General features: G+C 33.3%; 6 protein-coding genes, 1 long non-coding RNA gene and 2 pseudogenes across 15 annotated transcripts; 4 read left to right on the top strand and 5 right to left on the bottom strand.

Moving 5' to 3' along the window:
* Window positions 1-1,635: 1,635 nt before the first annotated feature.
* Window positions 1,636-21,438, bottom strand: LOC128180915 (E3 ubiquitin-protein transferase MAEA-like). The gene is made up of 9 exons (XM_052849115.1): window positions 21,377-21,438; window positions 19,550-19,738; window positions 18,744-18,947; window positions 15,893-16,015; window positions 14,493-14,569; window positions 11,685-11,793; window positions 10,317-10,450; window positions 6,614-6,806; window positions 1,636-3,196 (listed from the first exon to the last, which is right to left on the bottom strand). The coding sequence occupies exons 1-9, from the start codon at window positions 21,413-21,415 to the stop codon at window positions 3,095-3,097; spliced, it is 1,170 nt and encodes a 389-aa protein (XP_052705075.1). The 5' UTR covers window positions 21,416-21,438; the 3' UTR covers window positions 1,636-3,094.
* Window positions 21,439-21,764: 326 nt separating this feature from the next.
* LOC128179741 (C-terminal-binding protein-like) lies at window positions 21,765-35,313 on the top strand. Of its 9 annotated transcripts, none has more exons than XM_052847294.1 (11): window positions 21,765-21,878; window positions 25,765-25,886; window positions 27,629-27,755; window positions 28,024-28,181; window positions 28,680-28,824; window positions 29,221-29,427; window positions 29,968-30,066; window positions 30,202-30,357; window positions 30,766-30,897; window positions 31,422-31,598; window positions 33,503-35,313. In XM_052847294.1, the coding sequence occupies exons 3-11, from the start codon at window positions 27,698-27,700 to the stop codon at window positions 33,739-33,741; spliced, it is 1,371 nt and encodes a 456-aa protein (XP_052703254.1). In that variant the 5' UTR covers window positions 21,765-21,878; window positions 25,765-25,886; window positions 27,629-27,697; the 3' UTR covers window positions 33,742-35,313. The 9 variants fall into 9 exon arrangements, with proteins under 9 accessions (XP_052703254.1, XP_052703259.1, XP_052703258.1 ...); XM_052847299.1 differs by having other exon boundaries at window positions 27,614-27,755; window positions 30,202-30,327; window positions 31,422-31,592; XM_052847298.1 differs by having other exon boundaries at window positions 27,614-27,755; window positions 30,202-30,327.
* A 746-nt stretch (window positions 35,314-36,059) lies between these two features.
* On the bottom strand, window positions 36,060-96,966 carry LOC128179732 (protein mono-ADP-ribosyltransferase PARP14-like). Its single transcript, XM_052847278.1, has 25 exons — window positions 96,644-96,966; window positions 94,757-94,860; window positions 91,797-92,388; window positions 91,315-91,590; window positions 90,495-90,671; window positions 89,856-90,134; window positions 89,350-89,637; window positions 88,961-89,239; window positions 88,313-88,555; window positions 85,338-85,574; window positions 81,655-83,376; window positions 81,062-81,550; window positions 80,870-80,952; window positions 80,086-80,319; window positions 78,494-78,715; window positions 78,239-78,326; window positions 77,812-77,982; window positions 70,164-70,229; window positions 69,708-69,890; window positions 67,926-68,153; window positions 64,418-64,614; window positions 63,605-64,019; window positions 62,715-62,860; window positions 44,867-45,044; window positions 36,060-37,255 (listed from the first exon to the last, which is right to left on the bottom strand). Exons 1-25 carry the CDS (start codon window positions 96,822-96,824, stop codon window positions 36,969-36,971), a joined length of 7,365 nt encoding a protein of 2,454 aa, XP_052703238.1. The 5' UTR covers window positions 96,825-96,966; the 3' UTR covers window positions 36,060-36,968.
* LOC128179739 (uncharacterized) lies at window positions 50,196-56,991 on the top strand (annotated as a pseudogene).
* A 90-nt stretch (window positions 96,967-97,056) lies between the features above and the next one.
* Window positions 97,057-103,472, top strand: LOC128179736 (heat shock 70 kDa protein 12A-like). Its single transcript, XM_052847288.1, has 5 exons — window positions 97,057-97,181; window positions 99,726-100,097; window positions 100,531-100,761; window positions 100,866-101,010; window positions 101,225-103,472. The coding sequence occupies exons 2-5, from the start codon at window positions 99,774-99,776 to the stop codon at window positions 102,262-102,264; spliced, it is 1,740 nt and encodes a 579-aa protein (XP_052703248.1). The 5' UTR covers window positions 97,057-97,181; window positions 99,726-99,773; the 3' UTR covers window positions 102,265-103,472.
* A 1,114-nt stretch (window positions 103,473-104,586) lies between these two features.
* LOC128182214 (protein mono-ADP-ribosyltransferase PARP14-like) lies at window positions 104,587-213,432 on the bottom strand. Its single transcript, XM_052850813.1, is given in 30 exon segments — window positions 104,587-105,554; window positions 106,604-106,683; window positions 106,685-106,779; window positions 108,509-108,654; window positions 109,027-109,185; window positions 109,188-109,269; window positions 123,796-123,811; window positions 125,465-125,585; window positions 126,263-126,677; window positions 127,013-127,209; window positions 128,464-128,688; window positions 128,791-128,973; window positions 195,607-195,672; window positions 195,949-196,119; window positions 196,395-196,482; window positions 196,638-196,858; window positions 197,388-197,622; window positions 197,819-197,901; window positions 198,240-198,728; window positions 198,826-200,547; window positions 200,627-200,863; window positions 204,650-204,892; window positions 205,040-205,321; window positions 207,599-207,886; window positions 209,406-209,678; window positions 209,961-210,137; window positions 210,518-210,613; window positions 210,895-211,558; window positions 212,379-212,476; window positions 213,399-213,432. Coding segments are annotated over 30 exon segments (7,473 nt in total). The 3' UTR covers window positions 104,587-105,267.
* On the top strand, window positions 150,562-154,824 carry LOC128179740 (uncharacterized). The gene is made up of 2 exons (XR_008243125.1): window positions 150,562-150,966; window positions 154,523-154,824. It is a non-coding gene; the product is annotated as an uncharacterized LOC128179740 (long non-coding RNA).
* A 6,074-nt stretch (window positions 213,433-219,506) lies between the features above and the next one.
* Window positions 219,507-234,244, bottom strand: LOC128179738 (protein mono-ADP-ribosyltransferase PARP15-like; annotated as a pseudogene).
* Window positions 234,245-239,373: 5,129 nt separating this feature from the next.
* On the bottom strand, window positions 239,374-243,631 carry LOC128182213 (uncharacterized). Its single transcript, XM_052850812.1, has 6 exons — window positions 243,576-243,631; window positions 242,625-242,919; window positions 242,291-242,497; window positions 240,447-240,620; window positions 240,054-240,332; window positions 239,374-239,669 (listed from the first exon to the last, which is right to left on the bottom strand). The coding sequence occupies exons 2-6, from the start codon at window positions 242,716-242,718 to the stop codon at window positions 239,374-239,376; spliced, it is 1,050 nt and encodes a 349-aa protein (XP_052706772.1). The 5' UTR covers window positions 242,719-242,919; window positions 243,576-243,631.
* Between the last annotated feature and the right edge of the window lie 162 nt (window positions 243,632-243,793).

Below are 243,793 nucleotides of genomic sequence, written 5' to 3'. Positions count from 1 at the left end.
GAGGTCAGCCAGTGCAAGTTCTTGGAATGCGTGCTCTCAATGTTGCTTTAATTTCACGAGTCTGTCTCGAGCAGATGAGTTACAGAGATAAAAAATTATTTAAATATACTGGTTCGATCCTTCGTGGCACTGATGGAAACATACATATATCGCCACTATTCAGGTAATATATCGCCAAGAACGCTTAAATCTCTGCTTTTTTGGAGGCTGGGTGGTCAACAAAGAAGTGTTGTGTAGCCGAGAAACTACAAAACAAACATAGTCAAAATATCTGGTGGCTTACCTTATTATAGGTGGAAGACAACCGACAATATATACAATAACAATGGAAACAGGTGAAAAAAAAAGAAAAGAAAAAAAAGCCATGTATGGTATGGTCTACAGAATCGGAAATGGAGCTCCGGTAGTTTGGACCAGGTAATGTTGGGGTGGACCAGGGTCAGAAGTCATGCATAACAATACACATTGAATAAGATACGCCTAATGCGTTTTCACTACAGTAGTCATCAGATATAATTATATCGTACATGTATTTAATTTTAAATAATTTCTTTTAAATCTATAAACCATTAATTTGTTAAGAAAATTTGCGAATTTTTGCTTTAGAATTTTACACTGCTGTTCTTCAAAAGAAGATCTCTATTTTTTTTTTAATAATTGCCACAACCATCGGTTATCAATAACGTACACTGTTGATGAATTGTATACAGGTTGTACAAATTATAATGATACTGTGGCATCATTTAAATTCATGTGAACCAAATTTCGCGAATTACAGTTAAATGAAATGTCATTTTGAGTTTTTGGTTCCATGTACAGTGAGTACTGTTTCATTATTCGCTGGTGATGTTAAGGTTAAGGGATGGTCACAAAATCCTCGGAAGTTGAGCCACCTTGAACATGAGTGATTACTAGTATACTATATAAATAGTGCCTGTTCGGGAGGGTAACAGTTGAAATTGACACCCCAAGGAAACCATTGTCAACCGATGCGAAGCGGAGATTGACAGTGGTTTTCGAGGGGTGTCAGTTTCAACTGTTATCCTCCCAAACAGGCACTATTTATTTTATCATACTGAATGTTTTAATTTTAGAGAATTTTTTACTGCTTTACGTGAATTCTACGGCGAACTGTACGCGCATAATTTACGCGCATGTAACAATTCGTTGTGTTACCCGTTGCTAAGTGTGTTGCTAACGCTGAGGGTAATAGAATGTCTTATCAACTGCGTCTAAACCAATCAGATTTCAGTATTTAACATGAAAGTATAATAAAGTATATTATCTCATTCAGACTGACAACAGCATGTTTATTTCGGTCTTGCTGAAAAGACCTGTAGATTCTTTAGCCAATCCATGTTGACCAGAAGTGATAAAATCCACAATATGCTGTCTTTAAGGGGCAATTACTTTACAGCAATATTTTGCACAGCATGTTTAGAAATTAACAATCTGCCTATCTAACAGACAAAACAATTCATTCTCTGTAAAAGCAAACGTTTATTTTTCAGGCTATGAACCATACTCCACTGATAACAAATGAACAGTTAAACTTATAGAATACAGGTCTGAAGGACTGAAAATATTTGTAGTTTCAAACAAAATTTTAAAAAAAGATTGTGGGAATGATTCTTCCTGGTTTTTCAAAAATATCCCATTATTCTGTAAACTTCAAAGTAAAAATGTCTTTAAGAAAATCTTTCTCTGATATTAATCTTGGACTAAGAGTTTTCTTTCTTTTCCTAATAGGCCACTTCTTATTTATTGTTTTTCAAGACCAATCAACTCAATTTTTCAGAAATTGGGGGAAAAAATTAATAAAATTTTGCATGTGGAATCAGGTGAATTACACAAACTATCATATTCACTGGTAAAAATCAGCATATATAAATTAAATAAGATTTAAACAATTTTTAAAAAGGTGAATTACATTGGATGATTTCAATATTGTTGGCTATTGGATGGGAGTGGATCATGGTATTTACATAAAACTATTATAGTAACCATTACAGATTTGTGCAAAATTGTCATTGCTATTTAAAATTTCAACCCTAAAATCCAATTACAGAAAATGTCTTGAAAAACAACTGATAAAAGAGAAATCCCCCTCCCCCCAGATTAAAAGTCATTTCAATTTTTTATCTGTTACATGTATTTACATGGGGACATAATCTTCGAGCCATTTCTAATGTACCACTTTGAGAGAGGTGAGGAGAGAGGGAGAGGACAAAAATAGGCCACGCCTGCTGTCTGATCCTATTTCATTTTGAAATAAAATATTGTTTAAACTAATGTACCACTTTCAGAAAAATGTGCATAGTTTCTAAAGGGTCAAATTACTTAGGTTAATTAATAACTTTCTTGTGAAAAACAATTAGCACAAAATGCCAACTGCAAATGCTTACAAAAGGTCAATTATCACATCAGTGATTTTTTGGTTAAATAAAAACAAGAGACCCATGGGCCACATTGCTCACCTGAGCAACAATAGCCAGTCATACTAGTATAGTAAATATCTGGGCAATGTAGAAGAATAGGTCCTGTGTAAAAAGACTTTTCAAATTTTTCGCCAGATATTCTTTTGTTAAGCATTGAGCCCTTTTTTGTAACAGAATGAAATATTCCTGATCATATCACATATTACGCATCAATGTTCCTAAGAACTTAAACAATTGCTCTGAATTATTCTGAACAATTGTTCAAATATATAGCTAAACACAGAAGTCTACCGCTAACATGTTTAATCTACTTTTTAGAGTTAAGTTTGCTGACTTCAAGTTAGTACAATACATAAAGTATGGCTTTTAAATTACTTTTAACGAGGTTTCAATCTTCATGTAGATTTTGACTTGTTGCAAGAAAGGCTTGACTTACAGCATACAATATTAAACTAACAGCAATATTGTTCAAAATGTTGGTAATGGAAATGGGAAGTCTTAATAGATATATACATGTAATAAAAGGAGGAAAAAAATGGAAAAGTCCTTATTCTAAAGTTTCCATGTTGAGTTATACTCAAAAAATGCTGGTCTAATGAGTACAATTTTTGACTTGAACAAATTGGTGTTTTTCCAAAAAGATGTAGTCTGTTATATCACATCACAAAAACTTTTTCTGCATCGTCTAGATGAAATATCTCTTTAGTTCGTGGGCAGACAACTCTTCCATCATTTAATCGAGCTATGTCTGAGAGAGACTGTAAAAAAAAAAAGCAAAACACATAAATTACATTATACATGTATGTATTAATAACATGATTCAAGCTATTAATATAAAGGCAAATACCAATTTAATGCCAGGAATTAGCTCAATTATACATAAGTACATGATACAAAAGTGGAGAAGTTTTAATTATCAACCATAATTTATTCTCCATATATCATAAAATGAGTAATTTTTAATACTTTGAATTTTTACGAAATTTTGGTCAAAATGGGCGATTTGAATATTTACATGTCATATCTTTACGAATTTGTCATGTTTGTAAAAATAAAAATCATCAGAGGTCAAAAGTCCTGGCTGTGACAATGTTTGTTTACACATTGAAAGCGTTTACATATAAATCCTGTGAACAGAAAAATTGTTATTGTGTTAACAAGTCCTTAATTATTATGTTTATTCATTTATCTTTCTTTCATATGCAATTTGCCTTTCACTCATTCATGTTAATATGATGTTGAAAATTTATAGGTGGTATTTTATTATTTCTGTGAAAAGTTACGCGTTTAAAGATTTAAGAATTTTAAACTAGTAAAAATTAGCACCACGTCAAAAATACTCATTAAAGGGACTTAGACACGATTTAAGCTCAAGTTTTTCAAAATTTATTTTTTCATATTTAATGTCTAAAATGGTCAATATGGGTGTTTTTAATGCTTTGTCAAAATTTGAAAGTCAAATATCGAGTTACAAGCGAGTTACAGAGGTAAAAATTCTTTGTTTTGTAAACAAAGCTCGAGCCTTGTTACACATGTATTGTTTACATATGTGTTATATTGATATAAGTTTCAATCTAATGTTACTTTTTGTTGTTGATAAAATGATTATTGAGCACATTGAATGAGTTTATCTTGTTTCCACAAGTTATTTTGTCAAAGAAATTGTAATTTCTTTACTTTACATTATTTGTAAACAAATATATGAGACTTGAGCTTTGTTTACATAACAACGATTTCTTTCCTCTGCATCTCGCTTGTAACATGACTTCTAACATTCAAATTTTGGAAAATCGTTCAAAATACACAAGAAAACTATTTTATACATACAAATCAAAATTAAAATTTTCATCTGAAATCGTGTCCAAGTCCCTTTAAGTGTATGTGTAATAAATTGAGCAGCTCCACAGTAGGTAAAACCATCTTAAAAATTTACATTTATAAATTTTAAGTTATATTTTAAATTTATAAATATATATTTCTTGCTGTGGACCAGTATTTGTCATTGAGTTGAAATAATAACAAGAGGCCCATGGGCCACATCGCTCACCTGAGGAACAATAGGTATAATAAAATCAGCTTAATGGAGTCATAATACAAACTATCTGGACAATGTACAATAATACATGTTGATCCTGTATAAATAAAATCCATTTTCCCCTGGATATTCTTATGTTTATAATCATTAGTCCCTTTTCTAACAGGACGATTTTATAGTCATATCATATGTTGAGTATTGCAGTTCTCAAAAAGATCCTTAACAATTAACTTTATATATTCCTATGTTAAAATTCGACACCCCATTGTGGCCCCACCCTACCCCCGGGGGTCATGATTTTCACAACTTTGAATCTACACTACCTGAGGATGCTTCCACATAAGTTTCAGCTTTACTGGCTGATTAGTTTCTGAGAGGAAGATTTTTAAAGATTTACTCTATATATTCCTATGTAAAACTTCGATCCCCCATTGTGGCCCCACCCTGCCCCCGGGAGTCATGATTTTCACAACTTTGAATCTACACTACCTGAGGATGCTTTCACACAGGTTTCAGCTTTCCTGGCTGATTAGTTTCTGAGAGGAAGATTTTAAAAGATTTACTCTATATATTCCTATGTAAAACTTCGACCACCCATTGTGGCCCCACCCTACCCCCGGGGATCATGATTTTCACAACTTTGAATCTACACTACCTGAGGATGCTTCCACACAAGTTTCAGCTTTCCTGGTCTTATGGTTCATGAGAAGAAGATTTTCAAAGATTTACTCTGTATATTCCTATGTAAAACTTCGACCCTCCATTGTGGCCCCACCCTACCCTCGGGGGTCATGATTTTCACAAATTAGAATCTACACTACCTGAGGATGCTTCCACACAAGTTTCAGCTTTCCTGGTCTTATGGTTCATGAGAAGAAAATTTTTAAAGATTTACTCTATATATTCCTATGTTAAATTTCGACCCTCCATTGTGGCCCCACCCTACCCTCGGGGGTCATGATTTTCACAAATTAGAATCTACACTACCTGAGGATGCTTCCACACAAGTTTCAGCTTTCCTGGTCTTATGGTTCATGAGAAGAAGATTTTCAAAGATTTACTCTGTATATTCCTATGTAAAACTTCGACCCCCCATGGTGGCCCCACCCTACCCCCGGGGGTCATGATTTTCACAAATTAGAATCTACACTACCTGATGATGCTTCCACACAAGTTTCAGCTTTCCTGGTCTTATGGTTCATGAGAAGAAGATTTTTAAAGATTTACTCTATATATTCCTATGTTAAATTTCGACCCCCCATTGTGGCCCCACCCTACCCCCGGGGGTCATGATTTTCACAAATTAGAATCTACACTACCTGATGATGCTTCCACACAAGTTTCAGCTTTCCTGGTCTTATGGTTCATGAGAAGAAGATTTTTGAAAATTTCTCGAAAATTTTCATAAATTCCTTATTATCTCCCTTTGCAAAAGGGCGTGATCCTTAATTTTCACAAATTTAAATCCCCTTAGGCTAAGAATGCTTTGTGCCAAGTTTGGTTGAAATTGGCCCAGTGGTTCTTGAGAAGATGTTGAAAATGTGAAAAGTTTACAGACAGACGGACAGACGGACGGACAGACAGACAGACAGACGGACGACAGACAAAATGTGATCAGAATAGCTCACTTGAGCTTTCAGCTCAGTGAGCTAAAAACCGGTGTGGATAAAGTTTAGTCATGAAAATTAGTCGCCACAAACCATTTTTTTCGGGTTAATCTCGAAACAAAGCTGTCGCAAATAATAGTTGGTATACAGTATCTACTGAATTGAATACCCAACAGCCTGTATACCAAGTAACAAGCCAGATACAATTCCGACTCTTTTGGAATTTTAAAGCAAATTTTTTTATTTGTTCTCTTTGACTTTTATTATCAATGATATTTTTATCACAGCTAATCTTATTTACATAAGAGATTTTAAATTCTGTGAGTAGAATCTCTAAACATATTTTACTTTGAGGAAATCAAACCCCAACAACTAAATGCTAAACCTCTGGTTCTTCGGTTTGACATACATATTTGCAAGTTATTTCCCCATATATATAATGGTGCCCTGACCCTTTGAGGCAGGATCTTTAAAACATCTAAAAGAAGTAAGAGAGTGCTGAGCCTCCAAGAAAATGGTTTCACTGAACTTACATTATATCCATAAACTTGTCCATTTGGCAGTGCCATAGGGGGGTTATTCTCATTGAGAGGCAGGCCTGATATTGAGCATATCAGTTTGGAATTGGCGCAGTGTGCATATGGCAAGCGTTGTCCGAGTTTGTTTAAATTGGAGGTACACACTGGGCAGTCGGCATTTTTGTTTCCTTCTTCTCTGTAGCAGTGTCTGTGACTGGAGTTAAGGATAGCAAACAATACAGGATACAACTATGCATATCACTGAAAAACGGTTAAATTCTACGGTTGTTTATTTTCTGCGGTATTTTGCGGGTATGAAAATTCCACAGAAATTAAAATCGCAAACTATTCTTAAATTATTTACAACATGTACTAAATTATTCACAAATTGTGATAATTACCGGATCTACCGGTTTCAACCGGTTTGTATTCTCAAAGGTGGTCAGTATGCTACAAAGTAGTCTGTATTATCCTTAATTTATCGTAATATCATTTCTGGGTGGAACTAAAATACCCCAAAACTATATCTGTTACCAGGGACGGTTTTTATAGTATATATACATGTATCTTTTAATGTATCCTCTAAAACACAATATATTTTAAAAAATTGGGGTACTAAATAAATACACGTATTGGTCTGCACACGTGGATAATGTAGATAATGTAATCCAAGCGCTTGTATAAAGTTCATTTGCTTTTCCAAAATTTGTTAGATAAACATTGACCACCCTACAATTACCGCTTTTAAAGTGTCAACAGGTGGCTAATTATGTAACGGGAAATAATCACCGATAACAACCTCTCATTACACACGTTATAAATGGTTATACCCCAGTGGAGTCCCAATTGCAGTCACAATCGCAGAAATTGGAAATGCAAAATATAATTCAATGCTTTTTAGGGTCTAAACCGCAAAAATGTTGAGCAGAAGAAAATACCTGGTATAAGGTATATCACATAAGCACAAATTCCCCTAATAAGTAAAATGCATGTAACAAACATTTGTAATTAATCCTTGCTTCTTTAAGAATTTGCGAATGTATGTGTAATTATTTTTGAATCATTTAAGGTTTGCTTAGAAAAAAATGACCCAATCAAATACATGCCTTATTTCTCAGAGACCGTGACACAAGCCCAAGATGAACACAACACTCTTTTCAAAATTTTTCTTTGGCTACACTCAACAAAGCAAATAATTAGAACATGTAAGTCTTTAGACGACCAAACTGTCTCCGAGTCACAATCCTTGTGTTAACCTTTTTCTGAAGTAACTGTGTCTATTAACTTGGTTGTACTTTATTTTATTGGATGAAATCCCACACGTAACTGTTTTTGTGGTGGGAATTTGCAAATTGTATGATAAAACAAAGGTTTTGAAATATCCATTAACTAGGTTGTACGTTATTTCGTTGGGTGAAATCCCTGATAACTGTTAACATGATATTTTTGTATGATAAACAAAGGTTCTGAAAATTTTAAGCTATTGTATCCCATACGCATGAAAAGCAAAGTTGATGAAATATTTCACCTCTTGTATGAAAAACAAATTAAACAAGATGTCTGTGAGCCAGTGGTAACTAGTGATTCCCCCACTCTGATGTGAATATACAAAACAAGAGGCCAATTGGCCTTAACAGTCAATTGAGTAGCATATATACACAAACTTGTTGAGGAGTCTCATATATGCATTTAATCAATTAGGTTTCATTCTGGAGTAGAAAAATTATAAATTTGTAATGATGACCACCTCTCTGCCTGAAATCTTTCAAAAAGAACTGTGAAACCTATAATTTTGGCGAAAAACTTAAAGATCTGGTCTACAAAATCATGAATTCAGTTTTCCTTTCAGGTGTGTGGGAGTAAAGAAGATAATTTTTGAACATTATATGCATTAACACCTATACATCCATTTTCGCCCTGCCCTAGAGCCAAAACCCATACTCCAGGGGACCTGAAAATTAAAATTTCAGTAGAGGACTTCCTGGAAATCATAATTATAAGTCAGTTTTTTATACAGATGTGTGACAATAGAGAAGAAAATTTTTAAACATTATATGCATTAACACTATATTGCCCCCCCCCCCAATGTCCTGAACCCCTGACCCAGGAGCATGAATTTCACAATTTAGGTAGAGGAGTTAGTGGATTTCATAACCATGTATTCCGTTTTTTGCCAACATGTGTGGGAGTAAAGCAGTTTAAAACATTTTTACTATATGGCCAAATTGGCCCCACCCTAGAGCCTGAACCCCTACCAAAGGGGTCATGAATTTCACAATTTTGGTAGAGGGCTTCAAGGACATTATAACCAGGCATTTAGTTTTTACCAAATTTATATTGGAGTAGAGAAGTAGATTTTCTAAGATTTAATACATTTTTACTATATGGCCATTTTGGCCCCACCCTAGAGCCTGAACTCTTGACCCAGGGGTCATGAAATTCACAATTTTGGTAGAGGGCGTCATGGACATCATAACCAGGCATTTAGTTTTTAAAAAATATATATGGGAGTAGAGAAGAAGATTTTCTAAGATTTAATACTTTTTTACTATATGGCCATATTGGCTCCACCCTAGAGCCAGAACCCCTGATCCAGGGTCCATGAATTTCACAATTTTGGTAGAGGGCTTCATGGACATCATAACTATGCAACCATTTTTTTCCACAAATGTGGGGGAGTAGAGAAGAAGATTTTTGAAAATTTGGCTTTTTTTTTTGCATTTTTGGCCCCACATGTGGCGCCCCGGGGGTGGTAGAGCCATGAATTTCGCAATTTAGATTTCTCTTACCATTGAGATGCCTCACACCAAAAATGGTAACAATCAGCCTTGTAGTTTTTAAGAAAAGATTAAAAATGTAAAATTGTTAATGCACGATGACGGACGACAATGGATAGCAATACTCAGGTGACCTAATAAGAAAAGTTTTTATTTAACAGGAAGTTAATGTCTTCTGGAAACAAAAATGGATTCAAACACATGGCATGCCTATACAAAGAGTATTTTAAAATTTCAAGCATCTGCAATTAATAGTTGCTGAGAAATCATTGACAAAAGTTTGTTTGAAAACATAGGCTATAAATAAACAAAGTCATCATTTAACAGGAAGTTGACATAGTCTAATTGGTACAAAAATAGACCCCACCATATGGCATGCCTAAAAAAAGAGTGTGTTAAAATTTCAAGCATCTGCACTAATAGTTGCTGAGAAATCTTTGATGAAAATTTGCTTGAAAGTTTAGGCTAAAAATAAACAAATGTTAACATCAAGTTGATGTCTGATAGGAACAAAAATAAAATGCACCATATGGCATGCCCTATATAACAAAGAGTGTGTTATAATTTAATGTATCTACAATGAATAGTTGCTGAGAAAAAAGCTACAGAAGTTTTTGTTACGGACAGACAGACGGACAGGCACACAAGGGTAAAACACTATACCCCATTCTCCTTTGGTGCGGAGTTATAAAACAAAATATAATCAAAACTAGATGTACGTGGCTCAATTCAAATAAGGGCCCCATTTACTGTACTATTAAAATTCTGAAATCAAATTAAAGAATTTATAATTGCATTATTGATTGAATGGGAATGAGGGAGAAAGGGAGTGGTTGTTTTTATGAATAAATTAATGAAAGGGTTAATCTTTTGTGTAACTTAAGTCATAGAAAAGAAAGTTGACCATTTGAGGCAAGGTCTGAATGGTAGGTAAAGGATACGGAGTCTTCAGGGCTGATAGGCCTGCCTGCAGGGTGATTGTGAACACAGATGAATGGTTTAGTTGGTGAAGCTTGAAGTTCTCCTGGCGGAATTGTTCCACCAGTTCATGCCAGCGGCTGTCATTGTATAGCTCCTGAAACAGAGAGAGAGAACATAATAAAGGGTGATTATAAACTGCAATACAAATCAAAGTAGCATTAGAGCCTAAATAATTCCATCTACACACTTGTGGACAAAAGTATTTGCACTATTGCATCATTTTTTCTTTAAAGGTATATCAGTATATAAATAGTGCCTGTTTGAGAGGGTAACAGTTGAAATTGACACCCCTCGAAAACCATTGTCAACCGACGCGAAGCGGAGGTTGAGTTTTCGAGGGGTGTCAATTTCAACTGTTTTCCTCCCAAACAGGCACTATTTATTTTATTCTACTGAATGTCTTAATTTTATAGATGTTTTTACTGCTTTTATATAGAAATGACGTGAATTCCGCGGCGAACTGTACGCGCATGTAACAATTCGTTGTGTTACCCCTTGCTAAGTGTGTTGCTAACACTGAGGGTAATAGAACGGATTATCAATTGCATCTAAACCAATCAGATTTCAGTATTAAACATGAAAATATAATAATTGATAATGTTATATTTTAGGCACTTACATCTGATTTTAATGAAAAAAGTTTGTTAACTAAAAATCGAGTTTGTTGCAATGTCCATTACTTTAATACACCCGGGAAAGAAAGCAATAAATCTATTAAAAAGAAACCATTTTCAATAAAATGAACAATTAACATGAACCAAATGAAACCATTTCTATATACTGTAGAAGCACATATTTTCGTTGGGTCAAAATTTCGTTGTTTTTAAACCAAATAAGAATATTTTCACATTTAATTTCGTGACATCGTAAACTCTTCTGTATTCATTATTACTTGGGTTGAAAATTTGTCATGGATTTAATTTCGTTTATTTAAACTGCCAACGAAAATAACGAAATTAATTCCTCAACGAATATTTCTTCTTCTACTGTATTTACATTCACCAAGTATGATTCCCTGTATTTCTTACAGAAATTTATTGTTCATTCATAGCTCTGTAGAAACAGACAGGACTGAAATCTACACACCCCTTTTATCAACTGGTACACACTTTCAGCAACCAAAGAAACATCACAGACTGCATGAAATTATTATGCTGGTGTCTGACTTAACTTCTTATAGAAGACGATTTGGCCATTTCTTTTATCTTCTTTAATTTTATAATTATATCATATAATTTCTTCTATAATTTTCTTTTATGCCTGTAGGCGACTATAAAGGTACAATTAACTTTGACCAGCCTATTACGCAGACAAATAAAGCTGCTTACTTTGTAAGGAGGAAGTGTGGTATTAGCAGAGTACGCCAAAAGTCCCATTACTCTTTGAACTTCATATAACTGATCATCCACTAAATTAACGAAATATCGCCTGGCATGCCTGAAAAATAAATCAAAGATCATTTATAGACAAGACAACTGTATTGTGCATGTGTATCCTTTCCATGCATGTAATAATTAAAGCAATTACCATGTACACATATACTTGTCTTCATAAACTTACACTACCAACAGTTTGGACTCCTGTACACAGCCATTAAAGCTTTTTTCAGAGCATCTTTCGAAATTTATTTCATAAAATTTAATCAGTGGCAATTTGTGATCATATACATCTGTTGTCTTGTATGTGCAGTCTAGTGAAAAGCTAACAAACTGTTTAACAAAAGTCTCCGACCATTTCAGACACCAAAAAATTCTTATTGAGATAAGGAACAATTAAAGCTGCATGGTCCGATTTTTTTGCTATTACAGTATCACAAACCAATTATCTTAGAAACTTACAGACTTCTGCCTCTTTACACCAGCAGAATCGGTCGCCTTTCAAAGTTAGAGAATATTCAAAGTAAATAAAATAATTTCTTTGTGAGCAAACAAAAAAACAAACCAAACTGCATCATGGGAATGTTAAGAAAAGGGAACCGTTTGGTTTTGTCCCCCGCATGATTAGGTTAATTCAACCTGCATGTTATGCATCGATGGTAAACAAAGCAAGCCTCAGAAATATTAGTGAACAAAATGTACACAGGTTTATTTTTGATTTGCCAAAACATTATGACCTTTATATATAGCAATGACATCATTTCAAAGTCGTAATACAATCAAAGCTGTCTCAATGCCAGGGGGCATAATTTAATATGAGACAAAATTATGCAGAACCCTTTTTGTGTCGTTTGTTTTTAAAATTAATTTTGTACATTATTTTTTCATTGAAATACATGTATGTCTTGATTGACCAGGAAAACTACTGCAATGTCTTTAATTTTACACATACTTAGCAAATCCAGTGTTTAAAGCGGTCAAATTTGATGTAAAATCGGACCAAGCAGCTTTAATACAAAAGGATTTTTTCAACAACTGGGCGGCCCTTTTTATCCTGCAACTAACCCTCAGGTAAGGTAACTCAATAAACCAGAGATTTTTTGCTTTGTTTATACCATGGCATCATGGTTTTAACTGCCGCAGCAAAATTTGTCAAAAATTGCTTGTTTGAGGTGTAAAATATGTATTACCATGCAGGATACAGGATAACATTCTAGAAATGTAGGCGATATGTGGGCTTTGGTAAAAACATACAAAGGCCTCTACAAGCCTTGTTATCTGTGACATTTTTTTACCCTCACCCAAACATATCTATAACCTAAAAACCTTCAAAATTAGCCAGATTTAATAATGAGCCAGTCTGAAAATTAGCCAGCTATTTTTTGCATTGAAAATTACTTGGCCTGTTTTGAAAATAAGCCAGTCATGACAATGCCATTTAGGAAAGATTACTACTTTTAAGTCTGGCATGCATCTGTCTTAATATATTACGTACCATGAAAGTTAGGTGTTAAATGCTAAAGAAACCCAAAATACTCACTGTTCCTATGCAAAATATGCAACCTCAAAAGAAATTTTCTATCGAGATTTTTCATCGATGTGCATGCATTGATAATAATTTCAAATTGCTTAAAAGTAATAAGGTTTGCGGATCTTAACAAAAACAATGTTGACGCAAAAGAAATTAAAAGTACATGTAGTAGTTCAATTACTTGTCATGATTATTGTTATATAAGGATAATTGGAAAGATATGTATGTACGTCATATATCTTCATTATCAAGTCGTACAAATAAATGTTCTATTTTTAACAGTGTCTATCAGTATGTATAACAATTACCATGTAAATGGGACAATAAGGACGTAAGTTTTAAATCAAAGCATAATTATTACTTCTCTTCCTGCACTCAAATAAACAATGAAGTCAGACAAAAGACAGGTGCATGCTTGACTCAACCCCCCCCCCCCCCCCCAAAAAAAACCCCCCCACCCTTAACTTTTAATATCTATTTCACAATGACTGATAAACAGGTTCTACATCTACATTTTATATCAATATCTTTAGGCACCATTAAAAATATTTTAAACAATTAAGACTTAAAAGGGTATGGTCATATAGAAGAGCATAGCTGCAGTTCAGTGGTTTTCTCAATTTCACCAAAAATCATAATTCACCCATATTAATTTTCAGAGATTTCGTTGGTACCTTTACCAAGACTAAATATCCCCAATTAATAATGAAACAAGTCTTTAATTATTGTACGGTTAAACATGCTTGTTACGAAGTGAGAGGGCTTTCGATTTTGCTTTATTATAAACGTACTTCATCGTATTCATTAGCTTCATGATATTGCTTAAAACCCACAGAAAATGAAATTCACTTTACTATAAGCATCCATTCATTATAAACATGTTTGCTATATGCATATTTTACAGAACAGAGAAACAAATCCACTTAACTAAACTGAAAATCTATAAACACTGGCTCCTGAGAATGAAGAACAGTTATATATGATACTGTATATTCCTTATTTTACGTGAGTACTTAATTCCAAGATTCAACTGTTGCGTAAAATCGTGGGAATATAAAATCACAAACGTTGAACATTTATCGTAGTGTCATTTAGTTTACATCTGTCCAAAATAATAAAAGTGAGAATTTTAAAACTGGGAGACGTGTTTCTCACGATTTTACATAGATATTAATTCTTTGCATTTAATTAGGAATCGACAGTACTGTACGCGAAACCCCTAGAGTTACCTGACTGCCTCGAGACGCTTGTCTTGTCGTACCAGTTCAATAAACTCTTGCTGGCGAAGCTTGAACTCCAAGGAACTCTACAATCAAAACTCTAAAATCAAATACAAGATTAAAAGTGGATTTTGAATACCCTTTCAATGTAACACCCATGTGCTAGTGATGGCTTGAAAGAATACTCCAGAAACCCAGGCCCATAGGCCACATTGCTCACCTTTGCAACTAGGTTAAAATCAAACCTAACTTTATTCCACATTCTACGATACAAAATAAAACGCATGAACAATTTTTATTCATACTTCTAAAGTTGACCAAGATAAGTAATAACATTTTGCCAAAAAACATTTCCTAAGAACTTCAAGGTATAAACAGTAGACAAGGACCAAATAATGTCCCCACATTTCCTTATTCACTGCTCTCCTCCTCATCACACCAATTTCATTGTACTTCTTTCAAGAGTACATTTTGCTAAGTTTTAATCAAATTGGCCAAATGGTTCAAAGGAATATAAAAAAGCTGAAAATCTTACCCTGCAACAGACAAATTTAAATTGTGATTGGGCCTTTCTCTCAAATGAGCTAATTATAAATGTTTGTTTGCCCATTCAAACTCCCACTCTGCTTTGCATGGCATCATAAGAATTTTGAAATTACAGATCCAATAGTTTTTCATAGTTCATGTCCCAGTTAGGGCTGGGACGATACTGTACTGAGCCGATTCGGTACATATCACGATACATGAGATGCGATACGATACATATCACGATACATTGCAATTAAATGAAAACATGAATAACAGTTTAAAATTTATTCAACCTGCCGATGTATTACCGCATGTCCAAAGTTATTTTGTTATATTCATAATGAGCGTTGCACAATTTACAAATAACTTTAGTCTCGTGTACACTAGTTTTTCATAAACAAGTACTCCAAAAGTTTTCCACACTCCATATTTAGCTTCCTAACAGTTTTGACAACTTTACGAGGTTTTCCGCCATCTTTGTACTTTCATATTAGGCGCGCAGACTAAAAATAGCCGATATATAAAGCTCGGATATTTTTGAAAAATAAAAAAAGTTTGGTAAGGTATCGTTGTATTAATGGTAAATGTATCGATCCAAATATCGTCAAAATAAATACCGCGATGCACCGGTGCATCGGTGGATCGTCCCATCCCTAGTCCCAGTACAAGTATTTGTATTAATTAATGGCTGAATCATTGATACATGCAATACTGAAAGGCCAATACATCTGCTTTGAACAAGCAACTTTAATTTTGCAAGAATAAAGTCTTCAGGTGTTAAAGAAAATAAATAATATTAATAGCACCTGTCCAACTAGAAGTTCAGATGATCTTTTTACTATTTATATTTCTCATATCTGCAGTGGTAATAAAATTAGTACCTTGTTTTTACGTAGTTTGGACTTGTTGTCGTAGCACCAGGCTAAGCATGGAGCAGTCTCACGCCTCAAAAGGGACTCCTCTACTTCTCGCGAAGTCAAAAACAGGTCAATGTTTGTCAAATCCTTAAAACACAAGAACATTGAATATATATTTTTTACTTGGTAAGCTACCAAACAGTTCTTTTCAATAAATTTTTGTTAGTGAATTAAGACCAACAATACATGAAAAATTTTGAAAGATACAATCATGTAGATTGGTCTGTGTGTATTGTAAAAACTTTCATTTCATAAATTTTCATTTGATTTGACTATATTTCTGGAATTCAAGATCTGAAGAGCAAATTATTAATTTCATTTATTATGGAATTATATTGCTCCACCATCTTATTTTATGCTAAGAGTAGACATATACCGGTACATGTACCGGTATAGCTACTTTACAGTTACATTTATAATCAGGTTATATTTAATTTTTATTTCTTTACATAATATTGTTTGTAAACATCAACTTCCAGTGGTTTTTAAATTATTAATGAAACATATACAGATAATAGAATTAACAGAATAATCAGTATTGAGGTCCCCATCCTCCTACCAACTCCCTTTCCTTTACACAATCATGTACCTTATGTGTATCAGACTGTCTAATATCATATCAGGGCTGTAAACAGATCTTATCTATAAGGACAGGTGGACGCTTCAGTAGAAGGAAGGACAACCAGTCAAATATTAGTACATACTGCTGCTGCTTCATCACACATAGGAGACATTATTTTTTTTTTGTTTGTCTGCATGAACTCATTCTTATTAAATGACTGTTTTTAAATTATATACAACAAAGGTTCTTTTCACTTTACTCTTCCTATAAATGTAAAAGTATGGGTTACAGACTAGATTTGTATCCATGTAAATTACATGATTGTATGTATGGAGTACAAAAGATATCTTGTTGTTCACAAAAGTAAATCCTTATGAAAGTTAAACAATAGTTATCTGTGGCTTATCATATATGGCCAATCATTTTTGCATCCCGAAATTACATCAATACAGTGATAAAGTACAAACACAGATTTATTATAATAGTGAAATCATGGATGCATGTGGCAAGGTTTTGTAGAGACCCACTCCCAAACAAAATTCTACATACTCTGATATTACAATTAGTAGGGCTGGGACGATACTGTACTGAGCCGATTCGGTACATATCACGATACATGAGATGCGATACGATACATATCACGATACATTGCAATTAAATGAAAACATGAATAACAGTTTAAAATTTATTCAACCTGCCGATGTATTACCGCATGTCCAAAGTTATTTTGTTATATTCATAATGAGCGTTGCACAATTTACAAATAACTTTAGTCTCGTGTACACTAGTTTTTCATAAACAAGTACTCCAAAAGTTTTCCACACTCCATATTTAGCTTCCTAACAGTTTTGACAACTTTACGAGGTTTTCCGCCATCTTTGTACTTTCATATTAGGCGCGCAGACTAAAAATAGCCGATATATAAAGCTCGGATATTTTTGAAAAATAAAAAAAGTTTGGTAAGGTATCGTTGTATTAATGGTAAATGTATCGATCCAAATATCGTCAAAATAAATACCGCGATGCACCGGTGCATCGGTGGATCGTCCCATCCCTAACAATTAGGTCTACATTATGATTTACAATGAGTTATTCTATTCCCAGATTGAAAAATATTGTACATGTATATCGGCATTGTTTTTTTTTGTAGGTAAGGTAGCAAATTTTGTAAAAATAAAGTAGACACGATAATTAAAAACAAATATGTATGCATACGTTTTCAAATATATTCATTTGTTATCTGAAAGTTAAGTTTAAAAATGCAAACAATTAAAATTTTTTTGCATGTTTTCTTTTTAAAGATATTCGTATAAAAGTGATAAAAGCCAATAAATTATTGTGAAAAACCCCAAATGATATGGGGTAATTTTGATGTAACACTTTGGCATCAACTGTTAGAAATATTTTCTTAATTCACTACAATTGCATGATATATTAGTACTTTTAATATATACATATGAAATACATGTATTTTTCATCAAAGGAAATGGAGAGGACTTGGGTACTTCCTACTGACACACTCATTTCCTTTGTTTTGAGTTTGTTTGTTTTACTTTCAAATTAAGTTTGCATTAACTGATTAAATGGTCAAACCCTTTCCGTGATTTAATTGAACAAACTGAAAATAAATCTGTGAATATCAAATAAAATGCTTAGATTAAATTTCTAGAACATTTCAAGGTGTTCATGAAAAACACAAGGTGTGGCATGCAGTTACAGGATTATCACATCCGTCTGTTTTGTTCTATTTTTATCTTGTAATACTGCTGAACGAGGTACATCTTTTGCAATAAAAAAATTAAATTGAAATTAATATCCCTGATATATCAATTAAATGTAAATTACTACATGTATTTTTTGGTATTACTGGTACAAATAATCTATAAAAGTTGAAAAATTCCAAGACCCTTTGAAGTTGCCAATTCCTTACTTTCAGTTTAGCATAGTTTAAACATAGAGGTACAATTAACATGCAAAAACTATGATGACAAAAATATCTTCTACCAAGTGCATATTTTACTGTTAATACTGCAATGTACCAAGTACTCTATGTGTGGTAAAATATGACAAAAAAATATAGCTAGTACATGATATACATGTACACTGCTTTTGAAATACCGTTAATCAACTGCAAAAAAGTACCATTTTAATTAACATGGTGAAAGTGAAAAGGCTGGGTCTTACACTGCATCCTTTTACATGCATGTACATAAGGACCAATTAGATAATGACTGATGACTTTTAGAAACTTACCTGAATATCAGAGTGCTGAGCTAACTTGAGGGCAGTATTGTAGTACCCTGACCGTAGGAAATAGTCCACAAGCATTCTATCTAGCCTTTTTTTCTGCCACAGGGGTCTAGTATGGGGCTGCAAACACTCTGCCTCTTTTAGATGTTCCACACGCCGTTTTAATACTTTAGCCGCCTCAAGTTCTTCATTTATGCTTTCTTCTGCCTAAAGAGAGTTAACAAATTTTTTTTCTTTTAAAACATGCAACATCAGGGAAATGATTCACCTTTTGGAACTACATTACCTTTTAATGGCATATCCAGGCAAAAATTTGAAAGATACAGTTGAACTTCGATATCTCAAACACTAATACTTGTACCTCGAATACAATGGATATGTCAAAGTGATTTGTAAGTGCCTAACACTTATTTTTAAAGTATTTAATATCTCGAATATACTCAGATATCTTAAAGTCTTTAAACAGTCCCATCTAGTTCCAGATAAAAAAGTTTGACTGTCAATCAATCAGGTAATGAAATGTGAGGGTTAATATACCTATGGGATGTTGCCTAATTATCAGCAGTGTTCAGCTATAAGATGTATTAGCTGACCAAGTTTAGTGGTCCTCTGCATTGAAGTCTTCAAAGTATGATCTGGGCATAATTTAAGTATTAATATGTATGAATAAACTCTCAAATAGGATCTCAGAGACCTAATTTTGGGTTTCCACACCCACCAAGCTCACCAGGTCTTAAGCCTCACAGTGCATAAGATATGACTCCTACATAACAAAGCCAGCAGACAGACACTGAGAGCACATTAATTACCTTCCGCTTAAGAAAGCAGAGCTTTTCCACCATATTGTCCAGAGCTAGTGAAACCTGCTGGACAGAGGGAGATTTCTGGTCCTGCAGACATTCTTCTACCTCACTGCTAGCTTGCTGGACCCGGGACACCTCTCTGTCAATGTTTTTCTGGCCGGACCGAAATTTTTTGTTTAGAATTTCATATGGCACCTAGGAACAAAAAAGAGCCTTTATTACATAAAAGTACAGTACCGTACATTGTCTATAAAAAGATTCAAAGGACACTATAAATAGTCTGTTTTCAAATTTAAGAGCACATGAATCATTTCTAAACCAGTCAATTTTATTGTTTTTAAAATTCAAAGACTAATCACTTCTGGTTTAATTTTCAAAATCAAATTGTCAATTTTTTTTTTTAAAGTTCAGTAGGTTTGACAGTCTTGGTTGAGATTGTTGCATTTTGTTGATAAAAGTTATGGAAGTATGTAAATAATATTTAGTATTGAAACAGTGTGATTTCTGGGTTCAAAGCAATTTAAGAAACAGCACTGAGTTAAAACATACATGTACTATATAGAATTGAAGAATTATCAGTAGCACATCAGAGAACAAAAGTATTCATTGAAAAGTAAACAAGTAAACTTTGCTATTTATTTTTCTAATTGACATGCTAAAGGTCAGTCTACACTGTGACTAGTACAAAAGCTGAAGCTCTTAGGAGGGACTTGAATTGACAGGTCAAAGAGCTTAAGCTCTGTTAATGCAAAAGTTTCAATTGCATGATTTGTTTCAGTTCAAGACTAGGAACCAGTAGTTTATATAGTCACACACCTTAAAGTAGAAAGTTGCAAACCTTGAATCACTTATCAGGGGCACAGACTCTAAATACATGACAGTTTAAAAAATAAGTCCAAGATCCATAAACTATTACTATGACCTTTTAGATCTTACAATGAGCACAAGAAATCAAAGACTGAAGGCAAAACCTCTTACATGCAAATTCAAGATGTTTCTATAAATAATACGTGCTTGTAGGGGAACAAACATAATCCTACCCCCCCCCCCCCCCAATCTGAAAGTGAAAAACTGAACTTTATTTATTTTACAACGATTGATAAGCAAGTTCTACAACTTATATTAATATCTCTCGTTGGCACGGATGTTAGCGCGAGGGGGTCATTGGTGTGGGAAGAAGCTGGAGTACCCGGAGAGAACCCACGTGTCCAAGCGGGCGACCGCCATACCCTATCACATACAACCACTGTCGATCACGGGTCGCAGCGGTGACAAGCGAGAGCGTTGTCCACTAGGCTACTTGGACACCAAAAAAAAGTGGTCACTGGGAATGGGGAACGGACAATAGCCCCTGCTGACTCCTTACCGTCTCTGTAACTAAGCATAAATGGCATGTCCACAGGATGAAAAAATGTTATGTTTAAATCGAAATTCAGTCTTACTTAATTCAAACAATATTTTGGATATAAGTCGCAAGTTCTCTTATAAATGTAGCCCTGGTTAAATTAAAATCTTTTACAATAACGAACCCCAAAAACCTAACATTTCAGTATCTAAAACTATATATTTTGATATAGGAAATTATAAAATTTTGTTGGAATCACATCATTTGGTTTAAATAATCGTTGCTAACTCATAATTATCTGCTTAACACAAATCCTGGTTCAATGTTTTGCTTTATTGAACATTCCTCCATATATTTTGTACGCATATCGAAGACACAAACACAATTTCTATGATCGAGTGGGAAAATTTTAAATAAAATAAACATAGAAAATAATAAAACTATTTTGAAAATCAGTTTAAAGACACCACAATCAATTCAATTGTTACTTTTAAGGTTGGATGTTCCAGAGACTTCACATCTGCCATTTTTCTGTCTGCTAGATTGGATGCGTTTAGAAGGCAAAACTCATACAATGAAATATTCGTATGCGTATATTACCTCGTTAAATGTGTTTTGAAGCCTATCATATGAATACGAAGCTTTTATTCGATTATCATGCTGTAAATTATTTCTGTTCATTTCTCTAGAGTAATTATTTTTTTTAATAAGAAGTAAGCCATTTTAGGTACGCATTGTCAAAAGAAAAATAGATATTTTAAATATTTTTTTTGTCAAATCATTTTATTAATTATCATCGCATATTGGAAAGTTTTAGGTCAAATTATGGTAAATAATGAAACTTATAATTCAATTTTTGCAGGTATTTTGAAAAAATATATCAACGAGATGTCACGAGATTTGAAAAAAAATCTGCGGGTTTGCTTGCGTTTTGAAGCGAGTAATAGGGCACCGCTTTAGGATAATTTTCGTTGATACATACGCTTGGCGGTAAGAATTGTACTTCATTAGTGAGTTGCAATGTTTATTCTACATTGTCAGATGGAATTTATATTGGTGGAATAGTGGGTTTTGCCTGTTAAATTTAAACCGGAACGTTCATTTTTAGTCTTTGTCTTGCAAATGTTTGTAAAAAGGTAAGACCATTGATAAAAAATGTTATTTGAAAATTACTCGTCCATCGTATGTAAATAGTTAATAATTCAAGTATATGTGATTTTAGCTAATTAAGATAGCACCTGATGTTATGATTGTCGCAAATCAGCGTTTGGGGAAATAATTGGGTCATATTTGTGTTCGTGATGCCGCATGGAACCATTGGCGTGTCGATTTGTAAAGGAAATATGCACATTCTTATCTGCTTTAAAACGCGGAGAAATCCTATTGATCTTTGATTGTTAGTCGCTACATTGGATTAAGGTTGATATTATATATCAAAAGATATGTTATTGTGGACTGTTTTTGTCACTTTTTTGAACCAGATAAACGAGTAGAATTTGAAATACAGCGAGAATAACAGAAGAGATTGAAACAGTGCAATTTATGCAAATGACCCCCAGCAAAGCATAGGGTGTCCATTACACACACCGCGCTCTAAAATAGATGTGAAGTACTTCCCGTATATTGTGTCTGCCTGATTGTGTTTTGCACAAATCTGAAAGAACATGTTTGTATAACAGGATTTCTTGTGATAATTTGCAGGATAATTAAGAGATTAAAATCAATATTGAAGTATTTTGTGTTTATTGCACTACACATGTGCCAAGCAAGGAAGTTTATCACATGCACAAGTGGGACATTTGAACAAAGGGCTCTGTCTTGGAAATCTGATTGGAATAACAACAATGAAATGTTAGTCAATGAGAAGAAATGAATTATTGCAATGTAATGATTATGCCAATTGTGAAATTAATTCAAAATATTTTGGCGGAGGATGAATAAGATTAGTCTATAAACAAAAGAGGAGTGTCCTACTTAATATAGAATCTAAAAAAAAAATGACCATGATTTTCCATCTTTTGTATAATATAAATTTTTAAATTGTTTTTAGAACTCCCCTTATTTTATCTTTATGGAGGCCACCTAGCTTGTGTATTGATTTTAATCTATAATTTACATTTGACAGTTATGTAACAGTAAGATTTCTTATTCTAACGTTTGTAGATATTTTATGAAATTACTTTGGTATGTTACCTTTCCCTTTTCTTTTTTTTTTTTGGTCATTTTTCAAAATACAAGTTTAACATAAGTTTTGAAAACACTTGTGTTTACACAAATAGGAAATAATGCTTGTATTAAGAGTTTGACAAAAAACTATCCTCAAAGATTACAGTATTTTTTTTAGAAAAGGAAACGTTCACTAATTACAAGAGGAAACATTTCCTTTATACATGTACATTTAAATACATATGATAAATATGATTTGAAAAAAAGAAAAAAAAAGAAGCAAAAACATCAAAACTCATAGGTAGTTGATTAAAAATAATTTACAAGAGATTTTCATTAGGTTCATGTGTCATACCAATTTAAAGTATTTTGCAATAATTGTAATTCTGTGGTAAAGTTGAAGCACATATACACTGAAGCTATCTTTTTTTTTTTTAATGCTTAGTTGTCAGGTTGCATAACAACAAACTTGATACAGTTCATACAGTTTAAAATGCAGTATCAAACTATCGGTTTAGATAATACATGTTATAACACCAATTGACATAATGGCAACGTTATTTATAATTTCTACAAGGAAACGCTAGGCATGAAAAGGGGAAGTTATAACACTTGCTATCATATTTTTTTTTCCATACATTATTTGCTTTAATGCACATGGAGAGCAATTTGTGAAGAGGCATTAAGTGATAACCTCAATCCTCCTCCACACAAATGAACTTGTGGATCATTGGCATACCGGTATATTATGAAATCCGGATTTACAATTACACAGTTTAAAAAAAAAGTTCTAAGACAGTCGTTTTGAAAATTGTTTAAAAGAATTTAGTCAAGCATAGAACAGGTTTTTAAATTCTGAATTGAAAGAAAAAAAATCAAATGTTATCTGTTGATCATTTTAGCATGAACAATTACATGAAGGTTAACAGTTTTTTCTCTCTTGTATGAATATTAATGTGGAATTCAAAAAAAAAATCAATCAGTGACATTAGGGAATTATAAAACGTTCTGTATATAAAGGTGTATTTATAGAATGGATATCAGAAAGTACATTTAGTTTTCCTCCCGTTTAACTATCATATTGACAATTGGGGGTTTTATGTACATGTAGAAGTAAAATATTTCTTATACCACTTCATCCAAACACTTGAGTTGACAGTGATTTTTGTTCAACTTTGAGTTTAGCCCAAAAAAATGTGCAAGTACTTACCTAAACAAAAGTGTCTTTAACACTGTGTGAAATGGGTACAGTTTTATAATCAAGGGGCAAGAAAAATGCCAGGGATAAACTTGTAGTCTGAGCAGAAAACTATTAAGTGTGGGATGATCATGTAAAGTGTGGTATTTAGATGTTTGTTTAAATTATCTGATCTTAATGCCAGAAAACAAGGTCTTCTAGATTTAAGAAATTTGGTATATTATTATACTTGGTAGTCAATCATTTAATAATCAATCAATGATTACATCTTGAAGTGTTTAAAAAGCCTATTGGTCTTGACTTTGATACACAATGAATTTGTGGAGAGGAACCAGCAGTGTGTTGCTTGTAGGCGGGTACTGCTGTGACTGAACAAATTGCAAAGGGGTTGGTTTGGTAAGTTCCAAGGGGTTGTAAACATTGTGATGAAGAAAGAGGAGAGGGCATTCTGGACACCAAAGGAAGATAATGGTGGTTGAATAATTTCATGAAGTTAAAATGGAATTAGTGCTGTTGTCAGAAGAATCTGTTTTTTAATCGTAGGCTTTCACATTGGCTCATCATTTGTTTGAATAGTGTGTGAGGGTTCAAAATGTTTAGAACGATGTATGGTATATTTTAAAGGCAGGATGATGGGGAGATGTATTATTTAGGGGGCAGGGAGAAGTGGTGATGTTTGTAGGGTGAGGGGGTGTAAGTGGTAACTCCATAGAAAACACTCAATTTCCTTAATGAGTTAAATAAGAACCCACCGAAATAAAGGTAAATGTACTTTATAAGTTGTTAACATTAGTGTGTATCTCTCTAGACGGCATGGATGGATTGTGTACTCTGTATTCACATTACACAATGGTAGGCATGTAGGAATTCATTTGTTGTCTGCAGGGAATTAAATTGTTTTCATCTGACAAACTGTTATGTTTTTGCATTGTATAAATTCCATTGCATTATTTGTAAGGCTTATCTTGTTTAACTACAATTTTCAGAGAAAATTGAATATCATGCATGGTTATATACATGTTATATCACCCCCCCCCCCCCCCCCCCCCAAAAAAAAAAAAAAAAAAGAAGAAAAGAACCAAAGTCAGAAAAAAAAGATTGAATGAATATTCATGAAAGTTTACTTTAAAAATTCAAGAAAACTTGTGTTATTTTTATGCTTGATTAGTACGGTAATTACATTGTTCTGGTATGCATATTATTAATGAACAGACATTGCAAAGCAGCTGTTGATATTGTGTATTTGTTGAGCAGAGGTGTAAAAGTTGTGATGATGGCCCTATGTGTTTAAGGTTGCACTCTGTAGGAGAGCCAAGCTGCCCTTCCTTATCTCCCCTGGAAAAGGATATTGTAGGAGTACTCGATTTATTATTGGAGTCAATAAATAGAAACGATGACCTGCATTCTGTAAAGGAAGAGATCGGTTTCCAGGATCTCGAAAATCAAACTGTTTTTCCTTCAATTAAAAACGTATGATAAACAACTCGGATTGTTTTTTTCCTTTCATTGCAGGGTACCTATATATAGATTATCTGGGAACGATGTGTTCAGGCATTCAATGACGGCACTCCATTGGATGTAGACACAAGCAGAAAATTTCCATCTGTCCTTAGATCTATTTGCTGCTGTTACAAGTATGTATATTTTAATGGCCAACAATGTATTGGTGGTGATTTTTTTTTTTTCGGTGTAGCGTTATAATGCGGATGAGGAAGTGAGATATCTGATTATAATGCACTCTGAGTTTTGCTGAACAATAAACATTTTATTGCTAGTTATAATCTTAACGAGATAAGTATCAGCAATATTGAGGAAAATAATGTCTGCACTCGGCCTCTATTTCGATTTTAACCAATTTATAGAAAAAAATTATATGAATTTGAACAAGATTGCCTCTGCTAATTTTTAAGACATATTAGAAAACGGTTATAATTGTAGTTTATTTAGATGCTTGTATTAGTGGTAATTGAATTAACTTAAAGGATAAAACAAAAAGTTGCCAACTATGTGTATTACAAGTTATTTAGTTTGTTTTGCATAAATTGATTTTATGGTGTTTTTGAGATGCATTGCAATCATTGATGTAGCATTATTGCTACAGGGTTTTTGAGGTGTATTGCTATCAGTAATGTAGCCTCATAATGCTGCAGAGTTTTTTGAGGTGCATCGTTAGTATTGATGTGGCATCATTGCTGACAACCTGCAATCCTTTCTTTTATAATACGACAAAGAACTCAAAATTAAAGGAAAATGCTGTTAAATATAGTGTAAATCTGATTGTTAATATAACTAATGTACTTTGAGTCTTTGACAACTAGTTAAATGATTTGCAAAGTTTATTTTAAATACAAATATTTACATTTTCCAGTGTCTGTGACAACATTACAGATTTTGTAATGTATAGTCCTATACATATCATCAACTACTATTTTAATATTAAATGGTACAATTGCTGAAAATTATGTAAATATAAGTAATTATGAATCATTCTTTAAATACTATGAGGTGATCAAATACCGCCGGGCATGATCAAAGCTATCATAAAGCTCTCTGGGCTTTATTGGGTTTGATCCCTCAACCGTATTTGATCATCTCATACTATAGATTCCTTACTTTAAACGGGTATTTAATTTCGTGATTCAATGGTTTTGCATCAAATTGTGAGAATATAAAATCGTAAGCGCCAAATTTTTTATCACATTTTCATTTTGCTCACATTTGTCTGAAAAATAAAAGCAAGATTTTAAAATCTACGAGACGTGCTTCTCGCAGTTTTACATATATACATGTAATAATTCCTCACTTTAAATTAGGAATCAACAGTAATCATGATAATACTAAACATATGATTCCTTATTAAAATAAACAGCATAACATCAAAACAATCAGGTACATGTTTATTGTTTACTCATTGAAACATGTGAAAACAACATTTAACCAATACAAAGCAAAACAACAACAAAACAATTAACCAAACAATGTATTGTGATACACTGAGCATGATATCGTTTGCATAACATTTTTGTTGAATAGGTACTGTTCATCTATTTTTAAAATATTACGTACTATCCACAGTATACATGTATTTTAAATGTTTATGGTATATGTATATAGTAAACATTTACATGCCAAGCTTAAAAAATCTTGAGACAGTTCCTAATCTGCTTGTAAAATACTTCGATTTTCTTAGTCCATTTTCAAAGGAGGATTTAATAAAAAAGAATATTTTTTCTAGCTACCATACCACCTACCCAATATTGAAAATCTCCAACAACAAAAAAGAGTTAAAAGACATAACTTTGTTTTATGGTAGTTGATTATGTCTCCTAAATTTGTATGTAAGCTGACTTTTATTCTGCAGATTGTTGTGTTCCAGAGGCCAATATTGGTGACACAACATTGCCTCGTGGAGCCTGACCTCCACAGTGATCTCCCTTTCCATCACATGGACAAAAAGAAACTGCTACAACCAACAAAGCGACCACGGTTAGAAGCTCCAACTAGTAAGTAACAAAGATGAACAACTTCTGATGAAGAATTTCAGAATATATTTGCATTGAAAACAATTCTTTTTGCATTTATATACGATTAAAATTGGTATGCATTTTAATTTTTCTAAAAATTTCTAATGTAATTGAGTTAGAAATACTAATACCAGTACTTTCATGGTGGAAAAAGAAGTCAATTCTTATATGGGTACATTTGTATTTGTAAAGTTGATTATGATATTTTTCATGGCTGCTAATGCGTAGGATTTGTTTTTTGTTGCAGTGTCCATTCGTGGACCTATTCCCAATGGGCCCATGCATCCCCGCCCACTCATTGCCCTTCTGGATGGCAGAGACTGCTCAATAGAAATGCCCATCCTCAAGGATGTGGCCACTGTTGCATTCTGTGATGCGCAGTCAACACAGGAAATTCATGAAAAAGTAAGCACACACCTTTTATGATTTCAGGTGGAAAAAGATATTTATCCTAACAGAGTTATATATGGATCCCCATGCCTTAATTGGCAAGGGGATCGAAAATAGACAATAAGTTGGATAAAAATTTTATACTTCACAAATCATGATGGAATCAGAACTATTGCTTTGCATAAAAATTTGGGCTGGCAGACTCTAGAGATACAATTCCTTACATTCAAAACTATCACTTCTTTTTCTGGGATTTTGAAAATTGCAAGTATTTTGGATGTAAAAAACTAGAGCTCTATGACCTGAATTTTCTTAAAGAGCTGCAGTTATGCTTGTCAAATAATGAAAAATTCTTTTTATTACAACATTTTACATATAATTCCATATCGTGTTGTCTTTTTTATGCAAAAGATCTTAAAGTCATTTCATGTACAAAGTTCGACATTGAAAGAATTCATAGCTGATAGTATGTTGATTGACTTTGTGTAAGAGTGAGATGTTTTTCTCCCACAGGTATTAAACGAGGCAGTGGGTGCCCTGATGTGGCACACCATCACCTTAGCCAAAGAAGACTTAGAGAAATTCAAAAGTTTACGGGTCATAGTCAGAATAGGCAGTGGATATGATAATGTGGATGTCAAGTCAGCAGGAGAACTGGGTATGTTAAGATTAAAGTTTAGGTACAGGGCGTTCTCAAAACTGATGATTTCTTATTAAATGCATGGAATTAATATCTGCGTAAAATTGCAAGGAGCAACACCCCCCACCCCACCCCAGATTTTAAATCTCTTGCACAAGGTACTGGCCCAAAATAAGGAATTTGCAGAATTACTATTCCTTTTCTCAACTTGTTGCAGAGGGGATATAACATTGCTTACTACATGTATATGTGAAAGTTTAAGTATATAAAAGATTGTGGACATTATTGAAGGCCAACCTTTAGTGCTGAGAATCTTCTAACTTTGCTTCCTTCTTTAGCATTTTAGCAATTCAAAGTGTTTTCCTTTTTCTGAAGTTATTGATAAAAATGTTTGAACATAAACTTGTGTTGTAGGTATAGCGGTGTGTAATGTGCCTGGTTACGGGGTGGAGGAGGTGGCCGACTCTACTATTTGTCTGATACTGAACCTGTACAGACGGACCTACTGGCTGGCCAACAGTGTCAGAGAGGGCAAGAAAATCAACGGACCAGAACAATTACGAGAAGCTGCTCAGGGCTCTGCTAGAATCCGCGGCGACACACTGGGAATTGTGGGACTAGGTAAGTTTCAATTTCGCCCTCTCTAACGTGACTCATTGTGGATTGGAGTTAATGTAACATTTTAAAACAGACACAAACAATGAAGGTTTGCTGAAATTCTCTTAGAAGTTTCTATCCTTTAACCCTCTATGATGCGTTTTGATAACCCTGACTGACATTCACTTGGTTAAGTATACACATATAGATATCACATGATTTACCAGTGTATGGTGGCGTAATGCATTACTACAATAAACAAAGATGGCGGACGTTACAAATGTTTTCCATATTTGTGTATAAACAAGTTTAGAGTCAGAATTTTGTAGATTTATTAGTAGTGAGATTGAATAAGGAAAGTCAGATGTCAAATTCATGCAAAATATTGAGGAAAAATCTGTTTAGTTATAGAAAACAGAACACAAGGTGTACATTACCTGCAACCCTTAAATACACGAATATTCTGGTAGATTTTATTTTTTTCAAAAAGTAAACACACGTTGTTAATATGTTACATTTATCAAATCTCCTTAAACCATTTATTGTTGTCATTTTTTCATATAGGTCGCGTGGGTTCTGCAGTTGCCCTGCGAGCTAAGGCATTTGGATTTAATGTTATATTTTATGACCCTTACTTGCAAGATGGAGTGGAGAAATCATTAGGTGAGATATTTAGCATAGATCTGTAAAAAATTTTCTATTGGTCAAAATATTTGCGCTAGCTTTATATTTTTGTTACTTACTTGTATTCTTTTTGTAGACTTGAATTTCAAATTCCGCTTCTTTTTTTTCAAACAGGCATTACACGAGTATACACTTTACAAGATCTTTTGTTTCAAAGTGACTGCGTCAGTTTACATTGTAACCTTAATGAACACAATCATCACCTCATTAATGACTACACCATCAAACAAATGCGACCAGGTAAGGCGAACACCATACAAATGCGACCAGGTAAGGCCAAATGTCAATCAGGCTGACTGCTTTGATTCATTCTGAAATTTTATTTCATCTGTCAAAATCACTGACAATTTCATGAGCTTTCAGTTTAAACCAGTGTTATGCCAAAATCAGAAAAATGTTCTATAGAATTCTGGTCCTCACGCTGTAGAGGACTGCTGAGTAAAAAGGATATAAAGAAAAAGGTTAATTTGCTTTTGAGTTCTTAAATATCTACATTCAATCCTATCGCTAAAGCGTTTATATTTTTAGGTATTTAAAGTATAGAATGAAAAAAATCTAATTTTTTTTTATCAAACTATTACTGAGTTGAAATGTAAAGCACTGAACTTGTCATGTGTGACCCGAGCTATGTGACTCGAGCGTACGTTGGTCTGATGTTGGTGCCGTGCATTATTGTAGGTGCATTTTTGATTAACACTGCGAGAGGAGGGCTGGTGGATGAGCATGCCCTGGCAGCAGCATTAAAAGATGGCAGAATACGAGCAGCAGCATTAGACGTCCATGAAAACGAACCATTCAGTTTCTCCACCAGTGAGTAGACTTTTCACTCCTCCACTACCACCACTGACATTTTCTGTCCCCGATATAAAACGTTAGAAAACTTGTAAATATATTTATTCTTTGTTTATTGTTTCAAACTGAAATTCGGGCCATTGTGATCATCCACAGCACCATCTTAAGCAGATCTGTCTCATGTTAGAGAACTTTTATTATTATCTTCATGTACTTGATGATATGGAAATGTGTCCTCAAAACAGTTAATTAATAGGGCCAAACCTTATTGTATATTGTGCATCTGTTGACTGGTAATTTATTGTAATTGAATATTGAACTTTTTACAATATAATGTTTTGAAAGGAAATCCATTTTAATTAAGTGCTAAGTGTTATCTGATTAAACATGGACGTCATTATTAAAGGAGTGTTTTGTATTTTAAAATTGTTTTTTTAACCTATTTATTCAGAAATATTAACTTATGCAAAATTGTATAAACTAGTCTAATATAAAGCAAAATATATCGTGTATTATAACAAACGATATTTTTTTACTTTCAGGTCCACTAAAGGACTGTCCCAACTTGATCTGTACCCCTCATTCATCATTCTACAGCGAACAAAGTGTGACGGAGCTCCGAGAAATGGCAGCTGGAGAGATCCGCAGGGCAATCGTAGGACGGATTCCCGACAGTCTACGCAACTGTGTCAATAAAGAGTACTTCTCTGCAGGTACAGGTACAGCTCATCAACAGTTCTGGCCTCGAGATCATGAACCGTTTTTAGAACTAAGTCAAAATTTCACTTATTCATACAATTATAATACATCAAGAAACAGTGCTAAAAGTTTGTAACTTTAAAAGTGATATGGAGACACGTTTTAATAGCATTTCATTTTTTCGGTGTTTTCAATCACAACACAAAAAGGCAGTGTACAAATTTTGACATAAGTCCAAGACTGCTTCATGATCCTGGGGCCTGTATTATAACCTTTTGTGTACTGGCCTTAGACCAATTTTTGGCCAGTGCATTGTTGCATCATTTAATCAACACACATAAAATTATGTACAAAAAATGAATAAACATAGCAATAGGTCTTAGGCCAGTAGGGTTCTACAGCTTTATGATTCCTAACAATGTCTTTTTAATTTTGGTCATTCGGTTAATTTGGCTTGGAAAGTTTTTGGTGTATTCATTCAAGAAAGTTACTGTAAAGTTTCGTGTATAGCATGCACCTGTGTATAATATGCACCCCCAAAGTTGAGTATAGAATGCTGAAAAAAAACCCTGCTGTACCTATGTATTATATGCGCCCCACTATTGTTATAAGGTATTGAATTTATTCCTTCATTGATTGTTATCCCCTCACGCAACTTTTTGCGAAGGGGATATAGCATCGCTACCGTGCGTGTGTGTGTTCGTATGTGTGTATGTATGTGTGTATGTATGTATGTATGTGTGTGTGTGCACTCCATTTCAATTTTCTAGTAAATTAATAAAAAACCTTACAATAGAATTTCCTCAACCTTTGCACAAATATGCATCATTGTAAAAGATTAAAACAAATGCAATGTCATATTAATTGGTCAAATTTTTATGCCAAAACTTAGATAAAATTACACCATTGTAAAGGAGGGGGGGGGGGGGGGCATACATTATAACAAAATTCGTTCAAAACTAAAAAATATTTATCATAGATTGCACACTTCTGTAAAATAACAAATAAAAAAAATGCATGTGCCTTTCCAAACCATTACTATTACAAATTATTATTTCATTAAATCAATGTCATAATCAATTTTGTATACGAGTTATCAATCGAAATTTCTGAGTAAGAGTTATCAATCTTCCGCTTCACTTCTTTGAAACCAAAGTGAAAGTAAGCAGTTCAAATCAACAACTTGATATTTTTTGGATTTAGATCTAGTACAGGTAAAGAAAATGTAGTGTTTGCAGTAATGGAGGGTTAGTAGAATGTGGTCTTCTCATTAACATAACTATATATTGCTAAATAATGCATCCCTACACACAATAACTCATGTCGCGAGGGGATGCTCCGCTTAGGGGTGCCCTTGTTATACTATAGTTTAGGCAGTAAGAATAGATTGTTTGTTGTTTTCTTATTTGATTATTTATAATATAAAAAAACACAAATCTTTCTAGTACAGAAAAAGTCTTGCCAGTTTGTCATCTTCAGGTAGCTTTGTAGTTTTATTAATTAAACATGTTATTGTTGCATTTCCTATCATCGATTTTGCATTTTATAATTTGACAACATTATATATATTCACTTTACATTTTTGAAGAATTTCTTTATTTTTATGCTTGGTTTTCTGTCATTAGTATGCAATCAATACTGGTGTAGGAACTTTAATTACTGATAGTTTTTTAAAGCCTATCTGATCCCTGCAATATTTGATTAAAAGAAACTTTTTTTTGTTTTTTATCTGTAATATTTCCTTTGATGATTTTCACCAATATCTTAGCAGTGGTTTTACTCAATACTGTACATTATTTTACTTGTATTTTTTCCATAATTTGACATGATCTTAGAAGGGGATTGTTACTACAATTCAACACAGCAAATCTTATTTAAAAAATACATGTTTATTTTCCTAATGTAATTAACTGTATCATTACAGGCACAGTGCGCCCACCGTTTGGATTCCCGGGATACCCTGAAGGCATGAACGGAGCAGGGTACCCCTTCTCTAACCCCGCCGCTGCTGCTGCAGCCGCTGCTGCCAGTCTGGCTGGTGTACACTCTACCACCATAGAACACCCCTCTGTGTCCCACAGCACCCCCCACTCCACCCCCCACAGTACACTGTCCGAGTCCGCCATTCACATGGGCAAGGCAGAGTCGTCCGAGGTTCACTAACCCAGCCGTAGTGTGCATCAGTGAATCGGAGCCACGTACAGTTTGATTGGAGATCTACCTTAATGTGTTATTTCCCATTTGTATTAAAGGTTGTCAGAAAAATCTCTATAGACTGATGAAAAAATACAAAAAATTTATTGATCTGGTAAGGAAAAAAAAAAGGAGGATGTTTTCGCCTCCCTCTCTGGAGCGCTGACCACTGAGAAATGTTGACGGCTTATATGTGTTTGTGGGTCCAGGTGGGAGAACATTACAGGAGAGCAGAAAACATTCTTGACAAAATAAAATGTATCTTTAGCTTGAAGGAATTTTACTGCAAAATGTTTAGGGGAAATGATCAGGGGAAAATTAAAAACGTGTGACTAAAGACTCGCTGAAGATTGCATTCCAGAGCCGGGAAATTTTTTGAGACGTACTGCGGCAGTTGAGACGTGAATCTCGTTGTCTCGTGAACAAGGCCATCACATAACATCACTCCATCGTCATCCTGATAAACAGTGGAAGAACCATGTATAACACAGAGATATTTTTGTAGTATATCAATCAAAGATATCATAGATCATGTTGTGAATGGGGGTCTGTGTGGGAAGCAAGTGTGTTACGTATGACTGGGGTTCAAAGGGTGTGTGCATTTTGGTTCTTATATATGTGTGTGTGGTTTCCTGTTTTTGTTTTTTTTTTTAACTCCATTTTTTTCTCTTAGTAAAGAACAATAAAGCTTTAATCAGTTGGTCTTTAAAGCCAAGGAAAATTTAATTTTTTAGATTCTCAATTTTGAATTGTTCAAAATTGAAAGTACACAAAACTGTTACTAAAACCCTGTATGATTTGTTCAAACCTTGATGTAATACAAAAGAGAATCTAAAATTAAGTTTGATCTGGCCTTACTGGATTCACCCTCAGGAAGTGTTATTATGCAACTTAATTAGGGCACCTTAGTATGTTCGCACACTTGCCAGTAGATTATTTGATTTGTTAAATAAAATTTTAAGAATGAAAATAAAATTTAAATCATTGTAATTAAATTTGATTTTTTTTTTACTTTTCAATTTTTTGTGTGAATAACAAAATGAGCCACTGAATTTAAAATAATGATGAACAGTATTATGCTTTTACATTGCAAGTCCTGTGTTGATATAAATGTTGATATCAACTTTTCCCCAGAAATTATGTCAGGTTCTGTGGATTTTTATTTTCATGTATGAAACCAAAGTATTCGTCAATTTACCCATAATTCACTGTATTTCCTGTTCATTTGATGTTACAAGTTTCCATGATGTATTCTATCAACAGACTGGCTAGAAGTTTTTTTTTTTCCTATTCTGTTTAAAAAAAAAATTTCTCCAAATAAGTGCTGACAGATTTTGCTGGGGACCAAAATCAGATTCAATGTATATATATATATCTATATCTGTATTTGTGTGTTTAGTTGTCTAGCCAAACCATCGTGTAGAAGTTATCATCTGTGTGATGCCATCAGCATTCTGGCTTGCTTTGTAGGAAATTTCATTGTAGATACACCTGTCATAAGGATCTTCCACTGGATTTTATCAATAAAACATTTTTGCAGTACATTGTTGAGGGTTGTTCTTTGTGCCAATTTGCAAGGTTTCTTTTGGGTAACTTCTGATATTTACATTTTCCAGTGTCTTTGCCTGTGATAACACTACATATCGATTTTGTACTATATAACCCATAATACAAATGACGCCAAATCGAGGTGCCAGTGGGGTTTGCTTATTTTTATATATTTACATTTTCCAGTGTCTTTGCCTGTGATAACACTACGTATCGATTTTGTACTATATAACCCATAACTACAAATGATGCCAAAATGAGGTGCCAGCAGGGTTTGCTTATTTATATTCAAATATTTAATCGTACGATGGCTTAAAATTATATAAATAAGGAATCATTCTTGGAATATTATGAGGTGATAATTTCGGTCGGTGTGATCAAATCTATCATAAAGCCGTTCGGGCTTTATTGGATTTGATCAAGTCCCTACCGAAATAATCACCTCATAATACTCGAAGAATGATTTCTTATTCCTTAATTACATACATGAAATCTAATCCATCTACTCTATACAAGGGTTAATACCTTTCGTCTCTTTGGGAGGAGTGGATGGTTGCCCTTGACATTGCAAATAGTATGCATTGTACAGCGAGATCATCTGAAAGATTCCCAATTTTTTTGTTAAATGCCCTTTCACTTCTATATTTATTGCAAGAGCCTCAGGCTTTGCTGTCAGTGCTACCATAGTAGACTTGGGGACATCCTCTCTCCCCATGAAAAAAAAAAGAACTAACAAGTCCCAAATTATTATAGAAAATTTTTATTTGTTTAATTATGGCACACAATGTATGTATGACAATTATAAAAAGATTGCACTATATAGAGCATGAAAACAGTTCTTTTATAAATAAGCTTTTGTATTCATGGTTCTTTTATCTAATTTTGAAATTCATATTACTCTTATTCATTATCTATAGGGTTATAACATTAGACCAGAGCATTTTTTTAGTGGAACGTTGGGTCCGCCAAAACCAATTGATGGAGTAACACAGGGTAGCCATCGAAAAGACTGAGCATTGCAGTTGAGAAGGCTACAACACAAGTACCTGTACTCAATAAAGATAATGAATATGTGCTGTTCATGATTAATATTTTAAAATTGAGTACATTTTGACTAAAAACAGTGCACAGTTCATGCAGTTTCCCTAAAAGCTTTAATTTGCAGAGAAGAAGATAGAATGTAAGGTTTTTTTTGTGTTTTTTTTTTTTGCACTTTGGTAATAAGATTGCTATTTTTAATGCTGGGAACCAAATATGGTTATATAATAAAAATTCATTACATGTATTTAAAAAATCAACAATTATTTAATTATTTAAATTAAACAATTTTTTACTTATTACTTCTAGAGTAAAAGCATCTCATTGCAAAGTACTGTAGAATTGATTCAAACGTACTTCTTTATAGTATAGTACATGTATACAAAAGGTTCAGAAACATGTTCTTTCAATTTATTAACTTACAAGGTCTTGACCATACTAACAAGCAAAAGTTTACCAGTAGAAATGTTCTACCAAACCTTACATGATGACATTTTGAAAGGAATTGCAGAAAATATTTACAAAGTCAAAACCAACAAGGAAAGAAGAAAACATATTTAAGCACTATAAATATGAAAAACATCTCTTGTGTGCTGTTGATGTCCATGTATCTATTTAAAAGTAATAAGGTAGGATGGATAGCCTTGAGTGTCATTGAAAATGATAAACATAACAAGGTTATTGGGATCGTTAACCACAGAATCATACAGAATGTGGGACTGCTGTCCTGGTTTTTGAGGTGGTACCCTCATTCCACCCTTTCCCACCGTGTATTCCCCGGTGAGGACTTTACACAGGTACATTCTCCTGTGCCCTTGGCCATCTGGTCGAGAGTATGTTGTTTGAGCTGAGTAGCTAGCATTTACAGCAAAATATACTCCTTCTCCAAATGCTGTGGCTGTAAATTTAAAGAAAAACTTGCACCTAAAACACAGGTTTATGAGTATACTAGATATTTTAAAAAATATTCATCGTTTAACATATCAAGTGAACAATTAAAAAATTTAGCCAATTAAAATGAAGACATTATGCCAAAAACTGTCCATTCTGTAAAAGAAAGAACTGGTTAAGGCCCATAGAGCCTAGAATAATTCATTCTCACAGAATTAACAGTTTGATCCAGATTTATATCTGAAAGCTCAAGTGAGTTTTCTGATCAAGGTTTGTCTGGTGTCTGTCTGTCCATCTGTCTGTAAACTTTTACATTTTTTACTTCTTCTCCAGAACCACTGGGCCAATTTCAAACAAATTTGGCATGAGGCATCCTTAGGTAAAGGGGATTCATGTTTCTTAAAATGAAGGGCCATGCCCGCTTTTAGAGTAAAATAATTAGGAGTTATCGAATATTGGTTGGTATCTTTCAAAAATCTTCTCAAAATTGGCCAAAAAAGCTAAATTTGGCATGAGGCATCCTTAGGTAAAGGGGATTCATGTTTCTTAAAATGAAGGGCCATGCCCTCTTTAAGAGTAAAATAATTAGGAGTTATCGAATATTGGTTGGTATCTTTCAAAAATCTTCTCAAAATTGGCCAAAAAAGCTAAAACTTGTGTCGAAGCTAGCATCCTCAGGAAGATTCAAGATTGTTCAAAATTTAATCATGATCCCCAGGTAGGGACAGGGGACCACTATGGGATGTCAGCTTTTTACACAGAAAAATATAGAACAAATCTTTAAAAATCTTCTTCTCAAAAACAATTAGTCAGAGAAGCGGTAAATTTGTAATAACAACCTCAGATAATGTATATTCAGGTTTGTTTAAGTAGCGATCTTCAGGGGTGTAGGATGGGGTCACATTGGAGGGTCAAATTTTTTCCAAGGATATTATTCTCAAAATATATGGTATTACATGTATTTATTACAAGCATTTTTACATATTGTTGATTCTTAATTGTTTAAAAAGGAAGCCCCGGACAATTCTTGGGGCCCCAAAAGACTTTCAAAGTTTGATGTAGGTTTAAACAGGTTGTTGGTAAATATCTAATACGACGTCAAGGTGCATGTGACGTTGTGAGATATTGCTATTATGACGTCATCATAGTATGACGTCATGGTAACGTTACAATAATATGTTTATATTCAAATCAGTCTAGATAAACCAGTCAAAGCGTTCAGATGTGTTTTCGTTCTATCTGACTCAAACCACTATACAATCGCGACATTTTGGTGCCGTGACCAAACGGAGAGATGATTTCTAAACTTAGAGCAGTTCGTTCAGGACAAAGAAGTGCTGTAACAAGACTTTTGAGAAAATTGGAAGAATCCTTTTCAGAAGAAAACAATTCAGAGGATACAGAAACTATAATAGCGATACTGGAGGAGAAACAAGACATGTTAGAGAAACTCAACACCCAGATCCTACAAGAATTATCCAGTGAAGAAGAGATCCAAATGGAGAACAGAGATTCAGTTGAGTACATGTCACATTTAAGACTAAGATTAGCAGAATTGACAAAGATCGCTTCATCTAACCAGACTTTAGAGAATGTTCATCAATCTACATCCATCAATTTAAATGTAAATGCGCAAGAGTTTGCTCAATGCAATGACACGTCACAAGGTAACTCGGGAAACCCTAAGACTCATAATACAGTGGACAAAAAAGATGATGATATCTGGGATTTACAGTTACTAAGGAGAGCTGTAAAGGTGGAGCCTACTGGACAAGCTAGCAATCCAAGATCAAGCAAGGTATCCCAGGAATTCATTCCAGCAGCTAACTTTGCAGTTGGGTCAAGTCATAAAAAGATTAACAAGCCACAAAAGTTTGTTAAGCTATGTTTATTCTGCAATGGGAACCATTCGCCAACAACTTGCCATATTATTCAAGATTGTGAAATGAGAATATCCATCATAAAAGAAAGACGAGTATGCTTCAATTGTTTAGGGAAACACAAAGTAAATAATTGTCAGTCACGTTTCAAATGCAGGATTTGTAAGAAGACTCACCACACCAGCATATGTTACAAGTTGCGATTCCTGAAGCCATCATCTAAGAGCTCAGTCACAAAGTTAGAGAGGACAAAGGAGAAAGAGTCACATCAACTAGAGCAATCAATCCAACTACTTTTATCAAAACAGCTGAAAGGAGATCGAAGTAAAGAGGAAGAGAAAGTACCCACATCCAAGGAGACAAACAAACTGAATACCAAACTACAGAAGAGAGAAACTGCTGAGACAAGAACAAATCAGACAAATAAGTCAGCTTTCAACACAGTCGATAATGAAGAGAAGGAAGACCAAAAACAAGAAGATATGGTGGAAAAGCTTAAGTCAGAGATTTTGCATTTAAAGAGAGAGAACTTCAAACTTAGAAGAAAGTCATCTTTCAAGAGTAAAAAAATCCAGAAAATCCAGAGAGAAAATTCAGATTTAGAACAGAAGATGAAGAGTCTAGAAGATCTGAACAACCAGCTTCAAGCACAAATGCTGAAAATTCAATCCAACGTAGAATCATGCAGTGAGACCTTCACCACATCACAGGAAATGGCAAACAAAGATACAGCAGATTTGAGACACTATCTGGATGAGCTAGAACTTCGAGTGATCAATCTGGAGATGGGAAAGAATATTGCTACTTTAGAGGAGATTATGAAACAAAATTCATCCTTGATGACACAGCTATGGAAATTGGATCCATATACCCATAACAACTTGGAGAAATTCAACTTCTATAGAGCATTTGGAGAAAACATTATTCATCAGAGACATTACCACAATAGAACAGGAGCTACATTCAACGAATTCAAGATTGGAGAATTGGTCCAAGAACATACTGACTTTCCCAAAATATGAAAATCAGAGCCAGAGTTGAGGAGAAGTCAAAGACTTTCTAATTAAATTTTTCAAACACAACGAACCTATTATGAACTTTTAATTTTTGTAAATTGTGATTTTGTACATTTTGCGGCCCGGAGTATGTTGGTAAATATCTAATACGACGTCAAGGTGCATGTGACGTTGTGAGATATTGCTATTATGACGTCATCATAGTATGACGTCATGGTAACGTTACAATAATATGTTTATATTCAAATCAGTCTAGATAAACCAGTCAAAGCGTTCAGATGTGTTTTCGTTCTATCTGACTCAAAGACCACTATACAATCGCGACACAGGTGTTTAAGATCTTTTTTGAGAACTGCATAGCTCAATATGTGATATGACTTATAAATCGTCATGTTACATATTAAGTATCTTTCGATAAAATTTTGAAAATCTTTTTGTACAAATATCTTCTACTTCACTGTCCAAATCTTTTGTATATATATGAATCCATAAAGATGAATTTATTATGGTTATATTTACTCAGGTGAGCGATGTGGCCCATTGGCCTCTTGTTTTAAGAATGGACAATATCAGATAAACATGTTGACAATGCTGATAATTTTTTTAACATTGTAACAATAACACCAATCTTACTTAGAAATTTTTCTTTTGTTTACTTATTGGGCAGTTTGAGATAATGTATGCAATTGTTCATTCAGGTGCCATTTTTGATATTTTTTTATATAAGAAAATGACTTTTTAAAATTAAGAATTCGAATTTTTGATATCAGAAAATGATTTTTTGATATCAGAAATTCGAATTCAATATTGTATCATATGAAACAATAATAATATATCATATGTATATGATACAATATTCTATATTGCAAAATCAAATGAAACAATATCATGTGACATAATAATGTGATAATCATATAATAATATATAATACATAATCATATTATAAAATATTGTATCATAATATACAATACTATACATAACAATATTAAGATACAATATCATATCATAATGTACAATAAATTTAAACAATATCATATTGTATCATATAATTGTTTACAATATAATATGCTATAATAATGTACATTTAACATATAAAACAATGGTGTATCATATCATACAAAACTATATCATAGGAATAATGTTAAATTTATATCATTTAAAAACAAACACATCTATCAAGCAGGTTTGAGTGAGGTAAGAGATATTTTTAGCATCCTTGATAACAAAGATCAAGCTCTGCATCTGAAGCTACCTCTAAGAATCATTTATATTATTGTTTAATCAATTATGAAAGCTATTATCTATAAAACATGAGAACTGTTCCAAAAAATCATCCAGCATTGGAAACCTGTGTATGGCTCCGATGCAGCATTCAAGCCTGTCAGGTGCACCAGTATCAAAACATGCACTATATGTGCAAGTTTGGTGAAGTTAGGACCAGTAATAACTAAGATATAATAATCAGAGGGCACCTGCTCCAAGTAGTTATTGTCAAGTCATACATAATGTTTCTGTTTAAGATTGTGTTATTTTAACAATAAATTAAAAGTATTCAACTAATTGACTTGAAAATTAAGAGGGTTTGTTCTTTTACCATGCCAAATAAGTGTACGAAGTTTGATAAATATCCCTGCAAGGGTTTTCTTTAAATCTTGCTTCCAAGCTGAAGAAGACACACATACATACACACACACGCACAGCAGTGATGCTATATCCTCTTTGCAAAAAGTTACAGGAGGGGATATTAACTAAGATATAATCATCAGAGGGCACCTACTCCAAAATATTTAATCAGCTCTTAAAACCTTACCCTCCTGCATCCAAAACCTATGGCTCAGGTTCAGCATTCAAGCCTGTCAGGTGCATCAGTATCATAAGATGCAGCATCCATGCAAGTTTGGTGAAGTTAGGACCAGTAGTAAATTAGAAATTGCTATCAAAGGGCACCTTCACCAAAAACTTTAACCTGCTCCTAAAGCATTAACCTCCACCAGCATCTGAAATTCATGGCCAAGATTCAGCATCCAAGTCTTATAAGTCCATAAGCAGGTCCAGATGCATCATCCATGTAAGTTTGGTGAAGATAGGACAAGTAATAACTTAGATACAGGACCTGCAACTAAAACATAACCAGGTCCAGACGCCGACGTGGAGGGTATAGCATAAGGTCCCCCCAATTGAGTCTTGGTGAGCTAAAAATGTAATTAAAGAAAATTAACACAGTATTTGATTATTGCATATTGACTAGTAATTCAGTGTTTCCCTGCTGTAACGATCTGTGTTATTTAAGGTGTGTGATTTTAGATTTGCTGCTTTTTTTTGGACAAATGTATTGTCTAAATTAATTTGTATTTTTTTTTCAGTAACGGTCTAATAAGTTAATAGTTTTTGCTGTCCACTAAATAAGAACAGCATGTACATTATTTTAAAGGCAATTTATTATTATTAAGAATTGCTCATTCCGAGACAGTATTATGAACTACACACATTATTAAGATGGGGACCATGTCAAAAGGCCCCGCTTAAATAATGGAAAATAAGATGAAAAGCATTTCAAAGGACTTAGTTTGACTTCAACATTTTCCAGGTGACATATAGAAATTAAACTTCAAACTCATTGCAAACCCCTTACTTACATTCTTTTAATTGGTCTAACCTTAGCAAGATGTAGCTTGTGGAAAAAACTTATGGTTCAAAACTGGACTTTAAAAAATATCAGCTATAACTTTCACATAGGACCAACAAATGTGGTTCAAAGTTACTGGTTCAAAGCACACCCTTTACCTAAAAGCTTTGTTAATGTGAAATATGAGTCAAATAGGGCTAAAGAGAGAAATCATTTGCTCTAGACAAAGATTTTTTTAAAGTGGTCTAGTAAGACATTGACCAAGAAACTTGGTTCAAGGAAACTGCACACTCTTTGTCCAAAGGTACTCTCTAGGTTATGCTAGCCAGATTGGACAAAAGGGAGAGAAAATATGATCCAGACAAGGACCTTTATTTCACATAATTCTGCTACAGTGTATGACCTTTGACCTAAAAACTTTGTTCAAGGTCACTCCCCACCCTTTACCAAAAAAGGCACCCTGTGGATTGAAGTATGAGCCAGATTGGATCAAGGATCGAGAGAGAAAATATGCTCTGAACAAGTGATCTTGGATGGACTGATATGGTACTTTTCAGCACCAACAGAGCAGGACCCTAACAAGATTAGGATTATTAGAGGCATTGTCTCCTGTTACTAAAGTTGGCAAACAAGCTTTTATCTGCTAACTGTATACATTTGGGAAATGCACATCAAACTTGATTGCAATATATCACACAAATATCACATCTGTGACAATATATATTTTTTGGTTTAAAAATAAAGTACCTTATCTGAAGAATTAAAGTGATATTTTGCACATTTTTGTTCTGTTTCATGATGGACAATGTACAGGCTTTTTTCACCCAAATTCCAGTATTTTAGAGACTTCTGTACAGTGTTTTGGCATACCTGTTAACCCTCCCGCATTGCACGGGAGACTCCTTCAAAATGGCCTAAAAATCTAAGATCTCCCGCATCCCACCTATCTCCTGTGTGGGAGACAAATTTCTCCCGCAATCGTATTTGTCTTCCCCATACCCCCCCCCCCCCCCCCCAAACTTCTGAATCTCAACAACCACTGCGGGTTTTTCTCTGATTTTGAGCTCAAAAAGCTGCTGTGTAGCTTGAATATATCAAAATCGATCCAAGTACTGTCTACCGTGATCATAGTATGACATGTTATAGTCCAGTTTACTTTTAACGATTACTTCCGGCTTTGACTTAAATCAGATACGTATTTAGTTATGCATAGGCCTTATAAAAAATAAGTGAAAGCTTAAACATCTTGATTTTACTCTGTAACACCAAAGAAAACAATACACAGCCAGTGGTGTCACTTAACAGGTGCACAGGTAAAGCACCTAAGCCACGTGCAGTGAGTCGTGACTAATTCTGTCTGGCCAGCACCGTCGGTAAAAATCAAAGTGAGTTTGGAACACTGAGCGTTTATACAAGCTACCGATAAAAAGCATTTCACAAGAGTTTTTAAAGTTTATAGTACCGGTACTATGAATTACAGGGATGCTATAGATATTACAACAGAGATCATTTTTAAATGATACTGGAGAAATACATGTTGTGTTGTGAATTAAAAATCTATCCCATGTACCGGTATAAGGCAAACAATAATTTTAATGAATATTATTTACTGGCATTTTCTTAACTGGGTTTCACTGCAAATTCAAAATACGCAAAATAAATTTTCTGTGTTTACCCTAGATGTCAGCATGCAGTGATGGTTCAATACTGAACAATAAGAAGACTATAAAAAGTGGCACTATTGACTTCTTGTATTGTACCATGCAAACAAAATAATAGTTTTCTGAACATGTACAGCAACACAAGTTGTAATTGCACACTAGTCGTCATAGAAATAATAAAATTTAAAATGATTGCAAATGCATTAATTACAATGGTAAAATAAGGTATCTAACAGTATTTTTAATATATATTTGCATTTCACGTGAAAAAACGTAGTTTAAGCAAAATCTCCCCCTTAACCAAGTTGGTAAGGGGGAGTTTCTCCCACATAGCAGCTTTGAAAGGTTAACATGTATGGTTTTGGCCTTCAACATATAATATGTAATCTTTTATGTATGTACTCAATAAATTGATTATTATGTGTAGGATTTTACCATTTTTGCCACAATAGCTCCTGTTGAAACCAAGGGAGTTAATGCTGCTCACAGCTTCAGGTGCAGTACCATGCCAGAGTTCCCTTTCATTCTGAGTTCCTTTAGGATTCTGGGATTCCAGCAACTTCTTTTTGGCAACATATTGCTGGTACAACATTTTGTTTTGTATTCTTTCCAACTAGGTCATAAAAGAAAAAATATAACTTTTGACAAAGAACTATATGATTGTATATGATATGAATTTGGCCCCCATAATTCGCCATTTTTAAAAGTGTTTCTGGTACAATAAAATGTTACATTTTAGAAGAGTTGATCTAAAATATATTTTTCATCTATTTATTTGATTTATTTGCACTCACTGGCAGTATATGACATCAGAAGTGACGCTATTTCTATAATTCAATCAAAATCAGTCAAAAATTGACATTTTTCTTATCTTTTTATGAATGGGAAATATAGAGCGCATGCTTGACAGCTATAATTTTTTTGGCCCCTCTTAGCCTTGGCTAGATACATCTCTGATTAAAATATTTTGTTTGTTCAAGCATGTGCTCTATGTGTTCTGAAAGAAAAACTGCTTGAAAACAAGCTGTTTTATGCTAAAAAGGACCATGTCTTATATATATATATATATATATATATATATATATATATATATATATATATATATATATATATATATATATACAGTGTTTTCCCCAGGCCGTTTTTGCATGGCGGTACCGCCATGCATTGAAGATCCCCCGCCATGCATCACACAGTGCCGCCATGCTTCCCGCTATGCATGTTTATTTCAAAGCAAAATTCTTTTTCCAATTATTACACATCTTAACTTTAACACAGATATTAAAATACAATTATGAATTGAAATGATACTTGTTGATGTAGATTTCATGAAAATGCATCAATTATAGTACATATCATGTAGTACGTTTCATCAAATGGTTATATTATCATTAGGGGCAGTGATTTCAGGCCGGCTTAGGCACTTTAATGCCGCACCGCGTGCTTACTCTGACAAACTTCCCCCCATGCATCAAAAATTTTCTGGGGAAAACACTGATATATATATATATACCTGACTTATGCATTTGGTAGACCGATTGTATTATTTTATCTTTATTAGGGAGACCAGAAGATTAGGGCGACATATTTTGGTCTCCGTATTATTTTGACCTTGTCTAAAATGTAATATTGGCTTATCTTTAAATGAATGAACGGTGTGTCTTTGCCTAAAATGCATCAATGTGTCTATCATTTGACATCCAATAGTTGCCTTTTGTCTATATTTTTTCGTAAAAAGGAATTCAATCTGCCTCCATCGTATAATTAGCAATGACTATTTTTCTGCATTTAGGAGACCAACGAAAACTTGCAATATTGCAAAAAATCTAACATATATAATTTGTTTAGCCTATAATTATTCTAAATGAACTTGTTTTCAAAATACTTTTTCACTTTTTATGTATAAAGCCTAACTAGAAAAAAAGTCGTTAATTTCTTGACCATGTTTGAACATTTGGCAAGTGCTCTCCGCCATTTGTTCCGAGTACTCTCGGAACGTCTCGGGTTAAAACAATGGACCTTTTAACGCCAGCGTGTTGCCTTTTAGGAATCAAAGCCATTTTATGGTAAGTACTTTTGATAATCCTACTACAATTGAACAAAGTAATGTTTTTATGAAGTTTTTTTTTTAAAATATTCAAATAAAATAGGGCGATAATGTGTGCAACTTGACTATTTTACACCAAATGTTGATTAATCTTCGAGGACATTCGAAACGAAGTTAACAATAAAAGCATGATTTTCATTTCCACTGTACGTTTGATGTAATATGTAATTCATAGGCGTCGGAACCGGGGGGGCTAGGGGGGGCTTAGCCCCCCCACTTTTTTTGCCAAGTTATACCTAACCATTAGAAACATAGCATGATAGAGGGTTCAGCCCCCCCCCCCCCACTTTTTCTCGCAGGAAAGATTATTGTTCCTAAATTTACCTTGAAAGATTGAGAAGTTAGTTTCAGAAGCATACTAGCCCCCCCCCCCCCCCCCCCCCCCCCCCCGGATTAGGAATTTCATGAGTTTGGAAAAAAGAAAACTTGGGTAAGAAATTTTTTTTTGGAAGTATAGGTATACTCCCCCCCCCCCCCCCCCCCACCCCACGGATTAGGATTTCCATGATTTTGGGAATTACTTTTTTCTCAATATTTCCGAGGATTAGTCTAGCCCCCCCACTTTCAATTTGCTTCCGACGCCTATGTAATTCAAGGATTTATCAGTACCTTCTCCAGAGCAAAAGTCGTCCCCATTCCCAATTGGAAATAAGTTCACTTCAGCAGCTGTCCAAATTATGATCCCAATTAGTATAGCACATGCGCGGATCTAGAGGGGGGTCGGGGGGGTCCCGACCCCCCCTGGAAAATGAAAATTTATTAAATTTACATAGTAAAATTATCGCGAAAATATGCCTCGGACCCCCCCCCCCCCCCCCTGGCAAACACAATTATCCTTCGGACCCCCCCCCCCCCCCTGGAAAAATTTTCTGGATCCGCGCATGTAGCAGTATTTTTCCCCAACTGGTAAATAGTTCTTATGTTTATTTCTTATCAAAAAATACTTCGTAAAATAACCAGAATGTCCATAAATGTTCAGTATTAACAAATGATTAAACCCATTTAGCAAAACTGCAGTCATAAAAGTTTCCAAACACGCTGTAAACATCGCCAACTTTTAATCCGATTTTCCTCTGTTTTTCTAAAACATCGTTATTTTGTGGTATACAGTACAGTACTGTAAATGGTACATGTTTTTTTTTTACACACACTAGACTGATATAAAAGTAAAAGGTAAATGTTATGAAATATTTCAAACAGAAAAATACATTGTCAATTTAAAAGGGGATGTTGATAAATTCTTAATAATGTAATACTTTTATGACCAGTGTTGAAGGTGTTTATTTCAGGGAAAAAGACTTGTTCTAATAACTAAATATAGGAATATTATACATATATCTATATTGTGAAGTTAATTAGATTCTATTCAATTAAAGTCTAGCTCTTTGATTTTCCATTATGATAATAAATTCAGAAATCATGATGTATGCAACATATGATTTCTCCCAACTGCATGAAATTGTCGATACAATTTTCCCAATTCCAAAAAAATTGGCATTTTCAAAATAAAAAAAGGCTGAAAAATCCCTGTAATTATATAGCTAGTTTATTGAAAATGGACAGAAAAGTTAACCGAAGAATGTCGCTTTATGTAAATAGATCGACATGAAGAATTTTCTATATTACAGCGTTGTGCACAATGTGCTCTCAAGAACATTCAATCCAGAAGCATGACCAATGTAGCAACACTTTTAAAACTACTTTTTGATACTTGTATTAATTTTAATGTTTATGCGCACCCGGGGCGCCCTTCCCCCTGTAATTGTTGATTTATTAGAATAACATGACATGTTTCATACATGATAGCATTAGAAATGGTCGATGGTTGTAAATATTTTGTTGTTTACCAATTTAATGTATGTTCTCACTAGAACATGCACATATGATATATGGTAGACTATTATCACATTCAACTCTCTCTCTCTCTCTCTCTCTCTCTCTACAGCAGCGATTCATCTTATGACCTTTAAAAATCATGCACCTGCACTCTTGCGAGTATACAAAATGTTGTAAAATGTTCGTACTATATATTGTTCGTGCATTGCACTGCGATGATTTGGATCGCATTCAGTCGCGTCTGAATAGTGTGCATGTCCACAATTTTTAAGGAGACTTGATGCAAGCACTAAAACGCATGCAACAAATGTGAGACCTCATGCAATATATGAGAGAGCTCGTGCGAATCTAAAACATTCCGATCGCAAAGAGTTGTAAAGTGCTCGTACGCCAATTGTGAATGGGGCTTAATGTAGATGTTTTCTTTGCATATAAACAATGCTTTCACACAGGTGCTTGTGGTTTTAATGGAATGCTGGAGAAAACGTACCCAGGAGAAAACGTACCCAGGAGAAAACGTACCCAATTTATAGGGTACGTTTTCTCCAGGAGAAAACGTACCCGGGTACGTTTTCTCCAAGAGAAAACGTACCCTATGAAAATAATAAATAACGGTTTTCACAGATATTCTTAAATGAAAGAAAATAAAATATACAATGAACATTTGTATCATTTGTTGCGGTTGTTTTTAAATGCATAGTCACGTACTTAAATTAAGACGATAATTTATAACATACACGAACATGGCCTGAGCAGTTTAATTAGTCGACAATTAATCCACCATAAGCGAAACCGTTAAATTATTAGTTTTTATTGCAATTTCATTTGAAGAACTAAATGATGAGTATCTCAAGATGTCGATATCGCGGGGGTTTTTTTTTCTTTTTTTTTTTTACATTTTTTTTTTTGAAAATTATCTAAAACAAGGTTGCTTAATATAACCAAGTCCAAGTCTTTTAAATATTTGTTTGATTCATATATATGGAAACTACTACGAGATGTAACTTTGAACAGTCAATTTTCTTCCGACTCCACTGACATGTATAATGTGTGGAGGGTGAATATTTCTCTCCTGCACGGGGAGGCAATATATAATACTACATAATAATAACTGCTCAGGTATTTAATTGATTATCACTATAATTAAAATCAGGGGATCTCGCATAGAGAAACTCAAATCGGTAAGGCTAACGGTAAATGGATAATTAGCTAGAAGAAGGAGACTGAAAACACATTATTATGACTGGTCATTATTTCGTACTTAAATAAAAGTTGTTACAATTATTATAAAGATATTATTCATAAGATGAATACATTTCTATACATATATGCATTAAAATATGCATTAAAGTAGCATTTGAAAATTATTTAATATGTCCAACTCCTTTAAAATTATAAAGTATTAAATTCATATATCTATAAAACTCTTACATTTTTGTATATTTATTATGTAAAATAGTATTTAAAAGTATTAAAAACTATTAAGTAGTATAATTATGATTTTCATAGGGTACGTTTTCTCTTGGAGAAAACGTACCCGGGTACGTTTTCTCCTGGAGAAAACGTACCCTAGAGATTGGGTACGTTTTCTCCTGGGTACGTTTTCTCTTGGGTACGTTTTCTCCTGATACCTTTTAATGTAGGTTTTGGAGTTATTAGCACAACCAGTCATGTCAGTGGAGATTTTCTCCTGCAGGAGAAACATTAAAAGGACAGGATGGGGAGGAGAGACTGAAGACAAGCACAAAAAACAAAATATTTATCTATAAATATAATGGAAAAGAACTTTGGTAATACGATTTATACATATTTACATGAAGCTGGAGGTATGTAGCTCCTGATGTAAAAAAAAAAATTGAAGCAACGTTTATCCAAATTTTTTTTTCAGACCAGGAGATACAGACCTGCAGCTAAATGTAATATTTTAACATTTATGTATGGCAGTAATGTTTCTAGAAATAACTATAAACAATTCTAATTAAGTCAAGCAAAAATACCAGTAATTATATGCTTCTTATTTAAGGTTTGATTTCTTTTTATGTACACTGTAGTATTGATGCTGTCAGGAGTGAACAACCATACATGTATCTGCCAGTTTGTAAATGATGGCAAGGACGATGCAAACTCCACCATAAACTCAGAGTGTTTAATGGAAGGGAATACCTATGATTGTTTGCTAAGAGAGACATTGTGGTTGGGGAAGAGATACTTCATGTATATGACTATGGTTGTGATGGGAAAAGCTTGCGGTGGCGCAGCAAGGTAGGAAAATGGTTGGATTAATTATACACAAAAAATAATTATTAAGAGAGAGTTTAGTGATTTACAATCAGGCTTTGGATATCTTGTTATCTGGCTTTGGTTTTGTTTTTGCATTTTTTCGTACATTGATTTGTTTTAAACTAATCTAAAAAATAGGTTTTTCTCAAGAATTTAAAAAGTATCAGAATAGATAATTTATATGTTTTTATTGAAAAACAAGCCTAAAACTTCTGTTAGTGTTGTTAAATAGGTTAAAAATCGTGATCAATTAATCAGCAGAATTGGTTGTCTCTTGCCATCTGATGATCGGTCAATAATCGAATCGGTAACAAATTATATTAAATTCAATAATATGGGGCACTAAATTTTATGTTATGTATAATCTAAAATATATAAGTGCTATTTTCACTTCCTTTTAAAAGCTTATAAGACTTTTGCTGTATTTTTATTAGGTAGAATGTTGCACATCTTTTGAGATTGAAGAAAACCCTCAGCTCACAACAGTTTTCATTTCATTCAATACAGATTAGAAAACAAAATGATAGGTATAATATTAATGTAATAAACCCAGACTGAGTATAATTGATTATAAAATCTAAAATCGATTATGATAAATCGACAACCTTTTCAACTGATCATTGATTGAAATTCAATCATCGTGACAACACTAGCCCCTGTTCATGTACATGTTTTTACTGGTACTAGTTTTGATTGATTTCAGAAAAGGCTGTGATCCTTTTGATTTTGATAATGGTTTTGTTAGGTTTTATTTCACTTTATTTTGTTTATAGTTGTTTGATTTTCTTTCAATTTTAACATTATATACGGTTCTTGTGCTGACCTGAATAGATTTATTTTGTTTTCATTATCAAGCACTATTAAATTAAAAGCTTGAAAGAGGTGTCCAGTTGTGCAGTGGACAATGCACCTGCTTATCACCACTGCGACCCAAGTTTAATCCCCATGATCGACAGTTGTTGTATATGATAGGGTACATTGGTCGCCTGCTTGGACACGTGGGTTTTCTCCAGTCACCCCAACTTCTTCCCACATCATGACCCACTCGCGCTAACATCCATGCCAACAAAAAGCTATTAATATAAGTCAGTGTGCATTGTGAATCTGTCACTAATGTGGAGGGTCTCCTTTGCAGAACAAAATTGTTTTTTGTTAGATAAATTACAAAATCTGTTTCTGTAGTAAATATGTATATTTTGCAAATTGTTTACAGAATGTACTTCTTGAAAAATATACATTTACATAGAATTATCAGATTTGGTAGGTTAGTTAATTTAAGCATCAATCTGATTTGGAATTCATTTTTCACTGAATATTGGTACAGTCTTGTTTTTGTACCATTGCTGAAAAGTTTGATTTAGTCAGTGGTCTGTTGTCAGATTTATAAAAAAGAAACATCAATTACCAAATGTGGTAAACTAATAATTGATGAATGTTTATGAAAGAAAATTTCATAATTTATAATATTGTTTTAATTTCTTTCAGTTCCCTCTGATGTGGATTCTGACCCATTTAGTGTATCAAACTACTCGCCAAGTTCTGATTCTGAATCAGATGAAAATAAGAAGGTTTTGGGTAATGTTATTATTTAAAGAATATTTTTGCATCTGCAGTCCATTTTCACTTTGCAAAAAATACCTGAAAGAACAAGAGGCTGAGAGCCCAGTCATTTTAATTCAGACTAAAGTAAATCCATTTATATTAACTAGATATACTTTGAAATGTAGTTGTGTATAACAATCTACATGTTGATCTGGTCTCCCTAATGCTGTGATAATGCATTAGATTTACATGATATGAGTGGAATGTACTGGATGTAATATATTTGTAACAGTAATATTTATTTTGTTTAATCATTAGGAATAAAATTTGCAATGATTTAAAAAAGTAAACGTAGACGCTTGTATTTACAATACAATATATTGGTATTTTTACAGAGTCCACCCCAAATTCATTGAGAGCAAGCCGCAACACAATGGAAAAACAGGGCATCTTGACCCTCAGAGAAAACAGTGAGCATTTTGAAGCAGGTAAATGAATTAAATTCAATGTTGCAATGTTATTATGTTTTTAAGCAAGAAACATTAATACAGTCAGTTGGGTAGCTAGACCTGAAACGAAGTGCATGCTTAAAATGGCAGGGGGTGTGGGGGCCCCCATGAGGCCCCCAGTGGGTCCAGGACAAAGCCCAGGGGGCGAAAGCCCCTGGAAGCTCATGGATTCTGACGATTTTTAACACCAAAAATTAAAGCAGAAATTGAAAGGAATGCTTACTATTTAAGCCTATTTTTAGGCAGTTAAAATTGTTTTGGCTATAGTTTAGGCATAAAATAAAATCACAAAACTTATTAAAAGTTAAAAGAAGAATTTTTTTTTGACATTTGCCTTTGACCTACTCAAAGCTTTTATTCTTAAGTTCATTTTCACATAGTTTATGGTAATGAATATCTCAATAAAGCTGAGATATTCTATCGGGGAAATTTAAAATGTGTAAAACTAAGTTCAACTGCAAAATAAATAGTTGCCTTTTTAGGTACATGCATTGTGTACTGTTTCTTTAATATGGTACTTTAAGACCATATTGTGTGGCTATATTTGGTGCTTAATACGTCTTTGTTTAGCATTGATTTCGGATAAAGTAGGACTGAGTGACGGAAACGGGCTGATGGAATAACTAAGTATGGACCTTAATACTTGAATTCCTTTTTTATATTTTTTTTTTCTTTATTTATTAGGGTCTTCCGTCTTCAGCGGAAGACCCTACTATTATTCTATTGTTTCTTTTTCACTTTTCTTATTATTCTTTTTATTCTTTTTTTGTCTTACAAATTTTGTGCAGGCGATTTCTCAAAGATGGCTCATTCGATTTTCTTCAAATTTTAAGGGATGATGTGTCGGCATCTGAAGTTTGTACCGCCGTTTCAATTTCTTGATAATCACTTCCGGTCGGAAGTTATCGTCCGTTTACGATTTTTAAAAGTCAATTTTGTCGGCTAGAGATCTAAAAAACGAATAAAGATATAGGGCTGAAATTTTCAGTGAAGATAGACATCACTTTTACCTGTTGCAACATGGTCATAAAAACGTCCGCCGTCACTTCCGGTCGTCACCGGAAGGAAATATAAAAAATCGAATTTTTTAACTTTTTGCTTTTAATATATTTTTCTAATGGGTTGATAGAGACTTTTTTTACTGAATCAGAATATGTAATTTGTTTTGAAATCGATTGATGTGTTCCCGAGATATTAAGCATCAAAGTCCTGAAGCGAGAGTCTGAGTAACTCGGTCGTTAGAGTCGTGGACATGTGCCCAGGCGACCAGGGTTCAAGGTTCGGGTGCCGAAAATTTTTTTCCTCATTTTTTTTTGCATTGATTAACAATTTAGTCTTAAAAGTGAAGGATTTTATCTCATTTATTCAAAAATCGGACGGAAGACCCACTCGTTGCTCGCAACGAGAACGATCTAGTTTTTTTACTGATTTTTCCCCCAAATGATGTGCATGCTCAGGCATATAAGCATACATGGTAGCTACGCCACTGGCAGTGTACAATTTACTACTCAAGTCTAAGATTGCTCGTGATCTTGGGGCTTGGTCTCCCTAATGCTGTGATAATGCATTTGATTTCCATGATATGAGTGGAATGTAATGGATGTAATATATTTGTTATACTTATAAGTACATGTATAAGTCATTAGGAATAAGTTTTGCAAAGAGATAAAGAAGTAAACTTAGAAGCATGTATTTATGATACAATATATTGGTACTTTTTTACAGAGCCCACCCCAGTTTCATTGAGATCTAGCTGCAACACAATGGAAAAACAGGACAGCTTGACCCTAAGGTAAAGCAGTGAGCGGAGGTTGACAATGGTTTTCGAGGGGTGTCAATTTCAATAGATACCCTCCCAAACAGGCACTATTCATTTTATTTTACTGAATGTCTTATTTCTAAAGAAAATTTTACTGCTTTTATTTAGAAATGAAGTAAATTCTACGACAAACCGTACGCTCATAATTTAAGCGCATGTAACAGTTCGTTGTGTTACCAATTGCCAAGTGTGTTGCTAACGCTGAGGGTAATAGAACGGATTACCAACTGCGTCTAAACCAATCAGATTTCAGTATTTAACATTTAACATGAAAGTATAATAAAATTGTTTGTCTGGTCTCCCTAATGCTGTGATAATGCAGCATTAGATTTCCATGATATTAGTGGAATGTAATGGATGTAATATATTTGTTATATTTATTTTTATTAATCATTAGGAATAAACTTAGCAATGATATAAAGAAGTAAACTTAGAGACCTGAAATTGCAATACAATATATTGGTACTTTTTACAGAGTCCACCCCAAATTCATTGAGATCTAGCCGCAACACAATGGGAAAACGGGACATCTTGACCCACAGAGAAAACACTGAGTATTTTGAACAAGGTAAATGAATTAGACTAAATGTTGCAATGTTATTATGTGATCCTGGGGCTTGGTCTCCTTAATGCTGGGATAATGTATTTGATTTCCATGATATGAATGGAATGTAATGGATGTACCGGTAATATATTTGTAATATTTATTTTAATTAGTCATAAGGAATAAAATTTGCAATGATTTAAAAAGTAAATGTTGAAGCTTGTATTTACAATACAATATATTAGTACTTTTATACAGAGTCCACCACAGATTTATTGAGAGCTAGCTGCAACGCAATGGAAAAACAGGACATCTTGAACCTCAGAGAAAACAGTGAGCATTTTGAACAAAGTAAATGAATTAGAATCAAAGTTGCAACGTTATTATGTATAACAATTAACATGTTTGTCTGGTCTCCCTAATGCTGTGATAATGCATTTGATTTCCATGATATGAGTGGAATGTAATGGATGTAATAAATTCTCCTATATGTAATAATATTCCTAAATATAAATACACTGTGTTAGAGTAAAATCCCAAGAGATCCGAATATCAACATGGTGTGTAATTTTGAAGCGAGCAAAAAAGTGTTGATTCCTTCAATAATATGAATTAAATATTTAGATGAAAAGTATTTACAGCCTCAGAATGGTTTGTTATGAATAATTTGACTGTTATTTTCAATACAACTTCATTATTTTTCTCAAAAATCGATTCGGAGCGATTCTGCAATTTTCTGCTACATTACGGGTATATGGGAGGCATTCCTGTCAGAATATTATAACTAAGCAGAGTGTAGTGAAATTAATAGCATTATTGTAGGCTTAAAGCTTGGTTCTGTAATTGTAAACAATACGGTGCGTCGATGTAGTGAATGTCCGATATCATATGCAATGTCAACCCGTGCACGCACGGGTCAAAGTCTAGTAAAAATAATTAATTTTGACTTGTGAAAGAAAGTAATCATTTTAAGATTGATAAAGCCACAAAAGGGGCAACTGTTTCTTTAAAAGATTTCTTGTTTTAAACTTTATTTATGCAATAATGATTCTTTGATCTTTTGCAGTTCCATACCATTGTTTTCCCTCTCTCAGTTCCTGTGATGAAAGAAGTCAACTTGATAGGTTTGTTTCAATCTATTTTGTGAATGCAGAGGCTGTAGTGCACAATTCCATTTGACTTTCAAGAAATGTTCAGATAGTAATGAAAATGTAAAGTGTTTAATAACATTTGCTGAGTACCACTTTCAATACTGTAAAAGGGATTATTTACATGTAAGGGAAAATTTACACTTAAGCTTAAAACTGGGTAAAATACCCCCACATTTGCATATGGGCAGTGCTTTAGTGTGGTAAATCACTGTGTATGTATTTCTTTTTCTTTTTTCTTCATTAAATAATTTTTGTGTTTGTATACATTTTTGAAATTTTATCTAAAAAGGTGAGTGTCGGAGTTACATGTGCACAATCCTAAAGGTCCAAGTACAGCACCTGAATCACATGTGACTGAAGAAGATTTGATGTCCAAACCCTGCGAGAGTGGAAATGCAAATGCATCGGATGTTACACCACAAGGTGATCAGTCTTTTTTTTTATTTGTGTGAATCTGTGTGTGGTAGTGGTGGGGGGGGGGGGGGGGGGTAATAGAAGTCATATTATTGAAATGATAAAAACTTTTCTCAATAATTTTCTTTCTTTCCTTAAGATGACAATGGTACATTGATTTGCATCGTTTAATAATTAAAACCCATCCATAATGTTTGCTCTTTTCATTACATTTTATGCATGCCTGTCCTTAGTATTTGCAAAGTAAGATATTCATGATATTGTTATTACAGAGTGCTTCTTTGAGATCGAAGATGATAATGGAACTAAAGTTCTTGCAAGCCCAGTTGCAGCCAAGAAGACTAAAAGCAGCTCAGGTGATATATCTTTGTTGCTTGGTCTATCTATCCACAATTTGATGAATTAGCAATTTTTAGGTCACCTGAGTTTATTGCAATCCGTTTTTGTCCGTTATCGTGCATCGTGCCTTAACAATTTTACATTTTTAGCTTCTTCTTAAAAAATACAGGGCTGATTATTACCATTTTTGATGTGAGGCATCTCTATGGTGAGAGGAATCTAAATTGTAAAATTCATGGCTCTACTACCCCCGGGGCGCCACATGTGGGGCCAAATTTGCAAAAATAGAGCCAAATTTTAAAAAATATTCTTCTCTATTCCCACACATGTTAGGAAAAAACTGGTTGCATAGTTATAATGTCCATGAAGCCCTCTACATAAATTGTGAAATTCATGGCCCCTGGGTCAGGGGTTCAGGCTCTAGAATGGGGCCAGTATGGCCATATAGTATATATGTATTTAATCTTAGAAAATCTTCTTCTCTACCCCATATATATTTGTTAAAACTAAATGCATGATTATGATGTCCATATTGTGAAATTCATGACCCCTGGGTCAGTGGTTCAGGCTCTAGGGTGGGGCCAATATGGCCATATAGTAAACATGTATTAAATCTTAGAAAATCTTCTTTTCTACTCCCATTTAAATATATATATATATCTGGTTATAAAGTCCATGAAGCCCTCTACCAAAATTGTGAAATTTATGACCCCCGGGTCAGGGGTTCAGGCTCTAGGGTGGGGCCAATATGGTAATATAGTAAATATAGTATAATGTTTTAAATCTTAAAAAATCTTCTTCTCTACTCCCACACATGTGGGTAAAAAACTGAATACATGGTTACGATGTCCACTAACTCCTCTACCTAAATTGTAAAATTCATGGCCCCTGGGTCAGGGGTTCAGGACATGAGGGGGGAGGCAATATAGTGTTAATGCATATAATGTTATAACATTTTCTTCTCTATTCTCACACATCTGTATAAAAAACTGACCTATAATTATGTTTACCAGGAAGTCCTCTACTGAAATTTTAATTTTCATGTCCCCTGGAGTATGGGTTTTAACTCTAGGGCAGGGCCAAAATGGATGTATAGGTGTTATTGCATATAATGTTAAAAAATTATCCTTTTTACTCCCACACACCTGAAAGGAAACTGAATTCATGATTTTGTAGACCCGATCTTTTAAGTTTTTTGCCAAAATTGTAGGTTTCACAGTTCTTTTTGAAAGATTTCAGGCAGGGAGGTGGCCGTCATTACTAATTTATAATTTTTCTACTCCAGAATAAAACCTAATTAATTAAATGCATATATGAGACTCCTCGACAAGTTTGTGTATGGGTTATATGCTACTCAGGTGACCGTTACAGGAATAGAAACAAATTTCTCATGGAGATTTATAATGTGAAATGTTTACATCTTTTCACCATTCGGAACCCACTTGAAATACCTCATACAATTTTTCAATTATGTCATCCAGGCTATTTCATGGCCGATGCAATGCAAAATCCCTATAGGCTTTCTATTTTGGGTTGTGTATTGAAGCCTAAAGCGGTAGAGGGGGCATTTCAAAACAGATAATCTTGACATATAAGTGGATGAATGTAGTTCGAGCATGAATGTATTTATGAAAATCAAAATATTCAGCAAGAAGTAGTGGAAGCAAAAACCATACAGAGTATGGTATGCCTTGAATCTATACATAGGTATTATCCTTTTTACATGAATATGTAACAATATAATAATTCTGATTGTTCATATTATTTTTAAAATCTTTTCAAGGTAAAAGAGAAATCCAGGAGTTTTTGGAAAAACATGAAATGTATTCATTGGAACGGCTTGATGAGAGGACCAAATTTTTGAAGATTAGATCTAAAATCTTCAACGAGAGAAAAACAACAAGACTTAGGACATTTAAAAAATTAAATGAAATGAAATCAATGAAAAAGCAAACATGAATCTCATCAGTTTACATATAATGTAACTGTAATGTAACAACAAGACGTAGGGCATGTATGATAATTTATTTTTAGCTCACCGAGACGAAGTTCGGGGGAACTTATGCTATACTGCTGGCGTTGGCGTCCGGACCTGGTAAAAGTTTTTGTTGCAGGTCCTTTATCTTAGTTATTTCTTGTCCTATCTTCACCAAACTTGCATGGATGATGCATCTGGACCTTTTTATGAACTTGAAAAACTTGGATGCTAAATCTGGGCAATGAATTTTAGATGCTGGAGGTTAAGGTTTTTGGAACAGGTTAAAGTTTTTGGTGCAGGTGGCCTTTGATAGCAATTTCTAAATTACTACTGATCCAAACTTGCATGGATGATGCATCTTAAGATACTGATGCACCTGAAAGGCTTGTATGCTGAATCTTAGCCATAGGTTTCGGATGCTGGATGAGGTTACGTTTTTTGGAACAGGTCATATATTAAATTTATTTAGTACTATTTCAAACTTGCATAGTTGATTTAACTATAATATAAATGAATTGCAAAGGTAGCTTCAGATGCAGAGCCTGATCTTCATAATCAAGGATGCTAAAAATATATCTTAGTAATGACTGGTCCTAACTTAACCAAACTTGAATTGATGATGCGTCTTATGATACTGATGCATCTGGCAGGCTTGAATGCCGAATCTGAGTCATAGGTTTTGGATGCTGGATGAGGTTTAGTTATTTTGGAACAGGTCACATGATTTATAGACAATAGCTTGCATAGTTAATTTAACTATAATATAAATGAATCATAGAGGTAGCTTCAGTTTCAGATCCTGATCTCTATTATCAAGGATGTTTAAAAAGAATATCCTACCTCACTCTAACCTGATTGATAGATGTGTTTGTTGTTAAATGATATAACATGATTCATATGATATAGTATTGTCAGATTTGATACACTATTGTTTTATATGATACAATGTTATATCATATATTATATTATAAAAAGTTAGTAGGATATTGTATCAATATTTTTGTGCATAATTATATGATATTGTATCATTATATTGTAATGTAAAGTATTTTTTATTATGATGCAATGTTGTATAAAATGGTAATGTATTATATACTATTTTATCACATGCTATTGTTTCATATTATATTGCCATATTTAATATGGTATAATATGATACAATATTGTATTGTAATATATAATATCTTATCACATGATATGATATTGTATAAAATGATATTGGTTTATATAATATATTATTTTATCACATGAAATAGTATTATTTGATATTGGAATATATAATATTGTAACATATGATACGATATTGTATCAAGTGATATTGTATTATATAATATATTACTGTATCACATGATATTGTATCATATGATTTGATACAATGTTGAATCAAGTTATATTGTATCTTATGATACAATATCATATTATGTATCAAATATGATATAATATCATACAATATCATACTTAAGTATACAATATAATATAATGTGTTACAAAATTGTGATGTATTATGTGATATGACATTGTATCATATATTATGATATTGTATTATGTGATCAAATGCAATAATGTATTTAACATGACACTATGTCATATCATATGTTACAATATCATATTGCATCATTATATATTACAGTATTTAATTTTTATTATTATATGTGTGTATCTTATATTAATATATGAAATGAACATATGATTATTATCCAATTTTTTAACATATGATATAGTAATATGATATTGTTTCGAAACAGTATCCATAGATATCCAAGATCATTAACTATGATTTTCAGGTAATATGATAAAGGTGGTCTCATAAAGGTGATGCTTTATAAAGGTGATGCCTCGTCTCGGTGCTTTGTAATCTGTGATTACCTTTGTTTCTTATAAGGCAAGAAAGTGGCCCCTAAACGTGATATGTATTGCAGACGACATCCTAATGTCTTTATGTTTGAAAATTTTGAATTTTTTTTAGCTGCATAATCCTGTTCGTCCTTTAATATTTTTTTTGCCATGCATTTGATCAGTCATTTTTGCTCCCAGAGTAACTTTTAAACTTTGTCAATTTCTTACATGTGTACTTATTATCAATGTTATTCATTAACATTTATTAATGAATGGTTCATTCAATACGTGATCTTTGATCACCTTTTTTATTGTTATATATGAATTATGAAGAATATTAAGTAAATCAATTTTAAAAGCTTTATTTTCTTGAAATGTATGAAATTTGAAATATGAAGGTTGAAAATAGATTATGAATATTTTGATTTCATAAATTTACAGATCCTTACATACATGATTTTGTTGCACAGAAAAAAATGAAACTGTTGTAATTGAACTGCAAGTTCACCAAAATAATGGACATGTTATGTACACTGAATTTTGAATGGAAATGATTGCTCTATTAATAAATTTGAAATGATTAATTGTTTAAACTTTCAAAATTGAACTAATGTTTACACCCTGGTCCATAAATTATAAATGAAATCTATTTGAAATTAGTTTTGATGATTAGTAAAGTTTGTTCATGAACTTGAAATGTTTTTATTTTTCATTTATTAATGTGAAATTCTAAAACACATTAGGATACATGTAGAATGGATTGAATTGAGAAGATAATCTTCAGTAGGGACGCAAATTTAAAATGCTACATATTTTCCCCATTTTCGCAAATTTCGTGACATGCGAAAAAAAACCGGACAGTGAAAATTAAAGGGCTTGCAAATCACGAATGTTATGGTTAAAAAAAAAATGGTCTACCTAAACCCTAATTAAGTAATATTAATAAAAATGTATTATCGGTATCCCATAGCCGCATAAGACAGTAGCAAAATATTAGAGGGACAATATAGTATATTTTTAAGGGCTAATAGTAATGAAAAATAAAACAGATGTGAGATTATTGCCATTCCACAGACCTCTAAATGACCATCTATGAATATTAAAAGTCCACACCATCAACTATGTGAGATATTAACAAAGCTTACATATACATGCACATGTACACAGTGACCTTGCATTATATCTTAATTCTATGTTGCGTGGCGATAAAAAATGATAGAGCACTTGCAAATCATGAAAATTATGGGAAAAAAGAATGGTCTACTTAAGCCATAAAAAATATATATGAAAATATATGCACGGTCTCCTTAAGCCTTATGAGAGAGTAACAAAATATAAAGGAGACCATTTTTGCTGTATTTTTTTAAGGACAAGATATATTGAAAAATTAAAACACATGTAAAGTTATTTGAATCTTGAAGACCTCTAAATGACTATTTGCAATAAAAAATATGCACATATAAAAATTTTGTATATTGTCTCCCTAAACTACATTTTAGGGTATGGTCTCCTCAATGCCTAAATCAGATTTATATATATATATATATATATATATATATATATATATATATATATATATATATATATATATATATATATATATATATATATATATAAAGGTACCAGTACTTTTACACAGTACTTTTAAGAACAAATCAAGTCCATACTCCACACAGCTCCAATATACAATGTATTGCTTAAATTGTACTTAAGATGTAAAGCATTGGTACTTGTACATACAATAAAATGTATTCTTATCAAAAAACAAAATTCATTCATTTCTTACTAAGGTAATCAGTCAGAATGTTAACAAATTGCATTATAAATGGACAAGCAACAAGCTTAATCCTTGCATGGCAATTGTCAGCTATGGTATCTCTTCCCATTTACCATATAAAGGAGATATTTGAACACTAGGCTACCATTACCTTAACTATTTCTTTTTTGCCTGCTTGTGCCTGGAATCTGTCAATTACACTGGAATATTCCGGGCTGCCTGAGTTCACCTGGACCACAACCAGGTTGTCAGAGTCCTTCATAGCTGACCATTCTGATGGAGGCTCAAAGGTAGATGCTGCACAGGATAGAAAAATAGCAAAAAACTTGTCATTAATAATTGTATTTAATTTTGCAAAGCTGTAAACCAAGAGTGTAAGAATTGATTAAGATTAATTCCAGTGTTATAAATCATTATCAACAATGAACTATAGCAAGCAAACATTTAAGAACCAATCAAAAAAAGAAATATGATTAATTTTTGTCTTAAAAGAGCAAAAAAAACATACCCCAGGCACTGAAGTAAATGCATTGGCAGTTCAGTTTGCACATAAAGAAGAACACATTAAATTATGTTCAAAATTAAACAAAATTAAACTGGATCTAGATATTATTTTGATAAACTTGTATACCAAATTTCATTTCAATATGTGCATCTTATGCGAAGAAAATGAACAGAAACCGCAAATAATTGGAATTTTTCTATATCCAAGGGGCATAACTCTGTTGAAAAATGCTTGATATACCCAAATCAAACTTGACCTAGATATTATTAAGATAAACCTGTATACAAAATTTCATTTTAGTATGTGCATCCTATGCGAAGAAAATGAACAGAAACTGCAAATAATTGGAATTTTTCTACATCCAAGGGGCACAACTCTGTTGAAAATTGCTCGATCGTAACCAAAATCAAACTTGACCTAGATATTATTATAAAAGACCTGTATACCAAATTTCAGTTCAATATGTGTATCCTCTTTGCAGAACAATATGCCCTCTCTTCCTCGAAGGGGGGCATAATAATAATAATCATAAATACCCTTGATTTTATCTCTCCTGGTCACAGTGGTAACATCAGACTTATCAACAGTAGGGTATTCCTCCATGTTGTTGAAGTTGATGGCGTACTCTGTTCCTCCATCATCAGTGAATTTAGCTTCTTTGTCCTGGTTGCGATAGGCTTTCTCAATGATTAGATTTATATTACCTGGGTACTCTATCAGTTCATTTTTGCCATCTGCATTATCCACATAATACCACTGAACATAGTCCGAGATGAGTTTTGCCTGGAGACCCTCCTGTATGTTGCGCTCAGCATCTCGTATAATTTTATGATAGGCATCAGATGCTGCACTGATCTCATCTTTTGTTCCATGAAGGATAGCCATACCTCTATCTTTGTCAATGTTTATATCTATATGGAATCTATCTTTTAAATCAAGCAAAGCCTTCATCTGCAACAAAATCATATGAAACAATGTGAATACAGTAATCTTACAGATACTGTAATGAGCTGGTAAGCATCTGATATACCATACATGTAGGTGTGTAGAATTCTTTCCTTCAAATAAATTCAAGAAAGTGTTGAATTAATGAAGTATGCAAAATTATCCATTTATTCATCAAATTAACTTAGTTAATTATTCATGTAGAAAAAAAAGGTTCAAAATACAATATATCTAAAACCAAGCCGATTAACTGTAGTACAACTTTTCAAAGATGCATCTTACACGCAACTCTGGTCTGTGATGCTTAACATAAACATTTATGCATCCATTGTTATACTGTAAATGTCCTAAACCCCAGTTTAACTTTAGTATACCCGTAATATATTTCTCAATCAGAAACAAACCTGAGTTTTAGATAGCCTTGGAATAATTTCATCTTTGAATTCTTTTCTATCAAAATCGCCTTCCAATAAATTTTCAAGTCTGTTAATTCCTGTATCAATATCTTGGCTTTCTCCATAAACAATAATGGTGGCTTTAGAGGCATCTTTGTCATCAACCACTGGGTTCCAATGGTGACCATGAGGCTTGCCACCACCAACTTAAAATCAAATTCAAATAAAATATAGGTATTCAAGGATAACAGCTAGCTTTAAAATTACCTAATGCAAGCTGACCACCATTATCATGGTAAATAAAAATCACAGTTCACGATCTATTCAAGATGTGGTAATTTGTTTTCCCTAGGACTGAAATGCCACACTTTCATTGGTTTTAAGCATAGCATGTGACTGCCATATATATATATATATATATATATATATATATATATATATATATATATATATATATATATATGTCTGTCTGTCTGGTGAAAATTAAAATTCGGCTATATTGCAGACAATTCTCCAGCTCATCTAGACATTTCATATATTTTGGGGATGGCAATTAATCTCTAACCAATAAACTGTTTACACGGTCAAAATAGTGGTAACAACAACAAAATCTGTAACAGGTTAGACAAATAAAACAACAAGAGGCTCAAGGACCAAATTGCTCACTTGAGCAACAAAAGCTGGTCAAATCAGCATTACAGTAACAAATTCAAAATATGTTGACATATAAGTACAGTGGATATTGCACAAAAAGTTAAAATATCTGTCAATTTTCATCCACATTTTTATTAATGGTATAAACCAAGCCCTGTTGTTATATTATTTATGAGAGGATATTTATCGATTCCTTTGCATTAGCAGTGATTTAAAAGTATCCCTTTGTCGCCCAACTTTTCTCAAGGGAATCATGGTTTGTTCAACTTAAATTTGCTTAACCTATGCTTTCATGTAAGTTTCAGCTTTTTTGGCTAAATGCTTTTTCAGAAGATTTTTGAAGATTTTTTCCTCTATATCATCCCCCCCCCCCAATGTGGCCCCAACCTACCCCTAGTATTATGATTTTAATAAACTAGAATCTACTCATCTACATGAGGATGCTTCCACACAAGTTTGAGATTTTCTGGCCAATTAGTTTTTGAGAAGATTTTTAAAGATTTACATTCTAATGTAAAACTTCATCCCCCTATTGTGGACCTCCCAGTACAATGAGTTGAACAAACTTTAATCTACAATACGTGAGAAAACCTTTACGGAAATTTGACCTTTCTGGACAAATGGTTTTTGAGAAGATTTTTGAAAAATGCCAACAATTTTCAATTATTCTTAATGATATTCCCTTGAAAGAAGGCATTGTCCTTCAATTTAACAAAGTTGAACCTTCGCCCAATGAAGCTTTGTGCCAAGTTTCATTAGTTGAAAATGGCCCCTGCAGTGGTTCTAGAGAAGAAGTCCAAAATGATAAAAGTTTACAGACAGACAGACGGATGGATGCCGGACAAAAAGTGTTCAGAAAAGCTCAATTGAGCTTTCAGCTATGGTGAGCTAAAACCCTTAACCTCCTCCAGAATATCTGAAATAATTGGTTCAGATTCAGCATCAGTCTGTAATAAGTCAATAAGTATGACCCAGATGCACCATCTATGCAAGTTTGATTAAAATAGTAAAAATTTATAAACAGCTCAAACTAGAACTGTCCTAATGGGACTAATACCCCCGCTAGGCTAATTTCAAATGGGACAAATAATTGAATTGAATAATAATTAAGGTTTGGAACACATACAAAAAAAAAATTCTAGAATTGTAAAAAAAAAAAAAATAGTTAACAAAGAAAAATTAAAATCAAAATTGTCAGAATTTCACTGTAAAATCTATAACAGTAATACATTTACAAATGTATGTATTTGATGATATATTTTTTTAATTTAATTGATTTAAAGAAAAACCAACAAAATGACAATAACCCCTCCCTTTGCAGTGAATAGAAATACCGTTAGCCAAGCAATGCTCTTCTGTTGATAAAACTTTCAATATCTTTCTAATAAGAGTCTTGACAGATGCAATTAGTTGTTTCAAATTTTCCTCACTTTCTCCTATGGCACAATTGAACTCCATATCAGAAAATTGATCCCATAGGACTATGATTTTCTTTGATGAGCTTGTTAAATTTAATAAACTCCCAAAACATTACCATAATTACCATACTATGTAAAAATATGTAAAAAAGAAAATTTAATATTACAAACAATTTTAAAATTGCCAAAACACTACAATCATATCAGTAATTTTGAATTTCATTTAAATTAATGCCCAATAGGGTCACTTCATCAAATTACTTGACAAATAAATTTAAACAACCTCTAAAAATAGTTTAACTTCTTTATTAATAATTATATTATTTATTTCCTTATAATGATAGACCTTTTGGTTTACATGAAACAGTTTTAAAATAGCCCCAAAACCATCACCCATTTTACAGATTATCAATTTCCCCTAAACACATGCTCCATCTGAGCCATGGCTCAGATAATGGCTCCCTTGGGACAAATGAATTCAGCCAAACTTGTCTTTGATGTTCTCATTAGCTCCTAAGAATTTATCATTGACAAACAAAAACTTTGCATTGTCAGTTGATAGAATACTTATAAAAAATAATTATTTTTTTATTAATTAAGACATAAAGACAAAAAAATCCATCTGGATGTATTTATATAAATATATTTTAGAGTGTTTTCTATTAATTAATTAATAAAATCTGTAAGGATTACCTCCCTTACTTTTCAACATTAGTGTACAATATATAGAATAAGGAAAATGAATACTGTCATAAAATCATTAAATCTTGTCTGATCTTAAAAAAAATTGCAGGTGCACATCTTCAGATGGTGTTCAACATATGTACAAATTTTCAAACTGTTCCATGCAGTAATAAAAAATTCTATAGGGGGGACAAAGTTGCGTCTACAGACAGACGGACAGACGGACAGACGGACAGACGGACGGACAGACAGACGGACAGACGGACAGACGGACAGGGTGAAACCAATATACCCCCCTAAACTTCGTTTGCGGGGGTATAAAAACCATAACCAGGTCCTGACATCTACACCTTCATCAAGAATATATTTAAGATCCCTGTGACTTTGTCTCAATAAGCTACCTACATATAAATATTTTGAAGAAAAAATACCCCCCAAAAGAATCTCTGCCTTCATGTTGCAGTTAAACATTAGCCATATACAGAAATACATACAGCAAAACTCAGTTATAACAAAGTCACTGGGAGCTTAGAAATTACTTCGTTATATCCGTAACTCGTTATAACCGTATAAGAAATTCATTAAATTTACATAGCTGGGGATCCAAGATGACTTCGCTTTATCTGTGAATTCGCAATATCCGTGTTCGTACTAAACGAGTTTTACTGTATTCAGAAATACAAACAACAATCAAGTACATGTAAATCCAGGGAAAAATCATTGCAGTACACAATTGAATATATTTAACTGATATTACTAACCAGCTTTTGGCATGTAATTTGCAAGCTTCTCCATCAGCCATCCCTTTGGTTTAGAATCTTGGGACTGAAAGCACTGCTGCATGGCCATGATGAACTGTTGAGCCATTTGATGATCAAAGATAACGACATGAACTTCAGAAAGGTGTTTGACATTGGAGTACATTTTGTTTAGGGCACTGAAGACTTGTTCAGCAAATTCTTCTACTGTTTGCTGCTGATAAAGGTTGCCTGTCAGTAAAATTATATATAATAAACAGTGAGATATTGTTCACATAAGAAGAAGTAATGCATTACATGATCATAACAATAGCACAAAATATAACTCTGAACACATGTACAACTGTAGCAATCAACAACCAATACACTGTGCCCACAGAGTCAATTTTATATATTCTAAGTACTGTTCTTACTCAAAGTCCAAACTACTAGAACTGACTCAACCAAAATACCCAAAAAAATATATACTACAAATAAAAAACTACCAGTATATATTTACACACAGTGTATATTTCCCCTAAAGTTTGCATTGGAAATCTTTGCCGTTCAATTAACCTGATCACGGCATATATGTGCACAAGAAAACGTCATGATGTGTTTTGAATAGATTTATTACATATTATATGAAATTAAGTAAAATTTTCAAACTTACAGAACCAATTTGATATGAAAAATAATTGTTTAATCATATGACTTGTAATTGTTTATAAAAATAAAATTTAAATAATTGTCCTGACAAAGTTTCTGGCTTCGGAAGCGAACTTAATATATAATATGTTATATGGCTATTCCATCTATTATAAATATTCATGCATATCTAGATGACATAGAGCATATATAATGACTTTAAAGCGACAATACACAAATCTTTTAAACAAATATAAACATTTACACTTATATCTTTTCAGATTTTTAAATGTTCAAAGTAAGTCTGAAGCTGCACAGTTCTACAGCTGTTGTAAGTAATCAACAGGTGAAAAGCTGTCAATGTGACAGCAAACCAGGTTTTCATTTATGTGAACTGTATCCATAATCCATGTCAACTTAATCCAGTGAAATGGAGTACCCTATATATGCAATATTTTGCCAAAAAATGACTAAGTTCAAAAGCTGTTTTTTTCCCCATAAATTATCGGAAATCAAAATCCAAGCAATATGCACACCTCTAATATAAGTACAATTGATTTGCAAAAGAAAAACTTCTTATTTTGAAAACTGTAGGAGGAGTTATCCGTACAATAAGGGTACCCTATATGCAATATTTTGCCAAAAAATGACTAAGTTCAAAAGCTGGTATTTTTTTTCATATATTATCGGAAATCAAAATCCTAGCAATGTGCACACCTCTGATATATGTACAATTGATCTGCAAAAGAACAACTTCCTATCTTGAAAACTGTAGGAGGAGTTATCTGTACAATGAGGGTACCCTTTTGGCAGCCGCCCGCCCACCCGCCCGCCATTTTCACCATTTTAATAACCAGATTTTTCCGTCGCAAAACCCGGTTAAAAAAGGCATTGTTCTGTTCTGGTATGTGTAATTTGCATATAAAACAACATGTAAAGCTTCATTTTATTGCCCTTTTATCTTTTGACAACAGATCTGGTCAGTTTTGGGCAGAAAAAAGCCAGTTCAAGAAAAGTTTCATTTTGATCCTCAAATTTACAAGATGGCTGCACATCCTCCTTAAATATACCAGTATTTATACTCATTGAAATTTTTAAATATTAACACCCCCAAAACTACAATAAATATAAATAACACTGCTGACTATAATACCACACCTGTTCCTATTGCTGGGATGGCTACTGTTTTCAATTTTAGTTCTTCCACTTTGTTCAATGCTTCAAGGATTTTCTTCTTGTAATGTCCTCCACTTATATCAACATGGATGATGAATTTTGATGGAATCGGGGACTTGTCACCATTCTCTGTTACTGCTAAGCCATTGTTCTTCATATCTGACTCTGATATAAAAAACAATTGACCCAATGAAATGTATAATACAATATAAAAACTATACTACATTAAAGATAAGAGGCTGGCGCAGAGGCATAGAAATTAAAACATTTTAATAAACTGGAGAATCAACAGAAATTCAAAAACATATTCCAAGATTTATGCTTTACAAAATATAAAAAGTAGGTCAAGTATCATAGGTCCTAAGATAGAAATTCAACTGAACTGACAATTTCAGTACTATATATCTTATGACTGATACAATTCAAAATAGATCTTACTTTTAAATTCAATTTGTCTCTGCAGCTGCTCACCAAGTTTGGCTTTAATGGCTAGTGAAACTCCACCTATTTATATAATTATATTTATAAGATTACTAAGAAATATCAATAAGTCAGATATGTCCACTAGATAACCCAACAAAATAAACAAATATATTCAAAGTATATTTATCATAAAGTTTAATCATTGTATGGATTTATATAGATTTATATCATTAGTATATGTTTTTTTTAAATCACTAAATGTTTTTTTTACTTACTAAATGACTTGAACCACATATATTGAATTGAAAAATATAATAAAGGAAGACATTCTCTCTTTTTAAAAACAAATGGACAAAGAACTGCAAGTACTGAAAGAGTGAAAACCTGCATTTTTGTGTGTTAATTGTCCCAATTCGTATGAAAGAGATTAACTCAGAAGATTATTATGTAACCACATAAATTTAATTATCTTAAAAATTACTCTTCTTGAAGAACATATTTATTTCATTTAGTGTAGTTTCATTTAGTTTGAGCTAATAAATCCAATACATTCATAACAAGGTATGCATTTATTAAATTGCTTTTAAATATTGCTTTTTCTGGATTTGAATAAGAATTGCACATTGTTAAAATAACAAGAATAGAATTCCAGGGTCCCCCGCCGGTCAAGCAGTATACTAGTATCGAGTCTATCGACCAAGGCTGATTTAGGAACTTGACCAAGGTATTAGTGGTATAAACATTTGGTATAAATTTAATGAAAATCTGTCAAAATTTGTGGGCATGAGCGCGCTTACAAGGTCAATTTTTGGAAAAAAACGGAGTCATGATTGTGGTCAAAGTCCCATAACGCCAACAAAAAGTATCGACAAACGCTGATTTTCGAACTTGACCAAGGTAATAGTGGTATAAACATTTGGTATAAATTTAATGAAAATCCGTCAAAATTTGTAGGCATGAGAGCGCTTACAAAAAAGTGTGACGGACGGACGGACGGACACACGGACCCACGGACACACGGACCCACAGACACAGGGACACACGGACGGACGCCCAGCATTTCTATGTCCCCGCTCCGCGTTGCGGCGGGGGACAAAAAGAACAAGAGGTCCATGGGCCACCTCACCTGAGCAAGACTAGAGATAATAAGATCAGCGTCATGAAGTCATATCCAAAAATATTGGGATAATGAATGAGTTAAACAGTTTCTGTATTTAAAGATTTCAAAAAAATTTCCAGATGTTCTCATGTTGAGCCCCTTTTGTAACTAGATGATTTCATAGTTATATTACATATTGAGCATTGCCATTCTCAAAAAGATCTTAAACAACTGTTCATATATACATATAAACTTACATCAATCTTTGAAGCCCTTGCACAGGGCGAAAAACCATCTTTAAGCAAGTCCTTAAAGGTGGCTTAAAGGTGACTTAAAGGAGCTTAAAGGCTATACAACCTTTAAGCCGCCTTTAAGTCACCTTTAAGCAAGTGCTTATAGGTCCTTAATGTCCAAACTTCTTTAAGCCACCTTTAAGCTACCTTTAAGCATCTTTAAGTGGCATTTACGCTCTCTTTATACTGCCTTTACACTGTCTTTAAGTGGCCTTTAAGTCAATATAGATCAAGCTGAACAATAAAAACATATATTAAATGCAAAAGCTCTTTTATAGAGATGGGAGGGGGTCATCCGAGTGATAATATAATTTCCAAGGAAGGGGGGGGGGGGTGTTCCAGGCGGTTTTAATCGTCGCTCCATTAAACACAGATCGCTATCATCAGCATCGCTCCGATGGACACAGATTGCCGTTATAAAATTCTTTATAATTTTTTGGGGGTTTCAAAATTATTGTAGGGATGAGTGCAGTCTCTGTATCTTAATATGTGCATAAAACTAATTAAAGTATGTTTGTTTCCTATTATAAATTAATCGGTGAAAAAAATCTCTCTCTCTCTCTCTCTCTCTCTCAGTTCATCCGGTTATTAAACAAAATAAAGATAAGAACCAAAAATGCATGATTTAATTTGATAATCGGTTTAAGGTTTGTATTTTTTTTTTCAATTTTCATTATTTCTAACTCTAGATCTGCTAGATACATGTTAAAGATGAAAAGACTCTCAACTGCCTTTGTTATATCGGGCAGGGTATTACTGCTTTGTTTGTCTAGACATAGTTTTGTTCATTTGTGTATATCTAATTAGAGTCTATTGTTTGTCCAACTTAAGAAAACCCCTGGAATTAACACAGAATATACAAGATATACACAACAGTTGTGTCGTGTGCCCAGGTGCATGTTTGTGTATATCTAATTAAAGTCTATTGTTTGTCCAACTTAAGAAAACCCATGGAACTAACACAGAATATACAAGATATACACAACAGGTGTGTCGTGTGCCCAGGTGCACGTCAGGGTTTCTAAAGGCGTTGAATCTTAGTATGTACGAGTATACGATAAGTCTAGTGAATAAAAGTTAATTTACATTTGTAATTCATTTTCAAAGTATTATTTCCTAGCTCTGGGTTTCAAAGATGTTACGTCTACAAAATAACGATACATGTATGTAAGAGTAAAATCTTGAGGCTAATTAATTAATGTACTGGTGATCATAAATAGGGGTTGATTATTTAAATATATGTATAAGGGTAAATATGTCAAATATACCCGGCCTGGCACATCATACAATTGTATGTACAAGTCATTTGCAATTGCCACATGCAGTAAATACGTCACCGGTAATTGGTAATTTCGTTTGTTATAGAATTGATAGTTTAAATATCATGTACATACAATTACATGTAAATATTTAAACATATTGGAACGGCGCCGCGATCATGAAAACCGGGAAATTGCGGGAAATTGAACAAATACCCTAATAGTATCAATGCATTTAATAAAAGAAATGATTTCATTTTCTTTCTTACATTTTTATAGCTATAAATTAGATGAACGTATATCTACTCGGTTTAAATTTATTAACTAAGAAAGCCTACTATAGTGAACCTAACGGTTTCCATTTAGGTATAATATATTTTTGTTCACTGAAGACCAAGTTCCGTATTTCATTCTAAATACATGCATGCATGTAAATATAATTGATTGTTACAAACTGAATGGTTTGTCAAAATCTTTTCAAGTAAACACATTCAATACAGTAATTCAATATCCACTGATATCTAGGATATAAAAACGCCCATCTATATGTAAGTTGCCGTGGAGCAGAGGAAGTGTGGTGTTGCTAGTAAACTAAGGGTCCCGGGTTCAATTCTCGCCGTGGCCGGTTTTTTTTGTGGTTTTTTTTTCATTTTTCTTTCTAGAACAAAAACCGTTTTAATACCTTTTCTTTCATAAAGTTAATACATTTTGTTGGAAATTAAGCCACACTATTGAATTAAAAAGTTTTCAATGGCTTAAAGGTGGCTTAAAGGTAGCTTAAAGGTGGCTTAAAGAAGTTTGGACATTAAGGACCTATAAGTTGTCCTTAAAGGTGGCTTAAAGATAGTCTTTAAGCTGCCTTTAAGCCATCTTTACGCTTTCTTTATGCCACCTTTAAGCAACACATATAGCTTAAAGGTGGCTTAAAGATCGTCTTTAAGCTACCTTTAAACACCTTTAAGCTATCTTTAAGGAGGACTTAAAGATGGTCATTCATCCTGTGTTGTGTGGCACAAGAATTATCCAGGGCCACAGTGTAAACAACTGAGAATCAACAAATATCAATATGCTTGCATATAAGTAATACTACCCGGTATATACTTTTGAAACTGATCAAATTTATTTCCTATGTAAAAATTTGACCCCCCATAATAGTCTCATTCGTTTTTTAATTTGTTTTTTTTAAAGATTTTTCTCTATATATATTACACAACCTGAGGATGCTTCAACTTAAGGTGGCTCTATACACCACTTTTTGATGACGCAGTACGCAAAAAAGTAAATCTGGAAGCAAGCAATTCCGGTACTGGCTGATTTAAACTGAGGCAAATTGTATGGGAACCGCTCTTTTGAAAAATTTGTTAAGTGAATAGATTTAATTTGATAATTGGAAAATTCATTACTTACAAGTAATGTGGTATGTGACACCTTCACGTTGTGTGGTATTATTTATCAAAATAAACAATAAAATCAAGTATAATTTTTTAAAGAGTTTCTTTACCATCACCGATATGTTGCACCGTAGCGCAGTGGGTTAGAGGGTTCACTACAAACAAGTAGATCATAAGTTCGATTCCCGCTGAGAACAATAATTTTTTACTTTCCAAAAATTTCTAAAACGTATTTTTTGATTTAATTCCGTGAAAGAAAATTCTAAACCGGTGAAAATATTTCAATTATAATATACTTTAATGCACATTGATATCGACACCTAACGGGGATGAGAGGGTTGCTTTGAATTTCTCTCAGGTTGGGATACATAAATCCTATTAGCCTAGTCAATGTTCCCCTTTATTTATTTGACTTCGTTTTGCATTAAAGCGAATATATTCACTTATACAGGGCAAAGTCTATAATGAAATATGTATGTATTTATCATTCCAACATTATATTTAGGAAATTTTCTTCAACTCAGAAATGAAAAGTCCCCAAGGTGTTTGGGCCTTGGGACTTAGGAACGATAACCCTTACCTGAGGAACTTTCATACCAAATAAAATTTAAAATATTTTTTGTGTTTATTTGCAATGATTTTCATTCAATTTTTTACGTCACATTTATTAAAGTACATTTTCTTATAACATCAAGCAACTTTTTCAGATGATTTGTAAACAGAGTAAGAAAAAATGAAAAATTATGTTTTGGGGAAATACTAAAAAAAATTGCAATAATAACATTTGTGAATGTTAAGAAGTGAAATAATTTTTTTATGTGTCCGAAGGAAAAATCCATCATATGACAAACAAATTTCTCTCAATTTGTTAATAGCTGTCTTTTTAAAAAATATTTTACAAAAACACGAAAAAAAATTAAAAAATTCTTTAAAAATACCTATAGTATCCCTATTATCATTTTAATATTTGATAAGTATATGTTTTGTGGTCTTCTATTGAGATTTGGAATAAACTGTGGGTGTATAGAGCCACCTTAAGTAACAACTTTTCTGCTTTTAAAAGAAGTTATTACTCTTTACATTCTAAAGTAAAAATTCGACCCCCATTGTGGTCCCACCCTACCCCTGGGGATCATGATTTGAACAAACTTGAATCTTCACTACCCGAGGATGCTTCGATCCACACAGCTTTTCTGGCCAACTGGTTATTGACAAGATTTTTAAGGATTTTTCTCTCTATATTTCTAGTATGTAAAAGTTTGATCCCTCATTGTGGCCCCACGGTACCCCGGGGATCATGGTTTAAACAAACTTTAATCTATACTATCTGAGGGGGTTTCTACACAAGTTACAGCTTTTTTGGTCAATCGATTTTAGAGTAGAAGATTTTTAAAGATTTTCTCTATATATTCCTATGTAAAAGTGCGATCCCCCATTGTGGTGCCACTGTACCCCCCTCCCAACCCCCACCCTCCCTGGATAATGGTTTGATCAAACTTGAATCTACACTACCTGAGGATGCTTCTACACAAGTTACAGCTTTTCTGGCCAATTGATTTCTGAGAAACTATTTTTAAAGATTTTTCTCTATATATTCCCATGTAAAAGTTTAAAGGGACTTGGACACAGTTTGACATAAAATTTGAAAATCTTATTTTTCCATTTTCAATGTTTATACTGATAAATATAGAAGTTTATAATGCTATGTCAAAATTTGGAAGTCAAATATTAAGTTATAAGCAAGATACAGAGTTCATAATTCTTTGTTTTGTAAACAAAGCTCGAATATTTTCATTTTTTACATATGTTGTATTGGTGTAAGTTTTAATCAAATGTATCTTTCTTTTGTTGATAATAGTAGTAATGAAGATATTGAATTGGTTTAAATTGTTTTTGCATGTCAATTTGTCTAAGAAATAATAATTCTCTACCTTACATATTTTGTAAACAACTATAAGACTCGAGCTTTGTTTACATAACAACCAATTCTTACCTCTGTATCTCGCTTGTAACTTGACTTTAAAATTCAATATTTTGGTCAATCATTTAAAATGCACCAGTTAACCATTTTATACATAAAAATAAAAATAAAATTTTTGATCTTAAATCGTGTCCAAGTCCCTTTAATCCCTCATTGTGGCACCATCCTACCCCTGGGATCATGGACTGAACAAACTTGAATCTACACTACCTAAGGATGCTTTCACATAAGTTACAGCTTTTCTGGCCAATTAAAATTTGAGAAGAAAAATTTTTAAAATATTTTTCTCTATTTATTTATATGTAAAAATTCACCCCCTATTGTGGCTCTACCCTACCCCTGGGGATCCCGATTTGAACACCCCTAGGATCATGGACTGAACAAACTTGAATCTACACTACCTAAGGATGCTTTCACACAAGTAACAGTTTTTCTGGCCGATTGGAATTTTAGAAGAAAAATTTTAAAATATTTTTCTCTATATATTTATATGTAAAAATTCACCCCCTATTGTGGCTCTACCCTACCCCTGGGGATCCCGATTTGAACACCCCTAGGATCATTGACTGAACAAACTTGAATCTACACTACCTAAGGATGCTTTCACACAAGTAACAGTTTTTCTGGCCAATTAAAATTTGAGAAGAAAAATTTTTAAAATATTTTTCTCTATATATTTATATGTAAAAATTCACCCCCTATTGTGGCTCTACCCTACCCCTGGGGATCCCGATTTGAACACCCCTGGGATCATAGACTAAACAAACTTGAATCTACACTACCTAAGGATGCTTTCACACAAGTTACAGCTTTTCTGGCCGAATGGAATTTGAGAAGAAAAATTTTTAAAATATTTTTCTCTATATATTTATATGTAAAAATTCACCCCCTATTGTGGCTCTACCCTACCCCTGGGGATCCCAATTTGAACAAACTTAAATCTACACCATCTAAGGATGTTTTCACATAAGTTACAGCTTTTCTGGCCAATTGGTTTTTGAGAGGAAGATTTTTAAAGATTTTTTCTCTATATATTCCTTTGTAAAATTTCGTCCCCCCATTGTGGCCCAACCATACACCCGGGGATCATGATTTAAAAACCTGAATCTACACTACCTTAGGATGGTTCCACACAAGTTATAGCTTTTCCGGCCAGTTCATTTTAGAGAAGAAGAATTTTTAAAGATACCAACAAATTTTTAATAATTCTTAATTATCTCCCTTTGAAAGGGAGCATGGCCCTTCATTTTACAAACCTAAATCCCCTTCAACTAAGAATGCTTTATGCCAATTTTAGTTGAAATTGGCCCAGTGATTCTGGAGAAGAAGTCAAAAATGTTAAAAGTTTAACAGACAGGTGACAAGACAGACGCCGGACAAATAGTGATCAGAAAAGCTCACTCGAGCTTTCAGCTCAGGTGAGTTAAAAATACTGCATCCTTTTTTTATTAAATAAAAAGAAAAAAAACGCATGTTTTGGAAAATGTTGGCCAGAGAACCAAGAGATTAATTTTTTAAGGCCTAAACAGGTTTTTGTTCATCATTTCATTTACTAGATCAAAACATTTATAAAATAAATTACTTTAAGATTAGTTTTGCATTTGGGAATATGCAAAATGTTTTCATTCATGATATGTTACCTTTACTTAAATCCATAGTATTGTTCGTGCCATTAACAATGGCATCAACATCTGCCAGAGTAATGTCCCCTTGATACATGCGAAGCTTTAAATTTCCCATATCTACTGCAACTTCTTTCTGGCTGGCCCCACTTGTAGCTTCTTCTGGTATCACAACAAAACCGTCATCCTCTACAAGCCAAAATGCAAAACCGTTGGAGATTCTGGGCAGTGCTTCTGATTTTTTCCACAAATACATATAAACAAATTATCTTTACATATAATCTTAGATTGAGTCTGATCTTTATATGAATTATTAAGTCTAATAAAAGTCAAAACATGTACAAGTAATGTTATATAACTAAATAACTGTCATATTTCTATTTCGGGTGGAAAGATCATTCACAATGCAAATTTTACAAGTTGTTGACAAAATGGGTTCCTTAACCTTTAGGCTTGTTTGGAGTGCCATGGCGCTTTCCTCCTCTCTTGTGTTGAGTTTTCATTGCCTGCTTTTGTATCTCAGTCTCAAATGCCTGTAAAATATGATATCTAATTATAAGAATATACCTAGATTGTGTAGAAGAACAAATTTTATTACCAGTATTGAATATTATTTTTCATTAATAGCTAGATAATCTTATTTTGTAGTATATAATATACTGACAGATGAACAGACAGAGGAATTAAAAATCCAATGTACCTGGATTGTTTGTGTATCCTTTTCATAAACAACAAACAACACTTGTTTCAAGCTGGTTTTGGGGTTTCCTTTAGAGAAGTCAAGGACAGAATTGCACATTTCTTCTGCCACCATATCCCGAGGGTAACCTAGGTTACCGGTTCCCATGGCAGGGAAAGCAATGCTGCTCAGATTTTGTTTTTTAGACTCTTCCAAACAAGATTTCAGAAACGTTTGCAAAACCTATTGAAACAAAATATAGAATACAATGATACAAAATTATGTAAACAAATAGTTATACTTTTCTAAGTGCATGGTTAACTTCAAAGTATAATAAACACTTTATTTTGGCTATACTTCCATTTTCACCAAAAAGAACATTTGGTCTACAATTATAATACACATGTACTAATATAGATATGCATTATATGGAGTATTGTGGAAAAAGTATTAAAATGTCTTTTTCGTTTTGTCTATATCTTTAAATCAACTAAAAAAACTGCCTTGTAAAGTATATAAATTAATGTATCAATTAAATCTATCAAATAATTTTTGTTAAAGAATGTGAAACAGTGAAATAATAGATAGACAACTAGAGTTTTTCACCACTGTTTTGCAAGCATTAAATTCTTTTCAAATCTTATTTCGATAATTTTGATAAATTAATATTTAAATGTATCTAAATAAAAGAAAATTAGTAATTCTGTTCCTTTACTTAATTATATTGTAAATTACTTAATACACATGTACATGTTAATTATGAGGCAGTGTTCACAATGAAGTTACGGTATGCAATTACCAATTTACTACCTGTCTTTATTATACAAATGACTAAACAACAACAAAGATCAACAGCTGTTAGCCGGCCTTCATTCATGCAAAATTGCAATCATTTCAGCTGTTTGAATTAATCTAAAACAAGTTAAAAAATTTACAAATTTGATGTGTCGTAACACCACGAATGCCTGCGCAGGCAACCAAAATTTCAAATGCATTAAATTTAATAATCGATTATCAATCCCTGAAAACTACTCAATTTTTTTAAGTTCAAGAGGCATATATACAACTCTGTCAAAAACCATCAGATATGAACCAAATTCAAACTTGACCTGTATCATTTAATAAATTAACCTTATATGAAACATCAACTTTATATATGAATCGCTTCAAAAGTAAGAGAGTGGAAACGAGTAATTTCCCATTTTTCCCTAAATTCAAGAGGCATAACTCCATCCATAATCACCAGACCAAAACCAAATATTAATTCAAACTCAATATGTTTTGTTTTTTCTAATAGCCTACATATAATTAAAATATATGCATCCCTTCAAAAGTTAGAGAGCAGAAACTGAGAATTTCTCTTCTTTTTTTCAATGTTCAAAAGGCATAACTCTATCAGAAATCATCTAACTAGAACTAAATTCGAACTCAGCCTTTATAGTCCTATAACACATCCTTATATCAAATTTGAGTTGAATGTGTGCCATGGTTGTTGAAATAATGATCGGCGAGTGAATGCCAATGGAATGACAGATGAACCGAAGAATGACATAATAGGGAAACACTATATGCCTTGGTCATTTCATGTCGGGGCATAAAAAAGAAATACTTGCATTTTTTGAGTCCCCTGTTCCCTTGTCCCATTGTGGAAGAGCTCCATGACAGACAATTTTACAGCCTAACTTTCCTCCACCAGTAATTGCTATCTCTCCAAAGCTGATGCCTTCTGGGTATTTAGTCTTACACTCCTGCTGAATGCTGTCTCCCCCTAATTTAGAAATGGATGCTGATACAGCTCCATAGCTCAGATTTAAATCCTTTGATGCAGTGTTGACTATCACATCTACCTGTGTAAAAAAGCAAAAAAAATAATTTCTTAACATCTTTTAACTTCATTATTTTTTCGTTAAATGTTGTTTCCGAAAGACTTCTTTTTTCATGTACATGTACCTGCTTTTATGCTCAGTATTGTTAGGTTTATTGTTGAATGTTCATTTAATGAAGTGTTCATTACAAAATATTTCAAGTTAATTATGTCTTAATTGGCTTTCCCTGCCTGCCAAACCCCAAAATATTTCTTTGCAATATAAGTTATTACGGGATACTTGTTTTTTTGGTGTTTACAAAATGAATTAATGATATAAAATGCAATACGTAACAAATACACCTTTCATAAAAAATATTTATTCTATTTTTTAAAAACTAGTCAACAATTTTTTTATTTTTTAGAGGAGTGAAACAAGTAAGAAAATAAATGTAACCTATAAAATTAATTTTAAAGTCATAGATCAAGGTCATCAAATGATTAAGATAGGAATAAGAGGGGACACCTCTTAGTAATAATTTATATAATATTTAGTAGTTACGATAATAAGAATGTGAAAAAATAAGTCTAACCTTAGACTTGGCTATTGGTCCTTTGATTAATTTGACAGATATAGGCCCAGCTTGGAATTCTACATCTTGACTAGCTGCAGGTCCTTTATAATCATATAAATCATGCTGATACATGTAAGTATTTTTTTTTTTAGACAATTTCAATATAAGTCAAACTTTGCATTAAATAAATCAAAACAAATATAATATTACCTTTGGCCCCATCTCCCTGAAGATTTTGTGCAGGCCCACTAGCTTGGTGGATGTTCCTAGAGAAGACTTTTACCTTTCCTTTGTATGTCTGCTGTAGAGCTTCTGTGAAACACTGAACAGTGTTTGTCTTAACATCACACAGGAAAACCTCTTTAATTTTGGAATCCTTCTTATCCTTCAAGAAGGATTTCACAGCTTTGACTATCTCAAGCGTAGCTTCTTTTATTGGGAAGCCAAAGATCCCTGTGCACAAGGCAGGCACTGCAATTGATCTGTAGCCTCTCTTCTCTGTTTCCTCCAGAGCTGCTTGGATACAATCCATTAGACGACTTTTTTCTTTATTTGTTCCACCTTTCCAAGTGGGACCACAAGCATGTACAATCATTTTACAAGACAAAGTTCCAGGTTGTGAGCAATAAATTTCTCCTTCTGTTAGCTTTCCATTTCTTTGGACATGCTCGGTACATTCTTTCTGGATTTCGATTCCACCTGTAAAATTCATGAAAACACAATAGAGTAGGAAATATATAGGCATTACTTAGGAAATTTTTTATAAAATCATTTATATGAGTGATTTTTTCACTGTGACTAACCTTTTTTCACAAGGATTGCTGCCAAGCCTCCTCCATGCAAAAGGTCTGAGTTTGCACCATTGACAATAACATCCACTGGAAGAGCAGTCAGATCCCCTTCATGCACTTTAATAAAGGTCCCAGACTTTGTCTTGTACTCAGCCATGACGCCATTGAATGAAGCAGGCTGGTGAGCAATAGCTGTCACAGTTGGATCTTCCTCACCAATATGGATGTAACATTTGTTTTGTCTTTCAATCTTCCTTATGGTGCTTTTTCCATTGTCACTTTTCAAGTACTTACCAATACCTGGCTTTTGCAAGATATGTTTCTTTGACTGGATCTTCTTTAATATCTCATCAAGATTCCTCATGGCTTCAGCTACTCCTGCTCTTGTTCCCTTTACAGAGAACTTGTATGGGTTCATTGTTACTTGAACCTGCTTTTCTCTCAGTCTTTTGGAAATTTCTTGACATTTGTCCTTATGATGGGCCTCCAGATACTTAAAATAACCTGGTGGTACATTCTTTGAATCAGAGATGATTGTGTTGGCCTGAAGAAAGTCTTCAACAAACTCTCTAGCTAGACCAACCAGATTACAGAATGTGACAATGATGATCTTTTTATGGTCAGAGAGAGTAATCAATTGGAGGAGACTTTCAAATTGTTCCATTGACTCAATTTGTTTTGCTTGCTTTTCCCATTCGTTTGAATTAAGCAGATAGGCAGACTCTGGGGGAACTTCAATAGGAGACTCCGCAATTTCGTTCTTCAAAAGATGTGCAGCTTCAACCGCTTTGTCATCAGAAAAAGCAAACAGACAAACCTCATCTCCCTTGAATTCAAAACAGCTCATATTATCTTTCTCTTTCAGCATCTTTGAAACACGGGTTTTAACTTCCTTTTTTGACAGATAATCTCGTCTATATTTGGAAAACATTCCTGCAGATGCTTCACAGATTTGATGACACCTTTCAAGAAGAGAAATCTTTGCTTCTGTAACATCTCCATATTGACCTTCAAAGGTAATTTTTCTGTCTTTTAAACTGGTTGTAACTTTTAATCCAGGGAATTTCTTCTCTATTCCTTCTTTGAAATGGTCAAAACTTAAAAGTAAAAACTCAGAATGTCTGAGAGTCTTGGATTCAATAAGCTGCTGTTTTTTCCTCTGGATTTCTTCTTCCATGTTGGAGATCATTTGTTTGAGGTCTTTCTTCAAAGGTTCCACAACTTTTCCATAGCCCACAAGAACAACTGTGAAGCTGCCCTTTTCTAATACTATAGCAACTTTCTGGGGATCAGATACGTTAACTTGCTTAATCCAGTCCATAACCCCTTGCCAAAGTTCTTGCAAAACACTTATTTCTTCCACATGGAGAACATCTAGCATTCTCATCAGGCCATCTTTCATGTGTGTCTCCCAAGTCTTTGCCAGATTTTTACTATCTTTGACAGTTTTTGTAAGCAAACATTCCACTGTTAACTCTGTAGCTGGTTTTTGTGGCCATTTTATCTTGCCATGGGCCATCTCAGCTTGTTTGTCTAGAGCAGTTTTGAACTCCTCAGATTTGTATATGAACTTCATCTTTCTTAGATTGAGTTCCCTTAGAACAAGAGGGCTAGGGCATTTGAATCTGGGTCCCTCATCAGGATTAAATGGCTGTCCCAAGCATTCATGATATATCTGTACAGTCAAATTCTGCTTTTCAACTATATGGCTTCTTTTGCAGACCTTGTCACAAACTACAAAATATATATATATTCAATATGTGTATATTTGACTGGCTTAGACAAAGTTAAAATGATCTATTGATTCATACATGTATGCAATAAGGCCATTCCAAGTTTTTTCTATGTTTAGCATCCGCGGACGGATTGGTTTTCAGATGTAAAAAAAAAACCCACAATGGTTGTTCATAAAATTCGATCGTTTTTTTGTATATTGGGCTCAGGATCGCATCTTTAAATCGGGATCGGAAATCAAATATTTATAAACAACATTCAAAATGCAAGATATGTCAGTTCTACTATAATGCATGGAATTTATTTGTTTTTTTAATTTCTTATATGTAGTTTTGTGCCAAAGATATGGATTTTTTTATTATATTATTTGTTATTTTTGTTACAAAATGAAGAAAATACTTCAAAATATATAATAAATTTTATTTTGTTAAACCTTTAAAGTTGTGTGTTTTTTCTAAGGTTTGTGGTTTTTTACTGATAGAAAGATAGGTTTTTGAGTTTTGGGTGGACGCTAAACAAAGAAAAAACTTGCAATGGCCTAAGCATCAATCACTCTGTTTCAACTTTACTTAAAATGCCCTTAATCTAACAAGAGGTACTGTGAGCAAGCTCACAAATGATATCCCTACTAAGGAAATATAGCAACTAAAGTATTATGCATGCTGTATTAGAATTAAGTAATAGATGCACTTTTTTTCTAAAAGTGACTTTGAACTTGCACATATGACCAAACCTCAAGTTTAGGACATATTACAAGATACAGTACCGATCAGACCCAACCTAACACCAGAGTAAATCCCAACCAAACCCTGGGTTTACTTTTGGGGTTTACTTTGGGTTTACTCTGGTTTTACTTTTTGAAAATTTGGGTCCACTCGGGGTTTACTTTGTGTTTACTTGGAAATTGCTTTTGATGTCAACTGTACACACTGAAGTGTGAAGCAGACCCGTATTTTATCTTAGCATCCTACTGCCTGCAATTCCTGCCTCTTGTATATTAGCATCTGTTTTCAAGGGTATACTTCTGACTGGGTTTACTCTCTGTATCTACTCTGAGTTTACTTTGGGTTTACTCTGAGTCCACTCTAGTAAACCCTGAGTAAACCCAGAAATTAAACCCAGGGTTTAGTTTGGGTTTACTTTCTATTAGGTTGGGTCTTATCGGTACTGTATGGCTAGACAGGAATTATGCAATTTTTAAAAAAATGACCTTGAACTTGCACAACTAACCCTGGGTCAAGTTCATGACATTTCTTCAGGTCTTAAGCAATTTTTATGTAAAGTATGAACATCCAATGTTTCTCTATAAGAAAGGTATAAAGCAGACACAAATTATGAACTTTTTCTTTCAATGATCTTGAACTTGCCTAAATGACAATGCATCAAAATCATGATGCACCCTCAGGTCTTAAGCAATCTTTGTGTGCAGTGCAGTAAGAACTTCCAATGTTTCTCCATAAGAGAGATATAGACATAAGTTTTGCACTTTTCCTTCTACCGGTAGTTACCTTGAACTTGCCCAAATGACCTTGGGACAAAATCAAGACACATTCTGAGGTCATAGGCAATCTTTGTGTGCAGTAAGATTTCCAATGTTTCTCTAAAAGAAAAATATTGACTGGAGTATGCACTTTTCCTTCCAGTAACCTTGAACTTGCCCAAATGACCTTGGGTTAAAACCATGACACACCTTCAGGTCATAAAGAATCTTTGTGTGAAGAAAGAACTTCCATTAAATGCTCTTACATGAGATAGATATTGACCAAATATGATTGCTCAGACAGATGGACAGACAGACAAGGTAATTCCTATCTAACGTGGCTACCCCCCCCCCCCCCCCCCCCAAACCCCCCCCCCAAACTTTGCTACGTTATAAACACAGACATATACAGGGATGGCATTGTTATACTTTCATCATTGTAGTTCTTAAAAAAGATGGGGAACAAAAGCAAAAAGTCTACCTGTGTGATCTTCAAAGTACACTAGACATGTACAGTCCTCATGATTAACCTTGATATCGGTCACAGTTCCCCCTCCACTTCTTTTCTCATTTTCAAAATAGAATTCCAGGGTGCTGTCAGAGATGCCCTCAGAAAATCCAGACACGATGATACAGTTTGAGAGGGGAACTCTTTTCACAGTCAGGAACCGTTTTTCTAATGGCTTCTTTTGACATGCTGCCTCCAGCTTTGTGAAATCTGTAAGTTACAAAACATAAGGTAGCACAATCAACATCAGCATGGAATTTTAAATCTTAGTTTAAAATTTATTAATTTTTTTTTTTTAGAAACTTTTTTTAAAACGAGTAAAGGATAAAATTCCTCTCTAAAAAGGTAAAACTTCAAATTTTTTGTGATAGTGATATAAAAAATCTCCACATACATGTAAAACAAAATATTAATCTGATAATTTTGAAGTTGTTTTGAACAGCTTAACTAAGAATAAATGTTACAGTTGGGCATGAAGTAACCACAAAGTCCATTAATATACAAGGATTTCATAGCAACTAAATGCGCAATCTAATTAAAATTAGACTTGTTATTCCGCTCCTCTACAATACGCTATACTTATTAAAATTAGACTTGTAATTCCGCTCCTCTACGATACGCTATACTAGACTTGTAATTCCGCTCCTCTACGATACGCTATACTTGTAAAGCGTATCGTAGAGGAGCGGAATTACAAGTCTAATTTTAATTAGATTGCTAAATGCGATGAATCCAAGGTACTGTAGCCGTGGAAAACATTACGGTGTTTTTAATTTCACTATGTTCACTGTCAGACAATTTTTCGTGAACATAAAGCCACCGTGAATATTGAGCTGTGCATTCACTTTCTCCGTGTAGGCCGCCATTACAGATGCATGTGAGCTTGAGCGGGGCCTAAATTACCACTTGTTTATCGTAATCATAGTATATTTAAAATTCATTAAAATAGCAATCATGAGTAATACCTTAATTTAATACAATTAATATCATAATTAAACAAATGTTTATAATGGAATATTCGTTTCACTTTTATCTCTGCATGTGGCCCTATCGAAGCCATTGTGAACACGGGTGCTAATTGTCACTTATTATCTTGGGCATCTCCTTAGGGCAAAGACTCCTATACAACCATGATGTTGTCTGTGATCAGCATTCACATTGAGCAGTTCATTCTAAGATTGATTGATTATAAATGTGTACTTCTTTTCTAACAGATTACATGTACGTTTTCCCCTTAATTTTCATGCCCAAAATATCAAATGCGCATTTTACACCAGGGCTGATTACATTTGACACAAACATATTTTATTATCTTAAAAGCACTTAATGTAAATAAGGCTATAATTTTACGTTATTCAAAAGAAAATTATGTAAACTACATGATGCAGGTTCATCACTCATCAGATTTTTTTACAATTAGAATTTACTTTTCTAGGATAAGAAATCTATTATCCTTGAAATTAAAAACAGCGTGAAAGGTACTTACACAAGAAATCGTGAAATTTTAGACACATGGAATTAAAGACGTTTACAGTATTTGATTTGTTTAAACAACAGTTGACTTGCTCTTAGTAATATAAACAGCTACCTTAGGCCAACAAAAATTAATTTCTTGGTTCTCAGGCCCACCTTCATCTGATCCAACATTGCGCTTTGTTCATTTTTAACAATAAATGAATAAAATGAAATTTCTCTTGTGTGCTTGCGAATTCTGGAAAATAATTCTGGATTTAGGACCGAAGTTAAGATACTCCACTCAGATATATACTTGGTTTTAATTAAGAACATTATTGCAAACCTCGAAATGATTCAGACTGAATTATAACAAATTGCAAATGGACATCGATCAATCCAAGTTATGACACGCTGTGAACAAGTATGATCACGACAGCAATTGCTTAGGGCTTAGGTATGAAGAAGAATATTTTTTTTTTTTATTTTTTTTTTATTTTTTTTTAGAATTTCATGATTTATTTGACAAAGACAAAGACAGCAGAAAGAGATACAAAGGATACAAGTACACATATCTCACAATGTAATAGCTTGTCTCTTAAAGAGAAAGATCATAATGTAGGTCTATATATTATGCATATATATACATATATCTTTACAAATGTACCTGTATACTACTTGAAAAAAGAAGATAGTGAGAATAAGATGAAAGAAAAGTGTTTGTATGCGAGGTGGGGTGGGGGGGGGGGGGGGGTAGTACATTATATAACCTATTGAATCTAATGAATATAGCTAGTATATCATAATAATAAGTCACATATTTTTTGCCAGTGCCTTTCAAACTCTGAGAATCTACAATTTTTAAGCAAAATATATTTCTCCACTGATATTCTGTTTTTCATTATATTTTCGAGTGCACCAAAATTCAGCTTTCGAACTTCTTTATATGTATTGTTTTATTATTAGAATTAAAAGATTATGTACTTTATACAAATTTCTCTCTTTATATTTTGACCATATTATGTTATGAAGAAGAATATTGTTTCACTTCAATTGCATGTAAAAGGAGAGTTCCTGCAGTTTGTACTATATTAAATATCTCAAAATACTTTAACACAGAGCTTTCTTAGTCTCATAAATGTGGTGTTTCATGAAGAACATGATGATTTGTTTATTCCATTTAGTTTCATTCATTGTTTCATTCATTGTATGGTACCTATAAACATTGCTTTTTCTTCTTTTTTTATCAGAAATGCAAATTGTTAAAATAAAAGAAAAAATCCTGCATGTTTTTTTGAATGAAATAAAAAGAAAAATATACCACTGCCTGGCCAAGTTTTTGAAAATGTTGGTTTGGGAACCTCGTAATTAATTTTTTATTGGCCATAGAAGCTCAAATATAATTAATTTTTATGATTTATACTCATGTTTTAGATGAATATGCAAAACATACTTTTCATCACTGTAACATCAAATGTGAAGACAATGTAACCAACCTTTGAGCTCTTCAAATGTGACCAACACTGTCCCTTCCTCCTGTCCATAGGTTACATCTTTCACATCCTCTCCAGACTTGGCCTCAAGATAGTTTCTGATTCCATCCTCTGATGTTTCAGGGTTGAGCCCTTTAACAAGGACCCTGTTTGGGTACATGGGTATTGGCTTTGGGGGTTGGTACTGCCTTACTTTCAATTCCACCCCATCTAGCTTGTGGGTTTTTTCAAGTACTCTTTTGACAGCTTTGAAAATATATAATGGCATTTAGCGTAAGTGAATATGTATTTAAATTCTTAATATCCTAATAATGAATACTAAATATTTTAAAAATGCTTACATATAAGAGTGTTATAAGATAATTTCTAATTGAAGAATCTGAACAAATAATGTCCAAGTTATTGATTTTTGCTAAAGAGTTTAAATTATCCAGAGCCAGTCAATCAGTAAACAAAATTAATTTTGGTGACCAGTTATTTCCCTTTGAGAAACAATGTTTCTTTTAGGGAAATTGAGCTCAACTGAGGCTTGAGTGACCTATTGGAATTCTTGTCTTGTTTATTCTTTAAATCATTTTTACACATTTTAATGTTAACTTCTAGATTTAATAAAACAATAATCAATCATACTTCAAACACTGGTTCACTTACTTTCTTCATTGTCAAAAGTGATAAGCAGTACTCCGTCTTCCACTTCACCTTTGACCTCTTCCACACCTCCACCTCCTGACCTCTTGTTGTCAAAATAAAACTCCACACTGTCCTTGGATGTTGTGTCCTTGAATCCACTGACCTCAATGGTACACGGTGAACCGAGAGATTCCACGTCTGCTTCTTTTTCCACTTTCTGTCCATCCAAGCGAACTTCCTCCACATGAATTTGTTTTTTTCTCAACATAAGTGGAACATTTTGGAGTACACTTGAAACAACTGTTAGAAAATGAAATTTGAAAAACAAAATGTTTCAATGCAGAATCCAGTGTTTTCAGAAATTTAAATAACCATCTATCATATTATAAAGCTTTTGTCATAATGCATACCATCATTCTCTTTAAACCAGATAACAGCAGTGTGGGTAGACTTATCATACTCCACTTTTTCCACATCTCCTCCACCACTCTTTTTGCGGTTTTCAAAAAATAAGAGAATCTCCTCCTCTGTGGTTTCAGGTGGTATCTTGGTGACCTTGATTGCCCCTCCCCCTTCCTCTTCTTCCTCTGAGCTGCTTTCATCCTCATCTGCAGCTGGGCGATATTCTTCTACTTCTACTTTCTGTTTGTTCAACATAAAGGGTGAGGTACTGTGTTTTTCCAGAACCTTTTCTACCACTAGAAAAATTCAAGTTAAGGAATCCTTTAAAACTGTTCTTTGTGATTAAGTATGTATAAAGATATCATTTGGAAACTTGGCGATAATCAAGGCATCATCTGTATCTGGTTATATTTGGCATTTTCAGAGTTTTAACTTTTCTATGATTCAAATATTCAAAAATAAAATTACCAGGTATACAATGCCAACTTTACAATACCTGCATTCTTTAACTGACCTTCAGAATTTTTGAACCATACAATGGCAAAGTGAGCTGCCTTGTCATAATCCACTTTATCCAAATCATCACTCCCACTTCCGCTCTTTTTACGGCTCTCAAAAAACAGCTCAATCTGCTCCTTACTGATTTTGGGCGGTAAGTTGGTCACCTTCACTGCCATGACCTCTACTTCATCTTCACTTTCGTCTGTTTTAGGATGGTATTCTTCGATTTTTAATTGCACTTCATTCATAGTAAGGGCTTTTGTTTCATGTTTTTTCAAAACACTCTTAACCACTGCAAAATAAAAATCATTTAAACCATGGAATTTTTTTTTGAAAATCTACATGCCTTATAAAAATGATTACACATGGAACTTTGCATTCATGCATCAGTTGATCCAACATATGAAACTAGGGTTAACTTAATGAACATACAGTAGGTCCATTTGATATCTAAACAAGACTAACATACTTGTGCATAAGAAAAGCAATATATTTGTTGAAAAGGCATATCTATATGACAATATTGGTTTAACATACTTGTAAATATTTGAATTTGACTAAAGGTTGTGGTAAATTATGAGTGCAGACTTAATGAATGTGGTTAATTATGACTGAACCATTATTATGATTTAAGCAAAATATTAAAAATAACCAGCAGGATCTTTAAATGTGATGATGGCAGTATTGGTTTTTTCATCATAGGAAACATCTTCCACTTCTCCTCCTCCGCTCCTTCTTGAGTTTTCGAAAAAGTCAGTGATGAAATCGTCTGTAATGTCTATTGGCAACGAGGACACTTCTATACTACTGATGACATCAGACGTTTCCTCTGTTATAAACAAAAGTGCAAAATTCCAATTAAGAAAAATATTAAAATGGAATTTCCTGGTAAAATGCATTTCTACAAATTGTGTCCAAATTCTCTACAAGTTTAGGGACATTCTGTGTAGTGGCTTAAATCTTCATTTACTTTATTCAATATATGGTCAAAAGTCTAAGTGCAAAAGAGCCAATACTACCTGAAAAGAAATTCAAGTGGAATTTCCTGGTACATGTAATATGCACATTTACACATTGTATCATAGTTCCCTAAAAAGTTTAGGGAATTTCTTTGCAGTCTTTTAATTATGCAGAGTTGTGCTTACAAACTGTTCATTACTACATTAAATAAATGGCCAATTGTCTAAGTGCAAAGAGCTGAAATTTCCAAAAATAGGGAACTGGAATTTCCTGGTAATATGCACATTCTTCACATTGTGTTCTAATTCTCTACAAAGTTTAGGGAAATTCTGTACAGAGGAGTTGAGCTTACCAAAAAGCAAGACAGATGGGTCAAAGATATATCTCCCACAACAAGTGTCATGGAGTGAAAAAATAATGATAAATAGAAATGTGAACATACCCAGTGTATAGTGTTGTCCATCTACAGTTAAATTTAAACTACATTTTAAAAAATAGAAAAATGTTGGTACCTTTTGCAATTTGACCCATTGGAGCAGAGTCAGAACTCTTGTTTAAATTTTCCACACTGCTACTCTGTCCACCTCCTCTCGCCTCCCTCGGGGATAATTTGCTGGGAGATTTGGAAAAAAGTTGAGGCGTATTAAAGGAGTGTGTTTCATACGGAGGAGGAGCACTAGTCACAGGCTGTGCCATGGACACGCCCGACGGGTAGTTCTGATATAATGTTGGATTCATTTGATGTTTCTGGGCCATCGGATCAAAGTGTTGTCCGTGACCCATGGTCACTGTAAGTTGTTAACATAAAATGACAGAAAAATGAGATACAAAGATCTTTAAATTTTTTTAAAGCCAGATTTACCTGCATCGAGGCAGTAGATTAATTATGTGCCTTACCACTGATATCTAGATCTTGATGTCTTAATTGTCAATTACATTTTTTAAACTTAAAAGTTAAGCAACAGATTTTTTTTGGTATCTTGAATTTCCTTACCTTGCCTTCTTTGTGTCATGGAATCGGCATCATCAGAACCCCTCATAACACTCCCTATACTGCTGCTCTGCACCCCTCCGCCTCCTCCTCCAGCCTCAGGCTTCCTGGCAGGAATTCTGGGAGGAACTTGTGGAGCAAAGTCATGGTTCTCATAGGGAGGGGGAGCACTGCTTACAGGCCCTGGCATTGCAGGCATACTTGGAAAATTTGCATAAACTGTGGGCTCAAAGGAACTTTGGTTGGATGCGTGGTCAGGGGGTCTCGTTTGTGGCCCTGGCATGGACACATTTGGATAATTCATATAAAATGTGGGCTCCAAGGGACTTTTGTAGGATGTTGGGTCAGTGGGTACCACCTGGGGCCCATCACCAAGGGGAATTTTGCTTGGCGTCCCAGTGGGTGGATTATACTGTTGGCCATGCCCAGGAAAATATGGAATGTTTTGACTGTTGTGAGGGTACTGTCCCTGGGAGGTAGGGGGTGGAGAAAAGAGTGTGTTGCCCTGGTTACCTTGGCCTGGGTAGGCTAAATACCCTTGCGGCGGATTTCCTTGAGACAACAGCCCTGCTTGATTATTCTGGTCATCCTGTTCCTGTAAAAAAAACCCAACCATAACCAAATTGTTTCTTATCATATTGTTGTAAAACATTATTCAATTAGTACATGCTTCACACCCCCAAACAATGAATTTTGCCAATACCAAATGACTTGGTACTCATCATTTCTCAAATGGAACTTGGAAAAAGTTTATCAACAGATACTTGGTACTACATTTGGTTGTGTATATTCTGTTTCACCATCTAAATGGCAGAAAGCAGTTTATGCTGATTAAAGTGCATCAAATTAGATTTGATATTAAATTTATTTTTTAGCAAAATTCATTTCCGCAAAATGTAATACATGCCAAATAGGAATAAATATATGTATGTTTACAGTAACATCTTTTTCTTTCAAGAGATCAAGTGAGCACGATCACTATACTCTGTAACTTTATGAGGAAAATAAAGTTTTTATCTCTCCATACAGGAAGTTACATGTAGGGCATGTAACAAGGAAATTATCTCGATCTTTACTTCAGTAAACAAATTGTCAAAAGACTTATAACACTTCCAGGTGCTTTATTTTTATTTCTTATTTTCTAATTTTGATACAATGAAGCAATACCTTATTAATAAGCATGATCCCTAAAGAGACTAAGACACAATTTTCCATCGAAAAAAATACAATTTTTTTTTTTTGCAATTAAGGTTTACTTGCACATTTTGAATGAATAACTATTTCAAGGCCAAGTTATATAGGAGATACCAACTACAGAGGTAAAAATTCATTGTTATTTAAACAAAGCTAGATCGAGTCTAGATCTTATATTGGTTTACAAATGATGTGAACTATGAAATTTGTTACCATTTTTTTCACAAATTACTTGTGGCAAACAAGGTAGACTGATTCGATGTGTTCATAAATAATATGAATAATTTATAAATTACCTTGCATTGCACAAATTTAAGTTGTCATTTTAATGAACTTTTTGTTTTAACTAAATTGCATGCTGATTTTGTAAGCATGACTATTACTTAAACATAGATTAATATAAATTTGTTTGCCCTCAATTCAAATAAAACAAAAAATTTAAAAAATTTGCATCTTGTAATGAGGTAGTTTGTACATCTTTAACATGTATATAGGTTAGATATTTAAATTTTCATTATCACACAGCAATGCAGTCATCACTTTTTATCTTATCGGCCTGACTTAACACGTACTACATGAAAATAACTGTAAGTATTAGCATACTTGTGGACATTGCTCAGGTACAAGTGTGATGCATGCAGATTATTTTATTTATCTGTGTTTAATCACACATTTATTAACATTATTAAAAGTTAAAGTAAATATGAGATGGAGCACTGCTGCCACTACATGTATATATGACTAGGATCCCCTCAATACAGAAAGACACCAGCTGGCATTACAAATATTTCTTAATTCTTATATAAACAATTAAGATTCATCATCGAAAAACCACACCCAATATATATATGATCCTCTTCCATCCAGCCATGGTTGCATCTCGTAGTTCATTTAAATATTGACCAATGTGTGTAAAGCATAGTCTAAGATTGACCTTAGATGTGACCTTTAATAATCTTACCACAGTTTACATAAAACATGTTCTTTATTTCTGATGCAATAACAGTGCACTGCATACAGAATTATAAAACAGGTAGGTTATAATTCGAGATAGCGGATGAAGCGCAAGTATCTATGATACTTTATTAGCTCAAGCTGCCAAAGGTAGCCTCTAGAGAGCGATGTGGACTCTGGACCATTGCTTGAAATTATTCCCTTTACTATAAAATATAATTATTAACAGGCAACTGTGCTCCTTATATATCTCTGTTTTAAATATAAATTTATAAAAAAAATTATATTGAGAAGTTCTTTTCTGCAATTTTATGAGTAATTCAAAAACTTGTACCAATTACTCCTTCATGCACACTACAAATATCTGATGAAGTATGCAAATGTATGGAGGCTGGGCTTAGATATCAAATGAAGTATGCAAGTGTATGGAATGGGCCTTAGATATCTAATGTAGTATACAAGTGTATGGAGACAGGTCTTAGATATCTTAAATTATGAATTATGCAATTGTTTGAAGACTTAATCGCATTAGATATCTCATGAAGTATAACATTAATGTGTATGAAGACTGGTTTTGAATATCTAATGAAGTATGCAAGTATATGAAGATTGGCTTTAGATATCTGATGAGATATACCAGGTATATATAAATTAAAGCTTTGCTTAAAGATGTTTTACTTTTGTAAAACTTCTATCATGACTAATTTAAATGTATAGTCTAAGAGTATAGACTAAGAAATGTATTTTTAAATTCGATAAATTATTTACTTTGCCACACAATATAGCTACTGAATCTAGCAATCTAATCCTCTTACCTGAAGCCAGCTGTCAGGGATGTCAGAAACAGTGCTTTGTGTTACTTGTAAAGGAACATTTCCTGGACCAATGACATTTCCAGGATATAAAAAAAAGCCGATCTCTGAAATTGTTTTAACCAAAAAGAAAGAAAAAAGGCAATGTTAGTTTTAGAACTGAATTAACATTTTGCTCTATATAAAATTGCTCTGCAAATAAACAATAGGCCCCTGGGCCTCACTTCCCACGTTAGTCAATTATTTATAATAAGAGTTATATATACATGTATAACCATCTTGATGTACCATATGGTCATAAAGAAATTTAAAATTCTACATACCCCGGTAGTTCTAACTCTTACCAATTGCTGGCTGAACACAAAAAGTATTGTAAGGTATAAAAAATTCAATTTGTGCCATTTACCTGTTAAATTTTAACCTATTTTAACTCCACAATGGCCATATATTGAGCTATGACCACTTCCGCATACTATAAACAACACGATAATGTTAATTGCAATCTGAATCAAATCATCTGATAAATAAAGGTCTTATCACAGATAAATTTCTGTATATTTTTTTCTCAGGTTCGAAAATTTTTCAATTGGGCCTAATCAGTCTAGACGGGACTCCCAAAACGGAGTTAACTCCCAAAACGGAGTCTTTGGCTCCATCATGCATTGCGGTAAAATGGCGTTTCTAATGTAAACAACGTGCGAGTTATGCCCCTTAGTTCTAAATAAATCTCTAAAATTGGCCAAAAACACGACAAAAATTAATTCTAAACTTTCAAAAACATTTTTGAACATTTATGTGTCATATTAATGTCATATGTTCATAACCGTTTACTTGTATAACGTAAGATTAATTTTTAAAATGAAAAATTCACCCATAACTTCGATCACACACATCTAAAACTGTTTTGGAATAAATGGAACGCTTGGATACGTTTATTTATCATTGTTTGTTAAAAGTATAGTCTCATTTTAATCTTTTTCATGCTAAATAATTCAATTATCTTGAATAATTATGTATTTAACATGGTTTTCTAACATCGCAAATGCCGCGAGCGATTATAATTGTTTTGATGATAATTATCAGTTCAATTTAAAGAGTTATTGTATCTAGAGTGACAATTTGTTTCATTTTCTGGGCTTTTAAACAACCAATCCTATTTTTTAATTACCAAAAAGACGTTTTTAATCATCGCTAGAGCAACCAGTTTTTGTTAGTAATCGAAGCTTTATTCGTTTATGCACTTATCAATTTGTATGTTTGGTGATTTTAAATTGTAACACAATACGAAAGAAGTAAAATTTAATGCAATTTACCTTTTATTAACGATTAAATTCCATGAAAAACACAAAAATATCACTTTTTAAGTATCATCCAACCGTCCAACTTCGAAGAGAAATAACTTTCTTAAGTGCAAATAAACCCCTATTTCGTGCAAATACGATCGATAGTAAATTATATCCTGGGTCTTTTAAAACATGTTAGAAGTCTGCCAACACATGCAGCACTTTGCAAGACGATTTCTTGTTGACCCCATGTTTTCATCGAAAAATCGCCATATTTTGTACCAGTGCGCATGCGTAGACTCCCAAAACGGAGTCCAAAATGCTTGCAGAAATTCACTTCCGTTGACTCCGTTTTGGGAGTCCGTCTAGACTGCTAATGAAGATCGAACCACCATATAGAAATAATGTATAGTATTTAAACAGCAGCATGATCTCTGAAAAGAGTATGCCTTCACTTAATGATGCTTTGTGCCAAGTTACAATGAATTGGGTAATGAAGGATTGTCATGTTCTTGCCCAGGTGAGCTAAATCATAATAATGCGAGTTTCATATAGATCAAGAAATGTATATTGTAAAAGGAATACCATAAGGTGTAATTAAACTTACGTTGTGGATTATGAAACAAAATCAGCCACGTCGTTCCGTCTTTTTGCTGAATGCGACTACATTGCCCCTGGAAAATACTGTTGACAACTTGCTGGTTCGTGTTAGGTGGAAAGCCTCTCACTATTAAACACCGCCTGCTAAACTCCTCGCGGAGGTTGTTTAATATGAACCCCGCACTCATCGCCAAGACTGACACAGAAACTGTGCATCTAGGCCCATAGGGTAGACAGTACTTGTAACGATTCTTGAATTCGATTCAGCAGACCAGGCTATAAGTCGTATGATGATACGGAAATACCCATTTTTTGATAGTGGCTACTTTCGCTTTTGTTTCTACGAATTTCTATTTTTGATATGCGACCCAGTTACCTTGAAAGAATATTTCATATATTAAAATGACTACATGTATAGATTAAACCGTGAAGCAATGTTGACACATTTAAAAGGCAGAGCAATTTCATTGTATTAGGAAGTAATATCCCGAAACCTTTATATAGTTAGAATATATATACAGGCCTATTCTGTTTATCAAGTTCAGGTACGTTAAATAGAATTAGTAGCCAAACAAATCTATTTTTTGACTTCAAAAATCTTTAAATTTGCCTGTTAATTAGAAATTTCTTATAATTTATTTTTCATAAGTAGAATATACCGTGGTATAATGATCAGTAAAAAAAAATAGCTGTCTGTATTCATGTTCATCTATAAATTGTTGTTCATTTGTTCATCTATTGTTGTTCATTTGTTCTATATTCATAGCTCTAGATCTGTGCATGATCAATAATATTATCAAATCAGATTAATATATTTGAACAAGAATAGAAAGCAAATATAGATATATGTACTTTCGGTTTCGATTTTAGCTCACCTGAACCGATGACTCGCGTGAGCTTCCTTATTAGTCCCCTACCGGTTTCACCGGAGGGGACTATAGCTTTCCACTGCGTCCGTCTGTCCGTCTGTCCGTCTGTCTGTCCCACTTCAGTTTCCACACTTTTTTTCTTTATGCATTTGATGAATAATATGAAACTTGCTGAACAGCTTCAAAATGTCAAACTACAGATCAAGTTTACACTTTTGTAGCGTCTGATTGACATATTTTCGAGAAAATTAATTTTTCATATTCCAATTTTTTAATGTTCGGGTTCGTTATCGGGTTCGGTGTGTATTGAATAAACGAGGCTAGTATGTAGTCAGTAATGATATAGTGCGTTACTTGTACCATTCCTTTTATCATTTCTAACAAAGTGAAACAAATAAATTCTGTAAAATAGTAACAAGCATTGTGTTGTAAATTTAATCGGCAGGTTTTTTTTGTATTATTACAATCGGGTTCGTTTTCGGGTTGGGCTGTTTAACTGTTTGGTTTGATTCGGAGTACAGAAGACGGTAAGAAATGATATTGTGCATTACAGTGCATTGTTTTCACAAATTTTTACCAGCGAATACAGAATAGACTTGGCAAAATTACAGGAGATGAAATAAAAAGTATTATTTTACCTATTTTGTATTTAATTTCTATAGCAACTATATAGTTTTAATTTCCTCTGTTCTTTTATCTCGGATTAAAGCATGACATCTCGTTTACAATAGCTCTGAAATAGGGTAATAGTCATAGGCGTCGGAACCGGGGGGGCTAGGGGGGGGCTTAGCCCCCCCACTTTTTCTGCAAAGTTATACCTAACCATTAGAAACATAGCATGATAGAGGGTTCAGCCCCCCCACTTTTTCTCGCCGGAAAGACTATTGTTCCTAAATTTATCTTGAAAGATTGAGAGGTTAGATTCAGAAGGATACTAGCCCCCCCCCCCCCCCCCCCCCGGATTAGGAATTTCATGATTTTGAGAAAAAAAATTTGGGTAAGTTAATTTTTTTTTTGGAAGTATAGGTATACTCCCCCCCCCACGGATTAGGATTTCCATGATTTTGGGAATTACTTTTTTCTGAATATTTCTGAGGATTAGTCTAGCCCCCCCACTTTCAATTTGCTTCCGACGCTTCCGACGCCTATGATAGTTGTGTGCTTGGAAGCTTTCATAGAATAATACAAACCGGTAGGGGACGTGTATTGCTTATGCAATACTCTCAGAATGCTTGTTTTCATATACACTGGTCGGATGTTTCATGAATACCTTACTTTAATATTACCGGTATTCTTCGGATTCTATGTTATTTGCAATAACGCAGAATATTCTTAAACTTTTTATATTAGCAACATCGCAAACTAGTATTCAACTTTACACGCTAGAGGGACGTTTCAAAAGAGAATTTTTATACTAATAAACGGATAACCCTTGAACTCATTTAATTAAGAAAGGTAAAAATTGTTAAAGTTGCAACGGCTTTTGTACGTATGACTCGCAGATCAGTATCTGACGTTTTTTAAATACTGCTTTTGCTAAACTGTTAGACATCAAAATTGTATTTTTTTTAATCTATGATGTTATATTAATTATATGCATTTATTGCATGCATGGTGGCGAGGGCCGTTTGAAGATTTACTCCCCCAAGAAAAATCATATTTCCCAAGGACATCACCCGAAGGAACTTTGGTTTTTCTGGGTTTTATTTTTTTTTTTATTAAAATGTGGGTTTTTGTTAATTTTTCTATGTTATATCTCTCTTTTCTTCACAGATTCGAATCAAAGAAAGCTGAATTGTTTTTTGATGTAAAAAAAAAATTAATATATTGAATATTTCAAACTTAATCATATTGTCGGCTTTTTCATATTGTTAGAATGATAATCCCAAGGGTTCCGAAGTGGAATATGATTTCTATTCCCCGGGAAAACACGACATTTTAGTAGCCCAGTCACGTGACTTTTTAGATCAATCAGATGAAGCTTTATATAAAATTACCATATTGAGGTATTAAAAATGTTTAAATTTATTTTTAAGGAGAGTAGGTCACAAAACGGATGTGTCCAATGCCTCCCCAAGCTCTTAAAATCTCTTGCATCTAGGTCTTATTAATACATGTCTATCGTTGTTCACGTACATATATAATATATTAATCAAGAAAGCTATTTTTTGATCGATCTGTGAAATGTATTTAGTGAATGCCTCCTCTGTCTTTTTGTAGATATCTCAATAGGGAAGAAGACTACCATTTTATCATACGTTTGCGACGATGTCAACTAGTATAAGAAAACCGACTGTTGTGGTGGCTATAGATTTTGGTACAACGTACTCCGGTTATGCCTTTTCTCTAAGCTCCGAATTTTTAAGCAACAAAAATGACCATTTGAATAAGATAGTAATAGATAACTGGAACTCTGGGGACCTTCTGTCCGAGAAAACACCAACAACACTCTTACTCGATAAATCTAAGAACTTGGTGAGTTTTGGCTATGAGGCAGAAAATGACTACGGTCGAATGACAGAAGAAGAAAGAAATGAACATTATTATTTTCGCCGGTTCAAGATGATGTTGTACGACAAGGATGGAAAATTGGTAAATTCCATATAAATGCATGTGCACATAACATGACAAAAGTATAATTTATCCTGTATCACCAATCATTTGTTTAACAAATATCAAGCTCCCACAAAACCTTAAGAAATCCCTCAGTAGGTACCATCGTCGAAAACTGCCAGTGTTTACACAATTAATGACCGTGTATGAACTCGAAGCATGACCCATATTGTAGGTTTCATAAACATTCAGTAATTTTTAATTCCTAGAGAAAACTAGGAAGCGCACAGTCTTAATAGGACATAGAGCACACAATCTTAATAGGACATAAATTATTCATGAATCCTAAAAAAATCATTAAGTTGGATCATGGTCAGTAAGAAAGTTTCTATGATAGTGTAAGTTTACAAAGTATCTTTGTTCTTAAGTGGATATACCGTTTGTTCGATGACATTGCCTGATATAATTTCAGAAGCTGACGAGAGATACCGTTTTAAAAGACATAAAAGATAAGGAAATGCCAGCCATCGATGTCTTCGCTCGTTCCATTGAATATTTAAAGGATAAATTCGTAAAGACATTTAAAGATAGAAATCTGCAAGTTACTTTTTTGCCTTTGGAAAAATATGTGACTTGGGTGTTGACAGTGCCAGCCATCTGGGACGAGCCTGCAAAACAGTTCATGCAAGAAGCCGCTGAACGAGTAATGTGTTAATAAAAATTATATAGATTAAAGTTTCTGTAATCATATCAATTATTTTCGAAAATATACGGTATTTTTACATATATTTTTTAAATGAATCATAGGCAGGCATTTCAAAGGAGTCTCTCCTCATCTGCTTAGAACCAGAGGCTGCTGCCATTTACTGTAAATGGATTCAGATCGAAAGGGACGATGATGCATTAAATGTCATGAAGCCAGGCCGCAGGTTTCTTGTGCTAGACGCTGGAGGTATTGAAATCATGCAACTTGCTTTGTAAAAGTAAAAAAAAAAATATATATATATATTTATTTTTGTTATGTTTCAGAATAAAAGTATTATAGAATTATGTAATTAGTATGTTTTCTAGATGTTTCGTTTGTATAGATGCATGCATGTTTATCAATTTTAATACATGTATTGAGAGACGAATGATTTAAAAAAAATACTTATTTTGCATGAAAGGTGGCACAATCGACATGGCAATGCAAGAAGTGAGAGAAGATGGGAAGCTACAGGAGATAAACAGGGCAGAAGGAGGAGATTGGGGAGGAATCTTTGTTGACGACGAGTTTAAACAAATGCTGGAAGGTATTGTGTCCAAACCCATTATTGAAGCATTCCGTATGAAATTTACTGGAGATTACATCGAATTGTTTCGGTACTTTGAGAAAAAGAAAAGAGAAAAGCAGACAGGAAAAGTCGTTCGTATCCTAATCCCACCGACTCTTTTGGACATAGCAGATGATATCACCAAGCGGACGGAAGATCAAGGATTGAAAGATGAAGTAGAATTGAAAAAAGATAAACTTCAAATAAAACTTGACAAATTTAAGGAGTTTTTCAACAAAGTGGTTGATAAAATAGTAGTCAAGGTTGAAGAAATGTTAGTTTCCGAAACAGCGAAAGGTACCAACGTCATCATCATGGTAGGAGGTTTTTCAGAAAGTAATTTTCTTCAAGAGAGGATTAAAAACTCATTCCCGAAACACACAGTGGTGATTCCCCAAGGATGCGGGTTAGCTGTACTAAAAGGCGCTGTTCTGTATGGCCATGACCCAGATATAATTGCTGCCAGGGTGGTAAAATATACCTATGGCGTGGGCACCAACACACGCTTTATCAAGGACAAACACCCTGAATCAAAGAAGAAGCTCATTAATGGGATAGAATACTGTACAGACAAGTTTGACATCCACGTTAACAAAGGCACACTTGTTCATTCCAACGAAGAGACGCTGGAATCATACTCCCCACTTTATGAAGACCAAACCTCCGTAAAATTTGGAGTGTTTGTGAGTGATACGGAATATCCTCAATATACAGACGACGAGGGGTGTAGAGAAATAGGATCCCTCACTGTCCCAATGCCAAACACAGCAGGGGGCACAAGAAGAAAAGTCAAAGCGAAATTCAAGTTTGGAGCAACGAAGATTACTGTGGAAGGCATCGATGAAAGCTCGGGAAAATCAGTAGATGTGAAATTTGACTTTCTGGAGGATTAATCATGAAAAGTTCTCCAAGTTATGTAAAAGAAGTCATTTTTAACAACTGTCTTTTACTTGATAAAAATGCATAATTATATTTATGCATACATGTATTTATACTCTAGATTTACGTATTTTTTTATCGAAATACAATGTAAACAATAAAATGAAGTGTAATTATATATTAAGTAGTTTCTTTCCCATTATTGTCACCTAGCTAACAGCATAGCGCAGTGGGTCAGAGGGTTTACTATGAAACTGTAAGTCATGACTTCAAATCCCGCTCTGCATTTTACAATTTTTACCTCTCCAAATACTTTTAAAAGCTATTTTTTGGTTAAGTACATGTATTGTAAAATTTGAAAATTCTAAAACGGTAAAAGTATTTCATTTATAATATACTTTAATCCACCACATTAATATCAATATTATCAATTTTGTTCAGTCGATTTCTTGAGTAACAGAAATGCATTAATCAGCGTTTTATTTAGAGCACTGTGTACATTTTTATGCAAACCAAACTAGGATAGATTGTGTGACGTCAAAGTAATTAATTTTTTTTTTTTAATGCATCGTGTCAGCCTCCAGTAAATGCAATTTCTCTAACTTCAAACGTGCATTAATAGTTTATTACCAAAACAACATAACCACTGTGGTAATTTAAACCACTTTATTAATATAGATAAAATATGTTTTTGACTTTCCTTCCCCTTTAACGATAATTATTTTTTGTATATGAATCATCTAACTATAAGGATGTGCATTATGTTACATAAGTATGTCTTTCTCGTGTGTTTTTGTTATTTATTCTACATTTTAATACATTTTTATCTTTTAACGGTATCCGTTATCTTTTCGCAATCATATTTAATTCGAATCCAAAATCAAACGAGAAATAGTGTATTACCTGACGCCAGGAATTTGCATCATGATTTCAACCAGAACAAAAATTATTTCGGCGCTTTTCACTATAGTTGCGAGTTAAGTGCACTGTAATTGCTTCGATGCAATATTATAATTTATATAGTTTCGTTTGATATATATATAGTTTAGGCTGACACTACGTTGTTCATATGTCTGTAATTTTGAATTGGATTTTGCATCATGTGCAATTGCTCAACCTTGTTCATTTCAAATCCATTTTAGACACACCTTTTTTTTTTTTTTTTTAAAGAAAAACAAATGTTTTGCGGGTGATTTTTTAGACGTGCACCAACTTGTTTCTAAGACCCTCATTCGTTTGCTTATAACTAATCTGAAATTAAAAAATTCTAAACCTTTTGCGTTCGGTTTCATTCAGTTGGTTCTTATAATATACATATATGTACCAAATAAAGTAAAATTACACAAGGTGCTTGAAAACTCTTATTAATCATCTTCAACAAAAGTCAATGAATTGTGTTATAAGAACGTGTATATATATATATATATATATATATATATATATATATATATATATATATATATATATATATCGCCTATTTTGACACGTCTCTATAACTTTATAATGGCTTTTGCAACTAGATATTAGTAATATATATATATATTTATAAATATATATATATATATATATATATGTATATATATATATATATATATATATATATATGTATATATATGTATATATGTATATATATATATATATATATATATATATATATATTTTGACACGTCTCTATAACTTTATTATGGCTTTTGCAACTATATATTAGTAAATCTTTATTTTGAAAAAGCTTGTTTTGTCATCTGTAAGAATCATTAGATCGAGATAAAGGTTTTTAGACCTTTTGTCCAGATAATAATACTTAATAGCAAAAATCTTTGATAACGAAAATCCTAACATCTGGATTTATATGGATTTCAAAAACACATTTTTACGACTTAGATGCATAATATAAATGTTTTGAATTTTGTATTTACGCGACAAATTAAACCTACAAAATGATAAGTTTCAAGAACGAGAAAATAATTAGTTTAAAGGAGAAACAATTTCCCTGTGAAAAGGATTATGTTTTCACTTTTCTCCTCTTGTTTCGTATCAACACCTGCAAAATGTCTTTGAAATCAACTTCAATTTGGATTGCTGTTTATAAAATATTGACACGTGAGGAATAGATGTGCATGTATATCTGCGAATAGTTGATTGCTTTAAGATCGATGAACATGAAACGTAAAAATGAAACGTAAAAGTCTCTTTATTCCACACGAATAACACCAGGCAGTTAAATCGCTTTATACTGTCATCTCAGCGAAAGACTCGTTAGTCCCTCATCTCAACTCATTATATAATTCATTATAATTTATCATGATTTATTTATGTGGACTTAATATCATATCGGTAAACATACAAAAACATTAAATTTTTTATTAGTTGATTAAAGGTTTTGCTCTATTGAAACAACTGAAAAAAAATAAAAATTATAACTACAAACATACAATAACATCTCCTTTTAAATATTTTGTAAGGTAAATAATGGTTTTACTCTTTTGAAAAAACTATTAAAAATGTTAAAATCATACCTATATAAACATCCTAAAACCAATCTTATTTACATATTTTATTAGTTGAATAATGATTTTACTCTATACACACAACTGAATTTAAAAAAAAAAAATTCATAACTACAAACATATATACAAAACCGTATTTACATATTATATTTGTTGATTAATGGTCTCACTCTATTTAAACAAATGAAAAAATCTTGATGTCTGTCAAATTAAGGGTTATGTGTTCTCCCATGATTTTTTAATTTTAGAGTATATTATTAACTGCAGAAACTATTGTAATATTTCACTACCATAGCTTGTTTTTTTTCTCCAAAATATCAAACTAATTCCTGAATATCACAATATGATTCTTTGGTGTTCACTGTACGCTTTTAGTTGTGGTTGCACTAGAGAATTAACACAGCATAAAAAAACCCAACAAGATCTACTATATTTCGGTTTCCGTATCTTAAAAAATTCTATACATGTTCAAACACTCTTTATAGAATTTTGATTTAAATGTCCACGTCTCTATTTGAATGTGATAAGATAGGCTGGATAGCACTGTGTGTCATTAAATATGGTGAAATACAGTGGGTTACTGATATCGTTTACAACAGAATCGTACAGAATGTGAGACTGTTGTCCTGGTTTTGCAGGTGGTAACCTCATTCCACTTTGTCCAAACGTGTATTCTCCGGTGAGGACTTTACAGAGGTACATTCTATTGTGTCCTTGGCTATCTGGTTTGGGGTAGGTGTCGCTAACAAAGCATCCAGCATCCACAGCAAAATCTACCCCTTCTCCATTTTCCGTGGCTGTGAATTTAAAAATATCATATTATGAATAAAACCATTACCAATGTTGAACCTAAGAAACAGGGTCATAAATTTAATATGAGAGAATAATTAGCTATGCTTTTAAATCATTTTATCCTTCAATATCAGAAAAAACAACTTATATGCAAAATGTGCTTTGCTAAAATTCTGAATTTCAAGACCACTTGGTGTGGTGTTAGGAGCATGTGATGCGACCCGAACCACTTACAACCTTAAGTGATAGATTCTCATTGAGGTTGATTTACATATATCTGTGTTTAAATATATTGATATACTAGTACAAAGTAGTTAAACAAATAATCTAAATGGCAATTAAGGCATTTGGGCATCGCTTAGTGTAAAAAGAAAAAAAACCAACCATGTATTATTTGATGAAAACTTTTCTTAAAACCCTGCATCAATTTATATTAAACTTTGTTGTTAAAGACAAAAGATGTGTATGTTTACAGAAAGTTTTGATGTAATGATTTTTCTGCGCGCTTTGCCTCTTTATAAGGTCATTAACATATTTCGTGAATATGATACATACTTATTCTTTCATTAAGTGTAGCATTGTCAAGCTCTGTGGGAGAGTAGAGTATTTGATCAAGCTAACCTTTTCTTTGTAATCATATAGAAGGAAAATTCATAAATCGGTTAAAAAGTACATGTATGCATTTTAGAAAAACACTTTGCCGGAAAACTATGGGAATTTCCCTTCAGGTCTAAGTTTCCAAGGAATTCATTCATGCAATATGCCTATAGATCTCACCTTACAGGGTTCTCCTCTAAAACTTAGACAGCTGAAAAAATGCCACATTGGCACTTACATAATTATCCGGCACAGGTTAAAAATATGTAGGACTTATATAGAATTATATAACAGCGAACAACATTGAGATGGTTGACGGTTTGTTATTGTCAATTTTTTCATTGACAACATATTTATGAATGTTCCTCGAATATTTATACCCGATTGCTCTAAAGAAAAGAAGATTTTGGATTTATAGTTTACATTGCAGTAACTATCTGATAAGTCTGACATGTACCAATTATAGCACAGTAGCTGCTGTTGAAACCAAGAGAGTGGATGCTGCTTACAGCTTCCGGTGCAGTTCCGTGCCGGATTCCTTTCATTTTGAGTTCCTTTAGGATTCTGGGATTCCAGCAACTTCTTTTCGGCGACATATTGCTTGTACAACATCTTGTTCTGTATTCTCTCCAACTATTAGTCACTAAAACTTTAAATAAGCTATTAGAAATTCAGGTGCGTATAAAATATATGCTAATATAATCCTAACTATTACTAGAATACACTGTTTAAGTTAGTACTTGATCCATAAGTATATCTCCAATATTGTCACGAAGAAAAAATGTTCATATATTATTATGTTTAAGCAGCCAGAGCATGTACACATTTCTCTGAAGATCAAGAGCTACCGGATGATCTTAAAAGTCTTTTCAGTGATAGATCTATTACGATGTCATAATTAATTACATAGTGATATATTACGGTCAAGATGTAGTGAATGAAAATTCTGTCCAGTTTTGACTATCGAAATAAAACGATGCTTTTGACATCCTCTTTAAAATGATATCAAATTTTATATAGGTTTCCATATTTCTATTTCTATAAATCATTATAAAATGTCAAAAACTGTTTCATTTTCAAAATAATTCCTAAGATGCGTTTAAAATTTTGGAGCAGAGTTTTGAAATAACTTTCAAGACATATGCATGTTCCTAGATATTTCATTAAAATGGATTTGCTGGATTTTATCAGCGATACCGTGTTTGAAACACGATAACTCAGACAAATTTTCAGGGTAGATTTTCTCACAAACAATAAACTCGCGAAATACCTTAAGGCTGCTTGGTGCGGTCTTATATCCTATTTATATACGCTTTTAAACGATGGTATTGTTTAGTATATGCATAATATTAGGCATTGCAGTAGTTTTCCCGGTCAATTAAGCCATATTTCAATGGAAAAATAATATAAAACTTGTTTACGAAACAAACTTTACATAAAAGGTACCGCGTTACTATCAAGATTCGCTCCAGACGTTGAGGCTGGTATGATTTTGTTACGGTCCACTTTGACATTCGCTATAAAATAAAGAAATAAGATTTAAAAAAAAATCTGCAAATCAGAAATAAACCTGTGTCCCTTTTTAATTAATATTCTATTCGAAAGGTAAGACAACATCAATGCGAAATAACGTTTAAATGATGTTATTAACTATTGTCAGACGATATGGCTATCGTTGATATCGGAAAAAAGTATAGAAAAGTCTTTCACAAATGTCCAATGTTACTGAATACGTAACGCACATATTCGAATCGATATGGATACGATATCGTCGATATCGATGATATCGACATTAATTATGAACAATCTTAGTTGTGAATATATTAAAATCAATATCGACACGACATCGTTGATATCGGCACCAAGGTAGAACAGCAGCAATGCCTAATATCGAATAAATGATGGTATATTACGATTAATATAAAATGATATATATTGATAAAATATTGTCAATATTAATAGAAAAAAAGAAATGCCTGGTACAAATGAGAGATGATTTAATAGCTTCAGTTGTGGATATATGCGAATCGATATCAATACGTAAAGTATGGATATGTCCATTTTGAAATGTCTGAACATGAAAATATCCAAAATAAAGTCTTCATAATTATGGTGTTTAACGATGGTGAAAATAAATTGATGCAGTATCGACACAATGTATATATCCATTTGAGTTTTCTAGTATCAAAATTAGTGATTCGATATCGATACAATATCGTCGATAACATCGATATCGATACTACATCGTGTCTTGGACATAACTCTAAGCTGACGGGTTAATCCTTGCATAACAATCGGCAATTAACGTTTCCAACTCATAATTAAAGTAGAAATAAATCAACAGCCATTAGGCTACCCTTACTTTAAGCATTTCTCTTTTGCCTACTTGTTCCTGGAATCTGTCAATAACACTGGAATATTCCGGGCTGCCTGAGTTAACCGGAACCATGGCCAGGTTGTGAGAGTCCTTCATAGTTGACCATTCTGCTTGAGGCTCAAAGGTAGAGTCTGCACAGGAAAGGGAAAAAACAGCAAACATTGTCAATGATAACATATAACCTTTAAAAACTGCAAACCAATAGTTAAAAAAATTATTTTTCGAAAGTCAAAGGTAGAGTTTGCACATGATAGAAAAAACAACTTAAAAATGATACTTAACCTTGCAAAGATGCGAACCAATAGTTTAGAAATCATATTTATGACTTGTACGTTTATGGGCTTGTATAAGCTGGAAACTTCTTAGCATTTGCAATTGATACATGTATGTACATGCCAAATTTCTGGATTTTCAGTGTTCATGAACAGTAAATCTCTATTCAAATTTTCTGTAATTTATGATAGTTATGTTTTAGAACAAAGAAATAATACTTATCATATTACCCTTGACTTTGTCTCTCCTGAACACATTGAATACATCTGACTTATCGACAGTAGGGTATCTCTTCATGTTAATGAAGTTAATGGTGTACTCTGTTTCTCCATCGTCCATGAATCGAACTTCTTTGTCCTGGTTGTGATAAGCTTTTTCAATGATCAATGATTGCCTGGGTATTCACACAAGTCTTTTTTGTCATCAGAATTATCCCCATAATACCATTGAACAAAGTTCGAGATGAGCTTTGCCTGTTTTTCATCATGTAAACCCAGCTCAGTATCTCGAATGATTCTACGATAAACATCAAATCTGCACTTATGTCGTCTTTTGTTCCATTAAAGAAGACAATTCCTCTATTTTTGTCAATGGTTACATCTGTGTCGAATCTTTCTTTTAAATCGTACAAAGCCTTCTTCTGAAACAACAGTATATAAAATAATGGTAATTAGGTAGTCTATAAGATAAAAGTTGATAAAACAGGATTATCAACAGTCTCGATTGAAGTCGTCTTTTCGTAAGATCTATAGTCAAAACAAAGACCTTGTTAGCAAATAAAATCTTACACTTGGTCGCATGCTGACTGACGTTTTTCATACTTTCCATAATTAACCATCTAATTGTCTACGGATTTTCCCGTTTTTCCCGATTACGTCAAAGAGTACACGGCGGGTGTGACCGGTCAGCAGAGGATGCTTACTCCTCCATTACACCTGATCCTTCCTCTTAAATTTTTAGAGGTCCGTGTTTGCTCTGCTCCTGTTTTGCAATTTTCCTTTGGACTTTTGATTTTGAACACTGTTCGTTATCACCACATGTCATACAGTATAATCACTAGAATACTTTGTTTAACAGGTCGGGTACACTACCTTATATGGATAGCATTATTTAACATGTGACAATATTTACGTCAAACAGGTTCTCCAATCCATTGAATGAGTCGCAAAGCATGACGGTCTACAACGTGTTTACTTTTCAACACATACAAGTTGTTTGTGGCTGTTTTATACACAATGTTTAATAGCTTGCCAGAAAATTCGTACAACTTGAGTTTTACTTTAGAAGGTAAAAAAGGAAAGATTACGTACCGTAGACTTTGTTCCATGCTCGCATGGAAAAATTCTGTTGTTTTAATTTATCAATTTGTGCTTCAAAAATCGAACAGTATCAATAGACTGGCATACATTCGCATACAAGTACAAGCAAATTTTGAGAAGGAAAAACTGCAGTTGTTTATTGGTGACTTAATTATTGTACACCATAAATAATTGCAGGTAATTGTACAATTTTAACATATGTAAATAGCCACGATAGTAAAAATGCACAAATTTACAAATATAAAAGTACATGTTATGGATCGTAGTATTTTGTACACTAAGCATTCTGTTGAGAGTCCCGGAAGAAAATTTCAAAATTCTACTAATGTTGTAGATAACCTGGGGTATCTTGTGAAAAACGTACTCACTGCTTCTAATATAATAGGACGTACCTCTCTTTTGAACTTCGACAATGGGGTATTTTGATAGGTTGATATAAGGCCTCATAGGCAATGTTTTTCAAATTTGAGCATAAAAATGAAAGATCAGACATGATTTTCCTTCTGAAAAATAATTGAAAATTGAGTTTTCAAAGAACAATTCAAAATGGTAATTCAATACGCTTTGTATACACTGAAACTTGTAGTAGCCCACAATGCCTTTCAACTCATTCATCTGATTGGTTTGTCAATAAAAGTAAAAAGATAAATTTTGGATGCAAATTTTTGCCGACGTCACAAAATCTAGTGGTCTCGACCTGTTTAAAGATCTCTGATTTAGTATATAAAAAACTTTCGTAACAAAACTTGATGGAAAATGTATAAACAGTCAGTAAAAATTAAATTATGTTAAAATACCCATTCTCTCCAAAATTAAGTTTGATTATTTACATAATGAAATGATTGGAAATGCAAGATTTTAAACCTGAAAATCTAACTCTGTTCTCGGTCTCTGGCGCTTATAAAATCAATGTACGTCATTGTCCTTAATCCGAAGCAACATTTGTATGATATTTATCAGTGTGTTACAAACCTGAGTTTTAAATAGCTTTGTGATAATATCGTCTTTAAATTCTTTAATATGGTATTCCCCTTCCAATAAATGTTCGAGTCTGTAAATTCCAGCATTAATATCTTGGCCTTCCCCATAAATAATAATGGTGGCTTTAGAGGCATCGATTTGTTTGTCCTTAACCACCGGGGTTCCAATGATGACCATGATATTTTCCAGGTAAACCTTACGATCAATTTTAAAATAAAATAAAAAATGGAAAATCAAAAGTAAAAGGACAAATCATGTTCTCATTATTTTACCATATTTTTTAACGACTTTCTGATTTCAAATTCGTTGACTTTAACCAGATATTTTTACTTAAAATTAGATTTGTTGCTGACTGTTAACGAAAAACTGTCTATATGTTAAAGTCAATTAAGAGAAAGCTCAGCTCCAATTCCTTTTTTATGTACTAATTTAACATCTTATCAAATCTCTGTAGAAAAGAAGTAACAAACCTAATAAGTGTTATGTTTTGTCGATGATCTAAAATGATATGAATGTTAAGTTACAACAAAAATTCTCACTGCCGCCATGTTTCAGTCTATAATTTGTTACTCGAATTCCAAGACAGATATCAATAAGCTCATAGAAAAATACAGTTATATGGCATCATAAATTTAGATAAATTATACTTAATTTACTAACCAGCAGATAAAAAGAGATTCGCAATCTTCTCTATCACCGATCCTATTGCTTGCGTTTTGCCTTCAAAGCACAGCTGCATGGCCATGATGAACTTTTAGGCCATCTGTTCAGAATAGAATAGAATAGATAACGACATGACCTTCTGAGAGATGTTTGACATCAGAGTGTATTTTGTTCAGAGCACTGAAAACTTGTTCAGCAAATTCTTGTATAGATTGGCGGAAATAGAATATACATCTTAAATAAAAAATGAAAATCATATTTTAAGTAAAACAAGAGTCATATGGCCACATTTATTCTAAAAACAGCAGTTTCTGTATTCCTTTCTGTATCCCTTTTTCAATTTTTCTCTGTAAAAAAAATTGAATATAAGAGGATGAGGATAAATTGGGAAAGGGGATGTGATAAAGTATTAAAGAAAAAACGAAAACAAGAGGTGACTGAGCAATCTACGCATGGTCAGAAACAGCAAATTTAGCAGCAACTTGTATATAACGGTCAATACAAATCGAGGTACACTTCACTCGTTTGATTCTTTGGCTATATCTTTACATGACCTTCAGTTTCAACCAAGGAATACATGTATGGGCAAATCACTATTAAATGTACTTACGTTGTATTTTGAAACAGTTACTTGTATTACAAAATAATAACAAAAGTGCCCAGATGTTAAGAATGTTAAGTGCTTGTCTAGTATAAAATTCAGGGGAAACTATCAATATGTATTTAGATTCAGATTTTTGAGGATACATTACATGTCATTCCACCAAATGTCAAGTAGTGCTAATGGGATATAATATATTAAGACTGTAACCTACATGTATATGTCCTAACAAAAATTGCTTACATAGTTTACTTGTTTGTACTATCCTGTATCTAGCGTGCAGTATCATGCATTCTTCGTTTATCATTCTTTTTATTACACCCTATCTATTCTGCTTATCTTACCTTATCAGATTAAAATTGTGGAATGCACTAACAAAAATGAAACAGACTTTTTAAAACTTGTATTCATCTGTATTTAGAAAGATTATCAAAGCGGGAAAGTCAACAAATACAAGAAAGGTGGAAATACACAGCTTACAAATTTTACACTTGTCCTTTCATGCTTAGATACAGGAGTAAGTTTGTAAAATGTTATTGTAAATCTAATTACATTGATTTACAATTTTTTTTATTTACATTGGACAACCAACTACATGCAGTCAAATCCAATCAAATGGAAAACCTGCCCAGTGGGTTAACGTTCAGCAGAATAAAGTGTCATTAAATTCGCATAACGAAATGAAAGCAATAAAACTTAACGTTAGATTATTTTATTAGTTTGTAAGAGAACCAATAATCATCATTGTCGAGAAAACCACATTGGACAACATTCTAAGAGGTATCGCTATACAAATGATGATGAAGGAACTAAAAATCTATTACCAAATTGCACAATATAACTAATTGGTCGCATATCTTGCATTGTGTACAGATTGGTCAAAAGTGGTAGCTAATTTAAAAGGAAGTCGTAAAATTCAAGGTTACTTTTATTTTAAAACGAATTTGGCGGAAAAGCTATTGGTTATCTAGATATACACTTAACAAAAAATCAAATTGTGCATCCTGATACATAGAATGAAATAAAGTTCAAAGATGACATATCAACGAACGACGTTCCAATTATTTATCGTAGCTATTTGAATTATAGTTGACACAGAATTAGCTAAACAACGCATATTAAAAGGAGACAGGACATTAATAACGTGAACTTTGCTGTTATAGAATGTATAGTAATAGAAAAAAAACATTGTGGAAGTCAAGTTGTTTGAATCGTAGCAATAAACTGTTTGCATGTTGTGTGCATTATAAATGAAACTGTGAATACTTGTAAAAGATTAACCATTAAAAGCATGCAGCTCTCTTTTTACCAAAAAGTTACAATTTTTCGGCCCCTGGAGCTAGGGTATAGATATCCGAGATTCCTCCTACTCTTGGTCTCCATGCGTCCCCTTCACCCTTTTATAAATTAATGTTTGCAAACATAAATAATGAAAGCGAGAGTAACAGTCAGAGGAGTCCCTATTTAAGGTTTAAACACCCAAAAATGAAGCTTGTTTCTATTTTTAAACATCAATAAAGTAATACATTTTCGGGGGGATTTTTATTTATCAACATTACTAAAATTAACTTTTCTAAAGTTGAAAACGTTGACATTCCCCAATCTTAGGTACTTAGAATTAAGAAATTTTACATAATACTAGTACAACTGATCAGAATTATTAGGACTACTAAAAATGAACTAAAAAATTTGGGTTTTAGGGTCATAATTCAAAATAGAGATATCTCTTTTACAAATCTATAAATCACATTAAAAAGCCTACAATGTACATGAAATTATGTAGATTTCCTAAACTACAACACATATTTAATTTAATACGACCAAGTGACAATTTACTTAAAGATGAAGTGACTCAAGTGACCTTAAAAAATACATGTTCTCTATATACGGCCATATTTGTCACCCCCCCCCCCCCCCATTCAACAAATTCATGGGCAGTGAATTAAACAATTATGAACATAATACAATACGTTTAGTTTATCCCACCCTGCTGTGCCAGTGCAGAAATTGTTATAAACATTTTCACTATGTGGCCATATTGACCCTACCCAAAAGCCTGAACCCCTGACCAAGAAGCGATGAAATTCTCAAATTTGGTAGAGGGCTTTACGGACATCATGACCGTGCATTACCTTCCCATGCTATGGATGTAGAAAAAAAGATGTTCCAAGATTAAGTGTATATTCACTATTTGGCCATATCGGCCTCGCTCAGTGACTGAACCCTTGACCAAGAAACAAATTGTTATAAAGAGGTAAACGATTTTTGTTCATCATCACTTAATTGACCTTTTAGTTCTGGCGGATTTGAAAATTGCTATCACTGTCACGTAAATGAAAAATATATTATAGATAGTTCCGTTGTAACTGGGTTTTTTTTTTCATTGTCAAATTTTTTTTATACATGTAACATTCTATGTCACATATGTTTGTTACTTTTGTCACAATAGTTGACAATGACTTCAATTTGCCAAAGACGAAATGTTAATATTTATATATGATTTGTTTGTTGTAAAGACAGTCAAATGAATTTGATATCTTTCAAAAAATTGGTTTGGGCCAGATAATACCATTGAAAGATATGAAAACCGTCTACCAGATCACAAAGAAACTAAGAGGTGACCACGGTCCCAACCAAGACCTCCCGGTAAAAGCAGAAGACGGGTCGGCAATCACAGAGGAAAAGGCAAAACTAGAGAGATGGAAAAGAACATTTCGAGAAAATACTGAACCGACCAGATCCACCAATAACCCCAGACATCCTTGAGGCAGAGACAGACCTTGAGATTGAAATAGGCCCCATCACGTTAAATGAGGTGAAAAATGCGATACACAAATTGAAAATTGATAAAGCCCCAAGGGAGGATGGCGTGTGTCCCGAGATGTTGAAAGCGGACGAAAAAATAACACCTTACATACTGCAGCGCATACTCCAAGATATATGGAACAAAGAGGACATCCCTATCCCTGATGACTGGAAGAAAGGAGTCATCATCAAGCTGCCCAAGAAAGGTGACCTTGGAGACTGCAACATATGGCGTGGGATTACACTTGTCTCTCTCACCAGCAAGGTCTTTAGTCGCATCATACTACAGCGCATTACAACTGCTGTAGACAACATACTTCGACATGAGCAGGCCGGATTCAGAAAGGGGAAATCTTGCGTTTACCATATATTTGTACTAAGACAGATACTGGAACAGTCATGTGAGTGGAACAGCACACTGTATGCTGTATTTGTCGATTTCGAGAAGGCTTTTGACAGCTTACACCGTGAGTCTCTCTGGAAGATCATGCGTCACTACGGCATCCCTCAGAAACTGGTTCACATCATTCAGTCCCTTTATGAAAAATTTGAGTGCCGGGTGATTTATAACAACCAGCTCACAGAGCCCTTTGCAGTGAACATCGGAGTGAAGCAAGGATGCATTCTGTCACCTGTGCTATTTTCCCTCGCAATTGACTGGATCATGAAAAACACCACAGAAGGAAAGAGAAAGGGATTACAATGGACACTGACCTCAGTCCTAGTGGACCTGGATTATGCTGATGACCTGAGTCTCTTATCAAGCAGACACCAGGACATCCAACAGAAGACAGAGCTGCTCGGAGCAACAGCGAGCAAAATCGAATTGAAAGTCAACACCAAAAAGACACAGGTTCTTCGAGTAAACACTACCAACAGAAATCCAATACTTATCGATAGCAAACCAATAGAGGATGTTGAGGAGTTTACTTACCTGGGCAGCAAAGTAACCACAACGGGAGACTGCAACAAAGAAATCGACTCCAGGATCAGCAAGGCAAACCAAGCTTTTGCAATGTTGAAAACAATAAGGAGATTTACTGCACTTAACAGCCGCACCAAGATCAAGATCTTCAATAGTAATGTACTCAGCGTCCTTCTATATGGTTCAGAGTGCTGGAAAACCTCTCTACTGATTGAAAGAAAACTTGAAGTCTTCCAAACCAAATCCCTCAGACGCATCTTAAAGATCTTTTGGCCTAATACCATCTCAAATGAAGATCTGTTAAAAAGAACTGGGATGACTACAATATCAGAGATCATCCAAGCAAGACGCTGGCGATGGCTTGGTCATGTCCTGCGCATGCCCCCCAACTCATTGCCCTGGGTCACCCTAAGATGGACACCCCAGGGAAAAAGAAATAGAGGCTGGCCAAAGGAGACATGGAGAAGAACTGCCCTTAAAGATCTTAAGAGCAGAGGCCTGTCCATGGAGACAGCACCTAGAGTTGCTGCAGACCGAGCCAGGTGGAAATACCTTGTAGACGCCTCAAGCACCTGATGGCGCAGAGAGGATTGAGTGAGTGAGTGCGATAATACCATTTAATAAATCTTAGAGGTTTTCATGTTACCATTTAAAGATATCTTTTCCCAATAATTATTTTATAACATGTGAGTTGGCATTAAATCAAAATATACTTCTAACCTTGTTAGCATATATCGTATATCATGTTTTTTCCCCCGCGAACCAGAACCTAGAACGGTATATAAAATTTACGCGAATCAAATTTTCATTATTTCAAAGTCAAATTGAAAATATATATAATTTACGATTGTTTAAACCTATGAACTAAGAGGGGAAAAGTATCTAAATTGTCGCTCTTTATAATGAAAAATTCGGACAATGAAATCAGAAATAATTACCGATAATAATTGTCAGAGACGCAAACAGTCATAAATAAATAGATCATGTACCGTTACAAATACCAGGAGCTCAGGTATAATTAGACATCGGTTTACGCAAGGAAAGCGACCGTTTTAATTAGATTGCAAATGGATTATTAAATAAACAACGAGACTTACATATCTATTATCTGGCGCTTGTCCTCCGATCCCGCAATTTCTACCTGAATACACTAACTGAACACGCCTGTTTACTTTATCAGGAAAGAGAGAATTTTATTACAAAAACAAAACTTTGTCACAAATTTAAGTTATTTTTCGCGATTCGGAAATCGTCGCAAACAAAGTGAAAATTAGATACACGCCGAAAAAACCTGATATACGGTATGTGCCTTGCTTTCTATATGATTTAATGGAGGCTTAGTTTGCAATTTTTATTCCTTAAATTACTGTTATTATACGCCAGCGGCACCCATTGTAACCATATTTTGGTGCATTACTTATTTACATCAAAATATTTTCGAAAAAAAGTTTGGTTCTGTACGAAAGCTCTTTTTCGTAGGAAAAAATATTTTTTTCGCGAATAATCGCCTTACTTTCGCGAATAAACGCGAAACTTTCCCAAATAAACGTATTAGTTTCGCAAATAAACGGGTAGTTTTTGCGAATAAACGCTAAACTTTCGCGAATAAATGCAAAACTTTCACAATATAACGCGTGCTTTTCGCGAATACCGCGAAACTTTAAAAAAACAATCGCAAAAGTGTCGTGATATAGCGCGTAACTTTCGGGAATAAACGCGAAACGTTCGCGAATAAACGCAAAACTTCAATATGCATAGTGTCAATTCATACAAAAACTCTTATGAAGAACAATGACTGAAAACAGGTACATTTTATTTTTTAGATAAATACTTATTTTTCAGTAATATTATATCATCCGTTTTACGAAAACAACATTATTTATTTTTTTATACAGATGTAAATAAATCTGATAAAACTTCATAAAACTGTTAGATGTTCCAAGTAGATAGGAAGAGCATAATTTTTCATTTGTTCGCCGACCCTGTATTCGAACAGGCATTGCATAATTATCTTTTTTATGTAACATTAATATAAATTCTTAGTACTGATTGTCAAAAGAAACGATATATGTGATTAATGTAGAGAACGAATTTATGTTATCTGAATTTAAACAATAGCTTTAAAAGTGTATAGATTAAACTTATTTTAATTCACAGCTTGACTTATTTTTCTGGGGCTCGTTTCAAAAAGGGTCGTACGTCCAGACTTAGCGCTGCGCCGTTGTAAATACGGGACTAGTAAGAATATTTGCGTTTCATTAAAGAGCGCATCTTTACGTCCGACTTAAGTTAAGCCAAAATTTTACGTCCACTCATAGGTAGGCGTAAGTTCGGACGTAAATATAATTAAGCATATATATTATGACACGACGATTGTATTTTATCACTAATGCGATTTAAATAACATGTATTGTCACATTCAGATACTGAGAAAGAACAATTTATACTTTTAATTCTGAAATTTGATTGCCACGGGAGTTTCTCTGGAATTAATGTGCACACGGGGGTTTCTCCCGAATGAATGCACAAGAGAGAGAGAGAGAGAGAGAGAGAGAGAGAGAGAGAGAGAGAGAGTATTTTATGTGTTGCATTTTATAAAGTTTAATTTTACTTTTTCTGAACCATTTTTTCCCCTAAACCACTTACCATGAACAAGTTACCATCACATTAGTAATAACTTTACCTTTTAAAAATATTTCATAAAAATTGTTTTCCGAGAAAATTGCTAAAACTTTTAAGTAATTTATTAATGAACAGTATATTTTTATAACCTACGATGTATGTACCTGTAGATGCATTAATATTAAATGCAAATAATACTGAAAATCGAAGCCGATTAATCTCACTGATACTAATGCACAATCATAAACTTCATTTGTAATACTCTTTATATAATGAAGATATGTTATTGATACATGGTTTTTAACTACAAGAATGATGACACATTAGAGTTAAGATAAGTCTGCAATTAAACTGATTTGATAAAACAAATTATTATTTCCAAATACTGGATACAGAAAGTGTAACATCATAATACATGTACATGTATACAATACATTATATTGCGCTAAAACACAAAACATCGCGAAATGATTGAAAACAAAATTGCATTAATTTTATTCTACAACCCCAAAAATTCATTTCAATTGATTAAGGTCAGAATATTGGATGTAAACATCAATATGACAACTTGTAAATTTACACCGACCCAGTAGATTCAAAATTTTCAATATGATAAAAGTAATAAAATAACATATATTTTGGACTACCTAATTACTTAAAATGATATATTGAATATTCTATTGAGTACATTACACAAGTCAGGTACTTCAACAAAAATAATACCGAGAAAGCCCGCCTTAAATTAAACATTATAATATATCTAATTGTACGGATAATTCATTTAAGATTTCCATGTGTTTTTGGCACTAAATAATACTCCTTGCGCTGGTATTCCAGAAAATCATATACACTTCACCATTTTTTGGTTTCTGTTTTATGTTTTATCTATTTGTATAATTTGATTTTGATATAAAGTGTTTTTGTCCGGTAAATTGTTGAAGAAAAGGAATATAATTAAAAATTTTTTGCCTCTGTGTGAAACAAGAATTTATCAAATCTAAAATATTTTTAAATAAAAATTATTCCATTTGATAGTTCCTCTAAAATTGATTATATTTTCACATGCTACATACACCTATATAACAGAGTAATAGAAACAATTGTATACATGTGCAGTGCTGCGTTGTCAAGAACTTATGCTAAAGCTATAGTCTAAAGTTTACGCCTGTAGTTACGCCGCTTTATGAAATGCAAAATACACCCAACTAAGTTTCGGTGTAAGTCCTCGGGCTAGACTAAAGTTAGGCCCACAATTTAGGCATCTTTATGAAACGAGGCCCTGAAATAAAGCCGTCAAACTAGACGTTAACTTATGTTGCGGCGATATAACATATATAACGTTTTAAACAATGATCATATCCTTTCAATTTTACAATAATATTTAATGAAACTTTTAATTCGAATTAAAATTGTTATAATGCAAATATCTAGGCCTCATTTTCTATAATACCGCGCTGATTTGTTTTTAGTCATTATTCTTCATAAAAGTTATTGTTTAAAATGTCCAAACTTATAACAAAGTTTCGCGTTTATTAGCAAAAGTTACGCGTTTATTCGCGAAAGTAACACGATTTTTCGCAAAAGTTTTGCGTTTTTTCGCGAAGGTTTCGCGTTTATTCGCGAACAAAAGTTTCGCGTTTATTCGTGAAAGTTTCGCATTTTTTCGCGAAAGTTTCGCGTTTATTCACGAAAATAAAGCGTTTATTCGCGGAAGTTACGCTAATTTTTTGCGAAAGTTTCGCATTTATTTGCGAAAGTTACGCGTTTCTTTGCAAAACAAACGCGTTTATTCGCAAAAGTTCAGCATTTTTTGCAAAACGCACGCGTTATATCACGAAGGTTTCGCGTTTATTCGCGAAACTAACGCGTTGTATCACGAAAGTTTCGCGTTTATCCGCGAAACTAACGCGTTTATTCGCGAAAGTTTCGCGTTTATTCACGAAAATAAAGCGTTTTTCGCGGAAGTTATGCTATTATTCGCGAAAAAAAGATTTTTTTAACCTACGAAAATGGGCTGGGCTTCCGTAGCTCTGTGTATGCAGTAGCAATGTGAAAAATTGCGTTTTTTTTCTCAGATTATGACAGATGTGGCCTAAAATGCTTGCAATATAACCTTACTGCATTAGGCAAAAATCTAATATGCTTTTGTCATAAGTGATTTATACTATATTTAAGCATTATTTATTAATATGATCAAGGATAGCTTTTTAAAAAAATGATAACTGTTATTTTCGGAATAAAATCAATAATGGTTACTTAAGGCAATATATTCCTAGAAACCACACTCTTTATTTACTGATAAATGCTTTTGTTTAATCTTACATAAGATTTCTTCAATTTAAAACGTGTTGGGCATTTTAGCACTGAAAAAAGATTTAACTAGAGAACAAGAATATTCTCAAACTAAAAACATCAAGTCCCAATTCAATTTCCTCATCACAAATAACGAAGTCACACCAGCAAACAAAGAGCTTAGACGGAAGAAAAATGGTTAGACAGAGATAAATATTAAAGTACCCCGGTTTCAACTAAAAAAAAACCCCACCAAACACTATAACCAAAAAAGAAGCCTAAACTAACTTTTAAACCTTGACTCGAGAGCTGACTCGGACAAGTTTGTATTTTCATTATCTCCCATAAACTTTTGTCAAAACCTTAATATAAATTAATAAAAAAAATTGTAACATTACGAAACATGGTTTTATTACACATATTCCTTGATGTATCTTTCACGTTCCTCAACCTTCATAAGAATATTTCACTTGTTTCCTTATAAAAATGATACATAGTTAGTAAATCATACCCGTTCCAATCGCTGGAAGTGCGCTGGTTTCAATTTCATTTCTTCCACTAGGTTGAAAACATCTACGGATTTCCTTTTGTACGTTTCCCCGCTAACATCAATGTGGATAATGAATTTTGATGGCATTGGAAACTTTTTGCCATTGGCTGTTTTTGCATAGTCATATCTTTTCATATTTTTCAAATTTATGCCCATTAATTCAACTATATACTGTACAATATTTAGAGATTACATATAATCCATGTTAATTTTAGACTATATTAATATCAAGAAGAGGAGCTTTCTTTAAAAATATAGACAAATATATGAATATTTTCTTAACTAAATAATAGTATATGGCTGAAAAAAATAATATGAAAAATTTGAAAAAAGAAGAGTAGAACTGATAGGTAACTTGTTGACCAATCAGTCTCCTTTAAATTATCTTGACAACAATGTATATGTTATGTCTGTGATACAAAAATGTATTTGCTTATTTTCAAAAATTGTAGCGAATATCAGGGGAATACCTATAATCTACACATACACAATGAATAGTAGCTTAACAACCCATTATAGATTATGTTATTACCTTATTTATGATGCATAGTGAAATGCAAATTGTTCACCTATACGAAAAAAACAAGGAAGGTTCAAAGGTAATTACTATTTTTAGATTATTTCAACCTCTAAAAAAGGCAAGATCTGTTTAGAAATAAAAGGACTTAAAAAATAATAATACAAGTTTCAAGATTTGTGTGATAAATTAATTCCATATCAAGCATGAAAAGGGCATGGTCACAGTTTTGGTTTTTTTTTCTCTATATTTATTGCTTATAATGTTTTAGTAATGCATTTCTAATAATAAATCAAAACTTGATTGTCAGTCGTGGATTTATAAACAAAATAGTGAGCTCATAAGTCTTTGTAATGTAAACAAGGCTTGTGCCCTATTTTTTTAAAAACTGGCTCTATATACCAGTAAAATAATCATTGTCATGCCTTTTTACTACATGCTAATTTGTTTTTTTAAAACATTAAAAGTTCCTACTGTTTGTCACATTCATTTAGGTTCAAACCTTGAATTTTCTTTCAACATTCAAAAGATCTGAGCTTTGTTTACATATTTTGGTTGACTATCAGAAATGCCTTACTAAAGCATGTAAACATTAACAAGAGGCCTATGGACCACATCGCTCACCTAAGCAACAATGGGTATAATTAAATCAGCTTTATGGAGTCATATACAAAAATATCAGAACAATTTCGTATAAAAGACCCTGTGTAAAAACTATTCCTATGTATATTCTTTTATTTATCCTTGAGCCCCTTTGTAACGATGCTTTTACAGTCACATCACATATTGGGCATTGCAATTGAAGAGAAAATCTTAAACAACTGTTTATATTTGGATTATAAACCTAGATCAAATTTCGAATCCCTTTTTAGGCCCAAGAATTGTTTAGAGGCAAGAGTCTTAACAAGTTTAAAGAATCAACAATATGTTAAATGCTTGCATATAAGTAAAACCATATATACATGTAATAATATTTGAGTTTGTGTGAATGAATGTAATTAAAATGTTTTCCTTTGTAAAATTACAACCCCCGCCAAGCCCCCCCGTGACCCATCCCTTCTCCTTAAGATAATGATTTTAACAAATTTTAATTTACAATATCTGAACTGACTAAAGATACAGTTTTTCTAGACCAATTGAGTTTTTAAAAAATGATTTTTAAAGATTTTTCCCTATATATTCCTTTGTAAAAATTTGTCCCCCATCACCCTTCCCCAGGGATCAAACAAACTTGAATCTTCCCTACCTAAAGATGCTTCCATACAAGTTATAGCTTTTCTGTCCGATCGGTTTCTGAGAAAATTTATAAAGATTTCTCTCAATGTATTCTATCCCCACTGGAGCCCATCCCTACCCCATGATTTGTATCCAAAACCTAACCGAGGATACTTTTTCATTAATTTTAGATTTTCTTGCCGATATGTTTCTGAGAGAAAGATATTTAAAACAATTCTTTAAATATTCCGTTGTAAAAAAAATCGACCCCCATTGCGGCTCCATTATATCCCTAGGGATCATGACTTGAACTATATATGATATTAGTCGGCCCCCATATTTAGTTATTTTCAAAATGATTCAGGTACATTAATTTGTTGTGTTAATTTATAAAAGAGTTGACATGAAATATGTTTTTCACCTATTTATTTGATTTATATGCACTCACTGGCAGTATATGACGTCATAAGTGACGCTATATCTATAATTCAATCAAAATCAATCAAAACTTGACATTTTTTTTCTCTTTTTTTGAATGCAAAATATAGAGCGACTCTTTGAACAAGAACGAACTTTTTGTCACTTTTAAGTATTGGAGAAATACATCTTTGGTGAAAATATTTTGTTTGTTCAAGCAGTTGCTCAATGTTTCCTTAAAGAAAAACTGCATCAAAACAAGCCGTTTTATGCTAAAAATGAGAAAATGGCGGGAAAAGGTAAACTTTATGATGTCATATTTTTAAATTGTGGGCACTAAAATCAAAATGAAAATTATAAAAAACTTCAAATGTATATTTGTACATATAATACAAAGAATTAGAGTAAAATGCCAATGTTCATTTTAGGGGGCCATTTTAGGCTCAAACCATATATAGTTCCTTGAATCTACATTACCTTAGGATACACGAGTAAAAGCTTTTCTGGCCGACCAGGTTCTGTGTATGTAAAAATGTAATCCCAATTGTTGCCCCACCCTGCTCGGGGATCATGATTTGAACAAATTTGAATCCTCCCTACCTGATGATGCTTTCACAGGGTTACTGCATTTCTGGCCGATTGGTGTATGAGAGAAAGATTTATAAATATTTTTCTCAATATATTCCTAGGTAAAAAATTCAAACCCCATAATGGCCTCACAACACCCCTGGGGATCATGATATGAACAAACTTGAATCTACGTTACATGAGGATGCTTCCATACAAGCTACAGCTTTTCTTGCAGACCAGTTATTCAAAGATTACCTCTACATATTACTTTATAAAATTTGAACCCCCATTGTAGTCCTACCTTACCCCTGGGGGTTTTAATTTTCATAACTTTGAATTTATATAACCTGGGGATGCTTTCACATAAGTTTCAGCTTTCCTAGCCAAAAGATTCTGAGAAGAAGACTTTTGAACATTTTCCGAAAATGTTAAATAATTCCTATTTATCTCCGATTGAAAAAGGGCGGAGTCCTTAATTTATATATTGAATCCCTTTTGCCTAAGGGTTTTTAGTGCCAGCTTTGGTTAAAATTAGCTCAATGGTTCTGGAGAAGATGTTGAAAATGTGAAAAAGTATACAGACAGACAGATGGGGGACAGACAAAATATAATCAGAAAAGCTCACTTTAGCTTTAGCTCAGGTAAGCTAAAAACGAAAAAATACTCTGTGAAGTGTTAGCAAAAAACTAAATTAATATTTTAAACATAGATTTTTTATTTATATATTCTTATACAGCATATTCTTGATTTGAACCTTGAAGGCATTTTTCTGATATTACTTTGAATTTCTATTTGTCTCTGCAACTGTTCACCAAGTTTGGTTTAAATGGCACATGAAACTCCCCCTAATAAGAAAAAATACCAACATTCTGAACCAAGCTAAAAAGCGAACAATAAACAAAACAAAAACAAATTGCTAAGGTCAACCAAAAATGCATAAAGAACATGTATTTAATTGAATCTATCACATTTATGTCTGTCTGATTAACAGTATTGTATTGATTCTCTACTTTAAAATTAAACATGGATAGAATTGGTACCTTATTTGTTAAAAAGCCATAACACACATTTAAATATCTTAGTTTTCTTAAGTTTATGTTTTTAAGATATGTTCATGAACTACCTTTCCTAGTAGAAATACTTGAACAATCTTTAGGCTACTTTTACCTTGATAATTTCCCTTTTGCCTACTTGTGTCCGAACCTGTCAATCACACTGGAATATTCTGTGCTGCCTGAGTTAACTGGCACCACAACTAGGTTGTCAGAGTCCTGCGTAGTCGACCATTCTGATGGAGGCTCAAAGGTAGAATCTGCACAGGACAGAAAATATACCGATCATTTCTATTTGCATGTAACCTGCCATGACTATTCTTGGTGCTTGGGGTCAAAATATGCTTGAAGCTTCAACTTTATGTGATACAAAACAAGATTTATTCATTGTTTATTTATCTAGTTATTTGATGCTTCAATTTGCGGCTTTTGTTGGTGAAAAAAGTGTTCTGTTTATCAATTGTATATGCTCAGAATTACCAACTTAGAGATTTTTTTCCATATGTTTATGTGAGGAAAAAAACTGTGCTGTAGATAAACTTTCATCGAGAAAGAAAATTAGAGAGAAATTAATGTACTTTTTCTATTTCAAACAAAACATCGGTGCACTGAATTATTTGAGCTAATGTCTTAAGCACTTGATTCTGCCCTTTCAAATATGTATTCACGATAATTGCTAAATATTGATTTTTAGTACAGTAATTTTTTTTATTTGACATGAGTATTAATTAAATTCTGAATGTTTACTTTTATCATGTTTTTATTGTTCACATCTCTCAGAAAAATAAAAGCGAATTTAAAATCTCCTGAATGTGCCTCTTGCAATTTTACGTGGGTATAAATCCCTGCAATAAATTAGGAATATACTGATCCCTGAACAAAACATGTTACTCTCTATTCCATGATATCTTAGAACAAATATTATGATAATGATTACACTTGGATTTGTCTCTCCTGGTAACAGTGGTAACATCAGACTTATCAACAGTAGGGTATTCCTCCATGTCCTTAAAGTTGATGATGAACTCAGTTCCTCCATCATCCGTGAATTTAACTTCTTTGTCCTGGTTGCGATACGCTTTTTCAATTTTCAGATTTATGTTACCCGTGTACTCAATCAGCTCATTTTTGTCATTTGAATTATCCACAAAATACCACTGAACATAGTCCGAGATGAGTTTTGCCTGGACACCCTCCTGTAAACCGCGTTCCGCCTCTCGAATAATTCTATGGTAGACATCAGATGCAGCACTTATATCGTCTTTTGTTCCATGAAGGAAGGCCATTCCTTTATCTTTGTCAATGTTTACATCTATTTGGAATCTCTCTTTTAAATCATATAAAGCCTTCATCTGTAACAACATTATATGAGCAAGGTAATCATACAGACACAATAACAAACTGATAAGGATATCTGACCCAGGGGCATAGAAAACCCTTTGTTTTATCCATTTAATCTTCAAAACTTAATTATTCATCTAGAAGAAAAATTGGTTCAAAAGGAAATATAAATAAAACCTAGCTGAGTAGTGCAGCTGTACATCTATTTCAAACATGCATCATAATTGCAACTCTAATCTGTGACATTTATATTACGTATGAATTTTCATACTAGATACATATAATAGTACAATAAACTAAATTAAGTTTTGTATACGAGTAATATATTTCTCAATCTGTAACAAACCTGAGTTTTGTATAGCTTTTTGATTATTTCATCTTTGAATTCTTTTGTATCTAAATCCCCTTCCAATGAATTTTCAAGTGTGTTAATTCCTGTATATATATCTTGGCTTTCTCCATAAACAATAATGGTGGCTTTGGAAGCATCCTTTTCCTCAATCACTGGGTTCCAATGGTGACTATGGGGTTTTCCACACCCATCTTAGGATCAAAATAAATATGATATCAGCTTTAAGACAAACAGTATCCTCGTTCTTTTGACAACTTGTTTTTTAAACAACTTTAATCTTATTAATTTAATATCAATTTTTTTTAATAACTCATATTAACACTGGCAAAGAACCAGTTGCTGACTATATATATATATATATCAGCTACTCGGTGTTCATACTAAATAAGTTTAATTGTGTAATGAAAAAAAACCAAGCCTTCTGGGAGTAGATCCTGTCTCAGCCATTGCATATATATATATATAGCGAAATCTTGGATATAGCGAAGTTTTTTTTAAGTCCTCGGTAAAATTCTGAACAAATCTTTGCAAAATTTTACAGTTATACTGAATTAAGATGTAGCAAATTGTATATATAGCGATCTGATTTTGAGTCCCGCAAAGGTGAATTTACATGTTGACGAAATTTTTATAATGAATTTCTTAACTGTTTTATAATCCTGCTCTAAAAAACATTATAATTGAATGATTTTATTTTCACATAAATTCTTCATATTACAATTGGTTTATTAAAATATCAAAAGAATGTATTTACATTCTAAGCCTTCATTAGCAAAAATTGAAGTCTGGTCAAAGAAAACGTGTATATGATAGCTGTGAATTCGCTATATATAGTTATTATTATGAATTCATTATATAGTAAATCAATTGCTCCCTAGGACTTAACAATAACCAAGTTTTACTGTACAGATGTAATATATCTTAACTGTGTAATTTCAATGAAAAACTGGATTCCCAATACCTAGGATGCTTCCACAAGAATACCAGCTTTTCTAGCCGCATGGTTTCAGAGAAGATTTTTTTTTTAAAATGTTAATTTTCAGAACGTATTCTAATTCATCTCTCCTTGAAAGAAGCCATAGACCTTTATTTAAAAAATGAGAATTCCCTTCACCCATAGCTTTGAATGCAAATTTGCAAACTTTGGTAAAATTGGCCAAGGGATTTTGGAAAAATGACAATTTTGAAAAGTTTGCAATGACAAAACAATGTATGACAGACTACAGACAAATGTTGATCAGAAAATGTCCTTTAAAAAAGCCTTTGGCTTGAGTGAGCTAATCAAGACAATGAAAAAACCATCACTGCCACCTTGTTGCGGTCAAACATTTGATCACTACTCACAGCCTACAAAAATATAGACAGCAATCAAGTGACCCAACAGAAAAATCCAGTTATACAGTTAGCCAATATACACTTCAATAGATTTAACTGATTTTACTTACCACCACTTGGTATGTAATTTGCAAGCCTCGTAAACCATCCCTTTGGTTGAGAATCTTGGGAGTGAAAGCACTGATGCATAGCCATGATGAACTTTTGAGTCATTTGTTGATTAAAGAAAATGACGTGAACTTCTGACAGGTGTTTGACAGTTGAGTGCAGTTTATTAAGAGCATTGAACACTTGGTCAGCGAAGTCCTCCACAGATTGGGGCTGATAACTTTCACCTTAAATAAAAAATGAAATTATAATTATAATATTTAGTAAGAGTGTTCCCGTTAAAAACAAAGTAACCATTACAAAATGGATATGCAGAATGTAAATCATGCCTATTCCAATTGCTGGAAACGCAACTGTTTTTAGTCTTATTTCTTCCACTTTGTTCAAAGCCTCTTCCATTTTCTTCTTGTAATTTCCACCGCTTACATTAATGTGAATGATGAATTTTGATGGAATTTGGGACTTGTCACCATTGGCTGTTACTGCCACGCCATACTTCTTCATATTTTTTTCTACATTTTCCAAATTAAAAGATAAATGCAATAACGCAAATTTTGTATTTATTGCTACCTGGATTAAAAATTCGTCATGAATTTAATTTCGTTGTTTTATACTGCCAACGTAAATAACGAAATTAAATCCTCAACGAATATTTCTGCTTCTACAGTTATAGTAATATTAGCTCATTCGAAAAATATTGACTGGTCAATAGCTTTTAAAATATTGATTGGTTAGGAATATTATTTAGAAAATATAGTGATTTGTTGATTAATAAACAGTGACGTATTAAATAAATCTTCGCGACTCCAAAACAAAGTGACATTATCAACATGAATAAACATACCGGTAATTAGATATAATATTGTTATATTCAGTAGTATATTCTCACAATATAATTCCATATAGACAAATAGTTAATAATTGTAATATTAGCTTACAGTACAGGCAACGCAGATCCTGTATTGGCCCGCGTTACCGTCACGGTATTTTTATCGTTCCCCCGATACACCATCGCGGTTTTTGACCGCAGTATGGATTGCAACCGTGATGACACCGCAACGGTGTGATTTACCTTTAGTCCTGCTGCTGCTTGCTGTTACTTTACCTGTACTGTACATCACAGGCAATGCGGGTCGCGTAAATCCACGTCAAATATGCGACTTCAGATTTAAGCATAACAGCTGCATTGTAAATAAATTGTGGTTCATATTAATATAAAATTAATAAATTATATTTATGAAATAAAATTTCATGAAATTGGAAACTACATTCGAATTACAACATAACATGATTATTACGCTGCATCTATAAGATGGGGGTGCGGGAAACACAGCTCTCCAGTAGTCATCTGGAAGCTGTCTTTCTGCCTCCTCTTTTATACAGGTAAGATAAATTTTAACGCTTGCGCGCATTCTCAAAAGTAAAGTTAATACATTCAGAGGGTTCAACTAATATTTTATTTCCAAAGATTTTTGTAATAAATATTAATGTTGATAAATTTCATTGTAATTAATATTGATATTTATTGTTAAAATGTCATATTAAATTAATAAAAAAGTAATCATCTGGAAGCTGTCTTTCTGCCTCCTCTTTTATACAGACTAGGACACGGGCTACTCCCCATGTAGAGGTGGAGACATTCCGGAAACACCTTGGCTAGGGCACCCGCCAAGTGTGGGGATGTTGGAACAAAGATCTCGAGGATCTAAATAACTTAGATATCATAACAGTCCATATAACCCCAAGTCGACTTTTAAAAAATAGGCTGGAGGAATTATGATATAGAAATGGACGTTATGATAGATGGCTCGATAGATTTTCTTGAAATTTTTAGGAATGATAGAAAATGATAATACCGTATAACGGGTATTTTTTACGTGCTGCTAATTTTTACTAATTTTTACGAGTTATATAAATCCGTAAAAATTAAACGCGTAAATTTTCACAGAAGTAAAAAAACAACGCACGTAAATTTCTACATCGTACGTATGAGAGTAATGTTCATGACCTTCAGCTCAGTCCCTGACGGCTGTACATGTACATGTAGGTATATTTGGGCGTTTTTGGTCAGGTGGTGATAACAGTTCAGATCTTTCAGTCAGTCTTGAGTATCTTTCAAAACTACGTATAAATCCACGTTAGTAGCTAGATGTCTTTTTTGGTTGGGAGAGAAAGAAAGAGAGAGAAAAAAAATTGAAATGGAGTTGTCTTTCTTTTTTTCCCGGTAAATCGAACTGAGACGAGCACATGGTGTACATCAATGATGATACCCAGATAAATAGGAATAAGTTAAGTGTATATCACATATGAAATAAAGGTAAATGTATAAAGTAAGGATGTCAACGAGTACCCGGTTAACCGGGTACTCGATCGAACGTCAGAGTATTGAATACTAAAATCGGTACTCGGTTACTCGGATGTATATTTTTTAATATTTCTAAGTTTATTTAATAATTCAATAATTTAATTCTAGTTGTAACGCGCTTTCTGATTGGCTAGAAAAATTATTTTATATCGTATAAAGAATATTGCCTACGTCATAGTAAGACTAACGTCAAAAACGTATCAATACGCATGACGTTACGTTTGAATTTTGTACAATTTTACGTCATTTTAAAGGTCATACGACCGTTTTAATCTACAATAAAGAGTAAAAAAAATTAAATTATAAGCAATGAATTCAATATTTATTAGTTTTATACGATATAAAATGGTTTGAAACAGTTTACGCTTTTTTATAAACCGCTTCGCGGTTTATAAAGCGTAAACTGTCCCAAACCATTTTATATCGTATAAAACAAATAAATATTGAATTCATTCCTTAATTGAACCATCGGTTTTAAAACTTAAAACGTCCATTGCACTTGTACATACAGTTGTTAGGATTTCCTACGCCTCTAAATATGCTAAATGACCGTTATCGCCTGTGGCAGTGTTTTTATAGTAACTATCGTGACCAAGCCCCTGTTACCTTGCTTTTCCCACCTTTGGCTGTATTCTACTATTATTTTTTGGCTTACTTTAATGATTTGTTTTCACTGAACATCGTCGTTTATATAGTCTATTATATAAATTAGATACCCGGGTACTCGATCGGAAAAATGTCCGTGTAACCGAGTACTAAAAATTGACTAATTTGACATCCCTAGTATAAATATAAGGAATCGTTAACAGAAAAACGATTTTCTGATTTGTATATGTATGTGTCAACTGTAACAAAGTCACGGTGAAATTTCCCCATTTTACCACAGATGATTTTAATTTTTACGGACATGTCCAACTCGTAAAAAAATAACGCGTAAAAGTTCAAATCACCCTATTTTATGACAAATTCGTAAAAAATTACAGCAGTAAAAATTACCCGTTATACGGTATCTCCAGGGTTTTTTTTCATTTTTTTTTAAAATTCATTTCCGGTCGTCCGTTTTCTGTCCCGCGGCAAAAAGCTATGGACAATGAGATCTCAGAAACGATAAAGACTTGAACCTCCAACCTTTGAGGGATGATAAACCTATAATTGTAGATGTGTTTAAACTATTTTGTTTTGTTCGGCGTAACTTCCTGTTGTCACCGGAAGCTATTCAAATATTATGTATTTACGCAATTAATATATTTCACAGAGAATTGAAATATAAGTATAAATGCTTACATATGTCATCCATCCGATGTAAACTAAACATAAAAATTCTACTTCCGAGATATCTCAAATATCTCAGGTAGCCTTTTTTAAAACAAATGTTTGAATCGCGAGATCTCAGAAACTGTAAGTGATCAAGACACGAAACTTACACGGGTGATAGACATTTGATAGAAGATGTGTTTAACCGTTTTGTCAACCGTCACTTCCGGTCCACACCGGAAGAGTTCAAACAAATGAAGTTGTTTAAAAGTTTAACTGTTTTCTTTGACAATGTTAGATAAATTAATAGACAATTAAGTCTTGTTGTGTAATGTTTAAAAATTACTAACTTTCATTTTCATCAAACTCTTCCGTTTGTCCGTTTCCTGTCCCGAGACAAAAAACTTTGATTCCTCGAGATCTCAAAAACGGTGACGATTTGAACAATCAAACTTTGTGGGATGATAGACCTATGTACGTACATGTGTTTACACTATTTGTTTTGTTCGGCGTTTTTTCCGGTCGTCATCGGAAGCACTTCAATTTTTTTTTTCTTTCTTTATTTATTTTACATGGAATGTATATATCAGTATGCAATCTTAGATGTTATCTATATAATTGTAAATTAGCAAATGAATTTTACTTATATCTCTATGTAGCTTTCCTTTTTACAAATTTGATGTCCGCGAGATTTTTGTCACTGTAAGTGATTGAGACACAAAGCTTTCATGAATGATAGACATTTGACTGAACATGTGTTTAACGGGTTTTATTTTGTCAACCGTCACTTCCGGTCCTCACCGGAAAGGTGCAAACAAAACATGTTTTTAACAAGTTTAACCGACTTTCTTGGGTGTCTCATCTAGCCTGCTAAACAGTGATGTACGCTAAGCAAATGTACGAGAAATACCAGCTTTTGTTTTAATTAATCACTTCCTTTCGTCTGTTTCCGGTCCCGAGACAAAACATATTGTTTCAAAGCGATATCAGATTTGGCAGAGACGTGAACAACTAAACTTTGAGGAAAGACTGACTTATGATTGTACAAATGGTTAACATGTTTTTTTTAGTTTGATGTTACTTCCAGTCGTCACAGAAGTACTTCAAAAATTGTTGCTTTTTTTTTCATTCTCGTTGTTTTACATGTATGAAACGTCTGGATATATCATTCACAATGAATATCACATCCACTATTTTTTCCATGTGAGAGAATCAATGTCTTACAGTTGAATTGATACATGTATATCAAAACGGAAGACCTTTTTGTTGCTTTTGCAACAAGAGTCTAGTTATTATTAAGGTCTTCCGTTACAACGGAAGACCTTTTAGTGATTGTAATGTTTTTTATTATAAATTGTTTTCGTACTGTTTCTTATTATTAAGGTCTTCCGTTTCCAGCTGAAGACCTTATTGTTTTCGTACTGTTTCTTCTTATTATTTTTTCGTTCCAAATTTTGTGCACGAGATTTTTCGAAATCTATTCAAACGATCTCAACCATTTTTCATGTATTTTTCTTAATTTTTTCGTAGTCACTTCCGGTACCGAATTGTCGGCCATTTTGTAATTTTTAATGACTCATTTTGTGCAGCTATAAACTCGGAAACCATAAGAGATATGAATATAAAATTTTCAGGATAGGTAGACTATAGTTTGAAGTTGTGCAGCATATAGTTGTTTAATGCCTGTTGTGCCATTTCTTGGAGCTCGACTGGGCACGAAAATTGGGTACGAATTTTCATTCAAAATTTTCACACGTTTTGATTTATATCTTTTTATCAGTTGATATTTTGTTAAAACATATATAACAAAAGAAGTAGAGAATCAAAAGTTCTTTCCAACAAAATCAAGGGAAAGGGGCTGGCCCCTTCAATTAGGGGCAAAGACACTCTTAAACTTTATTACAAAAACTTAAAAACGATAAAGATTTTGTAATGCATTATAGAAGCAAAGTTGTTGATCGTACCAATATCTATTAGAAAAAATCATTGCCACGCCCATTTATTAAGTAATTAGGGATTTTTAGGGGCCAAAGTACTTAAACTTTGACGCAATATATCTAGAGAAGTAGACATATTTTGTTAGACATCATAGAAGAGAAAATGTTTGATTTTATGATTTAAATCGATTCCACTTATCAAAACATGAATTTTTGTCCCCATTAAGGGTCTAGAGGGCTGGCCCCTAAAATATTCAATCATTTGTATCTCAAAAATGATCAACAATTTAGATGGGTGTAACAACAAAAAAATGTTAGTATTCTCAAGACCTTTCCATAAAAATCAAGAAAAAGGGGCTGCCCCCCTTTTTTTTGGGGGGGGGGGGGCAAGAGACTCGTAAAGTCTATTACAAATTACATAAAAACGATTAAGATTTCGTAATGCATTATAGAAGCAAAGTTGTTGATTGTAGCAATATGTATCTGGAAAACCCATTGCCATACCGATTTATTACGTTATTAGGGATTTGTAAACATTATCTGAAAGTGTATGTGTGTGTGTGTGTGGGGGGGGGGGGGGTAATTCTGAAATTGTATCGATTATTCATGGTATGATTTAAAACAGAAATTGCAAGGAAGACCTATTCGTTACTCGTAACGAGATCGTATCTAGTTATTAAGGTCTTCCGTTTCCAACGGAAGACCTTATAGTTTTCGTACTGTTTCTTATTATTAAGGTCTTCCGTTTCCAGCGGAAGACCTTATTGTTTTCGTACTGTTTCTTATTAAGGTCTTCCGTTTCCAACGGAAGACCTTATAGTTTTCGTACGATTTCTTCTTCTTATTATTATTATTATTTTTTTCCACAAATTTTGTGCACGAGATTTCTCGAAAACTATTCGACCGATTTCAACCATTTTTTTACAGAAGATGAGTCTTTATGTAAACTTCATACGTTTTTGAGATTTTTCCTGTCGGCACTTCCGGTACCGATATATCGGCCATTTTGTACATTTTTACGACCTATTTTGTGCAGAGCTGATCTCATAAACTATTAGAGATATGACTATGAAATTTTCAGGATAGGTAGTCTATAGTCTGAAGTTGTGCACTATTATTTTGTTTTACGCCAGTGGCGCCATTTCTTTGAGCTCGCCTAGGCACGAAAATTGGGTACGAATTTTCATTCAAAATTTTCATACGTTTTCATCTGTATCTTTTTATCAGTTGATATTTTGTTAAGACATATATAACAAAAGTAGTAGATAATTAAACGTTCTTTCCAACAAAATCAAGAAAAAGGGGCTGGCCCCTTAAATTAGGGACCAAGACACTCGTAAACTCTATTACAAATAACTTAAAAACGATCAAAATTTTGTAATGCAATATAAAAGCAAAGTTGTTGATTGTAGCAATATTTATCAGGCAAAATCATTTTCACACCCATTTATGACGTAATTAGGGATTTTAAGGGGCCAAAGTACTTAAACTTTGATGCAATATATCTAGAGAAGGAGACATATTTTGTTAGGCAATGTAGAAAAGAAAATGTTTGCATTGATGATTCTAATCGATTCCACTAATCAAAACTCGAAAGTCTGTCCCCATTAAGGATCTATAGGGCTGGCCCCTAAAATATTCAATCATTTGTATCTCAAAATTGAACAACAATCTTAGATGGGTGTAAGAACAAAAAATGTTAGTATTCGTGAGAACTTTCGATTGAACTCAAGAAAAAGGGGCTGGCCCCTTAAATGAGGGGCCAAGACACTCGTAAACTATATTACAGATAACTTGAAAACAATCAAGATTTCAAATATCTTTGGTACCTAGCCTTTTTACAAAATGGATACCAGCGAGATTTTAGTCACTGTAAGTGATTGAGACACAAACTTTTATAAATGATAGACAATCGATTGAAAATATATTTAACGGGTTTTCCTTTGTCAACCGTCACTTCCGGTACTCACCAGAAGAGTTCAAACAATTCATTTTTTTACAAGTTTAACTGATTATCTTTGGTGTTTCATCTTCCATGATTAACAGTAGTGTACACTAAACAAATGTATAAAAAAAAAACTTAGCTTTTATTTTCATAAACCTCTTTTGTTCGTCCGTTTTCGGTCTCGAGACAAAAAACCTAGATTCACCAAGATCGCAGATTTGGCAGAGAATATCGATATTTCATTGTATCATATGAAAACAAAATCGGACGGAAGACCTACTCGTTACTCGTAACGAGATCTAGTTATTATTATTATTATTATTTTTTTCCACGAATTTTGTGCACGCGATTTCTCGAAAACTATTCGGCCGATTTCGACCATTTTTTCTCAGATGATTGCCAGTGGTCATAATTCTAGAAGTTTTTTTAAATTTTGAAATCGGCACTTCCGGTTCCGATTTACGGCCGATTTTGTAAGTTTTTACGACTAATTTTGTGCAGACATAAACTCAGAGACTATCAGAGATAGGAATATGAAATTTTCAGGATAGGTAGACTATAAGTTGAAGTTGTGCACAATGTAGTTTTTTGGCGCCAGTGGCGCCATTTCTATGAGCTCGCCTAGGCTCGAAAATTGGGTACGAATTTCGAATCAAATTTTTCATACGTTTTGATCTGTATCTTTTTATGAGTTGATATTTTGTTAAAACATATATAACAAAAGTGGTAGATAATCAAAAGTTCTTTTCAACAAAATCAAGAAATAGGGGCTGGCCCCTTAAATTAGGGGCCAAGACAGTCATAAACTCTATTACAAATAACTTAAGAACGATAAAGATTTTGTAATGCATTATAGAAGCAAAGTTGTTGATTGTACCAATATCTATTAGAAAAACTCATTGCCACGCCCATTTGTTACGTAATTAGGGATTTTTAGGGGCCAAAGTACTTAAACTTTGACGAAAAATAACTAGAGAAGTATACATATTTTGTTAGACATCATAGAAGAGAAAATGTTTGAATAAATGATTTGAATTGATTCCACTTATCAAAACACGATTTTCTGTCCCCATTAAGGATCTAGAGGGCTGGCCCCTAAAATATTCAATCATTTGTATCTCAAAAATGATCAACAATTTTACATGGGTGTAAGAACAAAAAATATTTGTATTCTTAAGACCTTTTCAAACAAATCAAGAAAAAGGGGATGGCCCCTTTTTTTAGGGGCCAAGGCCTTCGTAAACTCTATTACAAGTAACTTAAAAACGATAAAGATTTTGTAATGCATTATAGAAGCAAAGTTGTTGATCGTACCAATATCTATTTGAAAAAATCATTGCCACGCCCATTTATTACGTAATTAGGGATTTTTAGGGGCCAAAGTACTAAAACTTTGACAAAAAATAACTAGAGAAGTATACATATTCTGTTAGACAACATAGAAGAAAAAATGTTTGAAAAAATGATTTAAATTGATTCCACTTATCAAAACACGAATTTCTGTCCCCATTAAGGATCTAGAGGGCTGGCCCCTAAAATATTCAATCATTTGTATCTCAAAAGTGATCAACAATTTTAGATGGATGTAAGAACAAAAAATGTTAATATTTTTGAGACCTTTCGTATAAAACCAAGAAAAAGGGACTGGCCCCTTAAATTAGGGGCAAATAGACTCCTAAACTCTATTACTCATACCTTAAAAATGATCAAGATTTTGTAATGCATTATAGAAGCAAAGTTGTTTATAGCAGCAATATCTGTTTGTAAAACTCATTTCCAAACCCATTGATGACGTAATTAGAGATTTTAGGGGACTAAAATCTTAAATCTTTATTGTGCTGTATGTTAAAAAGCAAAACTCTTTGTTAAGCATTTTAAAGGATATTGACAATCGTATACATCATCTAAAAGGAGGTGGTTGAGGGAGAATTCTGAAATTTCATTGATATTTTAATCGTAGCGTTTAAAAAATTGAACGGAAGACCTACTCGTTACTCGTAACGAGATCGTATCTAGTTAAGGTCTTCCGTTTCCAACGGAAGACCTTATAGTTTTCGTACGATTTCTTATTAAGGTCTTCCGTTTCCAACGGAAGACCTTATAGTTTTCGTACGATTTCTTATTATTATTAAGGTCTTCCGTTTCCAACGGAAGACCTTATTGTTATTGCTTTGTTTCTTTTCCTCTATTATTATTATTCTTTTTTTTTTTCTCCCACGTTTTCTCAAAAACGCTTCAGCCGATTTTGATAAAACTTTCAGATCTTGTTTATGACAAAATTTGTAAAAAAAGTGAGTGGGATTTTTTTGGTCATCACTTCCGGTCCCGAGATATTAAAGATTTTATGTTTTTGCTTGTTCACGGGTTTTCTCCAAAAGTATTTAAGATAGAATTTTTAAATTTTCAGGGATGATAGAAAGTGTCCAGCCGCAGTGTACTACGCATATCCGAACGTCTGCCGTCACTTCCGGTCGTCACCGGAAGGAAATGAAAAACCTTAATTTTTCAATTTTTTGGATTTGAATTTTTTTTATTATTTCATTCGATAGAGACGCCCTCAAAACTTCTAAATATGAAATTTGTTTTAAAATCGATCCACGCATTCTTGAGATTTTGGGCCCCAAACTTCTGAAGCGAAGGTCCGCGTAGCTCAGTCGTTAGAGTGTTGGACTTGTGCCCAGACGACCCGGGTTCAGTCTCTGAGCGCCGAATGTATTTTCTCTCTTATTTGTGTTTTGATTAATGATTTCGTCTTTAAAATGATGGATTTGAATGTTTTTTCGTTTTATTTTTGTCATAATTAAAAATAATAGCGGCTTTTTTCGGTACAAATATGGAGCTCTTTTCTGTCAGCAGCTCTCTAAATTAAGACGCTCGTCGCATTGCCGGTATCAAAAACATGCCGAATGATGGTTTTTTCTTAATTTTGTTTTGTTTAACGATTTTATCTTTAAAATGATGGATTTTAATGTTTTTCTGTTTTATATTTATTATATATAGAAATAATAGCGGCTTTTTTTAATTACAAATAGATAGCTTGTTTCTGTCATCAGTTCGCTAAATTCAAACGCTCGTCGCATCGCAGACATCTAAGACGTGCCGCCAAAGTACCCCTGCAGTACGCTGGGTCGCTCTGCCGGCATCAAAGAAATGCCGCCATCTCAATGACACACACAATATTTAGCAATGCACCAACGTTTAAATAAGTATTCAACATGACCTTAAAAGGAGGACTGATTAGTATTTATTCACATATATAGATACACGCATGCATGTATATAAATGTGTTTATTGACATACGTTGCTAATATACTGATTCCCTAAACACTATAAAAATCTCTCTCTCTCTCTCTCTCTCTCTCTCTCTCTCTCTCTCTCTCTCTCTCAAAGTACAAATGTTTTAGCATTTAAATAAGAACTAGTACAGGTAACATGCATTAAATTGGATAGAGGCTAAATGTACATTGGCGTCCAAAAATTATACATGTATTTATTTCAAGTTACGGGATAATGTCTATGGATTCAAATAATTTGAAATTCATTGTTTATTGATTGTCTTCATACTGATTAGAAGTCAACGCTAAAAAGTCATTTTTATTAAAGATGGTGGACTTTTTCCTTTTTTTTGTGCATGTCTATATATTGATACAAATCTGTTGCCTGTCTGGGGTTAAGAAAAACCTCCAAAGTTTATACACGTAACTATACAAACGAACGGATGACTGCGACAAGGTTTGAAAACTGACCAGCAGTTTATGAGTGTTTGAGCCTAAGATAAACAGATGTTAAAAAATCAATAGTTACATCTTTCAAACAACGCTTATACATTGTTCTAACATATGTATTTTGTTTAGAAATTGTGTTATTTGTGATATTAAGAATTTAATATTCTACGTTTAATATAGAAGTCACCGACCGACACCCCCCCATTCATAAAATCATTAAGTTTTTCTGGCCCGATTTTACTTGATCTTTGATCTTGGGCCTTTAATTTCAACTAAGTACCATTCTAGTTTACTGTACTAATTAAGGTCTTCCGTTTCAAACGGAAGACCTTATTGTTTTCGTTCGGTTTCTTTTTCCCTATTCTTTTTTTTTCTTACAAATTTTGTGTACACGATTTCTCAAAAACTACTTGGCCGACTTACGTGAAACTTTCAGATCTGATAGATATTGCTCTGAACCTTATTGGAAAAATTTTTTAATTGGGACGTCACTTCCGGTTTGTAGATATTAACAATTCAACGATTTTTAGAGGGTCGACTTGTCCACGAAGGATCTCATAAACTAAAAAAGATTTTGAGTTCAAAATTTCAGGAATGATAGTCAAAAGAATGTAGATCTGCAATAGGTCATTTATAATTGTTCAGCGCAAAAAGCGCAGAAGCACGTCAGGGCTCCAAAAATAAAATGAAAAAAGTGTTGTGATTTTGCATGGTTTTCTTACTTTATCTTTTTTCTCGGAAATATTTTGTTAAGACATGTAGAACAAAAAATATTTATGCTTAAAAGAGCTTTCATTTGACATCAAGAAAAAGGGGCTGGCTTCTCAAATTAGGGACCTAGAGTTCTTGAAAGTAATCGCCCTGTAACTAAAATACGGTTAAGATTACAATATGGCTGTTGCTGCAAAAGTTGTTCATTATGATCTTATTAATGCCGTAACAATAATATTTTGTTCGGTTATTGCGTAATATGAGAGTAAAAAGCTAGACTTGTTACCATGTATATGTGTTTTATTTGACAAATAAACGTGGTATGTGTGCGTATAACTGACATAATGGGTTAACATACGGAAAGTGTTTAAACAGTTTAGTTATTTCTAGTGAAACACCTTATGGATAAAAAAAAACTGCTTCTATTTTTATGTTTTATTTTTGTATCTCGAAAAACAGCTTAAAACAAGAGGCCCATGGGCCACATCGCTCACCTGTGGAACAATAGGTATGATAAAATCAGCTTAATGGAGTCATAATACAACTATCTGAACAATGTACAATAAAACATGTAGATCCTGTATAAATAAAATCCATTTTTCCCCTGGATATTCTTATGTTTATAATCATTAGTCCCTTTTCTAACAAGATGATTTTATAGTCATATCATATGTTGAGTATTGCAGTTCTCAAAAAGTTCCTTAACAATAGTTTATATATGGGATATAAACCTACATCAAACTGTGAACCTTCTTGTGAGGCCAAAGAAATGTCCTGGGGCCAAAGTCTTAACAATTATAAAGAATCATCTGGCTGATTAGTTTTTGAGAAGAAGATTTTTAAACGTTTACTCTATATATTCCTATGTAAAACTTCGACCCCCATTGTGGCCCCACCCTACCCCCGGGGGTCATGATTTTCACAACTTTGAATCTACACTGCCTGAGGATGCTTTCACACAAGTTGCAGCTTTCTGGCTGATTAGTTTCTGAGAAGAAGATTTTTAAGATTTAAGATTTAATTACTCTATTCATATGTTAAACTTCGACCCCCCATTGTGACCCCACCCTACCCCCAGGGGTCATGAATATACACTACCTGAGGATGCTTTCACACAAGTTTTAGCTTTCCTGGTCTTTTGGTTCATGAGAAGAAGATTTTTGAAAATTTCTCGAAAATTTTCATAAATTCCTAATTATCTCTCTTTGCAAAATGGCGTGGTCCTTAATTTTTACAACTTCAAATCCCTTTAGGCTCAGGATGCTTTGTGCCAAGTTTGGCTGAAATTGGCCCAGTGGTTCTTGAGAAGATGTTGAAAATGTGAAAAGTTTACAGACAGACGGATGGACGGACGGACAGACAGACGGACGGACAGACAGACAAAATATGATAATAGCTCACTTGAGCTTTCAGCTTGGTGAGCTAAAAATTAAGATGTTCTCTAGAAACATAAAATGAAAAATGGTTCTCTAAAGAGGGGTTTTATCAATATCATTTTTACTACCATTTCCGATGGAATCGCTTCTGAGTCAATTTACAAAATCCTGTAACGTTTTCCTCTAACAATAATAAATATAAGGGTTCTTTTTAAGGAATACAGTATATAATTTTCCTAAGACACTGTCTGAGTACTTTGATTGACCTGATTATAAAAAGATTTTCCTCGACACTTGCTGAGTTTTAATAATTACCTTCTATTAAAATTATTTTACCAAAGACTTTACCGGCTATATTATAGACTGGGCAAACTGTCACCGCGGACCTCCCAATAATGAGTTCCTATTGATATTGGAAACAAGGTGCCTCAATCTACTACGTCCTGACTCCTAACTTAATTCCCAAGATACCAATACTGCTGGTGAAACTATATCTCATACCTACCCTAGCCTTTCCTGGCGTTTACCCTCTTAATACTTTTCTTCTTCTGCTCAGGCTTCTCCCATGTGTCGCCTTTCAGCTTCTCAGCCAGACTGCCTCAGCTGCAGGCTGCGCTGACTTATATACCCCTGGGGCAGTTCACTCTAAGGGGTATCAGGTTATTCAATATTCATGGGTTCGTTCAATTTGTTTCACTCAAACAAACCCCAAAAGTATTTCCATCGTGCTTGAAATTACCAACTCTTAAACAGTTGTCATAAAGTATTCTTCCAAGGAAAATAATATCTTTGAATATCTAAACCGGTGTCGTGTCATACTTCCATACATGTGTGTACGTAATTATGGGCACTTCTGTCAAGTGTCTTGTTACAACCTGTTAAAGAATTCTGCCGACAAATCTACATACTTTTTTTTAACGAAAATCTGTTTTTGGTTTATAAAGGTAATAAAACATTCATGAAGATATTTATAACTCGGCAAAGTTTATAATTACTTAATTATTTTAATTAATTCATTTATTTACAGAATGTTATAAAGAAATCTTTGAATTATCTTTGAAGTGTTATCATACAAACTTGATTTTTTCAGGATCCACAGGTCAATGTGCATTTATTATCCGTGCATTACTTGCAACATGACAATTTTCTTTATGTTTGTGTAAACAGGTTACTTGAAGCAATTTTCAACATCTCTGGCTCGTAAATGATTCATAATTCAGATTGTAAAATCGCATCTTGTTTTACACAACACTGATAATTTAGTAAAATATATAAGGTCAGGTATTTGTTGGCAAGTGTAAACTAAAACTGTTTATTGTGATCGGCTTCGATTGATCAAAGTTGTGTGCATGTGAGACATCCGACAAATTTTACTATTTGCGCACACATTGCGCTTTGCACTACTTAGTTTACTATGCAATAACAACTTCGTGTAAATCTAGATCTTTAATTACATGTAAATTTCTAAAAACCTTATTATAATGTTGCCTTGTGACTTTATTTTTTACGTAATCGTAATTTTTTAATCGGAAGTGCAATTCGCCTACTAAAAGTAAAGCTTATTAATGCTGTTCTTTACAAAAATTTAGATTATTGATAATCAAAATTTCTACATGACAACTGTTGTCATGTACCAATTTTGACTATCAATAATCTAAATTTTTGTAAACAACAATGCCTTGCAATTTCGCAAATCAGCAAACAATGGATTGCAAATGGTACGATATATATTTTATATTGTGTTAATTGTATGCACTGTTATCCTTTCGCATAACATTAACAGACCTGACCAATGATATTGCATGCCGGAATTCTTGTTTTAGTTCCCATTGCATTAAATCGCCTGTTGTTACTATTGGGTTGTCTCTCTTTGACCTTACCGACTAGGTGATGTAGACAGGGTTTTAAAATTCTTACGTTTGGGTTTGTATTCTTTAACGAACACAATCAGACGACGATTGTTGATTAAAATCGAGGACATTGGCTAAAATCGAGGCATCTTAATTATTAGTATACATGTACATGAATACATGTATATATATCCCCCTTTCTTTTGTATGAATTCATTATTTTTAAGAAGTCACTTGATAAAAAATTTATTGTATCAATACTGCAGTAGAGTTTACGTACTATTTGAAAATAAACGAATATAACCTTGTATTTGAAACAAACTCCATGTGTGTAAATACAAAAACTTCTACAAACAGATAATGTTCACATTGGTTTTGATGTTTACAATAGCTATAGATTTTTAAAAATTAAGAAGACAATCTAATATCATTATGATTAGAAAAAATAAAAATGATGATAACGATTTGATGAATTTGCTTTATTACTATCTATCTATCTATCTATCTATCTATCTATCTATCTATCTATCTATCTATCTATCTATCTATCTATCTATCTATCTATCGTTTAATTGGTTATTTTAAAAATGGAAATATTTTAAGTTTATCCGGATGCCATAATTCGGTTTAACATAAACTTCTTAACCCTATAACTTCTAAACTACTTATACCAATATAAATTTACGCCAGCTTTTTTCCGGATCAATCCGGTTTGCATTGCACGTACTAGTACTAGTTTATACACCCGTGACCTCAATTAAGGACATACAGTGTATTCGTTATTATTTAATTGATAAACTAGTTGCAAGTCCGGATGACATATTCTGAGAAAAATAGACGATAACGCAGAGCAAATCACAGCCCCCATTCAGTAGTATTTAAATGTAAGTTTTGTATCAATATACACTGTATTGTCTTCCTACAACTGTTTATTTGAAAAGAAAATTTGCTATTATGACTGCCTTAAAGTGTCATTAACCTTAACGTAAAATATATTGGACGGAGAGAATGAAGATTACACAGTGCTAGATCGATGTTTTACAATTCACTCTGATGAATGAAGAAAAAAACTCTAAACATATACCAAATTTCAATATTTTTCCAGAATTGAAATTAAAACAAACTCTCTCTCTCTCTCTCTCTCTCCCTCTCTCTCTCTCTCATTTATCACCATGATGTAGTATAAAACATGTCCAATGTAGAGATTGACCACCACCTCTGACAAGCGAGTTGAATTTTAAAGGCTCGAGCGTCCCACTCTGTTAGCTGGTCTTTATCCTATATGCAAACGTAATTATACTTTTGATACGTACCTGTATGTTCTAATTTCTATTTTAAATATTTTAACTTGTTTCCTTTTTTTTTTTAAATGTCCGAGTGCAACTTATTTTGGTTTGTACGTAACAAAAGACTCTGTTTTTACATGTGATGTTTCACTTGTTTTTGTTTTGTTTATTTTCTGTTTTTCTCTGATATATAAAATTCATTCAAACGTACGCGCATGGAAAAACGTATCGGAACTGGGGATAAAAATCAGACTGATATTTCGATCTATGTACGGCTAAGGAAATGTTTATACATTGAGGAAGTTAAAGTTGCTCATCAATAAACTTTTATTAATACAGAATAACATTATGTTACTTTAAACTAAAAAATTGATATTGAGGTTAACATGTCGAATTAAAGTGAACAATCATTAAATGTTTATGTCCTTTATAAGGCAGCAACATTTTATTCATTGGCCGATTCAATAATCATATATCATATAATAAGACTATAAACGTGCAAAATTTGAATTAACTTGTAGATCAATTTTTTTTTTCAAAAATCAATTTAAAGATAGCTTTTTTAAAATGGATGCATCTATATTTTCACTGAACAAAAAAGAGGTTCTTAAAAAGAAAAACATGTCAAGGAATCAAATTTAAAAAAAAAATTGGCAAATATCCGAGTCCAAAGAAAATGACAAAAGTAAATATTTTTAGTTGATTCATTCCGAAGACAGGTTCATCGAGACATTTAGGGCAATGAGGGTTTTAATGAACTTAGGAAGGAAGTTAATGTCCAAGGAAAACAACATTAATGACTGGAATTATGGAATAAAATGGTCTTTTAAAAAGTATCTCCTTATAATTTTTCAAGACAGGAGATAATAGGGAGTGTTGGATAGAACAAAATGGTGAATATTTTTAAAGATATGGTTCCGTAAATTTAAACTAAAAGAAATTAACATCTGTACGCCATTGAAATTAATTTAGTTTTTCTTTAAGATTTATTAATAATCGTGACGTAGGATGACGATATTGCATAATGATAATAATATTATTAATTGAAATCGAGCAGATCATGTTATCTTCTGATAATTTTTATCTACCTCACTTTAACTACATTTTATTGATTCTATATGAATTCAAAACATCAAAATCAACAATAAAAATTTTTGGTAAGCATTTACTGTAAATTCCTAATTAAACGCGAAGAATAAATATCCGCGTAAAATCGCAAGAAGCATCCTTCGCGGATTTTAAAATCTCGCCATTATTTTCTGAGAGTTGAAAATTATAAGAAAAAAGGAGAAAATTTGAACATTCGTGATTTTTATTCTCGCGATTTGATACAGACCAGCGGGATCGCGGAATTAAGTACTCGCGTAATATAAGCAATTTACAGTATTTCTTTTTTAATATCAGGGTCTGCAAGCTGCTGTGACCTGTCTGTGTTTTGCCTTCTCCATTGAGTCAATTTTATCGCAACAGTTCAACAACCACAGAGGGCGTGAGTACAATAAATTAACCTATACTTTTACAGAGAGCATGTCATTAAGTACAATAAATTAACTTAGACTTTTACAAAGAGCGTGAGTACAATAAATTAACTTAAAATTTTACAGAGGGCGTGAGTACAATAGATTAACTTAGACTTTTACAGAGGGCGTGAGTACAATAAATCAACTTACACTTTACATGTATAAACTGAAAAAAAAATTAATATCGCATTATGCAGAATGCATAGGCTCCTGAACCATTACTTTTTCTCCTCGTGAATATTTCATTTTCCATGTCTGGATCTGACATAAAAAGTGAAAAAATAATTCTACAGAATCAAATATATCAAAGAAAAGAACTAATATACTTATACATGTACATCTATATATATCAATATATATCATATAAATCATAATTAACAATCACTAGGAAAATGTTTAAAAACAGATATGGTTGTGATAAATCTAAAAAAACCGTCGCTTAAATTGTCAGCCCTTCTTTTAATGAAAACCTCTTCCTCATCTGTTTGATTTCTAGCGTGGACCGTGGTGTTTAAGATCCCCCGTGGCGCCCGTCCACCCGGCTTTAGCAGCGTGAACGCCTTCTGGACGGCCAGCGGACACTACAACGGCGAGGATGTGACGGCCATGAGAGACTTTACGGCCAGTAGCAAGCTGTACAAGTCTAAGTGGCTGGATGACTGGAACAAGAGGAGCTTCTCCGCTGTATGTATTTGTAAAACATATTACGATTACTTACATGTATTACGTGTACGTATCACGTTTACGTATAACATGTACGTATTTCGGTTTACATGTTAACTACTACGTTTAAGGATCACGTATTCCGGCTCACGTAATACGGTTCACGTATTAAGGTTCATGTAGTCAGGCTCACGTATTATAAATGCTCGTTATTACGGCATACTCATTACTTATTATTGCGTTTACGTTTTACGTTTATGTTTAACTTTTAACTATTGCGTATCGCGTTAGCATCATTTTTCATTTAAACAATTCAAAATTAAAATGTGCTTAACAATTTTAACTTAAGACTATCAATTTAAAATTTCTGGGCGACAATTACCTTTCTTTACTTACACACGGTACATCCCTGTTTTAAGGTCCGTCTGTCGGCCTACAAGGATAACAAGGAGGTGGCGTACGTGGTGTTTGACAGCATGGGTAAAAGTAGGAACGACTGGCTGGACTGTGGGCGGATCATAGAGTCCAGTTATACCGACATCACCACCGCCACCAAAAACTACTGCGAGATGAAGTAAGTCCATTTAAACAACCTTCACATTTCTAACTGGCAGCGTAAAGTTGCATACTTATAATGTTAAATATGTAATAGTACCATGGTTGTGTCTGCCCAATAATAAGCAAAATATGCCCTTCAGAAACGAATTAGAATAAAGTGATTAAATATGTATCTCAAGTTCATGTATGAAAATCAAATTAGGCCATTGAAAATTGGTTTTATAATACTTAAGACAACGGGGGTGATATTATTTATGACAACTGGAGGAAAAGGGATGGGGTGGTTTGATAATATCGATCATTATAAGTATAAAAATAGATATGTACTAATATACAATTATTGAAAAGGGGAGATAAGTCACAATTAACGAACCGCCTGATAGACCTTATGCATTAAGTACAATTGTGTCTTTACAGCCCAAATACAGGACGTCGAACTTTCTTCATCAACCATCAATACGGTGGATGTACATCAGACGCTGGCTGGTTCATGTTGAAAGATTATGACGCAACCGGTGAATGTCAAGAATGGGACGTCATGTCGGGGACCCCCTACTTCTACTATTCGGCATCGACCACTCTAGTTAACTGGAGCTCAGGTAAATAACTAACTTTATCATAACTTATCCGTCACGTATTTCAACGGCCTGAAAAGAAGTTAATTTCATGGGTTATGTTTCTCTTCAGGAAACAGAGGAACTGCTGACGTCATGGTGGTTTCTGTTATGGGTAAGTTCATTAAATATTTTATGCTACATGTATAATTTTCGCGCGATAACTTATAGAAATCAACTTTAAATTAAAAGTATTGTCGAGGATTTCATTTTCATTACAATTGAAGAAATAGTGATTTAGCGCGCAAACTTTTTATCTTTAACTTTGAAGATATTTCAATATTGTGTTTTGTTGAGAATCTTTGATTCTTTGTGAAAATCTTGGATACTTCGCAATGCAAATATCTGAACTTTACCTTTTCTGGGTGTTTCAACTGTATTGGTGAAGGTATTGTATTTTAGCGCTCGAGCTTTGAAAATTTAGCCGTGTATTTAATGGAATTTTTAGTTTTTAGTTGTAAAAGACCTGATTTTTTTTATGACAGCCTGGGATATGGTGTTTAAGGCGGTGGAGGGCGTGGTTCCTCCCCAGGGAGGGCTCCGTCAGCTGTGGTACTCCTCCGACACCCTCAACAGCGACAATCCCTCCGCCCAGACCCTGACCAAGGACCCATTCCTCGTCTACAAATCTAAAAACGTCGAAACCTGGAGAAGTATTCCCGGATTTTTCATTGAAAGTGTAAGTGTAATTCTTGGAAATATTTTATTGGATCAGTTCTAAAAGTATGCATTCTTAAGGTGGACTTCTAACGCGCTAATTTAAAAATGTGCAAATATTAAAAGTGTGTGCTAGATTAAAACTGCTATAGGTTCATGTGTACAGAAACTTCAATACCTGATTAAAAAAAAAAACAGAATGACAAAATATTTGAAAAGTAAAAGGTCTGGATAATTTGTACCTACAAATCCAGAAATCCCCCCTAAATGTGACAATTATTTTGTTTCTTTGACTTTGAAAGTTATGGATGGAGCTGAAATGAAGCTATCAAATTGATACGTTTTCGAATTAAGTTTTTAATCCATAACACGTAATATTTTCCAGGTAAAGTATGCTTACTTCACCAATGGCGTCGAAGTAGCGTTCATAATTTTTGACGGAAGGGACGCAGACAAAAACGGATGGTTCAACGACGACCGAATCCTGTACTCTTACTGGACAGATATAATCGGTTACACCAAGGTCGGCTCCAGTATTGACGGGTAAGACACCATCAAGGGAGGTAGAGATTCTTCAGTCCTTTTTTGCGATAATTTCGTTATTAGGGTCTTCCGTTTCCAACGGAAGACCCTATTGTTTTTGTTAGGTTTCTTTTTCTCTATTTTTCACTATTATTAGGGTCTTCCGTTTCCAACGGAAGACCCTCTTGTTATTCTACGGTTTCTTTTTATTATTAGGGTCTTCCGTTTTCCAACGGAAGACCCTCTTGTTATTCTACGGTTTCTTTTTCTTTATTAGGGTTTTCCGTTTTTCAACGGAAAACCCTTCTGTTATTCTACTGTTTCTTATTATTATTTTTTTTTTTTATCCGCAAATTTTGTGTAGGCCATTTCTCGTACATTTGTTGTCTGATTGTTATGAAACTTTCAGGGTATGTAGACAATGTTAATATCTAGGGACGTTTTTTTCAAATTTTTAAAATTCACTTCCGGTTATGAGTTATTGCCCTTTAATTGAAAATTGGGGGGTCTTTTGTCCAGAGTTGATCTCGGGAACTACAAAAGATAGTTGCATGAAATTTAGCAGAATTGTTGGTAACATTTTATAGTTTTGCTGGCATGAAAATTTTGGCAAAATGTTTTTTAGTTTTTAAGCTATTTGCCGGTAAAGTTTAAGGTTTTGGGGGGTCTGAAATTTTGTTGCTTTTTGTATAATAACCTTTAAACTAAAAATAATTTGTTAATACATATAGAACAAAAGTTGTTAAGAATAACGAGAGCTTTCATTCAAAATTAAGAAAAAAGGGCTGGCCCCTATAATTAGGGGTCAGCAGCTCATACACGTATTTTTCTGATAGCAAAAATCGTTATCATTTTATGAAAAAAAATTAATTCAGTTATTGTTAATATATTAAATAATGTCATTTGGTATCAAATTTAAAAAGTTCTGTGCCCTATTTTTTTCAAATTTCATAAAACAAATATGTGTGAATCGTACATGAACGAGTTAATTTGTCTACATAGACACACAAGCGAACAAATGCCGTTTTAAGGCCCAGGCATTTACTGCATTACATTGTGTTGCGTTTTAGATAAATTGTTGTGATTCAATTTCATTTTTTTTTTCATCTAGGCTATATCATTTATGAATTCAACTACTTTTTTAACACGTTCTAATCGGCCACGCAGAACAAATGTTTGCAATGTTTGTCGCGGACCCGCGAATGTAAACAGTAACGAACGGCATTGTAGAAAAGAGAGAGCGTAATGCAGAAGATAAGTTGTGCATTTTTCGGTTTACACATGCATTTTCAAGTTACTGTGAAACAGATGAACATGCACAGGGAACAATACTACATATTTGTATAAGGAGGGATATATTCTCGTGTGAATCGTTTACGAGGAAATTCTGACAGCCACACTTCTGTCGACCATGTCGACGGATGTTTATGTTTCCATTGATCAGCCGTTGATAAGCTACGAGTAATAAAGGGGAAAAGATGGACATTAAAGTGTGTGATCTATGTGGATGTTACTGAAGAAGGTGAGGCTTTTTATTCCTTTTAAAGTTTCTTGTCTATAGTGGTTAAAATGTCAGCATGTTAACTGGTTAACATTTAGTCTATAGATGTACATGTAAGTACGTGCACACTGTCACTGATGTATGTTATTTTTCTAGTCCAGACAATATAAATCCTTTTAACAGAATTGAATCCCAAATGTTGTACCTTTCACTTGTTTTTTTCTCCTTTTTACCAGAATTTTGTGTAAATTACAATTCAATTTATTGACAAAATCCACATGTGGCGAAAGTCATACATACAGTATACAAATATACATGTAGTTGGTACTGTACATAGATTTTCTTATGATATGTCCATCGCGTATGAATTTACAAATATATCTTGATGATTAAACATCTGCTGGGTTAAGAATTTTATAAGAATTACAGAGTTAGATGTTTTGTTATGGTGTGGGTGTTTGTTTACTAACGTGTAATTTTTACATTGTTTACTGGATGTTTAGACTTGCTCGAGGTTCATTGGTGACTGGAAAGGATGACCAAAGGACTAAGTGCGGTTTTATGCAATTTTTGCCCCCCAAAATCAAAGTTTTAAAAAGAGCTTTAAAATAAGGTGAAAGATAGTTAAAATCATATTGAAAATAAAGGTGTAAAAGGTTATCACCACAGTGACGTCATAATGTAGAAATGACGTCATGAATATTGCATTATTTTGATAAATTGATGTTTTGTAGCAAAATATGGGTGTTTTCCGATGGTTTTTCGACTGGGAAACATCGAGCGCAGGCTTGCTCAAGTACCATTTTTTAGTATAATATGTATAACTATCTGAAGAAAAACATATGTTAAAATCGCACTTGAGCAGACCTGCGCTCTATACTTCCGAATGCAAAATATAGAGCAAAAATGAGAATATCTTCATTTGTTTGCATTGTGGGAATTAGGTCATTTAAGTGACGTCATAGATAAACAGCGAGTGAGCAATGATGACTAAAATCAAGATTAAAGTTATAGGCATCCTCTTTACAATGATTTGTGAAAATTTCATTTTCATACGATACTATTTAAAAATTGGTTGAAATCGGGGGCAGATATTTGACCATACCGCACATAGTCCTTTATCTATTTAAAAAAAAATTAGATTGTGAATTTTCAACTCAAAATTCAAAGCAGGGTCTAATTAGAAACATATGATCATATTCTTGTGCGGAAGACTCCAAATGTAGACATAAATACCCTGTAGACATACATGTAACATCAAGTAAATAAAATTGTATACTTCAGACTTCAGAGTTAAAACATGACTAAAAAGTCTTTAATATTTTTATGATGCCGATCAATGTATCATTAGAGAGGTTTAGCAGACCAACGGGTAACCGGTACATGTACTTGTACATGTAGTTTACAAGTTAGAACTATGCGTACCACTCTACCAGTTCACATAATTTTTCTTGTTTAGCAGTTTTGATATGTACTTGAATTGTCCTTGTTAATGTTTAAAATGTAATTTTTCATTTATATTCTCTTTTTTTAATCTGACTACTGGCAGTACTGGCATGCCAGCAGTTCTTGTCAAGGACCATTTCTCGCTGGTGCAATGTTACATCATATTTTCGTATATAATTTTATGTGTTGATAAAATGACGTAACAATGCACTGATGAAAAATGGTACTCAACGATAACTGATCGCAAGCCAATATTGATTAATTACAGACAAAAACTGAAGGTTGCAAGTGTTATTTTTTATTGAACACCATTGTTTAAAATAACTTTTTGTATATGTGACGGTCAGACCGGTTTAAATACCAGTGTTCAGTTGGTAGAGCACCTGACTAGAGATTCAGGGGGACCAGGTTTAATTCCTGGTTTGGTCCTTCATTATTTCTCCCATCCTGTTACAATATTAAGGCTTGGACGTTTCTGTACTTAGCCGATTCGGTACATATCACTATACATTAGATGTGATACGATACATATCACGATACATTGCAACTAAATGAAAACATGAATAAGGGTTAAAAATTTATTCAATCTGTCGATGTATTACCGCATGTCCAAAGTTATTTTGATATATTTAAAATGAGCGTTGCACAATTTACAAATTACTTAAGTCTCATATACACTACTTTTTCATTAACAAGTAATCCAAAAGTTGTCCACACTCCAGATTTAGCTTCCTAACAGGTTTGACAACTTTACGAGGTTTTCCGCCATCTTTGTACTTTCATATTAGGCGCGCAGACTAAAAATAGCCGATATATGAAGCTCAGATATTTTTGGAAAATAAAAAAAAGTCCGCATAGGTATCGTAATGTATTAATGGTAAATGTAACAATCCAAATATCGTCAAAATAAATACCGTGGTGCATCGGTGGATCGTTCCATCCCTATACAATATTGGTGTTGTAACCAACCCCTGGAACTGACAGGTTAACTCCTGCCAGGGGAAGAGCCAGGGGTGATCTTTGAGGGTGAAGATCATTTAAAGGGGGGGGGGATGTGACGGTCAGACTGGTTTGAATACCGGTGCCAGATACATGTAGCTCAGTTGGTAGAGCACTTGACTAGAGATTCAGAGGGCAAGGTTCGAATCCCAGTCTGTTCTGTCATTATTTCTCCCATCTTGTACATATATATCAGATCTATTCAAGTCAGTGTCAGCTACATTATGCATAAACAATTTTACCCGCTCCTAAACCACAAACTTTCTTATTAGTGGATTCAGCTTACCGCTGATTGGCTGCTGTTGCAGCAGACTTATAATATATGCACGCACAAAACACAATGAACTTATCAGAGAATGAAAAATTCATCGAGTTACTTTCAACTGTTGGAATTTGGGTATTTTTTATAAATGTATACTTGTGACAAAACATATGATTATGTGGTACATACAGCTGTAGCTTTATGAAGAAAATTTGGGTTAGACATATATATCTACCATGCAAGTAAATGATATTTACTAAAACTTCCAATTTATGACGCACGAAATATACGCTACTTTTATAAAGATTGACATACATGTAATGTAACACATTCTGTGAAAAATAATCTATTAAAAATTCTTCATTAAGTTTACTCATACATGTTTTATGCTTATTACACATAGTATTGTTTTTAAAAAATGTAATTTAAAAGAAAAGAAACCAAAACCCTCGCCAAATTTATTTGCAAAATAAAAACCCGGTAGAATTGATAAAACATGGTATACCAGAAGGAAATACATGTACTTTGACGCTGTTCAGATGGGTAATATTCCTTTGTAATTTTCGAATTGAAATGCTTGACTGTTGCACTACAAGAAATAAACTCAGCTCTCTCTCTCTCTCAAACTCTCTCTCAATCTAATAAGTGTCTATACCTAAGAATTTTTTTTAATATTATATTATGACTTGATATGCAAATTTTTGATCCTGTACTGCCTAAATGTTATGTCATGTATTGGGATATGTAATACTTATTACACTGCATGGTCAGTGTATTTTTTCCAGAAATAATATGCATATGTTAATGTAAACACAGCTATTACTAGTACATGTATGTAAAAACAGCTAATTATTATTTTTTTTATTTCAGCTCAAAACGAACTCTTGTTCCGACATGGCACCACATTGCTTTTACCTGTTGATTCTTGTGGGTCAACTCTTGAGATTAACCTGTCACCTCTATCCACATGCATATTCCTTGTGTTCTACAGACTTTTTACCGGTAATTCAAATTAAATCGGATAATGCATGAACAATAATGGAACTTTATGAAAGCATCATCCCATGTTGTGGTTTGTGTTTGATAAGAAATTATGAAAAACAAAATTAAGGCTATTTAAAGAAATTCATAATTGTTGTGAAAATTTGTTTTTCAATAAAAGTATGCAATTATGTTTCCTTTATTTTTTATTTTATAAAGGTATTTAGATGTGTTTACATGATTGAACCCCCCCCCCCCACCCCACCCCATCCAATTGTCTGCATTAAGATTACATTTAGGATATGTAAATGTACATTTGACTTTGAAATAACATCTGCTATGATAATTACTTTTGAAATGAACAAAAAACAACCTATTTCTACCTTTCTAAGGTATATATGCATAAAAAAAGGAAAAAAACATGTCAAATTTTGAACATTTTTCATGGAAATCAACTCTGTCTCCACCTACCTGGGTGTTTGAATTTTATTTTAATTTAAGGCAGATATCTAACTTGTAGGTTGTATCTTACTGTTTTAGCATGGTTAGAAGGAGACTAGAAATCAAAATAGATTAGATATTCACTAAATATGATTGTTAGCTTACTTTTTTTCATAAAAACAAGAAATCACAAGCAGGACAGCTGTCTATTTGTTAATTAAAATGGTGTAAATCATAAAATAAACAAATAATTAGGATCAAATTTTAGAATCATCGATGATTGTTTTCAAATATGTGTGAGATATGACTCAAGGAAATTGCCATAAGTTTCATAAAATTAGGTAAAACATTTTTAACCATGACTTTTTATGAAAATCAAAAGGGGGGGGGGGGGTATACATGTAAGGATATTTCTAAGTGATGTGAAGCTTTTATCATGATTATATAATGTAGATGCATGTTGTATTGAATAAGGTTTCTTTTCAAAGGTGGTTGAACAACAATTGACCTCTAAAAGGTCAGGTAAAGATGTTTTACTATGGAGAACCCTGTAAATCTGTGTTTACTAATGGAAATTGGAAATGGGGGGTTCACTTAAATGGCCATATTTTTATTAAACCTCAATGGAATTTGCAATATGTGGTATTCTTTTTCTCAGAATTGCATTAGCTTTCTTATTCTAAGACAAACCGTCTTTTCATAAAATGTTAGTGTACTAATTGCAGTTAAAGGTACATGTACAAGGAATAGTTTCGGATAAAGAACCGTCAATATTTTTGTAAAATTGATAGTGACTGTACTTGAAGATTTACCAGTGTTGCGTAGATTCATGAAATGAATTTTAATGTTTATCAATAGTTAATGGGATGTCTCTTGTTGGAATTGGTAAGGCCTAAAAAAAAAATAATGTGTTTAGGGTAACACTAATGAAAAAATTAGGTTAGGTAGGTGGGGATTTTTTTTTATTTTATCTATTTTTTTTGCCTGAATCCTAAGAATGTTTGTTTGTTTCATATTTAAAAACGTATTTTTTATTGGATATAAGATAAAATTCACAGTCGGATAAAATCAGGCATCTAAAAATGGGAGGATCGGGCCATTTTTGTAGGTTAGGTCGGGTTACCCGAAACACACAACTTTTTTTTTTTAGGCCTAAGCAATATTAAGGCCCCTAATTTTAAGTACATGAGAAGCAGTAATAAATTGTGAAACTTGCGGCTTTGACTGTTGTGTTGCCTTTACACAGTGAAATTGAAGGTTACAAACTGGAGGTTATATAACATGAAATGGAGGTGGATGGGATATTATATGCCTATTTAGTATCTACTGGGTATGAGGACAATAGCAAGTTTATTGTCCCTCAAGACAGCAACTATTTCATGAGGCAAAGCCAAGGGAAATAGTTGCTGTGGGGTGGGACAATAAACTTGCTATTGTCCAGATAGTCAGTTAATTGGTATATTATTGTACCGAAGAAAACTTTATTTGTCAGCGATGCAGAATTTCTTGATGATAAACAAATTAGAGTTATCAAACTTTGTATTTAATGCGGTGATCTGATTAGGTCAGAGGTGTTCCGAGTTTAAAAAGGAGGGAAATCAAATTCTGCTGATGAATGGTTTTGATGACTATTCACCATGGGCAGATACCATGGATACTATTTCAAATTAGATAGAAAGCAAGTTTGTGTGGGCGCCTTCTAGTGATCAGTTTGTCCGTCTGTCCATCCGAGATCGCTTGACCGGAGCATAGCTTCTCTCCCCTTGGCCCAATCTGGCTCATACCTCATCCACAGGGTTCCTTTGGGTTAAGGATGTGCAGTGACCTTGAACCATGTTGTTAGGTATAAGGTTAAGGTCATAGTAGAATTACATATATAAAATCCTTGTCTGGGGCATATCTTCTCTCCCTTTGGTCCAATCTGGCTAATACTCACAGACTGTCTCTATTGTTAATCGATGTGCAGTGACCTTGCATGAAATTTCTAGGTAAAGGGTGAAATATCATATCGGATCATGCAAAAATCCTTTTTTCAGAACATATATACTTTCTACTAACCCCTATAGGGCTCAGACTTCACATAAGCAGAGCTTTTGAGTAAAGGGTGTGCAGTGACCTTGAACCTATTTTCAAGGTAAACTGTGAAGGTCATAGCAGAATTATATTTAAAAAATCCTTGTCTGGAGTACATCTTCTCTCCCTTTGCTCCAATCAGGCTCATACTTCACCCACATGATGCCTTTGATCAAAGGATATGCAATGACCTCTAATGATATTTGTAGATCAAGTGTCAAAGTCATATCAGATCACACAAAAATCCATATTTTAAGAGCATATATATACTCTCCTTTTAGCCCCTAATTGGCTAATATTTTGCCTAAACAGAGCTTATTGGTTAATGGCGTGCAGTGACCTTGAACCATGTCAATGTGAAGGTCATAGCAGATCTTTATAAAATTAGTTTTAGACAGTAGAATATTTCCCGGATATGCTTAATCTTGGTCAGATTGAACAAAAATGCCTATATGTTAGGGGCAATGAAATTGAATTAGAAGTTCTATGCCAGCTGGAATAATTTCAAGTTATAGGTCAAGGTCAAAGCAAAATTCTCTAAAATAACATCAGCGGGGCCCTTTGAAATGTTCACCATTTCAATGTTGTCTGGTTCATAGTAATTTTAAATAAAAATATTCACAGAGGAATAATAAAATTAAGTAAACTATACATCGATAAGTTTCTGACAATTGATGATGCAACAAGCGCATAGTACGAAAGGTCAACCCTTTGAAAAGCAGTGTAGAGGAAATGTTGCTCGGAATTATGTTTTAAACAAAATTGATTTTTTACGGAAATTTTAATTTTGCATTCTGGGTCAAGAAATTAGATGTTAGTTCCAGATAAAGTTAACTTTTACCTAAAATGAAGTCAAATTTGTTAAGTCGTACTTAAACACATTCTGATTTTTTTGTTAACTCGGTCTTGAAATGGTTATGTTTTTTGTTAATTTGTACTTAAAACCATTCGGATTTTTTTAAGTCATACCAAGAATCATTCGATTTTTAAAATCTTTTTTGTACTTAAGTTACTTTTGTCATTAGATTAAGAACACTGCTTCTTAGAGGTACTTCTAGCATTACTTTCGACATCAGCGGAAAACCCACTCGTTGCTTTGCAACGAGCTTTGCTCTAGTTATTCTTTTTTTTCTTTTTCTGACTTTTTTTAAGCGCAATTTCTCAAAAACTTTTCAGGACTGATAAAGCATGATCGGTGCTACATATTATTAAATTTTCAAATGATGACGTCACTTCCGGTTTCAGATATTGACGATTTTGTAAATTTTTAAGGGTCATTTTGTCCACGCATCTCCTCCAAAACTAATCAAGAGAGAAGCTTGAAATTTTCAGGGATTGTAGATGAATGTATGTAGATGTACCCCCATGCTTCCAATTATGAAAATGGCTCAAGGCCTCGAAGCTCGCCTGAACCTGAAAATTAGAACCAATTTCTTTCACGAAATTTTCGCACATTTTCTGTAATATCTTTTGATGTATAAATATTTTGTTAAAACATGTAATGCAAAAGATGGTTATTTTTGCAAGACCTTTAATTTGATATCAAGAAAAAGGGGCTGGCCCCTCAAATAAGGGGCCACGAGCGCTCTAAACTCTTTTTACAATAACTCTTTACTGAACAATATTTTGTTATTAATTATAGAAGCAAAAATGTTAACTGTACAGCTGTATATCTATTCAGTACAATACCTTAGTCATATGCTACGTAATTAGGGGTTTCAAGGGGCCAGAAGTTCAAAACTTTGATCGATAATATCAGAAAAAGGAGAAATATTTTGAATAGCACTGTAGAACAAAAGCTGTTTGAAATAATGTTCTCAACAATACGAAAACTAAAATTTTGTTGTTGGTGGCCCCGGTAAGGAGTTTAAGGGTCGGCCCCTAAAACACATTTATACAGATATCTTGAGAAAGGTTAACAATTCGTGAACACTTGTTGAACAAAATATGTTAATATTTGCAAGACCTTTAATTTGTTATCAAGAAAAAGGGGCTGGCCCCTCATATTAGGGGCCAAGGGGGCTCTAAAGTCTATGAATAATAACTCTTTACTGAAAAATATTTTGTTATTAATTATAGAAGCAAAAATGCTCACTGTACAGCTGTTTATCTATACAGTATCATACCTAATTCATATATTACGTAATTAGGGGTTTCAAGGGGCCAGAAGTTGAAAACTTTGATCATTAATATCTGAAAAAGTAAAATATTTTGAAAAGCAATGTAGAACAAAAGTTGTTCAAAATATTGTTCTTAACAAAGTGATACCAAAAATGTTGTTGTTAGTGGCCCCGATAAGGTGTTAAAAGGTCAGCCCCTAAAACACAGTTGTTTAGATATCTCGATAACGTTTTACAATTTGTGAACACTTGTAGAACAAAATATGTTTAAATTAGCGAGCCCTTTTATTTGATATCAAGAAAAAGGGGCTGACCCCTAAAATTAGGGGCCAGAAGGGCTATTAAGTCTTTTTATAATAACTTTTTTTCTCACCAATAATTTGATATTATTCATAAAGCAACAAAGAAGCTTTTTTTATGCTTAATTTTAAACTGAAATCCGTTTTAAAATCGGACGATGCATTACAATAATATTGGGATTTAAAAATTGAGTTTTCCGGAAATTTTGATTCCACATTCTTGGTTAAGAAAATAGCGTTATGTTCAAAGTAAAATTAACTCGTACCAAAATTAATTGTTAAGTCGTACTTCAACACATTCGGATTTTTTTATTAAGTCGTTCTTGGAATCAGAAAGGTTTTTGTTAATTCGTACTTAAAATAATTCGGATTTTGTTAAGTCGTATCAGGAATAATTCGATTTTTTTCATCTTTTAATTATCGTTACTCTTGTTATTGGTTCAAAAGCTCTGCTTCTTACAGGAACTTCCAGCTTTACTTCCGACATTAACGGAAGACCCACTCGTTGCTTTGCAACGAGCTTTGCTCTAGTTATCAGACCAATTCGTTCATTATTAACAGAGTTATGAAGTTTTTGGCATTTGAGTTTCAATTGTCGTGATTGACATGTACTGCAAAAATATCATAACTCCCAAGCCCTTCATTCAATCCTCATGAAAATTCGTGAAAATGAACCTCGGACACCATTCTCATTTTCTGCCAAATATGCAGCGAATTGAACAATCAAGACGAAATTCCTGAGATTAAACGGCGCTTATTGCCTATACTGGGAAATTAATATTACACAGTACACGCACCAACCCCCCCCCCCCCTCCTCCTATTCACAATATAATTTAGTTTTCCTGGCCTGATTTTACTAGATCCTTCATCTTGAACCTTTATTTTCAACCTAGTTCAATTCTAGATTACTGTACTACATGTAATGACCAAATCCGAGATCCACATCTCAAAATTCTATTTTCGATTTATTTACGACGAAAATCAAGCTCTGGTCTTTTCACCCCCCTCCAGACACAAACACGCATCAATATTTCAAATGACCTCGCACTGTTACCAAACCTGAATAGTCAGACATCTTACACGTTGTTTTTCATCTCATACAAAAACTCAGCTCTTCTCCCGGGCGGAAACGCCCCAAATTCAAAGACAACTTCGGGAATTATTTTGCGTCAGCCATGTTTTGAGACATCTGCAAAGGCTGTGTGTTCTAATCTCGCCGGAGCCAAGATTTCTTATTTCTCTCTATTTCTTTCTCTCCTTTTTATTTAATTTTCTAACTAAAATATTCAACATAAAAGGGTTGTTGGACTAAAATTCAAGTTGAAAAACACTCTTCAATTAAGATTTAGACAAAAACAGTCTTTTATAATTAGGGTCTTCCGTCTTCAGCGGAAGACCCTTCTATTCTTATTGTTATTAGGGTCTTCCGTTTACAAAGGGTGACCCTCTTTTTTTCTTCGGTTTCTTTTTATTACAGGTTATTAGACGTGTTATTAGGCCAAAAGACCTCTTATTTAAAATGAAATAAAATGGGGCTGGTCCTTCAAATTAGGGATCCAACGGGGTGTATAATTCTTCATCCATCGCTCTTTAATATCACATCTGCATTTCCTGATATGTTTCGTTGATGAAGATAAAAGGAAAGGTCATTTCCTCTTCTAAAAATCAGACGGAAGACCTCCTCGTTGCTCGCAACGAGATCGTGTCTAGTTATTATTATTATTTTTTTCCACAAATTTTGTGCACGAGATTTCTCAAAAACTATTCGACCGATTTCGACCATTTTTTCAGAGAAGATGAGTCTTGATGTAAACTTCATACGTTTTTGAGATTTTTCCTGTCGGCACTTCCGGTACCGATTTATCGGCCATTTTGTACATTTTTACGACCTATTTTGTGCAGAGCTGATCTCAGAAACTATCAGAGATATGACTATGAAATTTTCAGGATAGGTAGTCTATAGTCTGAAGTTGTGCACTATTATTTTGTTTTACGCCAGTGGCGCCATTTTTTGGAGCTCGCGTAGGCACGAAAATTGGGTACGAATTTTCATTCAAATTCTTCATACGTTTTCATCTGTATCTTTTTATCAGTTGATATTTTGTTAAGACATATATAACAAATATAGTAGATAATTAAACGTTCTTTCCAACAAAATCAAGAAAAAGGGGCTGGCCCCTTAAATTAGGGGCCAAGACACTCGTAAACTCTATTGCAAATAACTTAAAAACGATCAAAATTTGGTAATGCAATATAGAAGCAAAGTTGTTGATTGTAGCAATATTTATCAGGTAAAATCATTTTCACACCCATTTATGACGTAATTAGGGATTTTAAGGGGCCAAAGTACTTAAACTTTGATGCAATATATCTAGAGAAGGAGACATATTTTGTTAGGTAATGTAGAAAAGAAAATGTTTGCATTGATGATTCTAATCAATTCCACTAATCAAAACTCCAAAGTCTGTCCCCATTAAGGATCTATAGGGCTGGCCCCTAAAATATTCAATCATTTGTATCTCAAAAATGAACAACAATTTTAGATGGGTGTAAGAACAAAAAATGTTAGTATTCGTGAGAACTGTCGATTGAACTCAAGAAAAAGGGGCTGGTCCCTTAAATGAGAAGCCAAGACACTCGTAAACCATATTACAGATAACTTGAAAACAAGCAAGATTTCAAATATCTTTGGTACTTAGCCTTTTTTACAAAATTGATACCAGCGAGATTTTAGTCACTGTAAGTGATTGAGACACAAACTTTTATAAATGATAGACAATCGATTGAAGATATATTTAACGGGTTTTCTTTTGTCAACCGTCACTTCCGGTACTCACCAGAAGAGTTCAAACAATTCATTTTTTTCACAAGTTTAACTGATTATCTTTGGTGTTTCATCTGCTATGATTAACAGTAGTGTACACTAAACATATGTATAAAAAACCCTAGCTTTTATTTTCATAAACCTCTTTTGTTCGTCCGTTTTCGGTCTCGAGACAAAAAACCTAGATTCACCAAGATCGCAGATTTGGCAGAGAATATCGATATTTCATCGTATCATATGAAAACAAAATCGGACGGAAGACCTACTCGTTACTCGTAACGAGATCTAGTTATTATTATTTTTTTCCACAAATTTTGTGCACGAGATTTCTCGAAAACTATTCGACCGATTTCGACCATTTCTTCAGAGAAGATGAGTCTTGATGTAAACTTCATACGTTTTTGAGATTTTACCTGTCGGCACTTCCGGTACCGATTTATCGGCCATTTTGTACATTTTTACGACCTATTTTGTGCAGAGCTGATCTCAGAAACTATCAGAGATATGACTATGAAATTTTCAGGATAGGTAGTCTATAGTCTGAAGTTGTGCACTATTATTTTGTTTTACGCCAGTGGCGCCATTTTTTGGAGCTCGCCTAGGCACGAAAATTGGGTACGAATTTTCATTCAAATTCTTCATACGTTTTCATCTGTATCTTTTTATCAGTTGATATTTTGTTAAGACATATAGAACAAAAGTAGTAGATAATTAAACGTTCTTTCCAACAAAATCAAGAAAAAGGGGCTGGCCCCTTAAATTAGGGGCCAAGACACTCGTACACTCTATTGCAAATAACTTAAAAACGATCAAAATTTTGTAATGCAATATAGAAGCAAAGTTGTTGATTGTAGCAATATTTATCAGGTAAAATCATTTTCACACCCATTTATGACGTAATTAGGGATTTTAAGGGGCCAAAGTACTTAAACTTTGATGCAATATATCTAGAGAAGGAGACATATTTTGTTAGGCAATGTAGAAAAGAAAATGTTTGCATTGATGATTCTAATCAATTCCGCTAATCAAAACTCCAAAGTCTGTCCCCATTAAGGATCTATAGGGCTGGCCCCTAAAATATTCAATCATTTGTATCTCAAAAATGAACAACAATTTTAGATGGGTGTAAGAACAAAAAATGTTAGTATTCGTGAGAACTTTCGATTGAACTCAAGAAAAAGGGGCTGGCCCCTTAAATGAGGAGCCAAGACACTCGTAAACTATATTACAGATAACTTGAAAACAAGCAAGATTTCAAATATCTTTGGTACTTAGCCTTTTTTACAAAATTGATACCAGCGAGATTTTAGTCACTGTAAGTGATTGAGACACAAACTTTTATAAATGATAGACAATCGATTGAAGATATATTTAACGGGTTTTCTTTTGTCAACCGTCACTTCCGGTACTCACCAGAAGAGTTCAAACAATTCATTTTTTTCACAAGTTTTACTGATTATCTTTGGTGTTTCATCTGCTATGATTAACAGTAGTGTACACTAAACATATGTATAAAAAATCCTAGCTTTTATTTTCATAAACCTCTTTTGTTCGTCCGTTTTCGGTCTCGAGACAAAAAACCTAGATTCACCAAGATCGCAGATTTGGCAGAGAATATCGATATTTCATCGTATCATATGAAAACAAAATCGGACGGAAGACCTACTCGTTACTCGTAACGAGATCTAGTTATTATTATTTTTTTCCACGAATTTTGTGCACGCGATTTCTCGAAAACTATTCGGCCGATTTCGACCATTTTTTCTCAGATGATTGCCAGTGGTCATAATTCTAGAAGTTTTTTTAAAATTTGAAATCGGCACTTCCGGTTCCGATTTACGGCCGATTTTGTAAGTTTTTACGACTAATTTTGTGCAGACATAAACTCAGAGACTATCAGAGATAGTCTTATGAAATTTTGAGGATAGGTAGACCATAGGTTGAAGTTGTGCACAATGTAGTTTTTTTGCGCCAGTGGCGCCATTTCTATGAGCTCGCATAGGCTCGAAAATTGGGTACGAATTTCGAATCAAATTTTTCATACGTTTTGATCTGTATCTTTTTATGAGTAGATATTTTGTTAGGACATATATAACAAAAGTGGTAGATAATCAAAAGTTCTTTTCAACAAAATCAAGAAATAGGGGCTGGCCCCTTAAATTAGGGGCCAAGACAGTGATAAACTCTATTACGAATAACTTAAAAACGATAAAGATTTTGTAATGCATTATAGAAGCAAAGTTGTTGATCGTACCAATATCTATTAGAAAAAATCATTGCCACGCCCATTAATTACGTAATTAGGGATTTTTAGGGGCCAAACTACTTAAACTTTGACGAAAAATAACTAGAGAAGTATACATATTTTGTTAGACATCATAGAAGAGAAAATATTTGAAAAAATGATTTAAATTGATTCCACTTATCAAAAGACGAATTTCTGTCCCCATATAGGATGTAGAGGGCTGGCCCCTAAAATATTCAATCATTTGTATCTCAAAAGTGATCAACAATTTTAGATGGATGTAAGAACAAAAAATGTTAGTATTCATGAGACCTTTCGTATAAAATCAAGAAAAAGGGGCTTGCCCCTTAAATTAGGGGCCATTAGACTCCTAAACTCTATTACTCATACCTTAAAAACGATTAAGATTTTGTAATGCATTATAGAAGCAAAGTTGTTGATAGCAGCAATATCTGTTTGTAAAACTCATTTCCAAACCCATTGATGACGTAATTAGAGATTTTAGGGGACTAAAATATTAAATCTTTAATGTGCTGTATGTTAAAAAGCAAAACTCTTTGTTAAGCATTTTAAAGGATATTGACAATCGTATACATTATCTAAAAGGAGGTGGTTGAGGGAGAATTCTGAAATTTCATTGATATTTTAATCGAATCGTTTAAAAAATTAAACGGAAGACCTACTCGTTACTCGTAACGAGATCGTATCTAGTTATTAAGGTCTTCCGTTTCCAACGGAAGACCTTATTGTTTTCGTACTGTTTCTTATTATTATTAAGGTCTTCCGTTGGAAACGGAAGACCTTATTGTTTTTGCTTTGTTTCTTTTCCTCTATTATTATTATTTTTTTTTTTCTCCCACGTTTTCTCTAAAACGCTTCAGCCGATTTTGATAAAACTTTCAGATCTTGTTTATGACAACATTTGTAAGAAAAGTACGTGGGATTTTTTTGGTCGTCACTTCCGGTCCCGAGATATTAAAGATTTTATGTTTTTGCTTGTTCACAAGTTTTCTCCAAAAGTATTTAAGATAGAACTTTCAAATTTTCAGAGATCGTAGAGAGTGAACGGCCGCAGTGTACTACGCATATCCGAACGTCCGCCGTCACTTCTGGTCGTCAGCGGAAGGAAATGAAAAACCTTAATTTTTCAATTTTTTGAACTTGAATTTTTTTTATGTTACTATTCGATAGAGACACTCTAAAAACCTCTGAATATGAAATCTGTTTTAAAATCGATCCATGCATTCTCGAGATTTTGGGCTCCAAAGTTCTGAAGCGAGAGTCCGCGTAGCTCAGTCGTTAGAGTGGTGGACTTGTGTCCAGGCGACCCGGGTTCAGTCCCCGAGTGCCGATTATTTTTTCTTGCTTAACTGTGTTTTGTTTAACGATTTTATCTTTATAATGATGGATTTGAATGTTTTCCGTTTTCTTTTTGTCATAAATAAAATAATAGCGGCTTTTTTCAGTACAAATATAGAGCTCTTTTCTGTCAACTACTCGCTAAATTCGGACGATTGTCGCATTGCCGGCATCAAAGACATGCCGCCGTAGCACCCCTGCAGTTCGACCGCATTAGAGTTCACTGGATCGCTTTGTCGGCATCAAAGAAATGCCGCCATTTCAATGATTGTATACACACAACATTTAGCAATGCACCAACGTTTTTAGTATTTCACATGGCTTAAAAAGAAAGGTTGTTTTGTATTTATTCAAACATTTAGATATGTACATGTATGCATGTATACATGCGTTTATTGACAAATGTTGCGTTTATATTGAATTCCTGAACACTAAAATCTCTCTCTCTCTCTCTCTCTCTCTCTCTCTCTCTCTCTCTCTCTCTCTCTCTCTCTCTCTCAAAGATCTACTACAGGTAACATGGAGTAATGAGGCTAGAGGCTAATGTACATTTGACGTCAAAAAAGTAAATACGTATTTTTTTCTAGTTACGGGATATTGTCTACGGATGTTATTTTTTGAAATTCACTGTTCAATGATTTAATAACAAATCTATTGACTGTCTGGGATTAAAAAAAACCGATTTTTATTATCAACTGAATGCTTAACATTGGTCATTTAGACATAACACTTGGGTATCGTTTGGATTCGGGAAAATGGGGAATAAATAATCATACTATATTTTTAATGATGTAGGTTATTTTATTTGCTGACTTACCAGAATTTTTTTATTATGCAGTTATTGTCGGCAAAGAAAAACTTGAGAAAAAAAAGAAATATAATTCATATGAAAAAGCAGATAAAACAATTATAAATTTCTTTATCAAATCAGAGACGTAAATGTTATTTATGTCTCTGATCAAATCGATTTCTGATTAATCTCTCTCTCTCTCTCTCTCTCTCTCTCTCTCTCTCTCTCTCTCTCTCTCTCTCTCTCTCTCTCTCTCTCTCGTCATACATATGTAGTGTTTAGCATGTAAATGTTATGGCATTTTATATATTTTATTTCTGAAAACTTTAAAAGTAAAAAGTAAATCCATAAATTGCGTTTGATGTAAGATTTTAAAAGATTATTGCAAATGTTTCTCGACTTGTTGCAATACTGCTGTTGTCATAGGCAAAATCCCATCGTGAGCTCTGGACCGGTAAATGTCCGAGTAAAAATAAACTGGCGACTTCGAGAGAATAATGCGTATATCTCCCCTATTGTAAGACCCATCAACTTAAAATTCGGCAGGAGTGTATCTCAGACATTACTTTTATGAAAAATACATGCACGTTGCGAGTGTTTTAAAGATTAATTGATTTTTTAGGATTTTGAAGCGAGCTGGTAGTTTTCTATCTGGGTCAGAGTTCGACCTCTTTCTTTATTTATGGTTTCATTGAAATTAATGTTGAAATGGACTTGGCCCCTGTGCAGCCGCGTAATATTTCTGTTGCATGTATATTTCTTTTTTTCCGTTTAGTCTGAATCTACGATAGCGTGTGAACTACTTATGAATGTTAGAACTGTGGAAATTACTGCATCAAATTTTTACCGAATAAATTTACGTGTTACTGATTTCGTTTTTTCTATTTTTATAAAGATTCTATCAATCCTGCTGAAATAAAACAGTCAAACATAATAGTAAACGACACGAACAAAAATTCTCAACACTGAAATACATTGGTAAACTGCATCAGTCATTGTTTTAGGACTTCCCCTAATAGTTGTTACACGAATCCGAGATCCACACCTCAAAATTCTATTTTCGATTTATTTACGACGAAAATCAAGCTCGGGTCTTTTCACCCCCCTCCAGACAAAAACACGCGTCAATATTTCAAATGACCTCGCACTGTTACCAAACCTAAATAGTCAGACATCTTACACTTTGTTTTTCATCTCATACAAAAACTCAGCTCTTCTCCCGGGCGAAAACGCCCCAAATTCAAACACAAATTCGGGAATTATTTCGCGTCAGCCATGTTTTGAGACACCTGCAAAGGCTGTGTGTTCTAATCTCGCCGGAGCCAAGATTTGTTCTTTCTCTCTATTTCTTTCTCTGCTATTTATTTAATTTTCTAACTAAAATAATCAACATAAAAGGGTTGTTGGACTGTAGTACAAGTTGAAAAACACTCTTCAATTAAGATTTAGACAAAAACAGTCTTTTATTATTAGGGTCTTCCGTCTCAGGCGGAACACCCTTCTATTCTTATTGTTATTAGGGTCTTCCGTTTACAAAGGAAAACCCTCTTTTTTTTCTTTGGTTTCTTTTTATTACAGGTCATTAGACATGTTATTAGGTCAAAAGATCTCTTATTTAATATGATATAAAATGGGGCTGGTCCTTCAAATTAGGAATCCAACGGGGTGTATAATCCTTCATCCATCGCTCTTTTAGATCACATCTGCATTTCCTGATATGTTTCGTTGATGATGATAAAAGGCAAGGTCATTTCCTGTTCTAAAAATCGGACGGAAGACCTCCTCGTTGCTCGCAACGAGATCGTGTCTAGTTTTTATTGTTTTTTTTTTCTGTCACGTTTTCTCAAAAATGCTTCAGCCAATTTTCATGAAATTTTCAGATCTTATTCATGACAAAATTTGTAAGAAAAGTACACGGGCTTTTTTTGGTCGTCACTTCCGGTACCGAGATATTAAAGATTTTACGTTTTTGCTTGTTCACGATTTTTCTCAAAAAGTATTTACGATAGAACCTTCAAATTTTCAGAGAAGGTAGAGAGTGAACGGCCGCAGTGCACTTCGCATATCCGAACGTCTGCCATCACTTCCGGTCGTCACCGGAAGGAAATGAAAAACCTTAATTTTTCAAATTTTTAGATTTGAATTTTATTTATGTTTTTACTCGATAGAGACGCTTAAAACACTTCAGAATATGAACTTCGTGTTAAAATCGATCCAGGCATTCCCGAGATTTTGAGTTCAAAAGTTCTGAAGCGAGAGTCTGCGTAGCTCAGTCGTTAGAGTGTTGGACTTGTGCCCAGGCGACCCGGGTTCCATCCCCGAGTGCCGATTATTTTTTCTTCCCTAATTTTGTTTTGTTTAACGATTTTACCTTTAAAATGATGGTTTTTATTGTTTTCCGTTTTATTTTTATCATAAATAAAAATAATAACAGCTTTTTTAGTACAAATATAGAGCTCGTTTTTGTCAGCAGTTCTAATCGCCGCAATCAAAGACATGCCGCCGAAGCGCCCCTGCAGTACGACCGCATTAGAGTTCACTGGGTCGCTTTGCCGGCATCAAAGAAATGCCGCCATCTCAATGACTGTATGCACACAACATTTAGCAATGCACCAACGTTATTCTACATGGCTTTAAAAGGTGGACTGATTAGTATTTGTTCACATATATAGATACACGCTTGCATGTATGCATGCGTTTATTGACATACGTTGCTGATATACTGATTCCCTAAACACTACAAAAAACTAGAAAATCTCTCTCTCTCTCTCTCTCTCTCTCTCTCTCTTTCTCTCTCTCTCTAAAGTACATAAGAACTAAGTACAGGTAACATGCAGTAAATTGGATAGAGGCTAAATGTACATTGGCGTCCAAAAATTATACATGTATTTATTTCAAGTTACGGGATAATGTCTATGGATTCAAATAATTTGAAATTCATTGTTTAATGATTGTCTTCTTACTGATTGGAAGTCAACGCTAAAAAGTCATTTTTATTAAAGATGGTGTACTTATTCCTTTTTGTGCATGTCTATATACTGATACAAATCTGTTGCCTGTCTGGGATTAAGAAAAACCTCCGAAGTTTATACTCGTAACTATACAAACGAACGGGTGACTGCGACAAGATTTGAAAACTGACCACCCGTTTATGAGTGCTTGAGCCTAAAAATAAACAGATGTAAAAAAAAAAATCAATAGTTACATTTATCAAACAACGCTTATACATTGTTTTTAACATATGTATTTTATTTAATACCACATATTGCAATATGTGATATTTAGAATTTAATATTCTACGTTTAATATAGAAGTCACCGACCGACCCCCCCCCTCCAAATTCATAAAATCATTTAGTTTTTAGGGACCGATTTTACTTGATCTTTGATCTTCGACCTTTAATTTCAACTAATTACCATTCTAGATTACTGTACTAATTACCAGACCAATTCGTTCATTATTAACAGAGTTATGAACCTTTTAGCATTTGAGTTTTAGTTGTTGTGTTTGACATGTACTGTAAAAAAAAATTCTAACTCACAAGCCCTTCACTCAATCCTAATGAAAATTCGTGAAAATGAACCTCTGACCCCATTCTTATTGTCTGTCAAATATGCAGCGGATTGAACAATTACTGATTTCGTTATTTCTACATTTATAAAGATTTTATCAATCCTGCTGAAATAGAACAGTCAAACATAATAGTAAACGACACGAAAAAAAATCTCAACACTGAAATACATAGGTAAAATGCATCAGTCATTGTTTTAGGACTTCCCCTAATTGTTGTTAACCGAATCCGAGATTTACACCTCAAAATTCTATTTTCGATTTATCTAAGACAAAAATCAAGCTCGGGTCTTTTCAACCCCCACCAGACACAAACACGCATCAATATTTCAAATGACCTTGCACTGTTACCAAACCTGAATAGTCAGACATCTTACACGTTGTTTTTTATCTCATACAAAAAATCAGCTCCTCTTCCGGGCGAAAACGCCCCGGGCATATTCAAAGACAAATTCGGGAATTATTTCGCGTCAGCCATGTTTTGAGACACCTGCAAAGGCTGTGTGTTCTAATCTCGCCGGAGCCAAGATTTGCTCTTTCTCTCTATTACTTTCTCTCCTTTTTATTTCTTTTTCTAACTAAAATATTCAACATAAAAGGGTTGTTGGACTGTAGTACAAGTCGAAAAACACTCTTCAATTAAGATTTAGACAAAAACAGTTTTTTATTATTAGGGTCTTCCGTCTCAGGCGGAACACCCTTCTATTCTTATTGTTATTAGGGTCTTCCGTTTACAAAGGAAAACCCTCTTTTTTTTCTTTGGTTTCTTTTTATTACAGGTCATTAGACATGTTATTAGGTCAAAAGATCTCTTATTTAATATGATATAAAATGGGGCTGGTCCTTCAAATTAGGAATCCAACGGGGTGTATAATCCTTCATCCATCGCTCTTTTAGATCACATCTGCATTTCTTGATATGTTTCGTCGATGAAGATAAAAGGCAAGGTCATTTCCTCTTCTAAAAATCGGACGGAAGACCTCTTCGTTGCTCGCAACGAGATCGTGTCTAGTTATTATTATTATTTTTTTCCACGAATTTTGTGCACGCGATTTCTCGAAAACTATTCGGCCGATTTCGACCATTTTTTCTCAGATGATTGCCAGTGGTCATAATTCTAGAAGTTTTTTTAAATTTTGAAATCGGCACTTCCGGTTCCGATTTACGGCCGATTTTGTAAGTTTTTACGACTAATTTTGTGCAGACATAAACTCAGAGACTATCAGAGATAGGAATATGAAATTTTCAGGATAGGTAGACTATAAGTTGAAGTTGTGCACAATGTAGTTTTTTGGCGCCAGTGGCGCCATTTCTATGAGCTCGCCTAGGCTCGAAAATTGGGTACGAATTTCGAATCAAATTTTTCATACGTTTTGATCTGTATCTTTTTATGAGTTGATATTTTGTTAAAACATATATAACAAAAGTGGTAGATAATCAAAAGTTCTTTTCAACAAAATCAAGAAATAGGGGCTGGCCCCTTAAATTAGGGGCCAAGACAGTCATAAACTCTATTACAAATAACTTAAAAACGATAAAGATTTTGTAATGCATTATAGAAGCAAAGTTGTTGATTGTACCAATATCTATTAGAAAAACTCATTGCCACGCCCATTTGTTACGTAATTAGGGATTTTTAGGGGCCAAAGTACTTAAACTTTGACGAAAAATAACTAGAGAAGTATACATATTTTGTTAGACATCATAGAAGAGAAAATGTTTGAATAAATGATTTGAATTGATTCCACTTATCAAAACACGATTTTCTGTCCCCATTAAGGATCTAGAGGGCTGACCCCTAAAATATTCAATCATTTGTATCTCAAAAATGATCAACAATTTTACATGGGTGTAAGAACAAAAAATATTTGTATTCTTAAGACCTTTTCAAACAAATCAAGAAAAAGGGGATGGCCCCTTTTTTTAGGGGCCAAGGCCTTCGTAAACTCTATTACAAGTAACTTAAAAACGATAAAGATTTTGTAATGCATTATAGAAGCAAAGTTGTTGATCGTACCAATATCTATTTGAAAAAATCATTGCCACGCCCATTTATTACGTAATTAGGGATTTTTAGGGGCCAAAGTACTAAAACTTTGACGAAAAATAACTAGAGAAGTATACATATTCTGTTAGACAACATAGAAGAAAAAATGTTTGAAAAAATGATTTAAATTGATTCCACTTATCAAAACACGAATTTCTGTCCCCATTAAGGATCTAGAGGGCTGGCCCCTAAAATATTCAATCATTTGTATCTCAAAAGTGATCAACAATTTTAGATGGATGTAAGAACAAAAAATGTTAATATTTTTGAGACCTTTCGTATAAAACCAAGAAAAAGGGACTGGCCCCTTAAATTAGGGGCAAATAGACTCCTAAACTCTATTACTCATACCTTAAAAATGATCAAGATTTTGTAATGCATTATAGAAGCAAAGTTGTTGATAGCAGCAATATCTGTTTGTAAAACTCATTTCCAAACCCATTGATGACGTAATTAGAGATTTTAGGGGACTAAAATCTTAAATCTTTATTGTGCTGTATGTTAAAAAGCAAAACTCTTTGTTAAGCATTTTAAAGGATATTGACAATCGTATACATCATCTAAAAGGAGGTGGTTGAGGGAGAATTCTGAAATTTCATTGATATTTTAATCGTAGCGTTTAAAAAATTGAACGGAAGACCTACTCGTTACTCGTAACGAGATCGTATCTAGTTATTATTATTTTTTTCCAAATTTTGTGCACGCGATTTCTCGAAAACTGTTCGTACGATTTCAATTATTTTTTCACAGATAATGAGGCATGATCTGAATTTTATATGTTTTTGAAATTTTTGTTGTCGTCACTTCCGGTACCGATTTATCGGCGATTTTGTAGTTTTTTACGACATATTTTGTGCAGGGCTGATCTCAGAAACTATCAGAGATATGATTATAAAATTTTCAGGATATGTAAACTATAGTTTGAAGTTGTGCCCTATTTATTTGTTTTACGCCAGTGGCGCCATTTCTTGGAGCTCGCCTAGGCACGAAAATTGGGTACAATTTTTTTTTCAAAATTTTCATACGTTTTGATCTGTATCTTTTTATCAGTTGATATTTTGTTAAGATATATATAACAAAAGTGGTAGGGAATAAAAAGTTCTTTCCAACAAAATCAAGAAAAAGGGGCTGGCCCTTTAAATTAGGGGCAAATACACTCGTAAACTCTATTACACATATCTTAAAAACGATAAAGATTTTGTAATGCATTATAGAAGCAAAGTTGTTGATCGTACCACTATCTGTCAGAAAAAATTAATGCCACGCCCATTTATTACGTAATTAGGGATTTTTAGGGGCCAAAGTACTTAAACTTTGATGCAATCTATTTAGAGATGGAAACATATTTTGTTAGGCATTGTAGAATAGAAAATATTTGCATTAATGATTCTAATCGATTCCACCAATCAAAACACCAATGTCTGTCCCCATTAAGGATCTAAAGGGCTGGCCCCTAAAATAATCAATCATTTGTATCTCAAAACTGAACAACAATTTCTGATAAGTACAAGAACAAAATGTGTTAGTATTCTTAAGACCTTTTCAACAAAATCAAGAAAAAGGGGCTGGCCCTTTAAATTAGGGGCCAAGACACTCGTAAACTCTATTACAAATAACTTAAAAACGAAAAAGATTTTGTAATGCATTATAGAAGCAAAGTTGTTGATCGTAACAATATCTATCAGAAAAATCAATGCCACGCCCATTTAATACGTAATTAGGGATTTTTAGGGGCCAAAGTACTTGACGCAATATATCTAGAGAAGAAAACATTTTGTTAGGCATTGTAGAAGAGATAATGTTTGCATTGATGATTCTAATCGATTCCACTAATCAAAAAACCAATGTCTGTCCCCATTAAGGATCTAGAGGGCTGGCCCCTAAAATATTCGCTCATTTTTATCTAAAAAATGAACAACAATTTAAGATAGGTGTAAGAACGAAAAATGTTAGTATTCATGAGACCTTTCGTATGAGACCTTTCGTATGAAACCAAGAAAAAGGGGCTGGCCCCTTAAATTTGGGGCCAGTAGACGCCTATACTCTATTACACATACCATAAAAACGATCAAGATTTTGTAATGCATTATTGAAACAAAGTTGTTGATCGCAGCAATATCAGTTTGTAAAACTCATTTCCAAACCCATTGATGATCTTATTAGAGATTTTAGGGGACTAAAAACTTAAATCTTAATGTGCTGTATGTTAAAAAGCAAAACTCTTTGTTAAGCATTTTAAAGGATATTGACAATTGTATACATTATCAAAAAGGAAGTGGTTGAGGGAGAATTCTGAAATTTCATTGATATTTTAATCGAATCGCTTAAAAAAATTGATCGGAAGACCTACTCGTTACTCGTAACGAGATCGTATCTAGTTAAGGTCTTCCGTTTCCAACGGAAGACCTTATAGTTTTCGTACGATTTCTTATTATTATTATTATTATTATTTTTTTCCACAAATTTTGTGCACAAGATTTCTCTAAAACTATTCGACCGATTTCGACCATTTTTTCAGAGAAGATGAGTCTTGATGTAAACTTCATACGTTTTTGAGATTTTTCCTGTCGGCACTTCCGGTACCGATTTATCGGCCATTTTGTACATTTTTACGACCTATTTTGTGCAGAGCTGATCTCAGAAACTATCAGAGATATGACTATGAAATTTTCAGGATAGGTAGTCTATAGTCTGAAGTTGTGCACTATTATGTTGTTTTACGCCAGTGGCGCCATTTTTTGGAGCTCGCCTAAGCACGAAAATTGGGTACGAATTTTCATTCAAATTCTTCATACGTTTTCATCTGTATCTTTTTATCAGTTGATATTTTGTTAAGACATATATAACAAAAATAGTAGATAATTAAACGTTCTTTCCAACAAAATCAAGAAAAAGGGGCTGGCCCCTTAAATTAGGGGCCAAGACACTCGTAAACTCTATTACAAATAACTTAAAAACGATCAAAATTTTGTAATGCAATTTAGAAGCAAAGTTGTTGATTGTAGCAATATTTATCAGGTAAAATCATTTTCACACCCATTTATGACGTAATTAGGGATTTTAAGGGGCCAAAGTACTTAAACTTTGATGCAATATATCTAGAGAAGGAGACATATTTTGTTAGGCAATGTAGAAAAGAAAATGTTTGCATTGATGATTCTAATCAATTTCACTAATCAAAACTCCAAAGTCTGTCCCCATTAAGGATCTATAGGGCTGGCCCCTAAAATATTCAATCATTTGTATCTCAAAAATGAACAACAATTTTAGATGGGTGTAAGAACAAAAAATGTTAGTATTCGTGAGAACTGTCGATTGAACTCAAGAAAAAGGGGCTGGCCCCTTAAATGAGGAGCCAAGACACTCGTAAACTATATTACAGATAACTTGAAAACAAGCAAGATTTCAAATATCTTTGGTACTTAGCCTTTTTTACAAAATTGATACCAGCGAGATTTTAGTCACTGTAAGTGATTGAGACACAAACTTTTTATAAATGATAGACAATCGATTGAAGATATATTTAACGGGTTTTCTTTTGTCAACTGTCACTTCCGGTACTCACCAGAAGAGTTCAAACAATTCATTTTTTTCACAAGTTTAACTGATTATCTTTGGTGTTTCATCTGCTATGATTAACAGTAGTGTACACTAAACATATGTATAAAAAACCCTAGCTTTTATTTTCATAAACCTCTTTTGTTCGTCCGTTTTCGGTCTCGATACAAAAAACCTAGATTCACCAAGATCGCAGATTTGGCAGAGAATATCGATATTTCATCGTATCATATGAAAACAAAATCGGACGGAAGACCTACTCGTTACTCGTAACGAGATCTAGTTATTAGGGTTTTCCGTTTTTCAACGGAAAACCCTTCTGTTATTCTACTGTTTCTTATTATTATTTTTTTTTTTTATCCGCAAATTTTGTGTAGGCCATTTCTCGTACATTTGTTGTCTGATTGTTATGAAACTTTCAGGGTATGTAGACAATGTTAATATCTCGAGACGTTTTTTTCAAATTTTTAAAATTCACTTCCGGTTATGAGTTATTGCCCTTTAATTGAAAATTGGGGGGTATTTTGTCCAGAGTTGATCTCGGGAACTACAAAAGATAGTTGCATGAAATTTAGCAGAATTGTTGGTAACATTTTATAGTTTTGCTGGCATGAAAAGTTTGGCAAAATGTTTTTTAGTTTTTAAGCTATTTGCCGGTAAAGTATAAGGTTTTGGGGGGTCTGAAATTTTGTTGTTCTTTGTATAATAACCTTTAAACTAAAAATATTTTGTTAATACATATAGAGCAAAAGTTGTTTAGAATAACGAGAGCTTTCATTTAAAATTAAGAAAAAAGGGCTGGCCCCTATAATTAGGGGTCAGCAGCTCATACACGTATTTTTCTGATAGCAAAAATCGTTATCATTTTATGAAAAAAAATTAATTCAGTTATTGTTAATATATTAGATAATGTCATTTGGTGTCAAATTTAAAAAGTTCTGTGCCCTATTTTTTTCAAATTTCATAAAACAAATATGTGTGAATCGTACATGAACGAGTTAATTTGTCTACATAGACACACAAGCGAACAAATGCCGTTTTAAGGCCCAGGCATTTACTGCATTACATTGTGTTGCGTCTTAGATAAATTGTTGTGATTCAATTTCATTTTTTTTTCATCTAGGCTATATCATTTATGAATTCAACTACTTATTTAACACGTTCTAATCGGCCACGCAGAACAAATGTTTGCAATGTTTGTCGCGGACCCGCGAATGTAAACAGTAACGAACGGCATTGTAGAAAAGAGAGAGCGTAATGCAGAAGATAAGTTGTGCATTTTTCGGTGTACACATGCATTTTCAAGTTACTGTGAAACATATGAACATGCACAGGGAACAATACTACATATTTGTATAAGGAGGGATATATTCTCGTGTGAATCGTTTACGAGGAAATTCTGACAGCCACACTTCTGTCGACCGTGTATGTTTCCATTGATCAGCCGTTGATAAGCTACGAGTAATAAAGGGGAAAAGATGGACATTAAAGTGTGTGATCTATTTGGATGTTACTGAAGAAGGTGAGGCTTTTTATTCCTTTTAAAGTTTCTTGTCTATAGTGGTTAAAATGTCAGCATGTTAACTGGTTAACATTTAGTCTATAGATGTACATGTAAGTACGTGCACACTGTCACTGATGTATGTTATTTTTCTAGTCCAGACAATATAAATCCTTTTAACAGAATTGAATCCCAAATGTTGTACCTTTCACTTGTTTTTTTCTCCTTTTTACCAGAATTTTGTGTAAATTACAATTCAATTTATTGACAAAATCCACATGTGGCGAAAGTCATACATACAGTATACAAATATACATGTAGTTGGTACTGTACATAGATTTTCTTATGATATGTCCATCGCGTATGAATTTACAAATATATCTTGATGATTTAACATCTGCTGGGTTAAGAATTTTATAAGAATTACAGAGTTAGATGTTTTGTTATGGTGTGGGTGTTTGTTTACTAACGTGTACTTTTTACATTGTTTACTGGATGTTTAGACTTGCTCGAGGTTCATTGGTGACTGGAAAGGATGACCGAATTTATCTATTTAAAAAAAAATCAGATTGTGAATTTTCAACTCAAAATTCAAAGCAGGGTCTAATTAGAAACATATGTCATTGATCATATTCTTGTGCGGAAGACTCCAAATGTAGACATAAATACCCTGTAGACATACATGTAACATCAAGTAAATAAAATTGTATACTTCAGACTTCAGAGTTAAAACATGACTAAAAAGTCTTTAATATTTTTATGATGCCGATCAATGTATCATTAGAGAGGTTTAGCAGACCAACGGGTACCCGGTACATGTACTTGTACATGTAGTTTACAAGTTAGAACTATGCGTACCACTCTACCAGTTCACATAATTTTTCTTGTTTAGCAGTTTTGATGTGTACTTGAATTGTCCTTGTTAATGTTTAAAATGTAATTTTTCATTTATATTCTCTTTTTTTAATCTGACTACTGGCAGTACTGGCATGCCAGCAGTTCTTGTCGAGGACCATTTCTCACTGGTGCAATGTTACATCATATTTTCGTATATAATTTTATGTGTTGATAAAATGACGTAACAATGCACTGATGAAAAATGGTACTCAACGATAACTGATCGCATGCCAATATTGATTAATTACAGACAAAAACTGAAGGTTGCAAGTGTTATTTTTTATTGAACACCATTGTTTAAAATAACTTTTTATATATGTGACGGTCAGACCGGTTTAAATACCAGTGTTCAGTTGGTAGAGCACCTGACTAGAGATTCAGGGGGCCCAGGTTTAATTCCTGGTTTGGTCCTTCATTATTTCTCCCATCCTGTTACAATATTAAGGCTTGGACGTTTCTGTACTTAGCCGATTCGGTACATATCACTATACATGAGATGCGATACGATATATATCACGATACATTGCAACTAAATGAAAACATGAATAAGGGTTAAAAATTTATTCAATCTGTCGATGTATTACCGCATGTCCAAAGTTATTTTGATATATTTAAAATGAGCGTTGCACAATTTACAAATTACTTAAGTCTCATATACACTACTTTTTCATTAACAAGTAATCCAAAAGTTGTCCACACTCCAGATTTAGCTTCCTACAGGTTTGACAACTTTACGAGGTTTTCCGCCATCTTTGTACTTTCATATTAGGCGCGCAGACTAAAAAATAGCCGATATATGAAGCTCAGATATTTTTGGAAAATAAAACAAAGTCCGCATAGGTATCGTAATGTATTAATGGTAAATGTAACAATCCAAATATCGTCAAAATAAATACCGTGATGCACCGGTGCATCGGTGGATCGTTCCATCCCCATACAATATTGGTGTTGTAACCAACCCCTGGAACTGACAGGTTAACTCCTGCCAGGGGAAGAGCCAGGGGTGATCTTTGAGGGTGAAGATCATTTAAGGGGGGGGATGTGATGGTCAGACTGGTTTGAATTCCGGTGCCAGATACATGTAGCTCAGTTGGTAGAGCACTTGACTAGAGATTCAGAGGGCAAGGTTCGAATCCCAGTCTGTTCTGTCATTATTTCTCCCATCTTGTACATATATATCAGATCTATTCAAGTCAGTGTCAGCTACATTATGCATAAACAATTTTACCCGCTCCTAAACCACAAACTTTCTTATTAGTGGATTCAGCTTACTGCTGATTGGCTGCTGTTGCAGCAGACTTATAATATATGCACGCACAAAACACAATGAACTTATCAGAGAATGAAAAATTCATCAAGTTACTTTCAACTGTTGGAATTTGGGTATTTTTTAAAAATGTATACTTGTGACAAAACATATGATTATGTGGTACATACAGCTGTAGCTTTATGAAGAAAATTTTGGTTAGACCATATATACCTATCATGCAAGTAAATGATATTTGCAAAAAACTTGCAATTTATGCTATATATACGCTACTTTTATAAAGATTGACATACATGTAATGTAACACATTCTGTGAAAAATAATCTATTAAAAATTCTTCATTAAGTTTACTCATACATGTTTTATGCTTATTACACATAGTATTGTTTTTAAAAAATGTAATTTATAAAAAAATAAACCAAAACCCTCGCCAAATTTATTTGCAAAAAAAAAAACCGGTAGAATTGATAAAACATGGGATACCAGAAGGAAATACATGTACTTTGAGCTAATTATTTTTTTTTTTTTATTTCAGCTCAAAACAGCCTCTTGTTACCACATGGCTTTTACCGGTACCTGTTGATTCTTGTGGGTCAGCTCCTGAGATTAACCTGTCACCTCTATCCACATGCATATTCCTTGTGTTCTACAGACTATTTACCGGTAATTCAAATTAAATCCGATAATGCATGAACAATAATGGAACTTGAAGAAAGCATCATGCCATGTTGTGGTTTGTGTTTGATAAGAAATTATGAAAACAAAATTAAGGCTGTTTAAAGAAATTCATAATTGCTGTGAAAATTTGTTTTTCAATAAAAGTATGCAATTATGTTTCCTTTATTTTTTATTTCATAAAGATATTTAGATGTGTTTACATAATTGAAAAATCCCCCCCCCCTCCCCTCTATTTAATTGTCTGCATTAAGATTACATGTAGGATATGTAAATGTACATTTGACTTTGAAATAACATCTGCTATGATAATTACTTTTGAAATGAACAAGAAACAACCTATTTCTACCTTTCTAAGGTATATATGCAGAAAAAAAGTAGAAAAACATGTCAAATTTGAACATTTTTCATGGAAATCAACTCTGTCTCCAGCTACCTGGGTGTTTGAAGTTTATTTTAATTTAAGGCAGATGTCTAACTTGTAGGTTGTATCTTACTATTTTAGCATGGTTAGAAGGAGACTAGAAATCAAAATAGATTAGATATTCACTAAATATGATTGTTAGCTTACTTTTTTTCATAAAAACAAGAAATCACAAGCAGGACAGCTGTCTATTTGTTAATTAAAATGGTGTAAATCATAAAATAAACAAATAATTAGGATCAAATTTTAGAATCATTGATGATTGTTTTCAAATATGTGTGAGAAATGACTCAAGGAAATTGCCATAAGTTTCATAAAATTAGGTTAAACATTTTTAACCATGACTTTTTATGAAAATCAAAAGATGGGGGGGGGGGTATACATGTAAGGATATTTCTAAGTGATGTGAAGCTTTTATCATGATTATATAATGTAGATGCATGTTGTATTGAATAAGGTTTCTTTTCAAAGGTGGTTGAACAACAATTGACCTCTAAAAGGTCAGGTAAAGATGTTTTACTATGGAGAACCCTGTAAATCTGTGTTTATTAATGGAAATTGGAAATGGGGGGTTCACTTAAATGGCCATATTTTTATTAAACCTCAATGGAATTTGCAATATGTAGTATTCTTTTTCTCAGAATTGCATTAGCTTTCTTATTCTAAGACAAACCGTCTTTTCATAAAATGTTAGTGTACTAATTGCAGTTAAAGGTACATGTACAAGGAATAGTTTCGGATAAAGAACCGTCAATATTTTTGTAAAATTGATAGTGACTGTACGTGAAGATTTACCAGTGTTGCGTAGATTCATGAAATGAATTTTAATGTTTATCAATAGTTAATGGGATGTCTCTTGTTGGAATTGGTAAGGCCTAAAAAAAAAAATAGTGTGTTTAGGGTAACACTGATGAAAAAATTAGGTTAGGTAGGTGGGGATTTTTTTTTATTTTATCTATTTTTTTTTGGCCTGAATCCTAAGAATGTTTGTTTGTTTCATATTTAAAAACGTATTTTTTATTGGAAATAAGATGAAATTCACAGTCGGATAAAATCAGGCATCTAAAAATGGTAGGATCGGGCCATTTTTGTAGGTTAGGTCGGGTTACCCGAAACCCCCAAAATTTTTTTTTTTTAGGCCTAAGCAATATTAAGGCCCCTAATTTTAAGTACATGAGAAGCAGTAATAAATTGTGAAACTTGCGGCTTTGACTGTTGTGTTGCCTTTACACAGTGAAATTGAAGGTTACAAACTGGAGGTTATATAACATGAAATGGAGGTGGATGGGATATTATATGCCTATTTAGTATGTACTGGGTATGAGGACAATAGCAAGTTTATTGTCCCCCAAGACAGCAACTATTTCATGAGGCAAAGCCAAGGGAAATAGTTGCTGAGGGGTGGGACAATAAACTTGCTATTGTCCAGATAGTCAGTTAATTGGTATATTATTGTACCGAAAAAAACTTTATTTGTCAGCGATGCAGAATTTCTTGATGATAAACAAATTAGAGTTATCAAACTTTGTATTTAATGCGGTGATCTAATTAGGTCAGAGGTGTTCCGAGTTTAAAAAGGAGGGAAATCAAATTCTGCTGATGAATGGTTTTGATGACTATTCACCATGGGCAGATAGCATGGATACTATTTCAAATTAGATAGAAAGCAAGTTTGTGTGGGCTTCTAGTGATCAGTTTGTCCGTCTGTCCATCCGATATCGCTTGACCGGAGCATAGCTTCTCTCCCCTTGGCCCAATCTGGCTCATACCTCATCCACAGGGTTCCTTTGGGTTAAGGATGTGCTGTGACCTTGAACCATGTTGTTAGGTATAAGGTTATGGTCATAGTAGAATTACATATATAACATCCTTGTCTGGGGCATATCTTCTCTCCCTTTGGTCCAATCTGGCTAATACTCACAGACTGTCTCTATCGTTAATCGATGTGCAGTGACCTTGCATGAAATTTCTAGGTAAAGGGTGAAATATCATATCGGATCATGCAAAAATCCTTTTTTCAGAGCATATGTACTTTCTACTAACCCCTATAGGGCTCAGACTTCACATAAGCAGAGCTTTTGAGTAAAGGGTGTGTAGTGACCTTGAACCTATTTTCAAGGTAAACTGTGAAGGTCATAGCAGAATTATATTTAAAAAATCCTTGTCTGGAGTACATCTTCTCTCCCTTTGCTCCAATCAGGCTCATACTTCACCCACATGATGCCTTTGATCAAATGATATGCAATGACCTCGAATGATATTTGTAGATCAAGTGTCAAGGTCATATCAGATCACACAAAAATCCATATTTTAAGAGCATATATATACTCTCCTTTTAGCCCCTAATTGGCTAATATTTTGCCTAAACAGAGCTTATTGGTTAATGGCGTGCAGTGACCTTGAACCATGTCAATGTGAAGGTCATAGCAGATCTTAATAAAATTAGTTTTAGACAGTAGATTATTTCCCGGATATGCTTAATCTTGGTCAGATTCAACAAAAATGCCTATATGTTAGGGGCAATGAAACAGCTAAATGCCAGCTGGAAAAATTTCAAGTTATAGGTCAAGGTCAAAGCAAAATTATCTAAATTAACATCAGCGGGGCCCTTTGAAATGTTCACCATCAATAGTAATTTTAAATAAAAATATTCACAGAGGAATAATAAAATTAAGTAAACTATACATCGATAAGTTTCTGACAATTGATGATGCAACAAGCACATAGTACGAAAGGTCAACCCTTTGAAAAGCAGTGTAGAGGAAATGTTGCTCAGAATTATGTTTTAAACAAAATTGATTTTTTACGGACATTTTAATTTTGCATTCTGGGTTAAGAAATTAGATGTTAGTTCCAGGTAAAGTTAACTTTTACCTAAAATGAAGTCAAATTTGTTAAGTCGTACTTAAAACCATTCGGATTTTGTTAAGTCATACCAAGAATCATTCGATTTTTAAAATCTTTTTTGTACCTAAGTTACTTTTGTCATTAGATTAAGAACACTGCTTCTTAGAGGTACTTCTAGCATTACTTTCGACATTAGCGGAAAACCCACTCGTTGCTTTGCAACGAGCTTTGCTCTAGTTATTATTATTTTTTTTTCCAAATTTTGTGCACACGATTTCTCGAAAACTATTCAGCTGATTTCAGCCATTTTTTCAGAGATGATGAGTCATGATCTCAATTTTATATGTTTTTGAAATTTTTGTTGTTGTCACTTCCGGTACCGATTTATCGGCCATTTTGTAGTTTTTTACGACCTATTTTGTGCAGAGCTGATCTCAGAAACTATCAAAGATATGACTATGAAATTTTCAGGATAGGTAGTCTATAGTCTGAAGTTGTGCACTATTATTTTGTTTTACGCCAGTGGCGCCATTTCTTGGAGCTCGCCTGGGCACGAAAATTGGGTACGAATTTTTATCCAAAATTTTTATACGTTTTGATCTGTATCTTTTTATCAGTTGGTATTTTGTTAAGACATATATCACAAAAGTGGTAGAAAATCAAAAGTTCTTTTCAACGAAATCAAGAAAAAGGGGCTGGCCCCTTAAATTAGGGGCCAAGACACTTGTAAACTCTATTAGAAATAACTTAAAAATGATAAAGATTTTGTAATGCATTATAGAAGCAAAGTTGTTGATCGTTACAATATCTATCAGAAAAAATCATTGCCACGCCCATTTATGACGTAATTATGGTTTTTTAGGGGCCATAGTACTTAAACTTTGTCACGATATATCTAGAGAAGGAGACATATTTTCTTGAGTATTGTAGAAGAGAAAATGTCTGTCTTAATAATAATAATCAATTCCACTAATCAAAACAGCAATGTCTGTCCCCATTAAGGATCTATAGGGCTGGCCCCTAAAATATTCAGTCATTTGTATCTCAAAAATGAGAAACAATTTTAGATAGGTGTAAGAACAAAAAATGTTATTATTCGTGAGACCTTTCGAATGAACTCAAGAAAAAGAGGCTGGCCCCTTAAATTAGGGGCCAAGAAACTCGTAAACTCTATCACAGATAACGAAAAAACGATAAAGATTTTGTAATGCATTATAGAAGCAAAGTTGTTGATCGTTACAATATCTATCAGGAAAATCATTGCCACGTCCATTTATTACGTAATTAGGGATTTTTAGGGGCCAAAGTGCTAAAGCTTTGACGCAATATATCTAGAGAAGAAGACATATTATGTTAAGCATTGTAGAAGAGAAAATATCTGTATTGATGATTCTAATCGATTCCATTAATCAAAACACCAATGTCTGTCCCCATTAAGGATCTAGAGGGCTGGCCCCTATAATATTCTATCATTTGTAATTATAAAATGAACAACAATTCTAGATAAGTGTAAGAACAAAAAATGTTATAACTCGTGAGACCTTTCGAATGAACTCAAGAAAAAGGGGCTGGCCCCTTTATTTAGGGGCCAAGACTGTCGTAAACTCTATTACAGATAACTTAAAAACGATACAGATTTTGTAATGCATTGTAGGAACAAAGTTATTGATCGTAACAATATCAGTTTGTAGAACTCATTTCCAAACCCATTGATGACGTAATTAGGGATTTTAGGAGACAAAAATCTTACATCTTTAATGTTCTGTATGAGAAAAAGCAAAAGTTTTTGTTAAGCATTTTAAAAGAAAAACGACAATCGTTTACATTTTCTGAAAGGGAGTGGTTGTGGGAAATTCTGAAATTTCATTGATATTTTAATGCTATCGTTTAAAAATTGAACGGAAGACCTACTCGTTACTCGTAACGAGATCGTATCTAGTTAATATTATTTTTTTTCCACAAATTTTGTGCACGCAATTTCTCAAAAACTATTCGGCCGATTTCGACCATTTTTTTCACAGATGATTGCCAGTGGTCATAATTCTAGAAGTTTTTTTAAATTTTGAAATCGTCACTTCCGGTTCCGATTAACGGCCGATTTTGTCAGTTTTTACGACCAATTTTGTGCAGACATAAACTCGGAGACTATCAGAGATATGAATATGAGTTTTTCAGGATGAGTAGACCATAGTTTGAAGTTGTGCACAATGTAGTTTTTTGGCGCCAGTGGCGCCATTTCTATGAGCTCGTCTAGGCTCGAAAATAAGTTACGTATTTCGAATCAAATTTTTCATACGTTTTGATCTGTATCTTTTTACGAGTTGCTTCTTTGTTAAAATATATATAACAAAAGTGGTAGAGAATCAAAAGTTCTTTCCAGCAAAATCAAGAAATAGGGGATGGCCCCTTAAATGAGGGGCCAAGACACTCGTAAACTCTATTACAAATAACTCAAAAACGATAAAGATTTAGATATGCATTATTGAAGCAAAGTACATATGTAGTTAATCGTTACAATATCGATCAGAAAAAATTATTGCCACGCCCATTTATTACGTAAAAAATGTCTGTCCCCATTAGGGATCTACATGCCTAGCCCCTATAATATTCAATCATTTGTATCTCAAAAATGAACAAAAATTTAAGATGGGTGTAAGAAATATGTTAGTATTCTTAAGACATTTTCAAAGAAATCAAGAAAAAGGGGCTGGCCCCTACAATTAAGGGCCAAGACACTCGTAAACTCTATTATAAATAACTTAAAAACGATAAAGATCTTGTTGTAATGCATTATAGAAGCAAAGTTGTTGATCGTAATAATATCCATCAGAAAAAAATCAATGCCATGCTCATTATTACCTAATAAGGGATTTTTAGGGGCCAAAGTACTTAAACTTTGACGCACTATATCTAGAAAAGGAGACATATTTTGTTAAGCATTGTAGAAGAGAAAATGTTTGCACTGATGATTCTAATCGATTCGATTAATCAAATCACTAATGTCTGTCCCCATTAAGGACCTAGAGGGCTGGCCCCTAAAATATTCAATCATTTGTATCTAAAAACTGAATAAAAATTTTAGATGGTTGTAAGAACAAAAAATGTTAGTATTCGTGAGACCTTTTGAATAAACTCAAGAAATTGGGGCTGGGCCCTTAAATTAGGGGCCAAAACACTCATAAAGTCTCTTGCACATACCTTAAAAACAATCAAGATTTTGTAAAGCAGTATAAAAGCAAAGTTGTTGATCGTAACAATATCAGTTTGTAAAACTCATTGCCACACCCATTGATGACGTCATTAGATTTTAGGGGACTAAAATCTTAAATCTTTAATGTGCTGTATGTGAAAAAACAAAACACTTTGTTAAGCATTTGAAAGGATATTGACAATCGTATACATTATCTGAAATGGAGGGATTGAGTGGAAATTCTGAAATTTCATTGATATTTTAATGGTATCCTTTAAAAAATTGAACGGAAGACCTACTAGTTACTCGTAACGAGATCGTATCTAGTTATTCTATTGTTTTGTTTTCACTTTTCTTATTAAGGTCTTTGTTTCCAACGGAAGACCTTATTGTTATTCTTCGAATTCTTTTTCATCATCTTCTTTTTTTTCTTAACACTTTTTGTGCACGCGATAACTCAGAAATGACTCGACCGATTTGCACGAAATTTTCAGATCTTATCTACCTATGTTCTGAACCTTATCGGACATTTTTTTGGTTGATGACGTCATTTCCGTTCTTGAGTCATTGGCATTTTAAGGATTTTTAGGGGGTTGGTTTGTCCAAGAGTGTTCTCATAAACTACAAAAGATATCGATTTCAAAATTTCAGAGATAATAGACAAAAGATTGTTTGTATGCACAAAAGCATTCATATTTGCCTAGCAAAATAAACGCCGGAGCTCGATAGGGCTCGAAAATTGAGATAAAAAAGCGTTGTAATTTTGCTTGGTTTTCTTAGTTTATCTCTTTCCTCGCAACTATTTTGTTAAGCCATATAGAAGAAACAATATTTTAAGTTACAAGATCTTTTGTTTGACATCAAGAAAAAGGGCCTGGCCCCTCAAATAAGGGACCTAGAACCCTTTTAAGTTTTCACTTTATAACGTTAACTCAAAAGCGGTTAAGATTTTGATATGGCTGTCGCTGCAAAATTTGTTCATTATGATCTTATCAATGTCTTAACAATAATATTTTGTTCGGGTATTGCGTAATATGAGTGTAAAATGCTAGACTTGTTACCATGTATTTGTGTTTTATTTGGCAAATAAACGGGGTATTTGTGCGTACATGTATAACTGACATAAAAGGGTACCAGATTACATACGGAGAGTGTTAAAACATTTAGTTATTTTCTAGTGAAACACATTATGGACAAAAGAACTGCTTCTATGCAATGCATTTGAGTCGCATTTAAAATCTAGCTGGATTACGAGCTGTGTATGTGAATATAACGTATCCGATCCCTTGCCCGCGGCTGCATGACTATTTAAAAGAACAAAAATAGAGCATTGTAAATTTGATCATTGATAGTTTTGAAGTTTACATATTTTATTTGTTATAATTTGTTATAATAGATCATATGAAAAGGACATATGTCAAAGTCGTAATACAACCATACTAGCTACGACGTAAGGGGTCAGTTTAAACACGAGGCGAAATAATTTTGTAAATATCTTGTCTAATCCCGTAGTTCTGAAAACATTGGCCGGATTAGGTGACATCCGGTTTAGAAGACAATGTTGCAAATTAATTATAGCATTTAATGTAATAGGTTTTGATCGTGAATTCTTGCAAAATTTTCAATTCTTCTGATATATATTAGATTTTATCGATCAATTTTCATTTTTTTTTTTTTTTTTTTTTGGAAAACAATGAATTCATAACGGATTTTTTATCAATAGCTCTTTACTGAGAGATATTTTGTGAAAGGTCATAAAAGAAAATACGTTAATGATTTTATGATGGTCAAACGTCCAACATTTTAATCACCCATAGAACAGAAATAAAATATCTTTGGAAATGCAGTATAGAAGAAAAGATGCTCAAAATGATGTTCTTAACAATATTAAACCTTCAAAATGTCATTAAACGGCCCCTATAATGAGATAAGGAATCGGCTCCTAAAACTTTCTTTCCCATATATTTCAGGAACGGTAATGAATATCTATAAACACTTGTTGAACAAAATGTGTTTAAAATTAAAAGACTTTTCATTCGATATTAAGAAAAAAGGGGCCGACCCCTCAACTTAAGGGACCAGAGGGCTCTAAAGACTTTTTTCTAGTCCTTTACTGAGAGATATTTTGTGAAATGGCATTAAAGCATATATGTTATGTTACAGTTATGTATCCAAGCAATGTAATGATTTTATCGCGTGTTACAAAATTAGGTGTTTTTAGAGGTCAATTGTCTGTAAAATAAATCACTCATACATCTGAAAGTAAAAATCTTTTGAAATGCAGTATAGAAGAAAAATTTCGTTAACAGCCCTTATAAGGGGTTAATGGATCAGTCCCTAAAACATTTTTTCCCATATATTTCATGAACAGTAAGGAATTTAAAAAGACTTGTTAATCAAAATATGTTTAAAATTTAAAGACCTTTCATTTGATATCAAGAAAAAGGGAGTGACTCCTCAAATTAGGGATCAAAATGATCCTAGTCTTTTATCTATATAGTCGTTTACTGAGAAATGTTTTGTAGTAGGATATAAAAGCAAATTTATGTATAATACGTTTATATATTTTGATTTTCTCATGCGTTACCTAACTAAGGTTTTTAGGGACCAGAGGTAAAAAAGTTTGATCTTTTTTATCTTATTTGGAAAAAATGCAAGTATTCAAAAAAAGCAACGTAAGAGAACTTATTAAAAACCTTACAGGAAAGCATTAGTATTCAACTCCTATTTCCAGATCATGTTTTGTTGTCGAAAAATAAAAAGTCAATGACGTCATATCACCTTCTGAAAATCGGACGGAAGACCTCCTCGTTGCTCGCAACGAGATTGTGTCTCGTTATTATTTTTTTTTCTTACCGATTTTGTGCAGTTGATTTCTCGGAGATGGCTCGATTGATTTCATTCAAATTTTCGATATTTACGCGATTTTATCTGAAGTTGATTGTTTTTTTATCAATTTCAAAAATTACACTTCCGGTCGGAAGTAATTGTCTGTTTACGATTTAAAAAAGTCATCTTTATCCGTCGGGTTTCTCAAAAACGAGTAAATATATTGGGCTGAAAATTTTAAAGATGATAAATTTTCCGTTTTTCTAGTGCACCTCGGTCAAGAGAATATCTGCTGTCATTTCTGGTTGTCACCGGAACGAAATTTGAAAAATTGAATTTTTCGACTTTTTTTATTTTTTTATATTTCTTTTTTCATATTTAAACAGTTGATAGTAACCTTTCTACTGATTCGGAATATGTAATTTGTTTTAAAATCGATTAAGGCTTCTCGAGAAATTAAGCATCAAAGTCCTGAAGCGAGAGTCCGAGTAGCTCAGTCGATATAGTCGTAGACATGGCCCAGGCGACCCGCGTTCAAGCCCCGATTGCCGCAAAAAATTTTCACTCAATTTTTGCTTAGGGGTTTACCATTTTATCTTTAAATTGAGTTTAATCTAATCTACTCAAAAATCGGACGGAAGACCCACTCGTTGCTCGCAACGAGAACGATCTAGTTTCAGTTATTATTTCTATTAGTTGTTAATCCAGTTTTTAGAACAATCTTAAAATTAAATATTTTTATTAGATGAACTTGTATCAATGCAGAGCAATTTCATCTTCTCATTTTATAAGTTGACACGCACTGCGCATTAAACTGTCAATACATGTGTATGTTTTAAATTGAGAAATGAACAGATATCTGGAATCAAGTAACAAATCTATTTTTCCATTCAATAATATTATTATTCATATATAAAGTTGGTGCTGCGTTAAAGCACATTGAATAATAACGTGTTATGTCAGGATGCATTCTTGTGTATACATTTCTGTGTATACATGTTGTGATTAACAAACTCAGGGTAAAAAACGACATGCCCTTGAGGGTTTTCACACCTATTCAAGACAAAAGAAAAAGTCTAAATCGCGTACGGCTTCGTCTAATCGCACAACACTTTACAGAAGAGGAGAGAGAGAGAGAGAGAGAGAGAGAGAGAGAGAGAGAGAGAGAGAGAGAGAGATGTGGCATTTAGGCGTAATTTAACGTACACTTATGTGAAATATACTAATATTCAATACTAAATATTCATAAAATTAGTATTCATAAAAGAATACGGTACACTGTAATTGAATCCATCATGCAAGAGAGAGAGAGAGAGAGAGAGAGAGAGAGAGAGAGAGAGAGAGAGAGAGGTGGGGCGTTTAAGCGTAATTTAACATACACTTATGTGAAATATACTAATATACTAAATATTCATAAAATTAGCACTGGCGTCGGAAGCAAATTGAAAGTGGGGGGGGGGGCTAGACTAATCCTCTGAAATATTGAGAAAAAAGTATTTCCCAAAATCATGGAAATCCTAATCCGTGAGGGGGGGGGGGGGTATACCTATACTTCCCGTAAAAAAAAAATACTTACCCAACAATTTTTTCCCCAAATCATGAAATTCCTAATCCGTAAGGGGGGGGGGGGCGGTACTATGCTTCTGAATCCAACTTTTCAATCTTTCAAGGTAAATTTAGAAACAATGCGAGAAAAAGTGAGGGGGCTGAACCCTCTATTATGCTATGTTTCTAATGGTCAGGTATAAATTTGCAAAAAAGTGGGGGGGGGGGGCTAAGCCCCCCCTAGCCCCCCCGGTTCCGACGCCTATGATTAGTATTCATAAAAGAATATGGTACACATTGATTGAATCCATCATGCAATTTCAGATTTGAGTCCACCTGCTGCACCTGTCAATCAAATCAGCCCGCAAGCTCTATCACGTGTTCCCTCCATGATAAAGTTTCGTTCTATTAGTTTATTTTTATTAAAGAAAATAAGAAGTATGTCTAACAGTTAAGTTTTTTACAATGTTCGTGATGCTTGATATACTGTGTTTGGAAAGTTTAATTCGTCGTGTTTTTTTCTTTCTCTCGTTTAGTTTAGAATGGAGGTTTTTTGCGGGAAGGAACATCTTAAACGCGTTTAGCGGTTAAAGAACGCAGTAAAATGAATTAATTATTTAATATAACCATTAGTACAATTGTTTGATATACATGTAGAATTCTTCTTGGTCAATCGTTACACAGATTATCTACCTGCCTCATTCCTGTGTTTTCTGTGCGTTCAAGCGTAGAGTGAATTCCTGTCAGTCCTTTGTGTAAAACGCTTGGGACTAAAGTCAAATAAAGTTAACTTTGACAGTCATAAAACTTTGAGGTGGGTGGGGGGGGGGGGTAAGGTTACAAAAACGGGTTTACATATGAGTAGTTGCTTTATATTCAATAAGATTACATGCAAACATAAAATAATATCAATACATATCGGCATGAAATATCAACAGCAAAACTTTCAAAACATGTTCTTAATTCGCTTGAAATGTGTAAGAACATAAGAATACTGTTTAACAACATTTCGTTCTGAAAATAATTTATCTAGTTATTATGTTGAGAGAGAGAGAGAGAGAGAGAGAGAGAGAGAGAGAGAGAGAGAGAGGGGGGGGCTCGGTCGCGAGCGAACGCTAACCTCTGTCACAGCCGGTAGCTGGTACACCTTCACAACAACATGACAAGGGATACCCACAATATCGTTCGATTACATTATTTTATGCAACTCTGGGTATCTCTAAGGCTCCTTACTCTCTATTTGTTATAATTCAGTTCAGAGAGATACACGTTAATTTGATTTTTCGCATTACGATGGGGCGTAATTGACACGATTTGAAGCTGGAGATAGTTAGAATGCATCGGGGCGGTACTTCTGTAGCTGGGATTCGTCGACGACCTATCTCCATGGGACACACCGTTTCCAGAGACACAATTTCCTACTGGATAAGAATGTTTGAACTTGGACTGTTTGGCGATGTTTGTGACACTTCTGCACCTACTGTGTTATCCTCAGTGACTCACAGAGATGCCGACCTTATTCGGGATTGCTTGACTCGGGATCCCAGCCTCTTCAGCCGAGACATCCACAGAGTTTTGAGGGAGGATGGCGCCACCTGCGGACACTCAACGACCAAGTTGGTGATTGAGGCTACCGGAATCACCCATTCCAACCGCGACATGGACAGATGGTGCGTGATGCGAACAAGGTGAAGCGTGTGGAGTTTTGCGAACGTTTAATTGCTTCAAACGACACTTTGGATGATGTTATATTCTCGGACGAGTGTAGTGTACAACTCAGCCAGAAGACGTCCTGTAACTACCGTCCCAAGGATTCCGGCACTGTAGGCTGTACACTTGGGGGTTGTCCAAAGGCAAGAACAGTTGCCCTGGGCTTCTCAGGTTTTGCCTAAAATAGATTTCAATTTATTAGTCAAATTTTAAATATCTGAGTGAACAGCGAACACCGCCAACTCTTTAAAAATTGACGTATAAATAAAAAAAAACATTTTTATGATATTTGCATTTCGGAATTTCAAAGTATAGAGTTGATTACAGACACATGTTGATATTTTTACAAATTATTAATTTCATTACTTTTGATATTTTTACAAAAATGTGATCGTGAATCGACGACCCTTCCCCGTAAAACAACAAATTCTTGTGTATGAATTTTTAGAAAATCGCAGTTTTCAAGCGTGTCTAATGGAATTTTTGTTTTAAAATTATTTTCTATCAGGAGTATGACTGTTGTCATTTTAAAAACAAATGTACAGCTTTATCTCATAAACCTGTGTGCAGGAACTTACAAGTAAAACTATAAAAAAGATGAATCAAAATAGGGCTACTAACCAATGCTTTTGTTCGCAGCATTAATTATGTACGTAATAAATTAGGATGATATATCTATAGATAATAAATAATAGTGAAAGTATACATGGTGTTTCTTGTAAAATATACGAATTTTATTTTATTCACTGATGTACTTACAAGTGACTTTTCTTTCTTGCAACGTTTGGGCTCCTGGATTGGCGGTGGAGTTGGAGATCTGGGTGAAGGTGGCAATTGCAAAGAAGTTGATGATCAAGAAGAGGCTGGTAGACACTCGGTATCTTCCATCTCTCGCAGCTTGGCCCTCATGTCCTGCTCACATCCAGTATGCAAGACCACAGCTCGATCGACTTCCGTAGGCCTGCCCCACTGAACGTCATACTCATTTCCACACTGAATATTCAAGTCAGACTGAGTCTTGAAGAACACATGGCTTCGCACTTGAAGATTGTCGTTGCAACGTAACGCAATAGAAAGTGGGAATCCTCGCGCAATGACAAACGACGAGCCATACTTAAAGTAACGCAACACAAAATCACTAAAACGTGAATTCACAAAAAATGTTCTTTACACGTAAAAGACCTTGTAAGAAATGAACCGAACGTGCTAAAATTACCGGGTTGCTAATTATAGGAAGCCCTAATTTTTAATCACTTGCTCATCATTAGTTGACAGGCATATACTTCAACAACAAACAATACAAATGTAGGCGGACCAATTAATTGTTAAGAAAACACAATCACACTGCGTTCATATTTATAATGTTATTGGCAATTAAAATCATTTCATGATAATTTTTATTTTAACGACTTTCTTGAAATATGATAATGGAATCGAAAATATTTTATTTGTAATTGCTGCGCAAGTATTAAATTAAATACTTTAATAATTTATTTAATAGCTATGAAATAAAAAATATTAGTAAAAAGATTCCAAGTATTTCGATTATAATCTCTGTCAAAATCTGGTTAAATATCCTCATTAAATATTAAATAAACATGCAATTTATTTGTTATTGGGTGATATAACTCCCGCTTGTATACAATACTTTTCCATTGATAATTTTACCGTGGCGGGACAGGTAGATGATGAGTTTACCGTGATGGGAACGCGGTATACCTGTCTCACCTGGCCGATCACCTCGATGTGTTTATACCGTGACGGGGCGCGGGAAACACGGGATCCGCGTTGCCTGTACTGTATTACTAAATAAATCTTCGCGACTCCAAAACTAGGTTATGTATGAGCAATCAGTCAAGGCAAGTAATGCGTCATTTTGCTATCATAATGGATATACGGATTTGGGAATTATTGTAAAGAAAAATCAGGTAAACATTTGTAGGTTAAGTCCTGTACACGGCAGATGATCAACAGTGACCATTTGAATCCAACGATATTCTGGAAATGGACTTTGCCCAAATTGAATTGATCTGATTTCAAATGCATTCTTGTTTTTTGTTTGTTTCTTCTTATAACAAAACAAATGTTGACTGTGTTTCCGGCAACATTGATCATATTAGCCTAAACTGGGACGAATATATTGCCTCTGCTTCGTGTTGGGCAATATTTCATCCCTTGGAGGCTAATATAATCAATGTTGCCCTCAACCCAGTCAATATTTGTATATTATTTGATTTGACCACAATTAATGAATTGTATAAAATCATAACAATTTTAAGACTTTTTAAATCTCTAGGAAAAAAGAAGATCTGCATAGAGTTATAGGAAAATAATCAAGCTACTGATTACAATAAATTTTAAAATAAGATAATTTTGGTTAGATCTTTTGGATAAGCTTCTAAAACCTCATAAATTATCTTCACATGCAAGAAATTTTTCAAAGTTTGTGAATATTTTTATATAGCAAATGAGATTTGTGTGTAAAATTAGTTGCAAGTAAAATACAATTTTAAAAGAACAACTTCTTGTATGTATATCTTGTATTCTTTTGTGAATCAAAGTGTAGTAACATTCCTTTCACATATACAAATAGGATTTGCAATCAAATTAACGCACAGTGGAATGAAGCAATTTAAACAATAAATCCCTTGTTGTGTTGGCCCAAATTGTTTTGTAGAAGGACCCAAAACTTTATATGAAATGTTCTTGTTTACAAAAAACTTGAACAAAATTTTATCAATTTGATTTAATTAACTCTTACTTTGAATTTCTATTTGTCTCTGCAACTCTTCACCAAGTTTGAATTTAATGGCCCTTGAAACTCCACCTTATAAGAAATACCAACATATTTTCAAAATCAAGCGTCATCAGGCAAATATGTGTGTAATTGTTTAATGCAAAATGTATAACAAAATCCATTTACATATGTAGTTACAAAATTTAATCAGTTTTATTTATGCCCGTATGGCGGATAATCAGCATTGTAAAATTTTTGATTTCTAAAATTTGCATCTACATAATAATTAACACTTTAATATCTATAGAAATCATATTATAAAAAATCACGAGAGCTACATTCTATATATTTCCAAGTTTGAGTTACCTTTACTTAAATCCATATCACTGTCTGTGCTATTAACAATGGCATCAACATAAGCATCAGTGATGTCACCTTGGTACATGCGAAGCTTTAAATTTCCAATATCTACAGAGACTTCTCTCTGGCTGACCGTTTTTTGGACTTCCTCAGGTATCATGATAAAACCGTCATCCTCTACAAGCCAAAATGCAAAACATTTACAACTTATGTGCTTCTGATCATGATTTATACACATAATGTATTCCTAAATAAACATAGAGAAAATATTTAAGATTTATCTTATGAACTGAGTTCTTAAAACTCAATTTTTAAAATAAATTATTAAGCCTAATTGAAGATAACTAGAGGTTATTTTGTGAAAGAACTGTATCCTTAAAGATAACTGTCACATTTGTTTTTGCATAAAATCTAGCGGTAGAAACTGTAAAAGATGTCAATAAAATGAATACCTTTAGCCTTGGATGGAGTGCCATGACGCTTTCTTCCTCTTTTGTTTTGAGTTTTAATGGCCTGCTTTTGTATCTCAGTCTCAAATGCCTGTGAAATATGATATTTAGTTAAGGACATCTTATCTAGGACATGTAAAAACAAGTTATTTTATTATCATTTTTTAGTATTAGACAACTTATTTTTGCAGTATAAGTAAAATTACAGACAGGTAGACAGACAGATTGATTGAAAATCAAATGTACCTCAATGGTTTGTGTATCTCTTTCATAAGCAACAAATACCACCTTTTTCAAGCTGGTTTTAGGGTTTTCTTTAGAGAAATTAATGATAGAATTGCACATTTCTTCTGCCACCATATCTCGGGGGTAACCTAGGTCACCAGTACCCACGGCAGGAAAAGCAATGCTGCTTAGATTTTGTGTATGAGACTCTTGCAAACAAGAGTTTAAAATGTTTGTAAAACCTATTGAAATAAAAACATAAAGTACAATGAACAGTAAACTAAGTGAACAAAAAGATCTGCTTTCTGAGTGGCAAACATCAAATAAAAATAAGAATATATTATTTGTTTTTACAGTTGGTTTCACCAAATGCATAACTTGGTCCGTAAGAACACTTACGTCTATTGAACCGTAAATAAAGTCTTATTTGACATAAAAAAATTTCTACATTTTAATATTACATGAAAAAGGATGTGTTTCAAAAAGTAATTTATTAAAGAAGTTAAAAAAAACTTCTTGAAATTGTAACAATATAGTGCAGGAAAAGTTGGTTATAGTTGTTAACTACTACATAATGAATACACATGTAAAAAACAGGATTAACAATAAAATTCTCGAACAGCATACGTAGCAGCCTTAGTTAACACATAATAAAAACTGTAACATAGATTAAAACTTACAACATTAATGGCCATGCAATTAATCATGCTGTAAATCTAACGAAAGTGAAACCTCCTTCCTAATATGACTTAATTAAAAAGAAATGCTTGCATTTTTTTGAGTCTTTTCCTCCCTTATCCCATAGTGGAAGAGCTACATGACAGACAATTTTACAGCCTAACTTTCCTCCACCAGTAACTGCTATCTCTCCAAAATTGATGCCTATTGGGTATTTAGCCCTGCACTCCTGCTGAATGCTGTCTCCCCCTGTTTTGGAAATAGATGCTGATACAGGGCCAAGGTCAAGATTTAAATCTTTGGATGCTGTATTTACTATCACATCTACCTGTGTAAAAGAGCAAGAAAGTATCCTGTTTTATTTTCATAGTTTGTTTAAATAGTTCATTTTTAGATTGAGTTTCAAAGATTAAAATTCAAGTAAATTATGATTTCAAAAAAGTATGACAGGAAATAAACACTTCTCGGCAATATTAAAAAAATGTTCAATGGTGTTACATTAATAATAAAAATGAAATACTTACCTCGGACCTGGCAATTTGTCCTTTGATTAATTGGACAGAAATATGCCCTGCTTCGAATTCTACATATTGACTATGGTTATGTCCTTTAAAATCAAACAAATAATACCGATTAATCCCTTTTTGGTCAATATTATATTATATTTTAAAGCAGTTATTTTGAAACATTAAAACAATGGATCTTAATAATCCCTATTTCACGTGAATTTCAAAAGAAATAGAATTTTAAAAAGATGTGTAAGATATATATATATATATATATATATATATATATATATATATATATATATATATATATATATATATAGGTAATTTACTCGTATTATCTAAATGCATTATTTATCAGAATAATTTTGTAACGAATCTTGAACTGAATAATACGCCTGAACTGTACAGAAGTTGAGCACTAAGAGTCCAAATATACCTTTAACTAAATCTCTCTGGCGGTTTTGTGCAGTCTCACCAGCATGGCTGATATTCTTCGTGAAGATTTTTACCTTGTCTTTGAACGCTTGTTGCAGAGCTTCTGTGAAACACCGAGCAGTGTTAGTCTTAACATCAGACAGGAAAATCTCTTTAATCTTGGAGTCTTTCTTATCCTTCAAATGTGATTTCACGGTTTTGACAATCACAGATGTGGCCAGTTCATTGGGAAAGCCAAAAATCCCTGTGCATAAGGCAGGCACTGCAATGGATTTGTAACCCCTCTTCTCTGTTTCAGCTAGAGCGGCCTGGATACAATCCATTAAACGGTCTCTTTCTTGATTAGATCCACCTTTCCAAGTGGGTCCACAGGCATGAACAATCATTTTACAAGAAAAAGTTCCAGGTTTTGAGCAATAAATTTCTCCTTCCATTAGCTTTCCATTTCTTTGCACATGTTCAGTACACTCTTTCTGGATTCCGATTCCACCTATTATGCAAAATGAAGTAAAGGTTCCAAATTATACAACGAAGTCAATAAACAACTTAAAAACTTCTTTTATTCCTGGATTTTTTATATAACTAACCTTTCTTGACAATGACTGCTGCTAAATCGCCTCGATGTATAAGGTACGAGTTTGCACCATTGACAATTACATCCACTGGAAGAGCAGTCAGATCCCCTTCATGCACTTTAATAAAGGTCCCAGACATTGTCTTGTGCTCAGCCATGACGCCATTAAATGAGGCAGACTGAGGATTGCTAGGTGTCGAAGTTTGATCTTCCTCACCAATATGGATGTAGCATTTGTGTTGTCTTTCTATATATCTTAAGGTGCTTTTTCCGTTTTTACTTTTCAAGAACTTACCTATACCTGGCTTCAGTAATATGTGTTTCCTTGACTGGGTATTTTTAAATATTTCTTTAAGATTTTGCATGGTTTCAACAACTCCTGCACTAGTTCCCTTTACCAAAATATTGTTTTGGCTCATTGTAATCTGAATCTGTTCCTTTTTCAATCTATTTGAAATCTCTTGACATTTGTCCTGATGATGGAGCTCCATGTACTTGAAAAGACCTGTTGGCACATTCATTGAATCAATGATAATTGTGTTTGCCTGAAGAAACTCTTCTACAAACTCTCTAGCTAGACCAACCAAACTACAAAATGTGACAATTATGATCTTTCTTTGGTCGGACAGAGTAATTATTTGGAGGAGATTGTCGAAGATTTCCATTGACTCAATACGTTTTGCTTGCTTTTCCCATTTGTCTGAGCTGAGCAAATAGGCAGAATCTGGAGAAACTTCCAAAGGGGACTCTACGATTTCAGTCTTCAAAAGATGTGCAGCTTCAACTGCTTTTTCGTCAGAAAACGCTAACAAGCAAACCTCATCTCTCTTGATTTCAAAACAGCTTATATTCTTTTTCTCTTTCAGCATCTTTGATAAACAAGTTCTGACCTCCTCTTTTGATAAATAATCTCGTCTATATTTGGAAAACTTTCCGGCAGATGTTTCACAAATTTGACGACACCTTTCACTAAGAAAAAACGTCGCTTGTGTGACATCTACAAATTGACCTTCGAATATGATTTTTCTGTCTTTCAAACTGGTTGTAACTTTTAACCCCGGTAATTTCTTCTCTGTTTCTTCTATAAAATTGTCAAGGCCAAGTAGTAAATACTCAGAATGTCTCAGAATCTTTGACTCAGTGACCTGTTGTTTTTTCTTCTGAATTTCCTCTTCCATATTAGAAATCATTTGTAATAGGTCCTTCTTTAGGAGTTCAACAACTTTTCCATAACCCACAAGAACAACTGTGAAACTGCTCTTCTCAAAATGTATACCAACTTTCTGAGGATCAGAAGCATTCCCTTGTTCTATCCAGTCCAAAACTCTTTGCCAGTGTTCTGACAAAACACATATTTCTTCTACACAAAGAGCATCTAGCAATTTCATTAGGATATCTTTCATGTGTACCTTCCATGTCTTCGCCATATTTTCACAATCTTTGACAGTTTTTGTAAGCATACAGTCAACTGTTAACTCTGTTGCTGCTTTTTGTGGCCATTTAATCTTTCCATGCGCCTTTGTAGCTTGTTTGTCTAGAACTGTTTTCAAATCATCAGATTTGTAAATGAATTTCATCTTCTTTAGACTGAGTTCCTTTAAAACAAGAGGCTTAGGGCATATGAATCTGGGTCCCTCTTCAGGATTAAATGGCTGCCCCAAGCATTCATGATATATCTGTACATTTACACTCCATTTTTCTACTATATGGTTTCTTTTGCAGACCTTGTCACAAACTGCAAATCATATTTTCAAAGTGAAAAATATAAAATAAAATATAAATTGATATCGTGATGAAAACATTTATCATTTTACCTGTGTGATCTTCAAAGTACACCAGACATGTACAGTCCTCATGATTAACCTTGATATCGGTCACAGTTCCCCCTCCACTTCTTTTCTCATTTTTAAAATAGTATTCCAGGGTGCTGTAAGAGATGTCTTCAGAAAATCCAGACACGATGATACAGTTTGAGATGGGAACTCTTTTCACAGTCAGGAACCGTTTTTCTAATGGTTTCTTTTGACATGCTGCCTCCAGCTTTTTGAAATCTGTAACCAACCAACCAACTAAATATACAAATGTCAGCATCACTGTGAATTTGAGACTGTATATTGAAATTTATGTTTTTTACTGTTAAGGGATTGATCAAGCCCATAAATGGTACGTATTATTCTTCGTTAAAATGAAATTTAAATTTCCAGTGTTTGTGATAGTGATAAAAAGTTTCGTTCAAAACAAAAAGAAATTAAATATATCTTACAGGGATATACCTATTTTATATCATTGCCTTAAAAATTAATTTTGCTCCATTTATCTCAAATAACCCTAGTTTATGTAGCCAGAACCCACGGTACTGGTTTATTTGTGACTTGTGTATTTCAATCTTGTGACTCTTGAATTCCCCTCTTTATATAGACTCAGAAAATCAAATATTACAAAGCTCATGTATCGAGACGAGGCTTCATCTGTTTGAGGTCACCGCAATCATATTACATCAAAATCATAGTTAATAAAATATATCATTATATTGTATGATACAAGAAAAAATACAATATGCTATTTCAAACAATATTATAAATAGGTTATAATTATTTTCTTCAAAATCATATTAATATCATGCCCTGTGATTAAAAGTTGTATATATAATGGATTTATGCCGAAAAGGGTTTAATATGGAAAAATATCGAAAGGTTTTGAGGCCGAGAACTGTAGGATATTTTTTCAAACAAAAGTGTTTGAAGCACATTTCGTACTTAAAACATTTCATTTTTGATTAACCTGAGACAGTCCGATTTTGAATGATATCAGTACTGTAACCACTGGTAACGGTCTGATCTTAAGAAGCTCAGTAATATCGGTCTGTCACAGGTAAAAGTTTAGACTGCTAGAATAAAGGAATGACATCACAGCAGTGTTTTAAACTCATAATATTTTATCACAATTTCATTCAATGATAATTATATAATTGAATAAAACTTAATGGTAGATTACTATTAATGATACGACATGACATTGTATCATGTGATGCAATACAATGTCGTATGAAAGATGACATAATATTGTATATTATGATACCATACAGTTTTGTATTCTAGGACGCAATACAATGCATGATAATATGAAAGGAAAATAAAATATTGGATCATATGAAATTATACACTGTGAAATCAATGATTCTAATTTTATTGTATCATCTGATATTAAGAGGCAAAGGGGCCACATTATTTGAAATACGAAAATTATCAACAATACCCAGAAATAAGCTTCACTTGGTGCCCATTACAGTATATCATTAAACACTCTCATACTTCCTCAATTTATAATGACTTTACACTCGAAAAGCTATTAGCTATTTACTTCATTAGAATGGTATCTTTATAATTACAATTTCATGAATTAAACCCCGACTCATCCTAATTTTCTGCCTCTTTCTTAACACAGTGGTGAAAGTAAAAATACTATAGATAGACGTTGTTATAATAGCTTTCTTCTATGATATTGCTACAAATTATAGCTTTTCATTTCTTCAAAAGAATATTAAGTGTATTTCTTTATTGAACTTTGAACCCCTGTTAGGACCCCTGCCTGAACCCTTAGGGAACAAACTTAAATCTACTACATGTCAGAAAACTAATGTTTAAGTTAGGATATCACAGGGTATTTATTTCTTGAGAAGCCTTCACCTTATTTGTACAATTTCTAATCATACCCCCCTTAAAAGAGACTTGTCCCTTTATTTTATCAATCTTAAAAACCCTTTCTCTCAGGATGCTCTGTGCCAAGTTTGGCTGAAATTAACCAAGTTGTTCTGGAGAAAAAGATATAAAAAAAATGTAGAGTTTACGACAATGGCAATGACCCAATGCCAATGAAAATGACAGACAACAAACACATTTTGATCAGAAAAGCTCCTTTGAGTTGTTGGCTCAGGTGAGCTAAAACTGTATAAATTTATATTACATCCATTAAGTGTGATTCCCTCTATTTCGCAAGGAAATTTACATTTATAGCTCTATAAAAAATGACAGGACTGAAATCTACACGAACCTTTTATCGATGGGTTGAAACCTTCAGCATCCTGAGAAATATCATGGACTGCACAAAATAATCATGCTGATCATGATGTCAGACCCCCCGTAGGAGACGATTTGACTGGGGTTTTATTATCATTGTAGAAAAAAATTACCTGCTAACGTGGTTTATGTATTTTTTCTGCAATGTCGCCACCTTCATATTCTGTATGAATCACCAAAGAAAGCATTTTTGATGTTTAAATATTATTTTTCATGAATTGAATTAAATCATGAAGTAATACTAAAGTAAATTAAATGACCCAATTTTTTCAAATGATATACTGTGTTACGTGATCGAATATCACATCATAAAACAGTTTTTATTGTAAAAATTAATGTTATATCAAAAAAGGGAATCAATATCAACAATCAATTTACCAAGGTTAAGTAATTTTAGTGTAAATAAGGAATGACCAGGAACGCTTTCGTTCTTTTCTTAGCAGCCTTGATAAGATAAATCAGATTCTGTATCTGAATCTAACCTTTGTTTCATATCCATAGTTATTTGAATCATGAAGTTCATGGTTAGAAATGACAAATTATGTGTTTTAACATTCAAACCTGCTACACAAAAAATGCATCTGCTCTAGCATTCGAAAACTCCAGATCAAGATCTGCATCTGAAGTAACCTATAATCTACCATTGATAATTATATCAATAGCACCTCTGAATGAGGTATTACCATTATTTACCTCAATATGTAACCAGTTGCAAGATTCTATCTAACTTTGAGTTGCTGTAAAATTTTAAAATTGTTAACCTCTCAAAACATTTGAATAATGTAACCATACTCCTTTTATGACTTCAAAGCCTGTTCTATACTTGATATGTATAGGAAAATCAATCATGAAAGTTTAATTTTGAATAACTAATATTGAATAACCAATATAAGTACCTATGGGTGTGATCGGATACAAATACTCTAACTTTCTCCAAAAATTTTAACCACCTCCAGAATCTGACCTCAATGACCTAGATATAGCAGCAAATCAAGTGAAGTGCATTTGTATTGTGAAATGCATCATCCATCTAAGTTTGGGGAAGATAAGAAAATTACTTTGATATGACCGTAAAAGATCTAGAGCATCTTCTCTAAAACCTTTATCCGCTCAATAAACCTAAACCTTCCCCTGCGTCTGAATCCTATACCTCATATTGAGAATCGGAACCTGTTAACAGCATGACATGGTGCATCATCCCTGGAAGTTTGGTAAAGCCAGAACCAGAATAGACTAAGTTATGTCCATTAAAAATATCACCTGCTCTAAATATCATAATACTTTTCAGGATCCAAAAGCTTTGGTTCAAATTCAGTGCTGTCTTTTAAATGCACAAGTATCGTAAGATGCACAATCCATCTTAATTTGGTGAAGAAATAACCCGTAAAATATTATCAGGGGCCTGCAATAAAACTTTAACTGGACAAGCCTAGACCAACGCCGGTGCTGTAAAGCAGAAACTAATTTGTCCAAGTAAACTTTAAAGGGATGTAAAAATATTGGCCTGGTAAAACGTACTATATGTAAGCTGTTGACCAATTGAACTAACATAAAGCGTATTTATTTTTGGCAAAAAGTAACCACTAAGTGTATATAGCTGATGTCATGCAATAAAATTCGGTCATTACACGCTCAGAATTTGATGTTTTATAAAACAACAATTGCCATGTTGTTTATATTTTAAGCAGTTGCCTTGGAAGCAGAAACTAAAGATATCTGGTTATGTTTGAGATTTAAGTACAAATTCCTATTGTATCAAACCTTTGAGTTCTTCAAATGTGACCAAAACTGTCCCTTCTTCCTGTCCATATCTTACATCTATCACATCCTCCCCAGATTTAGCCTCCAGATAGTTTCTGATTCCATCCTCTGATGTTTCAGGGTTGAGCCCTTTAACAAGAACCCTGTTTGGGTATATGGGTATTGGCTTTGGGGGTTGGTACCTCTTTACTGTCAATTCAACCCCGTCTAGCTTGTGGTTTTTTTCAAGCACTCTTTTTACGGCTTTGAAAAATATTAAAATTGAGCTCATTGCAACCTGGTAAAATTCTTGATTTTTTAAAGATTGATTTATTTACATAAGTTTAAATTTCTAATATATTTCTAAACAAAACGACCATCAATAATACTTCAAACCATTGGTTCACTTACTTTCTTCATCCTCAAAAGTGATAAACAGAACTCCATCTTCCACTTCCCCTTTAACCTCTTCCACATTTCCACCTCCTGATCTTTTATTGTTTTCAAAATAGAACTCCACACTGTCCTTGGATGTTGTGTCCTTGAATCCACTGACCTCAATAGTACACAGTGAGCCAAGAGACTCTTCGTCAGCTTCTTTTTTCACTTTCTGTCCATCCAAGCGAACTTCCTCCACATGGATATGTTTACTTCTTAACAAAAGCGGAACGTTTTCGAGAACACGTGATACAACTATAAGATAATATACAAAACAATTTTTCAAAATGAAAACTTAAACACGTCGCACCGAAACAACCTCTGGTGATACAGTATCCACACTAGTGATGTAAAGTTGCATAAGCAGTCAAAATCATAACCATTAATGATATTATTGTATCATTAACGAACCACCTAGCTTTCCACGAATTGTAAAATTTCAAAGTTCAAAATTCAAATCCACTGATAATGTAAAATAAAACTGCAAAATGATCTACATGTTAAGTCCTTAATGATTTATTTTTTTCATAAGCGGATGGACTTCGACAATTATTGATACAATTATATATGAAATAGTACTAAATCACATGCATTTGTGCATGCCTATATGTCTAATTCTCTATCTATCAGCTAAAAGGACTACCAGAGAGACTATTCAATCAATATCATTAGTAGATACTGCATACTAGACAATGATAAACTTATCCTTAAAGCAAACGCGTCTCTATTTTGTTACACCTTCTGACTTGGTGATTGTTTGGGGATTTTAGTTCTTTATACAGTAAATTACTGCTTTTAAAGAGACACGTTTATTTACCTCTAGTCTGAACACTCAGCACACCTTTTTTATAATCATTTATTTATTTTCTACAATGCTATAGAAACTACAAGTGTATTTGATCAATCTAGTAGCAAAAGTAGTAAATAATTTAGGTTCAAATTTATAAATAGTTAATTAAGGAGCTATATTTTGTGATTATGGGTTTATGGAAGAACATTTTTTTTACTTCATAATCTTATAGGTCCTCTAATTTTGGCCTCTTAACCACTCAAAATAGGAGTAGATAAGATGTCCTGGTTTATATAGACACGTGCTGCTTAGAATGGGAAAGGCAAAGTAGAAACCAGTTGAACAAACTATCTTATAATCATTTACGTCGACAGAAAAATAGACAAATGCATGTGTTTAAAACAAAACTATTTTAAACATAATTAATGGTTAAAGTCCATCCGCTAATGCAAAAAAATTATATCATTATGGGTAAAAATGTAGTTATTTTAAGGTTTTTTTTAAAGGGTGTGAATTTTGACCATTTATGATATAATTTTGAAATTTTATCAATAATGTTTAGCTTGTAAGTTTGTTAATGATAAGATTTTAGCATCAGTCTTTAGGATTCTGACCTTTTTTGCAATACGATTTTATTAGTGGATATTGTATCATTAAGGGTGTTGTTTACTCAGGGTTTGAGTTCTCAAATTCGGATTGTTATAAAGTTCAATGTCATGAGTAAAATATGTTCTAAACATAAATATTATTTGTAAAGTGAATTATTATTGACATAACATTCGTTATTTCTACTATATTATGGAATTAGGTTCGATCAAAAATAGACTTTAAGCCAACCAGAGGATATCCCGACTAAATTTTGCATACTTTTTTCCACTAAAATATTTTTGGCAGTAATCTAAAACTAAAAAGGTAAGATTTTATATTTTAGTCTACATAATTTTGCATATTTTTTTTAGTTTTACTACACTTATTCTTTAAATAATCGAATGGCACGAATTTCAAAAATATTGAAAAATCCTTAAAAACAATAAAAGACACCATTTCTCAAAATTTTGATTAATGACATCATATAAATTATATGCCAACAGAATAAAATCAATCTAAGTAGTTTAATACCATAACTGTTTATGTATTATCATCATTTAATTTTTGGAAAATTGGATAAAAAATGGGTAGGAATTTTAAAAGTGATAGAGGGAATTCGGACTGGAATATTTATAAAATTTGTGAACGAAAACTTAATGCTTTGTATCTATTTAGTGTCATTGCCATTCATAAACTGTATTTCATTTTTAAAAGTGTTGAGTAATTTGTATTATTATCACAATTAGAAAAATCTCAATCATAGTGTAAGATATTAAGGGATTTTGCTTTAATTTTCCAAAAATATTCAATGGCCATTAACTCATAAAGTAGTTCATTGACCTACTTTTTTTAAATTGAAAAATAACACTACACTTAAAGGTTTATAACACACAGTAGAAGGTTTTTCATTAACATAAGTGGGTTTTTTTTCACTCTGAGTAAACGTATACCTTAAAGTTACAAATAATACAGAGCCCATGATAGGGCATATCAATACCTGGAGGTTATGTTAATTCCAATTCACTATTAAGAAAACGTTCCCATGCAATTTAATGTTATTGCCGAGCTGACGTATGAGGAATACTTATAAAATTAAAAAAATTAAAATCAGGAAAGTATCTTTTTTGCCATTCAGCTTTTGTCATAAATCATACCATCATCTTCTTTAAACCAGATAACAGCAGTTTGGGCAAACGTATCATACTCCACTTTTTCCACGTCACCTCCACCACTCTTTTTGCGGTTTTCAAAAAACTCCTTGATCTCCTCTTCTGTGGTATCTGGGTGTAGCCGTGTGACCTTGATTGCTCCTCCTTCCTCCTCTTCTTCCTCTGAGCTTCTTTCAACCTCATCTGCAGCTGGACGATATTCCTCTACTTTTAGTTTTTGTTTGTTCATGGTAAAAGGAGAGGTCTTGTATTTTTCCAAAACGTTTGTAACCACTGGAAGATATATTTTTATGGAATCTATCAAACACTAATGAGTGGTATTTCTAAAGAGATTGTGTGGAAACTTGAATATCAACAAGGCATCTGGTTATATTCCATATTTTTTTCATCTGTTTTTCAGAATTATGTATAGCAATTTCACAATATCAATAATTTCATCCAATGGCGGCATGATGAGCAAAATAATAAAGTATTCCATGCCAAACCTACTGTGAAAACTGTAACAAACAGATGGTTATTAGTTTGAAGGAATATCATCTGATTTTATCTGGTATTGTAATTTAGCACTATCTAAAGAACAGAAAGTTTTAAAAATAAAAAATGTCATTAAAAGAAAACACGGTGAAACTATTTTTTGTATTGTATGCAAACATAATATAATTTTATTGGCACAGAAAACGAAAAAAAAAATAAATCTAAAAGATAAACAATACCTAGAGTAATTTACAAAACAGGTAACTAGGTGTCCTCTAACAATTTTGTGTTTTACGAGCAAGTTACGTATTCTGATATACTGCTGATCCAGGAACTCTATGTATACTTTCTCGTGACCTCCCAATCAAATCGTAACAACGAGCAATGTTATATTGACACACGCGTGTACATAATCGGCTATCAGACAATGTGTTGAACAGTTGTAGCTCATCCCTTTTGAGTGTTCCAAGGGGCAAGTAAACTTTTTAAGTATCAAGTTGGGTAGCAAATTACTACAATATCTGTCAAAGTTGCACTTACATACTCTTTAGTTTCAACATGAGTTTCACCTTCGTATTTGATCGCGCCCTTTGCATTCATTTTTGCTAAATTTCATTCCTACAATCCAACTCACAAATAATTATGAAAATTGATGCATAATACTGCATATTCAAAATAATTGTCTCAATTTTCTTCTTTGGTTTTCAATGTAAGCGATTACAAATTACAACTTTTAATTCATACTCAATTCATTTAATTCAGCTCGGAAACTCTTCATCAGAAATACATTTCGAAATTGCTAGCTGTTATTGTGTGTACTTTTTCAACTGCAATTAAGCATTGAGTCATGATTTTGTGAAAGATACAGACTCATAACTGCAGCGGTGTGTGCATACAAATTGAGTAAGGCGCGTTATTGTTACTTTGTCTGCAAATTTGATTTATATCTTATTCCTATTTTATTCTAAAGGTACGTTTATATAAATGGAAGAGCCACTGTAACAGCAACCTGCGTGAATTCTGATTTTCGCTAGTGACTTCAAACGATCAACGTTTGTGACTTCATAATAAAACTCGTCATTTTAACCTTGGAGTACCCTGCGTGTATTACAGTGTTATAACTGCCTTAGCACAACACACTTTACAAGCAAAGATATGTGGAATGTAAATATACTTTGTAACGATATAAATTTTATGTTTTTTAAATCTTAGCTTCATCATAGTCTACTTTTTTGAAACTTCACTTCCACTTCTCTTAATGTTCTCAAAAAACAGCTCTTTGTAATTTTACAAAAACTGCAATGTTTCTACAACTTACCTTTTGAATCATTGAACCATACAATGGCACAATTAGCAGCTTCATCATAGTCTACTTTTTTGAATTCTACACTTCCACTTCTCTTAATGTTCTCAAAAAACAGCTCTATCTGCTCCTTGCTGATTTTGGGGGGCAAGTTGGACACTTTAACTGCTGTGACATCCATTTCATCTTCACTCTCGTATGTTTCTGGGTAGTATTCTTTAATTTGTAATTGCATCTTATTCATAGAAAGGGCTGTAGTTTCATGTTTTTTCAAAACATTTTTAACCACTGCAATGTAAAATTCAAGTAACCATTTTCTGCAAACTTTAATTTGATTAAATATATGAATGCAAATTATTTTTTTTACGCTTGAAGCTCTACATTCAGGTGATCAAATATAAAACTAAGGGTAAACCCTCAGGTCCACAAGTGCGAAATATATATGTTTAAAAGGCCTATGCATGACTTTGACAACATTTTAACGCACTTAGACATTTGTGAATTTCACTAAATGGTTGTGTGAATCTCTGGCGACTGTATCAGAGTAAAAATCAAAATATTGAAAATAACCAGCAGGATCTTGAAATGTGATGATGGCAGTATTGTTCCTTTCATCATAGAAAACATTTTCCACATCTCCTCCTCCGCTCCGTTTAGAGTTTTCGAAAAAATAAGTAATGAATTCGTCTGTAATGTTTGGCGGCAACGACGACACTTCTATACTACAAGTGACTTCAGATGTTGTTTCTGCAACAAACTTATGTAAGTCAAACTTGCTTTAAAATATTCAACAAAATTGTTTTATATCTTTCATAAATTAAAAAATCGTTGTGAGGAAATAAAAAAACAACGGTTTTAAATCACTGATTTTTGTTCCAAGGATATCTTTATTAGCAAGTTATTGCAGTTATGCCTTCAAATAATTTCCGAATGATAGAAGACTTCTAATTTTTATCAATAAAATCCAAACAACAAAAATTTTCAAATAAAAGAAAAGGAGCACAAAGAAAAAATATTTATTTCTGTGAATTCGGTAAAATGGCAACATTGTACAATCCAAATAAAGCTAATATTATATTTATTTTACTTTTTTACATCATTTTGCACTTCTATTAGATATACTGTACCTTTTACAATTTGATCTATTGGTGCAAAGTCAGAACCCTTGTTTATACTCTCCTCACTGCTACTCCGTTCTCCTAGTTTGACCTCCAGTGGGGAATCTGAAAATTGTAAGGAAGTTTAAGAGTATTAATACGTGAGCCATTGATTGAAAAGGGTATTCTGTTGTTCATTACCCATCGTGACTCCATTTTGTAAAAAAAAATTAAGAGCGGTTACTTTATTTCTTATCTTTTAATTTAATTTTCAATTGCATTGAATTGTTGTGAGAGTTACCATGTGTAATAATATTTTGTGTCATACACTTTACATTTGATAGCTGTCTTTTTAATATTTTTCTTTGTTATGGTAACATATATTTTGGCCAGCATATTTTCCTTACCTTGTCCTGTTTGCCTCATTAAATCAGCATCGTCAGAACTTTTGTAAACACTCTCAATACCGCTACTTTGCACCGCACCTTTTCTAGCTTTAATCTGGAAAGCTGGAGACTTCCTGGTAGGAATTCTGGGAGGAATTTGAGGTGGATAGTCATCGTTCTCATAGGGAGGGGGAACACTGCTTACAGGCCCTGACATGAGCATACTTTGAAAATTCTCATTAACTGTGGATTCAAAGGAACTTTTGTAAGATGTGGAGTTATAGGGTACCACATGAGGTCTTGTCATGGACACACTTGGAAAATTTTCATATATAGTGGGCTGAAATGAACTTGTGTTGGATATGTGGTCAATGGGTACCACCTGACGCCCAGACATGGACACATTTGGATAATTCATATAAAATGTGGGCTCCAAGGAACTTTTGTAGGAAATTGGGTCAGATGGTACCAAATGAGGACCATCCCTGAAGGGAAGTTGGCTTGGTGATCCAGCAGATGGATGGAACTGTTTACTATGTCCATGAAAAAACGGATTGTTTTGACTGTTCTGAGGATACTGCCCTTGGGCGTTATGGGGAGGAAAAATGATTGTATTGCGTTGGTCACCTTGTAAGAAATTTCCAGGAAGCGGGGCGGCTGTTGGACTACTTTGGTCATCTTGATCCTGTTTTATAAATAAAACATAACAAAATAGCTTTCCCCCATACAATGTCTAAAAGATTTATTTTCAAAGATTTAACTTAGTCACAGTCTAATACTTACATTTACATGTTATTTTTTTTTCCTCCATACAATCTTTTGCATATATTTTTAAAAGTCATTTTAAATTCAAGTAGATACAATATATAGATGTTTACATCATTCATCGATGTCTTCGTGGGTTTTTTCTTGCTCGATTGAAAGATTTCTAGATTGTGTTCTTTATGCACAATGAGATTATTCAAAAGCAAAATTTCAAATTGTAGTCGGTTTGAATAGTCGAACAAACGCGTAGAAAACGATAAAAGAATCGAAAGTGTTTTGATGGTATCGAACCTTTAGTTTTTAAAAGCTCGATTCTTTATAACCGTTTATTAAGCCTGGTGTGCTAACCACTGAACCTATATGTCACAACATTTGGAGGTATTTTAAAGCTAGTTAATAATTTGTCCACGAATATATGGACCTATGAAAACCAAATAGTGCGTTACAAAAAAAATTCTTCTATTGTATGGTGGGTCTTCTCTCCATCCATTTGTTAATTGAAATTTGTTTTATTTACATCAAGATTTTGGTATGTATACACCAGTCTTTATCAGTATATTTCAAGTAATTTACTTATTAAAGCGCAAAACACCATTTAGCTATATGTCGTAAAGAACGGATTTTTAAAAGGAAAAATTAGTTGTATTGGTATTTAATTTTCTAGCTCCTACTCGTACACCTATAGGCATTTTATCCGTCTCATTCGCCCATTTCTTTGTACTGAGAAGTAATCGTTTTACCTGAAGCCAGTTGTCGGGGATGTCAGAAACAGTGCTTTGAGATATCTGTAGAGGAAAAATTCCTATAATATTTCCAGGATAAGAAAAATGGCTGGCTTCTGAAATTGTAAAAAAAAAAGAACAAACTGAGTGTCATAAACTCATTCTTCAGTAATATTTTGCTCATACTGAAATTGCATTGCATATTGTATGGGTACATAAAAATAAGGGCCGTTGGTATCTTTGCAGGCATTAGAAATGATTATACACGTACAGTTACTTAGATCGCATCGCTCTACTACCCAAAGCTGCCTTTCACACAAAAAGTAATGCAAAGCAGAATATTTATATTATTTCGATGTTAAAGTTACAAATTTCAACAATTTTAGCTCTTTCTGCAATGCGCTGTGATATTTCAGAGGTAATCAACATAATTAATGTCAACTGCGGTTGATTAATCATAGGTCAACCTCTTTCATTATTCAGGTTGCTTTATACTTTAAAAACTACGGTTAGATAGAACAATGGTATTATTCAAACGTAGTAGTCGTGGTTAGTAACGAGGGCATCACCTTTAAAATAGTAAAAATTTAAAACATTCACTTATGGATACTTTGTGTATTACTAACATTATACCGTAATAGACAATATGTAACAACCTGTCGCTATGACTCTCCCCCCTTTCCACCATTCAAATATGGCTAATCTAAATTTAAATCAGGATTACAATAGTGCTGATGAAGGGCCCTTTTACTTTATAACTCCTGCTCACTGCTGCTTATTACATCCCAGAAAACATTTTCATCAATTGTGAATGTAAACGTTGACACTTTGTGCATGGGTTTATTGCTTGCTTCAATTGCTTGCACTGTTTCAGAGAGGCAACTTTCAAACCTTAGATATGCCTGACGTCCTGACGTCAGGCACTATCTTTGATATTCTTTTATTTTCGCATGATTTTGACCAAAAAACTCCGGCGACATTGTACTTTTGGTTCACTAGTTTACTTCTCAAAAGTTTTTCGTAAACACCATAACCGACCTCTAAAATTCACGTCGAGATCAAGAGCCGCCATTTTTACCCGTCAACAACACACGTACTTTTACTTTACGAGGCTAGTGAGGGTGTTAAAAATATTCATAGCTAGACAAGTAAAGTAAATAAATGACATCTAAAATAAAATGTCTAATTATAAGGACTTTTTGGGTAGTAAAATTTCCACAGAACATATTCCTAAACTAGTTTCATAAGTCCAAACTCAGGTGAGCTAAATTATTTAAATGCGAGTTTTATGACATCTCAAGAAATAAAATGTTTATGTAATAAAACTTACATCGTAAAAGGAAAAAACTTACGTTGCGGATTGTGAAACAAAATGAGCCACATTGTTCCCTCCTTATGTTGAATGTGCCGACATTGCCCCTTGAAAATACTGTTAACAAATTGAGGGTCTGTCCCTGGAGGAATTCCCCTCACAATTAAACACCGCTTGCTAAACTCCTCGCGGAGTTGGGTCAAGATAAACTCCCCACTCATCGCAAAAACTGGACATACAGTGTGCAGCTGTAGACGGTACAACTATTCTGCAATCAAATATAATGACGCGGGAATACCCATTTTTGACAGTGGCTATTAACACTGATATTTCTTTTAAATGTGAGGTGCCTTAGTAAAGAATATGTATTAAATTACTGCATGAATAGACTAGAGTACAATGCCAATGTTGACACTAAAAGGAAAACGAACAATTTGACTGGGAAGTAAAATTATAGGCATGTAACCTTAAACGTTACTCTGCATAATGAGGTAGAAATCCTTAGCTAAACGAATAATATTCCTACTGAAAAAAATTTTGTTATTTACTTCAATTTAGTTGCATGTATAAACCGGCTAGAGAGAACTGTCTCGCCACTTCTCAAGAAGCATGAATATAAACAATATTCCGTAGTAACAGTGTAAATTGTGATGTAAAATGTTCTGTCTAGATCATGGCTTGACATTACGGCATGGTTGAAAGATAAAGGAGCAAGGAATATACAATGTAGCAAAATCTATCAAATCATTAAAAATTGTAAAAATTTACGTAATAAAAAATTCAGCTAAGGTTGACAAATAAAATATGCTCTTTCATTCATTTTACTTAATGTAGCTAAACTCAGGCGAAGGCTTGCGTAATCTTTCACACTTTCATCTTTTCCTCTAGTAGTCTTTTTCACAAAATATTAAATTTCACTTATACGAAAAACCCCTTCACAAGAAATGATCTCAATACTTATAATAAATCTCGTTAGAGTACAGTAACATATTAATAAACCCTGATTCCCATAACCATGACCCAAAACTAAAAGCACACACCACTTATACATATGTATCAGGTGAAATAAATGAAATTTAGTAATTAGAATTACAATGTGTGTCAAGTCTGACTTAGGAAATTCTGACGAGAAATTTTTGTTTTAAGAGTTTGTATAGAATTTCTTCCAAAATTTTCAATAATAACTACAATAGTGAGAAATATATGTATAATGTGGTTCAAAAATTGAATTTAGTTGTCCATCTTATGCATTCATATCATACGGTGTTTTTTAAAACAGTTTTGATATACTTAAGAGTTGGTTTGGGCTATCTTAAGGCTTTACGACAAAATTTAAACTCTCGTCAGAATTTTTGTTTTAGGGTGTTTTTGGGGAATGCAAACTACGTCCAGGTACAATCAAAATGCACTATGGATCCACTCCAAGATTTGTCGATGGAATATTAAGAAGAGTCACTCCTGGGCTCGACGGTTGGGAGCAGCAATCAAGAACCACTTAAAGAAATGAGTAGAATATAAACAACAAATATACTACTGTTTGCGGTGACAAGAAGATATTGTGCGAATACTGTTTTCGTCAAGGTTCATCATAAGAGTTATCCCAACGAAGTTCTTTCTTCCTACGGTATTTCTGATGATCAAAATAACTAAGCTAGAACTTTTTGACTATATGCATATATCGAAATGAACTACTCAACATTTTACACTGTTTTTGAGTTCTGCATGGTTGTCAGCAGATGAATGGATGCAGAGTTTCAGGATTCTTTGTATTATCCATAAGGATATCTGTAATCATGGAACTTCCGGTGGTGACCGACTTTAATGACATTCCGATCGAAGTGGAAACCCACACCTTATGTTATAAGTCATCAACCTCATCTGTATGACCTACCAATTCCAGAATCCAACCCAGATGTTTAAATACTGTTGCTGGTTGGACGGGATTTGTCTGAACCATATCATGTAAAGATCAACTTATAGAAGCTAGAAACGCACCCTTTGCTTAACGTTTGATACTTAGCTGGGTTGTCGGAGATGTGTTGCTTCATTCAAAACTACATTGATTGACAGTAATTGGTAATCGTGAAATTTATGGATTTGATTGACAAATCCTTTTAGAAGGATCAAGATGGACGTTGGAACTTTCCATTTAGCAATCATCTTCAATAATTACCAAATAATCAAATTCAGGCATTTCCCGTACTCAGATGTTGCATGCAAATTTACAGAAATATCCTACAAAAAGGAAATATATGTGATATTAATGAAGAATTTCATTGAATGTGATGCAATGGAAATCCACCATTAGAACAAGAGTTCTTCTACCTACCATTAATTGGTGTTTACAATCTTAAAATAAGGCTTGACAAAATTCGTATAATCTTTGATTCTTCGGTGAAATTTCATGGAGTCTCACTGAACATTGCTTATACACCCGACCACAACTGTGGTTAACAATAGTTTTGTGCGAAAATCAAAGTAACGCTCAAGGATGTTTTTATTTGTTATCTATATTATCAATAATCCTCAGTTGTGAACAACGGATTTCGAATGTTAATTAACGGTCATGGCGATTATCTTTAATTGACAAACGTCAATCGTAGTTTATCTTTCAAATTACATAAAATGCACCATTGTTAACTATAGTTCACGTTCTTATTATTTATATATTAATCTATGAATATAGATGGCAGCTAACTAAAGTTTTTTGTCTAAAAATATAATTAACGAATGTCAGAGAAAGATTTTCCAATAATCATTTTCACAAACTACGAAACTATGATCAACAACTCTTAAATATGTATACAAATGAGAAACATTTCGTACGGGAAATTGACAAAAGATGTCCTGATAAATATCAAAACATTCCCAAATGCATATATGTATTCGAACTAGAAAAAATTTCTTCAATTCACGATTAATGCATGGTAAATTTTACTTCATCTCTTGATGCAACCCAAATGAATCCAAACTGAAACTACCAGGTCTCGATCAAGAAAAACTTAAAACTTAATGTTTACGCATTTTTTCTAATCATTAGATATACTTTAAATAGAGATCGTCAACATTGAAATGGAAAAGTAAATTAAACAAAAAACGTGATCTTGCCCGTTTAACACATTATAATAACGTCTTCTTATTTAGTTTTTCGGGAAAACTAAAAAAGGATGTGTTTTGAAAATGAATTACTGACATTTATTTTGTAGATTTAGTTCAGTGGTCCCTATACTTTAGGAAGGTGAAGACGTTCAAGCATGGTTATCTTTTCGTGACCTAGATAATGGCATGTGGTTTAATGCAAGATAAATGGACTATATTTCGTATGGAAAAATATCCGGCCCAAATTTTATCCATTTTTTAAATAGTATCGTATAAAAATCAGATCTTCATAAATTATTGTACAGAGGATGTCAATCAATTTAATCTTGATTTTAGTCATCATTGCTCATTCGCTGTTTACATATGACGTCACATAAATTACCCAATTTCCACACTTTTGTATAGTGGCATGGATCTGTCACCACTTGTCAGATAATTATGCTGACTTGTCAAATGATTATGTCGACTTGTCAGATATTTATGTCAACTTGTCAGAAAATTATCATATGGACTAGAAACTCAATATTTTGTTGTCAAATCGTGTTTGTGCCACTAACTGTCATTAACTTGTCATTATAATATCCAACAAGTCGACATAATCATCTGACAAGTCGACATAATTATCTGACAAGTCGACATAATGATCTGACGAGTTAACATAATTATTTGACAGAAAAAATAAAATGAAGAAAATTATCATTCATTTTATAAGTCGATTTGTCAGATAATGATGTTGACTTGTCAGATATTATGTCGTCTTGTCAAATAATGATGTTGACTTGTCAGATAATTATGATGACTTGTCAAAAAATGATGTTGACTTGTCATATAATAATGTCGACTTGTCAGATCCTTATGTCGAATTGTCAGAAAAAATAATGTCAGCTTGATGGCACAAATTGGGCGTGGAAACGTTTAAGTGTTGAATTTTTTCAACATGTGAATAAGTGACAATTCGACATAAAGATCTGACAAGTCAACATAATTATCTGACAAGTCGACATCTAGATCTGACAAGTCGACTTGATTATCTGACTATGCCACCATACTTTTGCAATCAAATGAAAATATTGTCATTTTTTCCATATATTTTGCATTCAGAAGAGTAGAGCGCAGTTCTGCTCAAGTACGATTTTAACATATTTTTCTTCATTTAATTATACACTTCATACTAAAACAATTTACTTAGCAAGCCTGCGCTCGATGTTTCCCAGACGAAAAACCATAAGAGACATCCATATTTTTATCAAATGGTGATAACCTTTTCCACATTTTTAAAAATATGTTTTCAACTATCTTCAACCTTACTTTTAAACCTCTTTTAAAAACTTTAATTTTGGGGGGCGAAAAATGCATATTACCGCAGTTAACCGCACATAGTCCTTTGAAGCCGTGGGATTTGAAGAATTTCAATAATATTGTGGACTTATGATATCAAGCTAACTTAAGGGTACATCGATGCTCTGTCTAAGTGCTAAGCTATAAACTTGATTTGGTTACTAAAGCATTTTATTAACATAAGACAAAGTGGTACAATTAATGTGAATACTTTTAAATAAAGGTCAGAAAAAAACACGAAAACGAGTAATATGTTATTGTTTCACATCAACTTAGTTTACTCAAAATAAGCATTTGTCCCTGCTTTGAAGCAATACGATAATACATGTAGCTGTGTTCCTATTTCTTGTGGCTTCCAAATATGCGGAAACGTGAAGAAATCTTTAAAGATTCCATTTTTAAGAGAACAACATATAAACAATTGCGTTCGATTTCAAGGACCGAAGAGGAAAACCACATGAATCCTCAATTTCAACTGGAGAAACGAAATTTAATTTGAGTAAACAAATAAAAGATTCCTTGAGTTTCCGAGCTCATGGAAACCTTGGAATCGGAGCGAATTAAATTCCATTGCAAGGAAACGTAACTGAACAAAATGAATCTACCGAAGGTTTCGAAATGCTTTTATCAAGTGTCCCGAATTGAGAAGCAATATATTAAAAAACATTTAACAAACTGCTATGTACTTTGCTTGTAAATTAAGAAGGAAATAATTTTCTTTACTAATATTTTATCATAGGTTTTTGGCATTGGAATTATCAAAGTATTTAAGATCGGCGAACATGAACCGTAAAATGAAACATAAAAGTATATTTATTACACACAAATTACTCCAAGCAGTAAAAGCGCTGTCTACTGTCATCTCAACGAAAGACTCGTCAGACTCTCAAACTAATTACATAATTCGTCGTAAAATTTTATAGTTTATCATGATTTATTTATGTGGACTAAAAATCATAACCATAAACATATGCATACATGTACAAAACACCAATCTCATTAACATATTTTATTTGTTGATTAATGGTTTTACTCTATTTAAACAACTGAAAAAAACTTGACATCTGTCAAATAAAGGGCTACTGTAAATTCTTAATTAAACGCGAGAAATGAATATCCGCGTAAAATCACGCAAAAGCACGGATTTTAAAACCTCGCTTTTATTTATCGGGCAGATGTAAATTATTATTATTATGATAAAAAATTCGCTCTTTGCGATGTTTTATTACCGCGACTTGATGCAAACCTGTTGAATCGCGAAATCAAGTACTCGCGTAAAATAAGGAATCTACAGTATGTGTTCTCCCGTGATTTTTTTTATTTTAAAGTATACTATATTATTAACTGCAGTAATTATTGTAACATTTCACTACCATAGGTTGTTTTTTTCACCAAAATATCAAACTAATTTCTGAATATCACCTTATGATTCTTTGGTGTTCACTGTACGCCTTTAGTTGTGGTTGCACTAGAGAATTAACACAGGATAAAAAACCCAACAAGATCTACTATATTTCGGTGTCCGTATTTTAAAAAAGTATATTCATGTTCATACACTCTTTATACAACTTTGATTTAAATGTCCACGTTTCTATTTGAATGTGATAAGAAAGGCTGGATAGCACTGTGTGTCATTAAATATGGTGAATACAGTGGGTTACTGATATCGTTTACAACAGAATCGTACAGAATGTGAGACTGTTGTCCTGGTTTTGCAGATGGTACCCTCATTCCACTTTGTCTAACCGTGTATTCTCCGGTGAGGACTTTACAGAGGTACATTCTCTTGTGTCCTTGGCTATCTGGTTTGGGGTAGGTGTCGCTAACAAACCATCCAGCATCCACAGCAAAATCTACCCCTTCTCCATTTTCCGTGGCTGTGAATTTAAAAATATCATATTATGAATAAAACCATTACCAATCTTGAACCTAAGAACCAGGCTCATAAAATGGCTATGGGAGTATTACTAGCCATGCTTTTAATTCACTTTATAAAACAACTGACACATTTCTTAAAAACTGAATGCTCTACAGAAAAATGCAGTAAACATCAGGTGCAGTTCCATGCCAGAGTTCTCTCTCATTCTGTGTTCCTTTAGGATTTTGGGATTCTAGCAACTTCTTTTTGCCCACATATTGCTGGTACAACATCTTGTTCTGTATTCTCTCCAACTAGTCATAAAAAATTAATTATGCTATTGAATGTTGAGGTACATATAAATATATGCTAATATATATAAATATATATCCTATAGACCGATCATTTTCCGATTTCTCTACCAAAAGGACTTAGTCTCTCCCAGGAACCAATCGCACAGATTGCGCAATACTTGTTACGATATCCGAGAACAATATCCCGCCTATATTGAGAGTCAACGGAGAGAGCTATACCCCGCGATGCGGTATCATAGGAGCTGTGGCGACAACAATTTTGAACTTTTCCCAATTAAGAATACGTAAGGAGCTTTTATATACTTTGTGAAGTTTTTTTTACATCTGTCGTCGAACCATGACTTATTACTACTAGATGACACGGCTATAGTATATATATGTCTTCTTGTGCAATGTAAACAAAAACAATTATATAAAACACAAATTTTATATAGCTCGTTCTGTATTATCTCCAACTAGTCATTCTATAACCGTGTAAAGAACTTCACAAAGTATATAAAAGCTCCTTACATATTCTTAGTTGGGAAAAGTCTGTTCAAAATCGTATTTCTTTGTGATATATTATATTTCTGTATAATAATACCTACATGTATATACATACGTTATATACCTTATAATTCATATGAATGTTGGCAAATAAACAATAAAATATAATAGTATATGACTTAGTGGTTGACCTGTACATGTCTAATACAGTACACAAAATAATACATTATATTTGCACGACTAAGCAGCCAGAGTATGTATAAATTTCTTTTGATTTTTTAAAAATATATATGTACATGTAAATATATTTATTAATTTATCACAGAATGGATTTACTTCATTATTTCAGTATTAAACAACGTTCTCGAGGTAAATTTATATATCATCTATAAACAGGTTAATTTTGTCGGGATCTATATATATATTTTTTAATGAAAAACAATCAAAATCATGTATTCTTTAAAAATTGATTGATATTAAAATTTCATTTTATATTTTCATATATGCAAACTTTCAACATGTGATATTTATGAAACATATTCTGAAGGACCTGTTTTTCATCTAGAAATCAATATCATTAAATTGTATTAGTCAAATTGTGCAAGAAATTTCTCTTTGAGGCCCTTTTTAACTACATCAAGTACTGATCCTTATGTTTCATTATGTCAGTAACACTGAGGACACATATAAACTACAATGAATTTATGAAAATTTGATAGTCAGACAAGTGATTAAAATGTATTGTTCTAGTCTTGTATGCGTAATTTGCACACACAACAATATGTAGAACCTTATATTTTATTGCTTTTTTATCTTTTGGCAACAGTTTTGGCCAGCTTCAGGCAAAAACAAGCCAGCTCAAGAAATGTTCACATTTTTATCCTAAAATGTACAAAATGGCCGCATATCCCCTTAAGAAAGAAATCTTCTCGTCATCAGACATACTTTTTTTATTGAAAAATTCATGAAAATTTCACACAATCAAACAAATCAATTTATCAAATGATAGGTATTAGTTTAATCAAATTTGACTATCTTGTTTTCACATCAAGGTTAGGTCAAGGTCACCATCTCTTTTTTACCCTCAACTTAAAGGATGATAAAATGAGTATAGTTATTTGTAGTTCAGCAGACATCTGTTTATTATACGAAGTTTCTTGTCTTCATTGAAATGGTTAAACATCGCATTGTCGAAAACTTCTTCAATGCGCGAAGAAAATTCATATCTTGTTATAAGTAATTTGCTAGGAAGTGACACTGTACAATGCTTTATTCAGATTTCTCATTTACTTAATTAATTAATAAATTTTCTTTGTGTTTGTTTACAATTTAAAAATAAAAAAAATTGTTGAGCGCATTTCTTCAGGAGATAGATAGATAGATAGATAGATAGATAGATAGATAGATAGATAAGAAATGCAGGCATCAACAAAAGTTTTTGACTATGCAGAAGAACTAATACCTCATCAAACTAATAGTAATTGAATGATTTATAAACATTACAAAAGACAAGTTAGGAAATAGTTATATTAGTGGCCAGGTACCAAGGTTAATCCTTGGTAACGATTGAAAATAATCTCATCCTATTTATAAAAAAAAGAAATAATAAGACAGTCACTAGGCAACCCTTACCTGAACAATTTCCCTTTTGCCTACTTGTCCATGTACTCCATCAAGTACACTGGAATATTCTGGGTCATTTGATTTCACTGGCAATTCCGCTGGATGCTCAAAAGTAGATTCTGCACATGAAAGAAATTCCAATGATTGCATATAACCTTAAAAAGCTGAAAACCGTTAGTTTATAAATGCCTATGGACAAGCCAACCAATCATATTCTGGTTTTAATTTCTGGTTTTCGGTAATATTCAATAATAATAAACTCGAGCTCTTTCTTGGGATTTTTTATATTTTCTATCATCATGATATTCTATAACAAGAACATGATGATAATAATAATCATAGAAACCATTGATTTTGACTTTTCTGGTCACAGTAGTAAAGTCAGTCTCATCAACAGTAGGGTATTCCGTCATATTGTTGAAGTTGATGATGAACTCTATTCCTCCATCATCCTTGAATCGAACTTCTTTGTCCTGGTTGCAATAAGCTTTCTCAATAATCAGGTTTATGTTGCCTGGGTACCCAATCAAATCATTTTTGCCCTCAGAATTATCCACATAATACCACTGGGCATTGTCGGATATGAGCTTTGCCTGAAGTTTATTCTGTAAACCAAGTTCAGCGTTATGAGTTCTCTCCGACTAAGTCATATAACGTATTAATAATGCTCTAAAATGTTCAAGTACATATACAACTATGCTAATCCTATATAGGAATATATGATTTAGAACCTAAGCTGTAAATACATGCCTGATTGTGTTTTGACAAAACTTTCATATCATATATTAGCCTGATTTAGCAGTAAAACTATGAATAAATTAATTACATGTATAATAAGATCTAATAGAGTTTGTACATGTAATCAGTGCTACATACATTAGATTTTATCACAAATTTGATATAATTATCTTTTCACCATATTTCTTATGTAAAGTGAAAATAACACATTGTCTTCATTTTCCATTTAAAATCATATAAAAGGTACCATAAAATATCCAAATATCTAGAGAGAAAGTATGAAAGAAGGTGGATTTAATTTATCGGACAAGAAAATAACTTTGATATGTTTAACCTTCAATCCATTTAGCTTTAATATGAAGTAGAAATATTTTAACAGTCACTTGGGTACCCTTATCCAAACTATTGTCTTTTACCTACTTGTTCATGGAATCTGTAAATTATATTGGAATATTCAGGATCACTTGATTTAACAGGCACCACAACAAGGTTGTCAGAGTCCTTCATAGTCGTCCATTCTAACGGATGCTCAAATGTAGTGTCTACACAGGATATAAACAAATAGTTTTGCCAGTGATTGCATACTGCTTTGAAAAGCAACATACCAATAGTTTAAAAATCATATTTATGACTGGATATTACCGTTACTTGAATTCATAGGCTTGACAAACGAATATTTGTTTATAATTTTATAAAATTCATATTCTTTATAAAACGTTAATAAAATTAGTTGGAAAAAAGTAGATTCGTGTATCATAACATTACATATATACAAGAAATAATTTTGAAGCAAGCGTCAAAAGAACGACAGCAGACTGTTTGTTCTGAACATTATAAAGATCAAGTTTTGCAGTACATTAACAACACACTCACATATATATGGACAAAGTTTTTTTTTTTTTTTTTTTTTTTTTTTTTTTTTACATCAGCTTGATATATAGAGGATATCTTTATTGTGTGATTTTATATTTGCTTTATCCAACGAGTTGAAATGGTGTATATATTCGCGAGGCTTGCCGAGCGAATATAACCATTTCAACGAGTTGGATAAAGCAAATATAAAATCACACAATTATAGATGTTATATTTATCTCAAACAATTTGATTTATATTATGAAGCTTTTGAGACAGTCCCTAATGTGACCCCCCGAATTGTTTTTTTTTTCCAAAGATTAAAAAGTTAACGAGGATGCAACGTTGTGTTATGCGGCTATTGTGACCTTGCGCAATACAATATAGTACGTCATTCCTGAGATAAATCTAACTGTTTTAATGTAAAGTTTCACTGAAATAAACCTTAAAATAATTTTATAGCTCTAGATAATTTTTCTTAGAGCTTATTCACTTGATTAAATGGAAATTCCGATTAGAAGACTTGAATAATCAAGTTTGTTGACATACACAAAGTTGCGAATGCTCGTTAGTTTGAATTGACTCGAACGAGGAACAGTTGTTGATGTTTAATAAAACAAACACTAGGCTAGCCTTATGATTCGAAATTGAAAATAGTGAATAAGGATGCTTACTGGTGGTGGAATAAAAGTCTTATGAAACATTATTTCGGTAAATTCTTGTATATAAACACAACCAGAGCGCTCTGTTTTCATCGCGTCGTCAGGATGAACTCCTTGATAGCCTAGTTAACGTAATTTGCAGTTTTATAAACTTCACAAAGCAAATTGAAAGTTGGAAGTGGGCTAAACTTATCAAAAATCTTGACAAACAAGAAAAAAGGGTCTTGTGGTTACGGTTATGAATAACTTTGCAGAAAAGGTGTGTGGGGGGGGGGGAGCTAACCCCCCACACACTCACAATAGCCCCCCGGTTCCGACGCCTGTGTTACGCAGTTATGTGTTTTCCTTCATATTTGTAATTTAAATCTTTGACAAAATCAATTTTATATTAATTTTTGTAGTAGATATAGTTATGTTGAAAGTACTAGCAAATCTTAGAAAATAGGTCACTGAAGCGTTGAAGCGAGGGGTTGTGTCAAAAATAGTTCGGACCGGAAGTATTTGATAAAGCATCACCCGTTTGATATAGCAAAGGTTTATCACACGGGTAATATTCACCACGCGTATGAGATAAACATGTTTATCTCATGATAAAAATGGAAAGAAACAATACAATGTTGAAACAATACATTTTACTTTTTTTTAATTTTGTAAATAAAATATACTAGTAGTAACACTCCCATAATTTGGTCTTGTTCAATCACATCATCTCTTTGAGCAACGCTGCGTTCATATTACAGTATACATATATTATTTAAAAATTTGGTCATTTCCAAGTTGATATGTTTTAGGGGATAGAGGATAAAACAAAGCAACAGCCTTTTATTTTCCCAAGATGTTTGGGATAAGGATGAGAACTATCTTTTGCGTCACATACTTATATTTAAATTCAGCGTATATTTCCCCCTATGTATGCATTGAAATCTTCGACGTTCAATTTTTCTATATTTACATTCCGTGTATATTTCCCCTTATGTTTGCATTGGAAATCTGCGACCTTCAATTTTCAATGAACTTTGCTAATTCATGCGACATGAGCACAAATACAAACGTCTTCACATGTTTTCAGAATATTTTTTTTGTAAGATTAAATGACATTTTCAATTTTACATAACCAAGTTAATAAGTACTTTTGAAAAACTATCATAAATATATATCTACTCCTTAATAAAAAAGTTTTTTCTCCAGAAAGTTTCTGCCACTATATTTTTTGTCGCGGAAGCTAATTAAATGATTAATTAATCTGTTCCATGTATGTTCTTATCGTGGACTAACAGCGTAAAAATTGCTTTATAGCGGCGATACATAATATTTCATACAAATAGACATCCGTATGAAAATATAAATATAAACATTGAATGCTTAAATGAATTCCCTTTGCTAATTCATGCGCCATAAGAACAGATATAAACGTCTTCACGTGTTTCGAGTATATCTATTATTGTAAGATTAAATGAAACTTTCAATCTTACATAACCATTTTGGTATGTAATTTTGAAAAACAATCATTAATAAATATCTTCTCCTTATTAAAAAAAGATTTTACTCCAGACAGATTCTGGCAATATATTTTTTGTCGCGGAAGCTAATTAAATGACATGTTAATATGGCTGTTCCATGTTATTTCATATCCAGGACTAAGAGCGCAAATAATGACTTTATACCGGCGATACACAATATCCCATATACATAGACATCATTATAAAAACATAAATATAAGTATTGAATGCTTATTTTTGGATATCGTCAGTCCTATGACACACCAAGTGGTGCAGACAAATTATAATACCGCGCATTAGCGCCGTATTCAATTTGTGCGCCTTGAGCACAGATACAAATGTCATCACGTCTCTATATATTTAAATGAGACTTTCAATTTGACATTATTAAGGTCTTCCGTTTCCAACGGAAGACCTTTCTATTATTGTGCGGGTTAAGATTATTCTTATTTTTCTTTTTTTTTTGTTTCCTAGACGCGAACTTTGAGGCTTCATATCGTGCTCATTTCTGAACGGTTTTTGCTCAAATTTTCAGGGCTAATGGACTTTACAAAACACTATCTTCATCAATTCATAGAAGTTAGAATTCCCTTTCCGTTAACGAGTTATTCCCCTTTTAATTTTTTTTAGGGCCTTTGGTTTCCAGACAAAGGCTCCGAGACTATAATAGCAGGGAATAGGAATCCAACGAATTTGAATAACAAAGACATTGAAGTTGTATACATCGGTTTTTGTTTTTGGATTACCTTCCTTATTTAGGAAAAGGTAGGGGGTCAAAAAACAGGATTCCAAAAAGTGCAAAAATTTAGACATATTTTCCTTTATATCTTTTTAACGAAAAATATTTAGTTAAGACATGTAGAATAAAAGTTGTGCAGAATATCAAGGGCTTTCATTTGACACCAATAAAAAAGGGCTGGCCCCTTAAATTAAGGGCCAATAGCCCCTAAAAGTTTTTGCTTAATAACTCAAAAACAGTTAGGATTTTGATATGGATGTTGCTGGAAAAGTTGTTTGTTGGGATCTCATAAAGGTCGTAACAATATTATTTTGTAAGTGATTTGTGTAGTATGAGTGTAAAAAGCTTTACATGTTGACATGTACCTGTTTTCATTAGACAAGTTAACGAAAGTCTTTGTGCGTACAACTGGCATAAAGTTGCCGCAGAAAGTATGCTGGTTTATACAGGAGGCATTAATTTATAAGAAATTTGTTTTTGTTGGAGTACATGCTTTTTTAAGGAGTTTAAGTCATTGTTGTTAAGTTCTTATAGTGCACAATCATTAAAAACGGCAATTGGAAAACAAAACATTCTTTTTCTTTTCTATTTAACCACAAAATATGGAATTAAAAAACTATATGCATTACATTTTATTTATTAACTCCATGCATTTAAAATCTACCTTGAATCAGAGCTGTGTGTGTGTGTACCTTTACGTAAGCTCTCCCTCGCCCGCGGCCGAGAAAATCGGTCACCATGTAGCGGTCAGCGGTTATCTAATACACGAGAGCTGTGTCTCTCATATACATGTATGAGTTTATTTAGCCGCGAACTCGATAATTGGTTTCGTTTTGATTACACATAATTTTTTTTTGGATTAAACGATTGGGTGTCAATTAAGAAATCGTTCAGTTAATTAATAAAAGCAATGTCACTCTCAATCTAAAGCAATAATAGACACAGATCAATTGTGGGTTTTAAGTTTAAAATAAATAACTTTTATTTGATAGAGTATGTTCATTATACTGCAAACTTTTCAAATCTTCCTGGGTTCTGAACTGTGCCTGTCTGTGCGTTGTACATATACCTTTACGTAATATATCCTTCGCCAACGGCCGATGAGATCAGCCACGGCTGCACTACCTAGCGGTTATTAAGCGGGTTTTAATACACAAGATTCTCACACTGCGACGCACACTTACATGCACATGAATATAGCCGTAAAAACAGGAACTGTTTTAATTTAATCCTATAAAAGTTTGTCCATCTTGTATTTATTCAATTGAACATTTGAGTGTAAATGAATATTAATGAGCGATATTACTCCAAATCGTAAACATCGTACATTTAAGACATAAATTAATGGTTAGTTTGTTTATGTAAAATATTTTAGAAACTGCACAAATAATGTTTTGAATCAACCCCCCACCCCCACCCCCCCCCCACACACACACACAAATAGTAAACCTTTAAATGATGATCATCCCTCGCACATGGCTGAGGAGAACCGGCGCCAAGTAATCCGGGGTTGGTTCGTGTTCTTCTACATGTACCTTATCGCGCGTTCATGTTTCATATTTTGCACGGACACAACTATATTTTATTATTTTTTCAACTATTATATTCGTTTAAGATGAAAAGATAAACAGGTAGTTTAAAAATCAAATTATAATCAAAGTTCCATGTAACATGTTTGCAGTAGGTGCTAGCACGATAAAAAATGTCCTGAATTGAGGCATTCGATGATTTTTAAAAAAAAAATTCACATGAATTTTAAACAACTTTAGATTAGATTCTATCGGTCACATATTAATCACTTCTGTAGTTTCTCTACATGGTCGTTCGTTTCTTTGTAGAAGCGAACTCATTGCTGCCCCCTCCCGCCCCGCTGACAGGAGCTCGCGCTGGACTTTTTTAATTGTCAAAACGATATCAAGATCTATCGAAAATCATTGTTGGTGGCTTCTTCTCATGTGTAACATTTTGTTTCTTATTCCCACCCGTTTGTTTATTCGGTCAGTCTGTGTAAATTCAATCGCCACAGCTCGGAACATATATAGCCCCAGATCATCAAATTTTATATAATTGTGTAACTGTTGGAATGGTGCTTTTACATAAAATAATAAATAATAAAATCATCCAGAAAAAAAGTTACCGTAACTCAATAGTCAATACCAAAAATAAAATCCGTATGATTGCTAACTGAAATCGGTATTTCAGTATTCGGCGGGATTTGATTTTTCTGCTAACATTAGTATTTTTATTGGTTTCAGAGATTACGATGTAAAAACACAAACAGTAAATACACCTGATATTATTTACATTGATAATGTTGAAAAATATTTAAAATTAAATTAGTCACATTCGTAAGATAAAAATGTTCTACGAACAACCGATTATTTTTTCCTATGTCGTGTCATTCGCGCGTAAATAAGTATGTTCTGTACACATGAACCCAGAAAAAATTCAAATGATTACACAAAAAAGAAAGTTGTAATTAGTATTTCGGAATTTTTTTCTGAAAGTAATTTCACATTGTATTGAAAAGAACAAGAAATAAAAATGATTTAAATTTTTGACTCAATATTCGTATATATTACCGGCGCTTCGTACATGTGTAACGGCGTACAGTGTATAGATTATTATAATCTGTTCGAATTAAGTACCATGCGTAAAGATTCCCATAATAATTACTAATAATTGCATGACTGTGTACATTGTAGGCAAATCCCTGTGTGTTAATTACTTCTAAGACTCTTTGTTTTCCATTAACAGTGGTTTAAATAATTTTCAGATAATTAATAAAAATTTTGTCATTTGAATTGTATGCTTCATCAAATACTGATTCCGATTACCTTGAAGTCATTAATTTTCGATTGGCTATTGACAAAGAAAGAGACGCTTGACCATCCAATGAAAACAAATACACAGGTTGATTGACAGGTTCAGCCAGGTGCAGGAGACACCCGATGTCCGAGGTTATGTGTGCTGCTTGTACAAAGTCGAATGGTCTCAGTAAGAGTTATCGATGTGAATAAATAAAAAAATATATATGCTTATCAAAACATGATCGTTTAAGTTACAGCGAAGTACATTGAAGCGTTTAATAGGGGTTTACTCCAGAAAAGTTTCTACCTAATGTTTTCACTGACCTTTGTCCAATCAGATCGTAGCTGGGCGGAGTTAAGACATTGCCGCTCGTGACTTGAATGAGAGAAAGAACAGAGAGAGAGAGAGAGAGAGAGAGTTGAGTAAATTATAAGTGGTGCTGATAAAGGAATAATCATTAGTTATAAACTTGCAAACAAATTAATTAAGGTCTGCATATAAAAATTACATGTGTATCCTATATTGTATAACTTTAAAGCTTTTTAAAGAACGATTGTGAAAATTTCTTTGGCCGCGCGCCGTCGACAACATGCACATGGATAAGAATGACGTAGCTTATATTCAACTAAATTTCCTAGCATGGAGTCCGAGAATACGGACATTAAATATTTTAAAATGCGAACGAGTAATCACTTATGAACATGATGAATTTAGATGTAGTGTAAAGGAAAGACAACGAAGGCGGATGCTTAGTGGAAAAGTAAAACGTCTAAGGTAAAGAATGTTTCACACTGAGTAACCATGAAGAAAGATTTAATACAAAGTAAATTTACAACCTTTGTTTAATTCCAGGAAGATTCGGCAAACTTTGATTTAATTATTAACGGTAACACTTGTAATAAAAACAGTTTCTTAAATATTCGTACAGTCTTCGATGTTTGACATTACCTTATCCTATTACTGATCTATATATAGACATCGTTGTTCCCTGGTTAAAGAATTTCAAAACACTTCAAAGTTTCATAAATTTATAAGATATACTATGTCCCGAGTTTTTTCTTCCACCACTTTTTGCTTGATATTTCAATAATAGTAAATACCTTTGTGCTAAAACTACGTTCGTCCACTTATATGAAAAATGTCCAGATTATATGTGTTGAAACGCCCCCTCTATCGCTTCAGGTTTCAATACACATCCCAATATTGAAAGTCTACGGGGGTTTTGCATTGCATCAGCCATTAATAAGCCCGGATGATAACGTTTAAATATTGCGCGAGGTATCCCGAGTACTTCCGAACGGAGAAAAGATGTAAACATTTCCCATTATATATCTCCGTAAAAAAATTGTTTTCGTTCCTGTGAAATTTTATGAGTGAAAATTGTTCAATGAAGATATCTTGGATATATTCCCTTTCATCAATTGAAAGTGAATTGAAGTGTCAGTGAGTTCCGAATGAAATCTGATAAATGTTTCACGCGGTTCTCGCACGCTTTGCCCGAAACGATTTACACGCTTTGCCCGAAACGCTAAACGGTTTACACGAAACGCTTCACAATCACACGAAACGCTTAACGGTTTACACGAAACGTTTCTCGCAAGTAAGTCGCACGTTTTTTGGTGTAGTAGTAAGTTTCAGGGTCTGTAAATTTTGTCATCACGCAACAATTCTAAACTTGCACATAGTTTTCAAAAATTTAGAAATATTTTTAAATAAAGAAGTTATCTTAGAGAAAAGGTTACGTGTTTTGTAGGCGGGTTCGGTTTTTAAATCAAAGTACTGATGTACTGACGAGAGTTGATTTTATCGAATATTATTTATTTTAAAATCAACGATATGCTAGTTTGCTTGGCAAGTAGTTTATAATCTGCATTTGAATTATGCACATTTTTATAATATGAATTCTCTGACTGTTCCGACTAGAATTTTGAGAAAACCTCTAATGAATCATGTTGTGTAATATTTTAAAATAGAATTGATTTCATCAAACTATGTTTTGGTATTCCAAATATTTCAAAAATTGTATGGATCCAACCAATAATGAACTCTAGTCTCGTTCAACCAGATGCTTGGCTGTCTCCGTTAATCTCCGACAAGTAAGAGATACCAGGTCACATGATAGCTTGATGATGCGACCTCTAAATATAGACTGACTCTCTACTTGCCGGAGATGTAAGGAGACAGCCGATGGTTGAACGAGACTATATATTGAACTCTGGCGTAGGAATACACAGGACTAAAAAAACTTCAAATTGTTCCTACCATTTAAAATCTGACTATTTCCAAGGTATTTATAAAAAAAGTTTCCTTTAAAAAAATACTTCATTATTTTCAAGAACTAAGTCTTGTCAGCGGCGATGATTTGTGCTTAGGTGCAAACACAGTTTCAGTTTCGGTATGCTAGAGTAACTGCATAGGAGAGTTTATTAAAATCAACTCCCAAAAACACAATTCCTCACATGATTCATGAGTACATGTAACAATGCTTGCTACCCTCTGAAAATTTAACTCGCCATTAAACATCTCATTTTTTAAAGAATGTTTGAAACGATTACATAAACTGTGTTCGACAGATAGTTTTCCTAAAACATTTTCTTTCTTTCTTTTTCAAAACACGTTTTATATACAGGCTTTCAATCACAACACATTTTTATAACAAAAGCAGAACTGAAAGTTTAGTCATTATAAATTATTGACACCATATCACATACATTTTCAACTCGCAGCAACAACGGAAGACCTACTCGTGGCTTTGCCACGAGCTCTGCTCTAGTTTCTGTATTATTTTCTGTATTGAAGGGACATGGTCACATTTTTGGTCAAATTTTATTTTTGCTTTTATTATTTACAATGCTTTAGGAATGCATTTCTAATGATTTAATGAAATTTGAGAGTCAGTTGTTGAGTCATAAGCAAGTAACAGGGCTCACAGTTCTTGTAAAAAAGGCTCGTGCCCTGTTTTAGTTTACGTAGGTTTAATATACCAGTAAAAATCTTTTTCAAGCTGATTTGTCTATCTTTTTATTCATTTTAAGCATCAATAAACGGTTTCTAACGTTTAACACAGGTATTCTAGGTCTAAAACTGGAATTTTTACTTTTTACTTATCCTATTGATCCCGGTAATATATCACTTTATTTTCTTGAAAAGCATCTCTATTACTTTTTTTTTCTCAGAATGGTGTATACAGGGTCAATAATTTTAAATGTATCAATTTTTAATATTCACCACGTACATGTTCCAGCCTACCATATTTGATAATGTACTACTTTCATGCAATTTTCATGCCTCATACTCATTGTTATATGTATTATGTATAATTGAAATACTTTGAAAACTTTTCTTCTCAATTGATTTATTTTGATAAGATCAAGAAACGGACTATAGTTAATGAACGTTTTCAAGATTTATCTATCTTGGGGAAAACAATAAATGCTCCCCAGGGTTCATGACCCTGAATATTGAGTAGGCTGTGAGGTGTGAGTATTTCTTAACGGCAACTCTGTCTTGAATTACCGTATTCATATGTTGCTGTTTTTTGGAGGGGATATAATTCTGGTCTATTTTGACAATTTTTTAAACTTCGCCGAAATTAATTTCACCAAATTTAAAATTTAAATACTTTTTTAAAGATTTTTGTTACCTTTTTTTATACATCGATCATTTAAAGTATATGGGCGCAATGGAAAAGGACATGTGTTTCGCTAAAATGCACATTTTCTTATAATCAACGCAAAACAAATATAACTTAAAAAAACACCTGAATACGACTATAAATTAGAAGTTTATTAATGAAACAGATTATTTCACTTTCTCCTGTTTAGATGTATAATTAATCGCAGTGAGAGGGGTTGTAAGTTTGTCTTGCTTTAGAGGATATGTAATCCACTATCGAGTCAGGTGTCTGATCAATGGTTTCTTTGTAACCATATGCATGAAAATAAAATTGATAGATAATAAGATATACTTTAGTTCTATTTCTAATGATTATTTTTGTTGAAAATATTTAACTGTGTAAAGCCAAGATTATTGGATTATTATTAGATAACATTTAATGTTATATAATTGGAATAGGGTGACTTAGGATTTTCGCCCGAGTACATTAACTTCTAAGGCTTTAGGAAACTCACAAAAGTTTTAATGAATTTAATAGGATTCACCAAAATTATATCCACTAATTATAATGGTATATCCTGTTGGCTCAAATCCGACAAATTTGCGTCCCACCAAAATAACGATTTTGTTTTGTTTATTGCAATCCTAATAACTATTTCAAAACAGAGAGAACAATAAAACACAACCAATCATAACTACCTATGATTTTGTCTCTCCTGGTCACAGTAGCAACATCAGACTTTTCAATAGTAGGGTATTCCTCCATGTTGTTGAAGTTGATGGTGTACTCGGTTCCTCCATCATCAATGAATCTAACTTCTTTGTCCTGATTGCGATAGGCTCTCTCAATGATTAGATTTATGTTACCTTGGTACTCTAACAGTTCATTTTTGCCTTCAGAATTATCCACATAATACCACTGAACATCGTCGGAGATGATCTTTCCCTGGAGTTATGATAAAGAGCTCAGTAGTATGTATTCTATTCAACTAGATGCAAGCCACTAAAAATTATTCAATCTATAAACTAAATAAGTACATAAACATTCAAAAGTATATTGATCTTATATGCTTCCTATATGCTTTTATATGGTTTAGTACCTGAGCTGTAAATACATATCCAATGTTGTTCTGACAACAAAGAAATCTAAGAAAGGAGTCTTATTTGGTTTTCGACTGTCAAAATTAAATGTGATTAAATGCTCATTAAATCAAGATGAAAGGAAAGGACTATGTGCGGTATGGTCTAATATCTGCCCCCAATTTTAACCAATTTTCAAATAGTGTCGTATTAAAATCAAATCTTCATAAATCATTGTACAGTGGACGCCTATCACTTTAATCTTGATTTAAACCACCATTGCTCATTGGCTATTTATCTATGACGTCAACTTTATGACCATATTCCCGCAAATTTGCAAACGGATGAAAATATTCTCATTTTTGCTTTATATTATACATTCGGAAGTATAGAGCGCAGGTCTGCTCAAGTAAGATTTTTTTTTTTAGATAATTATACACATTATACTAAAAAATGGTACTTGAGCAAGCCTGCACTCAATGTTTCCCGGTCGAAAAATCATCGAAAAACACCCATATTTTGCCACAAAACTCAATTTATCAGAATTAGACAATCTTCATGACGTCATTCCTACATTATGACGTCACGGTGGTGATAACCTTTTGCACCCATATTTTAAATATGATTCTAACTATCTTCACCCTTATTTTTAAAGCGCTTTATAAAACTTTAATTTGGGGGGCAAAAAATGCATAAAACCGCACATAGTCCTTTAGAAATAATATTTTCTTTCTTTTTCAACATTATTCAATGTGGCATAGAAATAGTAATTAAAGTTTAGAATCAGACTATATTTTTTGCGGAACATTTACGTAGGAATTGCTGTAAATTTATTTACTGTATGGATTCATTTAGTACATGTATTTTTAAAACAATAACATAACAATAACAACTAATGGACTAATGATAAGATATTTTGGTTTCAGAATATGGTTTAAAATATGATTTACCTATCAAACTACATTGTTGTCAAAATAAAACTCCACACAGTCTTTGCAATTTGTTGCTGTGTCCTTGTTTCCACTTACCTTTATACATGTAGTACAAAATGAGCCAGAAGACTCCTGGTCTATCTTTTTTCCCACCTTCTTTGCATTCAAATGCATTTTCTGCACATGGATTTGTTTTTTTCTCAATAAAAGTGGAAATTTTTTAAGTACACGAGAAGCAGCTATAATAGGAAAAATAACAAAAAAGTGTTAAATATTTTCAAGGTAAAATTTAATAATGTTTAAAAAATTTAAGTTCGTATTTAAAGAACCCTAATTAATGATATGACTAACCAATACTCAGTGGAAGTTTTCCTTCGGACTGAAATGTCACATTCTTATTAGTTTAAGGTATCCGATCCATATTATGACCTAATTTTTCTAACCTTGAATATCCATCATGTATTAAACACTCTGATATTACTTTAAAGCATTTTAAAGGGAAAAAAAGATTTACCGAGAGAAATTTTTGATTTAGCAGTAATTAAATAATGAAGATTGCATTAATGTCTATGGGGACAAGTACATCTTTTATAATAAGCAATTAAATAATAAGAATATCAATAAATGCTTCGATTAAAAGATGCATTTAATCATCAGGAATACAAAAACTATTGAAAATAATTTGTATACCGTATATATTAATTTTATAGATTAAAAGCAAAGGGGAGCAACTCTTCAAGAAAAGGAAAAAGTCTTTTATTAAGACACATTCTGCTCTTACATACTGACACTTAAACATGGAAATTATGACAAGTCTATTAAGTATGAAGCCCATACTTATCTGTTATGCATCCAGATTCATTGAATCTGGGGTTCTTATGGATCGGATACCTTAAACATGGCACATAACTACCTGATCTACTTCTATGTCGGGCTTGTTGGTTTTATATTCGGCATTATGGGCGACGCTTTGCCTACTTATCTCAACATTTCATAATATATAAAATAGCAACAAATTAAAACATGAAAAGGAAAAAGCGGTACAGCCAAAATTTTCAAGACTATTTGAAAGGTGAGAATGAGAATTTTGAAGTGTTCATCTCTGTAAAAATTGGACAAGATGTAAGGCCAATTTACAAAGATTTGCGTAGATCATTGCTTCTTATGAAATAAATGCCTCACTTGATAGTCCTCGATAAACAAAACACTAACCTTATAGCCGATTTTTTGGCGGGACGCAATTTTGGCGGATTGAGCCTAAAATGTATACCACTCATTTCGGCGGATATAATTTTGATGAATCCTTTTCCCCTCATTAAAACTCTAATTTCAGTTTACTTTTAATAGCTGAGAAGTTAATGTACTAAAACAAAAGCCATAAGTCACCATAACAAAGGAGAAAAATTTGATGTCTGATACTGACCTCACACACTTCAATATTTTCAACAGAAATAGAAGTAATCATATCTATGAGCGTATAGCTGTTGACTGATAAACAACACAAGTAATATATGCATGAAAAAGTACACTTAAACAATCAATTTTAATTTCATTGTTAGCGAAGAAACCATTATTCAAACAATTATCTCCCCCTGAATCCACCTGAGTCGAGTTTGAATATGCAATGGGTCAATATTTTGTAAGTTAAGTTTTATATAATTACAACTCAATTCATAGAACGTTACAGTTTTCAAAGTTCCCACCTATTTGATCACTTTGACTTTGATTATATTTGTTGATGGGTTCTGAGTAGATGTTGATAAAGGGCGGTGATTCCGATAGGTTAAGCAAAGTTACAGAAATAATACATGTATTATAAACCAAATAATAATGTGGTATTCTTGTGACTGGGGCCTTTCTTATTTAGCAAGGTTATCTGATAAAGTTACTAAATATAGAGCCATATAATGCGCATTATAAATGTATTTTCTGAATTAGTAAAATCAGAACAGCCCATTTTTGGTGTGCTTAAAAAAGCTTATAACTTAATCTATTGAAAAATGCATTCATATTAGTGAATTCATGCTTATTTAAATGATAATTGGAACCTAGGAAAACACAAGTTAATTCTTCCCTTGCTCCCTTAGAGGATTCAATAATTGCCTGAAATAGTTCGGTGTTTACTTTGGCGAGTAGCCGTTTCGGGAATAAACCAGCACGCGGGGGTGTTAAGGTAGCATATGGGCAATTGAGCGTCTTGTTTTGACTGTTATATTCAAAATCGTAAAATTAAATAATAATTTTGAATAAGATCAAAAACTTAGTATTATCCTTTAAAATAGATGTCAGTGCAATAAAATCGGGTAGTACATACTGCCATATTGGTGCATTATCACGTGACAACTATAAATAGCTTATATGTATATTCCTTAACATAAAATGAGATAGAACAACACTACCCCGCGGTTTCAAAAATAAAATAAGCATACCAAGTGAAAGCAAAACATCTCAGTTTAATCAAAACCGCTGCTAGAATCCTATGTTTTTCCTTACTAAAAAGTTATTTATCCGGTTCTCGTGAAACCTTCCCAACTTTTATATAGTTTGTACGGAAAACGGCAAATTGCATCAAAACAACACACAACATGGGATTCTAGCAGCACTTTTCAATTTAAGCATTGGTCAAACTAACGATACGTATAAAATTTCAAGTTCAATATATACGGGGTAGTGTTGTTCTAGTCGGATTTTTATATCGTAATCAATGACAGAGGAAAGCCTGGCCGAGAAATAAAAGCAAATTTACATACCTTTTAGCGAATGATTGATAAAACTAACATCTCCCCCAGTAATCTTATGTTCAATTCTCAATAAATCACACCACAATACTTTATAATTATTATTAGAGTTCTTAGATTATTTATATTTTGAATATGTTTACAATGCTTTCCGATCAAATTCATATGACATTCAACTTTTAGTCATGACGTCATCAATGTGTAAATCTACGTAATACAAATAATTTCTGGAAAAAAATTGTCTTCAGTATTTTTTTATTTGTTTTTGATCTACGTTTCGTTGCTGAGATATTTGAATATGTACATAATAACTAAGATTTGTGATTTCACGGAATTACATGTAACTCAGATTCCATATGCTTCCTTAACACCCCTGCACAGACCACATGTCTCCAAAAACAACACAATCTAACACCCCAATCACTGGGTTTAATTACACACCTAATCAGGGAGAAGTAAAATGATTGTTAAAAAAAATTTCACTTCTCATTTACATAGTAATCTTCTTCATAATAGTACTTAAAATCAGTGATTTCGGTTGATTTTCAAAAATTACCAAAATGATATCTCCGCCAAAACACCAGCTATACAGTATTAGGTTTATTACTGAATGACTACGAAAATATATCGTGTTGATCAGTCTAAAAGCCTCGCCGTCTTCTAATTGAGCCTGATGAACACGATATATTTCCACTGACAATTATAAACACATTTAATAAGTTATGTTGTTATACTTTCATGTTAAATACTGAAATCTGATTGGTTTAGACGCAGTTCATAATCTGTACTATTACCCTCAGCGTTAGCAACGCACTTAGCAACGGGTAACATTACGAATTGTTACATGCGCGAAAATCATGCGCGTACGGTTCGCCTTAGAATTCACGTTATTCCTATCTAAAAGCACTGATGTTTTCTCTGAAAATTAAGACATTCAGTATAACAAAATAAATAGTGCCTGTTTGGGAGGATAACAGTTGAAATTGACACCCCGAGAAAACCATTGTCAACCGACGCGAAGCGGAGGTTGACAATGGTTTTCGAGGGGTGTCAATTTCAACTGTTATCCTCCCAAACAGGCACTATTTATATAATGTAAATATGCATTATAAAATAATTGCCTAGCTGAGATACTATTGAAATTCAGGAGAATAGATATTTGTCTAAAAGATCCAAAATCAAGAAATAGTTTTGTTAAGCTTTAAATCCGTAGTATAAGATACTCACTAAATTTAACTGACATTTAGACCTGAGTTGTCGTCGAAAAAGCTATCTGTATTACATGCACTTAAAGGACTACAAGTTTTGGAGCTTTGATTATAAAGTCATACCATCCTCCTTTTTAAACCAAATAACAGCCATGTGGGTTGACCTATTGTATTCAACCTTTTCAACGTCACCCCCACCGCTTTTTTTGCGGTTTTCAAAAAACAAGACAAGTTCCTCCTCTGTAGTTTTAGAAGGTATATTTGTGACTTCGATTACTCCTCCTTCCTCGTCCTTTGAGCTGCTTTCATACTCATCTACAGCTGGACGATATTCCTCTACTTCTACTCTCTGTTTGTTTAACATAAAAGGTGAGGTCTTGTGTTTTTCCAGAACCTTTGTTACCACTGTAAAAATTCGATTTTTAGAGATACTGTATGGACACCTGAAGGTTACCAAGACTTCATTTGTATCTAATTATAATATTTAAGTTGACTTTTGATTACTCAAACAAGTAAATATAAAATAATGCTAAAAAATTCTTCTAACGTGGTTTCATCAATATTCGTTGAATACCAATTTTCGTGGATTTCGTCGTTAAGATTATCCATGAAATCAAAAGTTCATTGAAGTGCAATTTCTACAAACATTTTCTATTGATAGGATCATTGGTGTCGAATTTACGTATCCTTAAACACCGTGATTTTCACTTTATCCACGAAAATTGATACCCTTAAATATTATTGAAACAAAAGTAATACCCATATTGAATTTGAAATTTCTTCACTAACCTTCAGATTTTTTTAACCATACAATGGCACAGTGAGTCGCTTTGTCGTAATCTACTTTTTCCAAATCCTCATTACTACTTCCACTTTTCTTAGGACTCTCAAAAAACAACTCAATCTGCAACTTTCTGATTTTTGGTGGTAAGTTGGTCACCTTCACTGCTGCGACATCTACTTTTCCTGTACTCTCAACTGTTTTTTGGTGATATTCTTCAATTTGTAATTGCATCTCGTCCATAGTAAGGGGTTCAGTTTTATGTTTTTTCAGCACACTTTCAACAACTGCAAATTAAAAAATTGCTTGTCATTGGAATTATCTTAACATACTAAAAAATTAAGAATTTGACTGGTAAATGAATGTAGTTAGTTGTTACATTATAGTTTAATCAAAATAACCAGAAGGATCTTGAAATGTGATTATGGCGGTTTTCTTTGTTTCATCATAGGCAACACATTCCACATATCCTCCTCCACTCCGTTTAGTGTTTTCAAAAAAGTCATTTATTAATTCATCTGAAATATTTGGGGGCAACGAGGAGACTCTTATACTACAAGTGACATCTGGTGTTTCTGCAATAATCAAATATACATTTAAATTGCTTCATAAGTTAGCGAAGAAAAAAGAACTCTGAACTATAATTTTTTTTCCATCTTTATCTTTATCTTTATATAATATGAAAAAAGGACTTCCTTGTTAGCAACTTTTACTGTTACGCTTTATATAATGACAAAACGATTCGATATCACTTCCATAACTTTCCATTTTCATAAACAAAAATTATATTGCATTAAAACGTTTAGAAAATATCAATATATATGCAACATTATGCGAACCAAATATGAAAGCTAAGACTATAGTCTTTTTATCTCACCTGAGCTAAAATATATAGAAAATTTCTTCTCAAAAACCAGTTGGCTACAAAAGCTGTAACTTGTGTAGAAGCATTATCGGGTAGTGTAGATTCAAGTTTATTTAAATCATGATCCCCTAGGACATGGTGGGGCAACGATGGGGGGGGGGGGGGTCGAAACTTTACATAGGAAGATAAAGAGAAAACGTTTTTAAAATCTTCTTCTCAAAAACCAATTGGCCAAAAATTCTGTAGCTTGGTAGATTTTAGTTTATTCAAACCATGATCCCCGTGGGTAGGTGGGGCCGCGATGGGGATCGAATTTTTACATAGGATTGTAAAGAGTAATATTTTCGTTTCGAAAATCAATTAACCAGAAAAGCTGGTACTTGAGTGGAAACATCCTCGGGTTGTGTAATATATATAGAGAAAAATCTTTAAAAATCAAATAAAAAGGATGAGACTATAATGGGGGGGGGGGGGGGGTAGGGGGGGTTCAAATTTTTACGTAGGAAATACATTTGAACATTCTCAAAAATGTATAGAATATAGTATTACTTATGTGCAAGCATATTGATATTTGTCGATTCCCAGTTGTTTAGACTGTGGTCCTAATTAATTCAGGGTTAAAATTTGATGTTGGTTTATATCTATACAGTCATTTCATGCATATCTTTTACAATTTCATGCTATGCTATGGTATGCGATTTTAAAGCAATGCTATGAGATTTGTATGCTATGCTATGAGAAATTGAAATGAAGGGCCTAATGATATGGTATGCTATGCTATGAGATTTGAACAAAAACGCCTCCATACACAAAAGAGTTCGACATATTTCAAAATAAAATGATAAGAAGCCAAAGTTTACTACTAATCTGCAATGTGAACATTTATTCTTTAAAATGAACACATTGAAAACCGAGTTAAAATCATGTTGTATGCTATGCTATGGTGTGCTATGACGAATGATATTCAATGAGATTGTATGCTATGGTATGAGATTCCAATGCTATGGTATGAGATTTCAATGCTATGCAATGAGATTGTATGCTATGGTATGAGATTTCAATGCTATGGTATGAGATTCCAATGCTATGCTGTGAGATTTCTATGCTATGCTATGCTATGGTGTATGTTGTAAAAGATATGCTGACCGTATGAACAGTTGTTTAAGATCTTTTAGAGAATGGCAATGCTCAAAATCTGATATAACGGTGAAATCATCTAGTTACAAAAGGGGCTCAACATAAGTACATCTGAAGAAAAATTTGAAAATCTTTTAATACAGGATCTGTTTTGCTCATTCATTGTCCCAATATTTTGGGTATGTCTTATGTTGCTCAGGTGAGCGATGTGGCCCATGGGCCTCTTTTTCAAGCATACTGTACCTTGTGCACTTTGACTTAATGGTGCAAAGTCAGAACTCATGCTTATACTATCCAAACTGCTACTCCGTCTCCTTTCTTGAAACTTTTGGAAATCTTTGCTTTGAAATTCAGAAGGAAGTTGAGGTTGATGAAAGGCATGAGTGTCATGGGGAGGAGAAGCACTAAGTACACGCTGTATCCCGGACACGCCTGTGTTGTTCTTATAATCTATTAAATTCATGAAATGTTTTTGGTGAATCAAGTCAAAAAGAGTTTTCTGTGGTAAATGACCAACGATGACTTTCATTTGTAAAAATAATTTTTTTTTATGTTTTAGCCAAAATCTATCACTTACCTAGCCTTGTTTCTCTCATTGAATCAGCATCGTCAGAGCTCATGTAAACACTATCAATACCGCCAATCTGTCCTCCACCTCTCTTATCCTCCATCTGGAAAGCTGAAGACTTCCTGGCAGGAAATCCGGGGAAAAGCTTTGGAGGAAATTTATGGTTCTGATTGGGTTTGGGAACACTGCTTTACAGACCCTGGTATGAAAACTCTTTAAAAATTCGCATGTAGTGGGGGCTCAAAGGAACTTTGGTTGGATGCTTGGTAAGGGAGTGCTACCTATGGTTCTGGTTTGGACACACCTAAATAATTCATAAAGAATGTGGGCTTAAAAGGACTTTTAAAGGAAATGGGATCAGAGGATTCTATCACATGTGGGAGATTAGCTTGATGTTCAAGCAGGTGTCTAAAACTGTTGACCATGCTAATATTCTCTACCTTGTCTTCTTGATCCTGTTTCAAAAACATAACACATACTAAAACTGCCTTTTTATCGTTTACCGATGTAAAATATTGTAAAAAAAATATTTGAATTTAAAATAATGTAAACTTGGTTACTATAGTCTGCATCGTTTGGATGAAACCGATTTCCTTCGCTTTCCACATAGAAAGTTACACGTTGATTAACAATCAAAAGACCTTTGCACTTTAAAAGTATGGTAAATACATGCCAAGAATTGTCTTTTAAGTGTTTCATATTTCTATTTAGTTTTGACAACATTATAAAATAACTTATAAACATATCTATATATAACTACTTTGATCGGGCCTTATATCGACACATTTATACATGTTTATTAAACATACAATGCGGATGTGATATTATAATTTGATCACAAGTGAATGCAATAATGTTGCAGTAAGTACAGTTACGTGTATTATGTTTGTGAGACTGGTATCTAATAAAGTATGCAATTGCATGGGAACTGACCTTAGATGCTTGAAGAAATGTACTGACCTTAGGTATCTGAAGAAGCACGCAGGTGTGTAAGACTTGTTATCTGAGGAAGTATGCAAGTGTTCGAGAGACTGACCTTAAAAAATAAATAACAGTAAGATCAGGAAAATTCGCAATGATATTTTCAGGATTAAAAGAATGACTGGCCTCTCAAAATGTTTAAACAAAAATTCAGTGTCATAGATCAACTTTGCATTAATATTTTGCTAAGAATGAAA

This window comes from Crassostrea angulata, chromosome 4, assembly GCF_025612915.1.
Source record: "Crassostrea angulata isolate pt1a10 chromosome 4, ASM2561291v2, whole genome shotgun sequence".
In the NCBI taxonomy this organism is placed as follows: Eukaryota; Metazoa; Mollusca; class Bivalvia; order Ostreida; family Ostreidae; genus Magallana; species Magallana angulata.
This window is presented reverse-complemented; position numbering and strand designations above follow the sequence as displayed.

Excerpts from the sequence above, each read along its gene's own strand:
- LOC128180915 (XM_052849115.1), bottom strand. The coding sequence starts at position 21,415 with ATGGCAGATGTGAAGTCTCTGGAACATCCAACCTTAAAA. Across the intron at positions 18,948-19,549 it reads TCTGCTTTCTTAAGCGGAAG|GCAGAAGAAAGCATAAATGA; the intron begins GTAATTAATGTG and ends AACTCTCTTTAG. Across the intron at positions 14,570-15,892 it reads CCAAACTACGTAAAAACAAG|AGTTCCTTGGAGTTCAAGCT; the intron begins GTACTAATTTTA and ends TTTTGATTGTAG.
- LOC128179741 (XM_052847294.1), top strand. The coding sequence starts at position 27,698 with ATGGACAAAAAGAAACTGCTACAACCAACAAAGCGACCACGGTTAGAA. Across the intron at positions 28,825-29,220 it reads CAAGTCAGCAGGAGAACTGG|GTATAGCGGTGTGTAATGTG; the intron begins GTATGTTAAGAT and ends CTTGTGTTGTAG. Across the intron at positions 30,067-30,201 it reads TGGAGTGGAGAAATCATTAG|GCATTACACGAGTATACACT; the intron begins GTGAGATATTTA and ends TTTTTCAAACAG.
- LOC128179732 (XM_052847278.1), bottom strand. The coding sequence starts at position 96,824 with ATGAGTGCGGGGTTCATATTAAACAACCTCCGCGAGGAGTTTAGCAGG. Across the intron at positions 89,240-89,349 it reads CTGGTTTAAAGAGAATGATG|TTGTTTCAAGTGTACTCCAA; the intron begins GTATGCATTATG and ends ATTTTCTAACAG. Across the intron at positions 45,045-62,714 it reads GCAAAAAAGAAATAGTTAAG|TTGGAAAGAATACAAAACAA; the intron begins GTAATGGTAGCC and ends TTTATGACCTAG.
- LOC128179736 (XM_052847288.1), top strand. The coding sequence starts at position 99,774 with ATGTCAACTAGTATAAGAAAACCGACTGTTGTGGTGGCTATAGATTTT. Across the intron at positions 100,762-100,865 it reads TGCAAGAAGCCGCTGAACGA|GCAGGCATTTCAAAGGAGTC; the intron begins GTAATGTGTTAA and ends AATGAATCATAG. Across the intron at positions 101,011-101,224 it reads TCTTGTGCTAGACGCTGGAG|GTGGCACAATCGACATGGCA; the intron begins GTATTGAAATCA and ends TTTGCATGAAAG.
- LOC128182213 (XM_052850812.1), bottom strand. The coding sequence starts at position 242,718 with ATGGAGGATAAGAGAGGTGGAGGACAGATTGGCGGTATTGATAGTGTT. Across the intron at positions 242,498-242,624 it reads AATGAGAGAAACAAGGCTAG|ATTATAAGAACAACACAGGC; the intron begins GTAAGTGATAGA and ends TGAATTTAATAG. Across the intron at positions 240,333-240,446 it reads CACATTTCAAGATCCTTCTG|TTGTTGAAAGTGTGCTGAAA; the intron begins GTTATTTTGATT and ends TTTAATTTGCAG.